At 40.4% G+C, this 239,914-nt stretch overlaps 5 protein-coding genes, 1 long non-coding RNA gene and 1 pseudogene across 27 annotated transcripts; 2 read left to right on the top strand and 5 right to left on the bottom strand.

The window, feature by feature from the left end:
• Positions 1 to 2,785: 2,785 nt before the first annotated feature.
• On the bottom strand, positions 2,786 to 15,894 carry MSS51 (MSS51 mitochondrial translational activator). Its single transcript, XM_030862597.2, is given in 8 exon segments — positions 2,786 to 4,846; positions 5,151 to 5,244; positions 5,556 to 5,783; positions 5,786 to 6,121; positions 6,327 to 6,464; positions 7,284 to 7,426; positions 7,708 to 7,741; positions 7,744 to 15,894. Coding segments are annotated over 8 exon segments (1,377 nt in total). The 5' UTR covers positions 7,928 to 15,894; the 3' UTR covers positions 2,786 to 4,626.
• A 125-nt stretch (positions 15,895 to 16,019) lies between these two features.
• Positions 16,020 to 63,966, bottom strand: PPP3CB (protein phosphatase 3 catalytic subunit beta). 8 transcript variants are annotated; one of them, XM_060286077.1, is made up of 16 exons: positions 63,818 to 63,966; positions 49,856 to 50,056; positions 49,032 to 49,156; positions 45,414 to 45,525; positions 43,464 to 43,609; positions 43,060 to 43,199; positions 42,879 to 42,956; positions 42,679 to 42,773; positions 39,576 to 39,701; positions 31,854 to 31,931; positions 26,841 to 26,867; positions 24,689 to 24,773; positions 23,860 to 23,957; positions 23,488 to 23,538; positions 19,036 to 19,065; positions 16,020 to 17,626 (listed from the first exon to the last, which is right to left on the bottom strand). In XM_060286077.1, the coding sequence occupies exons 1-16, from the start codon at positions 63,900 to 63,902 to the stop codon at positions 17,448 to 17,450; spliced, it is 1,656 nt and encodes a 551-aa protein (XP_060142060.1). In that variant the 5' UTR covers positions 63,903 to 63,966; the 3' UTR covers positions 16,020 to 17,447. The 8 variants fall into 8 exon arrangements, with proteins under 8 accessions (XP_060142060.1, XP_060142061.1, XP_060142062.1 ...); XM_060286078.1 differs by having other exon boundaries at positions 24,689 to 24,770; XM_060286079.1 differs by having other exon boundaries at positions 42,679 to 42,767.
• On the top strand, positions 63,336 to 65,137 carry LOC138842361 (uncharacterized). The gene is made up of 2 exons (XR_011376774.1): positions 63,336 to 63,830; positions 64,709 to 65,137. It is a non-coding gene; the product is annotated as an uncharacterized lncRNA (long non-coding RNA).
• On the bottom strand, positions 64,093 to 215,301 carry USP54 (ubiquitin specific peptidase 54). 14 transcript variants are annotated; one of them, XM_030862614.2, is made up of 24 exons: positions 157,427 to 157,571; positions 138,170 to 139,008; positions 127,517 to 127,609; positions 111,454 to 111,588; positions 109,797 to 109,910; positions 109,575 to 109,657; positions 109,046 to 109,151; positions 108,781 to 108,933; positions 107,025 to 107,174; positions 104,931 to 105,099; positions 103,350 to 103,520; positions 100,786 to 100,917; positions 100,236 to 100,616; positions 99,749 to 99,980; positions 98,459 to 98,592; positions 89,326 to 89,493; positions 86,732 to 86,851; positions 85,604 to 85,799; positions 82,521 to 83,545; positions 82,167 to 82,325; positions 74,166 to 74,284; positions 73,422 to 73,562; positions 69,329 to 69,515; positions 64,093 to 67,301 (listed from the first exon to the last, which is right to left on the bottom strand). In XM_030862614.2, the coding sequence occupies exons 2-24, from the start codon at positions 138,314 to 138,316 to the stop codon at positions 66,742 to 66,744; spliced, it is 4,875 nt and encodes a 1,624-aa protein (XP_030718474.1). In that variant the 5' UTR covers positions 138,317 to 139,008; positions 157,427 to 157,571; the 3' UTR covers positions 64,093 to 66,741. The 14 variants fall into 14 exon arrangements, 13 of the variants coding, with proteins under 13 accessions (XP_030718474.1, XP_060142055.1, XP_060142056.1 ...); XM_060286072.1 differs by lacking the exon at positions 157,427 to 157,571 and adding an exon at positions 215,150 to 215,301 and having other exon boundaries at positions 82,167 to 83,545; XM_060286073.2 differs by lacking the exon at positions 157,427 to 157,571 and adding an exon at positions 214,829 to 214,863 and having other exon boundaries at positions 82,167 to 83,545.
• On the top strand, positions 177,358 to 177,776 carry LOC132593676 (protein FAM136A pseudogene; annotated as a pseudogene).
• Positions 215,302 to 220,350: 5,049 nt separating the features above from the next.
• On the bottom strand, positions 220,351 to 227,116 carry MYOZ1 (myozenin 1). The gene is made up of 6 exons (XM_030862663.2): positions 227,012 to 227,116; positions 225,755 to 225,845; positions 224,650 to 224,828; positions 222,428 to 222,674; positions 221,883 to 222,048; positions 220,351 to 220,826 (listed from the first exon to the last, which is right to left on the bottom strand). The coding sequence occupies exons 2-6, from the start codon at positions 225,825 to 225,827 to the stop codon at positions 220,595 to 220,597; spliced, it is 897 nt and encodes a 298-aa protein (XP_030718523.1). The 5' UTR covers positions 225,828 to 225,845; positions 227,012 to 227,116; the 3' UTR covers positions 220,351 to 220,594.
• Positions 227,117 to 229,323: 2,207 nt separating this feature from the next.
• Positions 229,324 to 235,153, bottom strand: SYNPO2L (synaptopodin 2 like). Of its 2 annotated transcripts, none has more exons than XM_030862633.2 (2): positions 235,019 to 235,153; positions 229,324 to 233,041 (listed from the first exon to the last, which is right to left on the bottom strand). In XM_030862633.2, exons 1-2 carry the CDS (start codon positions 235,116 to 235,118, stop codon positions 230,877 to 230,879), a joined length of 2,265 nt encoding a protein of 754 aa, XP_030718493.1. In that variant the 5' UTR covers positions 235,119 to 235,153; the 3' UTR covers positions 229,324 to 230,876. The 2 variants fall into 2 exon arrangements, with proteins under 2 accessions (XP_030718493.1, XP_069900019.1); XM_070043918.1 differs by lacking the exon at positions 235,019 to 235,153 and adding an exon at positions 233,959 to 234,064.
• Positions 235,154 to 239,914: the final 4,761 nt, after the last annotated feature.

The following is a 239,914-nucleotide window of genomic DNA, read 5'->3' as shown; positions in this document are numbered from 1 at the left end:
AACTGCACAACACTCTGGATACCCAGCATTAATTCCCCAGCTCTCACCAATCGGTCTGGAAAATATTGGGCCTTTCTGTCCAATCTGCCTGGAGACCTCTGGAATTTAAGCATTCCCTAAGAAGCCTGTCCTTACTCCTTTGCTCTATATTACTACCTAGGTGATCTCATCCCCACCCTTCCCTCTGCCTTAACTATCAGCTTGAGAGGTTATTTTCCAAACCTCCTATTTCCTGCCCACTTTCCTGAGCTATAGGCCCAAATATCCGATAGTCTATTCAGGTAGATACCACTAGATTTCCCACTTCATCCTTTCAATTTGTCCTTCTTTCTTGACATACAAGGACCTCCAGGGCCAGAGACCCTTTCCTCATGCTGCCTCTGCCTAGAAAGCACTGCCTGCCTTTTAACAATTATGAATCTATTAAGACTCAATTCAAAGATCACCCATCTCCTTCCTGCCTCAAGAAGCTTTTCCTGACCTTCTTTTCTTTACCTTCCCTTGGGTAGACTCCCTTTTTTGCACCCAAGAAAACCTTTTATAGATGTCTGCTGTGACACATTTAACAGTAGTCATGGGCTTCCCTGCTGGCGCAGTGGTTAAGAATCTGCCTGTCAATGCAGGGGACACGGGTTCGATCCCTGGTCCGGGAAGATTCCACATGCCACGTAACAACTAAGCCCGTGTGCCACAACTACTGAGCCTGCACTCTAGAGCCTGCAAGTCACAACTACTGAGCCCACGGGCCTAGAGCCCGTGCTCCGCAACAAGAGAAGCCACCGCAATGAGAAATCTGCGCACTGCAACAGAGTAGCCCCCACTCACCGCAACCAGAGAAAGCCTGCGCGCAGCAACAAAGACCCAACGCAGCCAAAAAAAAAAAAAAAACCCAGTAGTCATAGCACATGAGTATTTAACTTGCCTGTATTCAACCACATGAACTTAGCAAAAACAAAACACCTCTGAAGGTCATCATATGCTCCAGAGTTCACATAAAATAGGAGACATTATGCTTCTCCTAATGTGAATATTGCACTGTGTTTAAACACACATACCGGACTTCCCTGGTGGTCCAGTGATTGAGACTGTGCTTCCAATGCAGGGGAGTGTGGGTTCAATCCCTGGTCAGGGAAGTTCTGCATGCCAAGCAGTGTGGCAGCAAAAAAAAAAAAAAAAATATATATATATATATATATATATAAAATTAAAATAAACACACCTACGTTTTGTACAGACAGAGCAGTAATTTTGTCCCCAAAGGGACATTTGGCAATGTCTGGAGACGTTTTTGGTTGTCACAACTAGGGAGGAGGGTTTTACTAGTATCAATGGGGAGAGGCCAGGGATGTTACTAAACATTCTACAATGCACTGCACATCCCCCTACAACAAAGAATTATTCAGCCTGAAATGTCAGTAATACTGAGGTTAAGAAACTCTGAGTTAGACTAATCTTCCTAAATAACGGATTTGGTCATATAATTCCCTGATTAAACTCCTCCACTAGCTTCCCACTGGAACCAGAATAAAATCCAAACTCCTAGCCATGGTCTATTAAGCCCCACATAATCTGGCTACTGCCTACCTCTCTGATCTCATCCCTCTTCACCTTCCTTCTCAAGCACCAAACTCTGGTCAAAATGGCCTTCTGTCTAAACATACCAAGCTTGTGACCAAACACACCAGAGATTCCCAGGATCTTTACACTTGTTATTGCTCCTATTTGCAATGTTCTCTATTGCATGTTACATCTCAAATGTCATCCATCTCCTCAGAGAGGTATGTATTCCCTGAACATTGTAGCATTAGTAGCCCCACTGTCACTAACACCACTACCAGTTATACACACTAATCACCCTATTTAATTTTCTTTGTAGCACTTAAACGCATATAAAATTCTGTATTTACTGTTTGTCATCTCCCCCTGCTGCCCTCGGAATGTACACTCCTTGAGAACAGGGATATCTCTAGAGTCTAGAAATAAAATGTTCAGTAAATACTTGGTTGACTACAACAGGGCCTCCCAGACTCAAGCCAATTATTTCATCCAGTGATCAACTAAATAAACAGAGGTCTGTTTCCAATAGTGGAGGAAATAATTGGCTCTGATAGACTTGTTGAGATAAGGATATGTTGGAATCCACAATGGAGTGTTATCCTAAGGGAATTTCAATGTAGTTTTGAAAATACAGCTTTTTCACTTCATATGCTGACTTTAGAAAATGTAACTCATTATATTGCCCCTGCTTAACATCAGTCTTTTATTAAACTGTAAACACTCTAAGGGTAAAAGCCATTTGGAATCCTCAGCATCTAGCATGAAGCTAAGGCACTTTTATGTACTGTCACCACCACTCTAAGCTGGAAATTTTTGTGTCACCTGTTACTGTGTGGTTTCTGTCTCCTGATTAGACTCTGATAGATATATCACATTTCACCCAAAACAATCAGCAATTAAGCCCTATAGATTTTACTTTCACATTCTAGCTACAAAATATTATCTACCTGTTTACTTTCCTTGTTATAGCTAGACCTCTTCTTTTCCCTAACTACTACCATTGGTCACTTTAGTTGATACATGCATTACATCATCTGAACCACAAAAATGGCATTCTGACTGGTTTTTCCATTGTCGAACCATCTTGCTCAGTAAGTTCAATCTATTTATCTTACTGAATAATATTCAAAGTGGTATGTATTCAATAATAGCTACCATTTATTAAATACATACTATATGCTAGACACTGTTAAGCACTTAACAAATATTCTCATTTTTTACACTCTGATTTAAAAAACTGTTTTTGGTAACAGCTTTATTGAGATATAATTCACTGATGTAAAGTGTACAATTCAATGGTTTTTAATATATTCAGAGTTGTACCATCACAATTTTAGAACATTTATATCACCCCAAAAATAAAGCCCATATACTTTAGCCATCATCCCCAATATGCTCACCATCCTCATCTCTATGCTGCCACTCATCTACTTTCTGTCTCCATAGATTTGCCAACTCTAGACATTTTATATAAATGCACTCAGATAATATGTGGTCTTTTATGACTGGATTTTCACTTAACATGAACATGGATGAGCGTATTTTCAAAGTTCATCCATGTTGTAGCATGAATCAGTACTTCATTCTTTTCTATGGCCAAATATTTCATTATATGTATATGCCACATTTTGTTTATCTATTCACAAGTTGATGGACACTTGGGTTATTTTTACCTTTTGGCTATTATGAATAATGCTGCTGCGAACATTTGTGCACAAATATTTTCATTTCTCATGAGTACACACCTAGGAGCAGAATAACTGGATCAAATGGTAACTTAATGTTTAACTTCTTGAGAAACTGCCAGACTGTTTTCCAAAATAGCTGCACCATTTTACATCCCTACTAGCAGTGTACGAGGGCTGCAATTTCTCTACATCCTCGTTAACACTTGTTATTATCTGTCTTTTTTATTGTTGTCATCCTAGCAAAAGAAGCACTTTCTTTCATTGTGGTTTTGATTTGTATTTCCAGATGACTAACGATGTTGAGCATCTTTTCATGTGCTTATCGATCATTTGTATATCTTCTTTGGAGAAACATCTGTTCAGATCATTTGCCCACTTTTAAATTGAGTTATTTGTCCTTTTATTATCGAGTTGTAAGAGTTCTATATATATATTCTGGATGTAAGTGGAGAGGCTGAGGTCACAGCAAGTTGTAGAAATGAATATCCAGGGAATATCCTAATCCTGAGAGTGTGATAAGAGAAGGATGACAATAGACAGGGTGTGGTAGAATGGCAGACCCAAAAAGAGAGCTGATGTTAATCACTCCTTTGGCAAGAGAGAAACCTCCAATCTTGAGATGTTCTGTGTAGACAAGTAACACTTGGCAGTGAACAGGAAATAAGATAAAACAAGTGACTTAAGAAGCCCCAAACTGAGTTTATTGTGGTATAGACCAGGTGATAACAAACTCCAGTGTATTCAAGTAACCCTGATACACCCTGGGATACCTAAAATACAACACAAGGGCAAAAAGCTGCTCTAAAATTAGAAGTCCCCAAGAGAAAATAGGAAAATGAGACATGTATCTCGAAAAAGCCAGGAAGTAGAACAGTGTGCCAATCCTCACAACCTCCCCCACGTTCCCAACCACTTCTCTACTTCCTCATTTTTCCACTACTTCAAGTCATTAAGACTTCTGCATTTTTTAGCCCAAATTGCTGTATAAGAAGAAAGTCTTTTTCAGAAGAATAAGGTGCCATTCTTCTCCTTGGTGCCATCCGGTTAAAGTCAAAACGTATAACTTTCTCATGAAGGAAACTCTTAGGAACTTAAGGCTCTACAAAGACTGATATAAGGGCCTTTTGTCACACACTAAATCTAGAATCCTGTCTCCACACACTAAATCTAGAATCCTGTCTCTAGAAGCTACATGTGGCTAACCTCTTGGAAATGAGTCACATCATACAGGAGCTCCCATTCAGCTTAGAATCTACCAGGACAAGTGAATTAAGTTTACGATATAGTGGATTTGAAAGTTGGCAATAATCTGGCATCAGCAGGTAATTTCATCACAATCTCTGCATTTTCTAGACACCCAGTCAGGATCTGGCTCAGCTATTTATACCCTGCCATTTACTTTCTCTTCCAATTGCCTCTTATCCAGCTGGCAGGAGCTTCCAAGAAACGTGATATAGTAGGCACTGCAGTATACTGGCTGCTTGTTGGGGTTGGAGTAGACCTGTTCAGGTTTGAGGGACGCAAAAGGATTAGCTCCACAGGCTGTGATGTGTGTATCCATGTCCACCAGAATCTGCAAAGAGGCTGCCAACTCCTGCTGGCTATGGGAGACAGATAAGAAAAATTGCCCTGCTGATTATGAAAGAGATAGGAGAGGAACTGCTCATCAATCCCAAAAATTACCTAAGGCTGGACTAACGCAACAGCTATCCCTCCCTCCCAAATGTCTAGACTAACTACTCAGTTAACTAGCATAGCACTTTGAAGGGATGAGAAAGCCAAGCATGGGAAGGAAGAAAATCCTCACCAGAAGGCAGAAGATGAGCAAGGGGGAGAGAAATGAGCTCATCTACATAGAGGTGTGAGTGAATTGGGGAGGTATCACAAATAGGAGGAGGTCAAAACCTGTAAACAGTAATCATTGTAGGGATCTCATAATCACGAAGTAGCAAGAGGGTGGGCAGCCAAGCCTCCATCAGGTCCAGGGAAGCATGGAAACCTATGGAACAAAAATGGAGATGGAAATAGAAAGGGGAAATGCTAAGGCAGACCCTAACCAACATACTTCTTTGACTGCGTCCACCCCTCACCTTGCTCACCTCCAATGCTCATTTACCACCATCACCCGCCCCAGATTCTTTAATGGAAAATTATGGACCCAGGTGTAGCACATATGGCTAATGATCAACCAAGGTCTTCATTATATTACGCTCAACCTGACCAAATGAATGGGGTTCCAAAGGTACAAGAGCCAGGATGGAAAACTCCCAGAGGACCGACCCTGTATTCCCCCAAACAAATGACTCTTACCTGGATGGAATGCCACCACCAAATCTGGATGGGCTATCTGCCCAGACTCTACCTGCTCCTCCCAGAAGTCATGATAGAGGCCCCTATGGCTACTAAGCTGAACTGTGCCAGGTTCCAGGAGTGAAGGTGAGGCACTCTGTGAAAAGCCAGCAGCTACACCTACACCAACCATGATTACATGGAGGCCAAGGTGCCCAGGAAACATGTAGCCAAGTTCATCATAGTCCCAGGGTGAGTAAGGAACGTCTCTGCATGAGAAGCACCAACCACGTGCACTGTGCTTCCCCCGACCCTCCCAACATTTATCCCCAAGGCCCGAAGCCCAAAGCCCAGTGTCAAGGGCTGTGACAGGGCATCTGTCAGCAACCGCTTCAAAGAGCCCTGCAGGACATCTGGATCTGGCCTTGGCCATCCTACACTGGCCCACAGGGTGGTCATGGCCTGACTACCAAGCATAGCATCCAGAGTAGCCTCTAGCTGTAAACGTCACATAGAAAACCAGGTGTCCCAGCCCTGTGCGCCTTCAGTCAGCCAAGACCAAGGTCCTGAGGGAAGGACAAAACCACCTGCAGGAAAGAAGGAATAAGAAATGACCTAATCCTTCCCTGGCTTCAATATTCCCTCCATGTTCATTCTCCCAACCTGTCCCCAAGACTGCCCTGTCCCACTCAGTTCCTCATTTTTTCCTCAAAACAACACACTTTCATATATTTCTCCAAGTACCATCAACTATGACCATTATGGCAAAATTCCCCAATACTGTCACTCCACCTGTGACCAGAGGCCATTCCATGAGACGGTCCACAGCTACAAGACGCAGCTCTTGACAAACCCTCCTGTGTGCTGGCCAGTCTGACCTCTGGCACTCTGGACCACAGTAATAGACACTTCTGCACCTGAGAGAATGAGGCCCAGAAACAGATGTTCCTATACCTCAAAGGTGAATGGGGGACTCCTGGGGAAGGGAACTGATATTCCTGCACCTGGGAAGAAAGATCACCGGGTGAGGAAAGTAGGGAGAGGAATGACAGCTGCTGCAACAAATTTGGGGACTATGTTTGGCACAGGAGGCAGGAGGGAGTGGGAACGTAATTTTTCTCTTGGGTTACAGTGACACCTCAGCCTCTGTCTAGAACTAACTTTTTACATCCCTTACAGAAACAAAAAAACAGCAGGAGTTTGTGGCTGCCCTGTTATCACAGGTGTGGCTTGACCCCAACCTCCCCAGACAGATACGGTCTTACCACTTAAGTACTCAAGAGAAGAGAGGTAGGGCTTCCCTGGTGGCGCAGTGGTTAAGAGTCCGCCTGCCGACGCAGGGGACACGGGTTTGTGCCCTGGTCCAGGAAGATCCTACATGCCGCGGAGCGGCTAGGCCCGCGAGCCATGGCCACTGAGCCTGCGCGTCCGGAGCTTGTGCTCCGCAACGGGAGAGGCCACAACAGTGAGAGGCCCGCGTACCGCAAAAAAAAAGAAAAAAAAAAAAAAAAAAAGGAGGAGAGAGGTAGAAAGGATTATACTCCGGTCTAACCTCCCCATAATACCAAAATAATCAGGAGTCTTATAAGCAACCCTTTTCTAATTTCTCTGTGGCCTAGATCACACAAAATGAGGAGCAAGCCTGAAGTTATTCTGAAAATTCTCAGACCTTTCCTCCTGCGATGAGGTCTTAGAATAGGATCATTCCGGATGTCTCCCCTATTAGCCCCCAACTAATCACCTCTTGCCAGAGGACCCTGGAGTTTGAAAGGCCACTAGGGAGTACTTTACAGTGAGCACAGAATCGGAATGTGTCCTCCATCCTCTGGAACATTTCTTGAAGGCATCGATATCCAAAGCCTGATACAGGAGTATCCCCATCTAGCACCAACCTGCAGAAACAGCATGAAGAAGGAGTGGCAATAGGAAAAACACCTCCAAAATTTCTCATGACTCTTACCTTGTCTCCTATATATTTGCACCTCTCCTACTCCCATTGTTTCTCTTTTAAGCAAATTATATTTCTTCTATAGTAATAAAACTGGCAAAAGTCAGGATGAGAAAATCCCTCATTGCAAATACCCCATATTCCCCAAGCTATACTCCCTCTCCACCTTATGAATCACTTCTACCAGTGACAATATATCACTCTTCCATAGAGTTAGTCACTCACTTGTATTCTTCATAGCTTTTCATGTTCAGCTTTGAAGGATCAGCTGGGATAGGCCAGGAACATTATTCTCCAAGGAGAAGAAGCCAAGTGTATCAATGCTAGGTCCAGGTTTTGAGAGGGTCAGAGGCACAGGAGTCACAACTGTGGGTGGGGTCACAACCACGGGAGCCACTGATGAGGGGAGTTTCTTGTGCCTTCGTCATCGGGACCGTGGAGCCATGGCCTGTCCAGTGATACCTGGGGACTATACGTAGAACAGATATGGAATGGAATTTTGTAAGTTGGACACATATGATGCTTTTTCATATGTTTGACCTTTCACTTGTCATTCCAGTCTCTCAGGCCCAGGTATCAGTAAGATTTATTTCATATCTACAGATTACTGATCACCACAGGCAGTTGTGAAAAAGAGAAATAATTATATGTGACTATAATTATACATATATGTATTATACATGAAGTTCTATATATAATATAGATGCCTAGAAAAGTCTGGCAGGGCTCATATAAAATTGATAACAGTGATTAACTCTGAGGAAGGGAAAAGGCACTAGGATGGGAATTGGATCGATAAAAGGGAACTTTAGACTTGTTTGTAATGTGTGACTTTTTATACAAAGAATATATTCGTATACTATTTGTGTATTTTAAAACATCAACTTAGAGGAAAAAGCAACAAAAGTTTTGGTTGGGCTTCCCTGGTGGCGCAGTTGTTGAGAGTCCAACTGCCGATGCAGGGGACACGGATTCGTGCCCCGGCCCGGGAAGATCCCACATGCCGCGGAGCGGCTGGGCCCGTGAGTCATGGCCGCTGAGCCTGCACGTCCGGAGCCTGTGCTCCGCTACGGGAGAGGCCACAACAGTGAGAGGCCCGCGTACTGCAAAAAAAAAAAAAAAAGTTTTGGTTGTCCGAAACTACCATCTAACTAGAGAAACAGTCAATCTAATCTAGTTGGGGAAGGAAAACATTCATTTTAAAAGACCTATCATCACATTTATAAGCAATAAACCAAAAAGTAGAAATCAAATGCAATACCAAATTAGCACTACAATGCCAAGTTATGCACATTATTAGGAAAATTTTCTAAAAAGGTGAGTTCTGAAGTAGAACTAAACCCACACCCACTCACTACCTAGAGAGAACTCTTGTGGTGTCCTCCTTCCCTGGCCTGTCTTTTCCCATTCCTTCCACGAGGGTTGAGTAAACAAAAGGGACTATACTGGAAAAAATAAAACATAAATATTTATTGATAAACAGATAAAATCATTTGCAAAATATTATAACAGAAACAAATGTGAAAAAACATACTTAACATCTATATGTCTTAGACGTTAGATATAAACTATAATATAAGGCAGTGTATAAATCCTACAAGAAAAGTGAAACTAGAGCACTAATGGGAGATCAGAAGAAGAGTGTCTCTCAGTTGGTGAGCTACAGACAGACTTTATGAAGCAGCAGTTGGAACAGACCATGAAATATGGCAATACTGTGAATACACAAAGATAGGGAAACAGGAACTCTAAACACAAAGAAGAATGTGACCATAACAAATGTAGATGGGAAAATTCTGGGAACTAAGGAACTAGAATGGTTTGAGCTGGATTATTAAGTCTAAAGATCTAAGTGTAAGAGAGAAAAACTATATATAAAGTCTTAGGGGCTTCCCTGGTGGCACAGTGGTTAAGAATCCACCTGCCAATGCAGGGGACACGGGCTCAATCCCTGCTCCGGGAAGCTCCCACATGCCGCGGAGCAACTAAGGCCGTGCACCACAACTACTGAGCCTGCACTCTAGTGCCCATGAGCCACAACTACTGAAGCCTGCGTGCAGCAACAAAGACCCAACACAGCCAAAAATAAATTAACTAATGAAAAAAAAATTTTTTTAATGGTAACTTTCATGTTAAAAAAAAAAACACTATGAAGTCTTAGAAGAACACAGGGGAAAAGCTTCATGATACTGTATTTGCCAAGTTCTTGAATACGACACCAAAAGCACAAGCAATAAAAGAAAAAATAGATAAACTGGACTATATCAAAATTTTAAAACTTTTGTGCATCAAAGGACAAAGTGAAATGGCAACCCATAGAATGGGAGAAAATACTTGTAAATCATATATCTGATAAGAGATTAATATCCTGAATATGTAAAGAACACCTGAAACTCAACAACAACAAACAGCCCAATTACAAAATGGGCAAAAGACTTGAATAGACATTTCTCCAAAGAAAATATACAAATTTCCAAGAAGCACATGATACTCAACACGACTAATCAAAGGCAAATCAAAACCACAGACACCACTTTACTCCCATTAGGATGGCTATCATCAAAAAACTAGAAAACAACAAGTGTTGGTGAGGATGCAGAAAAACCGGAACCTTCCTACACTGATGGTAGGAATGTAAAATGGTGCAGCTGCTGTGCAAAACAGTATGGCAGCTCTGCAAAAAGTTAAATAGAGAATTATCATATGACCCAGCAATTTCACTCTTAGGTATACACCCAAAATAACTGAAAACAGGTATGCAAACAAATGCTTATACACAAATGTCCATAGCAGCACTATTCACAGTAGCCAAAAGGTAGAAACAAACTAAAGGTTATCAAAAGATAAATGAATAAACAAATTGGGATATATATATATATATATATACACACACACACACACATATATATACACATATATATGTATGTGTATATATATATGTATATATATATAAATTCAGCCATAAAAAGAAATGTACTGATACATGGTACAATGTGGATGAACCTCAAAAACATTATGCTAAGTTAAAGAAGCCAGACACAAAACGACACATTATATGATTGCATTTATATGAAATATCAAGAATAGGTAAATTCAGAGACAAAGCAGATCCGTGGTTGCCAAGGGCTGGGTGGAAAGGGGAATGAGGAGTAACTGATTAATGGTTATAGGCTTTTTGGGGGGGGTGATGAAAACGTTTTAGAACTAGATAGAGGTAGTGGGTGCACAACAATGTGAATGTACTCAATGCCATTTAATTGCTCACTTTAAAAGGATTAATTTTATGTTATGTGAATTTCACCTCAATTTAAAAAAGAAGAAAGGTATCTATAGAGATTTTGAAGCTAAAAAATTGTTTTATTCCCCAGATAAACTGCCTTCAGGGACAGGGAAATGAAGAGGATAATGCTGACAGTGGTTGTTTTTTATTGTCAATGAGGTAAAAGTTCAAATCAAGAATTGTGTTTTGTTACAAAAATGGTCTGACATTTAATCCTTCTGAACTAGATCTGTTAGGAAAAAACTCCAGAATCATCATTCAGCTGAGATGTAGGTGGCAGAACAATCAAACAAAAACCCTCCCCAAATCATCCAGCTAATATCCATTATCTTACAACATGGCTCTTGCAAACCACGGTCCTCAGGTTAATGGAGGAACTAATTTGATTTTCCTTTGTAGTTTCTTTCTCCTCGTCCTTTCATTCCACCCCTATTCTCCCCCCTCATCCCACAGATGAACGGCCAGTTTCAGAGTCCACAAAACAGAGATAACTAAGTTCATCTGCGTATCACATCTTCTACATTCCCACCAATAAAGAAGAAATTAGACCTAAAGATAGTACATTATTTTAGGATTTAAGGGTTATCTCTTTCCTAAAGGGCAGATGGAATTGCCTTCAAACCTTAGGACACCATTTCCAAAAACTGACCTGGCTCTTCCCTCCACTTTTTTTTAAAAAAATTTATTTATTTTTGGCTGCATTGGGTCTTTGTTGTTGCGCACAGGCTTTCTCTAGTTGCAGGGAGTGGGGGCTACTCTTCGTTGCGGTGCGCAGGCTTCCCATTGCGGTGGCTTCTCTTGTTGTGGAGCACGGGATCTAGGCATGCAGGCGTCAGTAGTTGTGGCTTGCGGGCACTACAGTGCAGCCTCAGTAGTTGTGACACACGGGCTTAGTTGCTCTGCATCATGTGGGATCTTCCCGAACCAGGGCTCAAACCTGTGTCTCCTGCATTGGCAGGTGGATTCTTAACCACTGTGCCACCAGGGAAGCCCTTTCCTCCACTTTTAATCACCAAACATTCTCATCACATTCCCAGAACCACTGCAATTCTAGAATAAGTACTCATATGCTGTATCTACCCAGCCCCCTCTGGCAAGACACCACCTTCTTAAACCTTGAAAGAATGGACTCATCTTTTCTTTACAGGTATCGAGGAAAAGTATCTTTGAGATAAATCAATAGTCTTAAATTCCAGAAGTAATAATAAATATCTTCCTGATATTCAACCAAAGGCCTTTATTCTGCAATGGAAGCCAATTAAGACCAGAAAGGTACTTATCCACCTTTCCAATGAGCGATCTTCCTCCAATGGAAGATTAAGTCCACTGGAAGACTGGATGAACTGGCTGGAAGTCAAGGGATCGATCACACAGCTTGGCGAGGCATGAAGTTGGTGAAACCCCTGATGCCATATTTTCCTCTGTGTCTACAGTGGGTTCCTGATACAAATGGATAATTTTCTGGCAGGAAGGTAAGAAGGTGGGAATGAGGAGCCAGGTCTTTGCATTTGCATCTGTATATATCATCAGGCTCATGTCTGAGTTTGTGTACCCAGCCCCCCTAGTTCTAACTTTCCTGCAATGAGGCCTAGTATCCTCCAAGTTTGGGGGTGGGGAGTTGACCTGAGAGAAACAAAGGCAGTGACTTGGGGTCTAATTTATTCCCAGTATATAAGAGAGAGAACACCAACACCAAGGACTGGAGAGGAGACATGAACTGGATGGCCTACAAAAACTCTTATCCTTCATCTCTAAATTCTCTAAAATATTAGCTAGCTTATCCCCACACCTAGGTCTCCCATATTCACCCCTCCTTACCACCAACAGCCTCAAATTTCACCTAAATCATAGTCATCTTCTCACCATCTCCAGACCAGTGAGGCCCATCTAATTTTCTCAAGTTCACCAGCAAACAAAAAATGTCTTTAGGGAGTAGGGAAGAGAAGGGTGAGTGAAGCTCATCATTGGGGATCCTCAAAAGGGGTTAGGAAAGAGAAAAAGAAAAGGAGAAACACATTAGAAACATTGCTATTAGGACAACATTCAGCAGCTTTATCAGTGATTAACACTCCCTGGAGTGATAAATACTTTACTCAACTATAAACTAAGCAAGCAGAGGAGTTGATGGAAAAGTAACTTACCCTGCTAAGCCCTCAGCTTCCTTCCTTCTCTCTTTCTTCCAAGTGAAGTAAATGCTTGATCTCCTCAGATCTACGTTGTGGCTGATTTGCAGCTGTCCCTTCATATCACTTTCCTTTGCAAACTGCTGAAATGCTGAGTCTCTGTGATAAGGTATGCCCTGCCAACCAGACAGACAACACTGAATTCTCCCTAACGAGGCAAATAAGGACCTGGCCCCCTGCCCTTGGACTTCTCTCTTTCTGACCTTCCTTCTCTGCCAGGAAGGCTCAGAACTCTGTCAACACTCCCAAACTCACCAAAGGCCAGGCAGGCTGAGGAAAGATGAAGCTTACTGCTTCCTGGACCTCTCTTACTAAGGCAGCATTTCTGCTCCCAGTCCCCAGCGTCAGGAAAAAGCCCTTGGGATTAGTTCAGAAGTCAGTATTTGATTGAAAAAGGTAAACACTAGCCCAGAGGAACAGGAACCCCTAGAGTTCTAGATGTCAATCTAGACACAGGATGAGTTCTCCCAAGCCCCAAGTCCTTTTTAACGTAACAAACACTGCTCAAACACAACTCAACAGTGACCAATGTAGGTTTAAGTACAAATATGATACCCAGAAAAGGAGAATACAAATGGTCATTTAATGGTACAGAAAGAAATCAATTGGAGGGGAAACGTCCAGAATTAATTTGTAAAATTCAATTTCCCTGAAAGGAGAGCAAGGCACTTTCTGAGTGAATGTCATCAGGGGCATTCCACCTGTTTATTTTAAAAGAGGAATAAAATTTTCTGGAATATTAAAGTAAGCAAGACCAAAAACACACACTATATCTAGGAAGAGAAAATAGAAAAGAACTCAAACATCTCATTCCTTCCTGTAATGGATGCTGATCCAGGGAATTTAATTCCACATTTCTAGCTCCTTTTCACTTAGAGCTATCAAGCTCCAGAACCTATCAGAGTTGTTAGTGCAGTGGTCCTATATGACTCTACGACCTGACGCTGCTTATGTGTGGGCCCAGCTATGTCACTTACCTGCCTCTGTGAACATCAGCAAATTGGGGAACAGAACCACTTGCAATAAGGTCCTGGACCGTGGCAAATAAATCTATGCATGAACAGATGCAGAGAATGGATTCCAAAGGAACCCCAAAATGTAGAAAGCACAAACTACAAGCAGGGAAGGTGGAAGAAAAGTGTTAAGGATGCAAAAAAAACATTACATAACATTATGTAGAATAGCTGTGGACAAAGGAAAATCAGTTGCAACAGGCAAAAATCCTGAATAAAATAGGGGTAATTCATTTTAAGCAAAGGTTTCAGGCCAATTTCAAGTTTAACTGGCAGAAAATTGAAAGGTTTTGAGGTTTGTTAATGGCTGAACTGCAAAAGGTAAAAGAACTCAGATTGTTTTTTCTAACTCAGAAGTGTCATCTTTGAATATAAAGGGAGATGATATATAGAAAAAAACTGACATTGAATAGTTTACATTTCACCATCATTACTACTGTTCTGGTAGACATTTAAATTTACAATTTAGAAAGATCTGAACTTTTCACAATTTGCATTCATCATGAGTTACATAAAAAAAAAAAACCTTTAAAAGTACTTCTATGGTTCGTTGTGAAACTAGTTAGAAGACAGACTAGAAAGAGCTTCCTAATCAACAAGTACAAAGGGGGCTTCCCTGGTGGCGCAGTGGTGAAGAATCCTCCTGCCAATGCAGGGGACACAGGTTCAAGCCCTGGTCTGGGAAGATCCCACATGCTGCGGAGCAACTAAGCCTGTGAGCCACAGCTACTGAGCCTGTGCTCTAGAGCCCGCGAGCCTAGAGCCCATGCTCCGCAAGAAGAGAAGCCACCGCAATGAGAAGCCCGCACACTGCAACGAGAAGCCCCCGCTCTCTGCAACTAGAGAAAGCCCGGGCACAGCAACAAAGACCCAACTCAGCCAAAAAATAAGTAAAATAAATTAAAAAAAAAAAGTAGGAAGGGATCTATGAGGCACTGGGTGATATTCTACCACTCTTCATGTATACCACTTTTTCTGAGTTCCATTCCTTCCTCTTATTTTCTTCTTAATTTTTGCCATTAACCCTAATTCTTCTGATTTGCTAATGATATTTTATGTTTACCCATGATTCCCATGAACACTATATAACCCTAGTAATGGACCTAAGGAACTAAAGAAGTTCCTGCTACCTGATATATTAGTTAAGCTCTTAATTTAGAGATGCATAGTTTTCATAGACCAATAACATCAAGAGAATATTTAAGGTATACAGTACATAATAACTGTAAAGGCAGCTCATGGACTGGGATGCAAGTTAATATTACAGCAAGCAGAAGCTGTAATGATCAACAATTGGAGTTCTGCTTGCTACCTTGAATTAGGCATGTATATATACTTCAAGTTAAATTAATGCTTTTTTTTTAAGTCTTTATTGAATTTGTTACAGTATTGCTTCTGTTTTATGTTTTGGTTATTTTTTGGGCCGCGAGGCATGTGGGATCTTAACTCCCTGACCAGGGATCGAACCCACACCCTATGCATTGGAAGGCAAAGTCTTAACCACTGGACCACCAGGGAAGTCCCTAAATTAATGCTTTATAATGTGTATCATTATAATTATTGTTGAAAAATGTAATTAAAGTTGCTATACAATTATATTATTATAAAATGTTGAACAATATGCAAATTTCGCTCAATTTGCAAAATTCTATACTTATTTTGATTGTGACAAAGAACGAAAATGCAGTATTATTCTTTTCTTATTGTTAAAACTTAATAAATTCCAAATACTACTGTAACAAAATTCTAGACAATAACATTTTCTTTCAGTTAAAAGTTAAGTGAAACACTGATTTTAAATAACAGATTTAGGCCTATAATAGGCACCCAGAGTGCTCAGTTACTAATGCTCATGTAAAACAAGTATAAGCAAAGTAAAAAAAAAGAAAAAAAAGGAAAAATTTATGAAGACAAGAATTTAATTCATCATATTACCATGAACTACCCATTAGATAATTTTCTCTGAATATCCCAATTCTACTAACAGGATTTTCTGATTTGCATGAGGTCAAATCAGACTACATCTTCCAAATAAAACCCAACACAGAGATAGGAGCAGCGGCCCATGCATGGAATTTATTGTGTGCTACTGTTTATAAAATACTCAAATAGTCCTGCACATGCATAATATTTCCAACTTAGAAAGGAGACCATACAGGGTGCACTTTCTGGCAAACAAACAATAGATGGTTCCGCTGCCTGGAGCTCTGAGTTGTATTCCAGGGCATGAGGGAAGCAGGCCACCAAAGTAAAGGGAAATACCAAACTACTGTGGCAATCAATACAGGTCAGTAATTGTGAAAATTAGCACATGGTTCCATTTAGTCTAACCAAGCAGTTCTGTAACTATCAAAAGAAAATGTTCAACATGCAGTCTTGACTTTTATGCTTCCACTAACATCTGAATGACTGAACAGAACTGTTGCTTCTATGCTGCACTGCTTAATCAAAAACACTTCCAGAACATTTTAAAATTTCCTTTGCATCAAAACATAAAATGATAGGAAGCCAGCAGTAAATCACCCTGGTGGCTATTTAAGCAACTTGAGTACTCACAGTAAACTAAAATTTCTCATAACATCTAGGTAACCTATACATGTCGTACCTGTACATCATAGGTCTATATATTAAATATTTGCAAAATGAAAACATGCATACACAAAATACGTCAAGTTTTACAGACATGATTTGAATTAAAATTTACTTTGACAATGTACAAACTTCTTTTAAAGTACCTTAAATGAGTAATTCTGTAATTCTTCATAATTCTGAAATTTAGAGATTTTCTTCTTAAATCTCTGGGGTGTAAATCTCAAAAGATCTGGGCAAGAAAGATTCTAAATTAGTTTTTGGATTTGTGTACAAGTAAGAGAGTCTGCCTAGAAATAGGTTATGCATTCATAATTGAAAAATACCAAGACTATATTACAGAATTAGCCACATTTAGGAACTACAGACCTAAGGTCAGCATTTTGTATAAATGCCAACTGGGTTTCTCAGCATTTTGCCCATAATTCAAAACACAGCTTAGTAACCTCGGAAATGTATTTTAAGACCATGCTAACTCATCCTTTAAAGACATTTCATGGGGGAAAAAAAAAGTCCACATTATCTCTTAGGATTGTATTTGAAGTTATGGTTGAAAAACAAAATCTAATTCTACTGAGGGGAAAAAGAAATCTCATTTGTAAACTTAAATGTGTGAACCACAAGCATAAATGGAGGTGTAGTTGCCCTCCACTGGAAATTGCCCCAAGCCCCTTGCTCACTGCTCTCCACCTTGGCAGCGATGACCCAATCTTATCAGATAGCACAACATGTCCCAGGGCCCTCAAGCCTCCATCCAGGAAGGGGGCTGGGGTCTCAAAAGCACAATGGTTTCTCCAGAGGGACTGTGACATTTACAGTCAGCTTGACCGACCCCTCCAGCTCCTCGGGTGATCTGTCCATTTGGGGCCCGAGCTGTGAGAGTCCCTGGGAAGCCGTGGGTCACTGGGCACCATGGTTGCCAGTCCCGTGGTTCTCAGTGGCATGTGCGGTGTTCAGAGAATTGAAACCATCTTGCTGTACAGCATCTTTCCGGGGTGGCATTCTCTCATTGATCCTATCCAAACCCTTTGCCTCTTCAAAACTGCAGATTCTATGTGGTGGAGAGAATCCTCGTATTGCTTAACAAAATGCAAATTTGATACGTCAGTAATTGAAAAACATTTCTGAGATTTCAAAAACATAATTAATGATTTTTAAGAAGAAAGAAATTAGTTGTACATAGCAACATTTAAATCTTACTTTAACTGAAGCCTATCCCCATTCTAGATTTCCCCTTAAAAATGTGAAATGTTTAAACCTAAATATAAACATGACAGCTTCATAGACGACAAGTGTTACATAGCCTTAAAAAACACACACACACAAAAATAATCCTCCCCTGCCCCCAAGACCTCCAGGCAATGGTCTCAGGGTCTCAACCTGACTTCTACTACATCAATTATCTCCTACCTCAGGCCCTAAGATCACCAGTGACTATCACAGTAAGGCAGCAACAAGAGTAGGGGCAAGTGAGGAGGCTAAACAAGGTTAATCCTCAACATACAAATCTGTACCAAGAGCGTGGGAGAAGAAAAGAAAGTTAAAATTTAGCAGATCAGAACTACCTTGGAGGTCAAGGTATTATCGCCCCATTACCACCAATATGAAATGAAAAAGGTAGGAAATGCCTCCAGGAGTTAGATCTGTGTTTGGCAGATTGTAAAACGTATTTATAGTTCCATATTTTAGGAGATGTTTTCCTTAATTCACTGGCCATTCACTGCCTGTTCTTTGGAAACCCAAATCAAAATAAACGGCAATCCTCCTCCAATTGTTATGGTTTCTCATTCACTTCATCTGGAGTGATGTATCCTCTATTATTAAAATGTACATTAAAAAAATTTCCATACTATTGGTTATAATTTGGTTGCTTTAATATGCAATCCCTGGGACTCAGAGTCTGTGCATGTGAACCAAGTAAGGGGTTGGGGCAGCAAAGCTTTCAGCAACGTGGAATACCAACCCAATACATGATATACGCGATGTAATATTATCAGCAAACACTAGCCCAGACTGCAGCACAAAATCACAGTGACAACTCTGCACTCTCAGGTGAATTACTGAAAATGAGTATGTCATTTTTATATCATGAGTATACCAAACCTACATCTAGAGAGGATTGCACTTCAGAATTTAAAAATCTGAGTAGCACACAATCATGCAAAATATGGAACAGATCTTTATTTGCAACTGTAAATGCTATAATATTATACCATAACATGCTGTACTCTAAAGAATTCTGGAACATTAAATGCTGGTCGCATTACTATACTAGAAAAGGGAAAAAACCAAATTGTCACTATGGAACTCAGTCCTTGTGATTTAAAAAGAAGAAGAAGAAAAAGATATGACTGTTAAACTTGATGAGTCAGTGAGTCTGATTCATCTTGGACTGTGCAAGCTAGAAGTAAGACACACCCACAGGACATTCACTGATGCCCACCCACACACCACAGATCTCTGCCCAGTGCAAGGACTCTGATCGTACCTTTTTCAGCCTCAATAGCCTCAACTGTGGCTGTACAGAAGTGAGCAGAGGCATGCAAAATGAATGAGAGAGATGAGAAGGGTCATATCGTACAGCAGAAAAGGCAATGATTACTTAAAATATAACAGTACCCCATACTACATTATCATTTACAATTTAACATATATAGTACCCATATTAGAGAGCCCCATCCAATCCCCCAATTCCTGACACAGCACAGTTTACACACAGCACTAAGACACCATCGCTCAGAGCACAGAACACATAGACCTATTGTAAACACAGACACCTCAGCATCCATGCAAATGCACACTAGTATTAATTACCCATCTTGAATTCAGTATTTTGATGACGTTAGAATTTTCCAACATGTTTATTATGTCACATCCATCACAATCACAAGGAAATTCTCTAGAGTGAAATTATGATGGTAGAATTGCAGTAGAGCAAACAGAATGAGATTCTTTTCTTTCATGTCTAACTTATCACCAGTTGGTCCCCTAAGATATAAACTAGAAGGGGTCAGCAATGCTTTTCCTGTCACTTCTAATTCATAGGGCAAAGCATAAGCTGCAAAAGTTGGTATGGCTACAATGAAATTTATGGTCAGTAAACTTGGTGAATTACTCTAATTAGAACAGTTCCATAGTGCTGTCCTCTGTGGGTAATCTAAAAGGACTCCTCTTACCTACTAGAAACATCCTTTCTATTATAACTGGTGTTCCAAATATCTAAAGATATCTAAAGATATCAACATGTAACATATATAAAAATCCATTTATGTTCAGTGTATCACGAACTCAAATCTACCTCAGTTACTAACAGCCTCAAGTGACAATAAGAAGGCTACTGAGCATGTTTTCAAGCCCATCTACCAACTAGAGAGGAATCAAGAGATAGAACTGAGGTCTTACTGGCAATAAATCCTGTTCATTTCATGATATGGACATACATATAGGTCATATAAATGAGAAATACATTCTTGGTATAGCTTGTCTCTGGCCCATTTAGAGAATTGCAACATATTTAGTCATACATATTTTTGTAGTCAAAGATTCTTTTGGTTCATTTCTGGGTTCAAACTGTATAAAGCACTCACACTGAGGACCAGGACCAAAGATTGCAGAGGACATTATTGCCTGATAATACTGCCAAGTCTCAATTCTTACTTTACCCAAAGTGTACAAATTCATACTATTGATAATGTTCCATCCCTTCTACTTTGCTTCTTCAATGATAAGGCCAATTAGAATAATTATTCCTAAAATGAACTTTTAGCAGTACACATGATTTAGAAATAATAAAATTTATCCAAAGCAGTTATTAATGTGAAAGGACACTGATGAATCTAAGGAATTAAAGAAGGCTAAATTAGATGTTTGTAATCTCAATCAGATAGTAAAGTGGGGACCCCCAAAAAAGGAGCATAAACACTGAATAAAGGAAGAATTAATTTTTCTCAACTGTTAAATCATATTACAAATTAAAGCAGATATACTTATTGTATACCCACTGTACTTATTTAAATCACCATTTAAAAAATCTAGCCCTGTACACTTGGAAAATACTCTTGGAATTTGTCCAGACAGAAAACTGGGATAAATGACCCACCTCTACTGGATCAGCCCTGGAATTCCTATTCTTCAAAACATGGACTATTTTCTTTATAATTTAGAAATTAAATAGGGAAAAATAAAATGCCTATCAGAATCTATGTTTTAAAGAGCTTGTGGTAACAGAAGTGATTTTATATGAGATATTTCATAATTTGTATTTTACATATAGTAATAAATTAAAAAACTGATTATCACTGTAAGAATTAGTATCTATTTTAGTATGTCAATAGTTTTAAAGTCTATAAAATTTTTTTTCAAATTATGAAAATGACAATACACTTTTGGGGGCTTTTAATTTTATATGCATTTTCTAGGTCAATTTATATTCTCTGCTCTTTCCCAAGGCCTCTAAATGCTCCTAAATGCTTTTTAGGACACAAAATGTACATCACACTCAAAATTGCATACCATGTTAAGTCTGAATGCTTAGAATTCAAAGAAGATCATTTGAAGCTTACATATTAAGCTGGAAAGAAAGAGATCTGATAATTGCAAAATTCTATCTGAAAAGCACTATTTTTCCTCAATTTTTTTCAGTTTTATGGGGCATCTTGACATGACCTTACTAAGTTTGAGTGTAATGCTGTTTCAAACTGTGTTCCTCAATACTACACAGGATAAGTGATCAAGAGGAATTGACCTTACTATAATATAGATGGCCACATATTTTCTCATATAGGTCCTCATGAAGGTAGCATTATAATGGCTAGCTCCCAATCAAACTTCCAAGAAGAAAATGCACATAAAATATGATTATCAAATCCTACTCCAACAGAGTTATGCAGTTTGTAAAAACACTTGAGAAATATCATAAATTAACTGTAAAGTTATTGATGAGACAATTTCTATTTTCTGACAATAGGACGGAGGTCTTAGAATTTTAAAACTTTCTTTTTGCAATACTTAGCTCTCAGGTATTCACGTCAGGGGTCATGTCTACTAAAATTTTAAATGTTACATAAATTTTTAAAAATCACATGGGTGATCATACTTCTGTATGAGTTTTGTTATTTGTTTCAAAATGGGTTTGTCTTATGATAGAGAAATCACTTCAACCAAATGTAAACCACACGATCAAGATCCATTGCTGGCAGAGCTAGGGAGCTATCTAGTTTCCCAAATCGGACCCCTTAAGCTCAGCACCATCCAGTAACTCACTCTACGCCGGGAATAGACAGTCCCTTCAGTAAAGCTGTCTTTCAATCCTTCCCTGCAGTTGGGGGTGATTTCAAAGTTGGAAGACTGAGCTTCAGGCTGCATGCAAATTAAGAATAAATAGATGTGCTGAGCTCTCAACAAAGCATGTAATTAGCAGGCACTAATTGCGAAATCTGAAAGAAAGGTTCGCTGTGGATACAACATAAAAGTAACAAAATATCCAAGGATAACTGAGAGATGACCGTAGTTTAGATTTACTTAAGTGTGAGACCCTTTAGGTTTTCTTTTCCTTTTCTGAACAAACAGGAGGAAGGATATGGCATTTTTCAAGTTATTAAAATTCATCCTTTTCTATTAACATTCTTGCTAGTGTTATTGAATGTTTAAGGTCTTCTTAATTTGTTTTAATGAAATTATTTTTTGCTCATTTTCCTAATGTTTACAAGATAATAAGAAAAATGAAGGGCAAGAAATATAAAGAAAATCAGAGCAGATTTTTTTTAAATCAATAAAAGAAACCTCATTCAAAATGAAAATTTGAAGATATAATTTCAAAACATACTTATATATCTCACATATACCAGTAGTGGTAGCAGACAACACAATAACATATAAATAGAACATGTATAGGCTACAAGTAGAAATTATTTATCTACAGAAAAATTCTTTTTATTTATTTAAGCATTTATTATGAGACCGAGTGAAATGAAATTGTGAAAAGTCAATCTAATTTAAATTTATTCAAAATTTAAAATTAAAATTTCCTATTTTTTTGCCTTAAAAATTTGACTAATTACAACACCAAACATGACTGAGAAGACATCAGATCTGTTGCTTCCTGTTTTAATACAACAATGACCCTTGGAGGGCTGTCAAAAGTGACTACAATAAAACATAAATTAAGGCTTTACATATCACATTTTCTGCTTTCCAACCACAAGGGAAAGAAATCTAGACTTTCAGTTATTGGGTATAATCTATAACATTCACATCACTTTCTTCTATTTAATCTGTAATGGGCTTTCAAAAAGTTAACCCAGTATTTACACAAATACTTACTCCAAAAAAACTTAAGATTTTTTTTAAAATATAAAATATTCAATGAGCCAGATTACAGGAATGCTTTACGTATAATTCTTTTTATTTTCATGCAAAATAAAGGCACACTTAATAACACCCTTTCAATTTTGACTTACAGGATTTAAATTCCACCCCTTATAACAATGACTTAATGTCTAACGTTACATTCATGTTGAGAATGCACAAAGTACAGCAACAATGCAGCAAACCTCAAAACAAGGTGCTACAAAGTTGCTTCTACATCAAGACAAGTGTCTGATAGAGTAATTTAACTTAACATACTTTTACAGACATACAGCTAACCTAAAGAGAGACAGACAGATTTAGGAAAGCAGCTACATCTGCAGAGGAAGGAAACAGCGTGTTACAGACAGTCAATTATACATAGAACATTTGACAAACACCACAGAAAACAAACTTTGGCATCATTTACCAGGGTACAAAACCTTGCACAAATGTTTTGGCAAGTGAAGTGCATAAGTAATGTTCTGGGGCTCAAGCAGATTGTTAATTCTAAAATTAACATCTGAAAATGTAAGCACAGTCTAATACAATTACATAAATTAGAAAGATAAAAAAATAAGAAACTTGGAATTACATTTCCATTTAAGTAATATGGATATCCTTGATTCACATTCTGAAACTGAAGCTTTAAAAAGAAAATGGTGCATTAGACAAACGAATAAATATTTCAGACATTATGATATGAGTTATTCCCATATCATTTCATGAAAAGCTGAGAGACCGATCATTATTTTCAATTGAAAGGAATACCCATTTTATCATTTTCTGGCCTGGTCAGGTTATTAATCAGACACTACCTATCATATAGTATTCTGCTTGTATCAGCTGCTGAGACAAGAACTAAAAAGCAGAAAGAATTCCCTGCATGCATTATGTGTATTGTTAGCAAAAGAGTGAGGTGTGCCCCAGTCCATGTGAGGCACAGCAAGTTGCATAACATCATTACCACTTTGCAGGGTCTGCCGTCCTCCAGCTAACACTCCACTAGGCAACATCCCTGTGGGAGTCAGGCCCTTGAGTGTCAGCACACTTTCACTCTCCTCCCTATAGCAGAGAGATATAACAAAGATCAGAGACGTCCAACAAGTACTTAGGTTAAAAGAGGAGATGGGGCCCAGATGTAGGCCATGTATGTAACTTATGACATTCATTGCTATTACCATATTTTCCTCAATTCCAAGATATACATTTTTCCACGTTCTAAATGTTTCAGATATGAGGGTATGCCGTACAACTGAGACATATATTGTTCTTCCTGAAAAGCTTTATTAAATATGTGGTGAGATTCATCACCAATGGGTATCATAATATTGATAAAATATGGTATTTCATGTCTGATATAAGCAGTTTTGCAAACAAATTTTTAAGGACTAACTCATTCATGTGCACCCTTAAACCTGGTCTTCCTGAATTAACCCCAGGAAGACAATTTGTGACTCCAGCAAAAAGGACTTCCTTTATAGATGAGCAAGTTCATCAGGAACACTCTAAAATGTGCCCCCTCCTCCTTATTATGCTCTAATTTTAAGGTGTAGATCTAATACTTTCATCACAGAAGGACAAGAGATGCCAAAGGTGAACAATAATAATCACAAGGGTCAAAAATACTAGTTTCAAAGGGATCTGTGTTCCCCTCTTCAACATGTAAGTATACAACTTCTTTATAGAAAGAATGCTACTATATTGCTTTTAGATATCAAACAGGACACCGCTTATAATAAAGTATAATAAAAGTGATTTCTGTAAAACAAATCATTGGGAAAATATATCATTACCTGAGAACAGAGAAGACCCTTGCCATCTTGCCAATTGCTCGAATTTTGTTTCTTATGATTTCTTTCCGGGCTGCAGCTGAACCTACTTTCAATGGAATAAATAGAAAGAAAGACTCAAGTTTAGGGCATCCATACTTGTACCATTCTATTAGCCTGCTTCACTCTCATCTGAACCAACACCAAGCCCCTCGCCACCAGCTCACATGGAAGAAACTAGATGAACTCATGCCAAAAAGCTTCTCTTTCAATGTTTAGCTCAGCACTGATCTAATACTGGGATCTGACACAGATACAACTGAAAAGTAATCAGCCAACTTTATCACTCTCACACTACTGACTAACCAGTAAAACAGCAATGGGAAAGAAACTAGAGTCCAACCTGTATCACAAACCAGAGGACAAAAAAATGGTAACAATTCTACAGTCATTGTTTAATTCTCATGAGAGCCTATGGCATGCAGACTAACAGACTAGAACTGGTCATAACCTTTAGACTTCTGTTTGATTATCATAAAAGCCTTTAACATGCAGGCTGGAAATATCCCATCATACTATGACAAAAGAAGCTTCCTTGCTCAAAGTTAGTCTGCAAACAGTGATATGAAGCGACTACTGGGCAGGTGACCCAGAACGAGGGACCATAGCAGCATTTCAACAATGTACATCTCAACCTCATGGACTAAGTGTCCTCTAAGGTCATGCAAATATATACAAGCTTTTACATCCCTAGGTGAGTATGACACAAGGAGAGTGAGCAATGAGAAAAGACTCCCCAAAAAACATGGCTAAAGAATCACTAATGCTTCATCTCCAAATGGTTAGCTGCACTGCCTATCACTGATACAGAAGAGAATATATCAAAATAACTGAATCTTTGCCTGAATAAAGACTCAGAGGTTGTTATCTTCCTTCCCTTGGCCTCCAGAAAGAACAACAACAATCTCAGTCCTGTTATCTCATATACAGCAACTAGAATCACTCTGGACCCAAGAGTGTGGTTCCTTAGAACTGTGCTTCAACATGATGAAAACAAACATATGGAAGCACCGTGGTTGAGGAGAAGGTTAAGGAAAGGCTAAAGACACTAGACCAAAAGGGGCCTTAGGTACACAGAGGTCTGAACAACCAAAAGTCTTTTGGGCTAGAGCATCTTATTTAAAATTCAAGCAGTCCACAAATACATATAATTAAAAACTAAGATGATGACTGGACCTTACTGCAAGGAAACAGAAAAAGAGATCCAATTTCAAAGATGAAAACAAAAGACATATTTTAGAGAAAATAGGCTCCACAACCATGTTTATGATGCTCTAAGTGTAATATTATGAGTGCTGAAGCTATAGCTTTTACAAATCCAAAACTGTGTAGGTCCATGGTACTACACAGGTATTTCTAAGATGCCAAAAAAATTACTTAAAATCTCAAAATCATAGAATATTGGAATCTGAAGACATTAGAGATACTGCAAAGTTCAATTTCCTCATTTTATAGACAAAGAAACTAACTTTACTAAGTGTCTTGTCCAAGGACATAGGGTAAGTCTGATTCTCTTCAAATAAATTAATATATTTTGTTTTAAAATTGACAGAATTTTTGAAATAGCCAGACTGGGGGAGAGGAGTACAGAGATGGGGGAGGATGGCTGTAATGAGATACATTCACATTTTCAGCCTTAATTTATATATCTATAAAACTGAATGATATGTAAACTATACTGATTTCAAATTAAAAATTCACTGGAATATAAAAACACTTTACAAATCAGGATTTTAAATCAGTCTACAAACACATCATGCATAATATTAAAGTAAATGTCCACAGTAAAATTACTTTGGGGAATCAGACAGACAATCAAACACCCCTAGTCATGCAGGGAAAAGTACAAAACATTACAAATAAGCAAAAGAATGAAATTTTAAAACAAGAGGAATGAAAAAGAGGGAAAAATATTTCCATGCACAGAAAGACAGATATCTTGGAATATGACTTCTAAAAACATCAAATTCTAACTTAGATAAAACTTAAACTAAATTTGCACAAGGCCCAAGAGGACTCTGCATAAGTATACTTAATGAATACACAAACTTACATGGACATGAGAATAACTTATGAAGTCATATTTCAAAACAATGTTACTCTGTCTGGTCTGTACCTTTTTTATTGCCATATATGAGCCGTTCTTCAGATGGAGAGTCCAGAAAAAAGGAAGTGAATGATGGAGAAAAGGTGGTTGAGACAAATAAAAAGATAGAGATTTAACTTGGCAGTGGTACTGAAGAATGAATGTAGAAAGAAAGGGAGAAAAATGAAGGTCCTCATATTTGAAATTTGAAAAATGTAGTACTGTAAGATCTGGCAAATAAAGGAGGGATGCCACTGGGTAGAGCTCTAAAGGAAAGATTTCTTAAAAGATATGTGTTCAGAAGAAATTATGGACAGAATGACTATAATATTTGATGAAAGTAGACAAATTAGGGACAGAAAAAAACACGTGAAAACACATAAGACTGATAAAAGACTGTGCTAACAACAATCGCACATTTATATTAATACCCTTAAGGAAATGTGTCACCCATGGAAGTATGTTAAGTGAAAGGTAATGACACAAATGAGATACAAACTCATGTGGTTCTTCAAGGACACCAACATCTGCAAAATCTGTAGCATACACAGAGAAATGTAGGTAACTTTATAAACTACCTCAGTGGAAAACCTTACCCACTCCCAATAAAGGAAAGGCTAAGCCTCCCACACTCCATAATAACAAGAGCACACAATTTCTTGAATCAGAATTGTGGAACTTTTGCACATACTCAGGATCAACAGTATGTGCTGTCTGTTCCCAGTCCAATCTGGGAGTTTTAGGGACATCTTTTTGCACAAATAGCAACAGATTGTTTCAAAGCAAGTAATAGCTCTTAGAGTAGGCAGCAGAGATGTCTCATTTGAGCTTTCCATTCTAATGCTGAGATACATGATTCCATTATAGGAAATGCAAAGTTTTAGTTTAGTAAAACTATAACACATATGGATTATGTATTTCCTTTACCAAACTCAAGACAAAAGATAAATAACTGAAAGAAACAGTATGCATTCTAAATATCATAGAAATCAGTGTTCAGAAATTCCCTTTAATGATTACATAACACCTCTAAAAGGAACACTATGTGCATTTACACATGCAATATGTTTATGCAAATTTTTGCCTTTAAAAATAAACCCACATGTACATTAAACAATACAGAATACCAAAGGCCATCACTTAAGAAGAAAGAAAGTCTTATTCCTTTAGCCAATTTCAGCCTTGAATATGCAAAATCTACTCTTTCCTTCCTCCCAGTGGGAAATGTCCAATCCTGTTCTTTCCCTTCCCCCACAGAAAAGCTAAACCCTTATTGTGTCTCCACAGCAATCCCCAACCCAACAAGTTTTCTTTCTAAGTCAGATTTCTTCCCAGGCCCAGTCCATAACATGGTTCCACCGCTGAGTAGGAAAAGGGGAAGGAGAGGAGAGAAGGTATGCTATCATGCTCAAAGGAAAGAAGAAAAGACAGGGTTAAGGGGAAGAAATAAGGGAATATGTGTAAGAAAGGGAAACAAATGTAGTTCTAGTAGCTCTTTTCCCTATCCCATCCTAGTATCTATCCTAAACTCCTCCCCTTTCCTCCATTCCTCAAGGTTCTTTCTCCCCCACGCCACTCTCATTCCTTGATGCAAACTCCCATACCCATATTCAAAAAATTTTCTTGGGCTTCCCTGGTGGCGCAGTGGTCGAGAGTCCGTCTGCCGATGCAGGGGACACGGGTTCGTGCCCCGGTCCAGGAAGATCCCACATGCCGCGGAGAGGCTGGGCCCATGAGCCATGGACACTGAGCCTGCGCGTCCGGAGCCTGTGCTCCGCAACGGGAGAGGCCACAACAGTGAGAGGTCCGCGTACCGCAAAAAAAAAAAAAAAAAAAAATTTCTTGGCGTCCCTGCTCTTAATACTTGGTAGTGTAAGGGTGAATAAATGTGGAGTAATTGCACCTGCCATGTTGGCAGTGAAGGGAGATCTATTTCTAGTATTCAAAGATGGAACTCAGTGTATTTTCCCGTAGAAACATTGTCATAATTTTTTAAATTACTTAAAGAGTGGGAAAGAATTTTCATCCTCTCTATTCCCTCAATCTATGGAAGAGAAGATTTTGAGAAGTTGGGTGACTTTCCCAAGATTACACAGCTAGTATAATGGTAGCACCGACACCTGAACCACTGATCCTTTTCACTAAACTACAGTGCCTCTTTAATGATCAAATTTGATTCATCTCTGGAGTGTAAGAATGATATAACAAGTTGATAAATAAGCATAATTTATCATTAATAGGAAAAATGTTGATAAGATACATAAAATCTCATTAGAAGGAATATAATAAAATTTTATATTTACTTCTGGTTGAATTCCCAAAAATGATTCAGTATCTATCTTCTTATAAATCATCAGTATCTAAACCAAGTACTATATTAGACTTAACAAGGAAATTTTTTCCCTTTTTACTATGGAAAGAGGACTAAAGCATCACCTATCACTACTCCTATTTAACACTATTAACAATATTGATACAATTTTTTTTTTTTTTCGGTATGCGGGTCTCTCTCACGTTGTGGCCTCTCCTGTTGCGGAGCACAGGCTCCGGACACTCAGGCTCAGCAGCCATGGCTCACGGGCCCAGCCGCTCTGCGGCATGTGGGATCTTCCTGGACCGGGGCACGAACCCGTGTCCCCTGCATCAGCAGGCGGACTCTCGACCACTGCGTCACCAGGGAAGCCCAGATACAAAATTTTTGAAGTAAAAGAAATAAAAGGTAAAAATGTAGAAAATAAACAGTATCAGCCTTATGCAAATGACATATTTTTTAAAGTGAAGGAAAACAAAAATTACCGTAGGAAGTAATTCTGCTGATCCAACTTGTTGAACATAAGATAAACCCACAAACATATAATTCCTTTATACAGTCAGAAAATATAAGAGAGATACCAGTTGCAATAGTAATAAGAACATAAAACACTGAAATATTAATTTAACTTGGTAATAACAGATTTTTCCCAAAGAAAAACTATATAATTTTAAATAATTATATATTAAATATATTAAAAGGAGTAATTATAGTAAATGAACTAATTATATAGAGCAAGAGATTTTGATCTTAGTTTAGAAAATTAAATATTATTTTTTAAAAACTTCCTAGATTCAGATATAGATTTAATGTAACACCAATTAAAACTCCTACTAGATAGTTCACAGAATTTGACAAATTAACAGAAAACTCTATTGAAAAAATTAGTGGAACATGTACAAAAATGATTTCATTATATTATTGATCATTACATCAGTACCTATAAAATTATGAAGTAGGAACTATTATCTTCATTTTGAAGATAAAAAAACTGAGGCTCAGAAAGGTTAAGTAACTTGCCCGAGGTCACATAGCCATTATGAGCAACTAGAATCTGAACCCAGAACTAGTCTTACAACAGTGATTGCAGAACATGGAAAATAAATATTTAGTTAAAACTATTTAAAAATTTTATGGAAAAGACAGATATGATGAAATATGTTAGAACTAAAAGCTTCTACAAAATATCATAGAGAATTAAAATAAGGAAAAATTAATATTATTCATTAAATCTTATTATCCAAACAAAAAAAGAACTGATATAATTTATTTCAATGAACAAAACTATAAACCAGAGTAAAAGCACATCCCTGCCTGCCACCAACAGATGGCACTAGCAGACACTTGTATATAGTCACTTTGTGCTTTCAACAAATGGACTTAAAATTGTGGTTAAGAATCAAACCTGTTGGTAAGTAGAGAAATTTCTAAACAGTTTTTACTCAGATTTTACTTGTTAAATGGTCACTTGATAGGGACAGTTTACATAGTTGGGAAAGCAGATAGTAATTTCTCCCTTAGCATCATGAGAATTCAAAGAAATGTAAATTAAACCAACTGTAATTTATAGCCACCAAGCAAAATAAGTAAAAACAACCAAAACCCAATTAGGTGGGCCTGTGAAGAAATACAGGTCTATAGATTCATTGCTAGAAACACTTCATATTGGTCCAATTTTTATGCAAAGTAATCTGGCAGTTCATAGCTAAAATAATGAAGCTAAAACTCTTCATTCTCTTTAACTCTGTAATTCTCTTCAAGAAATTTATTCCAAGAAGGAAAATTAAAACTATTGTATGAATGTTTATTGCATGCTATTCATAATAAAGATAATTTAAAGCAACCCAAATGCCAAACAATATAATACTAACTACAAAGATTATGGTATATTGATATACTTAGAAATATGTAGGTATCGAATTTTACCAATATGTAGACCATGTTTAATACATGGAAACATTTATATGAGAATTAAAACTATGAAAAGTATGCTGCAACAAAGATGTGAGGGGCATATGGAAGGGAATAAAGAGTTTTCAGCTTACAAACTGTTTATGTTTTTGTTCATTCAGTTAATTAATATAAATATTTAAATTTAAGTTCTAAATAAAAACTTCAGAACATAAAAATAAAAGTAATTTTGTTTCTATTGTATTAGTTTATACTATAAATGTGCATTAGGTACATAGGCTGGTTGGCTTACATAAGAACTAACAACCATGTATAACTTTGTATGGAAAAAATGCTTGCTGAATTTTAAACTAAACTAACAAGTGGTCTCTTAGAACATAACCACTCATAAATTGAGAACAGCTTACTTTGAGTTTTCAAAGGAAGAAGTGACAACGGCATTGGGTATTCAGGTATGTTTCTGATGCACTAAGAATACAGTACCAAGGAAAAAAAAGCATTTTTATCCTCCCTTCTCTAAGTAGTGTCCATATTCATGAAGAACCACATTCTATTAGCACTTCAATTTTCCTTTCCTTCTGTTCTTTCTTCCAGATTTCCCCTTTCCCTAAATTCATTTTCTTCCCCATACCAACAGAAAAAAAAAATTACTAAAATGATTTTAAAATCTTAAAATAAATAATATCTGAAAAACTGACTTGTCACTTATCAAATAGCATAGCCATTTGAGAGCAATGACTATATTTTACAAGAGTATATTAAAGCTGGGCAGTTAAAAGATTCTATTTCACAATAAAAAACAGTAAAATGAATAGTCATACCATCAAACTGGTCTTCTCCTTCAGTCATAAGTTCATCATCAGAGCAAATACTCAGAACATTTACCAACATTTCTGTCACTATTAAAAAAAAAAGTTACACATTAGTTTATCATATTCAACTATCTATATGTATACAGGGCAACTATTTATACAAATGATCCAAGAAGACGAACATATTCTGATAGCAGAAATGATGGAATTAAAAGCTATGAGGGCTTTTAAAATGAAAGAAATTAAGTGGCTAACGAGCCTGAGAGATTCTTTATGGAATAAGTTTTCAGGTCTCTCAGGAAAAAAAAATGAAGCCCCCACAGGGCTAAGAACAGGGATGAATAACATCTAAATACATACATTTAAATTCTTCATTTATGGATACAGCATTAAGGAGTAAGAAAGGGACCTCCCTGGTGGTCCAGCGGTTAAGACTCCGTGCTCCCAATGCAGGGGGCCTGGGTTCGATCCCCAGTCAGGGAACTAGATCCCGCATGCTGCAACTAAGACCCGGCACAGCCAAGTAAATAAATACATATTTAAAAAAAAAAAAAAAGGAGTAAGAAAAAACCATGGCACAGTTCCACTGTTTCAAAAAGTTTCAGGATTCAATCTTTTAAAAACTGGCTCCAGCAATTCCCCTGAAACTTAATTCCTAAGACTACTAATGACTATCTAACAACTGGAACCCATGGTTCTTTCTTAGGTTTAATTCTCCTTCACCGTTCTATATATTTTTTTGTCTTCTCTTTTCCCTTGGTTTCCAGGATTCTACTCTTCTGTTTTTTCTACCTTTCAGACTATTTTTCCCACAAATTTGGACATTCTCAAGATTCTCTCTGCAGTCCTGTTGTTTTTATATGTTCAATCTCTTGGTGATTCCATCCATTATTATGTATTTTCAACTACCACCTTTTGAAGATGATTCCAAACTCTTTATTGCCAGTCTCGACCTCTCCTTCAATCTCTAGATTTCCCTGCTGGTTTTACTGCCAACTGTCTCAGACTATTTGTATATCGTCTGTTTCCCCTACTAAAATGAAAGCTTCATGAGTGCAGGGTGCTGTTCTGTTTACTACTGCATCTCCAGAGCCTGGTACTATGCCAGGCACATGAGAGGCATACAGTAAATATTTGACAAATGAGTAAATAAAAAAATTAAAGGTATAAGCAAATTTCAATTAATCATAAAAACGCCTATTGAATATTAGCCCCTGGATGTCCTGATGGCACCTTGAAATGGACACATTCAAACAAAATTCAATACTGCCCCTATTATTTCCCCTATAGTATATTAATAGCACACCACATGTCAGGCACTGTGCTCAAGTTCTGGGATTCAGATATAAAAGGTCCAGTCTCTACCCTGTAAAAGCTTACTAACTACTAAGGATAAATAGTTATATATATACATATTATATCACAAAAAAGTGATGAGCACTATGCTGAAAGTACGCAGAGTTATGCACAAGATCTGCTGAAGAAAAGAAGGCTTTTGGGACTTCCCTGGTGGAGCAGCAGTTAAGAATCTGCCTGCCAATGCAGGGGACACAATTTTGATCCCTGGTCCAGGAAGATCCCACATGTCACAGAGCAATTAAGCCTGTGTGCCACAACTACTGAGCCTGCACTCTAGAGCCCGCAAGCCACAACTACTGAGCCCGCATGCCATTACTGAAGCTCACGCACCTAGAGCCTGTGCTGTGCAACAAGAGAAACCACCACAATGAGAAGCCCGCACACTGCAACAAAGAGTAGCCCTCGCTCACTGCAACCAGAGAAAGCCCACGTGCAGCAATGAAGACCCAACGCAGCCAAAAATAAATAAATAAATTTATTTAAAAAAAAGAAAAGAAGGCTTTTGGTAGAGGAATCATGAAGTAGAAATTTGCCAGGTGGAGAGGGCAGATAAAGCACTCTAAACAGAAGTTAGAAAAACTATGAAGAAGTCATATAGATCAGTGGAATAAAATTGAGTCCAGAAATAAAACCTCACATTTAAGGTCAACTGATTTTCAACAAGGGTGCCAAAACAATTCACTGGGGAAAGAATAGTCTTTTCAACAAATGGTGCTAGGACAACTGGATATCCACATACAAAAGAATGAAGTTGGACCCCCACTTCACACCACACACACACACACACACACACACACACACACACACACACACACATTAAGTCAAAAAGGATCAAAGACCTAAAAGTAAGAGCTAAAACTATAAAGTTTTTAGAAGAAAACATAGGAGTAAATCTTCATGAGCTTGGCAATGGTTTCTTAAATGTGACACCAAAGCACAAGCAACAAAAGAAAAAATAAAGAGGACTTCATCAAAATTAAAAACTCTTGTGCTTCAAAGAATATCACCAAGAAAGTGAAAAGACAATGTCACAGAACAGGAGAAAACATTTGCAAATCGTATATCTGATAAGGGACTTGCCTCTATAATATACAAATAACTCTTACAACTCAATAGTAAAAAGACAAATAATCCTTTTAAAAATGAATCCATTTAGAAATAAACATTTCTTCAAATAAGATATGCAAATGTCGAATAAGCACATAAAAATATACTCAACATCATTATTCATTAGGGAAATGAGATACAATTTCATATCTAATATGATGGCTATAATAAAAAAAGATACATAATAACAAGTGTTGGCGAGGATATGGAAAAACTGGAAACATTATACACTGCTGGTAGGATTGTAAAATGGTATAGCTCCTTTGGAAAACAGTTTGACAGATCCTCAAAAGGTTAAACATAGAGTTATATGACCCAGCAATGCTTACTCCCAGTTACATACCTAAGAAAAATGAAACCATATTGTACAGGAATGTTCATCGCAGCATTATTCATAGTAGTCAAAAAGTGGAAACAACCAAATGTCCATGAGCTGATGAACGGATAAATAAAATGTATATCCACACAATAGAATATTATTTGATCATAAAAAGGAATAAAGTACTGATTCATGCTACAACATGGATAAACCTTGAAAACATTATGGAAAGAAGCCAGTCACAAAAGACTACATATTGCATGATTCCATTTACATGAAATACCCAGAATAGGAAAATCTATGGAAATAGTGAGTAGATTAGTGGTTGCACAGGGCTGCAAAGAAGATGTGGGGGGAACTGGGGAGTGAATGCTAATGGACACAAGGTTTCTTTGGGAGGATGGTGAAAATGTTTCAAAACTGATTGTGGTGACAGATGCACATCTCTGAATATACTAAAAACCACTGAATTACACAGTGTAAATAGGTTAAGTGTATGGTATTTGAATTATACCTCACTAAAGTTGTTATGAAAAAATAAAGAAAAAGTAAGAAGGCATGAAACTTACACAGCATATAGTACATTAAGGAAGTTGGCTGGGCTGTTTCATACCTGGAACATAGAGAACGTGAAAGAAAAAGACAAAAAGTGAGGCTGAAGAGAAAGTAGGGAAGGTCCACATGTGACAGGCTAAGGTTTATCCTGAAAGTTACCAGAGTCATTTATGGATACTAAATAGTAGCTTTTAAGTGTGTAGTGCTTTCCATCTAGAAGCTTAGCTGTGAAGGAAAGGCAAGAGAATCATAGCACAGTAGTAGTCAATGAAAGATATCAGAAAAAGGAAATGTTATTTATTTTTTATTTAAAGATCATATAGATTTGAACAATTTACAAAAGAGCTTAGAAGAGAGAGTTTGAAGATATAGAAGATGTAAATAATACAGTAACTTTCCTGAAAAAGCAGAAGGGTAATGAAATATAAGGACAAGTTAGAAAGGCTAGCCCTGGATAGAAGGGTCACATCTTCAGCAGGATAAGAATTCAAGATGAGTGCAGTTTATTGGGAATTCCCTGGTAGTCCATTGGTTAGGACTCCACACTTTCACTGTCAAGGGTCCGGGTTCAATCCCTGGTTGGGGAACTAAGATCCCTGCAAGCGGTGTGGCATGGACAAAAAAAAAAAGACTGCAATTTATAAAGCAGGGGAACAGTCAGTACAGAAAGCTCCCATTAATGGTACATGTTCTCTCTGAGAGTAATGGAAGTGGCTAGAAAAAGAAAATGTTTAAGTAAAAAAGATAAAATTTTAGAATATATCCTAACGGAAATGAGTGAGGAAGCAGACAAGTGATATAAAGGATGTTTGGGTACTACTGAGAGCCTAGCTAATGCTAGAAATCAAAGGGTGGTACCAAATCATAAGGCTGTATAAATATCTCCAACAGTGCTTTATATGTTGACTGTAAGAATGGAAAAAATGGATAGTTAGACTTTACTGGGGCTAACATTTATAGAACAAAGTAGAAAAACGAGAGAAAGGAGTTTGGAGGTGTGTTAAGAAGAAAGAGAGGCAAGGGGGGATCTGACTAAAAAAGAAAACAACACGTTCAAAGGCCTAGCAATCCCAATGAAGATGAAGAGAAGCTATAACTGAAGTAAGCGGTTGCTAGAATAACAGAAGTTTCATCAGAGTGTGTTAATAGCACTATCATTACCAGACTCAACACATCCAAGCCATTTTCAACCATTCCCTCCTCTTAAACATGCAATCTTGTTAAGTCTCACTGATTCTTTTACAGTTCTTGCAGTTCTCCCATGCTCTCCATTCCTGATGCTAACAGGGTTTCATTATGTTTCCATTTTGACTCCCGATGAAGCTTCACAACAGGTCTCCCAATCTCTAGTCTTCCTTGCAGTTCACTTCACCAGAGTAATTTTTCTAAATGACTATCATGATTATATTCTGTTGCAGTTGCTTCTCACCATTTATCAAAGTTCCAGATTCTCTGTTTAAGTGATCAAGATCCTCCTGATCTAACCCTGACTTAACTTTTCATTCTTTTTCTACTACTGTCCTTCATACATCTTACTTGCTAATCTAACTGAACCTCAACATTTGTCAGTGACGTTATGCTTTCTTCCTTTCAGACTCAGGATTGGGAAGTTCTCTCACCTAGAATTCTCTTGCCCAGATCTACCAGCACAATTCCACCATTCTTTAAGCCCCAGTTCAAATGCTACTTTAATCCCTCTGACAGATATAATCTCCTCTCTCTTGTTAATTCCTATAAAACTATGCTTATCTTGGAGCGCTTACCATATTACATTTTATCATTACTTATGTATCTTTAGTCCCCTATTAATCTGCAGAGACCCAATATCTTACTTGTATTTGTGTATCCTTAGTACCTTGAATAAAACAGACTTTCCAAAAAAATCTAGCAAATGAACAAATCCTACATGTATGACCTTCTACAGAAGATCACACTATGCTGGACTCTCTGAAACAGAGGTTCTCAAATTGGGGCCAATAAGCCTGAGTGGGGTTACCAATCCACTTCAGATCTGTAAACATCCTCAAAATGTTACATACGTACAGATGGTACATATATTTCGTACATGAAATTTTCTGGAGGAAAAGTCTGTAACTTTCACGAGATTCTCAAAAGGGTTTTGTATTAAGAAATTAATAAATGTATTTGTGTACTTTAATTTTTTTAAGAGTCCTTATCTTTGAGATTCATTCTAAAATATTTATAGATACAAAAAATAACAGCTGAGATTTGATTCAAAATAATTGAGGTGTGGCATGGGAAGTAGTGGATGGCGATATAAATGACACAGTATTGGCCATGATTTGATAACTGTCGAAGCTGAGTAATTAGTACATAGGAATTCATCATATTATTCGCTCTACCTTTGTATCGTGCTGGAAATTTTACAACATAACATTGTTTAAAAACAAAATAAAAAGCCCCCAAAAGGCTAAAAAACACTACTTTCATCTAACTTTGGGATTAAACCAGCCTCCAAGGAAGCCTCTGGCTTAGTTAGGTTAGTTGCTTCCCAGGGACTAGATCAGAGTCAAACTGGCTTTTTCGATGCGGAATCAAATGAAGTGCCATTTGCTGCTTTTCACACCAAAAGAACATTTTCATTAGAATGAAGAAGTAGTTAGGCTATTTAAACACCTAACATGTATTAAAATGGAAAACTAGGCAAAGAGTTTGAGAAAATTTTCTTACTGTGCTCAACATTGGTTAGGATTCTATTTGCATATAATGTTCAAATCTGAGATTCCCATTTTTAGAAAGATATGAATAATTTAGAGAAGATCCACAGAAAAACAACAAAAATGGTCAAAGGGTTTGAATACGTCCTCATAATAGCTAAGATGATTTAGAGTGGCAAAAAAGAACAGACGATCACTTAGTAGCAGACTTCAAATGTAGGATCACTGAATTCCACTGTTCTTCACTTATGAGAGAGCCACAGAAATTAGATTAAATTTTCTCATTTCTCAAAAGGAGTTAGACTACATGATTGTTAAGTATACTATGAGATCTAAAATTCTATGATGTCCTGGTTTTTGATAGGTGCATTCGTTGAGAAAACCTATTATCTTCTCTCTCCTTGTTTGAATACTCATAGCATAAACATTTAGATTAGATATAATGAAATATTTCCTTTTTTGTGGAGGCATAAGAAAATCAAATTAGAAATATCCATTCTCCTCCTACCTTATCTTCCCTGCTCTCCCCACCCCCCACCCCACTCATTCTTCATTAAAATATTTGTGTTGCAGTCTAGCCTGGAGGCAGGAGAATGAGCAAGATGAATTCTTAAATTTCCTTTAGCCTGATGATGCTATCATTGAACTATTTCTCATATACCAAAGATAGAAGGTTATAAGTGTAATGCATCCCTTGCACCTAAGCCCTTTACTGGCCCCCTTCTCAAATGCTAAAGTGGGTAATTCTATCCCCATATTAATGTTGACCTACGGAATAACTGACAAAGACCAAAGGCAATCTGCAAAAAAACTGTTTAACATACACAGTTTAAGTATTAACTCTGAATTGCAGAACGAAAAATTGCCTTGGCAGAAGTAACATATCTCAGACAGAAAGGAACATTTTGTAACACAGAAGAGGTGAGAAAAAATAGAGAGGGATATAGAACAAAATGTTTTACAATCATGTCTGTACTCTAATATTCTTATATTCCACGTATGGAAACTGAGGTATTGCTTTGTGGGAAAATTAACACTAAAATGGAAAAAGAAGAATGTGATAAGGTAAGGAAATCTTAGGAACTCTAAAGAACTAGAATAAAATACAAAAACAAAATCTCTTAAATAGCATTTATTTTTTTAAAAAAGCCTATTAAATACATAGTAATAGGAATCTTTAAATTATCAGAAAAGCATTACCACTAAAATTGTATACATATTTTTTTATATAAGAGAAGAAATATCAGGTCAGAATCTGAATTTCTCTTTATCATTTTTGAGAGTACAGAACTGCTACAAAATGACTAATATTGCCTCAAATGAAGGCAATTAAATTCTCCCATGAATTGCCATGACATCCCCAAAAGTGGTGTTAAAATATGTAAAAGTGTCCATTCCAAAGCAAAGCTATTCCTCTATTCCTCCATAAAATATTTAAGCTAAAGAAAAAAAGAAAGAAAACCCAACAGCTGAAGACAACATCAGGCTATTTATAAGTCTTCTCCCAGTCCTCCAGACACCCTCAGATGGGGGCTGTAAACAGCTAACTAAAATATCTTTGAGGCTCTCATATCCACACCCACTGACACAAGTAGAGCTGTAGCCACAGTGAAATTAGCCTTCAGCTTCCTTTAGCAAGTAGTATATGCCTGCAATAGTACACTGGAGCAAATATAACGGTAATAAAACAATTTTTTTAAATAAAAATCATACCTTTTTCTCCAACAAATGGTAAAGACCATGTGAAGACATCCATAAAATTGGGCAACCAGTAAGGATGTGGAGAACAGTTAAATTGTCGAATATTCATCACATTATTTTCATACTTTAATACAGCAGCTGCAAGATAAGTCTGAATGTCAATGTAACAATTTGCCTTTAGCTCTAAAAGTCTAAAAACAGATATAAGCACAAAAATATCTTTTTAAGGGGGTGGGGAATCAAGGGGTGAGTAGAATGAGGGCTAGTAGCGGGAGGTAGAAATTTTTAGTAGTAACACACTTTTGCTTTTAACACACTCTTATGTAGAGCATAGTCAGATCTTCACTTGTCATTATTAATGAAATTCCCAGTCTTTCTCGAATGTTTATTTTACTATATAATCCAAAGATAAACATGCACTTTTACTAAATCCAAAATTGTGAAAACTCAGTTTTTAGAGGAAACACAGAATGACAATAAGCAATTTTCTAGGTTTAAAATTTCATACAAGTTGGAAGAATTTAAGAGGGTGTTTTTAGTTGCAGGCAACCTGAAAAGGACAGCTAAATGGAAATAAAGCAAGAAAAAAAAAAACAGAAAAGAAAAAAATTTGGAACATTTTATTTATGAATGTAGGAATGTACTTATTTCATGTATTATAAGAAATCAAATGAAACTACTACAAAAAATATTTTACTTCATATAGAAAAAAATTCCATTAAAATACCGAAAGAGAAAATATTATACAGGTAACATACTCTTCTCAATTTCAGGTATCTTTCTAATGTTTCATAAGTTGATATAAACAATACCTTAAATTAATCTGACATAGATTTCAGTCACTAGTTATATTATTTTATGGGACACTGGACTAGATGGGCTAGATTCTAATCTAAGCTACAGCATATACTAGCTGTGCAATAGTTAGCAAATTAACTAATCTGTTTCTCATTTATAAAATAAGACTAATATGTTCACCCTGCCTACCTCAGAAGTTTAAGGTCAGAGAATGTATTTCACATGAAAGTACATAAAAGTATAAAATGCTTTGTAGACACTATAATAATTATGTGGTTACTTTTCTTTTTTCATTTTAATGTAAAGCACTGAAATGTAGATGTTAAATTCCAAGATTTGGGATTCTAGCTCATATAGAGTCAAAAGTAATATGTTTGTTTCCCTTATGAAATTCCCATGAAATAAACATATTTTAAATTTAGCCTCAGAAATTAAGGGCTGATACAAAGCATTCGGCTTTAAAAAAGAGAGAGAAAGAATCTAGAAAACTGCCTTACAGATGGAACGAAACATTACAAACATATCCCATACCATGTAAGCACTCAAGTCATTAACACTATGTACAGAATCAGAACTACCAAGAGACATTTGATTCTGACAAGACAGATTCAATGGTTTGAGTTTCTTTTCTGAGTACTAAGAAAAGTGATCCCTTAACCTCCTGAGTTAAACTGACGAAGGACAACCAGTAAGTCAGTAATCAACAGAGCACTGAACACTAGCTCCTTTAGTACTGACAAGGGGAGGTTACAGGTAGAAAGTTAAATGTAACAAATCAGTTCTGAGGATGGCATCCAAACTTAGATATGTTCCTCTTCAAAAATGAAGCCATGCTTCATTAGGTATCTTTATAGAAGCGTCAAAATTTATAAACCAAAATATAATTTAAAAAACTATTTTAGCACTGGCATAATCCTTGGAGGCTACAATGATACTAGCTTCTAAAGATTACCAACTCAGTTAATGTCAATGGTATGGTTGTTTTGGTAATTAATACAGTATGGAGTTCTTGTAGCATACTCTGTATCCAAGTTATTATACAGCTTGCTACTGTCTGATCTCTGGCAAATGTTTTAATCTTTTAACTATGATCTATACTCTTCCAAAAACTCTTATTCCACTCCTCTTTTGAACTCACACCACAACCCATATTTAGCAACGACCTCATTATTTCTCTAAACGTACTTTTAAAAGTCTTTAACCTTCTGTTCTTTCCTCCTGGTACAACCACTCCAGTGTGACCCTGGAAACTATGGCACAGTCAACTGAATTCCAGACATGTCAAGACAGAATAGAAGCTGGCTTCTTAATTTCCTCTTCTGAAAATGTGAACTACGTAAACATACTCAAGCTCATCTTCAGTGTCCCTGGCACACACTTAACTAGATTAAGATCCTTTGGTATTATCTCTCAATAAACTGTGTTCAAAGTTAAAGTAAACCCAGTTATTACAGACAGAGCAAATTTGGAGGGAAGAAGGGGGAACAGGAACCACTAGAAAGAAGGGAAATTAAAAAGACATAAGAAAGGGCTTCCCTGGTGGCGCAGTGGTTGAGAGTCCGCCTGCCGATGCAGGGGACATGGGTTCGTGCCCTGGTCCGGGAGTATCCCACATGCCGCGGAGCGGCTGGGCCCGTGAGCCACAGCCGCTGAGCCTGCGCGTCCGGAGCCTGTGCTCCGCAACGGGAGAGGCCACAAAAGTGAGAGGCCCACGTACCGAAAAAAAAAAAAAAAAGACGTAAGAAAAAAGGAAGAAAGATCAGTAAAAAGAAAGGAAAGGGAAGAATGTATCCCAGAAAGGAGGTCAGATTGACTTAATCAAAGCCTCAACTACAAATCATCATGGGGCAGTAGAGATAAACGTAGGGAATAAGAAAGGGAAAGCAAACCTAGATCAGTGAACATAAAACAAGAGACATGATAAACAACTATGCGGTACAAATACATGAAATGGTCAAAGCAGCAACAGCAGCTTTATGCAAACAAGAAAACATTCTCTTGACTATAAGGGGGAAGATTTAAGAAAGAGGAGTTTGAGAAAATCATGTTTATTTTTGCTTGACGTAGTTACCTCAGAACATTCTTTCACAAGGCAGCTTTTGTGAATGACAAGTTGTGGACTGGTTACATATGACTTAAGTTTCACATTTTGGATTTTTATTTCTTGCCCTCTCCCCTCCCTTATATCTTATACTTTTTTATAATAAGATTTGGATAGTTACAGTTTCAAACAATACCCCTTTTCTATTATATTTTCAAAAAAAAGTCAATTTATATATTAAGTTGTTTAACAATTTTTTTATCAACAACATCTTACCTTTATTATTGTAGACATCTAAGTAATTAGGTGCCGAAAAAATTGTTATTAATGAAGGGAACCCTGTAGTTTGACTTTTTCTGTACATTCTATAGCTGCAAAACAAATAGCTTAATATGCATCGTAAAGCATCAATCATGGTTACTAAGTTTGATTTGTATATAAGGTGTTAATTTGGGTCAGGGAAACAGAATTCTTACCCTGCATCTTGAGCTTCATGAGCTCTAATAATCGATAACAAATTATTGTTTTGCAAAAATTCACACACTGCTGGATAGCTGTGGGGAAAAAGAGTAAATTAAGTAAAATAATGACTTTCTATATGAAGCATATGCTATTTTAACAACTACAATGTGATTAAACTTGGATTTTTTTCCTTACTTATAAAAATAAGAACATCCTCGAACTGTATTGTGACTAAAATGTTCCTGTGATTTTTCATTTCCAAAATCTTCAGAAGGATCAGACCATAGCAAGTCACACATTGGTCCAAATGCAGGTGGCTCTTTGAATCTATCTAACTGTGAAAGAAGAAAAGAAATAAAGAACAGAAATAACTTGTCAAAAAGTGAGAATGGAATGGACATAGGAAAGTGGTACCAACTTTAAATATTGTCCATACTACATTGTTCTGAATGGTTAGAAGATATTTCCATAAAATATCAGTATATTAATTTTTACCATTACCTAATCTTGGCAGTGAAGAGAGGTTTGAAGCTTCTAGTCTCTATCCAACAAAATACTATAAATAGGAATCAACTCTTGGAACTAAAATATATACTCACTCTCCTAATATCATCCAGTGTGTGTATTTCTGGTGAAAGTCCACCATGAACACAAAGAAATTGTTGGTTTAAAAGTGCAGCAAGAGGCAGGCTATCAAAAGCTTCCATACAAGCTTCATAGACTCTTTCTGAATATTTAATTTTACCTAGAAAAAGAAAAAAATTCAATAATTGAAAACTGCATAACTTGTTGATCATTTTGAAAACATGTGTGTGTGTATACACACGACTATTAAAACCAAGGCAAGAAAATTAAAGATACGGGAAACAGCCAAGTGGCAGCCAGGGGTTCCGACTGGGTAAAGGGGTGAGTTTAAAAAGGCAGCAAGGAGAAATTTAAGGGACAATAAAACTTTTCTGTATCATGACTGTAGTGGTAGGCAGCTCTATTCATTTGTCAAAACTCAGAACTAAACACCACAAAGAGTAAATTTTACTGCGTAAAAAAATTTTTTTTAAAAAGGCCAGCATCTTGCCCCATTGAATCAAGAAGGCTAAGCAATGTTATTGATCTTGTGAAGACAAAATATGTGCTCTCTCTAAATTTATTTTGTGTATGCAGCAGATAGTCATAAAATGTTACTAAAAATAAATAAGTCAAATCTCTAAAAATAGTTAAACTCTTCACCTTTATAGGCCAAGAAAGGCAAAATTAGAACTAAAAGTTAAAACAGTGTTAATACTTTATTTTATTCTAAGAGTCAGTGACTACTTTGTTGTTATAGGCAAGACTACTATATCACCACAACAAAACTCAAGGTCCATCCAATTAAAAAAAAGATTTTATTCATATGTTGCAGGAGCAGAGGCTTTCCTTTAGCCTACAATGAACACTTAAAATGGGCAGTGAAGCAAGAAGCCAATATAACACAAGAAAGACTCTACCAAACTAAACTCTCATCTACTTTTAAGTAGATATCATACACATTCTCTTGCTCCTTTATACTTTTAAATGCCTGCATATTTTATGTTTTGGGTGGGATTTTGGCGGACCGCTTGTTCCTTATCTAAGGGAAAAAAAGAACTTAGTTCCTACTTCACTTTTTAATATTGTAACATTCAAATACGAGAAAATCTATATCCAGCAAGCAGAGGTTATAAACTGATAGTCTGCTGACAGATCTGTTTTCCAACACTGTGGTTTAATAAAAATTTTAATTTGATTGCTTTTAGGTCAAGCATGCACTTCCCAGGTCTCATCTTATATTCTTTAGGTTACCCACCTGATCCTTGAAGTTATATGAGCTTGCCACCTCTGCCATTATCCATCACTATATCGATCTTTATTGAATCATGTTTTGAGCCTCAATAATTCTGAAGTTATTTCTAATTTTAAATCTTAACTCTAAGACTTAATACAGCCATGAATATTAACAAGTACACAGCTATGAGTTGTGAAAAAAGGTCAAACACTGCTCCATACCATATGGTTGCTTATAGCTATTAGATTACCACAGCCATAATAATTTAAGAGAGAAATGGGGTAAACATTGTAGGTTATGACCTTCCATTCATTAATAGTGTGTTTAAAACAATCTGCATGATTAAAAAATAAGTAAAACAATCTGCAATGATGATTAATCTGCTAAGAATTTTCATGGGAATGCCTCAATATTGATGGAGAGAAATCTCCAACGCAACCTTTCTTTTCTTTTGGTTTATATTCATCCTGTTAGAAAAAATAATTCTAACGTTAAAACTACATACAGAGCTCAAAACTGTTCCTAGGTACATATGTAAAAATCAAACTTAATAGGAAATACTGAAATGAAAACATCTGAATAAAATTAAACACTAGAGATCACTAGACAATCTTCCTCAAAGCTTGACACATTCGGACACAAAATCTGTTCTTACATGTTGCACTGTAAAAATCGTCAAACTCTTACTACCGACATCACTCCAAAAGAATACTGAGGAAGTGAAAATATTTCTCATGGCAGTACTCACATTCCTGCTTAAAGGTAAAATATTCAGTAAGGTGTCTGCATTCATGGTTGCCTCTCAGAAGAAATAATGTGCTTGGGTATAGAATCTTCAGGACCCATAAATATAAGACACACTACAAAAGAAAATGTTTCCAGTGAATTAATCTTATATTTTTGTTTAACTAAGCTGTTTGATCTTTGCTTCTTTTCTTCTAACCCTACTACCCTTACAATCTCTATCACTCTTCATTATCTTTTTATTATCTTTTTCTCTTTGTCCCTTACTAAAACATAAGCTCCATGAAATTAGGGACTTTGTCATCTTATTCACTTCTGATTCTCCACTCTTAGAAAAGCACCTAGCAAATACTAGAAGAGCAATAAATATCTGTTGAATGAATGAGTCAAATAATTTAATTACTTTAGATTTACAAATTGTTTGCTGTAAAAACAATTAGCAGATTGGGCTCCTCCTTAGGTATACCAATAAATAAAACAATAACAATGTCAAAAATAATAGCAGCTAACATTTATTGAGTACTTATAATGTGCCAAGCACTATATAATTAATTCCCCTCCTTTATTCCTCAAACAACCCTACGAAGTATATAATATTATCTCTATTTTACAAATGAGGAAACTGAAGCAAAGAGCTTAAGTAACTTGTCCGAAATCACAAAACCTCTAAGTAATGGAGATAGGATTCTGATCCTCTGATCTTAAACATTATGCCATGTTGCCTAATGAAGAGAATAACCATGCTTTATGTTTACATTGTTGGTTATGAATGTTGCCTTATATAATGTAGGTGCTTATTATGTGAAATGATTCAAAGATAATTCAATTTCTTAATAAAAAGAATATTAAAACAGTACAGCAACTATTTTTCCCTAAATACACCTAACATAAGAAACAGACTCAATCCCACTACTGGGCATATACCCTGAGAAAACCATAATTCAAAAAGAGTCATGCACCACAATGTTCACTGCAGCTCTGTTTACAATAGAAAGGACATGGAAGCAACCTAAGTGTCCACCAACAGATGAATGGATAAAGAAGATATGGCACATATATACAATGGAATATTACTCAGCCATAAAAAGAAACGAAATTGAGTTATTTGTAGTGAGGTGGATGGACCCAGAGTCTGTCATACACAGTGAAGTAAGTCAGAAAGAGAAAAACAAATACCGTATGCTAACCCATATATACGGAATCTAAAAAAAAAAAATGTTTCTGAAGAACCTAGAGGCAGGAATAAAGGAACCTAGAGACAGGAATAAAGATGCAGACATAGAGAATGGACTTAAGAACACAGGGAGGGGGAAGGGTAAGCTGGGATGAAGTGAGAGAGTGGCATGGACTTATATATACTACCAAATGTAGAATAGCTAGCTAGTGGGAAGCAGCTGCATAGCACAAGGAGCTCAGTGCTTTGTGACCACCTAGAGGGGTGAGATAGGGAGGGTGGGAGGGAGACGCAAGAGGGAGGAGATATGGGGTTATATGTCTAAGTATAGCTGATTCACTTTGTTATAAAGCAGAAACTAACACACCGTTGTATTATACTCCAATAAAGATGTTAAAAAAATAAAATTTAAAAAAATAAAAAAAGAAACAGACTCACATTTTACTTATTTGGTTAAAAAAAAAAAGGAAAGACTATTTCATATGTAAATAAGCTTGGTTTACATAATCATATACAAAAAGAAAAAACAAACTTCATTTATTTATTTTTTTGGCCGTGCTGCTTACGGAATCTTATTTCCCTAACCAGGGATAGAGCCCGGGCCCTTGGCAGTGAAATTGCAGAGTCCTAACCACTGGACTACCAGGGAATTCCCACAAACTTTATTTTAAACAAGTTAAGGTATAGGAAATGTGTGACTATTCACATCTTCATTTTATTCACAAGAAAAAAATAATTAAACTGGGGAAATACTTATTAAACACCTGTCCTTTTTCCTTATTCTGATTATTATTTTCCTTTTATAACAATAAAATATATTAACAGTCAGCTACTAAACCCTCTAATACAAAGACATACATACCAACATGCTCAGGTACCAAGTAATCTTCCTAAAATTTTTTATTTTATTGTTTTTGTCAAAGCCCCCAATCAGAATAGAATTTTAAAAAAAAAGCCCCCAATCTTTATATTAAGGAGGGCAATTTTCTAGTTTTCTTGAAGGCTCCAGGGAAGTTTGAGGAGGCTGATGATGAAACTATGAATGGAAAGAGGAACAACTAAGGATAATAAAGTTCCCAAGGGAATTTGGGTGGACAGAGCCCTGAGCTCTCTTCCCCACTAAGGATCCTAGCATACCTCAGAAAGGAGGTTGAAAACACTGGAGGAGAATTAAACAACAGTAATCGGCATGGAAATTCACCAGGTAAAGCTTCAGTATCTAGTGGGGGAGATGGTTAAGAGCACAGGCTTAGAGTCAAACTGCCTAGCTCCACCATTTACTAACAATATGACCATGGGCAAGTTATTTAACCTCTCCAAGCCTCAGACTCCTCTATAAAATGGATAAAATAATAGTACTTACCTCATAACTTTGTTGTAAAGATTAATCAATGTGTATTAAGTGCTCAGAATATGCTTGAAACACATTAATGCTAACACACCTATCTATTTGTAGAGCTTCTACCCAACAATTTTACCTGTAAGAATCTGTCCTGTAGAAATAATTGGGCAAGTATATAAAGATGTATAAATATATATATATATATAAAGTATATAAAGATGTATAAATAATATGGCTCACAGAAGCATCACCTATAATGGCAAAAAACTGGGAACACCTTATATGCCTAATAAGAAGTTGATTAAATTGACTGTGACTTGTTTAGTCGATGGAATACAATGCAGCTATTAAAAATGATGCTATAAATTTATAATTATTTACCTGGAATGACATCACAGCATAGGGATTTATGAAAAAAGGAAGTTACAGAACCTTATAATAGGGTTCCATTTTCATTTCAAAAAAGGAAAGAAAGAGATGCATATATTAGAAAATACAAATTGTTCTATATTTATATCTTATTTTAATTTATATAATTAGAAAAGTAAAAGGAGCAAAAAGAACCATCTACTGCTAAGTGATAATCAACAGGTCACTTTAATGTCTCAAGTTTTTTAAAACAAATACTTTCAGAATGCATAAAGATTCTATATGATATATTTGGGTTTTAATTGCTATGGAAGGAGGGATAGAAGTACTAGAGTTTGAGCAATAAACGCACTGTAATATATTTTATTTCATCGGAAAAAATACAATTAATCTTTTTTTGCATGGGTGAATGCCTTTAAGGGCAAGAGAGATAAACAGCATTAGCTCCTTAGGGCCACTAGATAACAGGGCAATAAAGACCCCTTAGTTTGCTTACAATTTCCACTGGGAAAAATGGCAATTATAATTACATTAAGAGTGGCACAAAGAAAATTAAAAGAATAGTTTGAAAGACAGAAGAGGAATAAATAGTAGCTTTACTAAAAACTTTAGAATATGCAGAGGTATTAAAAAGAACCCAATACAGGTAATTTAAGGAACTTATTTTATTAGGAATTAATGGAAATCATCTATGATAACACTTAAAAGCAAATCAAATGACAGTATATGATTATTACCTCTATACTAAAATAACCTCTGTCCACATAATCACCAAGAAAAAGGTATCGTGTATTAGCAGGTGATCCTCCTACTTCAAAAAGTTTCATCAGATCAAAAAATTGGCCATGGATGTCACCACACACTGAAACAAGAAGATTATTAGATATGAAAAAAAAACTCTGAAATAACAAATTTTACTTAAATTCTAATTTATTTTACATAAGAGATAGTGTAAAATTATATCAAGAAAGGTCTAAGAAGGAAGTAATCTATGAGGAGTCATGATAGGGATGATGTGTATACAAGTGTTCATGTGCTCAAGATCTAGAACGAGATATAACAAAAGTAATGAAATTTGTAGTCAGTGACAAAATTTTCATCTAACTTTATAAAGCTCCTCTTTAGGAAGCCAAGCATGCATGTCTTAGGATGACAAAATTATAATGGTGGCAGTAAAATCTCCATTCTAACTCCATACTTTCTGTTGACCTGTAAATGATCACTTTTGGTATCTGATACAGCATTGAGGTATTTGCCCCTAATGACTGAAAACAAAGTAAATAAGTATTTGTTGAATCAAATTCAGTGATGGCCAACACAACTAATGAAACCTTCACAAAAGCATACTAGACTAACTTCTGCACTCAGATTATTTAGGATCATGTTTATTCATTGAAAACAGGCAAAAACTTTAAAAAGAAAATAATCTGGAAATTCAAGATAATGTCCATGTAATATTAATTTAGTATACAATATGAATGAAGAAGAAACAGCTTTATATTTAGGTAAGTAAATAATGCTGCAGTAAAAAAAACAATATCCAAAACATAAATAAGTGTACCTGTAATTGGAGCCTCTACTTCTATCATGGTTTTCTCTCTCCGAAGAATGGCAGCACCCTCATTGATAATTCTAAGTGCAATTTCTTCATCTACCCGACCTTCTTTTACTAAGTGGTTCTTCAAAACATCAACCCTGGGTATCCCATCCATATCAAAAACTTCTTCAGATGTCAAGCGATGCGTTGGGGGGAAAGGGACAGCTGCAATTTTTTTTAATTAATAAAAAATAAATCACTATTAATATATTAACATAAAAACTAATCAATGGATCTAGGTAAATAAGAGTAAAAACTGAAAAGCTGAAGTTTTGCTTCTTCATTTACTGGATGGGGTATTAATTTTTTAAAAGCTTTTTTTAAAAAAAGAGTAATCAAACTATACTTCCTTATTAATTATATATAATAACAGAAGAATTATTAGAGAAATAAACTGTCTCACAAAATTAAAAGTTCTTTCAGGATAACTAAAGCTTTTTTCTTTAAGCAAAAACATTTTTTGGTAGAATTCTCAAAACATACATTCTTCATCTTAAATGAAGTACAATAAATATAATTTAATACCACATAGGCATGAATAGAAAGAAATCCCAAATATAAGGTGATCTACCAACTTCCTATTAAAAATATATAAAACAATGCCTGCTAGCCAACTTGAATAGAAACTTCTAGGGATATAGATTAAAACAGCCAAATGCTTATTGATGGAATTTAAATTAATTCAGATGCACATATAGATTTGAAATAACATTAATAAATCACGATAATTTTGAAATACTGCTTTTTCTCTTACCTTCATGTTTCATAAAATACTTTCATTCAAAATCTTTACAAATTTTTGACATCAGTGTATTCCTTATCACTGGATTCATTTTTTGAGTCATCTAGCATACTTTTCAAAAGCAAATCATCCTCACTCCCATTTAAGTTGTTTGAGATACAGCACTTTTTAAATACATATTCAATGCTATCACTGCAAATTTATCCTAAGCCACAATTTCCATTTGTCTAACTACTGAAAGAGTTGGCCTTTTTACTCCTGTAGCATATATTTACGATTTCCACAAGTAATTACCAACTGTATTGTTTTAAACTGATATTTGCTTTTTTCTATTCGTAAGAATTTAATCATAATAAGAAACGCCAGATGAAAAAACAAAAGACAAACTGATTTCAACCTAAAGCTCTAAATCCATTGTCATTGAATAATCCAGTCACTTATTCTTACTTATAATGTTAAAATCAATATTTTTCTCTCACGCCTGTGATTCATTTCTCATGACTGTATTACCATTCTCTTTAAACATTATTGTCTTTAAACATTATTGTCTTTAAACATTATTATCTTCTTCATATACTGGGAATTTTCAACAAAAAATAGTACAATGATTTTTGTCTTCACTATAATTGAAAATACTTTGCTCCTGTTCAAATGAAATGAGATTTAAAATACTGAATTTAAACTGATATTTGTTAAATGGAATGGAAAACGTGAAGGTCCATTTTCAATGGTATCTACCACAATTTTGAGGTCATATACCTAGGAAAAGTTACTACATATCTGTTAAAATTTTTTATTCCTTCTTTACTGAATCCAACAAATGACCTCTTTATGCATTCAAAATCAGCTTGGATTGAAGTAGTTTTAGGCCCTTTACCAAACAGTACTTTGCTTTTCAAAATAAAGAAAGCAAGAGGGCTTCCCTAGTGGCGCAGTGGTTAAGAATCTCCCTGCCAATGAAGGGGACACGGGCTCGAGCCCTGGTCCGGGAAGATCCCACATGCCCCAGAGCAGCTAAGCCTGTGAGCCACAACTACTGAGCCTGCGCTCTAGAGCCTGCGAGCAACAGCTACTGAAGCCCGCACGCCTAGAGCCCGTGCGCACCGTAACAAAAGAGTAGCCCCCACTCGCTGCAACTAGAGAAAACCGGCGCCCAGCAACAAAGACCCAACTCGGCCAAATAAATAAATAAATATATATATATATAGATATATATATTTTTAAAAAAAGAAAGCAAGAGAGAAATTTATAGTAAGAATTTAGTCTACCTATAGACTCAAATGTAAGGCAGATCTCTCTTTTCTGAAATAAAATTTTTAAAGAAAAAAGTCACTTTATATTTGGGCATACAGTACATACTATTTTCTTGATGTTTCAGGGCCATCACTGGGATCATCAATTATTATGCAGAAGACTGGAAAAGTATAGGACAAACTGTTTCTTCACAGTACAACTTAAAAAAACTAAAAGCAGGGGGCTGGGTTAGAATTACATCAATTTCCTCATAGGAGGAAAAAAAGTTAGGAAGAACTCAGTTCTTATAAGTGAGATAAGAACTAAGGCAGAGGGATATCAACCATTTCTAAAAGACTTTGAAATCATCAATCCCTGTTGCTTTCATCTTTTTTGATACTTAGTAAAACAAAACTTGAACTTGCATTTCCCCCCCTTCTTTAGAACACATCTATTCCCATTACTTTTTACTGCATCTAGAATAAGACATTAAAATACATTTTGTTCCCCCAAATACAGTATGTCAGATTCCAAAAAAATAAAAACCTTTCTTAACGTACATTCTTCTCCAACCAAAGATTAAACAAACCATCATACTATATGCTATAACCAAATTTGCCCCTAACAGTAAACCAATTGTTTAAAAACTACAAAATTTAGGTTGAGCGTCCGCCTGCCCATGCAGGGGACACGGGTTCGTGCCCCGGTCCGGGAAGATCCCACACGCCGTGGCGGCGAAGCCCGTGAGCCATGGCTGCTGAGCCTGCGCGTCCGGCCCGTGAGCCATGGCTGCTGAGCCTGTGCTCCGCAACGGGAGAGGACCGCGTACCGCAAAAAAAAAAAAAAAAAAAAAACCTACAAAATTTAACAATTACTAAATAAAAGTTACTTCTGGGACATCATGAAAATGAAAAGTTTAAATATCTCTTAAATACAAATTTCTGAGATCAAGATGGGGTCATATTTTTCTCATCAGGCCAAGAGAATTTTTCCTCTACTTAGGAAAAAAGATACTGTTTAAAATGTTGCATTCTAGATTATGCATACTTCCTAATAATCAACAACATAAGTCAACTAACAGGTGAATTCTGTTCAAAATACAGAACTTCCTAAAAACCCATCTGGGAGACAATCTCTCTCTGCCCCACTCAGCCAGTCGCCTGTGGTACTGCATGTTTTCATGCACATTGCGAATGCCCCACTGCAAGTCACACTGAGCTATTATTGCTCCTCTAACCAAGAGTCAGAATGTCTTTATTCATCTGGGGAAAAAAAGTATAAACTGCCTCCAGACCTATGTTTTCTACTTCTTTTTCAATTCAAGGCATACTTTTAAATTTCAACACCAGTTGGTATACTTTTTAAGGAATGGGTACAGGTTGAGGGGTGAAGAAATGCCACCATAGGTAAAAGTAGACGAAAAATTGTTGTTCTAACAACACAACACTGATAGTGGAGAACAGAGAGTTTCAAAAGAATGTTTTAATATATCAGTAAATAAGAAAATAAGAGGCAAAGGCATTGTGCTCTTTGGCAGCTGGAGAAAGGAGCCATAGCAGGTGATCTAACTAAGCAAAAGAAAACTAACCAAATAGAATTTGGCCTAACAGGAAATTAATTACTGACCCTGTTGGTCAATAGAGGGTTAAATTTTTTTCATCAAAAATTAATATTCTCAGCTACTACCATCAACTCCTAAGGTACTTTAAAGCATTTCCATTTAAGTTCAGGTTTTAAATGATTGGGTTTTTTTGGGGGTTTTTTTTGCGGTACGCGGGCCTCTCACTGTTGTGGCCTCTCCCGTTGCAGAGCACAGGCTCTGGACACACAGGCTCAGTGGCCATGGCTCACGGGCCCAGCCGCTCCACGGCATGTGGGATCTTCCCGGACCGGGGCATGAACCCGTGTTCCCTGCATCAGCAGGCGGACTCTCAACCACTGCGCCACCAGGGAAGCCCTAAATGGTTTTTCACATTTCTAATTCATCTTCAGCCAACTATTCCTGTTTTTCTAGGGTTTTCATCCTATATATTTTTTTCTCCTTATTTTCAGAGTATTTTTCCAACTCTTCTATGTTTGAGATAGGGAAAAACCAGTACATAAAATGTATGTAAATATAATGTGAATGGTCAATAACTGAAATGGGTAAAATGGAGGATTAGCTTGAACAACCTAAAGAGCTATAAAATCATAAAATCACCAAGTTTCCAACACTAGAAAACTTGATTTGGTAATATTCACTTTAACCAAACTGTTCTGTTGAAAAATTTCCTTTAACACAAATTTTGGCATGAAGGTCATATCTGTATAGTAATCAATAACCTTCACAAGCTATTTTAATTCAGATTTAATATATGGTGGCTGATAGACAAGGCCTCAAAAAATTTAATGTAGGAAGTTGAAAAAATAAACCAGGGACACAGACTGATCAAGGATGGGGGAAGAGCAGAGATCTTATTTTTTCTACTAATGGTAAGAAATCCTGGGACTTAACTAATCCTGTTGCCCAACTCTAAGCAAAGGCTGCAGACTATTAGCCCCGTGAGGCCTCTAACACCAACTGGGGTGCAGCCTGTGCCACCTAAAAACTACTCCAAAGTATCATTCAGATGTCTGTGCTGCTCACCATTGCCATTACTGGCAACTGTCCAAAATAAAGTTCCTCCTGATTTTTTTCTGTGTTTCTTTTGTTCACACCATACCATCCTCAGGCTGTTCTCCTCCCTCCCAATCCTCTTCATTGAGGGCTGCAGAATTCCCATTATAAAAAATTTTTTAAAAATTCACCCTTCTTTCCTGTGTGCACATGCGTGGGCACGCACACACACACATTTTAGCTCTTCACAGAATGCTGTCTTCATCTCTCTAGCTTAATTAAATCTTATTCCTCCTGAAGGACAACACTTCTGAAACACTTTTTCCAAAGTTGACGATGCTCATTTTTCCACACTCCACTATTTGAGCAGAAAAGGCCACAGTCTTCTTTCAGCTCCCCACTACCACTTCCAACATCATCACTCCCGTGAAGAAGAAAATGCTTCCTCGTTTGAGGTTCATGACTTCTGGCTAGTTTATTCTTGTCCCAGCCATCTACTAAATTTCTGGTCATCTCTCACATGAAACTCAGTTTCCTGGTTCGAAAGCTTTCTCCACTCTAAGCACCACCATCATCAATGTCCATGTGGATGACCTATGTAAACCCAAGAACTGAGAGGTTGGAGCTCCATTCTACTTCAACTCCCCTAGTCTTAGCCATAATTTCTGCTCCAGCTCTGAAATCCTGAATTCTAACCTCTTACTCCATGATCAAAATCTCTAATCCTTTCAGATTCACTCCCTTTTCTTCAACTGTTCTCCAATTATATCAAGAACGTGGACAGCCTCTCCTAATCAACCCCCTTCTGGATACCTTTGCTTGCTGCAATTCTGAAGCTATTCCATCACCTACCCACTTTTTAAACAACATCCTGAATTGTTTAAAGTCCTTTTGTCCTTTTACCCTACTTACAAAACTCCGATTCTTGGATTAGTTAAGTTTCTAAACTTGGATGCTAAGTATAAAATCATCAAAACAAGGCTTCCCTGGTGGCGCAGTGGTTGAGAGTCCGCCTGCCGATGCAGGGGACACGGGTTCGTGCCCCGGTCCAGGAAGATCCCACATGCCATGGAGAGGCTGGGCCCATGAGCCATGGCCACTGAGCCTGCGCATCCGGAGCCTGTGCTCCACAACAGGAGAGGCCACAACAGTGAGAGGCCCGCGTACCGCAAAAAAAAAAAAAAATCATCAAAACAGCTCAGTGCTACTACAAATTCATGGTCTCCAACTTAGTTGGTCACTAGCACTTGCCATCAATCTATTCAACGTTCTAGTCTGTGCTCTCTCCCATTCTCCTCAGTGGAGATTTCAAATGATCACCTCTTCCTTGAACCCTACACTTAATTTCTCTCTTACTCAGTAGTCAACTTGAATCTTTTTCAGAGAAAATTGAGACCTTCAGACCAAATGTCACTTTTCTGTCCCTCTCCATCCACATCTATGCCAGTATCCACTTTACATTTCTTCCTATCAAGGAAGAGGTATTCCATCCATCCAATACTAAACATTCTACTGTGCTCTGAATCCCACTATCCCAACCTCTTCACTTCAGTTCACCCTTCCCACCCACCCATGCCCCTATTCTGTTTCTTCTGCCTCTGACTCTCCATTGGTTCTTCCCTTTGAGCAGATAAACATACAGCCAGCCCTCCACAACCACAGGCTTTCCTGTGCAGATTCAACCAACCACGGATAGAAAATATTTAAAAAATAAAGTTCCAGAAAGTTCCAAAAAGCAAAACTTGCATTTGCCTCTCTGGCAACTATTCACATGGCATTTACATTGTATTAGGTATTATACGTAATTTAGAGATGATTTAAAGTAAATGTGAGGATATAGGTAGGTTATATGCAAATACTAAAACATTTTACATAAAGGACTTGAGCATCCACAGATTTTGGAATGGGGAAGGGTATCCTGGAACCAAATACCCACAGATACCGAGGGGAGACTGTACTAAAGTCTCTATGATCTTAAAAACAACCCCAACAAGTAATTCTCCCTTACTTCTCATCCCTGTTTTTACCATATATATCCCTTATTTTACAACTAAGCTTCTTGAAAGAGTAATCTACAGGGAATAGCTTCATTTTATCACTTTTTTGTCTACTTTCCTCAATCCACATTTATCTGGCTTCTGCTCTATTCCTTCACCTTATATCTCTCTCCTCTCTTGGGTTCTTGAACTCACTCACCTGGTTCTTCTCTTAATTCTCTGGTCATACCTGATCAGCCTATTTCATGAACTTCTAGTCCTTTTTCTGGTCCTAGGACAGTGTGACCTAGGATTCTGTCCTTGGCCCTCATATCACACTCCTCTCATTCATAACTATGGCTTCAACTAAAATCTATATTTTGTGGACTCCCAAATATATTATTCAGTCCAGACCCTGCCCCTAACTAAACTCCAAATCCTTATTAAACTATCAAATATCTTCATTTGGATGTTCCATAAGTATCTTAAACTTAATATGTCCAAAACTTAATGTCCTCTAAACTATCACCAATATAGCTACTCATCTGGAAATTATCCTAGAAGCCTTTTTCTTCCTCGCCCTAACATGGTCAATAGGTCCTAAATAATTCTCTGATCTGGTTTTGTCCCTTTGGTCCTGGGACACTGAATAAGGACTTTTTTTTTTTTCTAAAATTACTAAAATCTTTTCAATTTTGCCCATGCTTCACAATAACTCAGAATACTTTTTAAAATTCAAATCTCAACATCCTCCTGTTTCAAGACTGGCTTCATCATATAAAATCCAAATTGTGTCTCTTAACATACCATATGAGATCCCTTGTAATCTGACCCTTCCCTACATTTCCAACCCTCATCTTTTGCCACTAACTCACATTCCGGACACATCCTATACTTCAGATATTTAATCTTCATTTTTAAAGTTACATCACTTAAAAAAAATCTCTGTACTTTGCACGCCCTATTATTTGGGGGTACACTAGTCCCACCTTTTGCCTAACTTCTCCTTGTCCTTAAACCTCATTTCAGTGTTCCAATTCTTGAAAACGTTTCCTGTTCCCAGGCTAGGTTAATGGTGCCCCCTCCTTGTGGTCCCATGGCAAAGCATTTGATGCACACCTACATCATGGCACTTATCAATTGTACTGTAAGTATCTTGTCTCCCCCTCAAGTTTATGAGCTCCTTGAAGGCGAGGGAGCTGTCTTTCATCTCTACATACCTAGTGATTTGAACATGTATACTAATGTCTACTGAATTAATGATACATTAGTTTCTAAATTACTTATCTTACACTAATTTATGTAGCAATGACAATATATTTATAGTACTTTATTTACAGTTTACAAACTGCTTTCACATACATAACGCTATGATTCTCAGAGACATCCTGTGAGTTCAGTAGGGCAAGTTTTATCTCAATTGCACAAATAGGATAACACGTTCAGATAAGTTAATGGCTCTCTCAAGGTGTTTCAACTAGTAAGGGGTAGAGCCATGATTGAAGCTGAGTTCTTCAGAATGCTACTCCAGTACTACCTGTCTTATACCAACACAATGACAATGCTCTTCTGACTAAAAGAGTCATCAAAACTCTCCTCTTCACCAAGAACGGTATAACCCCTTCAGATGCCACAGGTAGAAGCATGCTCTAAAGAAAGATTTCAGCAGATCCTACAACACTGTCTTCAAAATTTCCAGGTATCCCTTGGATTCCTTTTAATGTGTGGTGGTTCTTTGAACACAATAACCTTCCCTCAAAAACTGGTTCCCCTTCCTGGCTTATTTTTGTTATGGTATCATCATTCTCTGTTACTCTGACTTAAAATTTTGGTGTCATTGTTCTCTTTCTGGACTCCAAGTCCTACCGATTCTTCAAATTCTCTTTTTTTTTTTTTTAACACCTCCATTGCTGCAATGTTAGTTCAAGTTCTTATTACTTTGTGTACGAGAAAACTCTAACTAAAATCTCTACTTTCCCTCCCCTTTTTTGTACAAAGCATAGGTAGATAAATCTACCCCAAAATTTGGGGTGGTTTCTTAAGGACTAAAGAATAAAGGGAACAACAGCCTGAAACTTATTTTCAAAGTCTTTCTTAACCATTCCCAGTATCTTCCATGTCACTCCAATCTCTTCTGCTTTCAACTACCAATGCTCAAACAATCACTAAAGCAAAATTAGTCTGATTACTGTTTTCTCAAAAAGGTTTGCTCTTCCACCTGTTTCATTCCCACACCCAGTCACTGATCCAATATATCTACTTTCTAATATTACTCAGAATTTGTGTCATATCTGGTTTTTCTCCTTCTCTTAATTCATACTGTGGTCATTCTGCACTTGGACTACTCCATTAATCTTCTGACATCCTGATTTAAGCCTCTCCCATTATAATATTTCATTCTACACAATATCACGTTAGCTTTCAAAAACCAAAATACTGGGTCATTCCTTTACTTTAAAACCTTCAATAATAATAATGGTGATGGCTATCATTAGTTGAGTACTTACCACGTGTCAGGCCAGGCACTGCGGTACAAATTTTACATGAATTGTCTCTATTAATCCTTCAAAAATCCCATATTATTAACTCTATTTTGCAGATGAGAAAATTGAGGGTTGGTGATATTAAGTATCTTGTCCTCAGTGAAAAGGTTAAAGTAGAACTAGGTTCAAACCCAGGCAGTCTGACTCCAGAGGCTTAATCATCCAGTGTTCTTAATTATCCAGAGGCTATACTGCTTAGCTTAAGTTTCAGATCCTCAACTTGGTGTACAAAAAATCCTTTCCAACTTCATCTCCTGCTTGCCAAGAACTTCACACAATACTGTCACATATTTCATGCTTTTTTCTAACTCCATGCCTTTCTGCTGCTGTTTTCTCTACCAGAAAATATTTTCTCTAACCCAGCCCTACCTTATATCTGAAGAAATTCTACTCATCCTTTAAGGCTCCGCTCAAAACATAATCCTTTCAGTAAAGTTTCCCTCCAATTAAGACAGTTAATTCTTTTTTTACAGCTCCAACAGCACTTTGTATCTAATTCATTATATTATTTATTTGCAATAATGTCTCCCCCACCAGACTGCCTCCAAGAGAATCTATCTTACTTATTTCAATTCTGTATCCCTAATGCCTAGTATTATGTCTGGTACAAAGCACATACTCGATAAATGTTGCACAAATAAATGGTCCCAATCTTTTGCTTATTTGAATCTTACCCATTCTTCAAGACCTCTTTCCTCCTATACAAACCCTTGCTAGACCACTCCAGTCCAGAATCATCACTACCTTCTTTGAACTCAGCTTGCTGGGTCTGCCACTTATCTGGCAATTATTAATCACACCCAGCCTTATGACATAAATGATTAACTTTTTATGAGTACTTATTTCCCCAAGGACCAAGACTGTAGTTTATCTTTCACACTTCTGTTGTTTCCCTACAGTTTTTAGCTATACAGCAGGCATTAAATAAATATTTGCTATTTGATTACTCTGAATTTCCAAAATAAATTTTACATACCATACAAGGATGCCAATTAGCTTTAGCTTATTTCATCTCTGTGTATAAATAAACATTTTTATAATGAAATGAAGTCATATGATTGGCACTAAAACACACCTCATCTAATAAATCAAAATTCTTTTACCAAACTTTTCCTTATAACTCTTGCCAATTCATTCAATAGCTCCGAACCTAAAACTTTTGCCTCACTACTGAACAGCTTTCCTCCTTGGCATTTTCCTTCTAAGATGACCTGTTGCCAGTGTTCTCTTTCCTTCTTTCTCTCTCTCTCTCTCTCTCTGTCTCTCTCTCTCTCTCTCCCTTTCTCTCTCCCTCTCTCTCTCTCTCTCACACACACACACACAATATTCTCTGTTCCTTTGCTTTCTATAGGACACACGGTACTGAAGATTTATTTTAGTATGCTGAACAGTTTAACAAAGGTGGAAAGAAAAAGAAAAATCATTTTCAAGAGTTATATTTTTTAGATAGGTAAGTCCACAAAATAGCTTTTGTAAACAAAAACTAAAATGCAAGTTGCTTTAAAATATAATGAAATAGAACTAGTAAAAAACATTGAAGTAGCTATGTGACCCCGAGACCTTTGTGGGTCATCTAAAAATCTGTAATGAAAATAAGCAATCCTAATAAAGCTAAGGTACTGGAAAACACGTTAGCCTCATATTTATAAGCAGGGCAGCTGGCAAGAGAACCTAAATGAATCATAAGGCTGCCCATCAGATATATAATAGCTAAAAAACTTACAACACACACTCTTTAGCATTTTGGTTCAATCTGAAAGTCTGATAATTTAAGAGATAAGGATAATATAACCTATGAAATAAAGAAAACATGTTGAATGCAAAAGAGAGTCACATTGTGGGTGCTAAAATGAACATATACACAATATAGACAATGCATTCTAAGTGATAAAGGTGAATTTTTGTATCAGGAGTAATAGATTTAATAATCTCAAGGGATAATCTAGTTTTACAAATCTGGGACCTGATCTATACGGCAAAAAGTACATTTTAAAAGTATCTGGAAAGAAAAGGAAGTACCTGAACAATTCAGGTCAAGCAAATTTCCGGGCGAGGAGGGAGAGCAATATACATAAATTCAGGGTTTTATGCTTAAATTACACACACCAATTTTGCTGATGTGTCAATAAGGCATTCACGCCAAAACAATCAGCTGTTTTTCCTAGTTTGTTTCTATTTTCTTATTTTCAACTTCCTATCTTAGCTAAAGATAGAAAAATGCTTAACAGAAAATTGTCAAGAGGGAATACTATCTCACCTAAACCACTTGGGCTACACCAACTTTCAAACAGAATTTGACCAGAGCCAGCAGCTGGAGCAGGCTCAAAACTGAACTTCTTTAACTAACCAGGAAACCTAATCACCCATAATCAGTGATATGGAATTACCACTAATAATTTCAGTGAATAGATAATTTATACATGAATCACCTATAGTATCCCAAGATCTCAAACTTCACATGATGTGAATTTCAGGCATTTGATATTAAATACAGAAAGACCTATTTCCCCTTCAAAACCTATGTGACCATAAAATATAGGCCTCCTGACTAGAAGTGTAAGAGTATAAAATTTAGAGACAACAAGGAAAAGTTTCAGGGAGTAAAAAGACTACTTGTATTCAACGTCAACGATGGTCTCCATAACATTACTACTATGAAATGGTACTGATGCAAAACTAGCACATACTGGACTTAAAAGAAATCTGGATTTTTAACAAGTTAAACCTAAGTTGAACTAGCACTGTGGTCATATATCTTCAGGAAACTGGTGTTCTTTGTCATCAAATGCAACATGAGAGTACAACTATTGACTGAGAAAGACAAGAAAAGCTTGAAGATGAAATCTAAAAGGAGATTTGTATATGAAAGGTAAGTTTCCCAGTAACTTCCAAGGAAGCCAGAGACTCCATGAGCAGCACAAACCAGTCTGTTGCACACTATATCTAAAGCATGTGATCCATATCAGTCATTCCAACTAGCTAACAAATTCCATGAAGAAATGAAAATTGTCTTGAAGAATATACTACAAAGCACATGAGATCTTACATCCATGAGCTCTACTAAACTATAATTTTCTTACCAACAAACTCCTATTTACCTAAATCAAGTGACTTTTATTTCATACCAATAAACTGCAAACATGACTGTGTCTTGCATTCAAAACTCACCCCTAAGGAATATGCCTTATGTCTGGAATCTTATTTTTACTGTATTAAAGCAGTACAAGGGAAATATTACCACATATTTGACAAGAAACAAGAAGATTCACAAGCATAAGGAGAGCATAAACTCACTGTTGCAATGTGACTGGTTGTCCCATCTAATAGTAGGGTGAAAAGTACCCAGGGAAATTAACAGACAGCACAAGTATACTGTCAGCAAATTAACAGGCAGCCCATGTCTCCTATTCCCACCCCCACAGAACTTCAGGATTTCACAATAGGATGAATGCCTGAACTACCAATCATTTTTCTTTCTCTTTTTTAAAAGATTTCTCAGGACAAGGATTCCATAAACTCTTTTTTAAGTTCATTCCAATAACTGGCCTGAAAAGATATACTATTAAGTTTTTTAAATTATCTACATAGCCTAGATACAAATTAGTGTTATTATTATTAAAGGAGACTCGAATTGACAAATTAAAATTAAAAAAACACAAAGGAAAAAGTTTTTCTTGTTTTTAAATATTTTAATGGAAACATGTCTAGTCAGATTTCCAAAACTGGGCTAACAGTGTTTACATTGTGCCAGTATACTTAAGAAGATGAATTAAATAAATAAATAAAACAAATAAAAGTATCTATCTTTCAAAAATAAATGTGATACAATAAGGAAACCTTTATTCTAAAATGATTTCAATTTACTGACCAAGCTACAGGATAAAGAAAAATCATTTCAAATTATGTTTTTCACCTCCGCAGCAGTGCTTCAAGTTGATGGGCTCTCCCAGAAAGCGTGGAAATCTTAAGCAACTCTCAATTAGCCCTCAATTTCTCTATTTTAAATTAATCTGCTGACCTGTGGTCGTTAAACAACCATAAATTCTGCACCAGCTGAGAAATATTTAATTTTTTCTTCTAGGGGGAGTGTGTGGGTGTCTGCCTGCAAAGGAGGGCTAACCCCTCTTGGCCTTTGACCAAAAAGTGTTGACGGTTTTCTACGTAAATGCTTCTTCCTATCCCTGAAGCTTTTTTCTCTTTTATGCTGTCTTTTTTCCATCTATTCTGCACTTAAAGCCGGGGCCCCCAAATTCTGGCTCGTCCCTTCACCCTTGTCCGATCCCATACAGTTCCCCCAATTTCCGCGCCGGGTGACACCTGAGGGCCGAAGGCGAACCCCTGCGGCTGGCGCTAACTAGGCGCGAATAGGGCAGACGGCTGTCATTGGGGAGCAGACGTGGGCCAAAGCCGAGGTGATTTCTGACTGCTCATCGCCCGGCGCCGCGTGGCTGAAGGTCTCCGAGCCCCTCGGTCCGCCCAGGCAAGCAAGGCGTGCAGCTGTCGCGGTGCAGGAAGCTAATCGCGGCCTTTGGGCCGCTTTTGACAGACCGGGCAGGAAAAGAAAGGGGCTCTGCGACTAGTAGCCTCACCCCTTCGGCTAGGAGACCCCCCCAGGGCGAAACCCCCGCCACGGCCAGAAGGCAAGCGAGAGACCGCGGAGCCGCCGCCACCGACTCAGCCCAGCCCAGCAGGGGCCCGCCCAGGGGCCACTCCCCAAGGGAGGCAGCCAGTCATTCGCCCGCCCTTCCGGGCCCGCTCCGGAGGGGACGGTCTCCCGCCCGCCCTCACACAGCTACCTCCTCAGGCCAGGCCCTCAGGGCTTCGTCCACCTCTCACCTTTGACGACTCGGTCAGCCCCGGGAGGGGGCGGCGGGGGCGGGGGTGGGGGCGGTGCAGCCCGGGCCGGCTCCGGGGCGGCCATGCTGGGCCCGGGGCTCGGCTAGGCGCTGGGCCGGGCGGGGTTGGGGGCGGGGGCGGCGGCTACCAGAGCCAAGCGGCGGCGCCGCCGGGGAACATGGCGGACCCTCTTTCCCTACAGAGGGGCTAAGACCGGCATGCACCGCGCGTGCGGGGGCGGGGGCGGAGCAGGCTCTAGGGACTTGGGCAAAATTACTGAGGCTAGGAGAGAAACGGGACGAGCCAAGGGATCAGGTGAAAATTCTGGGCAGGCAGAAACAAAAGAGTGAGAAGAGATGGCTGTCTGCATCTAGTTGCTGCGGTGAATGAGTGCTAGGGAAAACGACACCAGCTTTTATGGAGCTCCCAGTAAGATGGGGTGACGATCAAACCTAAGAATCTCCTACTAATAGAGAAAAAATATATAACAATTTGACTACCGAATCCGGGTACTTTGGTTGGTAACTGAAAGGAGAAATAGAGGAAGCATTCTAGATTCTAGAGCAAAGCAACAGTTCAGAATGGAGTCTGAGAGAGAATCTGACTGACCCTTGTGTTTAGAGCCTGGAACTGTCAAGAGTCTGGAGGCACAGAGTAACAATGCAGGTAGAGCAGACTAGGCTCCAAGGGTTAAGAATCAAAACACGTAAGAGGAAAGAAAGGGATGACACCAAGAGACGTTCAAAGAGTACAGAATTCACCTGAAAAGGACACAGCCTCCCTCTTGATTCATTCAGAAAACAGAGATTCCGAAGGCAGAGGAGTAAGTAGGGAACTGGAAATTAGTTCCTCATAAGAAATACCTCACAGGATATTTCTCTGCATATACAGAAATGTGGGCCCAGGTTTTCTATGGAAACTTTATAGAGACGGACATTCATGGGGAACGGAGTAGTGGGACAAGAACTGACTGTTCGGGACTTCCCTGCTGGCACAATGGTTAAGAATCTGCCTGCTAATGCAGGGGACACGGGTTCGAGCCCTGGTCTGGGAAGATCCCACGTGCTGTGGAGCAATTAAGCCTGTGCGCCACAACTACTGAGCCTGTGCTCTAGAGCCTGCATGCCGCAACTACTGAGCCCGAGAGCCACAACTACTGAAGCCCACGCACCTAGAGCCTGTGCTCCGCAACAAGAGAAGCCACCGCAATGAGAAGCCCGTGCACCACAACGAAGAGTAGCCCCCGCTCGCCACAACTAGAGTAAGCCCATGCGCAGCAAAGACCCAGTGCAGCCAAAAATAAATTTTAAAAAAAAAGAACTGACTGTTCAATCAATAATTATTGAAGTGTGTATGACACCAGGAAAGGTACTGGATCATGAACAGAGACCAGCATATCCACTAAGATCTATATATCTTGATGGCATAGGATTCAAGTAGCATAGGGTGAGAAATGCCTGCACATCCTCCTGCTCAATACTACATGTGCTCAGAATCTGTTCATAATAGATGGAGATAATTAGATAAGCAGTTGTTCAAAGGTCTCAAAGAGCACCTCTCTACCTCTTCATTTCGTCAATCTCAGTGATCATGAGAGCTGGGGTAAAACAGAAGAGAAATGCCCGATGGGTATTCTTTGCAAAGGGAACTCACAAAATATTTTTTAGAGGGAGGTGAATTGGGGAGTGAGGCAGGGGTGAAAATGGATCTTTCTGGCATGGAAGTGCAATAATTCCACAGGGGAAGGGGAGGGGCAGCCATGGGAAGAGAGCAAGGAAAGGATACGAGGCGCATCACAAACTTGTAGAGGGAGGGCACCAAGAGTACCTAGATCAGGAGTGAGTTTGTAAGAGGAGTTTGAATCCCCAGAAAATCTCCCTAAGGAGGGAAGGAGAAAGTGTGTAATGTGTTGAGTGCCTCTTGGCAGGAAAGGGATAGAAAATATACTAGTGGCAATAATAACAAGGAAAGTCACTCCATATTAGGACCCATTGACTCCTACCTTGAATATATACCCTTCAACTATCCTTCAATTCCTCTTTGGCTGCTCACTTTCACTCAGTCAAAAGCCATATACAGAGCCCCAGGCCTCTGGGAATTGGTATTTCTTGCTTCTCCAGGCTTCCCCACCCCAATACAAAAGAGCAAGAGCATACAAAAGGGATTAAATAGACAATTAAGTGACAAGGAATTAAATAGAACTATCTTATAGATTTATTAATGAAAAATACTTTACAAAAACAGTATGTTTGGCCCTAAAATAGTTCAGCTGACTCTCAGGGTTTACAACGGCGACTGAGCGAGTGGCAGTAATGGCTCTGCTGCTGAGGACAGGAGGGTATGTTAGTGTGCCTGACTCCATCTGTTCAGAAGAGCAATTGTTATGTTGGCAGCCTCGAATTCTAGGCCAAAAGTTTGAGGGCAGAGGGACAATCTGGGCAGGTGGGTTAGCCTGAATGTTGTGGTCAAGACCAACACTACAGGGCTACATGTCCCTCCAAGGATGGGGGATTGGGAAGACAGAAGGTCAGGTAATAGGGACAGGTGGATAAAACAAAGAAGTTGGTAATATAATAAGGAACAGAATACGAGGGCTCAGGTGGAGGTGGGGGCATAGAGTATTCAGGAATAAAACGGTGACCCTAAGATCCTAAGGAATGGCTAGTGTCCAGAGTAATATGGATTCATCTTTAAGGTGGGTCAAATAAAGCCCTAAACAGCAGCTGCTTCCTTTTGCTAGGTGAATGGAAATTGGAATTTCAAATATTCCCTCTCAAAGAGCCAGGTCTCTTTAGCGGTTCCTGGCACCCCTAGGAGAAGGTGCCAACTCTATGCTGAGATGAGACTAGCACAGCCCCAGCAGGGATGCAGGGTACCAACTCTATAGAGAAAGCTGTGGCTCCAGGAGAGGAAAGGGGTGACCTTTACCACCTGCTGTGCTGCATGGCTCTAGCCCTGATCTGCTCTCTTCCAGGGGCATCTGCTAGAACAAACAGAAACTCCTCTCTCTCTGTCCTCCTGTGCCCAGATTGCAGGGTATAACTGCTTTGCCTCCAGTCATCATCTGGGGGCATATCTACTCTTCGAGGACCAGGGGCTCGAAACCCTGGAACAGGACCTGAATTCCAAGCTGACCTCAGGGGTACACGAAGACTGCTTGACGGCAGAGACACAGGGTAAACAATGGGAACGTGGGAGGGTGAATGGAAAAGATCCTCCCAGGACTGAGCATGAGGAACCTGAAGGCCCTGGTGTCTCTCTGGTAGTGTGGCAGTGTGAGTTAGCTGAGGCTTGCACCCTGGAGTAGTCAGGAATCTGGCGCCAATATGCTGGTTGGTCTCTGACCATGCTCCCCAGGAGGCATCTGTTCTGGTTCGATGGGGGAGACTCCGGTAGTTCAAAGTCCTTCCTGTGTGCTTGACCGCTTCGGAAGTTTCACCCCTGTCACACATAGCCAGAAACTGCTGGACACTCCTCGAAGTTCCTGGGAAGAGAAAAGAAACCCAACGATTGAGCATCTTCAGTAAAACCATTCTCCTTTCCAGAGGACCATTTCTGGCTGTTCCTTCCAACTCCCCACCTCTCCAAGAACATACACATAAGGGAAAGAAGGAACCTAGTTTTGCTTTTAATTTCATTTTTTAAAATTCTTAATAAACATTAAAATCAAGTCTCTTACCTCCAACCTGTGCAAATGAAACAGTCTCCTGGATGTTGCCATACTTCTGTCTCACTGTACTATAATCCTTCCTCCAAAAGACACACACACACACACACACACACACACACATTCACACACAAATGGCTCTCTAATATTGCAAATGTATGTTCTCACTGTGACAACTTTACTCCTTAAGAGCCACCACTCCAAAACATCACTCAGTTTTTCTGAACATGGTACCTTCACTGAAGTTAAGCTGTGTCTGCTTACATTCTTGCTCATTCTCCAAGATCTCTGCTTTTGTTTGCACCACTCCCACATACATAATGTGAAATGCCTTTTCTATACATTGATTCCCCTTTACTTAAAAGAAACAAAATAACTAATTTTCAAAAAATCACTTCTAAACAATATTTTTCATTCTTTATTTTAAAATTCCATCAACACCTGTACTATACTTACACATATGTATATCTGACTATTGAAACTCTGAGCTCTTTGAGAGCAGAGAGCTGCCTTCTTTCTCCCCTGTATTCACTGTAGCATTTGGTGCAGAACAAGTTGCAATAAATGCTGCCTGACTAATCAGATACCCCTAATAACTGTCAAAGGAGGCTGGCTACCTGGCTGTTCCACTGAGTAATATGAAGTCCATTTGTCCAGAAGGCCTGCGTATCCAAAGCTCCCTAAAATTTGGACACAAATATCAACAATACTACTCTATCTTCTGTTCTAAGAATGACAACCATCCCTCCTTGCCCTGGGGATCTACATATCCACAGACAGGTTTCTCAACCTCGGCACTACTGATATTTTGGGCTGACAGTTCTTTGTTTTGGGGGTGGGATGGGGTGTGCAAGGAAACTGCTTGTGCATTGCTGGATGTTTAGCAGCATCCCTGGCCCCTCTACCCACTATATGCCAGTAGCACCTCCCCTTTCCCGTTGAGAATCACTGCCTTAAACTGTAGATTCAGCCCATAAGGAGGAAAAGGAACAAATCTAGCTGTGGAGGGTCAAAGCCAAAAGGATACTGTCCACCTTCCCCAGGATTGTCTGGGTCTCTATACATGGCATGGATATTCCAAGGGTCTTTCCAAGTCTCCCATTCACACCTCGTCCTCCTAGATCAGGGGTCCCCAACCCCGGAGCCACGGTCTGCTATCTGTCCATGGCCTGTTAGGAACCAGGCCACACAGCAGGAGGTGAGCAGCAGGGGAGCAAGCGAAGCTTCATCAGTATTTACAGCCACTCCCCATCACTCGCATTACCGCTGGAGCTCTGCCTCCTGTCAGCATTATGGCGAGTTGTATAATTATTTCATTATATATTACAATGTAATAGTAATAGAAGTAAAATGCACAATAAATGTAATGCACTTGAATCATCCCCAAACCATCCCCCCTGCCCCTCCCATCTGTGGAAAAATTGTCTTCCACGAAACTGGTCCCTGGTGCCAAAAAGGTTGGGGACCGCTGTCCTAGACCATCGCTCAACTGAGACTCGGGATAGAAGGAGAGGAAACTAGCTGATAGAGATGACACTTCCTGTTTTGGGGGATCTTAAAGACTGGGTATTAACTCCCCTTGGTCACTTAAAAGCATATCCTATCATGACTGAAGCAATTCATTTTCATGGGTAGTTAGATTCTGGGAGCTCTGGTCTAGACCATGTTGCCCAAGAAATGATTCAATCATAATTCATCTTTAAAGCAGTCATTCATATCCCTTTACAACCCCACCTGTGACCCCTCTTCCCCCACCCCCCAACAGGTGTACTGATTTGATTCTTCCAAGTCCCTGGAAATGTACCACATTCCAGCACATAATAGTAGATTGTGGGGAGAGTTACCTGGGGGTCTATGGGGCTCCCCTGCCACGCTGGGCATCAAGACATCTGGGGACAGGAACTGTGGTTGGGATGGGTAGAGTTGGGGACCAAGGAGAAACACAGGAGGGTCATGGATGACAGGGAGGGAAGAGGAGCTGGAACAACGGTGCCCGGTTTCCAAAGGCTTTTTCCTCGCGTTTGATGAATCCTTATAATGAGACAAGACAAAAAAACATAGAGATGAGGATTAACACAGAGCAGGATATGGTTGGGTAAACAGTGAGGAAAGCAGGGGGAGATGGAAGGAACTAGAGTACAAGCATTCCTTAATCTAGAGAGGGACCCAATTTACTTGTCACTCTCCCTATCAGCCCCTCTAGGAAACATCCTGACCACTATGAACTGGAGACACCAAACTACAGATTCTCTTCCCTTAATCTATCTTCCTCATAACCCTCACCTTCCCAAACCTAACATCAAGGTCTTTAGCAAACTCCTTAATGCTAATAGTAGAATTAGAGAGATTGTGATAGAAATTTAAAAATAGAGAAGAGGGGAATTCCCTGGCGGTCCAGGACTATGCGCTTTCATTGCTAAGGGAACAGGTTCAATCCCTGGTCAGGGAACGAAGATCCCACAAGCTGCTCAGCATGGCCAAAAAAAAAAAAAAAAAAAAAGTAACAAAAGCCTCTAAAAAATACATATTTAAAAATTAAGAAATTAAAAATAGAGAAGAAATGAGAGAAATTCAGAAAGCCTGAGAGATTGAAAAAGAAAATTCTACACTCTCTCTAAATATTGGGAACTAATATATATCTCCCTAAATGTACAATCAAAAACTCTCTATTCCATCTTTCCCATTACTGCTACACTCTACAGTCTCCACTTTGGTGCTGCCTGTCAAGTTTGTACCCATTGATGCTTATGACCTGCTCTATGCTCCGTTCAACATTCACTTCTGTGGCAAAATCTCTGAAATATCCCCTTTAACATATGAAACACTAATATGTCCAAAATTGAACCAACATTCTTCCAAACTCCTCCTCCTGGTACCGTATTTTCTTGTCACCTAGACTCAAATGTTGACATTGCCCTTGATTTTGCACTTTTCTTCCACAATTCCATTAGTTACCTATGCCATGTAATGTCATTTCTACCTATAGGTTTTTTTTTTTTTTTTGCAGTACGCGGGCCTCTCACTGTTGTGGCCTCTCCCGTTGTGGAGCACAGGCTCCGGACTCGCAGGCTCAGCAGCCATGGCTCACGGGCCCAGCCACTTAGCGGCATGTGGGATCTTCCCGGACCGGGGCATGAACCCGTGTCCCCTGCATCGGCAGGCGGACTCTCAACCACTGCGCCACCAGGGAAGCCCTCTACCTATAGGTTTTATATTTAAACTCAATTGGACCACTGCAGCAGCCTCCAATTTAGTCTTCCTATCTCCAGCCCACTACCTCCTTAGTGTGGCCTGCAAGTTCCTATGTGATATGGCAATGCTGATCTTTCTCACTTTATCTCCTACCATTCCTGTGCCTTTTACACTCTAACCTTCTTAACGTTCCTCAAACACACCAAGCTCATTCCACCTCAGGGCCTTTACACTCTGCGTTTCTGTTACCGGGAATGTTCTTCCCGTGGCTTACACCTTCATGTCACTGAGGTCTCTGATCAAATGTTACTTTCTTAGAGCTGATTTCCCTCACTACTCTATCAAAAATAGCCCTGAGAATAACCACTATTACCTCTTTACTCCTCATCCTCTTCCTTTGCTTTATTCTTCTTTATCACACATTGTCTGGGGTTTACTTGTTTATTGTCTTTCTCTCTTAGTAGAATACATTTATTTTCCCTCCAGTATCCCCAGCACCTTGAACAGCTCCTGGAACATTATAGGCACTTAATAAATAATATATTAAATAAAATAATCTATATTCCAGTATATCTTATTTCCTTTACTAGATTGTAAGATATTTTGTGTTGTTCCATCAGTGTGTGCTCATAGCACCTAACAACAGCATGGCACATGGTAGGCATTTACCATATAGCATAAGGACCAGGTGCTAGTCCTCTCGGCATGTGACACAGCCATAGAAGAAAGAGACACCACTCTTCACTGGTTTCCTTTCTATCCCTCTGGTCTCTTTTACCAAGTCTCCTTTTGGGGTTCTTCAGAAGAACCACCTCAAATCTGATACTCTTCAGGGATATGTCCTGGTTCCTCACCTCTTTTTGTAATACTCTTCCTCTTTTTAGTGGCTATGATTCTCAAATCTCAATTTCAAGTTTATATGTCTCACAACCAAAGGCTACCAGATACCTGTCTCCACTCAAGCTTAATATATCCAAAATTGCAGATATCTCTCCCCCCAAATATATTCCTGCTTCTCCTCCCTCAAATATTATCATTATCAACCTACAATTCCTAGATATTATCCTTGATTCTCCTTTCTCCATATCCAGGCAAGTAGGTACCAAACACATTAATTTTTACTTCCTAATTGGCTCTCCAGTATGTCCACTTCTATCCTCCTGAACTCCTTACTGTGGTTCATGATATGACCCTTGTTTATAGTGTTTCCAGTCTCACTTGTCAATACTCTCCATCCTTCCCTCACCAGACTCTAATCATGCCATACCAATGAGCTTCTTTTAACTCAGTTAATGTCTGCTTCAGGTCCCTTTATCTGCTACATTCTTTTTACTTCCTGTAGGAAGACTTCCCTGATTCTTCAAGCCTGGTTTAGATGTCCCCTCTATTATGCTTCCATAGCATTAAATCCTATCATATTATATTACAATTGTTTATTTATCTGTCTCCCCCAGTAGACTGTAAAGTCATGAGAGCAGGGACTGTATCTAGCTCACTCACCACCACTTCCCCAGCATCTGGCACAATACCTAGAACATAAGCTCAAAAAGCATTTGTTTAAAAGAATGAATCGGGACTTCCCTGGCAGTCCAGTGGTTAAGACTTCGGCTTCCAATGCAGGGGTTGTGGGTTCGATCCCTGGCAGGGAGCTAAGATCCCACAGGCTTCGTGATCAAAAAACCAGAACATAAAACAGAAGCAATTTTGTAACAAATTCAATAAAGACTTTAAAAAAATGGTCCACATCAAAAAAAAAAGAACGAATCAATGAATAAATGAATGATACAGAAGTCAGGACAAAGGAAGCCAACTCTCCTAGGAAAATAACAATTCGCCATTAAAGGTATATGAGAACAAATATTGGGAAGAAAAGGCCACCTTTTCCAAAAAGAATGGCCAACTGTTCAGAGCTCTTTAGAAACTTATGAGCAATAAACTGGAAAAAATGACTACCTCTAGGGAAAGAAGTTGGATCTGAAGAAGTGGTGGAAGAGACAGTTTTCTTTTTGTACATTTTTATATCACATATTTAAGACCTGTTTTTTAGTATTTGTCAAACTGACCTGGTGAGCATGCTTCAATATACTGGTGCTTTGTATCCTGACCCCTACTGAAATAAAAATTCAACTTGCTTTGGGCAAGTGTGTGAAATTCTCCAAAGGCACGTTTTAGAAACCCAACCACTGAAACTATTTGAATTAGCTGATCTCTGCTGACTTGGGTGTCCCTGTCCCTTTCACATATAGACTACTGCATTAATGCCATATGAAAAGCCCCAAGGATGAGGATTTTAAATTATTTTCCTTCTCTTGCTAATGTACATGCTTCATTTCAGCTTGAAAGCACACTGGACCCTACTCAGTCATGTACTAGGATGGGGAAGAAAAGGCAAAAAAATACTCCAACCCATCTCTTATCTTCTTCCTTTGATTAGTACAGTGGGTTCTAACCCAGTCAGCAGCAGTGGCTTCTCCAAGACTCCTCTTGAGGCTGCTAGTACTCTTCTCATCCTGGGGAAGCCTATAATACACCTTCCAGAACTGCTACAGAGAAGGGACATTCTTCTAGGCTCCAAGTAAATGTGTGTCAAGAAAATAATGACTATGTGTCCTCATTTTTGCTGAGTGCATATGGCTTTCCCCCAGATTACAACTTTCAGCTTCTCCTGCCCCTTCACCTGCAGTATATTTTTACCTAGCAAGAGAAAGAAGATGCTCTGAATAGATAGACCCTGATTCTACTTACAAAACTGTGGGAAGAGACTGGGACGTCCTCCCTCTCTGAGACAACGGTGCCACTGAGACTGCGTGAGATGCGCCGAAAGTTCTCTGCACCATACTGATCATCCTCCCCACACTCCCTGCTGGGGCCTCGGCCAGGTGCAGCCTTCAAACACACAGACACACACAGGCAGACACAGAACACCAGACATGTGGTTTTCCCACAGACACTGTCCCGAGGGATATGGGAGAGAATAGGGTAAGACTCACTAGTAGATATCTGAATTAGACGTATTTAAAAGGTAGTGGCCATATGGCAATCTCCTCTCACTCAAAAGAAGCCCAATCTGGGACGAAGTGAGAGAGTAGCATTGACATATGTACACTACCAAATGTAAAATAGATAGCTAGTGGGAAGCAGCCGCATAGCACAGGGAGATCAGCTCGGTGCTTTGTGACCACCTAGAGGGGTGGGATAGGGAGGGTGGGAGGGAGATGCAAGAGGGAGGGGATATGGGGATATAGGTATATGTATAGCTGATTCACTGTTATACAGCAGAAACTAACACAACATTGTAAAGCAATTATACTCCGATAAAGATGTTAAAAAAAAGAAAAAGAAGAAGCCCAATCATAGACCTTCTTCTCTTCCAACAGCCCCACATTACCATGCCGCTGCTTTACCACCAACCCTACCACTCATCTCTCTCCATAATTCTTTCCCAACACATCACCCCATGCCCAAAACTTTAGCACCTGAGGTGGCTACCTGAGAAGTAGACACTGTATTGGCTTCATGGAGACTGTGCTCTATTTCTGCTGTTGGGGTCTTTGAGAGATCAAGGCCAGGGGCTGAGCGCAACCTCCTTCCTACACCATCTGTAGAGCCTGAGGAGGAAAACATAAATACAAGTTGAAGCCATCTCTTCTCCTGGAGTCTAAACTCAGCCTGGCAGCACAACACTCAGGAATTCTTGTTTCATTAAATAACAAATATGCATCTCTGAATCCACTGGAGGATGGGCTCCTGGAACGTAGAAACAGGAGTTTCAGAATATGGATAGCTTCCTATAAGACTATAAGGATCTCAGAACACAGGCCTTGAAGAACCTTGTTGAGAAAGGGCTCTGTGGACAGATAGCTGAATAGCAAATATAATCAGCTTTGCTTCTGTCAGCCTTGGGCCCAAGACTTATAATACATACAGAGGAAATTATCTGATATAGTGATTCTCTAGAGTGTCTATGATGACAAAGGAACTATTATCTCCAGTCTGGTTAGGAATTGAAAATTATCATAGTAATCACATATTAAACCGACTCATTTTACAAAGCAGGAAAATGAGTTCCAGGATCTGACAAGTAGTAAGTAGTTTAACCAGGATTAAAACTCAAGTCTCTGCACTTACACTTCCAGTTATATACTACGAGCAGGAGCTCTTCAGCAACATTTTGTATGTGCAGTGCTCTTTTACTTCCCCCATTATCTTCTCTTTTTTTTTTTTTTCCTGTACACGGGCCTCTCACTGTTGTGGCCTCTCCCGTTGCGGAGCACAGGCTCCGGACACGCAGGTTCAGTGGCCATGGCTTACGGGCCCAGCCGCTCCGCGGCATGTGGGATCTTCCCGGACCGGGGCACGAACCCGTGTTCCCTGCATCAGCAGGCGGACTCCCAAGCACTGCACCAGCAGGGAAGCCCCAGCTTCTCTCTTTTCTTCACTTAAATTCTAAACAAATTCTAAATGTTTATCTCTTCCTCAAAAACTTGCGAGACTATTAAGAGATGAGCTGTTCCAAACTGGACATGTGACTCCCAAGGCGCTCACCCCAATACAACTAATTAAGCCTTCCATTCTGAAAATGCACACATCCTTGACCTACATTTGATATATATGTCTATTGCCAATTCATGTCTTGATTTGTTATTTTGATTCTGATATTGCTGATAGACTAAGCTAGAAGGCCAGTTATTTTCAATATTTCCTTGTGCTTAAATGCAGTGGTTCCAATACTACCTCAGATTCATCTAGAACTTTTAAAAAATACAGCTTTGTGTACCTCTCTGCAGACCTACTGAATCAAAATCTTTCTGGCTGGAGCCTGGGAATATTTATTTTTAAAAGGTTTCCACAAAAAGTGTGGGAGAATATCCTCAAACATTGTTGGAAGAAATGTGAAATGTTATAGTTTTCCTAAAAAGCAATCTAGAGATAACCATTAAGACTGAAAATATATTTATCCTCTTAACCAATAGTTCTACTCCTGGGAATAAGAAGCAAAACTATCTGTTTATTGCAGCCTTGTTTGTAGTGGCCAAGAACTAGAAATAAAGTAATGCCCATCTATAGCAGAATGGCTAAATACATTACGGTATCCTCAATATCAAATATTGTCCAGCCACTAAAAAGAATGAATTGAGTTAAACTAGATGACTTAGAGGAATTTTCGCCAAGTATTGTTGAGTTAAAGGAAAAAAATCTGTAATATTATCCCCAAACAAAAAAAAACACTATATATGTAGGTCTATATAGGATTATATGAACAGAGAAATACAGAAATATGCACATTAGACTACTGTCTGAGAAGGTGGTGGGGGATAAATGGTAGGGATTGATTTGAGGGAAGGAGAGAGAAACAAAAATTGTCTGTAGTAAAAACATCATAGGAACTTCCCTGGCTGTCTAGTGGTTAAGAATCTGCCTTACAATGAAGGGGACATGGGTTCGATCCCTGGTCAGGGAACTAAGATCCCACATGCCATGGGGCAAGTAAGCCCATGCCCCGTAACTACTGAGCATGCAGGCCACAACTAGAGAGCCCATGTGCCACAACTACTGAGCCCACGTGCTCTGGAGCCTGCACACTCTGGAGCGCGTGCACCACAACTACAGAGAAGCCTGCCCAGCGCAGCAAGGGGCACATATGCTGCAACAGAAGATCCTGCATGCCACAACTAAGACCCGACGCAGTCAAAAATAAAATAAAATAAAATAAATAAATAAATATAAAACAACAACAACAACAATCATGTGTGCTATGATCCCATTTATATAAAATTATTCTGGGCTTCCCTGGTAGTGCAGTGGTTAAGAATCTGCCTGCCAATGCAGGGGACACAGGTTCGAGCCCTGGTCCAGGAAGATCCCACATGCCACGGAAAAACTAAGCCCTTGCACCACAACTACTGAGCCTGTGCTCTAGAGCCCGTGAGCCACAACTACTGAGCCTACGTGCCACAACTACTGAAGCCCATGTGCCTAGAGCCTATGCTCTGCAACAAGAGAAGTCATCTCAATGAGAAGCCCGCGCACTGCAACAAAGAATAGCCCCTGCTCGTTGCAACTAGAGAAAGCCCGCGCACAGCAATGAAGACCCAATGCAGCCAAAAATAAATAAATTTATTTTAAAAATAATAATAATAAAATTTTTCTTCCTTTTTTTAAAAAACCCATTCTTCAGGTGACTATGATGGACAGCCAGATTTAAGAATTACAGCTGTAATGGTTAGAATTTGGTGCTCCTCTAATCAAGTCAAGTGTGATTCCTACCTAGACAAGAAGGTAGCCATTGGAACCTCCTGAAGAGAGTAGACACTGATTCCTTTAAAGATACTTAAACAGAGATGGAGGTGGCCTTCTGTAAGGAGTACTGTTGAGGGGACTTCTTGATTTGATAGAATTAAGGTGACATCTACTCACTGATCAATAGTAACAAGAAGAAAGACTACCAGACATTATGTACTTCTTGATATGATATAAGAAGTCTAAGTACTACCTATGAAATATTCTTATTTTTAAAAAGTAAACCTGATTTTAATCAAGAATCAAACCTTCTAGCCCTAAGTACCAAGTTATAGGGAAAAAGAGGGTCTTAGGAGAACATGTTTTAAAAACAAAATGACAACAAAAAAACCTCTCCTAGAATATAATCTAAAACGTGGAAGACAAATGACCAAATTTCTTCAACAAATAAATGGCAAGGGGAAAAAAGAGACAGGAATCTTACAGGCTTAAAAGAAGCCTTGAGACACATCAACAAAATGCAATGTGTGGATCTTGTTTGGATTCTGATTCGAAATAAACCAACTGTGAAAAGACACCTGTGGGACAATTGAAAAAAATTGAATACTGGCTAGTTACTGTATTATATTAAGAAATTATTGCTAATTTTTTAGGTATAATAATATTATAGTTCTGCGTTTTAAAAAAGAGTCTTTATTTCTTAGAGATACATTCCAAACTATTTATGGAGGAAATGATATAATGTCTGGGATTTACTTTAAAATAATCCAGTGGGGAGGGAAAGTGGCAGGGGCGGGGGAGGGGTCCCTAAATCAAAATCAGCCATCGGTTGATAATTGGGCAAGATCATCTTGGAAGTTAGTGATAAGAACAAGGGGGTGATTATAGCATTTACTCTTTACTTTAGAATATATTTGAAGTTTTCCATAACAAAACATTATTTTTAATTTTTAAGATGATGTGTGAGCAACTTCAAAATACTATGAAATTTAGAATATAGGTCAAGGGCAGTGTTCACATAACCCTTTAGGAACTATAGTCATGTCAAAACTAATCTGGTTGCAAAATACCACATTCTATATGATTCTATTTATATGAAATGTCCAAAATAGGTCATCTATAGGCAGAAAATAGATTAGAGGTTTACTGGGGAGTGAATACTAATGGGTACAGGATTTCTTTTGGGGGTGATGAAAAAATACTTTAACTGATTGTGGTAATGGATGGACAACTCTGTCAATATCCTAAAAAACCACTAAATTGTACACTTTAAATAGGTGAATTGTCCAGTACATAAATTATATATCAATAAAGCTTTCTTTTTTTTAAAGCAATAAGTCATACAGAGAAAGACAAATACTATATGATCACACTTATATGTGGAATCTTTAAAAAAGCCAAACTCATAGAAACAGAGAATGGAATGGTAGCTGCCAGGAGCCAGGGGGTGGGGGGAATATAGAGGTGCTGATCAAAGGGTACACATCATTTCCACTTATAAGATGAATAAGTTCTGAGGATCTAATGTATAGCATGGTGACTATGGTTAACAATATTGTATTACTATATACCTGAAAGTTGCTAAGACAGTAAATCTTAAATGTTCTCACCACAAAAAAAAGAAAGATATTGTAATTAGGTATGGTGATGGCTGTGTTAACTAACTTTGCTGTGGTAATCATTTTGCAATATATACATGTATCAAACCATCACACTGTAGACCTTAAACTTATACAGTGTTATTTGTCAACTATATCAATAAAATTGGAGAAAAAAAGTAATTTGGTGCTTAATAAATGCTTTACAATAAGATAAAGCAAGACTCCCCTAAAGATATATTCTGTCATATATGGATCCTAATTGGCATTTTCCTTCATCGTCTACTTCTTGATTTATTCCACTGATCTCTTCTTTATTCTGCCACGTCAGTTCTGAAAGACTCAATTTAAAAAAGAGACTCTAATAAAAATAAAATAAAAATAAAAAAGAGACTCTAACCAAAATAAAACCTAGTTTGGTTTCACAAGTTATTTTGAGGACTGATTCATTAACCGGATTTTTTAAATTAGTTTTTGTTCACTATTAAGTAAAAATTAATGGTTGCTAGGTACGCTTTCATACTGTTTTCAGAAGTATAGGGCTTCCCTGGTGGTGCAGTGGTTAAGAGTCCGCCTGCCGATGCAAGGGACACGGGTTCGTGCCCCAGTCCGGGAAGATCCCCCATGCCACGGAGAGGCTGGGCCGGTGAGCCATGGCCGCTGAGCCTGCGCGTCCGGAGCCTGTGCTCCGCAATGGGAGGGGCCACAACAGTGAGAGGCCCGCTTACCGCAAAAAACAAACAAACAAAAAAAACCAGAAGTATAATCTTCCTGAGCTTGCCAGTATGTATCAAGAGATTTTTTAAAGTTTATAACCTTCAACTAGTTATTACCCTTCAAAAAGTTTATTCTAAGGAGTTTATCAGAAATGTGGCCAAACTCTTAAGTATAAGGATATTCATCACAATGCTGTATTATCAAAAAATTTTAAGTAACCTAAATATTCAACCACAGTAGAATGGTTGAATATATTATGGTGTATTTATATGCAGCATATTATAGTCATTAAAAGTAGTTTTTTCCAAAGGGAAAATGCTTATGGATATAATGTAAGAAATCATGGGACTAAACTATATACATATATTATAATCCAGCTTTTTGTAAAAACAAAACAAATAAATATATAGTATATATGCATAAAAAACAAAACCAGAAGCAACATAGATGGAGATTATTATATTAAGTGAAGTAAGTCAGAGAAAGACAAATATAATACGATATCACTTATACGTGGAATCTAAAAAAATGACACAAATGAACTTATTTACAAAACAGAAATACTACAGACTCACAGACATAGAAAACAAACTTATGGTTACCAAAGGGGAAAGAGGGGGAGGGATAAAATGGGTGTTTGGGATTAACATATACACACTACTATATATAAAATAGATAAACAACAAGGACCTTCTGCATGGCACAGGGAACTATATTCAATATTTTGTAATACCTATAATGGAAAAAATCTGAAAAAGAATATATATATATATATACACACACACATATATATGTATATATATATATATATATATGAACTAAATCACTTTGCTGTACACCTGAAACTAACACAACTTTGTAAATCAACTATACTTCAATTTTAAAAAAAGTATGTCATGACACTATTGATACTATGTATAAAATAGATAACGAATGAGAACATATTGTATAACACAGGGAATTCTACTTAGTGCACTGTGATGACCTGAATGGGACGGAAGTCCGGAAGGGAGGGGATATATGTATATGTATGGCTGATTAATTTTGCTGTACAGTAGAAACTAATACAACATTGTAAAGCAACTATACTCCAATAAAAATTAATTAGAAAAAAAAAGTAAACTAGGGGAAATTTGGAAAAAAAAAAAAGTATGTCAACCAGAGGTGGGGGGCAGCAACCCAAAGCCAGAAGTAAACTCATGAAACTACTGCCAGGGTTATCAATGATTTTTGTTACTTTATATATTTTCAAAGCCATCTACAATAAAAAATGTTGCTATCTGGGGTAACATAAGGTTTGTTTTGTTTTGTTTGTAATATAATGTTTGACATTCAATTGGTTAGTTCAGTTTTAATTGCAATATATTTTTATATGTGTTTATGATTCTTAAAATACTTGACATTCGTATATTCTTTCTCCCTTATATTAGAGAGGAAGCTAATTGAGGCAAACTCCAACTTTTCCTCATTCTTTGTAATCTTCCCATACTGCCCTGTCCTATGTATTAATACCTAAGGAGCACTTAAATGTTATTGCAAAGTTTACACTAGAGTGGAGATGCTAAAAAACATATCTTAATATTAAATCTTATATTTATATGATATCCCCCACTCTGATGCTCCTGGGAATATAGCAGATTTTCAATAACCACTTGTTTGGCTATAATTAAATATTGGTTGGCTGCATGCAAAGAACTATACCACCTAAACTGAAGATAAATTTCTGAGTTTAATTTTACAGAATCATACATATCATTTAAAGAGTTGGAAGGTATCTTTAAAAAATAAAATCATTGGGGCTTCCCTGGTGGCACAGTGGTTGAGAATCTGCCTGCCAATGCAGAGGACACGGTCTGGGAAGAGCCCTGGTCCAGGAAGATGCCACATGCCGCGGAGCAGCTGGGCCATTGCACCACAACTACTGAGCCTGCGCTCTAGAGCCCGCGAGCCACATCTACTGAGCCCACATGCCCCAAATACTGAAGCCCACGCGCCTAGAGCCCGTGCTCCACAACAGGAGAAGCTACCGCAATGAGAAGCTTGCGCACCGCAACAAAGAGTAGCCCCCGCTCTCCACAATCAGAGAAAAGCCCACGCGCAGCAACGAAAACCCAATGCAGCCAAAAACAATAAATAAATAAATAAATTTTAAAAATAATAATGATAAAATAAAATCATTGAACCAATTCTCTCATCTTATAAGTAAAAACTTGGATATTAAATGACTTGTCCAAATTTTTACTGACAGTTAATGATGGAGACAGAACAATAGTTCAGGCTTTGGAGTTCTTAAGTACATCAATCTTAAGTTATAAATATCCTTCATGTCTTCAGTTTACAGAACTAATTCTGTGCTGTGCATTTAACATTAGACTTCACTCTTCACACAACATAATCTCACAAAGAGTCGGTGAACAGGTACCCTACAAGCATACCACCTTGAAAATTCTAAACCTGGTAGTTCCTGAACGGATCAGGGAAGGTCTTGATATTGCTGGTTCAGTACGATCTGGATATGCCACACTGGAGACTTGGCTCAACGTGAACATCCTCATTGCAAGTTGGAGCTTGTTCCTAAGCCATAGAAGAATGACTTTTCCTCCCAGCCTCCCATACCTCATGCTGAGTCACTCTCAAAGGCCTAGGAACCACTCCTTAGCATTCATACTCAGCAGCCCTGGGCAAATACTCACTGGTCTCTTTAGAAGGAGGGAACTAGCTTGTGAGTGATGATTCTGCCCCGATTCTCCACTCTAGCCAGAAAAATGTCTAGCTTCTTGTCATGAAGTCTTTATGAATAAAGTCAGAAGTTCTACTGCTGCCTCCTAAGCTGAGGATATTATTTACATAGAACACCATCCCCCTTCTGATCTTATCTTCCTGCCTTCAGCTTTTCGATGCCCCCCACACCCCCTGCCCCTGGTTGCATTCTTACCTGTTTGGCTCAGTGGGTTCCAGGCCACTTCCTGCTGCCCCCATCCAGAAGAGCCAGATTGAGAAACCTGAAGACTGGCCTGGTAGAGAGACTCCAATTCTGAGGTCTCCTGCTCTGTGTCTTGGTTCCAATGTGGATGCAAAAGGATGTGGTTTCTTTCTGGATAAGTTACACAGGTATGGGAATCAGGAGGGGAGGACTTCATTCCTGGCCCAGGGACCCCAAGCTGAGAATCACAAAGCCTTGTAACATTCAACCAGGAATCCAAAGGCAAGGAAGTTCCCAAGTTGACACTGCTGCCCAGCTCCTTAGGCCTAGCATCTCTCACTTGAGATGGTTTCCCATGGTAAATACCTGACTCTGCCAACCTGGACTGTCCTCCCCTAGAAGTTTCACCATTAGGCAGCCCAGAGTTCATGGCAAGAGAAGGATGATCAGCAGGCTCTCCCCAGGAAGGCAGTCTGTTCCTACCATCCACAGAGGGTTGTTGTTTTGCCCAAGGCCAATGACCTTTCCCTTGACCCTGTGGGAATGGAGGCTTTGAGTCAGAAAGGGAAGAGTCCTTCCTTAGACTGTTGGGCAAACTTCTATCCTGGGAACCTGTACCATCCCTTGTGGAGGTGCCCTGCATCCTCTGGAACTGCTCTGCCAGAGAGCGGACAAGCCCCTTTGCAGTAGGAAACTCTGGCCTATAGGGGTCCTCGCTGCCTCCGTCCACTTTTGAAGTCAATGAAGTTTTGAGGCTTTGGGTTTGGAGGCATTGGTTAGTTTTCTGTAAGGTATTAGGAGAGTGAAGCACAGAAGAGGAAGGAGCAGGCATTATGGAGTGGCAGGCCCTGTACAGAGAAAGGCTGGGCTGAGCTGATGAACTTGAAGGACCACAGCCTAGACTGTGTGCATCTCCTCTCTCAGAGGTGGTTGTTCCAGTTGGCTGTAGCCAAGGCATCACCTGGGATGAGTCAGCAGGATCCCTCTTTTCTTGAAATAGCTGTTCTTGATCAGTGCCTCTTCCTCCTTGTTGGGGGAACCTTGTACAGCTGCTGTTGTCCCCCCTGTAGCTTTGCAGCTCACCCTCTGGTTCCCAACCATGATGAGAATTCTTCTCAGTTCTCCCTGGTGTTTTATGTAAGCCCTGCCTGTGGAACACAGAGGGGTCAATGCTGTCCACCTCAACAGAAGTAAGAAGGTTCGAGGCAGACCCACCAGAGGAATTGTGCTGTGGAGCAGACAGGGCAGATGACTCTGGGAATAATGGCGAGTGTGACTCATGGCAGGAAGCGGATGAGTAGATGAAAGAACTGGCCCCAAACTCTGTATTCATGTAGGGTTCCAGTTGGGCCTCCTGGCTTAACAATACTTGGAGCGGGATAGGCTGTTCACTGAAATAAATAGAGAGAGCCAGTCATAAGCTGTCTTAATTGACAAGATCACTTACAAAAATAACTGTTCATTTGGTTTCCATTTCTAGCTATTCACAGAGGTAATGGTGAAAATAAATGGAAAGACAAGCATAAGTAGAGTCAACAGATCAGAGGTTCACAAGAGAAGGCACATAGTCGGCTCACACCTAAGTAACAGGTAATATTAATTCTCTTTATTAAATACCCTCATCAAAGTTGCCCACAGTAATAGTAAATAAAGCTCTTGCTAATATTCTTCATTCCCTGTAAAGTCCCATTCCAATCATATTCTACTTACAAATTCAAAAACAAAAATTGCTCATGCCATATGCAAATGACAATAGAATGTAAGCAAAGCCTAGAAATCACTCATCCCTAGGGTCCTGAGAGGCAGATCAGCCAAAAGAACCAGAAGGCCACATTTACAGAGTACAGGATGATTTGGGCTCCTGGGATTAACATAAAAATCAACCATTTCAAATTTTTTTTTTTTTTTTTTTTCTTTTTGTAGTACGCGGGCCTCTCACTGTTGTGGCCTCTCCCGTTGCGGAGCAGAGGCTCCGGACGTGCAGGCTCAGCGGCCATGGCTCACGGGCCCAGCCGCTCCGCGGCATGTGGGATCTTCCCGGACCGGGGCACGAACCCGTGTCCCCTGCATCGGCAGGCGGACTCTCAACCACTGCGCCACCAGGGAAGCCCTCAAATGTATTTTTATAATCTGGATTTGGTTGTATTTGTTTACTGAGATATTTCCCCAAAGTAATGTGCTGTGACTCTCTTGAGATTTGGGAGTGGAAGTAGGGATTAACTGCAGTTAGATTTCTTACTAATTGTTTTGTATTTCTGACCTAAAGAACTCAGGGCTAGAAGCACTTAGATAAAACCTCAATCACTCACATACATCTAATGGCAGAAGTTTTCTGAAAAGAGTTTAGCTGCCTAAATTGCTTATAATCAAAACACATCTCTGAAAAAAAAAAAAAAACACATCTCTGATCAGATTCTCAAATTAGCATTCAGCGAATGGGGTAAACAATAGGAGAAAAGAAGAAAGAAGAAGATCCTAGCTATGAGCATTAAATTTGAATGATAATACACTATAAACTTTTGTGGGCATAGTCATTCAATCACCCTTACAACATTTTGAAGAATATGATATTACTTATAAGGAAAGCCTAATGGAGTCAAACAGACCTGGATTTGAATTCCATGCTTCTACCACTTACTAGCTGAGTAATCCTGGGTACCTTACTTATCTCATCCTCTCTGAGCCTGAGTTTTCTTATTTATAAACCATTGCTAAATAGTAATCCCTGTCTCCTAAGGTTATTGTGAGAATTAGATAAAATAAAACATGAAAGAGTTTAGCTTAGTGCCTGAGCAAATATTCAAAAAATGTTAGCTTCTTTTATAATGTTTATATTCTGAAAACTACTCAGGCTTGTTAACAGCCAAAATTAATTCTTACTTAAATCTATCTATTCTCAGTAACAGCCAATTTCAAGGGCTAAAATGGGGAAACTACACCAATGGCCATGGGGACTTTTTTCCTACTCCTGACCATAGGGAAGCAAAACAAAGGGAATCTTTGTGTCTCCTCTCAACGGATCAATCAGAGCAAGGAAGACTGCTTTCTCTACTTCCTTGAGGGACAGGAAGCACTGAAATCTCAAAATAAATCACACGGTTTCTACTGCAAAGTGAAATGTAACTCAGATTGCCATGTCTAAGACCATAATATGTACAAATTTAATAGTCATGTTATTACACAAGTCCAGAGACAAACTCACCCACAGGAAATATAGACAAGTGGTCTATTTATTATGCTATACTCTCTGCATCTTTCTAGGAACTATTAAGAAAAGGACCAGCAGTGGGATGAGCTTTTCATTGTATGTCTGACCTGAGAGAAGAAATCTTTTCAGAGGACTCTTCTCTCTCCCCTGGAGTCGCCAAGACAATGAGAGCTGGCTATGGAGCACCCATGGTCACTTCCTCCCCTGGCGTCCATAAACTACAATGGTTCCCAGGCACTACCTTGTTGGCTGAGGGAGGGCTCCCCTCTGTGAGGGGAGGCAGGCTGAGGGCTGCGACGGCGGCTGAGATGGTTGCTGCTGCTGCATGCGATCCTGCAGGCTCCGTGCTTTTCGAATAGTGATTTGCAGCTTCTTATCGACTAGGGCTCTGCTGTGCGTGCTAGAGCTGGCACCATGCAGGGCAAGTCTTAGTTTAGCTAAAATGCAAAAGAAAATATAGCAGAAACAGAACACAAAAATACAAACAAAAATAAAAAGAATAAAATTCAACCAAAAATGAGCAAAGATATGCAGTAAAACTCAAAATATGCAGCAGGAATACAAGGCGTGGACCATGCATATGTTGTCCAGGGCACAGAGCTGCCTCTGGCTATAAGGAACATTCATGGAAGCCATGGAGGCCAAACAGGTTAATTCAAATTTAAAAAACAAACAAAAAGCTAAACTAAAATGAGTCAGGAAGATAAACTGGTGCTTCCATCTTAGACGTTGCCACTCTCATTGTCCTTTGCAACTGACCTGTCCGACTCTGGTCTCCATTCTCTGCTCCCATCTCCCCCTTCCTGATGGCCAACAGCAGAAATAAGATCCAAACCTGCATCTGTCTTTATAGAACACAGTTTCTTGTGGGTCACATTAAAGAACCAGATACAAATTCTAAGCCTTAGTCCCTTGCTGTAACCTTATGGTGCAGCATAACAGGAAGGCAGGGGAGAAACATAAAAAATCAAATATGCAATACAAAGTCACAGGCCTGGGAAGTCACAGTCAATTTATTCATTTCTTCCTGCCCTAAGCTCCACCTCACTAGTCAGTAACTAGAGAAAGAGCAGACTAACCTCACATCTGAGATCTAACTTTATTTTGGGATTAGAAGGTAGGTCTGGCTGGATAGTTCATTTGTAGACTTCTGCTGAGGTTTTCCCAGTAACTATCCATAGGCCACAGTGACAACGCCTAGCACATTTAGAAATCTGAAGGGCAAAAGATAGCTAAAGTGCCTCAGTTTGGGGGAGTGACAGTGAGGAGACTTAAAAGCTGTTTTTATCCTATCTGAGTGACGACACTAATAATACCTATTGTGAAGTTAGTGAAAAGTGCCATAGCCATAGCGGTTAAAGTTACTTACAGATAGCTTCGTTACAGAGAGCCAAAGCGGCAGCACAGTCTCCCTTCTGTTCCAGATGCAGCGACTCTTCAAACACTGAATCTGCCTCTTGTAGGGACCTCTCAAAGCCGTCACTCCTCCCTGAAAGGGCCAGCACTTTTCATTTTCATAACAATCTGTTCCAACTTTTCCTATGTGCTGTTTTTTCCCTTCAGTGCACATAGATCATTGCTGCTGAGCCTCTGGTCCACCCTTACTCCAACTGACCATTACTATTAAGAATTCTCTGAAACACGTAGGACATCCATTTTTGCCTTAGCTGAGACTTTACCAAAGCCATGAAAGAGGGGCATGTCATTGTCCACCACATATTCCAACTCCAAGACCTCTAAGGGAGGCCCTCAAGGAAAGAACAAAGTACTGTCTATAATAGAAGGGTGGGTTCTTATGCCTGGAACTGACGTGCTTCTCTACAGTGCAACAAGATACATCTTGGCAACCTGTGTTCAACGCCCCAGATCTCCACCAAGACCTCCACTGCTGTGTTAAGGCAAAAGTGGCTTCAGTACTCTGTGAAAAGCCATCTGTAACACTTCTTTCCTACATAATTCATAGTTTTCTTTGTACCACCTGCACCTGGAAAATCAATACCCCTCTTGGGCACAGGTGTTCTACGGTTCCTAACTTCAATGTATCTACCAGGCCAGTGGAAATGCCCTTGTTCTTGGTTTGCACACACATACCTTTCATCAGCACTGCTAAGTATTTACTTCTATCATGCCCTTGCTCACCAAACCTACTGTAAAAAAGTCACCTTCCCTTGCAGTGAGCATAAGATGTTGTTTCCTCCCCTGAAAGTGAATGTGTGCCAAAGCAGGTGCAGGACAGTCTAGGGACAGCGCCACATGAAAAGCAAGAAAGTACTGTAAGGGCAACTTTTGTAAAAGAATTCTCAAGTTTATATATCCCCTTGCCTTTTACTCACTCATAACCATAAATTAGTAGTAACCTGTAACCCAAGTTCACCTACAATGGGATTAATGGTGAGTTTTCACAAGCTCACAGGAAAAAAAAAATCATTTCTCCCATAATGCACCTATCCTCCATTAACCTCCAGCTGTACATGGTAAGAAAAGCTCTTCCATACCCCTAACATTCACTCCCTAATTCACCAATAGCTTCGGAGAACAATGAGAAGGAAGTAGAAGTAACAAGTTGGTTCTGAAGATCTTGACATTTGGGTTCTACTCCACTGCTAGAGGTATGGTCCCTGGGGTAGGGGGTACTCAGGCCTGAAGTTTTCTCACTATATCTGAAATCAATTGAATCTATACAACCTTTATAATCAGAGGTGGTGGCTAGAGCAATTAAAACAAAAAAAGTTCTCTACAGAGATATAGGCAAACTATATAGTTGGTCAATGATTGTACTAAATTTTAATTCTTATCCTCTAGAATCTTAGCACTCCATTCCTTGCTCTAAACCAAAGTGTATGGAGAACTGACAATGAAATACAGCCAGAGGGATCCACTCTCAACTCTAAGGTACTACCCAACTGACAGAGCGGGGAGAAAGGCAAGGGAGGAAGATGACAAGACCCCTCTTTCAGAAGCAATATGAACCTGAGACACCAATGTGATATAGCTTAAGGACAAAAAGGAAGAAAAAACTATCGAAACATAGGGACATCTAAGAAATTAGGAATGGTAAACTAATTTGGAGACAAAAAACAATGCCTTGGAAAGTATAAAGCAACAACTGCCTTGAATCAAAAGACAGTAGGATTAGAAGAGAAAAGTAGCCCCCAAATAAGCCCAGGAAGTTTTCCTAAGTGTTGATAAGAAGAAAGAAGTGATCAAAAGAAAGCAGCCACCCAAAACAGCATCGGCTCCTATTCTTTACACTACTTTAGCACAATTTGTTGCATCTGGAGGTTCTGAATAATAAACTCATTTCATAGAAAAACACAGATATAGGTTTCAGGGCCTATTTAAAATAGATATCTCAGCCTTTTTGAACTCTTATTTTGAAGGCTAGTCTCTGCTGGTACAAAGTGATGTCCTAAAGCAATTGAAGGGAGAAAAAGTAACTAATGTGGGGCAGCTGGAGAAGCTGAAATAAAGTCCATGAAAATCGTGTGAGATTGGGATATGAATCATCAGAGGATCAAAAGGAAATCAGGCTCTGTGTTCTTAGAACCTGTTTGGTAGATCCACTTCCCTGAAGCTCCAGGTAGGAAATCTCAAGGGCATATTTCTGCTGAGCGAGAAGAATTCCCCTCACTGTCAGTGTGGCTCACTCACTGCCTTTTTCTGCTGTTTCTGAATTGTGAGTAGTTTAATTTACATCTTATATAGCTGTTCATCAGAAATATTTTTCATGAACAATATACTATCTTCAATCTACAAGCTTTTAATAAATGGGCCCCAAATCAGTGCCTGTCTCTAACCAATAGGCCTGTCACCTCCTACTTTAACTAGCTCTCACTGAAATGGCTGAATTAAGATAAAATATAACTTGGCTAAAGAGAAGACAGAATTTATGAGCTTGAATACTTTTTTCCTCCCAGCTTTCTCTGTCCCCATCACCCACAACCTAATGCTCACAACAATTACCCTGATTCTGCAGTTCATCTAAGTCCATGAAGCGGCTGGGATGAGGGTTAAACCCTTTAGCTGCCTCTAATTCCTTCTCTCGTTTCCTTTGAAGTTCCTGTTCCTGGGCCCTTCTGGCCACCTCTTCCTGCAATTCATCCAGTTCAGTTTTGGAAGATATCTCCCCACCTGGAATAAAAGCAAGGGAGAAGAGAAGTCGCCACATTTCCATAACCAAGACTAAGCACTTGCTGTATTTATGGCCACAGCACTGCTTTTCCTTTGGAACTCTTGGCTTCAGTCTGGAGTTCATATCTGCATAGTGCTTTCCATTTCAGATTCAGGATGATACCTAGGCCATGAATAATAATAATATTTATTGGGTGCATTATAACAACAATAACATCATGACAACTAACATTTGTTGAGTATTTACTACGTGACAGGCATAGCTGTAAGCACTTTTACATATGTTATTTAATTCTCACAATAATATGTGAGGTAGATACTATTATTGCCCACATTTTAAGAATGAGGAAACTGAGTCACAAAGATGATAAATAACTTACCCAAGGTAACAAAAATGGCAAACGGTAAAGCTGAATTAAAGTCAAATAGGTTAAATTCATAATCTGTGCTTTTAACTACTAGAAAGCATTCTCTACCATGTGCTACCAGTGACTCACCAGGAAGCTTCAAACAAGTCAATTTCTCCCTCTTAATTTCCACCACCTTTTTAATGAGTTTGGAAAATATTGATAGTAGTAAAAATTTAATTTTTTCAGTGTTCACAGATGGAACCAAACAGATCTAAAAGGATGTCCATGATATATTAAGTGAAAAATCAAGTGACAGAATAGTATCTATAGTATGACTCCCTTTTATTTATTTTTAAATGCTAGTAATAAACTTACCTATGGACAACTAGGGCAGCTGCCAGATGCTGGTGGGGGACCTCGATGCCCAGGGAGACAGGAGGAACCCCCAAGCGACCCGGTAGGACATTGGGGGACTAAGGGGGGAGGAGAAGTGGAGGCAGGACAGGACCTGTGCCCCCAAGGGGTGGCTGGGAGCAGGGAGGGGTTCCCGTGTCTGGAGGGAGCCTCGGGGGCTCAGATCAGGGGGAGCATGCCTGGTGTTTCCCCTGCCCAATTGGCCCGGGAAACTTGCCCAGCTCTCAGGCCCGGTCCTACACCCTCAAAAGGCCCCTTCTACTACACTGGTTCTGGGGGCATATGAGGGAGGCTGGAGGAGAACAGAAGAGGCAGGCGGGATGGAGGGGCCCTCCAGGACGGAGGAACAGGAGAGTCACAGAGGGAGTGTGCCCTGCCCACTTGGGCTGGGAAGCCTGCTGGCTCCCAGGCTGGGTCCCCCACCCACCAAAACCAGAGGCACGCCTGGACCCCTACTGTTATGTTGAGCCTAAGCCCCACCCCCCCATGGCCTTTTCCAGCCCTGTGCGTCCTAAGCACAGGCCTCGCCCACCACCTAAACCCCACCCGTGCCTAAGCCCTGCCCCCACAGCCAAGGCCTTTTCTGCCTTTTTTTTTCTTTTTTCCCCTCCTCTTTTTTACTATTGTGGTTCTGTTTTACCTTCTGGTTGTTGTTTCATCTATATTTTTATTTTCATTTTATTTCTAACATATCTGTTAGTTTCCTAGTCTAATTTTATTTTTACTCTTTGTTATTGTTCTGTTTTATTTTTTGCCACCCCACACGGTTTGCGGCATCATGGTTCACAAACCGGGGGCTGGGCCCAAGCTCCTGTGGTGGAAACTCCAAATCCGAACCACTGGACTAACAGAGAACCTCAGACCCCAGAGAATATTCATCGGAGTGAGGTCTCCCAGAGGTCCTCAACTCAGCACCAAGACCCAGATCTACCCAAGAGCCCACAAACTTCAGTGCTGGAAGCCTCAGGCCAAAAAACCAGTAAGACAGAAACACAATCCCACTCATAAAAAAAAAAAAATTAGCCAGCAAAAAAATATGTCATAGATGAAGGAGCAAGGTAAAAACCTACAAGACCAAATAAATGAAGAAGAAATAGGCAATCTATCTGAAAAAAAATTCAGAGTAATGATAGTAAAGTGATCCAGAATCTCAGAAATAGAATGGAGGTACAGATTGAGAAAATACAAGAAATATTTAACAAAGACCTAGAAGAACTAAAGAACAAACAAACAGAGGTGAACAACACAATAAGTGAAATGAAAAATACACTAGAAGGAATCAATAACAGAATAACTGAGGCAGAAGAACGAGTAAGTGAGCTGGAAGACAGAATGGTGGAAATAACTGCTGAGGAGCAGAATAAAGGAAAAAGAATGAAAAGAATTGAAGACAATCTCAGAGACATCTGGCGCAACACTTAATGTACCAACATTCGAATTGTAGGGGTCCCAGAAGAAAAAGAAGGGTCTGAGAAAATATTTTTGAAGAGATTATAGTGGAAAACTTCCCTAACATGGGAAAGGAAATAGTCACTGAAGTCCAGGAACTGCAGAGAGTCACATACAAGATAAACCCTAGGAGAACCACACCAAGACACATATTAATCAAACTAACAAAAACTAAATGCAAAGAAAAAATATTAAAAACAGAAAGGGAAAAGCAAAAAATAACATACAAAGGAATCCCCATAAGGGATTTTTCAGCTGATTTTTCAGCAGAAACTCTGCAGGCCAGAAGGGAGTGGCAGGATATACTTAAAGTGATAAAAGAGAATAACCTACAACCAAGATTACCCAGCAAGGATCTCATTCAGATTCAAGGGAGAAATCAAAAGCTTTTCAGACAACCAAAAGCCAAGAGAATTCAGCACCACCAAACCAGCTTTACAACAAATGCTAAAGGAAACTTCTCTAGGCAGGAAACACAAGAGAAGAAAAAGACCCATAAAACAAACTCAAAACAATTAAGAAAATGGTAATAGGAACATACATATCGATAATAACCTTCAATGTAAATGGATTAAATGCCCCCACCAAAAGACACAGACTGGATGAATGGATACAAAAACAAGACCCATTATGAGCTGTCTACAAGAGACCCACTTCAGACTCAGGGACACATACAGACTAAAAGTGAAGGGATGGAAAAAGATATTCCATGCAAATGGAAATCAAAAGAAAGCTAGAGTAGCAATACTTGTATCAGATAAAATAGACTTTAAAAGAAAGACTGTTACAAGAGATAAGGAAGGACACTACATAATGATCAAGGGATCAATCCAAGAAGAAGATATAACAATTATAAATGTTTATGCACCCAACATAGGAGCACCTCAATACAAAAGGCAAATGCTAACAACCATGAATGGGGAAATCGACAGTAACACAATAATAGTAGGGGACTTTAACACCCCACTTACACCAATGGACAGATCATCCAAACAGAAAATAAATAAGGAAACACAAGCTTTAAATGACACAATAGACCAGATAGATTTAATTGATATTTATAGAAGATTCCACCTGAAAGTGGAAGAATACACTTTCTTCTCAAGTGCACACTGAACATTCTCCAGGATAGGTCACATCTTGGGTCACAAATCAAGCCTTGGAAAATTTAAGAAAACTGAAATCGTACCAAGCATCTTTTTTGACCACAATGCTATGAGATTGGAAATCAATTACAGAAAAAAACTGTAAAAAACACAAATACATGGAGGCTAAACAGCGTGCTACTAAATAACCAAGAGATCACTGAAGAATCAAAGAAGAAATTAAAAATACATAGAAACAAATGACAATGAAAACACAATAACCCAAAACCTATGGGATACAGCAAAAGCAGTTCTAAGAGGGAAGTTTACAGCAATTCAATCTCACCTCACGAAACAAGAAAAATCTCAAATAAACAATCTAACCCTACACCTAAAGCAACTAGAGAAAGAAGAACAAAGAAAACCCAAAGTCAGTAGAAGGAAGGAAATCATAAAGATCAGAGAAGAAATAAATGAAATAGAGATGAAGAAAACAATAGCAAAGATCAATAAAACTAAAAGTTGGTTCTTTGAGAAGATAAAATTGATACACCATTAGCCAGACTCATCAAGAAAAAAGGGAAAGGATGCAGATCAATAAAATTAGAAATGAAAAAGGAGAAATCACAACTTGACACCACAGAAATACAAAGGATTATAAGAGACTACTACAAACAACTATATGCCAATAAAATGGACAACCATGAAGAAATGGACAAATTCTTGGAAAGGTACAATTTTCCAGACTGAACCAAGAAGAATTAGAAAATATAAACAGACCTATCACAAGTAATGAAATTGAAACTGTAATTAAAAATCTTCCAACAAACAAAAGTCCAGGACCAGATGTCTTCACAGGTGAATTCTATCAAACATTTAGAGAAGAGCTAATACCCATCCTTCTCAAACTCTTCCAAACAACTGCAGAGGGAGGAACACTCCCAAATTCGTTCTACAAAGCCACCATCACCCTGATACCAAAACCAGAAAAAGATATCACAATAAAAGAAAATTATAGACCAATATCACTGATGAACATAGATTTAAAAATACTGAACAAAATACTAGCAAACAGAATCCAACAACATATTAAAATGATCATCAACCATGATCAAGTGGAATTTATCCCAGGAATGCAAGGATTCTTCAATATACGCAAATCATTCAATGTGATACACCATATTAACAAATTAAGGAATAAAAACCATATGATCATCTCAATAGATGCAGAAAAAGCTTTTTACAAAATTCAACACCCATTTATGATAAAAACTCCCCAGAAAATGGGCATAGAGGGAAACTACCTCAACATAATAAAGGCCATATATGACAAACCCACAGCAAACATCATACTCATTTCCACTAAGATCAGAAACAAGACAAGGATGTCCACTCTTACCACTCTTATTCAACATAGTTTTGGAAGTCCTAGCCACAGCAATCAGAGAAGAAAAAGAAATAAAAGGAATACAAATTGGAAAAGAAGAAGTAAAACTGTCACTGTTTGCAGATGACATGATACTATACATAGAAAACCCTAAAGATGCCACCGGAAAACTACTAGAACTAATCAATGAATTTGGCAAGGTTGCAGGATACAAAATTAATGCACAGAAATCTCTGGCATTCCTATACACTAACAACGAAAAATCAGAAAGAGAAATTAAGGAAACAATCCCATTTACCACTGCAACAAAAACAATAAAATAACTAGGTATAAACCTACCTAAGGAGGCAAAAGACCTGTATGCAGAAAACTATAAAACACTGATGAAAGAAATCAAAGATGACATAAACCGATGGAGAAATACACCATGTTCTTGGATTGGAAGAATTAACATAGTGAAAATGACTATACTACCCAAAGCAATCTACAGATTCAATGCAATCTCTATCAAACTACAATGGCATTTTTCACAGAACTAGAACAAAAAATTGCACAATTTGTATGGAAGCACAAAAGACCCTGAATAGATAAAGCAATCTTGAGAAAGAAAAATGGAGTTGGAGGAATCAGGCTCCTTGACTTCAAACTATTCTACAAAGCTACAGTAATCAAGATGGTATGGTACTGGCACAAAAACAGAAATACAGATCAATGGAACAGCATACAAAGCCCAGAGATAAACCCACGCACATGTGGTCACCTAATTTATGACAAAGGAGGCAAGAAAATACAATGAAGAAAAGACAGCCTCTTCAATAAGTGGTGCTGGGAAAACTGGACAGCTACATGTAAACGAATGGAATTAGAACACTACCTAACACCATACACAAAAATAAACTCCAAATGGATTAAAGACCTAAATGTAAGACCAGACACTATAAAACTCTTACAGGAAAACACAGGAAAAACACTCTTTGACATGAACCACAGCAAGATCTTTTTTGACCGACCTCCTAGAGTAATGAAACTAAAAACAAAAACAAACAAATGGGACCTAATGAAACTTAAAAGCTTTTGCACAGCAAAGGGAACCATAAACAAGATGAAAAGTCAACCCTCAGAATGGGAGAAAATATTTGCAAACAAAGCAACTGACAAAGGATTAATCTCCAAAATATACAAACAGCTCATGGAGCTCAATATCAAAAAAACAAACAACCCAATTAAAAATGCGCAGAAGACCTAAACAGACATTTCACCAAAGGAGACATACAGATGGCTGAGAGGCACATGAAAAGATGCTCAACATCACTAATTATTAGAGAAATGCAAATCAAAACTACAATGAGATATCACCTCATACCAGTCAGAATGGCCATTATCAAAAAATATAGAGGGCTTCCCTGGTGGCGCAGTGGTTGAGAGTCCGCCTGCCGAAGCAGGGGACACGGGTTCGTGCCCCTGTCTGGGAAGATCCCACATGCCGCAGAGCGGCTGGGCCCGTGAGCCATGGCCGCTGAGCCTGCGCGTCCGGAGTCTGTGCTCCGCAACGGGAGAGGCCACAACAGTGAGAGGCCTGCATACCGCAAAAAAAAAAAAAATAAAATATATATATATATATATATAGAGAGAGAGAGAGAGAGAGAGAGAAACAATAAAGCTGGAGAGGAGGGTGTGGTGAAAAGGGAACCCTCCTGCACTGTTGGTGGAAATGCAAATTGATACAGCCACTATGGAGAACAGTATGGAGGTTCCTTAAAAAAACTAAAAATAGAACTATCATATGACCCAGCAATCCCACTACTGGGCATATACCCTGAGAAAACCATAATTCAAAAAGAGACATGTACCACAAAGTTCACTGCAGCACTATTTACTACAGTCAGGATATGGAAGCAACCTAAATGTCCATTGACAGATGAATGGATAAAGAAGATGTGACACATATATACAATGGAATATTACGCTGCCATAGAAAGAAACGAAATTGAATTATTTGTAGCGAGGTGGATGGACCTAGAGTTTGTCATACAGAGTGAAGTAAGTCAGAAAGAGAAAAACAAATACCATATGTGAACGCATGTATATAGAATCTAAAAAAATGGTACTGATGAACCTAGTAGCAGGACAGGAATAAAGACGCAGACCTACTACAGAATGGACTTGAGGATATAGGGAGGGGGAAGGGTAAGCTGGGACGAAGTGAGAGAGTGGCATGGACATATATACACTACCAAATGTAAAATAGATAGCTAGTGGGAAGCAGCAGCATAGCACAGGGAAATCAGCTCGGTGATTTGCGATGACCTAGAGAGGTAGGATAGGGAGGGTGGGAGGGAGGCTCAAAAGGGAGGGGATATGGGGATATATGTATGCATATGGCTGATTCACTTTGTTGTACAACAGAAACTAACACAGCATTGTGAAGCAATTATACCCCAATAAAGATGTATAAATAAAAAAACTTATCTATGTACTTGTACATAGAATAGAAAGCACAGAAAGAGATGTAGGAAGATACATGCCATAATGATAACAGTGGTTCCTTCAGTTTGAAGAGGCAATGGGCAAGTTACTGAATTGTTGGGCTAACATTTACTTCTGTAATGTTTTAAAAGGGTGGTCAGTGTCACCAGATAAAAAAAATAGGGTTTACTATACAAAGAGGATGGTGGGGTGTTTGGTGTGTGAGGAATTTATTCTAACTCCTTGCCAAATATCTTTTACCAGTTGAGGAATCCAGTTGGTGAATTCTATCCAGCTAATCTAGAATTAGGGCTATCAGTGAAATCATGAGACTCAGTCTTTAGTGTGCTGAAAAACTATTGGCTGTCGAAGGAAAGAGAAGGGGGAACAGGCTCATGGAAGAGCACAAGTCTCTCAAAGCAATGTTAGTCAATATGAGATAAATTAAAATGTGGGAAATAAACCAAACCTATAATTTCATTAGGAAGAATGAATCTCTTCCATGGATTTCTCACTATAACCTACTCTAGCCCAGGATTTCAGAGATATCTGCTTCTACAGGCATTGTTCTGCTCTGCCAGATGTTAGCAACCTATGGCACTCACACCTAAAAGTGTTCATGCCTTTTTATTTCTGCTGCATATCACCCTTCCAGCCACCTTTAAGAACTTTCAGTGGCCATTAAGAGAACTGGTGGTCAGACTAGTAATGTTCCTGGTGTCATCTCTACAGGTTGGCACATAATATTCTGTCCTGGTCTCCCTAGTGAGCTGGCCACATATCTATATTCAGAAGCTCATTAAACCAGACCATAGTTAGGTTTCTGCCCACACACCCTACTCCCAACTGATCTAACATACAGAAAAAAAAGGGATGAAACACATCTTTCAGAGAAGGTTGATTTCTAAGTTAGACGAATGGACCCCAGAACTCCTCAGCCAACTAAACAATACTGAATACTCACCACCTTCCTTCAAGCATCACAAAAAGTCTCCATGTTCGGGAGACTACATAGTTACTACCTCAATTTTCAGCTGTGAGTAAGTAAAGGATTTATTTTACTTATTTGAATACGCACTGTAAGTATATATGTGTGCTGTGAGAAGAATGTAAAAAGGATATAAAACCTATGACTACCTCAAATGTCTATGCTTGGTGTCTCATACCTGAAATTCCAATATCCCTTTATCTTCAGGCTTTGACTTGTTAAAATGCTAGTTTCTCTTAGAGAAAGCATACTTTAAACTATTCTCAGTCACATTCATCTAGTGTAAAAGAGTTAGATCATTCCTTTAAAGCTTGTTTTGAGAAGGAGGGACAGGCACATTCAAGAAGGAAAAACAAAGCAGGGATACTAGACAGGATATAGAGGCAGGGGCAAGGGGAGTTCTGACCTGCTTATTTCCCAGTTTTGCCCATAGCCTACATGTCCCCTTTGTTATCTCAATTCATAATACTAAACAATAAAAAATCCATTCCCACAAGAATGCCTCTATACCAAGGAAAGCCCTAGGAGTTATTCTTCTGAAGAAAGCAGGTGCTACTGATACTGTTCACCATATTTCTGTTCCTTCTTGCTCCCTCCAGGGCTCTCTCCAAGGTGGAAAGGAGCAAGCAGGCAAGCCATGATAGAGAACAACAACAACAAAAAAAGATAAATCCAGAGATGGAGCAGATCAAACGTCTTCACATTTACATTCTGATGGAACAAAGTACAATTGTCCTCTAATTTCAAATGTGCTCAGGTTAGGCTGTTTCCCAAATAGAACTGGCAGTAAAATCCAGTTCTCCAAATCCAACGTCCTTGCGCTTACCTGAGAGGGGCTGATTCTTTGTCCAGCCACTCCTGGATACTGTGGAGTCTGCCTCCAGGATGCTACTACTGTGAGACTTTGGGATGTGACGCCAGGAAGGGGCCAACCCAGCTGATCTCTTAGCACTTGTATCCCTTCAAAACAGAAACCAGTCTAGTGAAAGCATCAGAAGGCAGATAACTAGCAACATTCCTAGGACTAAATTCCCTCTAAAAACTACAACAAAAACCCCAAACATCGAACTAATATAATTAAAATACCTGCAAAACTACTTCTGAAAATTGAAATACCGACTCGTTCCCCCATCTTATGCCACCTCATTCACATTTTGTACATCTAGCAGTGTCTGGCACAAAACTTATTTAATGAATTAATAAACAAATGCTCTCATATGGATTGGCTTCCTCTTTCTTATACTTTTGTAGCATCTTCTCATGTGTAAAACTAAACAGGGTCTGATGTCAGGGAAGAGCAGTGGGAAAGTATGAGGATACAGTTATCACTCTTACAGAAGATATCACTCCTTTCAAAGCTATATACTGTTAGGAAACTTGTCTCTGAGGCAACTCAGTAAAAACAATATATGGAGATCTGAAAGTTATAAAGCAAATGGGCCCTATGGACAGGGTGCAATGACCACTATTAAACTGTCATCATTATCTTATGGAATTATGAATATCACTGGCTTCGTAAGACACAGAATCCCCAGTGATCTTAAATAAAAAAAGCCTAATATAAAAGGCAAGAATAAATAAAAATTGGGTTTTCTCTCTGATTGTATAACTATGTAAGTTTTGGTTCACTAACTCATTCTTTCAATAAAAGTTATTTACTGGGCTTCCCTGGTGGCGCAGTGGTTGGGAGTCCGCCTGCCAATGCAGGGGACGCGGGGTCGTGCCCCGGTCCGGGAAGATCCCACATGCCGCGGAGTGGCTGGGCCTGTGAGCCATGGCCGCTGAGCCTGCGCGTCCGGAGCCTGTGCTCCGCAACGGGAGAGGCCACAACAGTGACAGGCCCACGTACCGCAAAAAAAAAAAAAAAAAAAAAAAAAGTTATTTACTAAACAATTATTTTATATATAATACTTTAAAAGTTGCCTCTCCTTTCTCAAATGTCTTTGCTGCTTCTCCCAGCAGAGGGTACTGTTGCCATAGAAAGTTGATCGAGCACATTTTGCTTGCCCACAAGATGGTAATAAAGTCCATCTCTTCACTTGTCTGAGTTTAAAAGCCTCTTGCTGGCTCACATTTCTGCAAGGGACAATGTAGCTATTCAAAGGCCAAACAATACCTGCAGACATTCGAGCTCTCAGGCAGGGCTGCATCCAGGCTGACAGGGCTGCTGCTGTTCCTCTCACTGCTCTCATAGCCAGATTCCATTCGCTGGATTAGGCGAGGGTGCTGCTCTAAAAGGTGACAGCCTGGCCGTAATGGGCCCCAGATCTTGTACTGGGGTCTTGGTCCGCCAGTCTTAATGTCGTAAGCAGGTGGCTTGCTTAATTCGTCTGGTGTAAATTCTTTAGCTATCTCAATGAAAGAACAAGTATGGAAAAGGAGGTAGATTTAGCATCTGCCTCAAATCAAGATATAACTAACCCTTCCCTCTAGCTACTCATTCACTGAACTCATATCCCCAAAAGGCGACCCATGAGGGTAAAATTTTTACCCTTCAAGGTAAAAATGCACCTTGCCAAGTCTACCAGAAAACCCAGGTATTTTTAAAAATACAAAAATCAACTTTATTCAAAAGCTCAATTCTTCCCTAATTATCTCCTTACCTGAATCCTCAGAAAAGGGGCTAAGCTGCGTATAGCCAGCGTGCTTCCTTTTTTCCTTACTAAAGATACTGTCAATATTGAGAGACTCCCGTTTGGGTCTCCATGTTGGACGATACTTGCTAGAAGAACTGGATTTTGACTCACTGCTGGTACTCTCTACTTCCCAGTCACGAGAGTGTAAAGGCAGGTTCCGAGGAGGTTTTTTGTCAGTCTGGTCTCCTCCCCTCCCCCCACAGGGAGATCCTAGGTTGGTCTGAGAAACCAGGGATGGTCTGTTATGGATAATATTGCTGACTGTCTCTTTAAAATCCCTTAGCCTGTTGGTGCTGCTGGATGATTTGGAGGCATTCCTAGGAGCCTGCTTCTCTTTCAGTGTTTCTCCTAAAAACACAAAGGATGAAACAACTGTAAATGTTTAAAGTCATCACGGGCACCCAGACCCCAGAGTCAAAAAAGAATGAAAGGCCTTTGAGCAGACAGGAGAAGCCACAGTTGGAGTGTGAGTGTGACAGAGTGAGTAAAGAAAGAGAAACTATGCAGGGGGGCTTGCCTTCACTGTGGTACCCTGAGGCCTGAAGCTCATCGCCTTTCCTTCTGACCCGACCAGAGCTCCTCTTGCGCTCTATCAGTGACCCTTTCTTGGATGGGAGTTTCTGATTACATTCACTATCAGTCAGGTGTCCTGAAAAAAACAAGGAAATGGGGGTAAGCTGGTATCTGAGACTGACCTCCATCCTTTAGAGAACCTACTCTCCCTTTGGGATTCATGGCAATACCACAAACTTAGTGGATCGGAAGCTGTAGAGGCCAAGACTATGTGATTTAAGTGTAGCAGGAATCTCTCAATAGATAAAGGCAGAAAAGCTCAAGTATTTAGTGGGAACTTCCAAATTTACAATGTCTCCTGAGCAATTACCAATCTCGATCCCACTCATAATCCTTCCCAGTGACCCAGAAGGACACATTACTTGGTAGTTTTTAAAAGGCAAAAGTTTTAAAGATTATATAAGAATATCATGGTAGCAACACATACCGAGTGAAGTTTAATTTTTATTACATCTGGTATTATCCTAGGTGCCCCAGCCTTTGCCCACAAGAGCTCTGATCGTATATGGCTTTAAGACCCAGTTCTAAACATTCCTTAAATGTGAATCATTCCAAAGGACATCTGAACTTTGAATAATTCTCATTCCCAGCCATAACCCATGCTTTACCAAACTTGACTTCGCCCAGAGATTACACTTCATAGTTCCTCAATACTAATCACTGGGAAACCCAGGAGATCTGGGCTCTTTTATGTAACTTGCCATACTTCACGCCCACAGTATGTGAATGTATAAGTGTGATCTGACAACAGCAAAGGTCAGATTCTAAAGGATATAATCATCTAAGCTGCTAGAAGCCAAAGGTGAATTAAGCAACTGAATTAAATTGGAATATAGGCTTATAGGAAATCCCCTAGGGTTCTCAAACATCTGAGAGCTAACAGAAATTTGCTTCCATATGTTAGTTATGAAAATCCTTGTACATATTCAGGTATGATATGCAATGATATGGCTACATATTTTCAATTACCAACGCAATCTCTTATTGCTTTTATCTAATCATTTGCTATCTCTGGGCCCATAAGAAAGACTTATCAGTTGGAACAACGAAATCCACTAATGTAAAATCCAATGGGCATGCTCCTCCACCCCCAGCCATTCACAAACCCTTAAAATAAACCTGACTCTCCTTATTTATCCTGTGACTTGGTTTCTCCCTGTTTCACAGTTTCAGAAATACAATCTAAAAAAATCACACTTTGCAGTAGTCACCTATGCAATAGTCATCAAAAGAAATCCAATATGAATCCAACCAAACCACTAGATCCAACTACCAATTCATAAAAAATATAGAGGAGAGAGAAACACGCTACAGTTTACCATACAGACACAATCAGCAAAACTTAAAATGTGGGAAAACTACAGCACAAACTACCTAGTTCTTCAACAATAAATAGAAAGGAAGAAACAGAGGCAAAACCTACAGATTAAAGGAAATGTAAAAGACTTATTAACCCATCACAATGTGTAGACCTCATTTGGATTCTGAGTCAAAAACAAACCAACCATTAAAAAATATGACATTTATGAGATAATAGGATATTTGAATGCTCATTGGTTAAGAAGTTATTAATTTAAAAAATTATTCTTTTAGAGATATATACTAAAATATTTATGGAAAAGGTGATATAATGTCTGGGATTTGCTTCAAAATAATCCATGAGTAGGGGAAGTGGGCAGAGGTACAGATAAAACTAGACTGACCATGAGTTATAATTATTGAAACTAGGTGATGGGTACATGAAGGGGCTGTATACTATTCTGTATGCTTTTGAATATGTTTGAAATTCTCTCTCTTTTTTTTAAAAGGGCATGCACAGGATGTAAACCACCAATCTGAAGCCATGGGATCACTAATTCCCAAGTCTCTAAGAGTATGGGCACTGTCCTATGCCTTAGGTGATGAACTTTTCATCTCAGCAGTCAGTCACTTACTGTTCTTACTTTTGTGCCCTGTAATGATTTCTTCCACTAACACAGGCACAATCTTCTGTAGATTAACAGAACAATTCAAGAATGTTCTCTGCATGGAACTCACAATAACAAACAGGCTAGCTTTCCATCCTTTTATTTCTCTGTCCTTCAGGAAGCCCAGCAAGGTGATGAGCAGGTTTCCCCATCCATAAATATGCCCCTTCTCTCAAAACCCTTCAGGGCTTTGAAACAAAGCCTGGCATGAGAAGGAAATGAGGTGCAAGACCACAAGGTTTAATGGGGCACTATGAGAATGACAGGGATCAAGAGCACAGCAAGAAAAAAGCCTTCAGAAAAAGATTTCAGAATAAATAATCACATTACAATTGTCCTTACTGATAGGCTGCTGTTGACGGGAACATCATCATTCATTCAGAAGTGAGTTGCTTTCTTTCATCCTTCTCAATTACCCAAGTTCTGTGCATTTCCCCCTTTGCATGACAAACATTTCTGACTTGCCCCAGTTTCTTTTTCTTGGGAGACCCTCTATGCAGAACTGAATCAGGCAAGCAGGGTCCACTGTATAAGTCCCTACCTGTGTCCCGACTGCTCTGAGACGTGGAATCGTTCTCCACATTATAGATGACTGTTCCCTGAGAATCAGAAGAGAAGTGACTGACCACAGACTCATGGTGGGAGTGTTTGTAGGGATAGCTCTCCGTTGAGGAATCTGTTCGAGTATCACTTGAGATGGAGGGCTCCCTCCCTGAGGGAAGGAGGAGACATGCAAAGGTGAGGAAAGAGAGGACAGTGATAGAGAGGGGGCGAAGAGCTGGATGGCAACAAAGGTTCACAAGGTAAGAACTTCCTAAATGGAAGGGTGAGAAGGATATACCAGAGCCGTTCTTCCCAACACCCAACTTCAGATAACCCAGACACACAATTCCTCCCACTCCTGCCCCTACCTTGCTGAAGCCCTCCCTTTGCCTGCCATTGTGAAAAACTGTGGGGCTTTTAGAAAACCTACAGGGGGGAAAAGTAGAAGAAAGGAAAAAGTTGTGAAAAGTAAGATCTACTTAGATGGCAAGTCCCAGGCCAACCTGGCACACATAACCTGTTGTTTCCCTATCCCTTGTTTCCCTATCCCATAATTTTTCTCCTATACTGCCAGAAAAGTCACTTTTAAAAATTTAAAAGCATTTTTAATATCTATGAGACATTATGGGGCAGTTATTTATACTTTGGTGTGAATTAGTTCAATTAGACTACTTTCCTCTGAACACCTAGCTGAGATAAGCACAACAGTGTAAATGGGTGTTTGACTGAAGGGAGAAGCAGCAGAGCAGGTCTGGGTGGGGCACAAGGGTGGGAAGAACATACCAAACAGGAGGGAGGTACAAAAGGGAGGGGAAAAGATTCCAAGGATAAGTATCTTCTCTTTCATTATACTCAGGGCCAGCCAGCCTTAGATCCAGAAGAGGAAAAGAACATTACTTTTTCCTCCTTTTAGGAATCAAGCCAAAACCATTAGGGTTGTATTTCTATTACAGGATGAGTTTCTGAGGGATAGCCTGAGACTTTAGTAATAAAGCTGCAACTGTTTCTACAGGAAAACATGATTTAAGTTCCAAATAACTGAATTAGAAGTGAACAGCTGATTCATAAGCTAAGAAATATTGCTACCAGACTTGGCATTTTAAAACAAAAATCTCTCATCCCAAACAAAATGACGAGCTTTGTAGTAACTCATATCATTTTCTGGGTCTTAACAACTCAAGTCACTGTTAAATTGCTAGTAAGAATGAGTCATCTTAGCAATATTAGAAGGTTAAATAGTGAGGTTTCCCTCACAAACTTAATACCTCATAAGTTCCTTCTAAATGAACATAATTGAACATAATTTGAACATAATTTCCTTCTCATTTTGAGAAATGAACATAATTTCATTCTCATTTTTGAAACGGGGCCAGGTGATCTAGACAATATATTCCTAAACACTGAAGGAAACAAAGCCTGACACAACTTGGGCTTCAGCATGAGTTGGCACTTCTTTCTTATTTCTGATGAATCCTCTTTCTCCAAGCTAGGTTAAGTGCTAGGCTCATGACTGTGAGACCCTACTGTCCAGTCATCACATTGGAGTGGGGAGGGAGAAGTAAAGAGCTAGGCTGCTCACCTGAATCTTCACTATCGTAGCATGTCCCACTGTACGACTGGAACTCAACTTGGGGGGGCAGGTCCTGGGTGGACACTGGGGTACCCTGGGGGTCTGCATAAAGCAGCAGCAAAGGCTGATAATGTCCCTTGATGCATTTGGTCACCACATCCTTCCATTTGGGCCCAATCTGAACCAGAAACAACCAGAAAAAGCATGAAAATTATACTTCATATCCATAATTCAACACATATCTTTCTACTCTATTTTTCTAAAGAAAATAAAAGAGATGAAAAGACAAGAACTGGGTAAAGAAACAACAAAAGAGATCTTGGACCTAAACTTAATGAATTTTTTTTTTTTTTTTAATTTTTGGCTGCGCCATGTGGCATGTAGGATCTTAGTTCCCCAACCAGGGATCAAACCCACGTCCCCTGCAGTGGAAGTGTGGACCTTCAGGGAAGTCCCCATTAATTTTTTTTTTTTTTTTTTTGCGGTACGCGGACCTCTCACTGTTGTGGCCTCTCCCATTGCGGAGCACAGGCTCTGGACGTGCAAGCTCAGCGGCCATGGCTCACGGGCCTAGCCACTCCGCAGCATGTGGGAGCTTCCCAGACCGGGGCACGAACCCGTGTTGCCTGCATCGGCAGGTGGACTCTCAACCACTGCGCCACCAGGGAAGCCCCCAATGAATTTTTTGTTAAGTCTTTTTTAATGAAATCCTTTTAGAAAGCACTAAAACCCTATAAGAGATAGGAATGATGAATAAAATTACTTTTATTCCTGTGAAACATCAATTCAATTACGAATAAAAGTTCTCAAAGCTGAATATGCTATGTGAGGGGACTTCAGTTGACTTGGTGATCAATTTCTTTTCACAGACATCAAATAAAAGCCCTTGCTTGAAATTTGCATTTCTATAATTTTCTCCTAAATATTAAAATCACCTTCATGAAGCTAAAGAGCAGACAGAAACCCTCTCACAGACTTCCTGAAAATAAATGACATTCCGTCTCAGAGTTCACACAAGGCAGGACATAAAATGTCAAACTGCTTAGAATACACAGCTGAACCTCTCAGCCTTAGCTTTGTGCTGGATTCAGCGCTGCCATGGCAGTGGAAAAAAGTGGCAGAAGAGCCATGGAAACAACAATCCAATCAAATCCCCAAACTCACTCTCTTTTAAGTTTGATCCAGTCACATTCTTAGATGGTGTGTTCTTGGAGTCAGACCACTGGCACAGTGTTTATTTCATAATAGACGTTCAGTAAATTTATAACTGAATTATCATTTTAACTGAAACATTTATATACTTTTTACATACAAATCTGATTTAATATTTTATAAGGCAGGTATTATTTTTCAAATGAAAAACCTAAAGCTCAAAGAATTTACATAAGTTGCCCAAGATTACAACAGTAAAAAAGAGATGGAGAAGAGAATCAGGGAATTAACAAAGACTTTACTATTTGTAGAGGACACTACATAAGGCCCATGGGTTGGTGTAGATTATAGTCAGCAGTCTCCTAGCTGCTAATCTTATCACAAAAGGCTTCCTAACTCACACAGATCACCTAAACTACTTCAGCCACACACTCTGTGGTTTAGATAGTACCAAATTTCCAGCTTTAAATATCATTATAGCCTTATTTTCTCTACACGATCCCCAAAATACGTTAATCCGTGATAGAGTACTTCAGGGAGATAACAATCAGAGAATAATTTATAGCAGCCCTGGGACAAAGTATGACCCACTGTTAATTACAAGATTTGGAATTCTGAACTCTGTGCTAAGCTTATAACCTAATTTGAGGCATTAGATTGTTCTCGCTCAAATCAACGAATTAACACATTTTTTGAAAAGCCCTTTCAACTATAAATTCAGAATGGTTCTGAATGCTGGTGAGGTGATTCCGAGAAAATAACAGAAGATAAATTGATCCTGTCCTCAAGGAACTTGGTCTGTTGGGGAAGACAAGACTGACACTCTCATAAATTCAATAGATAGGCAGACAGACATTAAAATTATGAAAATGAAACACTGAAGACAAGTAACTGTCCACAGTTTTTTGTTCCATTCACCAAACACGTCAAGAAGGACTTGAATATTCCTACCTCCTTGACGTGAGCATCATCAAAATACATCCATTTGCGGATCTTTGTTTGGAAAAAGAATGTAGAATAATGTTTGCCGTAGTAACAGATCATTCCTACTAAGTACAGTTCAGACTGCTTGGCCCGGTCATCTGTCACTCTGAAAAACAGCTGTGGGGAAAGAGGAGAAAGGAAAGAATAGTCACATACTCAGCCCTCTCACATCATCTCTCAGCAGACTCCATCATTTCTTAATTAAGGTACTGACTTGCTTCTCCTTTTGCTAATCCATATTAATCATCAGAAATGAACATAAAAAGGCAAAATTTTAGCGAAATGTCAGAGAGATAGTGACCAAACTGGTAATGTGGTGATGTTTCTTCATAACTTTTATTTTATTTATTTATTTATTCATTCATTCATTCATTCAAATTGCAGCAAGCGGGGGCTACTCTTCGTTGCAGTGTGTGGGCTTCTCATTGCGGTGGCTTCTCTTGTTGTGGAGCATGAGCTCTAGACGCGTGAGCTTCAGTAGTTGTGGCATGCAGGCTCCAGAGTGCAGGCTCAGTAGTTGTGGCGCACGGGCTTAGTTACTCCGCAGCATGTGGGATCTTCTTGGACCAGGGATCGAACCCGTGTCCCCTGCATTGGCAGGCGGATTCTTAACCACTGTGCCACCAGGGAAGTCCTCTTCATACCTTTTAATAATATTTTCTTGCTGGGGCCTATTCTAATATGAGCCAGGAATGTTAAAAAAAACATAAAAACAAAACATTCTCAAGTTTCAAAGGTTATTTATCAGCTGGTGCCACAAATATAAATTTCCTGTTGAGACACTAAGTAGAAGGTAAGAAAGCCCTTAGGGGGAGCAATCCCACCATACTCGTTACCAACATTTCAATTCCTAGATATCTAGCACTGTCCTAGGTGTTAAGAGATATACAAAATATTTGAAGGCAAGGACTCTTGCCTTGAGGAATCTGTTTGGTTGAAAAATCAATCATAAAAATAAAGCTAGAATAGAACAGAATATGTAGGCTATAGAAATTTAGAAAAATGATCTTTAATTGTGCATAGCCTACTATGTCAGAGACTCCTTGGCAAGGAGACCTAAAGTAAGATCCCAGATGGTTCACTTATTCTCAACCATGGCTTAATGACATTAAAAAACAACAAGGGATCTCCTTAGTCACAGGACCATCCCAGAGGGAAACCAGCAGAAAGGAAACCACAGACTTTCTGACTGAAGGAAAACCCTGGCTGTACCTATAATAGGGTACGCCGCTGATAAGGTAAACAGCCCGTGTCTGAAGTCTGTTTCCACTAGAATTCTCTTCCAAGCCACTTCATTACCTTCTCAGCAGATGTTGGTTCCTACCATGAATTTAATATTCTAGGACTCATGTCATCAACTTCTACCTTCTTCTCCTCCCATAGCAGAACTAGACAGGACTGCTCACTTCTTTGACCTTACTACCTCCCATGGTTGAATACACTTCCCTATTCTACACTGGTATTAACTAATGATAAGTAGAGCATATGATAACTCTATTTGATTTTTAACAGTAGCTAAGCTCTGCCCATTCTGTCTTTCAAGGCCAAGATCATCCCATATCTTCCCAAAAGCCTTTGCTTTTGAGTGTACAGATACACACAATATATTTTTTCAAAACTCTTTAATATTTGTCATTTAGGATATACTTTTGTGTTCAGAGTTCACTGCCCTTGAGCAATAGTAAGTTAGAAGAACTCCAAGTAAGAGATAAAGGTAACTAACACTCACGTCACCCAGCTTAAGGCAGGTGCCCAGGCTGTGAATGACATCCTCTGCCAAGTCTGAGTGGTCCGAGTCCCATACCAGCCCAATTGTGATAATCTGTGGAGCGTTCATCAACACACGGCGAATCCGAATCCTCTCTCCACAGTTGCTCTGAAATACATATATAATGCTAGTGAGAAATGTTGCCCACTGACTCTGCCTCAATTCCACTAATCTCAGGGTTTCCCTCCCCACTCTGAACCCCACCCCTCACTTAACTCACCGGGCAGTTCCGCAGATCCCCCATGGTGCTGGCATTCTGCAGCAGCTCACCAAACATGCTTGGTGAGGGTTTTTCTCGTCTTTCCAGCATACAAATAGCCTGATTGCTTCGAGATGGGGAATTGAAGGGGGATGATGTTGGGAGTTGTACAGGGTTATAGCTAAATCATTCATGCAAATTCCTAACTCACATGTTTGACTTTCTTCCTCTGCCCACTATGCCAAAGCCCCTCATCCTGACCAGCCTCAGTATCCCACAGAGTAAGGGTGCCTGCCTGTCCCTAAATCCAAAGCTCATAGAATCCCCATTCCTCCTCCCACTCTGCTGGCCAGAACCTGAGACTAAGAAAAGGGGACAGATGGGAGAGGAAAGAAGGAAAACAAGGTTATTTTTAAATTACTGTTCTGAGTTCCTACAATACAGCAAATACTCAGCAATAAGGATACAAGCTATTTGGGTACCTTCAGTTAAAACCCAGTCAACTGAAGGACTGCCTAAGTATACAAACAGAGAACCCTATAAGACTCACCAAAGGGAAGTAGTGGAGATATAATGCACCATCTGGATGAAAGGCAGCGGATCAGAAGTGGCGCCACAGCTAGTACATACACACTAAGCCCAGGGAGAAAAAAGCAAAACCAGCAGCCACAGTCATTAACTGTTTTGGCACCCATTTGACATCCTACATCCTAGGATAAAGTGTTCTTGAAGAAAAGGTCTAAGAAGTGATGGGAATAGAAATAAGGTTCACCTGCTCAAACAACGTCATTGCAAATTTCTGGTGGGAGATGCAGTGTTGGGCAGTGCATATGTCCTCTTTGGTTTCATCAGCAATGTGGAAGTGAATCCGCATCAGGAGGTTTTCCTAATAGGGAAGGACAAAAAGCAGTACGTAGACAAAAGTACAGATTTGTTGGTAGTTTACTCAGAGAAACAGCAATCCTCCTTGAAGGGAGGAATACCTCTGATTTTTTTTTTAATTTTTAATTTGAAATAATTATAAATTCACAGAAAGTTTCAAAAAAATTATACAGGAGCTCCATGTACCCTTCACCCAGTTTCCTCCACAGGTGACATGTTACTTAACTATAATACAATATCCAAACCAGCAAATGGACATCAATAAAATCCACAGAGTTTATTCAGATTTCACCAGTTTTACATGCATTCATTTGTGTGTATGTGTAGCTCCATGCAATTTTATCACATGTATAGTCGTGTAAACACTCCCACAATTAAGATATAAAACTCTTTCATCACCACAAAGCTCCCTTCTGCTATTCCTTTAACACTGTACCCACTCAATTCCAAACCTAACCCTTAGCAACCACTAACATGTTGTCCCATCTCTATAATTTTATTATTTCAAGAATGTTAAATAAATGAGATCATATAGTACATAACCTATTGATAGTGCGTTTTTCACTCATCATTACTCCCTTTAGATCATTCAACTTGTTACATAAATCAACAGTTCATTCCTTTTTATTGCTGCACAGTATTCCCTGATATAGAAGTACCCCAGTTTGTTTCACCATCTACCCATTAAAAGCATCTGGGCTTTTTTACTTTGGGGCTATCACAAATAAAGCTTCTCTGAACATTCACGTACAGGTTTTTGTATGAACATATGTTTTCATCTCTCTGGGATTCACGTACAGGAATCTAACTGCTGAATCATATGGTAGTTTGCAAGTTTAGTTTTTTAAGAAACTGCCAGTGTTTTCCAGAGTGGTATACCATTGTTCATTCCTACCAGCAATAAATCAGTGATCCAGTTTCTCAGGGGCACCCCTGATTTTGGCCTATATTTTACCCTATAATAGGATATATATCACTCAGATTGTTTAATGGTTGCATAGAGTCTTTTGAAGGTTGATGAATAGAACCCAGAGTTGAGAAGAGTTAGGGTCCTCTACTAAAAGTCACTGGGAGCAAAGCAGCCATGTACATAGCACATCACACTTGTGCTAAGGACTCAGCTATTCCCTGTTTAATTATCTTTACTATGCAGGAGCTCTCAAACTGTGGTCCCCAGACCGGCAGCATCAGTGTTAGCATCTCCTAGGAACTTGTTAAGAGATATTCTTGGGACCCATTCCAGACATACTGAAACAGAAACTCAAGGGAGTTGAGCCCAGAAATTTGCATTTTAATGGGCCTTGTCTCCTCTGAAGGTGAGAGCTACTGTTCTGTGCGATGGCAAGCACAAAACTACCCTAAGCCTGAAGGAAAAAGAATAAATCCACTAGGCAATTCATACTTTAGTAGCAGAAACAACTTATAGAAACTAGGGAAATTCCTAGTTATAACTGTAGAGACCAGGAGCACAGTAAAGTAGCCAGTCCCTGATGGAGACCATCCACAGTCTCACCCCATATCAAAGAGGGCCAGAGGCCAGCACTTACAAAGCACTCCGCAGCATCGTCCATAATTCCCAGCTGGAAACGCTGTTCATCCTGAAAAGTCTTTGCCAGAGCACTGCGGAGAGTGTCAGATGGAAGCACTTTTTCAGTACTGCACTGAAACTGGTTAAAGATTCCCTGTAGGGAAGAGGTTAGACAAGGGGAAAAGCACAATGCTGTTACTGAGCTTCGAGGCATCCCAGTCTGTCATGCTAGGATCTCCATGCTTACAGCTATGGAGCCAAATGTACTTTGAATGTGTTGATATGCTTGCAGTTAGTTATAAAAAAGTAAAAAAAAATGAGACTTATAATAAAGGGCATGATATGTGCTAATAAGGATCCTTGCTCTTCCATCTGAGTGTGATACCATCAAGGACTCATTAGGAGAGACCGTTGTCATGAGTTAATGCAATGCAGTTACCTCTGATTTCCTCTGATATAGAAAGAGGTAGATGGTCTACAATAAATAAAGATAAATTATATGTCACTGAATTGGTAAATTATTCTCTGGGGGCTCATCGTATGAAACTTGGCCCCTTCTTTTAAATTGTTTAGCTACTATAAAATTACCCAAAAGTAAAAAGAATAATATAACAAATACCTACGTGTCTAACACTAAGAAATAAACATTCTATCATGTTTACTTCCAATCTACAGATAAAGCTAAAGTCCCCTTTAAGACCAGTCACTCACTATGAGTTTGTTGCACAATCTTCTGTTTATAATACTTTTACATATATTTGTATGTGTGTATATATGTGTGTGTGTATGTATATAACCCTCAATAATACATAGTATGCTTGTGTGTATGTGTCTTTCATGTAAAAAGTATCACACTGAATTTTACTTTTTTAAAAAATTCAGCATTCTTTTTGAGGTTAGCCATATATTTCATCCTTTTCCCCTGCTGTATAGTATTATATCATGTTACTACATCACATCTATTTATCCATTTGTATAGTATTATATCATGTTACTATATCACATCTATTTATCCATTTCTTTATTGACAGATATTTTAACAGTCTCCAATTTTTTGCTATTGTAAAGAGGCTATGCCAGCTTAAACTTCTACCAGTGCATGAATATAAATAAATTTCCCCATATCCTTATCAGCAATTAATACAGTCAGACTGGTTAATTTTAGTCTTTCTAACTACATTTAGTTTTTCTGGGTCTTCTATGAGTATTACTTGCAGAAAATACCTTCTTCTAGTCTTCTGGTATCTTTCAAGTGCAGCAGTTTTTTATTTTGGTGTAACTAAATGTATCTACCTTCTCCATCTTTACCTATATCTGAAACAATGATGAATATGATATCCAGAGAATGGAAACAAAGAGTGGCAACAAGTGGCACCTGCTTTCAGGTGTCCTTCTCAAGTGGTATTGGATCCTCTGCACAGAGATTTTAGAACGTGCTCCTTGACATCACATAGCCCAGATCCACACTAAACCACCAGATAAATTAGTTACATGTCAACATGCCAAAGAATGTCACCAGCTTGAAATCCTCATTAGTAATTTATTCATATTAAAAAATTCCAGGGTTACTCTCAGACTTACTAACGAGACCAGAAATTAGATCACTTTTATAAACCTACTTATGTGAGCTAAGAATAGGAGGTCCCACCAACCTAGAATGGCTAATTATTGGTCCTCATTTTACTTGACATTTTACTTGCAGTAGCTCAGTCACTCATTCCCTTCAGATTTTTACCCAAATATTACCTTCTCAATATAGTATTTCTGGATCATTTTATTTAAAATTGCAAGCTCCACCCACTCTTTCTAAACTTCCCACCCTTACTTGTTTTATTTTTCCCTTTGGCACTTTTACCAGCAGTCATACCATGTATATTACTTATTTATTGTCTAACTGTACTCTCTAGAATATGAAGACAGAAATTTTTGCCCTTTAATTCCTTGCTACACTCCCAGCATCTATAATAGTAATGGCATGTAGGCCATCAACAACTAGTTTTGAATGAATGATTTTATATGGTTAGATCTTATTAAGGGAAAATATTAACTCCCTTCTCTCTCTCTCTTTTTTTTTTTTTTTTGCGGTATGCGGGCCTCTCACTGTTGTGGCCTCTCCTGTTGCAGAGCACAGGCTCCGGACGTGCAATTTCAGCCGCCATGGCTCACGGGCCCAGCCGCTCCGCGGCATGTGGGATCTTCCCGGACCGGGGCACGAACCCGTGTCGCCTGCATCGGTAGGTGGACTCTCAACCACTGCGCCACCAGGGAAGCCCTCCCTTCTCTTTTATAAGCACATAAAGAATCACCTAGAAAAGGTGAAAATTTTTCTTAAGGTAACACAACTGGTTCAAGCAAAATGGGACTAAACCTTGTTCTGCTAATTTCAAGAGACCTCTGTTCTCTTACTAGCATCATTCCACCTCATACACACTGAACATCTATCCCTATAGCAACTTGAGAACAATTTACTATGAACTCTGCTATTATTGCCCTACAAACAATTCCATATGATGTGGAGGAGGCAGCACCAGAAAAACATATTTAGTATTACTTAATAAGCATGGGGCTGGGGGGAAATCTATTATAATTACTTTATTTTGGAGTGACCTAGAAAGTTTTAACAAGTCTATTATAAGATCAGGTAAAGACAGAGCAAGACCTTCCATAATTTGTGCTGGAAGTGGAAGAATGTCTATCAGTGACTCCTTAAACTAGACCAAAAGTAAAGGTCTGGGTCCACAGTTAAACACTCCTAGAGGACAACTGGATATCTGCCAAGTGACCAATGGGATTTTGAAACTTGGGGAAATGTGAAGAAAAAAGGAAAAGGAAGGTAGGAAAAGAAGTAGTGGCTGCTTCTACATAAGGTGATCTGAACACTTAATGATATGCTGAAGGGAAGTCACCTCAGCTTTGCAAAACTTAGTGACCACTATCATATCCTAACCTGCCACTCTTCTCAACTGTTAATGGTAAGACATTAATGCTGACAAAGGCTCTACCTCTAGAGCAAGGGATGGATGAGGTTTGGTCCTTTGTTCAGAGTCTCAAACTGGTTCCAAGACAAACCGATGGAAAATTAGTTTCAGGGTAGTTCTGTACAAACACAACAAATGCAAACTGCAGCCCCTTTAGTCTCTCTCAACTGGGTTTCCTCAAGAATTAATACTCTAAAGCAACAGTTCCTAATGAATTAACTTCTCTCCTATGCATAGTACTAGTTATGTTACCATCCTAGAGAGAATTAAGAAAATAGTCACTCAAAATACTTTCTGTGTTCTGTGGTTCAGATGACCTTGTTTGAGAAAGGACAGAGATCCACTGAGAGATGGCATAGAGTAATAGTTAAGAGTATGGACTCTGGAACCATAGTATTTGGGTTCAAAATCCCAGCCCTGTTACTTACCATCTATATGACCTTGGACAAGTTACCTAACTTCTCTATGCTTCAGTTTCCTCTTCTAAAAGAGAATTAATAATAGTATTTACCTCCTAGGATTATTTGAGGATTAAATAAGTTATCTATCTTTCTACTTATATCTTAGACTAAAGTCTGACCGTATCAAAGTGCTATCTAAGTGTTAACTGTTATTATAATCATTCTATTTGGGATTCATTTTAGGTTACTGCCTGCTACTGATGTATGAAGAAGGGCCTTGAGAGTCAGAAAGGCTTCTACCTTGAGCTACCTACCCAGTCTCTAAGGTCTAGGTACAAAGGAAGAAATTCTTCTCTATTCTGCTGCTTGTATTCAAGAGAGGCAGATTTCCCATGACCTAGATAACAAGGGTTTTAGCACAGAAAAAGAAAGACTTAAAGTCAGAGCTCTGACTGCGCCCATAGTGGATATGCAACAACAGATCTGGCTCTTGTGTTCAGTGGCATCATCTCCATGCTACTCTTTTTTTAACCTCTTAATTACGAACAGCTTTCTCCACACACACTGAGTATCTGAATGTATTCAGAATAGGCTCTGCCTGCATCTTCTTTATTTTCTTATTCAATATTTTAATTATTGTTACCGGTATTGCTCTGCCACTGTTAGGAAGAAGCAAGTGTATCAGGGATGACGCAGCCTGAGCCTGCCCAGCATGCATCTGTGAGCTGCAGCTCTGGAAGAAGCTGTAGCACAAAGCCCCTCTGTTAGGGCAGCACACTAACCCCTGTGTGTCCCTCTCACATGAGCACAAGGCAGGAATGGGCCTCCTCCTGTTCCCTTTTTCACCCTCCTCCCACCTTTCCCAGAGGGAGATCCTGTTCACACCAAAGAAAGCCAAGAACATTTAGTTCAGCAATAAGAACAGGTGGTAGCACCAATAAGGAACAAAAACTGGTATTCTTCCAATTGCTGAGTTCTATGGCAGAGAGGGAGAAAGGGCAGGAAGAACCAAAACCCAGGAATCATTTTCCCCTGTGGGGTCCCTGATGGTTTCACTTCAATAAAGAAAAAACCCACCTTTGAGGTTTCTCTCTGCCGTTCTTCACAGAGTGAAACCAAAGAGGTCTTCCTTTTCACTCTCAGGAAAAGGCAAATTACTTTTTGTCTGTTAACTATTTTCTTGGATGCAGTGCAAAAGCAACAAGACTAATGACTAAAAGCAGGTGCTTCCCCATCCATCTCTCTTGGATCAAGTAGCAAACAATTCTACCCACAGGAGCATATAATTATTTGGATTAGTAAAAACCACGTAAATAAGATAAAAGTGCCATAAAGACAGAAAGTCTTTGTGCTTTGTCATCTACAAATGCAGCTGTTGCTTAAGTTCTTCCTTTTTTTCCCCCTAAAACACAGACTTTGTCTTTAAGGAGGGAACAGCTGTCTATTTCTCTCTCAGAATTTTCTATCTTTGCATCAAAAAGAAGTCATGAGTAGAGAAGATACAGGTCAAGAAAAAGGGCTGTCACTAAATTTGATGCTTTATGGGCCCAAGGTCTTTGAAAAGTGCCCCAGTCAGCAGTTCAACTCATCCCTGAGAGGTGTCCAGCAACACCTTCTACAAAGGCGTGACACATGTTATACACTACTACTAACTCAATTCTTAGAGTTTCTCTTCTTGATCTAAGCTTCCCAAATCTATCATTTTGGCTTTCATAACTATCCCTTTTTTTCCACACCTCCTGTAAATCATAGACCTAAATAAACCATAAACCTAGATGTGGCCATTCGAGTCTGTTTGTAAACACAACCCTTTGAAAGGAAAATAAAGGAGCTACTCCTTGAGAGTCACTGACTGCTGGAAAATAGAACTTTCACCCTAGATTTGTATGTTCAAAAGAATGTTGAACGTTTTCTTTCAAGAGGGGAAAGAATATTGAAATGTTTACCATTTTGGCATCCAAACCAGTAACACTGGATTTTTAACATTTTATTGCCAAAAAGTTCAAACAGGGCTTCCCTGGTGGCGCAGTGGTTGAGAGTCCGCCTGCCGATGCAAGGGACGCGGGTTTGTGCCCCGGTCCAGGAGGATCCCACATGCCGCGGAGCGGCTGGGCCCGTGAGCCATGGCCGCTGAGCCTGCGCGTCCGGAGCCTGTGCTCCGCAACGGGAGAGGCCACAGCAGTGAGAGGCCCGCGTACCGCAAAAAAAAAAAAAAAGTTCAAACATACAAGGGTAGACAAAATAGCACAATAAATTCCCATGTACCTATCATCCAACCTCAACCATTACTAACCTGTGGCCAATCTCATTTCATATATACCACCCACCCTCCTCCCAGATCATTTTGAAACAAATGCCAGACATTATTCATCTGTAAATATGTCAGGATATGCCTCTAAAAAATAAGAACCCTTTTTGTTTAAAACATAACCATATAACAAACCCTTTCTCTAGTGTTCAGTGATTTTTTTGTGATATAACAGAATCAGTGATTACATCTCCCCTGACAAGTGTGAGCTGCAACTCCCAAGGTTTGTAGTCTATGAGCTGACCAAATATGTGTTCTTCAAATTAAAGTTGTTAAATATAACAACTTTAGTGACAATTCAGTGACAATTCTGAAGTGACATTTATGCAGTAAAAACAAAAGGAAAGGTACCTATGTAAAGTGATGGCTATGTTAATTAGCTTGTTGTAGTGATCATTTCACAATATACGTATATATCAAAACATCAAGTTGTGTGCCTTAAATCTCATAATTTTTATTTGTGAATTATACCGCAATAAAACTGAAAAAAACACTTAACCATAATACCACTACCATACTCAGAAAAAGGTATGCAGTCAGTTTAACAGAAATTCTTGCTCCAGGAAGAGAAAGCAGAGAACAGCTGGCCAGTTTCTCTCTTGAGATTCTTTAACCTTATGTCTTAAAATAGCTACCTTCTAAACTTCCTTATTAGAAAATTACCCACATATCCTATATCAGTCCGTTTAAATCAAATTCAGTTACCAATACCATATCTCCCCATGAGTTTAGGGCTTTATTTGCATTCAATTTATAACCCAATACCTTGGACTTACAGTGGTGAAGCAAAAGACCATCATAAACTTACCTTTCACACGCATTCCTGCTACCTATGCAAAAATGACACCCACATACACAAAGGCAGAGACACAGATAGAAACAAGACCTCAAGACAGTGGACAGACAGAGACAGGCCAAATTCACCAGGGAATAGTATTGCTTTTAGTGGGAAATCATAAACTAATATTGAGATTTATAAAAATGTAACAGTCATTCTGGAATTTTTGCCAAGATCAGAAATGTAGGACCTTAAAGATGACCAACAGTATTCAAATCAAATTTTAAGAATCAATATCAAAGCCACTTACCCCACAGGGGAAATAAAAAGGGGGACCCGTCTGGACATGAACAAAGATTTTGAGATTGTATAAGTTTCAGGTTCTGCCATAAACTCTGGAAAGAATCATGATGATCTGCTATATTTTTCCTTATAGTCATACCCCTCTATTTGAAATACCATGTAAAATTCTGAACTCCAGAATTTTTAAAAGGATAAGAGCCTGAGTTTTATACTATCCAAGTTATGTCAATGACTAAATTAGTCAAGAATATTTAGGTACAGGGCTTCCCTGGTGGTGCAGTGGTTAAGAATCTGCCTGCCAATGCAGGGGACAAGGGTTCAAGCCCTGGTCTAGGAAGAGTCCACATGATGCAGAGCAACTAAGCCTGGGTGCCACAACTACTGAGCCTGCGCTCTAGAGCCCGCGAGCCATAACTACTGAAGCCTGCACGCCTAGAGCCCATGCTCCGCAGCAAAAGAAGCCACCGCAATGAGAAGCCCACGCACCGCAACGAAGAGTAGCCCCAACTTGCTGCAACTAGAGAAAGCCCGCACACAGCAGCAAAGACTCATGGCAGCCAAAAATAAAATAAATTAATTTTAAAAAAAGAAGAATATTTAGATACAGCCTAATACAACTTTAAGAAAGGTTAACCAGGGCTTCCCTGGTGGCGCAGTGGTTGAGAGTCCGCCTGCCGATGCAGGGGACACGGGTTCATGCCCCGGTCCGGGAAGATCCCACATGCCGCGGAGCGGTTGGGCCCATGAGCCATGGCCGCTGAGTCTGCGTCTCCAGAGCCTGTGCTCCTCAACGGGAGAGGCCACAACAGTGGGAGGCCCGCATACCGCAAAAAAAAAAAAAAAAGAAAGGTTAACCAAAAGACCACACAAATATGTTCATATCACATAGATAAGCATAACAGGAAGGAAGTTCAATTCAAATGGATAGGTGCATTAGACATAAGGACATACCTTCCTTATGTGAGGGCTATTTATTACTAGCTAAAATTTCCAGGTAACATACTAGAAATCTAATTTCCTGGCTTAAATAAATAGCCAGTCGAGGATAATGGGTTTACTCCTCTGATAGTGGCCATGACTATAGGACAATGAAGAACCTTCCATTCCTACAGTCTACAAAAAAATGACCAGACTAATTCCTTATACCACATTACTCGATATGTTTATGCTTCAGTCCCCAGTAGAGGAATAGCTACATGGTACACAATAAAAAAATATCGAGAGATTTGTTCCCTGAACTCTCAAATTTCCCCCCAATTAACAAGTGAGCTATCAGCAGAACACAGACTTTCCTGCCCCTTCACAACAGTCTTACTGTTCTACAGGTACAGACTTACATTCCAGGACCCCTATATACAAAAACCTATTTCCTACCTACCTACCTCCATCACCACCACCATTCCCTGGCTTTTATTCCTTATACTAACATCCTTTAAAAAAAATCACTAATTGAGAAGGTTTGTTGGATTTAATCAATCAATGCAGCATTCTTCTTTGCCTATAACAAAAAACACTCTGTCCTACATCCTGGCACTGTAAAGCCTCTAGTACAATCCCTGGAAGGAGAACAAAATCTTTGTGGCATACTAAGTACAGAGGACGGATTTCCTCCTCTGGACAGAGATAAATAAATAAACCAATACCAAAGTCAAGTCATACCCTGGGGGCCAGGGTGTAAGAGCAGACTCAATATGAATAATAATTCAGAGCTCTGGGCTATAGGCATGACAACAGTTTAGGTCAGGAAAAATCTTTCAGTAATACTAGGTGGGAATAAATTTGGTATTTTAGAAGGGACAGGGTAATTAGCACACAAATTTCTCTTTTTTTAATATAAATTTATGTTTTCATTTATTTATTTTTGGCGGTGCTAGGTCTTCGCTGCTGCGCAAGCGCTTTCTCTAGTTGCACGGTGAGCGGGGGCCACTCTCCATTGCGGTGTACGGGCCTCTCACTGCGGTGGCCTCTCCTGCTGCAGAGCATGGGCTCTAGGCACGCGGGCTTCAATAGTTGTGGTGCACGGGCCCAGATGCTCCGCGGCATGTGGGATCCTCCCGGACCAGGGCCCGAACCGGTGTCCCCTGCATTGGCAGGCAGACTCTTAACCACTGCGCCACCAGGGAAGTCCCCCACAAATCTCTTCTATTTGCTAAGTCAGAGTTGAAATGCATTGCAGTTCAAAGTAAGCAGAAAGACAAACTAACACAAATTCTTCATTAATAATTTGCATGCAAGATTTTGAGACTGTAATTACTTTAGGGACTTAGTGTCAAGTAACACAGAAAAGAAAAAAACAGTATATTTTACAGGACCAAAAGAAATGGATTATCATAAACATTGTGTACAAACCACCAAAAAGTACTGGATGCAACATATACTATGGTACCAATGAAGATCACTAGGCACAGGACTACTGGCAGACGTTCATAGAGCAGAAGAAAAAAACAAAAATATTGAAGAAGACATGATCCAAAAGGTATTCACATAAGGCCAGTAGTAAATGCATTTTAAGTAAACAACTGCAGAGAGAGCAGGGACACATATCTTTCAGCCAGACTTGGAAGGGCAAATCCTTCATCCAAACATCAGATTAAGGGAAAGTTAGCTAGCTTCTGACTCATCAAGGAACATGTTTGTGTTTCTTTTTGTACTTAATAGTAGGTTCTAGAGATAAGCAATTATGCTCTAACATAAAGAATTCTGACTTTATAAAGAACTGGCAAGTTTTGCAGAGTACTTCAAATTCAGGAAGTTTGGAATCTCTTGTTTTAAAAAAAAATCTAAGAAATAAGAATTTTACAAATCAAACAGCATTAAAGAATGCAAACAGGTCATGAAGTATCAGCAAAAAGGAATTCTTATTAGCCTCATCAAATATTCCTTCTTTTTAAATAGGAGGCAGAGAAAAATATATATAACTACACCCATAGAGAAAAAAATATATAGAATACACCCACACTGGGACACCACAAAGTTAACATGTAACTTAATGGCAGGATACCAGATAACTGCTCTACAGACAGAATCCCAGACTTTGACTTCTTACGTCAGCAGATCTTTCCCACCATCAACCCCCATTCCTGCCTCCCTCCTCCCCTCCCCCACATCTCTCCCTTCCCTTACTAAATGAGGCATGAAGGCCTAGATTAGTAAACTTAGTAAAAAAAGTATGAGACCAAAAGTCACAATATGAAAATCTCTATTAAACAGGACAAGAGTGAGAGCGAATATAAAAGACAGAAAGAAAAAGAAAAGGAAAAGGCAATACCCTAAACTCCATAACTAAAATACCAAGAAGTACTAAAAGACTATATGAACCCAGAAAAGTTGTGTTTATATTATGGTCCAGGCACTGTGAGGAACACCAAAAGAAAAGCTGGGCCACCTTCCCAAAAACCCATTCAGCCATGCTAAACACTGTTAAAATCAATTACGGATGTAGATATAGTATTTTTAAAACTTCATGAAGAAGATAAATTTCTGAAAGGCAGATGTGGTTTGGCTTAAAAGGGATGTGTTATTGTTCTGTTTATTGTTATTATTTTTGTTATTATTTTGGGTGCCAAGGGATGCAGGCAAAGTGAATGACATCTGTCTGCAATGCAATGTCTAAGAGGCATGCATAGTAAGTATACCATCTGCTATCATAGATGAAATGGAGTGCCTGGGGAAGGAGAGGAAGGGAAAAGGAAGTGTGAAATTAGTTTTTTAAATGTCCATAATCCTGCTTTTCTAAGTGATTTAAGAGACAACTGGGAGGCACTTCAAGATTATAAGAAGGTAGTAACTTCAAAATAGCACTCCAGGGTAGTCTTAGGTTAGAACAAATGAAATAGGAAGATACTAGAGATGGAAAGGCAATTAAGGGCCTGAAAAAAAGAAGTACTCTTTTTACTAAAACGGTGGGCAAAAAGACCTATTACTAGAAATATTATAGACCAGAGAGGAGGCATAAAGAGAAATGATAATTCCTGTGGTGGAATTCAGGCTATTTTCAGTTTTCCTCTTTACACTTTAGTATACTTTCCAGAATGATTGCAGTATTTTTCTATATTTATAATAAAAATCATCATTCAAATAAAGAACAAACATGATGTGTATACACAGCCAAAGAATAATAAATAAATGCCCATGTGACTGCCACACAATTTAAGAATGGAAAAATTGAGTTTGAGTATCCACAAATGATTATATCCTACCCATTCCACCTTCCAGAGGTAACCATTATCCTGAATTTTGTGAAAATCATTCCTTTTTTCTCTACAATTTTATCATATGTATGTATCCCGGAACAATATGTTATTTATTCTGCCTGTTTTGGATTTGTATATAAATGGAATCATAGTTTAGCAGTCTTCTGTGACTTGCTTTTTTCATTCAATATACAAATCTTCCTTGATTTATGATGGGGTTACATCCCAATAAACCCACTGTAAATTGAAAACATGCCTAACTTATCTACTGAACATCATAGCCTAGCCTAGCCTACCTTAAACTTGCTCAGAACATTTACATTAGCCTACAGTTGGGCAAAATCATCTAATACAAAGCCTACTTCATTATAAAGTGTTGAATATCTGATCGAATTTATTGAATACTGTACGGAAAGTTAAAACCAGAACGTTTGTATGGGTACAGAATGGTTATAAGTGTATAGGTTGTTTAACGTCATGATTGTGTGGCTGACTGGGAGCTGAGGCGTGCTACAGCTGCCTAGCATCACAAGAAAGTATCATACCATATATATCACTAGCCCAAGAAAAGATCAAAATGCAAAGTAAGGTTTCTACTGAATGCATATCGCTTTCACATCATCAGAAAGTCAAAAATCGTTAAGTCAGACCATCGTAAGCTGATGGCTGTCTGTAATGCTTGTGTGATTAACTCAAAATGATACATGTAGCTGCAGGCTATCCATTTTCACAACTATATAGAAGTGAAATAAACTACTACTCTAGGAATAAACCATAATTTTTTAATCGATTATATTAGAGTTGGAATGGGTTGTTTCATTTTTCTGTAATCACAAAAAAAATACTACCTTAAACATCCCCAAACATATCTTCTGGTATGTATGTACAAGGAAGTTTCTTACAGCGAATATCCAGGAGTAGAATTACTGAGTAGTAGGGTACCTGCTACTTCAATTTTATTTGACAAATGTAATGACAAACTGGTTTCCTAAATAGTGGTATCAATTTATATTCCAACCAAAAATTTATGTAAATTCTCATTATTCTACCTTGTAGGTAACAATTTTATCTGACTTTTAAATTTCTACTAATCTGAAGGGTATGGTTTAATCTACATTTCTTACATTACTAAAGAGAGTAAGCCTATTTCATATGCTTAAATATCAATTGGGTTTCCCATTCCGAGAAATGCCTGTTTATGTGTTTTGTCCATTTTCCTGTTGACTCATTTTATTATTTACTTATTCTTCATGAGAATTCTTCTCTGGAGTTCTATGTTGGTTACCAGTCCTCTGTTGATTATATATATTGCAGATATTTTCTCCCAATTTGTAGCCTTGTATATTTATTGTCTTTATGGAGTCTTCTGATGAACAGAAGTTCTTGAATTTTCTATAGTAAAATGTATCAAGCTTTTTAACTTTGCATTTTTCATGTCTTATTTATTAAATCCTCTCTATCCCTTAGGCCATGATATTCTCTCATAGTTTCTTCTAAAACGAAGTATATTGTCTTTCACATTTTACTCCTTAATTCATCTGAAATTCTTACTTTTGGTATAACATGAAGTAGGGATCTAATTTCCTTTTTGTCTATACAAATAAAGAGTTATCTAAGCACGTTTATTGGAAAGTCTAAGAGTATAATTTTCAAATTAAGTGCACAATAATTAAAAGAATGCAAACAATGCCATCTAAAACAAAGTATGTGCAAATTAGAGCCTAATTATTTAACATTTATTTAGCACTGAGAGATTGAAAAGCACTTTAGGGGAAAAAAAATCAAATTTTTAATCTTCCAATACAGCAAAAGAGGCAGTGAAGGAAAATAAATCTAATGGATAGATCAGGCAATGATGTGATGAGGAAAGCATCAGAATTTCCACACATCCTCAGCTTATAAAAAGACCCAAAACACAGCCTTTGATCCACTAAGCCCATTTACCTATCCATCATAAGCAACTGCTTCTCTGAAAAACTCCCAAGATACAACCTCAGCCCCTTTAGCTTGAAAAACAACTTCCTTTCTGTAACTGGCTATTTCAGAAGGTGTCCCATAAGGTCTGGTGATTGGTTTCCTTTATCTTTCTGACTTATATAATTATATTGATTTATATTAAAGTAACAATTTGTCCCTGTGGAAAATGAAACATAGCAAGACTATGACAGCCAGTTCTCCAGAGTCCCATCTGGGTCAGTGAAGAAAATGGCACAGTCCTGACTAATCAAAGGCATGTCAGAGGGTCATGTAATTTCCGTCATCCCTTCTTGTTACAGATAGGAGTTTCCAGTTTCAGGAGATAGTTCTACCAGGGATTTCTCCAGTATTCAGATCTCTAGCAAGTAACTTGCCTTGTATTTTTGGTTTTAATGCCATGAACCAGACTCCCCTTGGACTTGCTGACCAAAGGACCACTATGTTTCTTGTTTATCTAAAGTTAGATACTTAATGCCAATGTACCTTTCAGAAAAATCAAGCCGAATGCTCTTTTGGATGGACTTCTGTCTGAATGGGCATAGTCAGAAATGTTACAACTGTAAAAAATCTGGTTTTATTAAAATTTCATATTTAAACTCCCCAATTAACCAATAATTTTTTAAAACATCTTTATTGGAGTATAATTGCTTTACAATGTTGTGTTAGTTCCTGCTGTATAACACAGTGAATCAGCTATATATAGACATATATACCCATATACCCTCCATCTTGCGTCTCCCTCCCATCCTCCCTATCCCACCCCTCTAGGTGGTCACAAAGCACCGAGCTGATCTCCCTGTGCTATACAGCTGCTTCCCACTAGCTATCTACTAGCTATCTATTTTACATTTGGTAGTGTATACATGTCCATGCTACTCTCTCACTTGGTCCCAGTTTACCCTTCCCCCTCCCCGTGTCCTCAAGTCCATTCTCTACATCTGTGTCTTTATTCCCGCCCTGCCCCTAGGTTCTTCAGAACCATGTTTTTTTTTTTTTTTTTAGATTCCATATATATGTGTTAGCATACAGTATTTGCTTTTCTCTTTCTGACTTACTTCACTCTGTGTGACAGACTCTAGGTCCAAACACCTCACTACAAATAACTCAATTTCGTTTCTTTTTTTTTTTTTGCGGTACACGGGCCTCTCACTGTTGTGGCCTCTCCCGTTACGGAGCACAGGCTCCGACACGCAGGCTCAGTGGCCATGGCTCACTGGCCTAGCCGCTCCGCGGCATGTCAGATCTTCCTGGACCAGGGCACGAACCCGTGTCCCCTGCATCGGCAGGCAGACTCTCAACCACTGTGCCACCAGGGAAGCCCAATTTCGTTTCTTTTTATGGCTGAGTAATATTCCATTGTATATATGTGCCACATCTTCTTTATCCATTCATCTGTTGATGGACACTTAGGTTGCTTCCATGTCCTGGCTACTGTAAATAGAGCTGCAATGAACATTGTGGTACATGACTCTTTTTTAATTATTAACCAATAATTTATATTCTATATTTTGCTAAAAGTTATAATGGTTCCAAACAAAGGGTGGAAAAAAAAAGATATTTGTGACCCTAGTGGCAAAAAGTTCAGAAGACTCAGTTATCTCTTTCCAGAAATATCTGCCTACCATGGACTAAAACTTCAAACTGATGTTGGTCAAAAAACTGTTTTGAGTCAGTTGTTGCAAATTTAACTGCGAAATTCTCCTGGATTTTTTGGTCACAATTCCTGCTCTCAGGTATAAAAGCAACTAAATTAATAATGATCACAACCAAGCATCCCTGTGACAAACCAAGAGTTCAGACTTCATCAGACTGAAAAATGACTCTAGAAGCTTACTCAGAACTTTGGCATACTCATCCAACCATAAATAACCCATTGTATATCAGGACCAAGAAAACAGCAAGGATGAGTGTTGGAAAAGTAATAGAGAATGGGCCCTTCCACATCCTAGTTCTTTCTCTTTAGCAACTTACCTAAAGAGAACTCTCTCGCATTAGGGCATTTTATTTGTCTCTAAATGAATCCTCAGTTTCATTTTATTCAGAAATGGAAAACTTGGAGTCAGATAATGGGGTACACAACTGATATAAAGAACCTATTGATTATTACATGTGATAATAGGAAATATTAGGGAATGGGAAAATGGGAAAATTTTAGTACTGGATTTTCTTTTTGTTGTTGTTGTTGTTGTTGTTTGTTTTTGGTGGTACGCGGGCCTCTCACTGCTGTGGCCTCTCCCGTTGCAGAGCACAGGCTCCGGACGCGTAGGCTCAGTGGCCATGGCTCACTGGCACAGCCGTTCCGCAGCATGTGGGATCCTCCCGGACCAGAGCACAAACCCGCGTCCCCTGCATCGACAGGCGGATTGTCAACCACTGCACCACCAAGGAAGCCCTGGATTTTCTTTTTTTAATAAATTTTTTTCTTTTTATTTTTGGCTGTGCTGGGTCTTCGTTGCTGCACGCGGGTTTTCTCTAGTTATGGCGAGCGGAGGCTACTGTTCATTGTGGTGCGCAGGCTTCTCATTGCGGTGGCTTCTCTTGTTGCGGAGCACAGGATCTAGGAGCACAGGCTTCAGTAGTTGTGGCACACGGGCTCAGTAGTTGTGGCTCGGGGGCTCTAGAGCGCAGTCTCAGTAGTTGTGGCACATGGATTTAGTCACTCCATGGCATGTAGGATCTTCCCAGACCAGGGCTCGAACTCATGTCTCCTGCACTGGCAGGCAGACTCTCAACCACTGTGTCTCCAGGGAAGCCCCCTGGCTTTTCTTAATAGAAAGAGTTTGTTGCTAAATTTAGCTTTAATAGACAATATTTAATTCCATGAAAAACAGTTGGTTGTTTATTCTTTCAAAACGAAAATTTAGTGTTAGCTTTTCGGATAAATACTCAAAGTCTAAGCAAGTTTAAATAGTATCCAATCACATTAAATAGAGTTGTATGGGCAAAAGGTTCAGAGAAACAGAATACCTAAACCAAGTAGTAGTTATTTGAAACAAGCAAAACTAATCATACTTATCCTTTGTACTAAACCACATGCAAATAATGCAGTAACAAATTCTTTAGCATCAACCTGAATAACCAAACCACCTTAATATTGATCATTAACCTAATGACAGTGAGAAGAAACAAATTTGAAGTATTTACCTTGAGAGCACAAAAGATGCAGGAATCTCCCATGCATTTGTGAGTTGTAAGCTGCCTAAAGCTACGTCTGAAGATGTCCAAGTGCCATAAAACCTGATGAAAAGGGAAAATACTTCATTATTCTACAAAAACCTCCCATTTAATTTCAAATTCAAGAAGTCAAGCAAACATAGGTAGACAATAGACATTGTTACTCCCAAGAGAAAAGCTCATTCTAGTGTATTAAAAAAAAGGTCAAAAACGGTGAGGTATCCAACCAGAAGGATAGGTGACCATATTCTGGAAAACACACTAATTCGAACATAAAGTAGGTCACACAGAGAAAATATGATACTAGATACATCAAATGTGATCCTAAAGAGGGAAGTTATGGGTTAAAAACTGCGGAATAAGGATTTATTTCAATGGTCCACACAGGGAAACCATGAATATTTTAAAACTTACTTAGAAGCTTGAATGGTAGTGTGGAATTTTGTCTTTGTTAGATTTCTCAATTTTTGGACCTTTCTGAGAGAGGTGTGACCTCCTTAAGTCAAGAGAATAAAAAAAATAATGGTGATATCAACAGTAATAAATCGGTTCATAGGGGGCAGAGTCAAGATGGCATACTAAGAAGACGCGGAATTCGCGTCTCTGCACAATTAGGGTACCTACCAGGCACCGGTGGGGGACCACGGACACCTAAGGGGACGGGAGGAACCCCCAGCAACCAGGTAGGACGTAGGGCATTGGGGGGAGTGAAGGGGGAAGAGAAGTGGAGAAGGGAGGGGACTGGCATCCCTGAGGGGCGGCTGGGGGAAGGGATCCCATGCCTGAAGGGGGAAACTGGGTGAGCATTGGGAGGGCAGAGGATCAACAGGGATCGTGGCCAGGTTTCTCCTACCCACTTGGGCTCCCAGGAGCCTGCTGAGATGCCAGGCCTGATCCTCTGCCCACTGAGGCCCCCTACAGCCGCACGGGCCTGCAGGAGTGGGAGGGAGGGAAGGGGGAGCAAAAGTAAAGGCTGGACCTCTGGGACTGGCAACCCTGAGTGGTGGCTGAGGGAGGGGAGGAGTTGGTACACCCAGCAGGGCCCACCCATGGTTAGGGGTCCATCAGCAGCAGAGGGGACCCTGAGGGAGACAATGGGGGAGGGGTACAAAGGAATGGAAGGGAACCGGGCCAGCACCTTCTCTGTCCACTTATGCACCAGGGGGTCTATTGGGTTCCTGGGCCTAATCCTCTGCCCTCAGAGCCTCCCTCCTGCCTTGCAGAACCCAAGCCCCGCCCCCACACCCCCACCAAAGGTCCCACCTCTACACTCAGAGACACCTTCCAACACGCTGGGCCTAAACCCCACCCATACACCCTCACTAAGGGCCCTACCTCCAAACTCCAGAACTCCACACTTCAGAGGCCCTCCTTTCCACGTGCAGCCTCTCTCCTTCCCGTGCAGGTCCTAAGCAGAGGCCCCGCCCCATGTTTAAACACTGCCCCATCAAGGCCCCACCCCCAAGGCCTTTTACGGCTGATTGGGTTCTGGAGCCTAGGCCCTGTCCCACACCCAAATGTCACTCCCCCACTCACCTATATCCTGCCCCACCCTAAACTCCACCCCTGCTAAGTTCCACCACCACCTAAACTCCGCCCACATAGCCAAGGCTTTTCTTTTTTTCCTTTCTTTCTTTTTTCCTCTTTTAGATTGGGGTTCTGTTTCACCTTGTTGATTCATTGTTGTTGATTCTTTTATATTTTTATTTTTCCTAATAAATCTTTTACTTTTTCTAATTTTACTATATTCTTTATACTTTGTTATTATTCTCTCCTTTTGGCTTGTTCACCCCACCCCTTTTTTTTCTTCTTTTTTCTGTTGTGGTTTTATTTTACCTTGTTGCAGTTGTTTAAATTATAGTTTTATTTTTCCTAATATTTTTTATCTTTCTAATTTAATTTTGTTTTTTACACTTTGATATTCTACTGCTCCTTTCTTTCTTTCCTTCCTTTTCTTTTTCTTTTTTTTTACCACACCACGAAGCTTGCGGGGATCTTGGTTCCCAGGCCGGTGACAGGTCAGGCCCGACTTCCTGTGATGGGAGCTCCGAGTCCAAACCGCTGGACTAACAGAGAACCTCAGACCCCAGTGAATATTAATCAGAGTGAGGCCTCCCAGAGGTCCTAATCACAGCACTAAGACCCAGCTCTAATCCAACTGCCTGCAAACTCCAGTGCTGGATGTCTCAGGCCAAACAACCAGTAAGACAGGAACACAGCACCACCCATCAAAAAAAAAATCAAAGGACAAAAATATATGTTACAAACAATGGAGCAAGGTAAAAACTTACAAGGCCAAATAAATGAAGATGAAATAGGCAACCTACCTGAAAAAGGATTCAGAGTAATGATAGTAAAGATAATCCAAAATCTTGGAAACAGGATGAAGAAAATACAAGAAACATTTAACAAGGATCTAGAAGAACTAAAGAGCAAACAAACAGTGATGAAAAACACAATTACTGAAATTAAATTACTCTAGAAGGAATCAATAGCAGAATAATTGAGGCAGAAGTACGGATAAGTGACCTGGAAGATAAAATGGTGAAAATAACTGCCTGGGAGCAGAATAAAGAAACAAGAATGAAAAGAATTGAGGACAGTCTCAGACATCTCTGGGACAACATTAAATGCACCAACATTTGAATTATAGGGGTCCCAGAAGAAGAGAAAAAGAAAGGGTCTGAGAAAATATTTGAAAAGATTATAGTTGAAAACTTCCCTAACACGGGAAAGGAAATAGTCAATCAAGTCCAGGAAGCACAAAGAGTACCATATAGAATAAACCCAAAGAGAAACACGCAGAGACACATATTAATCAAACTGTCAAAAATTAAATACAAAGAAAAAATATTAAAAGCAGCAAGGGAAAAACAACAAATAACATACAAGGGAATCCCCATAAGTTTAACATCTGATCTTTTAGCAGAAACTCTGCAAGCCAGAAGGGAGTGGCAGGACACGTTTAAACTGATGAAAGGGAAAAACCTACAACCAATATTATTCTACCCAGCAAGGATCTCATTCAGATTTGATGGAGAAATTAAAACCTTTACAGATAAGCAAAAGTAAGAGAATTCAGGACCATCAAACCAGCGTTACAACAAATGCTAAAGGAACTTCTCTAGGCAGGAAACACGAGAGAAGGAAAAGGCCTACAAAAACAAACACAAAACAGTTAAGAAAATGGTAATAGGAACATACATATTGATAATTACCTTAAATGTAAATGGATTAAATGCCGAAACCAAAAGACATAGAAGGGCTGAATGGATACAAAAACAAGACCCGTATATATGCTGTCTACAAGAGACCCACTTCAGACCTAGAGACACATACAGACTGAAAGTGAGGGGATGGAAAAAGATAATCCATGCAAATTGAAATCAAAAGAAAGCTGGAGTAGCAATTCTCATGAGACAAAATAGACTTCAAAATAAAGACTTACAAGAGACAAAGAAGGACACTACATAATGATCAAGGGATCAATCCAAGAAGAAGATATAACAATTGTAAATATTTATGCACCCAACATAGCAGCACCTCAATACAAAAGGCAAACGCTAACAGCCATAAAAGGGGAAATCGACAGTAACACAGTAATACTAGAGGACCTTAACACCCCACTTTCACCAATGGACAGATGATCCAAAATGAAAATAAATAAGGAAACACAAGCTTTAAATGACACATTAAACAAGATGAACTTAATTGATATTTATAGAACATTCCATCCAAAAACAACAGAATACACTTTCTTCTCAAGTGCTCATGGAACATTCTCCAGGATAGACCATATCTTGGGTCACAAATCAAGCCTAGATAAATTAAGAAAATTGAAATTGTATCAAGTATCTTTTTCAACCACAACGCTACGAGACTAGATATCAATTACAGGAAAAAAACTAAAAAATACAAACACATGGAGGCTAAACAATATGCTACTAAATACCCAAGAGATCATTGAAGAAATCAAAGAGGAAATCAAAAAATACCTAGAAACAAATGACAATGAAAACACGACAACCCAAAAGCTACGGGATGCAGCAAAAGCAGTTCTAAAGGGGAAGTTTATAGCAATACAATCCTACCTCAAGAAAAAAGAAAAATCTCAAATAAACAACCTAAGCTTATACCTAAAGCAATTAGAGAAAGAGGAACAAAAAAACCCCAAAGTTAGCAGAAGTAAAGAAATCATAAAGATCAGATCAGAAATAAATGAAAAAGAAATGAAGGAAGCAATAGTAAAGATCAATAAAACTAAAAGCTGGTTCTTTGAGAAGATAAACAAAATTAATAAACCATTAGCCAGACTCATCAAGAAAAAAAGGGAGAAGACTCAAACCAACAGAATTAGAAATGAAAAAGGAGAAGCAACAACTGACACTGCAGAAATACAAAAGATCATGAGAGATTACTACAAACAACTATATGACAATAAAATGGACAACCCAGAAGAAATGGACAAATTCTTAGAAAAGCATAACCTTCTGAGACTGACCCAGGAAGAAATAGAAAATATAAACAGACCTATCACAAGCACTGAAATTGAAACGGTAATTAAAAATCGTCCAACAAACAAAAACCCACGTCCAGATGGCTTCACAGGCGAATTCTATCAAACATTTAGAGAAGAGCTAACACCTATCCTTCTCAAACTCTTCCAAAATATAGCAGAGGGAGGAACATTCCCAAACTCATTTTACGAGGCCACCATCACCCTGATACCAAAATCAGACAAAGATGTCACTAAAAAAGAAAACTACAGGCCAGTATCTCTGATGAACATAGATGCAAAAAGCCTCAACAAAATACTAACAAACAGAATCCAACAGCATATTAAAAGGATCATACACCATGATCCAGTGGGGTTTATCCCAGGAATGCAAGGATTCTTCAATATATGCAAATCAATCAATGTGACACCATATTAACAAATTGAAGGAGAAAAACCATATGATCATCTCTGTAGATGCAGAAAAAGCTTTTGACAAAATTCAACACCCATTTATGATAAAAACTCTCCAGAAAGTAGGCATAGAGGGAACCTAACTCAACATAATAAAGGCCGTATATGACAAACCCACAACCAACGTCGTTCTCAATGGTGAAAAACTAAAACCATTTCTTCTAAGATCAGGAACAAGACAAGGTTGCCCACTCTCACCAGTATTATTCAACATAGTTTTGGAAGTTTTAGCCACAGCAATCAGAGAAGAAAAGGAAATAAAAGGAATCCAAATGGGAAAAGAACAAGTAAGCTGTCACTGTTTGCAGATGACATGATACTATACATAGAGAATCCTAAAGATGCTACCAGAAAACTATTAGAGCTAATCAATGAATTTGGTAGAGTAGCAGGATACAAAATTAATGCACTGAAGTCACTTGCATTCCTATACACTAATGATGAAAAATCTGAAAGAGAAATTAAGGAAACACTCCCATTTACCATTGCAACAAAAAGAATAAAATACCTAGGTATAAACCTACCTAAGGAGGCAAAAGACCTGTATGCAGAAAACTATAAGACACTGATGAAAGAAATTAAAGACGATACAAACAGAGGGAGAGATATACCATGTTCTTGGATTGGAAGAATCAACATAGTGAAAATGACTATACTACCCAAAGCAATCTACAGATTCAATGCAATCCCTATCAAACTACCAATGGTATTTTCCACAGAACTAGAACAAAAAATTGCACAATTTGTATGGAAACACAAAAGACCCTGAATAGACAAAGCAATCTTGAGAAAGAAAAACGGAGCTGGAGGAATCAGGCTTCTGAACTTCAGACTATGCTACAAAGCTACAGTAATCAAGACAGTATGGTACTGGCACAGAAACAGAAATATAGATCAATGGAACAGGATAGAAAGCCCAGAGATAAACCCATGCACATATGGTCACCTTATCTTTGATAAAGGAGGCAAGAATATACAATGGAGAAAAGACAGCCTCTTCAATAAGTGGTGCTGGGAAAACTGGACAGCTACATGTAAAAGAATGAAATTAGAACACTCCCTTACACCAAACACAAAAATAAACTCAAAATCGATTAAAGACCTAAATGTAAGGCCAGACACTATCAAACTCTTAGAGGAAAACGTAGGCAGAACACTCTATGACATAAATCACAGCAAGATCCTTTTTGACTCACCTCCTAGAGAAACGGAAATAGAAACAAAAATAAACAAATGGGACCTAATGAAACTTAAAAGCTTTTGCACAGCAAAGGAAACCATAAAAAAGAAGAAAAGACAACCCTCAGAATGGGAGAAAATATTTGCAAACGAAGCAACCGACAAAGGATTAATCTCCAAAATATACAAGCAGCTCATGCATCTCAATATCAAAAAAACAAATAACCCAATCCAAAAATGGGCAGAAGACCTAAATAGACATTTCTCCAAATAAGATATACAGATTGCCAACAAACACATGAAAAGATGCTCAACATCACTAATCATTAGAGAAATGCAAATCAAAACTGCAATGAGGTATCACCTCACACCGGTCAGAATGGCCATCATCAAAAAATCTGCAAACAATAAATGCTGGAGGGGGTGAGGAGAAAAGGGAGCCCTCTTGCACTGTTCGTGGGAACGTAAATTGATATAGCCACTATGGAGAACGCCTTAAAAAACTAAAAATAGAACTACCATATGCCTCAGCAATCCCACTACTGGGCATATACCCTGAAAACCATAATTTAAAAAGAGTCATGTACCACAATGTTCAGTGCACCACTATTTACAATAGCCAGGACATGGAAGTAACCTAAGTGTCCATCGACAGATGAATGGATAAAGAAGATGTGTCACATATATACAATGGAGTATTACTCAGCCATGAAAAGAAACGAAATTGAGTTATTTGTAGAGAGGTGGATGGACCTAGAGTCTGTCATACAGAGTGAAATAAGTCAGAAAGAGAAAAACAAATACTGTATGCTAACACATATATATGGAATCTATAAAAAAAAATTGGTTCTGATGAACCTAGGGGCAGGACAGGAATAAAGACACATAGAGAATGGACTTGAGGACACATGGACCGGGAAGGGTAAGCCGGGATGAAGTGAGAGAGTAACACTGACATATATAGACTACCAAATGTAAAATAGATAGCTAGTGGGAAGCAGCTGCCTAGCACAGGGAGATCAGCTCAGTGCTTTGCGACCACCTAGAGGGGTGGGATAAGGAGGGTGGGAGGCAGACGCAAGAGGGAGGGGATATGGGGATATACGTATGCATATAACTGATTCACTCTGTTATACAGCAGAAACTAACACACATTGTAAAGCAATTATACTCCAATAAAGATGTTAAAAAAAAATCTGTTCATAGTTTGTAACCTTGATACAATGTGATGAGAACAACACTTTACTTCTATGGTATTCCTCTCAAAAACCCATAACGCCAATATAATCATGAGAAGCATATCAGACAAACTGCAATAGTGGGACATCCTACAAAATACTTGACTAGTACCCTTCAAAATTGTCAAAATCATCAAAAACAAGGAAATTGTGTGAAACTGTCACAGCCAAGAGGCGCCTAAGGAGACAGGACAAGTAAATGTAAATGTAGTATCCTGGATGGGATCCTGGAATACAAAAAGACACTTCATAAAAAAACTCACGAAATCTGAGTAAACTATGAGTTCAGTTGAAAGAGAAATGGTGTAATATATAGCATAAATGCCTTAGGAAGCTCCTCTTATCTGGAAAACATTTAAATAGCACCATATATGAAAAGGCACTACTTTTGGAGCACCAGATTATAGCACACCTCCGAGGCTTCTTCATACTTTGGTGTCTATAGATATATATTTCCAAAAGTTCTTTGAAACACATTACACTTCCAAATAAGCAACGCCTTTTTATAATAAATGTAATGGGTTCAATACATCTGTGGTGAACACAGCTTTCATACCAAAAGTTAGAATATTAGCTCATTGAAACAATTACTTTCAGCTTGTAACATGATTATAACAGGCACTCCAAAACTATCAATGTCTTCCAAGTATAAATATAAAAATAGGTATGTGTGTGTAAGTTATATGTTCTATATGGCACTGGAAATTAGAACAGAAATTTGTAAATATTATTGCTTAGACTGACAATAAAAATAGAACATATAGAAAAAAACAGAATTATAAAAACAGGACTATGGCCTGATAGGAGCTAAACACACACACATCTATATCAACACCTTTTTTTACCTTCCTCTAAATTACAAAAGTATTATTAGTTTATGCAAAGTGACTCAAAAAACTAATACGTGGGGGGAAAATAGCCTAACCAAACACCCACACCCACCCCCGCCCCTGCTGCAACTGCATACAATTTGTGGTAGTAATTAGTGAAGGTACTTACACTCTTTCTTTAGTTTGACAGCATAGAATTTTTGACTCTTGACAGCATAGAATTTTTTAATGTTTTCAAATAAAAATTTGAAAACAGAGTATGGAAGTTTCATTACATAAATAATCTTGACAATGAAACTTTGTCATTTGCAACATGGATGGACTTGGAGGTTATTATGCTAAGTGAAATAAATCAGAGAGAAAGACAAATACTGTATGATATCACTTATATGTGGAATCTAAACAATAAAATAAACTAGTGAATACAACAAAAAAGAAACAGACTCACAGATATAGAGAACAATCTAGTGGCTACCAGTGAGGAGAGGGAAGGTGGGGGGCAAGATAGGGGTAGGAGATTAAGAGGTACAAATTATTCTGTATAAAATAAGTAAGCTACAAGGATATACCATACAACACAGGGAATACAGTCAATATTTTGTAATAACTATAAATGGAGTATAACCTTTAAAAATTGTGAATCTCTATGTTGTACACCTGTAACCTATATAATATTGTACATCAACTTTACCTCAATTTTTTTTTAAAGACATTTTTAATACTACTGAGAAGACTAAACATGGACTGGGTATTAGATAATATTAATAGTTTTAGCTAAACTTTTTAGGTGTGATAAAGTCTTTAAGATTATGGTTTTTTTCATGTCCTTATGTACTAGAGAAATACACTGAAGTATTTAAAGATCACATAATGCTTGGGAGTAGCTTAAAATAATTCAGCAAAAAAAGGGGGCCAGTGAATGAACTAAGACTGGTAAATATTAATCATTGTTGAGCCTGGTTGATGTGTACATGAAGATTCATAATACAAAATAAATAAGTAAATAAATAAATAAGCTTGACAAGATCCTTGTACTACAAATGAGGAATTTAAAATACTATTACCTGTACAAGGTCACAAGGCTAGTCTAAAGAAAGGCTAAAACTAGAACCCAGGTCTCCTAAGTCCAGTGCTTTTTATATCAAATATGTTGTCTTGTCTTTTTTTGGGGGGGGGGTATAATTGCTTTACAATGGTGTGTTAGTTTCTGCTTTATAACAAAGTGAATCAGTTATACATATACATATGTTCCCAATTGTCTTGTCTTTTTTTCTCTCATAACAACTTATTTTCTCATACATCTGAGGTGTAAAGCTAATATTTTACCCAAGCATAATTATCTTGGGTGGCAAATTCCATTTACTTTTACTGTGAAGAGGAGAAAAAAGGGGAAAGCAATCACTTGAAAGTTAGACCAAGGGGGATGAACCGAACACGGTATGGCTCTGATTGGGCAGGGCAGGCAGACAGACAGGAAGCTTTGGGATTCTGAGACAGCTAAAGTGGCAAGCAAGACAAAAAGGGAAAATTTAGAGTAGATAATCACCTTAGAGGAATTTATTTTCTACCAGCTCTGTGCAAGCATATCTGACCAGACACTGCAAGGAGAGCTCAGAGGAAGAAGATGAAGAAGTAGACAAAGACTGGACCCCGATCAGAACGTGTGCTAAGAGCCTGAATATTATGAGACAAGAATAACATACCTGATTCATTTAAATTAAGTTCAAAAACAGGCAAAACTAATCTATGGTTGGTGGTTACCCTTCAATAGTGTTCACCCTTGGGGAGTGGTTAGTGACTGGAAGAGAGCGCAAGGGAGTCTTCTGGAAGCTGGAAATCAGCTCTTTGTTAATCTGGGTGCTGTTTACATGGTTGTGATCAGTTTTGAAAGCTGAATTGTATAATTATGATACATGCATTTTCCTGTATGTATATTATACATCAATAGAAAGTAAAAAAGAATATTAAAAAAAAGAATAACATACCTGAGAATCTTTCACTTGTGGAAAGAATTTTGCTTTCTATACTAGAGGAAAGCAACTAGGGTGATGAGACACCTTCGTCTCAAATGGAAAAAAAGGAAACAGTAGAGACTGTTCAGGAAAAAAGTCAATAAACAAGTAGTAAGATCATCTAGTCCATGTACCTCCCTTTAGACAGCTAAGTAGTAGTAGTTACAGTTATTATTTCTACTATCATTATTACTCTCCTCTTTTACAAATGAGGTAATTGAGACCCAAAGAGATAAAGTGACTTGCCTACGATCACAGAGATTAACTTAAAAAATAATCTTAGGCTGCTGACCTCAAACAGAGACTATCAAGTGTTAGATTTAAAACAGTAATCAGAAATACAGCATCAGCAAGTGAAAGTCAAAGTTCACCAAAAAGAAAGAAATTACCCTTACCTGCAAGGCACTGTTGAGGAAGCAGCTGTTTTGTCCTGGCTCATTGCTGAGGCCTTTGCTGGGGGCTATGGAGGTTGAGCTTCTAGGAGCAAACATCCCTTGGACACTACCACGGCCCCCTGAAAAATAATTTCTCTTCCAAGACATTATTGTTCACATTTAGCCTGAAAACACAGAGGAAGTTTTGTATCTTTTGGGGAGGGAGTTTCTGTCTGCTGAAGTCCTTAATATAAAGAGAATCCAGAATTTAACAAATTTATGTTGAAAGATTTTAAATTGACAACATTTCAAACATCATATATGCAGCTCAAGAAACTCAGGTATCCTTAGATCCACATGACAGAGCTGTCCTCTACTTGCTCCAAGCAATGCCCAAAATGTAACATGGCACAGGATTAATTCAAACAGAGAAATCCTTCCTTCGATTTTTCTTGAACTGCCTCCATAAAACCCTGGTGAAGTGGCTGTACTCCTCAACTCCAACAGAATCCAGGATCAGGGTAGGATGTGTTCTTTAGGCTTGTTTATAATGCTTCTTGTGGATTGAAGAATTTTCCAACTGGAAGGAGAGGCAGACGGATAAGCAAGAATCCAACGCAAACCTCCTCGCCTTCTATTGCCTCGTCCCATCATCCTCTGAAGTAAAAACCCAAGTTCTAAGCAACTGACATAGATTCCACAAAGCTAAGAAGCTTGTCTGAAATAAATGGAATTTCTGTTGTTGTTGTTCTGCTGCTGTTTTTTAATATGCCCCCAACATTTTCTAGTATTCCATCCAGAACTTCAGAAAGTCTCTTCTCTTTTCCTCTGTGACTAGACTAGCCAGCTGTGCCAGAGAGCTTTAAAGAAAGAAAAAAAAAAAACAATCAAAAGCTTGCGTCATTTAATGACTCTACTAGCTTTGTGCGCTTCTGCCAAGATCAGCGTTGCCTCACCTCTCACTAAAACTTGAAACCGAGACAAACAATGCTCACCACCCCACCCCTGCAAAGAAATCCTAACAACAAAAAGGAGAAACACTCAAACCAAAGAGGTGGGAAGAAAAAGGTGTGCGCAGCTTTAGTCTCATAGGAGCCTCCTCCCAAATTTTCTAGGAGGAGAAGAAAGTTGACCTGGACAGAAATAAGAACTGAATGCAAACTTTCCAAAATCAGGCTAAGAAAAAAGTTACCAAGTAAACACACACCAAACTAGAAATTGAAACAGTTTGTTTTGGATGTTGTGAGTACAGAAATTTTTCAAGGTATTTTAAATGCTCATGGCTATAAAAGCCTATTTAAAGGTGGGAGGGTCATGTTATCAGTCTAGGCTCTGAGTAAAGATGTCCCATCCCAGAGAAACCCTCATGGTGAGAAAACCATATGTCCTTAACATCCAGTTTGTATGTTACATTTTTTGCCAGAGGATCAGAGAGATAATTTGGGTTACAAATCACTTAATCCTCAGATTATATCCAAGGCATTCACAATCAGAGGCCATCCATTGACCAACATTAATTTTCAACTAATTAAAATGCCAGTGAGGCAACAAGGGAAAATTTCCTTGGAAGGAAATGCTTCTAATATTCACCTTTAAGTTTTCCTGTAAGGCTGCCAGGTCCACAGAAGGAAAAAATTAAGAATGTTAAATATTAAATTTGGTTTCTAACAGTTTCCCAAGCTTCTCCCTTCCTTCCCACCATCGTATGGATGACCTAAAAAAGCAAAAATGCTATAACATCTTAATCATTCTTGGTTCACCTAGCACTATCCATAGTGTGTTCAGTGGAAAAGCTGAGGCACAGGAACATTAAACGGTTGCACAGACTGTTCTTTCCCTTCTCTAAATTCCCAGACTATTTATAATCTACAGGTCACAGTTAAAGTATTAGATTATACATTATAGTGTCATATTATTCTGTATTTGTTTTTATTAATCTCTATTTGTTTTATATGGTGTCAGTCATATATCCTGACTATGACTGTATGAAATGAAATACTAACTAGTGTCAGACATGTGCTAAACAATACCGATATTCTTTATTTTATCTTCATAACAGCCCTATCATGTAGGTATTAATAGTTCCGTTTCACAGAAGAGTAAAGGGAGGCTTAAAGACATTAACTTGCCCAAATCAAAGCTGGTGTCAGAGCTAGAATTGTTTGACTACTTACTGTGACTTAATTATATATTTTATTATACTATTCCAAAAGCTCCTAACACAGTGCTAGTCTAGTCATAAGCAGGCACTCAATAAACACTGCCTGATGATTAGCATATAGCACCAGGCAGGATCCCATGTCTCCTACACAGACTACATGACCCTCAACCCTCTACACACACCCCATACACACCCCACTCGAGGCCACTAAGCAACTTCCAACAAGCCATGCAGCATTCCTTCAGCTCAACTGCTGCAAAAGAATGACAAATACCAACCCTCCACTTTGCTCAAAGCCAAAAGGACTTGGCAGGCAGGTGGGGTTTCCAGTATCCACATTAGGAGCTCACTGAAACTCAGCCTGCCCTATGATACACACCCCTGAGTTCAGGGAGCAAAGGGAAAAAAGGCAGTAGCAGAAAAAAAGATTCTCAGGCTCTGAATGGCAGCATTATGTAGGGTAAGGCAAAAAGCTCTCACACTTGAGCTAGGTGTGTCAGAAACCAGAGGTGAGAGCCAAAAAGAACAAAGCCAAGAGTGGTAATAACAAATGGTCCAAGAAATACTGATGACAAAATATTTCACTTAAATTACAGGTCTAGCACCAAACAATATAGTCCATCTACTAAAGATACATGAGAAAATAAAGAGTTCTACCAACATGGCTCTAACAACCTATTTTTAAAAAGAAAAAGAACTTCCTAGGCAATACCAGAGTATTTTAGGGGTAAAAGAGCATAATGTCTGCAACCTACTCTGAAATGGTTCAGGAAAAAAAAAAAAAAATTTGTGTGTATGCATGTATACTTATGTATATATGGAGAGAGAAGGAGAGAGAAAATAGTAAAGCAAATATAGCAAAATGTTAACAATAAATAAATCTGGCTCAAGGGTATATGAAAATTCTTTGTTCCATTTCTTGCAACTTGTTTGTAAGTTTTAAATTATTTATTAAGTTGAAAAGGAATTGATATCTGCAAATAATACAAGAATTTAAAATTATGTAAGAATTAGCTTGTACTGTATGAAGTATTAGTAACTCAATGCAAAATCATGACTAAAATCATTAAGCTGGTAGATAATAACCATGCCAGATGATATTGGCAATCCCAAACTGAAAATAAAAGAAAGAAAAAGAAAAATACAAAAATGTATAGATATGAGGACAAATTAAAAGGAAATAAAGCTTGAATCCTATTTCTATAACAAGGAGAGGTCGAAACACAGTGTAAGTTCAAGCTGTTGTCCGGAGTAAGTGATGTAGAGTAATTGTGATATTATTAAGAGGACTAGGACTAGACCTGGAGTTGGAAAAACATGGGTTCAAATTCTACATTTTTACTGCTTTATGTAATCCCAAATAACTTAGGTGTCCTGAACTTTGTTTTCTGGGTCTATGGAACGGTGGCACAATACGTATTTCACACAGTGACTAAGATTTAACGTGATAGGTATGTGAAAGCAAGTTTTCAAAACAAAGAATTAATAATGAGTTCACTGAATGAGTGAATTGCTGAGCCTAAAAACTGAAAAGTAAATTTCTGTTTGGGGACCTCAGGATACTAGAAAGTTGTAAGCCAGCAGGAATAAGTCTTCTAATTATATGAAAAGAACAATAGGCCTCACATAGAACAAGGTACATGTCAGTATGATTTAGCTATGTGCTTGAAGAAACATTTGAATTTTACAATTATTTAAAAAATACAAAGTTTAAAAAAATAAAATAAAAAGTTTAACATAAAAAGGTAAACAACTGAGTCTATTACAAGGAATAGGGTAACATTTTAGAAGGTCTACAAACACTGACCATGTTCAACTGATCAATGATTCAAATGGAAAAGCCATGAAGAGTGTCTCAGTTTCTAAGGAAGGAACAGTAGCCCCATCACTAGTGATTAAAGTCAAAAGTAACCCAAACAATAGGAAGTCAAACTGTACAACACAGGGACTTCCCTGGTGGCGCAGTGGTTGAGGGTCCGCCTGCCGATGCAGGGGACACGGGTTCGTGCCCCGGTCCGGGAAGATCCCACATGCCGTGGAGCGGCTGGGCCCGTGAGCCATGGCCGCTGAGCCTGCTTGTCCGGAGCCTGTGCTCCGCAGCGGGAGAGGCCGCAGCAGTGAGAGGCCCGCGTACCGCAAAAAAAAAAACTGTACAACACTGAGATATCCCAACAGTTTCCAGAAAATTTGCCCACATTTCTGGTTCTGTTATTCTATATAGCAGTTTACTTATAATTTACTGAAGAATCTATACTTGAACTGATAAATCAGCAGGCAATTACCTCAATTCCTTGGTACACTCCACATGTCAATAATTACTATATCCATAGTATCTTCTCGCTTATTATGAGGATATCAATGTCTGGCATATAGTAACTGCTATATAAATTATTGTTATTGTTATTATTACCATTCAAACATTCCCTTCTCATGAGCTCTTTTCCCTTTAAAGATAACCACATAGATATCCTATATTCTTTAAAAACCCAGTAACAGCAAAGACCACCTTGAACTTATTAAATCCTTACGCCTACTGTCCTAAATTTTTTTCAATCTTTCACTGCTAAAAGTCTCTGTAAAATAATTTACAACTGCTGCTTCTCCTTGCTCATCATTAATGTCTTCAGAACATGGTACTGTTCCTTTATTCCACCATCACAATTCTACTTCATGGAACATTTGCCTTCTAAAGAAATCTAATTTCAAAACCCACTGGCTTTTTCCATATGCCTCATTCTTCTTAATTTTTCTGCAGCACCTAACACTGGCTGCCTGATGTAACACAATCGTGAATTCATAGGGTGAATTAATAAGAAAATAAAAGAATGACAAAAATGAGAGAATGACAAACACTGGTTCTCCTACTGCTCTGACAGTCCATTTTCTCTCTCTTTTGTTGCTTTCTTAAAAGTAAGCATTCCGGGACTTTCCTGGTGGTGCAGTGGTTAAGAATCTGCCTGCCAATGCAGGGGACACGGGTTCAAGCCCTGGTCTGGGAAGAGCCTACATGCCGCGGAGCAACTAAGCCCGTGAGCCACAACTACTGAGCCAACGTGCTGCAACTACTGAAGCCTGCATGCCTAGAGCCCTTGCTCTGTGATGAGAGAAGCCACTGCAATGAGAAGGCCGTGCACTGCAACACCACAACTAGAGAAATCCTGCGTGCACCAATGAAACCCAACACAGCCAAAAAAAAAAAAAAAAAACCTAAACATTCCCTAAAGTTAAAATTAGACCTTCCTGGTCTTGTCTAGAGTACTTTCCATGAGTGTTCTCATCCCCTTTTCCATCAGAACTTCAACCATAACTTCTGGTTTGATAAATCACAGATCTTATGAACTCTGAAACCAAATTACCAACTATGTGCACACTGTCCCACTTTCAAAACAAGTTTAACATGTCCAAATTTGAAGTCACCGCCTTCCCCCCCAAAATAGTCCCTCCTCTTTATCCCCCATTTTTTAAAATTTATTTATTTATTTATTTATTTATTTTACTAATGGCATTGAGGCAGGAGATAGATGGGCCCCAGGCTGGGCAGCTGGAGTTGTCCCCTGTGGACAGATACTCCAAAATAGCAGGCACGAGAGAAGAGCTGAGCACTGCCCAGATAAAGATAGAGACAACATATTTCTCTTTCTTGAGGTCAAGAAGACCTTCCTGACTATACATGCACAGAAAGGCTCTTTGGAGGTCAAAAGGGAGGGGGCATCCCCTCATAGCAAGAGACGTCAACCTACCTATAGGTCGCTTCACTAGAATCCATCTTGGCTAAGAGATGTGTGCGCACACATGGGAGGACCCTGATATATACCAAATACGGACTCAAAACCAGGCAAAGCGTGCTTCCCTGGTGGCGTAGTGGTTGAGAGTCCGCCTGCCGATGCAGGGGACACGGGTTCGTGCCCCAGTCCGGGAAGATCCCACATGCTGCGGAGAGGCTGGGCCGGTGAGCCATGGCCGCTGAGCCTGCGCGTCCGGAGCCTGTGCTCCGCAACAGGAGGGACCACAACAGTGAGAGGCCCGCTTACCGCAAAAAAAAAAAAAAAAGAAAATACACAGGACTTCCCTGGCGGCACAGTGGTTGAGAATCCGCCTGCCAATGCGGGGCACACAGGTTCGTGCCCTGATCCAGGAAGATCCCACATGCCATGGAGCAACTAAGCCCGTGCGCCACAACTACCAAGCCTGTGCTCTAGAGCCTGCGAGCCACAACTACTGACCCCACGAGCCACAACTACTGAAACTCACGCGCCAAGAGCCTGTGCTACACAAGAGAGCCACCCCAATGAGAAGCCCGCGCATCACAACAAAGAGTAGCCCCCGCTCGCTGCAACTAGAGAAAGCCCGTGCACAGCAACAAAGACCTAACACAGCCAAAAATAAATAAATTTAAAAAAATACACAGATAGCAAAAAAACATATAAGAAGATATTCAATATTATTAGTCTTTAGGGAAATGGAATTAAAACCACACTACATGCCTACTAAAGTAGCTAAAAACAAAAACAAAAATATTTAAAACCTGACAATAACAAAGGCTAATGAGGAAGTATCAGAGCGACTGGAAGTCTCCTAAATTGTTGATAGAAATGCAAAATGACACTGTTGGCGATTACATATAATGTTAAATATACTTTTACCATCTGACCTAGCAATCCCATTCCTAGGTATTTTACCCAAAAGAAATGAAAGCTTATGCCACGTAAAAACCTTTACACAAGTGTTTATAATGGCTTTACACATAATCACCAAAAACTGGAAACAACCCAAATGTTCTTCAATTAGTAAGTGGTACATACATACATTAAACTCAACAATAAAAAGGAAAGAATACTGACATACACAAAAATATGGATGAATCTCAAATGTACTATGATGAGACTCAAAAGGCTATATACTATATGATTTCACTTTTATGACATCTTGGAAAAGTCAAAATTAAAAGTCAAAATAGACCAGTGTTTCCAGAAGTTGTGGGTGACAGTAGGGGTTGATTGCAAAGGGGCAGTACCAGGCTGATGAAACTGTTAACGTATCTTTTTTTTTTTTTTTTTTTTTTTTTTTTGCGGTACGCAGGCCTCCCACTGTTGCGGCCTATCCCGTTGCGGAGCACAGGCTCCGGACGCACAGGCTCAGCGGCCATGGCTCACGGGCCCAGCCGCTCCGCGGCACGTGAGATCCTCCCGGACGGGGGCACGAACCCGCGTCCCCCGCATCGGCAGGCGGACTCTCAACCACTGCGCCACCAGGGAAGCCCTGTTAACGTGTCTTGATTGTGCTGGTAGTTATACTATACTACCTCTATGCATTTAGCAAAACTCAGAACTCTATACCAAAAAGATTGTGGTATTTTAATATAAATTTTTCTAATTTTATATAGACTACCAAAGATTCTAAAAAACACTTTTTAAAGCATATTTTAAAGTGTCAATTAAAAAAACAAAAACCTTTCCCAGGTCCCTCCTGAAGAATAATGTCCAAACTTCTCAGTCTGATTCTTAATAACATAATCTGACCTTAATTTATATTTTATATTTATCTCTTTTTATCCCACTACATAAAACTTCTCCACCCAGGGCTTCCCTGGTGGCACAGTGGTTGATTAAGAATCCACCTGCCAATGCAGGGGGCACGGGTTTGAGCCCTGGTCCGGGAAGATCCCACATGCCGTGGAGCAACTAAGCCCATGCACCACAACTACTGAAGACTGTGCGCCTAGAGCGTGTGCTCCGCAACGAGAAGCCACCACAACGAGAAGCCCGTGCACCACAACGAAGAGTAGCCCCCGCTCGCTGCAACTAGAGAAAACCCGTGCACAGCAACAAAGACCCAGTGCAGCCAAAAATAAATAAATTTATAAAAAGAAAACAAAAAAACTTTTACCCAAACATTTTTCCCATTTCTGTGATCTTATTAATAGTTTTACCTACTTGGGATGCTCAGTAACCTACTTCCCCTCTATAGGTAACCCAGCCTCTTTGTAAAAACCTTTGTAAAACACTCCTTGACTACCCCAAGCCTGAAGGGATCTCCCCCATTTCTGAATTCCTATATAAATTTTCTATAATTGTAAGGGAAATTAATGTTTCTATCAGACCATTGTTTCTAGGGTCCTTCCCCTCTCCCTGTTCCCCTCCATCCCATCTGAGAATAGAGAATGGATGGAGGTCAGAAGCCAATTGTGTTATATACAAATATCTGTTACTGTGTATATACAAATATCTGTTATTGTGGGGATACATTACATAGGAGTTCACTATAGTTTATTTTATTTGTCATATAATCTATCTTTCTATTTATAAATCGTGATTCTAACTAAAAAGCATGATTCTAAATATATATGTGTGTGTATATAGGTATGTATGTATGTGTACACATATACATATACATAAACTTTCCATAATTACTTCATCTTATAAAGCAAGATATTCTAATATTTATGTGATTCAGTTAAAACTTCAGGCTTTCCTCACTGTCAATATAAACATTTTAAGGGACATCACACAGCTTTGGGCAGATGAGATCCTAGTGAGATAGTTCTGTATAAATGCATCTGAGTCATATCCTTAGATACTTAGTTTAAAAAAAAAAACAAACAAAAAACCCAAAGCTAAACAAACTTGGTGAGCATTGCATTATTTGTTTAGTGGAAATCTGTTCCAAAGAAGTTGTCCATATGCAGTTTGTTTGTTGTTGTTGTTGTTCTTTAATTTATTTATTTTTGGCTGCTTTGGGTCTTCATTGCTGAGCAAGGGCTTTCTCTAGTTGCAAATAGTGGGGGCTACTCTTCGTTGCGGTGTGCGGGCTTCTCATTGTCGTGGCTTCTCTTGTTGCGGAGCACAGGCTCTAGGCATGCGGGCTTCAGTAGTCATGGCACGTGGGCTCAGTAGTTGTGGCTCGCGGGCTCTAGAGCGCATGCTCAGTAGTTGTGCCACACGGCAGCATGTGGAATCTTCCGGGACCAGGGATCGAACCCGTGTGCCCTGAATTGGCAGGTGGATTCTTAACCACTGCGCCACCAGGGAAGCCCCATATACAGTTTTCAGTACGGAATCTTGCTTAGTTTTCAGGTCAGCCAATTAGATGATGATTAAAAACAACCACCACCTGATATTGGTAACTAAGTGCTAGATGCAAATTTATTCAAATTTAAATTTAAACGGCTCCATAGTCCATTATCTAATACTCCTATCTGATTGATTTTGCCTTTGTAACAGTAGCAACCAAAGGGCACGCAGCATCCTGCAGAGAATAGTCCTAGACTACAACAAACTAACAGATAGTAGGCTATTTGTCAGCTAGTTATTCCCAAACTCTTTGCAGAAAATGTATCATTATCTTTATCCACATTTATTAGTTTCCAGCCAACTCCAAACACAATGGAATATTCAATCAAAGATGGAAGGAGGAGAAAGAGCATACAAGAACCCTATTGCCGTGTTGCTCTCAACTCTGAAGAAGACACAGCAACCTATATTTTACTATTGCTGAATAGACTCTGAATAAGCTTGTTCATAAATTCCTTTTTTCCCAACTTTATTCAGGTATAATTGATAAAACTGTTATGTATTTAAAGTGTACAATGTGATGATTTTATATATGAATACATTGTGTGAAGGGATTCCCATATCAAGTTGATTAACACATACTAGAAAGGCAACAGAAAAGACTAATGAAACTAAAAGCTGGGTTTTTGAAAATATAAATAAAATTGACAAATCTTTAACTAGACTAAGAAAAAAGAGAGAGAAGGTTCATATAAATAATATCAGAAATTAAAAAGGAGAAATTACAACTGATAACAGAGAAATACTAAGGATCATAAGAAACTACAGTGGACAATTATACACCAACAAACTGAATAATCTAGAAGAAATAAATTAAAATATAGAAATATACAACCTACCAAGTCTGAATCATGAAGAAATAAAAAATGTGAACATAAATACTTATATTTATTTAATCTTTAATCTACTTTATACTTATTTAATCATCATTACGACCTAGCTCCTGGGCTTTACTAAGTCAAAACAGCCTGCATTACCTTGTTGTCTCTAACATCAGGTAAACTAGGAAGCTTAGAAGCCAGAATTGGGAAAGAAGCATGTCATCTTATCACCTATTACCTATTTCTTTATGTAGTAGAGTTACTAAATTGTATGTCCCACATTGTTCCCAATCTGAACACACTAACTTCCTGTGAGCAGGCTAAAAAACCTTTCCCATGTGTGAAATGACAGAAAACAGTGGGTCCCAACCTTTCTGCAGACCCCCACATCCAGAGGCAAGCTTAAGAAAAAACCATGAATTGTGACAGGAAATGATATTAGTAAAAGCAATTCCTTGGGAAGGGAGAGGCACCATATGTGCAGACAACACTGAAAGGCAAGGGCAAGGTGGGGTAGAATTAAGAAAAAAAAAAAAGAAGAAGAAACCATGAAGATTAAGGGCCCCTCTCTTGCACAGGCCCTCAAGCCCAATATCTACTTTTCTCTTTTAAAAAAACTGTTTCCCTTAAAGTGGGCCCTCTGAATTATGTAAGCTCCAGGTCCCACAGACTCTGAATCATATTACAGAAACTGAGCTTTTATAGTATACGTTACTTGAGAAAATATATGATTCAAAAATCTACTTTAGGGCTTCCCTGGTGGCGCAGTGGTTGAGAGTCCGCCTGCTGATGCAGGGGACGCGGGTTCGTGCCCCGGTCCGGGAAGATCCCACATGCTGCGGAGCGGCTGGGCCCGTGAGCCATGGCCGCTGAGCCTGCGCGTCCGGAGCCTGTTGCTCCGCAATGGGAGAGGCCACAACAGTGAGAGGCCCCCGTACCACAAAAAAAAAAAAAAAAAATCTACTTTAAATTCGGTAATAGTAATAAATATGTATTTTACTAATCAAAGCCATCTAATACATTATGCGTTATATAAATTTAGTTAGCACTAAATAGATCTAAATTGTACTCTTTGAATTTTTCATTCTTGGGCTGACTGTAATAATTCTACTAGGGATCCACACACAGTTGACAGAGTAGAAATGGCAGGGCTAAATTTAAAAGATCATGGCTCAAGACTGCCAGTATTAGAGGTACAGCTCTAGAAAATGAAGACCTCTAGAAAATGAAGACCTCTAGAAAAAAACATTTCTCTATATTAATGAAATACAGAGAATGATTACTTCACAACAAGTATACACAATGCATCATAATGTGCTGCCATTTTTCTCAGGCCAAAGTATTAAACCAGGCTATAGACGTAGCCGCCCTAATTATCTACTACTATATTCCTCACCAACAAAGTCAGCTTCTCTTAGCCTCTGTGTCTGAAAAAACCCTAAGTAGTCATTCAACTGTTTGCAAAATGAAACTGGCTTAACCATAAAGAGAGATGAGGCCTGGAAGGACACTGGGCCACAGGAAGAGCCTGTCACCCTAAGAGACAGTGGGGTAAAGGAGGTTCAGAGATCTATAGCTTATTAGCATTAGCATTGGAGACTTCTTTATGAATGGGATATGAGTGTAACTGAGACCAATACTGACTAGAAAGGATTTATTCCTGCAGAACCTGAAGGTCCTTTGATGAAACCAGGAGTAAGGTGCAGGTATCTCAGAAAGGGATAGCTCCCTTAAGGGAATTCATTTCATAATCATTAAATGAAGTTCAATGAGGTCTCTAAGTAATACTACTAATTCTATACGTAGAGAATTCCATGACATTCATGCAAATGATAGTATCAAAGTATCTCCACCAAGACATTTATTAACCACAAAGGGAAAGATAGTAACTTTACTGTAGAGAAATGAGGCAGAAACCCCCTTAACCAAGTGATCAAGTCAAACATCACGAGCAATAATACATATTGACATCATGAATCCCATGGTAATAATGCACTGAGAACACATTTCTTGACGTTCTTGCCTAAACCATATAATCTCAGTTCAATCATGAGGAAAAAAAAAAAATCAGACAAATCCAAATTGAGGAATATTTGACAAAATAACTGACTAATACCCTCCAAAAATGTCAAAGTTATAAAAGACAAAGAAAGACTGAGAAACTTTTACAGAACCTCGGAGACTAAGGAGGAGAAAAGTCTAAAATGCAATGTGAGATCCTAGACAGGATCCTAGACAGAACAATGGTGAAGAAACTTGAAGTTTGACGGTCTTTATGTAACAGTATTGAACCAATGCTAATTTCCTGCTTCTGATCATTATACTATGCTTATATAAGATGATAAGATTAGAGGAAGCTGGGTTAGGGCTATATAAAAACTGTACTATTTTTGCAACTTTTCTGTAAGTCCAAAATTGGTTCAAATAAAAAAATTTTTAAATGTGCAAATAATTCATTGAGGGAGATGAAAGCTTGGGCCCAATGCGGAATAGAGGCAATTGGAGGATTAACATCTATACTTATAAAGGTAAGTGGACTAATAGTTTGTGATCATGGGAAATTTAGAGTCCAATGAAGGCTTGTGTGAAATGTCTGGGGTTATCATGTTTAACATCAAAGTTTAGCAGTTAATGGGTTATTAGTTCAGAAACCTGTTTCTCAGAGCTTGATTTACCTAGAATGAACTATTAGAAAAGTTTTTAAATCTACAAGATCAAGGATAAGTAAACGTAAAATAGCAGGGGTCTTGTTAGGGTGATGAATTATTTTTTTTCCTCTTTTCTCTATTTTCTAAATTATCTATAATTCATAGATGAATTATCTTTAATTTATAGTTTCCTTACTTAAAGTAAAACTAAAATTGGAATTTAAACTCATTTTCCCTAAAAACAGAATGAAAGGACTCTGGACCAGAGGTAACCAACCATTGAGAAAGCTGTTTAATAATTGGTAACTACTTCCTATTTAGAAACAGGGGGCCAGATGTGGATTTCTATTTCCTTTCATTCTGTTTTCATTGCTGCTGCTGCTGAGGTCCAGATCCTCTCCCCTCTGGACTACTGGACCACATTCTGACTCTTTGACAGGTCTCCATTCCTATATATGTGACTACCAGAGGACTCCTAAAATACCATGACACTCACCTTTTCAATGGCTTCCAGAGATGGGTATTCTTTTGGCTAGAGAAAAATGGTATTTTTATAATTCACAAGGGGAGAAATTAATGGATGGAGTTTTCACAAGTTTCTCTCCCATAATTTTTTCTTGTCCACTTATTCCACTGCTTACAAGGCAAAAACATGAACAAAGAGTAAACTTTAAAAAAAAAAAAAAGCAGGGACAGTTTTTTGGGGGCAGGAACCCGCTGTGTCCCCCTTTGCCTGGCAAAGCAATAAAACTATTCTTTTCTACAAAACAAAAACAAAAACAAACCCAAAGCAGTCAACAGGACCTATTTTGACAGGTTTTTTTTCTTATTGACTCATGTTCATGATTGTGCTTTCTTTTTTTTTAAATTAATTTATTTATTTTTGGCTGTGCTGGATCTTTGTTGCTGCGTGCGGGCTTTCTCTAGTTGTGGCGAGCAGGGGCTACTCTTCATTGCGGTGCTCAGGCCTCTCATTGCAGTGGCTTCTCTGGTTGCGGAGCACGGGCTCTAGGCGCACGGGCTTAGTAGTTGTGGCATGTGGGCTCAGTAGTTGTAACGCACGGGCTTAATTTCTCCACAGGATGTGCGATCTTCCCAGACCAGGGCTCAAACCCACGTCTCCTGCATTGGCAGGCAGATTCTTAACCACTGAGCCACCAGGGAAGTCCATGATTGTGCTTTTTTTATTGCATATTTTTTCATTCACATAGTCCGCTAGTAAAATTAACTACTAATTTATAAGATTGAATTAAATATGTCTGGCACCTACACAAAGTTTGAGAATCATTAGACCTTACCACCATTTTCCAGCTACATCTACTCATTTATTCATCAGACATTTCACTGAGCACCTATTAAGTGCCCCTCACTCATCCTCCACTCCAAGATAAGCATTCCCATCCTCCCCCATATTACAGTTATTTGTGTACATGGAGTACCTCACATATTCCTTAAGGGTATCTTTTTATTCCACACAGAAGTTGAATATAATAGGCACTGAATCACTGAAAGTTTAATTTAAAGAGAAAACTTCTCGTTTGAAGGGATAAGTACCTAGAACAGCCAATTCCAACATTCTGATAAACTCTGACTCTCCTTAAATAAGAGTCCTCCAAATCTCCATAACTAGCTTGAGATATCACAGATGGTTTTTTCTAATGAAGACTGTATCAACTCAATCAATATTTGCTCTGATTCAAGCTTAAAAATAAAAAGAGATAGCATCTACAACCATAAAAAAGTCCACGTTATTTGTTGATTTATGGGCTGGTTATCACAAACTCCCCAGTGAATACAGTTACTCAACTCAAACAATTTCCTGAGGGTTGGACTTTGGCAGCTTCAAATTATTACATCATGTACAACAAGAAAAACTGTATGCTGATAAAGGACAGAAAGCCTTATATTTTTTCTTTTTGTAAGAGCTTAGAAAACTGTCATTTACAATAAATTTGTCCAAAAGCAGCTGGAAAAAAAAACAAGACATGTTTCACTTTACTATTAAGTGACAAATGTAACGACTAAGAAATGACATTTGGGGACTTCCCTGGTAGTCCAGTGAGTAACACTCCGTGCTCCCAATGCAGGGGGGTCCAGTTCGATCCCTGGTGGGGGAACTAGATCCCGCATGCATGCCACAACTAAGAAGTCTGCATGCCACAACTAAGAGCCCACATGCCACAATCAAGAGTCCACATGCCATAATTAAGAAGTCCACATGCTGCAACTAAGACCCAGCACAGCCAAAAATAAATTAATAAATTAATTTTAAAAATAAATAAGAAGAAATGACATTTGCAGGCTACTTAGCCCCTCCTTATAAAGATCCAGAGCTATATAGATAATCTACTGACTTCCAAGGGAGGCAGCATGATAGTAGAAAGAACATAGTGGTTTAAAGTGCAGGCTTTGCAGGGCCAACCACATTATATAACCTCAGGAAACACCATGATCATAGTGGAGATCCAGGAGGCACCATTCCCAGGGAACACAATGTGATTTATAAAACTTAGGGACCGGGCTTCCCTGGTGGTGCAGTGGTTAAAAATCCGCCTGCCAATGCAGGGGAAATGGGTTCGAGCCCTGGTCCGGGAAGATCCCACAGGCCGTGGAACAACTAAGTCCATGTGCCACAACTACTGAGCCTATGCTCTAGAGCCCACGAGCCACAACCACTGAGCCTGTGAGCCACAACTACTGAAGTCCACGGGCCTAGAGGCCACGCTCTGCAACAAGAGAAGCCACCACAATGAGAAGCCCGCGCACCACAATGAAGAGTAGCCCCCGCACACCACAACTAGAGAAAGCCCATGCCCAGCAACAAAGACACAACATAGCCAAATATAAATAAATAAAATAAATAAATTTTTAAAATAAATAAATAAATAAATAGAAATAAAACTTAGGGACCTAGAGTTCACATGGTAGAACAGGTTTGGACTCTACCACCTAACAACTGTGTTATCTTGACCAACTTATTGAATCAATTATTGAAGTCTCAGGTACCTCATCAGTAAAATGGAATTTAAAAATATATATATGTCTCTCATACAACTCTTACGAGAGTTAAATGAAATAGTGTGTGTGTATACATACATATATGTGTATATATATTTTATATATATATATATATAATTAGCCCAGTATCTAGCAAATGAGACATAAATGTTTTGATGATAATTATGAAGAAGCAGGATAAAATGAATCTAAATTCCAATCCTGCTACATCACTTTCAGGTCATTTACTACATGTAATAAATGTGATTTCTTGAGACTATTGCAACAAAATTATAACACTTAGGGCCAGGTACAAAATAGGAGCTCCATAAATAGTAGCTGTGATTATGATAACTGCATCCCCTATACCCATCCTCTCTCTTTCCTTCTCCCTTTCTCTCTTACACACACCGCCCCCCTCCCACACACACACTTACTGTAAAAATTCTATGAGATTAAACTATAATAGATAGCACAAACCAAAAGCCACATCAAAATGAGGGAAAATGTATTCTAAAAATAATGCATTTTCAATACAATTCACCTCGACTACTGTGGTAACTTCCAAACTATTCTCCCCCTTCTAATCCTACCTATAAAATGGTGCCAAAAGCAATCTCTGATCAATTACTATTTAGCTCAAAAAACTTCAGTGACAAAATACTTACACTTAAAACACAAAAAAATGAGTTGTTCTATGTATACACCCGGCATTTTGCTCAATAAGGAATATGTATATTTATTGAAGAAAACCTGCATATAAGTGGACCCATGCAATTCCAGTCCCTGTTGTTCAAGGGTCATCTGTATTACCCTTCCCCCAGCCCCATCTTCCCAGTATTTCCTAATACTAATAATCCACTCCACTCAGCAAACCTGTCTGAAGAAGCCATCCTGCTGGCAATTTATAGTAATAAAGACTAATGATAGTCACACCCTATTAGGAAGGAGTAGTCATTTATATTTAATTCATTTCCCAAAAGATTTTCTAACTACTGTCCCCTACCAATTGGGATTTAATCTCTCCCTCCCAGGAACATTTTGTTAATCAGTTCTTAACCAACACCCGAGTACTTTATTAGAATAAAAAGCAGAAAGTGACATTGCCTTACACTCAGCAGATGTTCAACACTTGTTAAATAAAAGAATAAATGAAGAACTAAGTTTTTTGAAATACATTTTTCAATTTAGAGATAACTCAGTTATAAGTATAACCAGTCATCTCTTTATTTCTTCCCTGAATCTCCTGCCTAAATCATATCATACCTAAATCATACCTTCTGTTTCCCAAAGGTCTATGGAAGAAAGATACTCTACCTAATAGCCAGTAGAACAAACACAACATTCTTCCTCAAACATGCTGCTAGTAAGGCTTCCCTGGTGGCGCAGTGGTTGAGAATCTGCCTGCCAATGCAGGAGACACGGGTTCGAGCCCTAGTCTGAGAAGATCCCACATGCCGCGGAGCAACTGGGCCCGTGAGCCACAACTACTGAGCCAGCCCATCTGGAGCCTGTGCTCCGCCACAAGAGAGGCCGTGACAGTGAGAGGCCCGCTCACCGCGATGAAGAGTGGTCCTCGCTCGCCGCAACTAGAGAAAGCCCTCGCACAGAAACGAAGACCCAACACAGCCAAAACTTAAATAAATAAATGTAAAACAAACATACTGTTAGTAGCGCCAAACTAGTAACTGTGGTAGATAAAGGGAAAAAAGTCAATAGTGAATACATTAGGCCCCAGGATAGCAAAATGATAACTATGAGTTCCATAAAGTTGCCTTATATTATCCTCTAGTTCAGTAACTTAGAACTAGAGAGTTTTTTCCTAATTTTTTAAACCCTAAGATTGTTTTTCAACTTAAATGTTCAATTGCAACCATGCAGTATTTATTAATCATTATAAACATACCACTTAAAAAAAAAGGAGCTTACAATTTAAAAAATTAAAAAAAAAAAAAACATACCACTGCCCAAATTATTTCAGCACAAACAATAATGAAAGCATGATGGCTCTATCAAAAGCCACTGACTGCACTGGCTTGACTCGTTTCTGCTAGGAGAACACTGGCACTGAATGGCACAAGCAACTCCAGTGTGAGAGACCAAGCACATGACTGGGAAGGTGACAGAGGATACGAAGGAAAGAAAGGCATGTATCAAGAACCCCTCCTCTCTGGGGGCAGGAGTGGAGGGAAGGGCAGGGATCCACTGAAATCTACTCTAAAAGCCTTCTAATACTCAAACAAAACCATGCTGCCAGACTCCTGGTTTTGAGCCAGTTAGAATCCCACCTCTACTTCTGACAACTGAGAGACCTTAAGCAAAGTACTTACCCCCCAGCTCTTTCAGCTGTAAAATTATAATAACAGTAGCCACCACTTAGTGAACACCAACTTTATGCTAGGCACCAGACACATGGTACGTCCTTTAATTCTCACAATTAATCTACCAAGTAGGGATTATTTCCCTCATTTTCCAAAAAAAGAAAAACCCATGTTCTACCTATGCATGACTGTTTCCCAAAGGGATAATACTACCTATCTGACAAGGTCATATTGGGAATTAGAAGTAAATGCAAAGCACTTAGCATAGAAACTAGCACTTGCCACATGGTAGTAGAGCTCAGGAATTCATTATTATACAAGTGCACCTATCACTTGAATAAGTGATTCAATTGAACCGCAATGAAATACCACAAACAAGTTTTCCCTCACATCATCCACCATAAAAATGACTTTTAATTAGCAGTACTTCTGAAGAACCCAAGGCTTATAACTTTATAACTGCTTGAAATACCAGAATATCATCCATTCAATGTCAACACATACACACACACACACACACACACACACACACACACACACACTGTTTCTTAGTTGAAGATCAAAACGTATAATCCAAGGAAATAGAAAGCCCATTATGAAAGCGATATTTGACTTAAGTTGAACACCGAATATTAAATATTTTACTTTCAAAAGGATTATAGACCTCACATCTCAAGAGAGAAGGTGCTAATGAACAAATCTAACTTCCCAAAAGTAATTCCCAGAACCATCTGTTATCCTCAGTACTCAGCAAACCATTTCCCAGAATTGACAATATATTGCCAAAATTTTAGTGAATTTTGCCAACATTTGCTGAGAAGAAAAAAGAATCATTCCAATTCTGGAAATAAATGCTACTTTCCAGCTTAGCCACAAAATAAGACCTCTTCTTCATTATTTCTTTTATCAGTATGTTAATACTGAAAATAAGTATAAAGAAATCACAAATAACCTTCTATCTGAAGGAAATTTAAAATACTAAACCCACAACCCTTGCCTTTAATTCTATGAGCTCAAGAAAATCTATGAGAATGGGTTTTTAAACCAATAATAAAAATCAAAGTTCCAAAGCCTTAATAATTGAATAAGAGGAGGGAAGCACAGAAACAACAGTCAGCATTAAAGAAGCCTTCTGAAAGTTAAGAAGTTAACCTCACTTTCAAGGTTTAAACTTTGCCCGTTAAAAGCAACACTTCACAAAGACTGACCAGTTCCCTACATCCCTCCACCCACCCAGTTTTACCATAAGCACGTACTTACCAGAGAGCACACTCAAACCTCCAGCAAAAGGCCACCAGAAATCACAAGGGCATTTGTGGGACCAGTGATACAGGAATGGGGAGGGGCAAGGGAAGAGCTAGAGTTCTGGGGAGGGAAGGGTACGTTGGGAGGAGACAACTGAAGCTAGCAACAATGGGAAACTGTGAATTTAAACCACAAAGGCTTCCCGCAGAACAGAGTAACAGGGAAAGGGCAATTCTTTTTACCACCTACCAGGAACTCAGCACTGACAATTCATGATAAAGCTAAAAACGTGGAGCTTCCAACGAAACACAAAGTAAACTTAAGAAACTAACCAAAAGTAACTTGAAAGGACACACCACAAACTTCATAAAGGCTTAAGAAAAACATTTAGGAGTCTGTTTCCTCCCGGAGCATTCCTGATGACAGAGGTCAGCAGTATAACAATAAGGTTTGCGGAGTGGCAGCTGCTTTCAAATGGAGGGCCAGCACTAAAAAAGTCCTTTGCACTAAGTCAAAAGGAGCACTTGAAGACGCTTTCGTAGTGCTTTTGAGAAAACCAAAACAGTGTCGTGTTTGAATCCTTAATTCATAATTCCAAGACTGTCTAGACTTAAATTGAATTAAATCATTTTAAGACGCAAAACTCTTCCAACTATCTTAAACAAGACACACTCTTAAAGAAAATTAATGTGTAAACTGAGAGGTTGGATTCAGGAATCAATTTTTAAAAGCTTGGACTCTCAAAGATTCCCAACCTGAAAGGCGAGGACAGTGAAAAATCTCCCCCCTTCTCTCAGGGAAGAGGCCAAATTATATCACCAAGAACAAACAGCAGGCAGAGTCCTGCCCCCAAACATGTGATCATTCCACCCAGAACTCACATTTGCAGGCAGGGCACAAAGGCCCCAGAGGACCAACGCACACCCTTCTATGTACTACTCCCTGTTATAAAACAGCTTTATTGAAAGGAGTTGTTTTATAAGCATACTGATGAAAAAACTCATCAGCAGAATCCTTGCCAAATAGGAAGTTCTGTTGTATTTCTATAGGTTGAGAGAAAATGTATGGGTTGATTTCTTTAAAGATTTAATTAAGATTTATTGGCAAAATTAAACAAAAGCAGGCACTACCCAAAACTAATTAAGCTCTTACATTTTAACAATATACTAGTCTAAAGTAGTCCTTTCACAAGAAGGGAAGTGCCCAAATTAAAAAAAAAGAAAGAAAGAAAGAAAGAAACTATTGCTTTTCTTTTGCTAACCATTAGCATTCTAATTCAGGTCTCCTAGTGCTTGGTGGAGGGGGTGGTGGAGATGTTAGTGTCATTTCAAAATGTGAAACACAGGATTTCTACGATCAGTGCTAAATACAAAAAAAGAGTGTACAAATATCAAGGTCAAGCTCTCCAATCAAGTCCTTAAGAGATGGTTATATACTCCTTGTGGAACTAATCAAATAAAACTAAGAATACTGGGGCAACCCTGGTTACAATGCAACTAGGTAACATGACTTCTCATCTCAGCCAGGCAAGGGAGGCGATCCACAGGGAAATCTTACCTTATGAACTGTAATCTCTTTTGAAGCCCCTCAGAAAATACTTCATGCAAAACTCTCCTACATACTCACATTCTGCCTTGTATAAGTTATTTTTGGACATTTCTTATTTCCTTTTCAAGACTGCATAGGAGATTCTGTCTCATATAAAGAGAACCCTGTGTCAACCACTAGGCATCTCAACCCAAAATAAATTGAGTAACTACAGCTTTGTGCTAGATGAGTGCCAAATTGCTTATAGGAGTGTTTTTGTGGGCATGATTGCTAGGTCAAGATGTTGCAAGAAGGGGGACCACTTCCAGGGCTCGAGAGTGGGCTCTTGTCTAACACTCGGAAATGAATCCGAGGAGACACACATACTGACAAAAGCAAAAGACTTTACTGGGAAGGGGTGCCCGAGCAGAGAGCAACAGGGTAAGGGAACCTAGGAGAACTCCTCTGCCCCGTGGTTCACAGTCTCAGGTTTTATGGTAAGGGGATCAGTTTCCAGGTGGCCAATCATCTTGCTTGGCCCATATTCGGTCTGACTCAGGGTCCTTCCTGGTGGCACAGGCATGTCTCAGCTAAGATGGATTTCATCGTGAAGGTTTATTGGAGGTTGCCAGGACACATTGTCTCCTCCCTCCTCCTTCTGGCCCCTCCCAAATTTTTCCAGGTTAGTTTTACAAGACATACTATGGACTGGCGTGTCCTCCCTCCTTTCAGCTCCTCCCAAATTCTCCCGGTTAGTTTTCCACGGCAGAACCATGTTCTTCTTCAGGACCTCCTACTGTGAGACAATGCAGGGAAGCAGTTATCATCCTGCCTCCCCAGCCAAGGTGGGGAGTTTCAGTCAAGGGTTCCCAAACAAAGAGGGAGACTAACATATATGGGTTTAGATGTCATTTTTAAATGTTCAGGGATCCTGAAGTTGGATGACACTGGTTACAACAGTGAAGCTGAGCAGGAGCCTGCAGAGCCTTCCCAGGTACAAAAGCCGCTCCGTGTCTCAGTTTCTTGGTTGTAGAAAAAAGGCTTTAGTCTCCTAGGCCTTCCATGAGTTCCAAAGAGCAGCCTCATGCAATCAATGATTAGATTAGTCACAAGACTCCTGGTTCCTCCTGAAGGGATACTGATAACAATCTGATGCATATCTTCGAGCTGTTCTGCAGAAACTAAGACACACACACACACACACACACACACACACACACACACACACACACGACCTCCCGGGTAGAGAATGGTGACTACATCTAACCACAAGCACTAGACCCCAGACTATCTGGAACCAGAAGATTGATGACTGAGATTCCAGGAACATTACCCTGTTACCTCACCATCAACCAATCAGAAGAATGTCCATGAGTTGATCAGGCACCCTGCAACCCTCACCCATAATGTTGCCTTTAAAAAACCCTTCCCTGGGACTTCCCTGGCCGTCCAGCGGTTAAGACTTCACCTTCCAATGCCGGGGGTGCGGGTTCGATCCCTGGTCAGGGAGCTAAGACCCCACGTGCCTCGTAGCCAAAAAACCAAAACATAAAATAGAAGCAATATTGTAACAAATTCAATAAAGACTTTAAAAATGGTCCACATCAAAAAAACTTTAGACAAATAAAGCTTCCCTGAAAGTCACTGGGGAGTTCAGGTCTTTTGAGCACAACTGACTGTTCTCTTTGCTTGGCACCCTGCAGTAAATGCTGTGCTTTCCTTCATCACAACCTGGTATCAGCAGATTGGCTTTCCTAGGCTCCAAGCATGTGAACTCAAGTTCGGTTCAATAACAACAGTACTTTGTAAAACTGTGCTTCAACAAAACTTGTCCTATTTTTCAAGTACTTTGCAGGGAATGTTACACCATAAGAGTCCACCTTTGACTATACAGACAAAGACCTCTGAAAAAATATAAAAAATTTTAGCAGGGAGAAACTACTTCTAAGACTTGAATAAAACAATCAAGAGAAATCCTTGTGTGGGTGGGTGGGGTACGTGGGGGGGGTGATATGGAAGAACATAGGCCAAAAACTCCCACTTGGTCACATCCACTATCCAGAGGGGTAGGGTACAGCAGAATGTTCAATTTAATAAGAGAATATTTTGCTTCTCTTAGAGCCATAAAAGAGAAACAGAATTTCTCTAAGAAAAACCAAGGTGATTCCCTCCTGGAGTAACCCCAAAAATCATTTTTGTTGGGTTTTATTTCTGAGATGCTAATGATAATGCTGATATTTGCGGAAAGGAAGGAGTTGAGTGGCTCCAGAGTAGGAGCCAGATTGGAAAATAAAAGTGTCTTGATTCTAGCACTCTAGGGAGCAGTGAGGAAATTTGGAGACTTTTAAATAAATTATGGAGGATTGAGGTGGGGAGGGGCAGAGTAAAGACTGCTTTATATCAAGTGGAAGCCCATGGAACAGTAGCATTTGACTCCTGGCTATGTGTTCACATGGGGGAAAAAAAAGCTTAAACTGGAGTTTGGAAAATGAAAATAAAATATGGACTTGATCTTAGTTAACAAGGAACCCAAGAGAAAATATTCTAGCCTTTGACTCTAGATTGTAAAGAAGAATATACTGGAAAGTCCATAGAAAACAATAAAAACTATATACCTAATTTGTATCTAGTTTATATTCTGAGATTTATTTAGTGTCAGTAAATAGCATATGTACCTTGAATAGCTGATTATTTTACTCAAGTACCCATTACTAAGAAGAGGTATAATGCAAAAAAGGAAGAGAGAAGAAAAAAAAAAACCAAACAATTATGATCCTAAGGACATACTTCGGATAAACTCTGGCTGTTAACCACAGACCTAAGCAACAAACCATCCAAAAACAGTTCTGTGTATTTCTCACACAAATGGACTCTGAAAAAAGAGGAAAGGCAGTCAGGGGCCACTTATTTGAGTTTCTAATGTCATAATATCATTATCATTTAAATTCATATATTTAATTACATCTTGCATTATCCTAAAAATTATTTGAAATAGCACTATGTCATTATGAATATAGCCAACATATCTCTAGAACAATGGTTTAAAATTTCTTCAAAGAGACTGAAAGCTTCTAGAGAGGATTAAGGATGTCAAATATCTCTCAAGCACCACAGAATCACCTAAATGCTAGTGAAACCTAGCAGGACTCTGTGGGGCTCTTGGGCCTGGAAGCCTTTCAAACAGTTGCTAATCAGGGAAGGGAGGGGATGCAGAGACAAGGGAGGAGCAGCCAACAAACAACAGTGTAGCCTTGGGGCAGGGTCCTCAAGGGATACTCATAATGATATCTTTGAGCTCTTTTACAGAACTAAAATCCCCAACAAATGGAAGATATTAGCATTCTTTATTCCAGAGAAGGGCACAGTTTAATAACCTCCAGAAGCTCATCAGGAAACCACCTGAGGCCAGATTAAAGGAGTGCAGGCCCTGCACACACCCTGATCCTTATCAGCAACCCCACCCTTGAACCACTGCTGTAAAACTCCTCATCAGGAATTCCCTGGCGATTCAGTGGTTAGGACTCTTTGCTTTCATTGCTGAGGGCCCAGGTTCAACCCCTGGTCAGGGAACTAAGATCCCACAAGCTATGTGGCATGGTCAAAAAAAAAAAAAAAATCCTCACCAAATCCCCCCACATTGGGACACACAGTTTTTCAGGGCACAAGTCTTCTGTGTCCCCCTTTGCCTGACAAAGCAATAAAGCTATTCTTTTCTACTTCACCCAAAACTCTGTCTCCAAGATTCAATTCGGCACCAGAGTGCAACTTCTAGAGCTCTTTCTTCTAGTGCTCTTACTCCAAATCTGTGAAGATTTAGGGCAGGCACATAATGAGAGGACTAAAGGACAGTGGTGACTGTGCCAAAATTTCAGGATGGCCACAAACTAAAATTGTGAATAAAATGAAGAGCAATTTGCTCCCAGTTCTGATAACACCTTGCTATGTCACTGAAATAATTATGCGTGTTAACTCAGAAGATTCTAAAGGCAAAAACTCTCCTTAAGAGGTTTCACAAGAACCAAACTGAGTCTACAGTTGTGCTATGCTGTCAGCAGAGTAATTTACATTTTGGGCAATATTTATCCTAAATCGTCTCTGGTCTTCTCTAGCTGTAGTGAAAGCCTCTGAGATTTCTACCACATTTCAGCATTTTATAACTGATTTGGGGTAGAGTTACTAATAATGTATTAAGATATACATGCTAGGGGAAATTCCCTGGTGGTCCAGTGGATAGGACTCCATGCTTCCACTGCCAGGGCCTGGGTTCAATCCCTGGTCAGGGAACTAAGATACTGCAAGCCACGTGGTGCGGCCAAAATATATATATATATACACACACACACACGTGCTAAATTTTTCCCCATGTTCAACTGAACCTTAATAACCACACCATCATTGGCACAGTGGTTAGGAATCTGCCTGCCAAAGCAGGGGACACAGATTCAAGCCCTGGTCAGGGAAAATCTCACATGCCGCAGAGCAACTGAGCCTGTGCACCACAACTACTGAGCCTGCACTCTAGAGCCCGTGAGTCACAACTGCTGAGCCCGCATGCCACAACTATTGAAGCCCACATGCCTAGAGCCCGTGCTCCGCAACAAGAAAAGCCACCACAATGAGAAGCCCGTGCGCTGCAACAAAGAGTGGCCCCCACTTGCTGCAACTAGAGAAAGCCCACACACAGCAACGAAGACCCAATGCAGCCAAAAATAAATAAATAAAAATTTTTTTAAAATCCTTTAAAAAAACAAAGTCACACCATCATGCCAGGACAATTCAAGGGGGAAAGAACAGTCTCTTTAACAAACAGTACTGGGGACTTCCCTGGTGGCGAAGTGGATAACACTCCACGTTCGATCCCTGGTCAGGGAACTAGATCCCACATGCATGCCGCAACTAAGAGTTTGCACGTCACAACTAAGGAGCCCACCTGCCACAATTAAGGAGTCTACCTGCTGCAACTAAGGAGCCGGCGAGCCACAACTAAGGAGCCTGCCTGCCTCAACTAAGACCCAGCACAACCAAATAAATAAATTAAATAAATAAATATTTTTTTAAAAAATAGCGTTGAGGCTGTTACCCGAAAATTGGGTTCGCCTCTTGATGCATGTCCAGCCAAAAGACACAACCAAGCCAAAGACTGGGAGAAGGAAGGATTTATTACTTGCAGCAAGTAAGGAGAACACCAAGGATCTTTCCCAAAGCAGTGTCTCCCCAAATAGCAAAATTGGGAAAGTTTTAAGCTAAGAGTACATGCATATTCATGAAGGGACTTGGGCCAACGACAGAGTCCAAGCTTTAGTTGACTGAAGTCACAAGGGTCAGAAAAGGTCAACATAATCATCCCTCAAGTTCCAGCTTTTCTGGTGGTTGAGCACTTCATGCTAATCTTTACCACTGAAACAGAACTGGGAGTCTTTACAACTGATACATTATCTTTGCTATTGTTACTTCTCTTGTCTGACAACTGGTCTGCTTATTTTTGCATTCTTTTGTTCCCTTAAGATCACTAATTACTGAGACTTGTTCAAGGACTAGCACTGTGACCAGGCTTAGATCATAAAATGGCTTAGGCCAAAAATGGCTACTCTTATATCAAGAAAGCCATGCCTGGTTCTCTTTCTCTGGGGAACCCCAACCCTATCTGCTTACAAGGAAACTGGATATCCATATGCAAAAAAATGCAGCTGGACTCCTATCTCATACCATATGAAAAAAAATTAACTAAAAACGGATCAGGGACTTCCCTGGTGGTCCAGTAGGTAAGACTCCATGCTTCCGATGCAGGGGGCCCAGGTTCGATCCCTGGTCAGGCGGGAAACTAGATCCTGCATGCATGCCACAACTAAGAGTTTGCATACCACAACTAAGAAGCCCCCATGCCGCAACTAAAGATCTGGCGTACCACAATTAAACAGGCCACAACGAAGATCCCACATGCAGCAAATAAGACCCAGCACAACGAAAATAAATAAATAAATAATTTTAAATAAATAAATAAAAATGGGTCAGATATCTAAATAAATGAGCTAAAACTATTAAAACTTTTAGAAGAAAGTTTAAGCATACAACTTCATGATTTTGGGTTAGGCAAAGTCCTCTTAGATATGACACAAGCAGCAAAAGGAAAAATAGATAAATTTGACGTCATAACAATTAAAACTTTTATGTTTTAATGGACACCATCAAGAAAGTAATAAGATGGGGCTTTCCTGGTAGCACGGTGGTTAAGAATTCGCCTGCCAATGCAAGGGACACAGGTTCGAGCCCTGCTCCGGGAAGATCCCACATGCCATGGAGCAACTAAGCCCATGCACCACAACTACTGAGCCTGCGCTCTAGAGCCTGCAAGCCACAACTACTGAGCCCGTGTGCCACAACTACTGAAGCCTGCGCCTAGAGCCGTGCTCCACAACAAGGCAAGCCACCGCAATGAAAAGCCCATGCACCACAACGAAGAGTAGCCCCCGCTTGCCACAACTAGAGAAAGCCCACACGCAGCAACAAAGACCCAATGCAGCCTAAAATAAGTTAATTAAAAAAAAATTTTTTTAAGTAATAAGATAACCAAAAAAATGGGAGAAAATATTTGCAAATTACATTTCTGATAAGAGACTTGTATCTAGAATAGATGAAGAATACTTACAACTGAATAATAAAAGCAATCCAATTTAAAAATGGGTATTTCTTAAAACCTCAATTTAAAAAAAGTTCTGAATAGACATTTCTCCAAAGAAGATACACAAATGAATAAGCACATGAAAAGCTGCTCAACAATACAGTATGGAAATAGTCAAGAGGAGTGACTTTACAGTGAAGAAACCTGACAGCCAGTGCCTCAGGCAGGTGATCAAGGTCAATATCAACAATGATAAATCATGTTGACAACATTTACCCTTGATATGATGTGATGAGAATGATACTATATATCTGGATCTTCCACCCAAAAACCCATAACCCCAGTCTAATCATGAGAAAAGTATCAGATGAATTCCAATGGAGGGGCATCCCACAAAATACTTGACCAGTAGTAGTCCAAACTGTCCAGGTCATCAAAAATAATCAAGGGCTTCCCTGGTGGCGCAGTGGTTGAGAGTCCGCCTGCCGATGCAGGGGACACGGGTTCGTGCCCCGGTCTGGGAGGATCCCACATGCCGCGGAGCGGCTGGGCTCGTGAGCCATGGCCGCTGAGCCTGCGCGTCCGGAGCCTGTGCTCCGCAACGGGAGAGACCACCACAGCAGTGAGAGGCCCGCGTACCGCAAAAAAATAAAAATAAAAAAAAAATAATCAAAGTTTGCAAAACCATTATAACCAAAAGGAGTGGTGATAAGTAATGCAATGTGGAATTTTAGATGTGGACTTAAACAGAAAAATAACTAAGCTGGGATGAAGTGAGAGAGTAGCATTGACATATATACACTACCAAATGTAAAATAGCTAGTGGGAAGCAGCTACGTGGCAAAGGGAGATCAGCTCGGTGCTTTGTGACCACCTAGAGGGGTGGAATAAAGAGGGTGGGGAGGGAGACACAAGTCGGAGGGGATATGGGGATATACGTATGCATATAGCTGATTCACTTTGTTATACAGCAGAAACTAACACAACACTGTAAAGCAATTATACTCCAATAAAGATATTTTTTTTTAAAACTGGGGCTTCCCTGGTGGCGCAGTGGTTGAGAGTCTGCCTGCCGATGCAGGGGACACGGGTTCGTGCCCCGGTCCGGGAAGATCCCACATGCGGCGGAGCAGCTAGGCCCGAGAGCCATGGCCGCTGAGCCAGCACATCCGCTGCAACGGGAGAGGCCACAACAGTGAGAGGCCCGCATACCCAAAAAAAAAAAAAAAATTGAAGACATCTTAACAAACTATGGGCTTTGGTTAATAATGTTTCAATATTGGTTTATTAACTGCAACAAATGTGCCACACTAGTGTAAGATGTTACTAATAGGGGAAACTGTGGAGAGACACAATAGGGTAACTCTCTACTACTGAAAGGAAGCGGGACCCTGTGAGGCCCACCTGGGTATAAATCCTTTCCATGTCCCCTGTTTCCTGTTTGTAGGAAACAGACTTCATTCAGCCACCTTGACTTTCCCTGAGTTCCAAAGGGCAGATTCAAACAGTTGCTTATCAGGGAAGGGAGTGAATGCAGAAACAAAGGAGGAGCAGTTAAGAAACAACAGTGCAGGGACATCCCGGGTGATCCAGTGGTTAAGAATCCGCCTTCCGATGTATGGGATGTGGGTTCAATCCCTGGTCAGGGCCACAGCTAGAGAGAAGCCCGTGCGCTGCAATGAAAGATCCCGCATGCCGCAACTAAGACCCGATGCAGCCAAATAAATAAAAAAATATTTTAAAAAAAGAAAGAAACAGTGCAGCAATAAAAGCGGGGTCCTGGTTCTTCCTCAAGGAATATACATAATAATACCTTTGAGGGCTTCTGTAGGAAATAAGGCCCCCACCTAGGTAGAGGAGGGTAACTTCAGGCTGTGCACAAGATTCTTGGAACACCACCCTGTTACTTCACTACCAACCAATCAGAAGAAAGCCTGCACACAAAATAAGGAAGACTGACCTCCTCCCCAAATGATTCTCCCTTAAAACACTTTCATGGGGCTTCCCTGGTGGCACAGTGGTTAAGAATCCACCTGCCAATGCAGGAGATACAGGTTCGAGCCCTGGTCCAGGAAGATCCCACATGCCGCAGAGCAACTAAGCCTGTGCACCACAACTACTGAAACCCACGCGCCTAAAGCCAGTGCTCAGCAACAAGAGAAGCCACCGCAAGGAGACGCCTGCGCACCGCAACGAAGAGTAGCCCCTGCTCGTCACAACTAGAGAAAGCCCACGTGCAGCAACGAAGACCCAATGCAGCCATAAATAAACAAACAAACAAATAAATAAATAAATAGAACACTTTCATGGTTAAGCAGAATCGTCAGAGTTGGTTTTTAGGCACAGGTCTGCCATCTCCCCACATTGCCAGCCTCCTGAATAAAGTAACCTTTCCTTTCCAACCAACATGTCTGTCAAGTATCAGCTTTTGAGCAGTGAGCGAGCAGCAGAATCTGAATTTGGTAACACTATTTGCTCAATTTTTCTATAAATCTATAACTGTTCTAAAAAATAAACTGCTTTTTATTAGCTTGTTAATAATTAATAATTTTTAAAAAACATGGTTAAATTAAACAAAGAAATGAAAATCAAAACCACCTCTTCACACCAAAATGGCTAAAATAATAAGGGTTAACAAGAGTGGAAAGAAATCTGAATCTTCCTGCACTGCTGTTGGAAATGTAAAATGGTACAGCCACTGTAAAAAACAGCCTGGTAGATCCTCAAAAGATTAAACATAGAGTTACCATATGACCCAGCAATTCTATTCCTAGAGATAGATAGGTAGGTAGGTAGGTTAGGTAGGTAGGTGGGTAGGTAGAGAGATAATCTCCAAGAGAAATTAAAACATATGTTCACTTAAAAACTTGTACATGGGGCTTCCCTGGTGGCGCAGTGGTTGAGAGTCCGCCTGCCGATGCAGGGGACGCGGGTTCGTGTCCTGGCCCGGGAAGATCCCACATGCCGCGGAGCGGCTGGGCCCGTGAGCCATGGCTGCTGAGCCTGTGCGTCCGGAGCCTGTGCTCCACAACGGGAGAGGCCACAACAGTGAGAGGCCCGTGTACAGCAAAAAAAAAAAAAAAACTTGTACATGAATGTTCATAGCAGCATTATTCATAATAGCCAAAAAGTGGAAACAACCGAAATGTATATCAACTGATAAACTGATAAATAAAATGTGATATATTCATACCATAGAACAGTATTCTGTCATTATAAGAATGAAGTACTAATACATGCTACAACATGAATAAACCTTGAAAATATCATGCTAAGTGAAAAAGGCCAGTCACAAGGACCACCTATTGTACGATTCCAATTATATGAAATATCCAGAATAGGCAAATTACAGAGATAGAAAGTAGATTAATGGTTGCCTAGGACTGAGAGGAGGTGTGAAAGAAATAGAAAGTGATTGCTAATAGATATACCATTAATTTTGGAGGTGATAAAAATATTCTAAAATTAATTGTGGTGATTGTTGTTCAACTCTGTAAAGATATTAAAAACTACTGAATTGTAAAACTTTAAATGGATGAATTGTGTGGTATGTGAATTATATCTCAATAAAGCTATTATTTTAAAAAATCACAGTTTTCCTTTTTGCAAAACAAGGACACTGTTCCATGTCTGTGGTTTAAATTAGGTTCCCATAAACAACAGCAGCTGTCACCTGGTAAAACTAGATGGCTTCAAATGCTTGGCAAACAACTTATGTGTGTATGAGATTTTGAATAGCTGTTTTTAAAGAATACATAAGCAAGAAAATCAGGCTGTCAGGGCATTCTTACTGTCTGACATTGTCATTTAGTTCAGGACAGAATGCAATCACCATTTCTCTAATCAAGAAGTCAACAGTACTGATTACATGTATGTCCAAAGTGAATGGACACAGATAATTCACTGTGACAAAAATAAGGCTGAAAATGACACCAACATGTCACAGCAGCAAAAGTCAGAGTACAAGTGTTACGTTTGGGTGGAAAGACAGAACAGATGAACAAGGCAGCCTGAAACGACACTTGCTGGGCACACCCTTTGCTAAACAATTACAAACATTTCCCTACATGTCTGTAGAAATCCTTCCTGTTGCTTTTTGGGCAAATTTCCCCAGAGTACTCTCAGAAGCTGACTTAAAACCGTCTGTTTGAAAAACAATCTGACTGTGCTCAAGGTGCAAAGAAAGCAGAGAACTAATGAACCTTTGGTGAGTGAAAAGGGGGACAAAAGGATAGGGGGAAAAGATGGGCAAGTATTTACCTTCATTAAAGAGACTTAAACACCACTCCCGAGTTGGTGATCTGAACTGGGAACACGGGAAAAGGGAGACATGACAGCATGGTATTAATGGTTTGGGAAAGGAACTGGTCCTTTGTGCCACTTTATTTTCTTTCCTTAAACAAAGAATTTAAATGTCCAGTTCACAGAGAGAAAAAATAGATGACCAATAAAGATAAGGAAAATGTCCTATCTCATTCATATTAAAGAAATGTAAAAGAAAAGTACTATCACCTTTTGTATCTCAGAATGCCAAGTATTTAAAAGTTTGGTGAAACCAGAGCAGGTGAGGGTGAGGGGAGGGGTAAACTCTCATTCACTCCTGGTAGAAATAAAATTAATTTGGTGGTATTTCTCAATTTAAAATGCTTATACCGGGGCTTCCCTGGTGGCGCAGTGGTTGAGAGTCCGCCTGCCGATGCAGGGGACACGGGTTCATGCCCCAGTGCGGGAAGATCCCACATGCCCTGGAGCGGCTAGGCCCGTGAGCCATGGTCGCTGAGCCTGCGCGTCCAGAGCCTGTGCTCTGCAACGGGAGAGGCCACAACAGTGAGAGGCCCGCGTACCGCAAAAAAAAAAAAAAAAAAAAATGCTTATACCCTTTGTTTCAGCAATTCAACTTCCAGAAATTTACCCTGCAGTTTGCAAAGATAATGTAGAAAGATATTACAGTTGCACCGTTTGTAATAAGTAAAAACTAAATGTCTGTCAATAGGAGATTGGTTAAATTATGGTAAGTCTCATTTGGGAATATTTACAGATGAAATAATATGTAAGAAATTTACTTCAAAATAATTATGGGTTGACTAAGGAGGAGTGGGGGAAGGATAGATGAAACACAACTTACCATGTATTTAATAGTTCATGAAGCTGGTGATGGGTACAGGTGAGTTCAACACACTCTTCTCCTTACATTTGTATATGTTTGAAATTTTCCATAATAAAAACATACAAATGTATAAACAACCTCACTGAAGGGGGTAGTGGATAAAGGTACTGACCTAAGCAACTATGGAAATGACTGGAGTTTTTAAGACTAACGGCAAAGAAACTGAACGTTACCACTGCCATTCTAGCTAGTACAGATGCTTCCCACAGGTGTACAAGTTAACAATTCTGAAAAACACTATACATGTATACTGGAATTGAACAATTAAGTAAATGAATGGGAGATAGTGGAAGGTTTCTCACGTTTGGAATGGGAAGTTACAGATAAGACAGAGGAAAAGGCTAAAATTATCCATGTGGTAACAGATTAGAGTTGGAGTATAAACTTGTGTTTAGCTTAATAAAGATACAGATGGGGGACCTCCCTGGCAGTCCAGTGGTTAAGACTCTGCGCTTCCAATGCAGGGGGTGTGGGTTCGACCCCTGGTCAAGGAACTAAGATCCCACATGCTGCATGGCGTGGCCAAAAAATAAAACACTTTTTAAAAATAAATAAATAAAGATGGTTACATCTAGAAATATTTACAGATGTGTATATGTATACACGCATATATTTACTTGCTGTCAGCTGAGAATGTTTAGAATCAATGACACACCAGTTGCAACAAGCACACCTAGACCTGACATCTTAGTTTCAAATACTATTCTCCAATAAAGGAATCCAAGGTTCCTTGGAGAAATGGCTAATTCTAGGCCTGGGACAGGAAATACATGAGATGAGCCTGGAGCATCTTATAATGTCAAAAAGTAAGGAAATGCTAAAAACAAAACACAACAAATATCCTAAATTGATAGAGGTATATCAAAGGGACACAGGAGACAACCAAAGGAGTGCCCAATGGCCAAATCTGAAACAATTTGAGAAGAAAAAGAAAGTAATATTGGGTTACAGGCTAAAGAATAAGATAAATATCTATGAGTCCATACCAATTTAAAGAAATGTATTCCTGGGGAATTCCCTGGTGGTTCAGTGGTTAGGACTCCACGCTTTCACTGCAGGGGGCATGGGTTCAATCCCTGGTTGGGGAACTAAGATCCCGCATGCTGCGCAGTGCAGCCAAAAAAAAAAAAATGTTTTTTTTGAAGTATAGTTGATTTACAATGTTGTGTTAGTTTCTGGTGTACAGCAAAGTGACTCCATTTTTTATATATACATATATATACTCTTTTTCATATTCTTTTCCATTATGGTTTATCCCAGGATATTGAATATAGTTCCCTGTGCTATACAGTAGGACCTTGTTTATCCATTCTAAATGTAATAGTTTGCACCTACCAACCCCATACTCCCAGTCCATCCCTCTCCCTCCCGCTTCCCTTTGGCAACCATAAGTCTGTTCTCTATAAGTCTATTTCTGTTTTATAGATAGGTTCATTTTGCCATATTTTAGATTCCACATATAAGTGATATCATATGGTATTTGTCTTTCTCTTTCTGACTTGCTTCACTTAGTATGATAACCTCTAGTTCCATCCATGTTGCTGCAAATGGCATTATTTCGGTCTTTTTTATGGCTGAGCAGTATTCCATTGTGTATATGTACCATATCTTCTTTATCCATTCAACTGTCAATGGACATTTCAGTTGTTTCCATGTCCTGGCTACTGTGAATAGTGCTGCTATGAACATAGGGTTGCATGTAACTTTTTTTTTTGTTTTGCAGTACGCGGGCCTCTCACTGTTGTGGCCTCTCCCGTTGCGGAGCACAGGCTCCGTATGCGCAGGCTCAGCGGCCATGGCTCACGGGCCCAGCCACTCTGCGGCATGTGGGATCTTCCTGGACCGGGGCACGAACCCGTGTCCCCTGCATCAGCAGGCGGACTCTCAACCACTGCGCCACCAGGGAAGCCCTGCATGTAACTTTTTGAATTATAGCTTTCTCTGGATATATGCCCAGGAGTGGGATTGCTAGATCATATGGTAATTCTATTTTTAGTTTTCTGAGGAACCTCCATACTGTTTTCCATAGTGGCTGCACCAACTTACATTCCCACCAACAATGTAGGAGGGTTCCACACTCTCTCTAGCATTTGTTATTTGTAGACATTTTAAGGCTGGCCAGTGTGAGGTGGTACCTCATTGTAGTTTTGAATTGCATTTCTCTAATAATTAGTGATGTTGAGCATCTTTTCATGTGCCTACTGGCCATCTATATGTATTCTTTGGAGAAATGTCTATTAAGGTCTTCTGCACATTTTTCAGTTGAGTTATTTGTTTTTTTTATTGTTGAGCTGTAGGAGCTCTTTGTATATTGTGGAAATTAAGCCCTTGTCTGTTGTATCATTTATAAATATTTTCCCCCATTTTGTAGGTTGTCTTTTCGTAAAAAAAAAATAAAAATTTTTAACAAAAAATTTAAAAAATAAATAAAATTGGCAACTGCCTAGAAAACAAACTTAGGAGAAAGGAGTAGGGGAGGGATAAATTAGGAGGTTGGGATTAATAGCTATACGCCACGATATATAAAATAGATAAACAACAGGGTCCTACTGTATAGCACAGGGAACTATATTCAATATCTCATAATAACCTATAATAGAAAAGAATCTGAAAAAGAAAAAATATATAGATATATATAAAACTGAATCATTTTGCTGTACAACAGAAACTAACACAACATTGTAAATCAACTATACTTCAATAAAAATTAATTAATTAAAATGGCCAGGGCTTCCCTGGTGGCTCAATGGTTAAGAATCCGCCTGCCAATGCAAGGGACACAGGTTCGAGCCCTGGCCCGAGAAGATCTCACATGCCGCAGAGCAACTACTGAACACCACAACTACTGAGCCTGTGCTCTAGAACCTGTGAGCCACCACTACTGAAGCCTGTGCACCTAGAGCCCATGCTCTGCAACAAGAGAAGCCACAGCAATGAGCCCGTGCACAGCAATGAAGACCCAACGCAGCCAAAAATAAAATAAGTAAAATAAATAAATTTTTTTTAAAAATGGCCAATTGCGAATAAAGTCAATATTTGTTTACCTAAAAAAAGTATATTAAATTAAGATAATAGGGACTTCCCTGGTGGCGCAGTGGTTAAGAATCTGCCTGCCAATGCAGGGAACAAGGGTTCGATCCCTGGTCCGGGAAGATCCCACATGCCTTAGAGCAACTAAGCCCATGTGCCACAACTACTGAGCCCATGCGCCACAACTACTGAAGCCCACACACCTACAGCCTATGCTCCTCAACAAGAGAAGCTACCGCAATGAGAAGCCCACACACCGCAACTAGAGAAAGCCCACACACAGCAATGAAGACCCAATGCAGCCAAAAAATAAACTTCTAAAAAAAGAAAAACAAAATTTTTAATTAATATAATAAAATAAAATTACCAACTGCCACCCTATCTCCTTACCCTGCCTTAGTTTTTTTAATTGTACTTATCACTACCAGACATTACTCATTATCTACCTTCCCCATTAGAATGTAAGCTCCATAAGGCAAGGGCTTTCTTTATCTTATTTGCTACTGTATCTCCAGAGTCTAGTACACTATGTGGACACATAGTGGGCATGCCATAAATAACTTGCTGAATGAATAAATGATTAGGGTGTTAGGTGAAAAGAGCAGATTATAACAGTATTTTCAAAAATATTTCATTTTTATAAAATCAAGCAAAATGGAAAACAAAAGCTACTATACACGTGCAGAGTCAATTCTCATTACATGGATTCCTCATATGCCAATTTTCCTACTCACTAAAATAATTTGTAACCTCAAAATCAATATTTGCAACACTTCTGTGATCACTCATGGACATGTGAATGCACAGAATGGTGAAAATTTTGAGTTGCCTGAGGTGCACATTCCCAACTAGGTCAAAGCCTGAAGGCAATACTCAGCCTTCTGTTTCAGCTCTCATACTACTAACTAGTGTCCTTTTAGTGGTTTATTTAGTACAACATTTTTCACATTTTTGTGCTTTTGGTTGGTGATTTCACTGTTTAAAATAACCCCCAAGTGTAGTACTGAAGTCTATTGTTTCTAAGTGCAAGAAGGCTGTGATGTGCCTTCTGGAGAAAATATGTGTGTTAGATAAGGTTCATTCAGGCATAAGTCACAGTGCTATTCACCATGAGTTCAATGTTAGTGAATCAATAATATATATTAAATAATGTGCCTTTAAAAAAAACACACATAAAACAAGGTTACATGTTGATTAGTTAACAAAAATGGGACCAGAGACTCATAGGAACCTAATCCTGTATTTCCCCTAGGAGCAATGATTCAGTATTCATTAATTCAGTGTTTGCTGTGATGCTATAGAACATATTAGCACAAATAATAAATCTGTGCGTATTTGTACATGTAAAATTAAATTAAAAGGTCAGAGAGATTATATACCATTATACCACGAGGTTAACATAGTTATTGTTAATATAATCTTTGGGTGGGTGGGAAGATTATAAAGTATTCTTATTTTTTCCTTATTTGTATTTTCTATTTTTTCTTTTACAATGAAAATATTTTTTGTTAGAAGAAAAAACTGAGTTGCTGCTAATATTTTAAAATAAGAATTATAGTAGTAAACATTCTATGGTAGCCAAAGGAATATAAAAACAGGAAAAGAGGGCTTCCCTGGTGGCGCAGTGGTTGAGAGTCCGCCTGACGATGAAGGGGACATGGGTTCGTGCCCCGGTCCGCGAGGATCCCACATGCCGCAGAGCGGCTGGGCCCGTGAGCCATGGCCGCTGAGCCTACACGTCCGGAGCCTGTGCTCCGCAACGGGAGAGGCCACAACAGTGAGAGGCCCACGTACCGCGAAAAAAAAAAAAAAGCAGGAAAAGAACAGTGATTTTAAATAATTAAAGTGTAAATTTATAGCTCTCCTCTTAACTTTTTAACCTGGATCTTCTAAATGAAACCTCGTATGTGCAAATACACATGTAAGCCTATACACTTCTCCCTGATTAGTGATTAACAGACTACTCAAATACTAACAGTTTGAAACTCACTCATTTATAATTATAAAATTTTAGAGTAGAAATAATCTTTGGAGAACTTAAAGTTTCTAATCTAATGCAAGAAAATTTTTTGTAATCTTTTTTACAAGAGGTCACCCAGCCCCTAACAGACTATGTTCAAGAACAGAAATCACATCATCTTATAAGGCCATACATTTTAATTTCCACCCACTGCTCTTAGTTCAATCTCTGATCAAAAACAGAGGAGATCTACTATTTCCTCTTTACATATGCCTTTCAAATTATATAAGACAAAACTCATGTGTTCCCTTAGTCGCCCTTTCCAGGCTAAATACTCTAGTACAACCAAGACTCGGAGCAGTTCACAACCTTATTCATCCCCTCATGTAATCCCCACTCTTTTAAGTATGCACTGGATCTGCTGACTTGCTTCTAACAAAATATAGCAAACGTGATGGGATGTCATTTGCAAGATTAGATTAGACTCTGGCTTCCATCTTCTTCACTGTCATGGAAGCCAGCTGCCATGTTGTATGGAGAGTCCCACAAGGCAAGGAATTGAAGGATGCCTCAGCCAACAAGCTAGAAAGGAACTAAGGTCCTCCATCAGTTAACCCATGAGAAGCGGAATCATGCCACAGGAGAGGCAGAACTTGGAAGCTGATCCTCCCCCAGTTGAGTCCTCAGATGAAATCAAAGCTCCTGTTAAAAACTTGTTTACAAGGACTTCCCTGGCGGTGCAGTGGTTAAGAATCCACCTGCCAATGCAGGGGACACAGGTTCGATCCCTGGTCCCGGAAGATCCCACATGTCGCAGAGCATCTAAGCCCGTGTGCCACAACTACTGAGCCTGCGCTCTAGAGACCGCAAGCCACAACTACTGAAGCCCACACACCTAAACCCCATGCTCTGCAACAAGAGAAGCCACCACAATGAGAAGCCGGCCCACCACAACAAAGAGAAGACCCCGCTCTCCGCAACTAGAGAAAGCCCACACACAGCAATGAAGACCCAAAGCAGCCAAATAAATAAATAAATAAATAAATAACTTGATTACAGCCTATGAGAGACACACTCTGATTCCTAACTCACAGAAACACAGATAACAAATATTTGCTGCTTTAAGTTGCAAAATTTTGAGGTAATTTGTTATGCAGCAATAGATGAATAATACACTAGTAATTTCACTTCTCATCATAGCCTAGAAAAATTCTCACACATGTATCTTCCTTAATTAGAGGAAAACTGAAAACAAGTTAAATGTTCATCAAAGGGGAATGAATAAATACAATGTGATACAGTCTTAAGATTTAATGCTATGTATCATTTTAAAAATGGAATATACAAGGTAGATCTCTAAGGGTGAAAAAAAGGACTGATAACTTATCTACTGCATTTGAATGAATGGAGCAGAGTTTTAGGTCCTAGCTAAGAGTCTGGGAATGATTTAATAATGATTAGAACTTTAAAAACCGAGCAAATGAAAAAAGCAAGGCAATTATGCTTAGGAAAATGAAAAATTGTATAAGAAAAGAATTATCTGGAAAGGGCGGGCCACACTGACCCAGGAAGCAGCGAGGCAGCGGGCTCCTGAGCGGGAGTCCATGTGGGTGCCGGCCAGCAGGGAGCAGCGCCAGGTCGCCATGGCAGAGCTGCAGCAGCTCCTGGTGCAGGAGGCGGTAGACTCTATGGTGAAGAGTCTGGAGAGACAGAACATCTGGGAAAGATGCAGGGCCTCATGTCCCACTGCAGCACCGTCTGTTGTGAGGACAGCCAGGCGTCCATGCAGCAAGTGCACCAGTGCATTGCGTGCTGCCATGCACCTCTGGCTCAAGCCCAGGCCCTGGTGACCAGCGAGCTGGAGAAGTTCCAGGATGGTCTGGCCCGGTGCACTATGCATTGCAACGACAAAGCCAAAGATTCAATAGATGCAGGGAGTAAAGAGCTTCAGGTGAAGCAGCAGCTGGAGAGTTGCGTGAACAAGTGTGTGTATGACCACATGAACCTCACCCCAACCATGACCAAGAAGATGAAGGAGTGTCTCTCGTCCATTGGGAAATAGATGTCTGCTATTGGCCATTGGGGCTGAAGGCAGGAATCTGTTTAAAAAGAGGAATGGGGATTTGAGTTTTCTAAGGAAAGTTTATGAATGAGGAAATTAAGGATGGCTGCAAGTTTAAGGCCTATGTCACTTGCCTCTGGACACTGGTTCCCTTGTGTTTGAATCCTAGAAAGTGAAAAAAATTGGTGCTAAAATTTGGGTCAGAGATAGCACAAGATAGCACAGGAGAGTTTTTGTGAGCCTGAATTTCATGTGGCAAGTGCTTATCCTGGCACAGATACTATGAGCTGTTTACCAGAAGGATCACTACAACATTTTCCACAAACTGGAAATAAAACAAAATCCATGAGGTCACTAATTTAGAAGGGGGCTTCTGGGGATCTGTTTTGCTTGGTTTTGTTTTATATACAAGGGCATGAAGTTACTTTAAGATGTAGAGTTGGGGGAGGTAGTTTGGATAAAAACTTTGAAAGGGTCCTTGCAGGTATTCATTTCTGGCCGTCAAAATGTGGATGCGCATTTCTTAAAATTCTCACACATGACATCTTTCAGCCTGGAGACCCTGTAAAAATATAAGAAGTGCTATCACACTGGTAGGGGAAGCAAACTTTCCCTCTAACTGGCAGCCATGATGAGCCCTGAGGCTGTCTGCAGCAGAGCCAGCCGAATCACAAGACAATCTTGCAGTGACACTCACCCTTGAAGGGAAATGGGATTTTGATTGTGCTATATGCTAGTATTCAGGAATGAACAGCGAAAGATGAATTGTTAGCTGCTTAATTAAGAGAGTTATGAAGTACTGGCTTTGGAAAAATCTGGTTTTCATAAAACAAAATAGAATGAAAGCCTAAACCCAGTATTGCTTACTTTGCCCCCTGTAATAACAAAGCTCTGTTGAAACAAACCCTTGGCAACATGAAGGTCAAAGGAGAAAAAGTAAGCAAATCAGGGGCAAGCTGTGACTCTTTTAGAGCAAAAAATGGGACACAGCCCCCCGCCCCCGTTACCAAATACCACTTTTGCGACATGGGTTGTTCTTGCCCCAGTTCTGGCACCTTATCGTTTTATTAAGGACCTTGTTGTGTTTTTAGCAACTTATTACTTGATAATATAGCCTGTCTGTTTGCTGTTTCAAGACGGTGATATATTTTCCTAGTGGTTTGGTTTTAAAAATAAATAAGATGTAATTTTTCAAAACAAAACAAAACAAAAAAAGAGTTATCATCATTGTACATGATGTAGCTCAGGTTCAATATTGGTATAATATAAATAATAAATAACGACCCCAAATCACATAACTATGGTGAAAATATACCGGAGAACACATATATGTATTTAAAAGCGCCAACACTTCATATTCTTTATATTGAACACTTTATATACATTTAACAGTTTTTAAAAGCAACTAATATGATTATATTTTTAGAAATATTTAAGACACTTGATTATAGTTGCCTCTGTGGGGAGGGATAACTGCTATTTTTCCTTCTACACATATAAACTATTCACATTTTAAATTTTATTTATTTTTATTTATTTTATTTTTGGCTGCGCTGGGTCTTCGCTGCCACACGCAGACTTTCTCCAGCTGCAGCGATGCGGGGGGCACTCCTCATTGCGGTGCGCGGGCCTCTCATTGCGGTGGCTTATCTTGGTGAGGAGCACGGGCTCTAGGCACGCCGGCTTCCGTAGTTGTGGCTCACGGGCTCTAGAGCACTGGCTCAGTAGTTGTGGTGCACAGGCTTAGTTGCTCCGCGGAATGTGGGATCCTCCTGGACCAGGGCTCAAACCTGTGTCCCCTGCTCTGGCAGGCGGATTCTTAACCACTGTGCCACCAGAGAAGACCCACATTTTTAAAACTATGCACATGTATTACTTTGATAAAAATAAGATAAAGTTCCTTGTAGGGAGGTAGAGGGAAGGGGCTTTGGTTTTATCTCTGTTGTTTTATTTCTAAGAGAGAAAGAAAAATTATATAACAAATACCCATGTTTCAATTTTAAATTGCATAAAATTTAAATAAATGTTTAAAATTATTTTAAAATTTCTCAATACTCCCCTCCTCAAATCCCAACAATTTCCTACATAAATGGTTTTCAGACCATTTTTGGTCCAGTCTCCCTTCCTTAGAATGCTCTCAACTTTATCAGTGTCCATTTAAACCAATATGCAAAATGTATTTCCAACCTAGCACAAAAATATATTGGAACCAAAACTTTTATGACCTGGATAAACGTAATATAGCTGAAGGTGTTTTTAGCAGCCACATTGCACAGGCAGTTGCTGCTACATTTGTGATTAACCAAAATTCCCAGATATTTTTCACATGAACTGCTGCCCAACCAGCTCTTCCTCATCCTGTTATTGTGCATTTGAAGTTTTGAATTTAAATATTCAAGGACTTACTCCTGCTAAGTATAATTTCAGTTTGAGCCCATGATTTCACCCTATGGACGTAATTTTTAAGGCTTTATTTATCATCTGTCAAATTAACTACTCCTGCATCTTTGCAATACTTACATCTCTGATTAACTTGTTTTAAAAATGTTTTAATGGGACTTCCCTGGTGGCGCAGTGGTTAAGGATCTGCCTGCCAATGCAGGGGACATGGGTTCGAGCCCTGGTCCGGGAAGGTCCCACATGCTGCGGAGGAATTAAGCCCATGCACCACAACTACTGAGCCCATGTGTCACAACTACTGAAGCCCATGTGCCTAGAGCCCCATGCTCCGCAACAAGAGAAGCCACCGCAACGAGAAGCCCGCTCACCGCAATGAAGAGAAGCCCCCGCTCACCCCAACTAGAGAAAAGCCCACGTGCAGCAATGAATACCCAACGCAGCCAAAAATAAATAAATAAATAAATAAAAATAAAATTGTTTTACTCTATCCAAGGTCCAAAGAAAATCCACCAGAGGCTTTTCCTGGTGAAATCAAGAGTCTAAGTGGATACAATTATTCAATCTTCAACACATTCATTTAGTCAATCAACCAAACCATATTTTACTATATAACAGCTATAAATGTATCATGAAAGATTGGGAGAAAGAAAAGACAACCCTCAGAATGGGAGAAAATATTTGCAAACGAAGCAACTGACAAAGGATTAATCTCCAAAATATACAAGCAGCTCACGCAGCTCAATATTAAAAAAACAAACAACCCAATCCAAAAATGGGCAGAAGATCTAAATAGACATTTCTCCAAAGAAGATATACAGATTGCCAACAAACACATGAAAGGATGCTCAACATCACTAATCATTAGAGAAATGCAAATCAAAACTACAATGAGGGGCTTCCCTGGTGGCTCAGTGGTTGAGAGTCCGCCTGCCGATGCAGGGGACATGGGTTCATGCCGCGGAGCGGCTAGGCTCCGGGAAGATCCCACATGCCGCGGAGCGGCTAGGCTCGTGAGCCATGGCTGCTGAGCCTGCGCGTCCGGAGCCTGTGCTCCGCAACGGGAGAAGCCACAACAATGAGAGGCCCGCGTACAGCAAAAACAAAAACAAAAACAAACAAACAAACAAAAAAACTACAATGAGGTGGACTTCCCTGGTGGCGCAGTGGTTAAGAATCCGTTTACCAATTCAGGGGACATGGGTTTGAGCCCCAGTCCAGGAAGATTTCACATGCCGTGGAGCAACTAAGACCATGCACCACAACTACTGAGCTTGCGCTCTAGAGCCCGTGAGCCACAACTACTGAGCCTGCGTGCCATAACTACTGAAGCTCACGTGCCTAGAGCCCATGCTCCACAACAAGAGAAGACACCACAATGAAAAGCCCGCACACCGCAACGAAAGAGTAGTCCCCGCTCTCCGCAACTAGAGAAAGCCTGCACGCAGCAACGAAGACCCAACACGGACAAAAATAAATAAATTAAATTAATTTTTAAAAAAACAACTATAATGAGGTATCACCGCACACAGGCCATCATCAAAAAATCTACAAACAATAAATGCTGGACAGGGTGTGGAGAAAAAAGAAACCTCTTGCATTGTTGGTGGGAACGTAACTTGATACAGTCACTATGGAGAACAGTATGGAACAGTTTTTTTCTTAAAAACTAAAAACAGAACTACCATATGACCCAGCAATCCCACTACTGGGCATATACCCTGAGAAAACCATAATTCAAAAAGAATCATGTACCACAATGTTCACTGCAGCACTATTTACAATAGCCAGGACATGGAAGCAACCTTAGTGTCCATGAACAGATGAATGGATAAAGAAGATGTGGCCCATATATACAATGGAATATTACTCAGCCATAAAAAGAAACGAAATTGAGTTATTTGTAGTGAGGTGGACAGACCTAGAGTCTGTCATACAGAGTGAAGTAAGCCAGAAAGAGAAAAACAAATACCGTATGCTAATACGTATATATATGGAATCTAAAAAAAAAATGGTTCTGATGAACCTAGGGGCAGGACAGGAATAAAGACACAGACGTAGAGAATGTAATTGAGGACACGGGAGCGGGAGAGGGTAAGCTGGGACGAAGTGAGAGAGTGGCATGGACATATATACACTAGCAAATGTAAAATAGATAGCTAGTGGGAAGCAGCTGCATAGCACAGGGAGCTCGGTGCTTTGTGACCACCTAGAGGGATTGGATAGGGAGGGTGGGAGGGAGACGCAAGAGGGAGGGGATATGGAGATATATGTATACATATAGTTGATTCACTTTGTTATACAGCAGAAACTAACACAACATTGTAACACAATTATACTCCAATAAAGATGTTTAAATAAATTGCATTAATTTAAACATTAAAAAACATTAATATCGCGATGAAGAGTGGCCCCTGCTTGCCACAATTAGAGAAAGCCCTCCCACAGAAACTAAGACCCAACACAGCAAAAATAAATTAATTAATTAAAAAAACAAAAACAAAAAAACCCTGACAACTGGAGCCCTTGTACAATTCTAGGAGAATGTAATGGTACATCTACTTTAAAAAAAAAAAATGCAATAAACCAAAAGCCATTGAATTGTATACTTTAAATGGGTGAATTATATGGTATGTGCATTATATCCAAAAAAAGCTGTTAAAAAAAGAAAGACTGGGGCTTCCCTGGTGGCGCAGTGGTCGAGAGTCTGCCTGCTAATGCAGGGGACATGGGCTTGAGCCCTGGTCTGGGAAGATCCCACATGCCACGGAACAACTAGGCCCGTGAGCCACAACTACTGAGCCTGCGCGTCTGGAGCCTGTGCTCCGCAACAAGAGAGGCCACGAAAGTGAGAGGCCCGCGCACCGCGATGAAGAGTGGCCCCCACTTGCCGCAACTAGAGAAAGCCCTTGCCCAGAAAGGAAGACCCAACTCAGCCAAAAATAAAAATTAATTAATTAATTAAAGTACCCTTAATTTAAAAAAAAAGAAAGAAAGACTGGGAAACTGTGGGATTATGACTGTAACAAGAACAATCTCTTGATCTATTAACCTTGTAATTCTAAATAGAAGTAATAGAATTTAAGAATAGAAATAGAAGAAATTTGTTATGATAAATCAGCCTATACTAAATCTTTTGGGTTAATACTCCATATCATCTGTTTGATCACTTATAATTTAATTTTTCTGTATTTAACATTAATTTTACAGGTCTGCACTTTTCCAACTACTTTCCTCTTTTTGGATATCAGGACATTTGTCTCTCTCTGGTTTTTATGATTTCTCAAAGATTAACAACAGTGACTCTGAGATCATCAGCCAGTTAATTCAGTACTCTGAAATTCAACTGAGTCTTAAAATTTAAATTCACTTTAAAATGATCATTCTTGCCATCTGGGATAGTTTGTAGTTTACAATTTGCTATATACTCCCTAGTTTGAAAACTATTGTCCTTGCTGCTAGTAATAATCTATAGAGTGCTTATTTTTTAAAGAACTTTAGAATTTCTCAAAAATCCTATAAATAGGTTAAATAGAAATTAATATACCATTATCCTATTTTACAATAGGGAAACCGAAGAACAGAGAAATTTAAATTATTTACCCAAGGTCAAAGAGCTACAATGAACCAAAATCTCCTATTGCAGCCTAGGGCTCTTTTCATAAGGTCATGTAGATCTCTAACACAAAACTACTTAAGACAGCACACAAAGCTTCTTGCTTAAAAACTGATTTTTCAGTTAGTGGTTGACAGGGGTTAAGGAGTGGGTAGATGCAAAGGAAGTGGGTATAGTTGTAAAAGGGTAATATGATGTATCCTGTGGTGATGAAAATATTCTGTACCCTCACTGTATCAATGTCAATATGCTGGTTGTGATTTGGCACTACAGTTTTACAAGATATTACCACTGGATGAAACTGGGTAAAGAGTATATCAGACCTCTATTTCTGTGTGAATTTTGAGAAGTATCTCAAAAGAAAAAAGTTTACTAAAAAATAATTAATAATTGATATTTCTTTTTTAAGCCAACTTAATTTTAAAGAAGCTTACTTAAAGTGAATAGTTTAGGTAAATTAAAACAAAAAACAAAATACAATCATGCATAGGGCTCTGAAAGCCAGCACAGGGGACTTAAAAAGCAGCTAAGTCCCATTAACTAAAGCTTTAAAAAAGCCATAGAGATCCCTGGAAATTAAAAAGGAACCCCCAGGATTTTTGTTTCCCAAAGAAGCAAAATAAAACAAGACAGTATAGGAAATAAACTATTAAGTCACCTCAAAACGAATCACTAGAATAAAGTTAAAACCGCCAAAGCTTTCCTCAACCATCGACACACTTTACTGCAAACCTCAACTTAGAGAAAAGAATGAATGTGCACATGTGTCACCTTCAACTTGATATTCACAACCACACATTTCAAAAGAGTCCCAAAATTGCTTCTGTTTATTTGCTACTCACAAAGTGCCTGAAGCTTCAACCATTTCCTGCTTCTCCCAGCTGCAGGACTTGCAATTAGGAAAACATTCACTCAGCATCTAGAGCAGGTCTGGTTAGAAGGATGAGCTCATCCCTTCAGATGTGCACCTGATCCTCAGGAAGTTGCTCCTCCTCCAGCCAGCAGGTCTTTGTATGTTTAAAGTGACACCCACAACCTGTGTAACCACTTGGACAGAGCCAGAACAAGTCCTTCTCTATACATGCCTACTGCCACGGAATCATTTCCTGCTCTGGCCACCTCACATAGCCACCAAATTCAGGCGGCAGCATAGCAGTAGCAGCTGCTGCTGCTCCCAGTATGGCCTCACTAGAGAAGGATTTCATTTTCAGCTTATAATGGAGGTCAGGTTCTTCACTTCTACCCTGTGAACATCACACTATTTGTTTCAACAGGTCCTTGCCCAGAGTCAGACCTGACGAATCACCCTCTTCAGAACTTACAACTCATTTTCTTAAACCAGGAATGTAATACTTCTCCATTCTCTTACTCTGCTTGTCTTGTCTACAAGTCTCAATTAACAGAGGCAGCTAAATGCACTATATGCATTTACAGCTAAATGCTCCAAACCCAAGTTTGCCCCTCAGTTTCACTACTTCTAAGAAAACATTTACTCTGCCATAGCTGTCCATTTATTGGTAAAATACATAATAATACTAACTCAAAAGATACGTAGAATTCACTTCAAAGTGATGTAATATTGGTACTTTAATTGTCTTCAATCAAAAGTACCTGGATACTGGGCTTCCCTGGTGGTGCACTGGTTAAGAATCCGCCTGCCAATGCAGGGAACATGGGTTCAAGCCCTGGTCCGGGAAGATCCCACATGCCGCGGACCAACTGAGCCCGTGTTCCGCAACAAGAGAAGCCACTGCAATGAGAAGCCAGCGCACCGCAACAAGGACGAGCCCCCACTCACCGCAACTAGAGAAAGCCCGTTCACAGCAACAAAGACCCAACGCAGCCTAAAGTAAATAATAAAATAATTTTTTTTTTTTTGCAATACACGGGCCTCTCACTGTTGTGGCCTCTCCCGTTGCGGAGCACAGGCTCTGGACGCGCAGGCTCGGCGGCCATGGCTCACGGGCCCAGCCGCTCCACGGCATGTGGGATCTTCCCGGACCGGAGCACGAACCCGTGTCCCCTGCATCGGCAGGCGGACTCTCAACCACCGCGCCACCAGGGAAGCCCTAAAATAATTTTTTTTTTAAAAAAGTACCTGGGTACCAAATAGTCATTCAACAAATATTTCTGTGCACCTATTATATAAAACTGTCTGAGGGTGCTGGACTGGGCTTTCAACTTAAAAAAAAAAAAATCTAATAAATAGCCCTTCCCATCTCAGCCTTCCACAGGACCTTTGCAGTATTTTTACCTCTGTCATGGTAAGCTTCTAATACACTAACAGGCTGAGATAGGAATATAAACTAGTTGGAATAACATCAAATTCATTAGTGGTTACCTTTGAGAGATGGCAAGGGACTTGTGATCAAGAAGGAGAAAACAAGGAGGCTTCAACTTATTTAGTAATATTTAATTTGCTGGATAGTAGACACAAGGTTCCTTATTGTATTATTCTTCTTAAATGTCTTAAATAATAAAAATTTTTAAACAGAGAACTTCTGAGCATCAAAAGACACAGTCAACAGAGTGAAAAGACAACCCACAGAATGGGAGAAAATATTTGCAAATCATTTATCTGATATGGAGTTAATATCTAGAATATATAAAGAACTCCTACAAGTTAACAACAAGTGATTGAAAAGTGCACAAAGGACAATAGACATTTCTCCAAAGAAGATATACAGATGGCCAATAAGCATATGAAAAGATGCTCAACATCACGAGTCTTTAGGGAAATGCAAATCAAAACCAAGATGAAAATTGAAAACACCCATTAGGATGGATACTATCAAAAAAAAAAAAAAAACAGAAAATAGCAGCTGTGAATGAGGATGTGAAGAAACTGGAACTCCTAGTGGGAATGTAAAATGGTACAGCCACCATAGAAAATGGTAAGGCAATTCCTCAAAAAAATTAAAGACAGAATTATCATACGATCCAGCAATTCCACTTATGGGTATATATCCAAAAGAACTGAGAGGACTGGCCAAGATGGTGAAGTAGGAAGATCCTGAACTCACCTCCTCCCACGGGCACACCAAAATAACAACTATTTACAGAGGAAATACTGATGAGAAAAACTGGAAGACCAGGAGAAAAGATCTTCTACAACTAAAGAAATAAAGAAGGAACCACAAAAAGTTGGGTAGGAGGGGTGGTGACATGATATAGTCAAAACCCATATCCCCAGGTAGGCGAACCACAAGTGGGAGGACAACTACAGTTGAAGAGGTTCTTCTCAAGGAACAAGGAGTCCAAGGCCCACAACCAGCTCTCCAGGCCTGGGTCTTGCACCGGGACAACAAGCCCCACATTTGGCTTTGAAGGCCAGTGGGGCTTACTTTCAGGAGAGGCAGAGGGCTGTGGGAAATAGAGACTCCACTTTCAAAGGGTACACACAAAATCTCACACACTCCAGGACTCAGCACAGAAGCAGTAATTTGAAAAGAGCCTGGGTCAGAACCCCCTGCTGATCTTCGAGAGCCTCCTGGAGAGGCAGGAGACAACTGGAGCTCATCCTGGGGACAAAGACACTGGCAGCAGCCATTTTGGGGAGCTCATTCTACCATGCGGACATTGGTACTGGCAAGTGCCAATTTGGAATCCACCCTTTAGCTTATTAATGCCGAGACCCAGCCCCACCTACCAGCCTCTCAGCACCAGTACTGGGACACTTCAGTCCAGCAGCTAGCCAAGCAGGAACACAGCCCCACCTACCAGTAGACTGGCCAGAGACACTGGGACACAGCCTCACCCACCAGTGGGCCAGCACTAGCCTCAGGACCAGCCTCTCCCACCAGTGGGCAGGCACCAGCAGAGGAATCCAATACCAGTAGGCTGATACCACCTTCAAGATACCCAGGACCCCAGAGTCAACCATATCAGGAACCTGCCCACCCCCACGCCCCTGGGCCCTGGCCCTACCCACTAGCAAGCTGACAACAGCTCTGCGACACCTTGGACCCCTCAGCTGGCTGCCTCAAGATCCAGCCCCACTCACCAGTGGGCCAATACCAGCTTGGGACACCCCAGACCCCACAGCCAGCTCTGTCAGGAACTAGCCCTACCCACAAGCAGGCCAACACTAGATCCAGGACCCCCAGCCCCACAACCACCCACCCTGGAACACGGCTCTGCCCATCAGTGTGCCGGCACTAGCCCCAGGACCCCTGGAGCCCCAGAGCCAGGCTCCTCATGACCTGGCCCCATACACCAGCAGCCAGTAGCCTCTGCACAAGTCAGGACATGGCAACCAACCAGACAGGGGGCCAGCCACACCTACCAGACCACCCATAGTAGTCAACCCACCACAACAGAAGGACCCACGCACATAGCTCTGGTGACCAGAGGGAAGTGCACTACTGGGATGTATAGGATGTCTCCTACAAAAGGCCACTTCTCCAAGATCAGGAAACATAACCAACCTACCAAATATATAGAAATAAAAACAGCAAATTAGGCAAAATGAGGTGACAGAAGAATATGTTCCAAATGAAGGGACAAGATAAATCTCCAGAAGAACTAAGTGAGTGGAGATAAGCAATCTACCCAATAAAGAGTTCAAGGTAATGATTGTAAAAATGTTCAAAGAAAAAAAAAATGTTCAAAGAACTCAGGAGAAGATTGGATGAAAAGAGTCAGAAGTCAGAAGTTTTTAACAAAGAGTTAGAGAATATAAAGAAGAACCAAATGGAGTTGAAGAATACAATAAATAAAATAAAAAATACACTAGAAGGAATCAACAGTAGATTAGATGATACAGAGGGATGGATCAGCAAGCTGGAAGACAGAGTAGTGAAAATCACTGAAGCTGAACAGAAAAAAGAAAAAAGAAATGAGGACAGCTTAAAAGACCTCTCAGACAACATCAAGCATTCTAACATTCACACTGTAGGGGTCCCGGAAGGAAAGGAGAAAGAAAAGGACAGAGAACATATTTCGAGATATAATACCTGAAAACTTCCCTAACCTGGAAAAGAAAACAGACATCCAGGTCCAGGGAGCACAGAGAGTCTCAAGAGGATCAATCCAAAGAGGACAACACACAGACACATTGTAATCAAAATGGCAAAAATTAAAGATAAAGACAGAATATTAAAAGCAGCAATGTAAAAGCAACAAGTTACAGATGAACTCCCATAAGGCTATCAGCTGTCTTTTCAGCAGAAACTCTGCAGGCTAGAGGGAGTGGCACAATATATTTAAAGTGATGAAAAGGAAAAACCTACAACCAAGAATACTCTACCTTTCAAGGCTTTCATTCAGATTTGATAGAGAAATCTAAAGTTTACAGACAAGAAAAAGCTAGCTAAAAGAGTTCAAAACCACCAAACCAACTTTACAGACATGTTCAGCGGACTTCTCTAAGTAAAATTTTAAAAAGTCCACAACTAGAAATATAGAAACTACAAAAAGAAAAATCTCATTGGTAAAGGTAGTAAACCAACCACATGTAAAGCTAGTAGAAGAGTTAAAAGACAAAAGTACTAAAATCATCTGTATTCACAATAAGTAGTTAAGGGTTACACACAGATGTAGCATATGATGTCAAAACCAGCAAACATGGGTGGGGAGTCGGGGGGGAGTAAAAATGCAGGGCTGTCAAAATGCATCTGAATTTAAGAGATCAGTAACTTAAAATAATCACATACATATAGATATATAGCTATATATAAACGTCATGGTAGGGACTTCCCTGGTGGCACAGTGGTTAAGAATCCACCTGCCAATGCAGGGGGCACAGGTTCGAGCCCTGCTCTGGGAGGATCCCACATGCCGCAGAGCAACCAAGCCCGTGTGCCACAACTACTGAGCCTGCGCTCCAGAACCCACAAGCCACAACGACTGAGCCCCTGTGCCACAACTACTGAAGCCCACGTGCCCAGAGCCCGTGCTCCACAACAAGAGAAGCCACCGAAATGAAAAGCCTGCATACCACAATGAAGAGTAGCCTCCACCTGCTGCAACTAGAGAAAGCCTACGCGCAGCAACAAAGACCCAATGCAGAAAAATAAATAAATAAATAAATAAAATGTTTTTAAAAGATATTAAAAAATAAATAAACCCCATGGTAACCACAAGCCAAAAATCTATAATAAAACCACACACAAAAAAAGAGAAAGGCATCCAAACAGAACACTAGTCATCAAATTACAATGCAAAAGATCAAAAGAAGAATGATTTCACTTATATGTGGGATCTAAAAAACAAAACAAATGAGTAAACAAAACAAAACAGAATTATAGATACAGAGAACAAATAGGTGGTTTCCAGAGAGAATGGTGGCTGGGGGGAGAAAAGAAATAGGTGAAGGAAATTAAGAGGTACACACTTCCAGTTGCAAAATAAATGAGTATGGGTATGAAATGTACAGTCTGGGGAATATATTCAATATCTATGTAATATCTTTGGTGACATATCATAACTAGACTTAGCATGGTGATCATTTTGAAATATATAGAAATATCGAATCGCTATGCTGTGTAACAGGAACTAACATAGTGTTGTAAGTCAATTGTACTTCAAAAACAAACAAACAAACTCATAGAAAAAGAGATCAAATTTGTGGTTACCAAGGTGGGGAGGGGGAGGAGGGAGAATTGGATGAAGGCAATCAAAAGGTACAAACTTCCAGCTATAAGATAAATAAGTACTAGGGATGTGATGTACAACATGATAAATATAATGAACACTGCTGTATGTTATATATGAAAGTTGTTAAGAGAGTAAATCCTAAGAGTTCTCATCACAAGGAAAAAAATTTTTTTCCATTTCTTTAATTTTGTATCTACATGAGATAATGGATGTTCACTAAACTTACTGTGGTAATAATTTCATGATGTATTTAAATCAAATCACTATGCTGTACAACTTAAACATATACAGTGCTGTATGTCAATTATATCTCAATAAGACTGGGGAAAAAAAAAAGAACTGAAAGCAGGTTCATAGGCAGCATTATCCACAATAGCCAAAAGATGGAAGAAATGCAAGTGAACGGGTAAGCAAAATGTAACATACACATACAATGGAATATTATTCAGCCTTAAAAAGGAAGGAAATTCTGACACATGCTACAACATATATGAACCTTATGCTAAGTGAAATAAGCCATGCACAAAAGGACAAATACTCTATGATTCCATCTATATTAAGTACTTAGAAGAGCCAAATTCAGAAACAGAAAATAGAATTGTGGTTGTCAAGCACTACAGGGAGGGAGGAATGGGGAGTTGTTTAATGGGTGTTGAGTTTCAATTTTGCAAGATGAGAAGAGTTCTGGAGATTGGTTGCACAACAATGTGAATATGTTTAATACACTGAATTGTACACTTATAAAAGGTTAAGGTGGTAAATTCTACATTGTGTATTTTACCACAGTTAAAAAAAAAAAGAGAGAGAACTAATCAAAATAGGTCTAAACCTGCTAAATATAAATTACTGAGTGAGAAATATTTTAAATCCTAGTTCAAACAGTCTGGTGCTTTTCTCTTCTTTCAAAAATCAATTCAAGCTTGGGACTGCCCTGCTGGTCCAGTGGTTGGGACTGTGCACTTCCACTACAGGGGGCACCGGCTTGATCCCTGGTGGAGAAACTAAGATCCCACATGCTGTGCGGCCGAAGAAAAAAACAAAAATCAATTCAAGCTTTATTGGTGATATTTGTTGGAAAAAACTGATGTGCCATAGGCAATAAATGAATTTATTGCTCTGATCAATTTCATAAAACTGAAGAACCTAATATATTGGGGGTAGCTAATGTACACCTATAGAAAGAAGTCGAAAGTACAAACACACCTCACTTTATTGTGCTTCACTTTTTCATTATATTTGTTATGGTGGTCTGTGATCAGTGATCTTTGATGTTACTATTGTAATTATTTTGGGGCACCACAAACCATGCCCATATAACACGGCAAATTTGATAAATGTTGCTTTCTTCTTACCACTCCACCAACCAGCTGTCCCCCCTTCTCTTTCCCTCTTCAAGGGCTTCCCTATTCTCTGAGACACAACAATATTGAAATTAGGCCAGTTAATAACCCTACACTGGCCTCTAAGTGTTCAAGTGAAAGGAAGAGTCACATGTCTCTCACTTTAAATCAGAAGCTAGAAATGATTAAGCTTAGTGAGGAAGGCATGTCAAGAGCCGAGATAAGCCAAAAGCTATGCCTTATGCATGAAACAGTTAGCCAAGTGGTGAATGCAAAGGAAAAGTTCTTGAAAGAAATTAAAAGTGCTACTCCAGTGAACACACAAATGATAAGAAAGTGAAACAGCCTTACTGCTGATATGGAGAAAGTTTAAGTGGTCTGGGTAGAAAATCAAACCAGCCACAACATTCTCTTAAGCCAAAGCCTGCTCCAGAGCAAGGCCCAAACTCTACTCAATTCTATGAAGGCTAAGAGGAGTAGGGAAGCTGCAGAAGAAAAGTTTGAAGCTACCAGAGGTTGGTTCATGAGGTTTAAGGAAAGAAGTCATTTCCATAACATAAAAGTGCAAGGTGAAGTAGCAAGTGCTGATGTAGAAGTTGCAGCAAGTTATCCAGAAGATGTGGCTAAGACAATTAATAAAGGTGGCTACACTAAACAACAGATTTTCAATGTAGACAAAATAGCCTTCTATTAGAAGAAAATGACATCTAGGACTTTCATAGCTAGAGAGAAGTCAAAGTTTGGCTTCAAATCTTCAAAGGACAGGCTGACTCTCTTGTCAGGGGTTAATGCTATTACCAAACTGAACTCAGGTCCACTTGTCCAATAGGCAGGAAAGCCAATCTACTGACACTAAGTTGTGGTGAAGGAAAGTACAGCATTTATTGCAGGGTGCCAAGCAAGGCAAACAGGTAACTCATGCTCAAAAGACCTGAATTCCCTGTTGGCTTTCAGGGAAGGGTTTTTAAAGGCAACATTAGGGGTGAGGGTTGCAGGGTGCCAAGATCAGCTCATGGACTTTCTTCTGGTTGGTTGAAGATGAGATAACAGGATGACATTTTGGAAATTTTAATCACCAACTTTCTGGTTCTAACCAGTCTGGGGTCTAGCACTTGTGGTCAGCATGCAGTCACCTCCACCTGGGTGGTGGTTTTATTTTCTGCAGAAGAACTCAAAGATATGCATCAGATTGTTATGTATATCACTTGAGGAGGAACTAGGAGTCCTGTGATTCTGTTTTTATTTATTTATTTATTTATTTATTTATTTATTTATGGCTAAGTTGGGTCTTTGTTGCTGCATGGGCTTTCTCTAGTTGTGGTGAGCAGGGTCTACTCTTTGCTGAGGTGCGCGGGCTTCTCATTGCAGTGGCTTCTCTTGTTGTGGAGCACGGACTCTAGGCATGTGAGCTTCAGTAGTTGTGGCTCGTGTGCTCTAGAGCACTGGCTCCGTAGCTGTGGCACATGGGTTTAGTTGCTCCATGGCATGTGGGATCTTCCTGGACCAGGGCTCGAACCCGTGTCCCCTGCATTGGCAGGCGGATTCTTAACCACTGCGCCACAAGCAAAGCCCGTGATTCTGTTTTATAGCTGAACTATTGTTTAAGCTATCATTACTTTTCTTGCTTGACTGCTTTTCCTTTGTTTCTGCATTTCCTCACTTCTCTAATTACTAACTGCTTGAGTCTGCTCTGTGGAACTCAAGGAAGGCCTAGGAGACTAAAACGTTTCTCTACAAACAAGAAATAGGGGACAAAGAGGGGCTTTTGTACCCAGGAAGGCCCCACAAGGTCCTGCTCGGTTTCAATGCAACTGGTGACTTTGATAGGGATAGGATAGGATAGTTATACAGGTAGTTGTAGAAGTCCCAGTATGGGATTATAGATACAGAGGGAAACCTAGGAAACTTTGGGAGACCACTGTAAGTTAATGATCGCTCAAGAAAGCTATCGGAATGTTGTGGAACACAGCAGCCTTGCTTAACTATAAAGTGATAAATAAAAGCAGGAGATATGTCCCAGGTCATTAGGTGAAAGAAAAATGTTACCACCCTTCTACTGATTTGAATAAGCGCAATGACAGTCCTAGTTTGACCCATAGGGTCAGACACTGTCCTGCCCAATACGAAGGAGGAGCTAGTGATGTAAGCCTGAAGTCTACTTGAAGAAGGCTGTCTTTTCCCCTCCCCTACTCTCCTTTTATTATAAAATTGTAGCCCACTTAATCCTTGGGGCAGAGCCTCCTTGCCTGACCACTTGCACCTCTCACAAGCGTCCTTTATTAATAAATCTACTTCTTGCCTATTACTTTGCCTCTCACTGAATTCCTTCTGCACTGAGACACAAAGAACCTGAGCCTCAGTAAGTTCAGACACCAGGTGAGAGATTCTAATTAAAGGACCGTGGGTTCAAGTCCCAATCAGTGTTTTGGCCAGGTTCAAGTCCCAGACTCACGGGTTCAAGTCCCAATCTGGGTTTAGGCTGGGTTCAAGTCCCAGCACGTGGGTTCAAGTCCCAATCTGAGGTGCACAGTTTCAAGTTTAGGTTAAAACCAATGCTCATTTACCATTTTGAAAATCCTAGAGCCCTTAAGAATTATGCTAAGTCAGGACTTCCCTGGTGGTCCAGTGGTCAAGACTCTGTGCTCCCAATGCAGGGGGCCCGGGTTTGATCCCTGGTTGGGGAACTGGATCCCACACGCCACAACTAAAGAGCCTGTGTGCTGCAACAAAGATCCCGCATGTTGCAACTAAGACCTGGCACAGCCAAATTAATAAATAAATATTAAAAAAAAAAGAATTATGCTAAGTCTACTCTGCAAACGGAACAACAAAGCCTGGATGACAGCACATCTGTTTACAACATGGTTTACTGAATATTTTAAGTCCACTGTTGAGATAAGAAAAAAAGATTCCTCTCAAAATATTGCTGTTCACTGACAATGTACCTGGTCACCCAAGAGTCCTGATGGAGATGTACAACCAGATTAATGTTGTTTTCATGCTTGCTAACACAGCATCCATTCTGCAGCTCATGGATCAAGGAGTAATACTGACTTTCAGGTCTTATTGAAATAGAAAGGAAGGGGGCAAGGAACAACCTCTAAAAGAATGACATAGGGACTGCCCTGGCAGTCTAGTGGTCAAGACTCCACGCTTCCAATGCAGGGGGCGTGGATTCGATCCCTGGTCAGGGCACTATATCCCACACGCCACAGGGCGCGGCCAAAAAAAAAAAAAAAAGGACATAGCCCTTGAGGATATGACATAAACTGGTTAGAATCAACTACATCCAAGACAGCAGAAGATTCGACTGCCAGTGCACCTTGAGCCTCATTATATGCTCACTATAATACACTAGCATCTAAGTGCCACACCTACAGTGTCATTGGTGCCATGAGTTTGGAGGCTAACCATAAAAGGTCAAAAAGTGGGCAGTGGTCCAATTCCTGGAACTTTCCACCCCTTCCCCAAAATAGTTGGAATAATTCTCCCACTCGTTAGCCTATGAAATTATTCAGCCCATAAAAACTAACCACCCCATATTTCAGGGCCTCTTGCCTTCTGAGATGGCCCACACTCTGTCTGTGGAGTGTGTTTCTCCCAAAACCATTCTCGCCTTTTGAGATGGAGCACATTCTGTCTATGGAATGTGTCTCTCTAAATAAATCCACTCCTTATCTATCACTTTGTCTCTCACGGAATTCTTTCTGTGATGAGACATAAAGAACCTGAGCTTCAGGGCTTCCTGGTGGCGCAGTGGTTGAGAATCCGCCTGCCAATGCAGCGGACAAGGGTTCGATCCCTGGTCCGGGAAGATCCCACATGCCACGGAGCAACTAAGCCCGTGAGCCACAACTACTGACCCTGTGCTCTAGAGCCCATGAGCCACACTATTGAGCCCACGTGCTGCAACTACTGAAGCCCACGTGCCTAGAGCCCGTGCTCCACAACGAGAGTAGCCACTGCAATGAGAAGCCCGCGCACTGCAACAAAGAGTAGCCCCTGCTCGCCGCAACTAGAGAAAGCCCACACGCAGCAACGAAGACCCAACACAGCCAAAAATAAATAAATAAAAATAATAAATAAATTTATTAAAAAAAAAGAAAAAGAACCTGAGCTTCATTAAGTCCTGAGACCAAGTGTGTGATCACAATTAAAAGACAGTGGGTTCAAGTCCCTATCTGGGTGTGCAGCTTCATTATTATTTAAGAAATACATTTTGTAAGGCTATAGCTGCAATAGATAGTAATTCCTCTGATGGATCTGGGCAAAGTCAATTGAAAACCTTCTGGAAAGGACTCATCATTCTAGATGCCGTTAAGAATATTTGTGGGTAAATCCCTGGCGGTCCAGTGGTTAGGACTCCATGCTCTCACTGCCAAGGGCCTGGGTTCGATCCCTAGTTGGAGAACGAAAACCCCACAAGCCACGTAGCGTGGCCAAAAAAAAAAAAAAAAAAGAATATTTGTGCTTCATGGGAAGAGGTCAAATTTCAATATCAGCAGGAGTTTGGAAGAGGTTTATTCCCAACCTTCATAGATGACTTTGAGGGGTTCGTGATAAAACTTGAACAGATATGCAGTTACTCCTTATGGAGGAGCAAAGAAAGTGGTCTCTTGAGGTGGAATCTACTCCTGGTGAACATGCTGTGAAGATTGCTGAAATGACAAGAAAGGATTTAGAATATTGCATAAACTTAGTTGATAAAGCAGTGGCAGGGTTTGAGAGGATTGACGACAATTTTGAAAGAAATTCTACTGTGGGTAAAATGCTATCAAACAGCACTGCATAGTACAGAGAAGTCATTCGTAAAAGGAAGAGTCAATTGATGTGGCAAACTTCATTGTTTTCTTATTTTAAGAAACCATCACCACCACCCTAAGCTTCAGCAACTGTCACCCTGATCAGTCAGCAGCCATAAACACTGAGGTAAGACTCTCTACCAGCAAAAAGATTACAAATCATTACAGGCTCAGATGATGGTTACCATTTTCTAACAATAAAGTATTTTTTAATTAAGATATGTACATTTTTGGGAGTTCCCTCACGGTCCAGTGGTTAGGACTCGGCGTTTTCACTGCTGCGGCCCCGGGCTCAATCCCTGGTCAGGGAACTAAGATCCTGCAGCCCTCGGAGAGTGGAAAAAAGAAAGTACATTTTTTAGACATAATGCTATTGCACACTTAGTAGACTACAGTATAAATATAATTTTTATATGCAGTGGGATATAAAAATTCAGGTGAGTCACTTTATTGCAGTATTCTCTTTATTGTGGTGGTCTGGAACCAAACCTGCAATATCTCCAATGTATGCCTATAAATATCACCACTAAGGTTTGCTGAAAAAACAAACACTTAACCTAAAGTACACAGTCCCCAAATACTAAATGAAAGCTTAGAAATAAAATAATTATTCTTCTTCATATTCTATACAAAGTTTGAAATCTGCATTAAAGTGTATTAGCCCCATTCCTGAGGCTTATTTAGAAAGGGTGGAAGTAAGGAAACTACAATTAAAAAACTAAGAAATAATCCTTCAGAGGAAGTATGTGCTTCATAGGTTATGGTAAAGATTAAATGGATTACTATATGTAAAGTGTTGAGCATAGTGGCTGGCACATTATATTGCTCAACAAAAGTTATTCAAACTTTCTCCATTTTCTCATGTCCCTATTTTTTCCCCTTAAACCAACATAATCAAAATTAGTTTGACTGTTTTTTGTTGTTGTTTTTGTTGTTGTTGTTTTTGGCGGTACACGGGCCTCTCACTGTTGTGGCCTCTCCCGTTGTGGCGCACAGGCTCCGGACGTGCAGGCTCAGCGGCCATGGCTCACGGGTCCAGGCGCTCCGCGGCATGTGGGATCTTCCCGGACCGGGGCACGAACCCGTGTCCCCTGCATCGGCAGGCGGACTCTCAACCACTGCGCCACCAGGGAAGACCAGTTTGACTGTTTTTAACACAAACATGAACAGTATTTGAAATAACTTTCTGCGGTTCACAAAGTGATTTTACAATCACTATCATTAAATACAGTTCAATGAAGAAAAAAAGGAAAGAAAACTAAAATTTGAGTGCCTACAACATGATAGCTACTGCACTGAGAATTAACATTTATTATTTCACTTAATTTGTTCAAGTAGGTTATTATTATACTAATTTCACAGATAAGAGAGCTAAGGTTCAGAAATATTTCATAATTTGACCAACTTTGCACAGTAGTATTAAATTGAAGGGCTGAGATTTGAATGCTGTCTGGCTCCAAAGTTCATACCCTTATCACTAAAAACTATCTTAAGCCCTGTGAGAGAGAGTTTTTTATTCTCTTGTTCAATTACTCATTCATTCACTCCCTCACTCAATCAAACAATTCAATGGTGCCAGGCACACTGTTCTAAACTAGTGATATGAAAATTAGTAAAACAGCATCTGCCCTCATAGCCTAGAGGGTGTATGTGTCTGAAGGAGGGATGGATGAACACAAATCAACCAGAAAACAATTAAGAAAGAGTTCAGTAACAGTAATATAAGCAGAATGCTGTTGAAACATGGAGGGTAAATATTAGCTTGGGAGAATCTGGAGAAGCACTGCAGAAGAAATATGATTTCACCTGAAATTTTTAAAATATGTGCTTATAACTTGATAAAAAAGCATCTACACAAAAACCTACAGGGGCCTTCCCTGGTGGTCCAGTGGTTAGGAATCCACCTTCCAATGCAGGGGACGCAGGTTTAATCCCTGTTTGGGGAACTAACATCCCACATGCCACAGGGCAACTAAGCCCACAAGCCGCAACTACTGAGCCCGCACACTCTGAAGCCTGCATGCCACAACTAGAGAAGCCCGTGCACTGCAACAAAGAAGAACCCACGAACCAAAACAAAAGACCCAGCACAGCCAAAAAACAAAAAAACAAAAACAAAAACCTACAGCTAACATCACACTTAAAGGTGAAATACTAAATACTTCCCCCCTAAGGTTGGGAACAAAGCAAGGATGTCTGCTCTCACTACTCTTAATCAACATAATATTAGAAGTTCTAGGCACTGTAATAGGCAAGAAAGAGAAATAAAAGGCATACAGATTGGAAAGGGAGAAATAAAACTCTATTTGCAAATGACAGAATGTCTACATAGTAAATCCCAAGGAATCTACAAAAACACTCCTAGAAGTAATAACAAGGCCACAGGATATAAGATTAACACCAAAAAAATCAAATGCATTTCTTTTTTCTTTTTTTTTTGGCTGCGCTGGGTCTTCGCTGCGGGGCGTGGGCTTCTCTAGTTGTGTTGCCTGGGCTTAGTTACCCCACGGCATGTAGGATCTTAGTTCCCCGACCAGGTATCAAACCCGCATCCCCTGCATTGGAAGGCGGGTTCGTAACCACTGGATCACCAGGGAAGTTCCAATTGCATTTCTATATACAGTTGACCCTTGAACAACACAGGGGTCAGGGCGCAGAACCCCCTAAGCAAGAAGAAAATCCACTTATCACTTTACAGTCACCCTCCAGTATGGGCGGTTCCATAACCTCGGATTCAACCAACAGAGGATTATGTAGTACTACAGTATGCATTTATTTTTACAAATCCATTTATAAGTGTACCTGCATAGTTCGAACCTGTACTGTTGGAGGGTCAACTGTACTAACAACAGACGTGCAGAAAACAAAATAAAAAAACATTACCATTTACAATCACTGTAAAAAAAACTAAATACTTAAGTATATACACTTTCCAAAAACATGTACAGGGTCTGTATGCTAAAAGTTTAATGAAAGAAAGCAAAGATGACATAAATAAACAGGCTTGTTCATTGATTGGAAGACTCAACATGATAAAAATGTCAATTCTCCCCAAATTAATCTATAAGTTTAATGCAATTCCTATAAAAATCCCAGAAAGGCCTTCTTTAGACCTAAACAAGCTTATTCTAAAATTTACATGGAGGTCTTCCCTGGTGGCACAGTGGTTAAGAATCCGCCTGCCAATGCAGGGGACATGGGTTCGAGCCCTGGTCCAGGAAGATCCCACATGCTGTGGAGCAACTAAGCCCGTGCACCACAACTACTGAGCCTGCGCTCTAGAGCCCACGAGCCACAACTACTGAGCCCGTGCTCCGCAACAAGAGAAGCCACCACAATGAGAAGCCTGAACACTGCAACGAAGAGTAGCCCCGCTCGCTGCAACTAGAGAAAGCCTGCGCACAGCAACGAAGACCCAACGCAGCCAAAAATTAATTTTTTAAAAAAAACGCACAGGGCTTCCCTGGTGGTGCAGTGGTTGGGAGTCCGCCTGCCGATGCAGGGGACATGGGTTCATGCCCCGGTCCGGGAAGATCCCACATGCCGCAGAGCGGCTGGGCCCGTGAGCCATGGCCACTGAGCCTGAGCGTCCGGAGCCTGTGCTCCGCAACGGAAGAGGCCACAACAGTGAGAGGCCCACGTACCACAAAAAAATAAAAATAAAAATAAAAATAAATAAATAAAAAAATTTAAAAAAAAATTAAAAAAAAATTTAAAAACGCACAAATTTTTTATCTTACACTTCTGAGGTTAAAAGTCCAACACACTCTCACTGGGCTAAAATCATGGTGGTAGTAAGGCTACTGTTCTCTTCTGCTTCTATTGCAGAATCTTTCCTTGACTTTTCCAGATGCTTAAGGGATGCCTGCATGCCTCTGCTTACGGTCCTCTTTCCTCCATATTCAAAACCAGCAACAGAGATTGAGTCCTTCTCACATAGCATCTCTTCTGCCTCCCTCTTCCACTTTTAACAATCCTTTTAATTACATTGAACCCATCTGGATAATACAGGATAATCTCCCTATTTTAAAATCAGCTGATTAACAACCTTAATTCCTTTTTGCCATGAGGGAACATACAGGTTCTGAGGATAAGGACACAGATATATTCGAGAGGGCTATTATTCTGCTTACCACAACTAATTTAACCAAAAAAAAAAAAAAAGTGGGCTTCCCTGGTGGCGCAGTGGTAGAGAGTCCGCCTGCCGATGCAGGGGAAACGGGTTCGTGCCCCGGTCCGGGAAAATCCCGCATGCCGTGGAGCAGCTGGGCCCGTGAGCCATGGCCGCTGAGCCTGTGCGTCTGGAGCCTGTGCTCCACAACGGGAGAGGCCACAACAGTGAGAGGCCCGTGTACTGCAAAAAAAAAAAAAAAAAACTGCTCTGAAGAACAAGAATCAGGAGTCGGTGAGGAAGAGTAGAGCAGAAGAAAGATGTTTTTCCTTCTAAGCCTTAAAGTATCATTTCACTTTTAAATAATGTATATGCATTACTATGACTTGATTTTACTTTTAATGGCCTCAAATTTGCATGGCTTTATTGGCACAGAGATTGGCACAAACAAATCAGTTGCATAACGTTAGTAATCCCCTTGGGCACTGCTCAGCAAGAACTAAGCAAAGCACTTTGAGGATACTGTAGGAAATGTAGGAAAAATAACAATTTGGGGACTTCCCTGGTGGTCCAGTGGTTAAGGGGGTACAGGTTCAATCCCTTGTCGAGGAACTAAGAACCCACGTGCTGCACTGTGTGGCCAAAACAAAAAAAAGAGAAAAATTTAAACCATAACTATGGAATCTGTCCTGACTAGGGATACACATCTTTCTGCATTCTGAGTAAGAAATCTAGTCAGAAAGTTCCTAACTAGTTTCCTGAAAAATATCTGTGATCTAGAGAGGAAGGAGATTATGTCTAATACTTGGGAACTAGAATCCGAACAAGATTAGTTTCATAAGCTCAAATAGTGGTTCATCCTCATCAATGCCACCACAGATAGGTTCTGTTCAATGTATCAATTCCAGGTGAAAAATGGCACTGGGCAAAGTCAGGATAATAGAAAAGCTTTTGACTTGTTAGGGAATAGAAAGTAGTTTACACTGGCTGAAATAAGACAGTGGAAATCTAACTAGAAATAAAACCAGAATCACAAATCACAGGTTAGTCTTTGATAGTCAATGGCAGATCACTGAAAGCTACTGAACAGGAGAGTGACAAAGAGTAAAGCATACCTTCTTACTCAGTGTTTTTAGGTGGTTGATAATCAGTGAAGCTCAAGGAAAGCCAATCCACTGCCAAGACTATGGGGGGACACTGGAGGCTCCCAGGTACAAAATTTAAGAAGGCACTCACTCTCAAGGTCAATCAAGTAACCCTGCACTTGCACAGCCCTGAGAGTAAGTAACTGCCTCCTTAAATGTTGCACTTGCACAACCCTTAGTATCCTTATTTTGTGGGCTAAGCACCTCATTTATCTCATTCTTAATAGCTAAAAAGTAGAAAGAACCCAAATGTCTCAACTGATGAACGGATAAAAAGAATGTGCTTTATTCATATAATGGAATATGGAATATTTTTGGGGGCCATAAAAAGAATAAAACATTGATACATGCCACAACATGGATGAACCTTGAAAATACTATGCTGAATGAAAGAAGTCAGTCACAAAAGACCACATATTGGTATTTTATGATTTCATTTATATGAAATGTCCAGAATAGGTAAATCTATACAGACAGAAATAAATTAGTAGCTGCCAAGGGAGGGAGGGGTTGGGATGGAGAATGACTGCTTATGGATATAGAGTTTCCTTCTGGACTGATAAAATGTAATAAAATTGATTGAAGTGACAGTTGCACAACTCTGCACATATAGTAACTTTTGAACTATACACGTTAAATAGGTGAATTGTATGATATGTGAATTATACCTTAATAAAACTTATTTTAAAAGCAGATACTTAGGGCTTCCCTGGTGGTGCAATGGTTAAGAATCTGCCTGTCAATGCAGGGGACACGGGTTCAATCCCTGGTCCAGGAAGATCCCACATGCTGTGGAACACCTAAGCCCATGCGCCACAACTACTGAGCCTGTACTCTAGAGCCTGCAAGCCACAACTACTGAGCCCTCATGCTGCAACTACGGAAGCCTTCACACCTAGAGCCCATGCTCCTCAACAAGAGAAGCCACCACAATGAGAATCCCGCGCACCGCAACAAAGAGTAGGCCCCGCTCGCCTCAACTAGAGAAAAGCCTGCACGCAGCAACAAAGACCCAACGCAGCCAAAAATACAATAAATAATTTTTTTAAAAAACCAGGGACTTCCCTCGTGTCACAGTAGTTAAGAATCCGCCTGCCAATGCAGGGGACACGTGTTTGAGCCCTGGTCTGGGAAGACCCCACATGCCGCGGAGAAACTAAGCCCATGCACCACAACTACTGAGCCTGCACTCTAGAGCCTGCAAGCCACAGCTACTGAGCCTGCGTGCCACAACTATTGAAGCTCATGCACCTAGAGCCCATGCTCCACAACAAGAGAAGCCACTGCAATGAGAAGCCCGCACACCATAATGAAGAGTAGCCCCCGCTCGCCGCAACTAGAGAAAGCCTGCGCACAGCAATGAAGACCCAACACAGCCAAAAATAAAATTAATTAATTTTTTAAAAATTCACTTTATACATTAAAAAAAGCAGATGCTTAGTAACTATCTATTGAAATAAGGCATAAAAAGGATGAAAGTCATTGTGAAATAAGAACAAGTGCAATTTTTAAAGGGAGTTGTTTCTTTTCATGAATTTTTAGAGGAGGCATAGGAAAAGACACCTCTAAATCAGACTTCTATACTTTGCCCAATTAAAATCATTACCAGAGTTTGGTTCATACAGATTTCCTACCCAAAATAACTTGCTATGTGGCAATCTGTGATTTAAACATTGGTGTTGACTGATAAAGCATGAATAATTTAAACGTGTATTCTCAATATCAATAAATACTCTAACTCTGAGGTGTCTAAAACCTACCTTTGTAATTACAAAATTTCTTATTTCAATTCTGTTAAATAACTAGAAGTTTCCTTAGACCTGGTGGGCCCGAAGAAGGGGAAAAACCCAAGATTAAAATGATATTGCCTCTCTCTGGTGTTCCCCAACACTGTAGGAACACCCATGATGTAATTCTCAATTGTTCACAAACACATTTCTGGTCTTCAAAGTCCACAAGTAAAGATAAATAAGAGGCTGAAATAGCAAAAAACGATCAAGGAACTTGTTTTCTTTTGGCACCATACAGCTTTGACTGGGGCCAACACCCAGGACAGGATGCACCACCAAAGGAAGTGGATCTGCACAGGGAAACAAGAGCTGAGCCCAGGTCAGAAATGAGACAATGACATACAAAGAGAACGCTCTGTTTCTATAATAAGTGAATTTTTCTACAAACCTACTATGAAACTAATGTATTAACTAAAAAGTATTTATCCAAATTTTCTTCTCAGGAGAAAATGAACATTTTTTTCTTCTGGGAAGTCACTGACTTACCACCAGCTTTATATTAAAAGCCTACTTTTCATGTCTTAGGAAAAAATGAATCTATACACAGGTCAGAATAAGACTGACAAAAATATATTTTGCAAGAGTCCAATACAGTCTTATCCTCAGCTTCTGTTTTCATTTAAAAACTCAAATGTTATTTGAGGGAATTCCCTGGCGGTTCAGTGGTTAGGATTCAGCGCTTTCACTGCCGGGGCCTGGGTTCAATCCCTGGTGGGGGAAGTAAGATCCCGCAAGACCTGCAGTGCAGCCAAAAAAAAGAAATATTATTTGAAAAATGTGCTTTTTGGAACATGTTTCTTCCTTTCAATGTGGTACAGAAAGGTACTGTTAAGGGAAAGTGTTAAAATACTGAAATGTCAATTTCAGAAACTTCATTAGTTGCATACCAACAATGAAAGGACTATATTTTCTATTTGCAAAACAAATGTAATAGGTTTTTCTTAAAAGCCACTGGTCTGGACTTCCCTGGTGGTCCAGTGGTTAAGATTCCGTGCTTTCACTGCAGGGGGCGCAGGTTTGATCCCTGCTCGGGAAGTTCCTCATGCTGCGCGGTGTGGCCAAAGCCACTTGCCTACATAGCCAAACTGAAATAAGGAAAACTCTGAAACAGTAACAGAAAATTTAAAGCATTTTTATACATACAACAATCCTACATTCATGTATGTGTCTGATATAAACCATCAATAAAAAAAGAGAAGTAAAGGAATTCACAAATTTACTATATGGCACTGTCCCCAAAAGAAAAACAAATAGAATTTGGATATCCTTTTCTACAGATGTATTCTCTGGGGGGAAAGACTGAAAAGTGAACCTCAAAACAAAAATAAATAGAATTTGGATAGCCTTTTCTATAGATGCATTCTCTGGGGGGAAAGACTGAAAAGTGAACCTCAAACTGAATTCTACTTTCCCACTAATTCTCATTAAACATTAAAAAAAAGTTCATATTTTTAACATTGATAGACCAACTTAAAAACTTTAGTGAAGATGTGATCAAGTTGGTGACTGGTTCGGCATTAACGTGGACATTAGAATTTATTTTCAGTATTATTTCTTCTAGGAACAATGGTGTTTTACTAGCAGCTAAATTATCTCTTTTAGTACTTCATATGATTTTCCTAACTCCATACCCAGCCATTCCTACTCTTCCCAATGTTCAGCAATTTCTCCAGAACATATTCCTTGTCAGGAAAATTTTCCTTGTCAGCTTCTGCCCTCTCTTACCTTTTAGTTGATGCTTTCACTTGCTGGCACACCCAGGCCTTAACAGGACAGGGAATTTATCAGCAGCTATCAGCAATGGAAAGGTTCTGGAACGGGATGGGGAGTTATGTGTATGACCAGCAATTCATGGATTTTTCTCTGCCTTCTATACTTGGCCATTTTGACACAGCCTTTAAGGCAAATACCCACCCTACCTTGGTAGCTCTGCCTATTCCTCTCAAGTGCTATCCAACAGAACTTTCTGCACTAATGGAAATGCTCAATATCTGCACTGCACTGTTCAATATAGTAGACACATGTGACTACTGTGTACTTGATATGTGGCTGGTATGACTGAGGAACTGAATTTTTATTTAATTTTAATAGCCACATGTGTCTAGTGGCTTCCATATTGAACAGCACAGATAGCCTAGATTCCTGCAGAGACTAAAGCTATTGCTCTAATGCCAAACCCCTTGGCTAGTGACCAGACACCCAACCAGGATCATGCTAGCCCTGTCTTCTAGAAGATGTTCCTTGTATCCCCCAGCTTGGTGAGAGGGTCCTACAGTGAATAAATGAATCATCTGGAACCACAGAGTGACTACCTGCCTAATCTTCTATAGCTCCTACCATCTCAACCCCTACTGCTTTGAGTTGGAGTTACCACCTTCCTTTAGGTACTGCACATTAGATCACTGCTTCTCAGACTTTAAGGTGTATATGAATCACCTGGGGATCTTGTTAAAATGCAGATTCTAATTCTGCATTTCTAACATGCTTCTAGGTGCTTGGTACCTAACCTACATGGTACTAACCCTAGGTTCTTGGTTCTCCTAACCCCTAATCTGACTGGTGTTACTGATGGTTCAGCAGCAAACATATGAATTCAGACCTCCTAAGTCATAGTATGCTTTTCATTGAACAAATATTTGCACCATGTAATGAAGCTGCACAGCAGTATCAAATTTGAGCAGTAGATGATGTTATTTGATGTGATAGACCATTTTTTAAGCATACTGTTTTACAGAGGAGGCTATGACAATGAGCTAAAGATCACAGTTCTAATAAGTGAACAACTGGAATGGGAACCAAGGTTTGTTTGGTTCCAAAGCCCACATTCTTTCTGCTATGCCAACCACCCCCTCAATGCTAAACTCAGGAATGTCCACATGTCAGGATTTCCCTTCAGAAGTGAGCTGTGAAGGAACATTGATGCTAAAGAGTTATCCTTTTTCCCCAGGTATAACAGTAATCAGAAAAACCAGCTTCTTCCATATGTATGATTAAATATCAGACATGATTATTATTTATATATTCTATTGTGTATTTTCAACCTGATCAATTTTATTCAGCTATTGTCTCCCCAAATTTAAATTCAACTACTTTAACTCAGATGACACATCACTATACACAAGATTAAAAGAGTTTCTGACTTTTCTAATCAAATCCCACTTGAACCCAGAAGTGAGCTTTTTTCCTCTATTTTTTTTTTTATTAATTTATTTTATTTTATTTTGTTTTTGGCTGTGTTGGGTCTTCGCTGCTGTACACAGGCTTTCTCTAGTTGTGGCGAGCGGGGGCTACTCTTCGCTGTGGTGCACGGGCTTCTCATTGTGGTGGCTTCTCTTGTTGGGAGCACGGGCCCTAGGTGCACAGGCTTCAGTAGTTGTGGCACACGGGCTCAGTAGTTGTGGCACACGGGCTTAGTTGCTCCGCGGTATGTGGGATCTTCGTGGACCAGGGCTCGAATCCATGTCCCCTGCATTGGCAGGCGGATCCTTAACCACTGCACCACCAGGGAAACCCCTTTTCCTCTATTTTTAATTCATAGTTTTATTCACCAGACTTGGTTTGAATAATTCTAACCCTCTTAGAATTTTCCTATTGTCAAGATAACTTCGAACCATTGCAGTAGCCCATTCTAGTGTTTTACCCATTGATGGTCAAAAGGTTTCCATAGGGCTTCCCTGGTGGCGCAGTGGTTGAGAGTCTGCCTGCCGATGCAGGGGACATGGGTTCGTGCCCCGGTCTGGGAGGATCCCACACGCCATGGAGTGGCTGGGCCCGTGAGCCATGGCCGCTGAGCCTGTGTGTCCAGAGCCTGTGCTCCGCAACGGACGGTGAGAGGCCTGCGTACCGCAAAAAAAAAAAAAAAAAAGGTTTCCCATAAAAACAAAGAGCAAACTAAAAAACATTGCAAGCTATATAATAAATGATTAATATTTTTACCATAAAGAGCTATAAAACATGTCAAAATAAGAAAAAAACTGCATACACCAAAATGAAAATTGGCAAAGACATGAAGAGCTGAAAAAGATAACTATCTTGAAAATCCAAAAGAATCAAATGAAAAACCATTTAAATCATTTTTAAAAAAGATTTACTATGTTATCCAATTCAAGATCAACACAGAAGTATCAATAGCTTTCCTATATGCCAGCAATAACCAAGTTTTTATATGTCATGAGTAGAAGATCCCAATTGCCATATCAACTTTAAATAACCATAAAATAACTAGAAAGGTAGACATGTGCAAGACCACTATCAAGAGAACTATAAACTTTTCTAAAGGATTTTTTTAAAACCTAAATAAAGAGAATACACTGTTTCTAAATGGAAAGTTTCAACATTTGTAAATTCATGGGTGTACAAATTCACCCATAAAGTAATTTATTTGTTGCAATCAATCCCAATTACATTTCCAACAGAATCTTTGTAACAAAACCTGAAAGACTGTTTCTGAAAGAAAAAAAAAATCTGTTTTTTGTTTTTTCTTGCGGTACGCGGGCCTCTCACTGTTGTGGCCTCTCCCGTTGCGGAGCACAGGCTCCGGATGCCCAGGCTCAGCGGCCATGGCTCACGGGCCCAGCCACTTCACAGCATGTGGGATCTTCCCGGACCGGGGCACGAACCCGTGTCCCCTGCATCGGCAGGCGGACTCTCAACCACTGCGCCACCAGGGAAGCCCCCCAAAAATCTGTTCTTATATATATTCTAAGACTGAGGGGGACCTGACCTTCAGCAATAATTAAAACTGGGTGGTATTGGGAATTCCCTGGTTAGGACTCTGCACTCTCACTGCCAGGGCCCAGGTTCGATCCCTGGTTGGGAAATTAGATCCTGCTAGCCTCTTGGTGCGGCCACAGAAAACCAAACCAAACCAAAAAGCCTGGGTGGGGCTTTCCTGGCGGCACAGTGGTTAAGAATCCGCCTGCCAACGCAAGGGACACGCATTTGAGCCCTGGTCCAGGAAGATCCCACGTGCCGCGGAGCAACGAAGCTCATGCGCCACAACTGCTGAGCCTGCACTCTAGAGCCCGCGAGCTACAACTACTGAGCCCGCGTGCTACACTACTGAAGCCCACATACCTACAGTCCGTGCTCTGCAACAAGAGAAGCCACCGCAATGAGAAGCCCGCGCACCGTAATGAAAAGTAGCCCCCGCTCGCCGCAACTAGAGAAAGCCCGCGCGCAGCAACAAAGACCCAACGCAGCCAAAAATAAATAAATTTTTAGAAAAAAGAAAACAACCCAGTTAAAAAAATATGCAAAGAACAGAATAAGAAATTTCACAGAAAGAAATGTAAACAGCCAATAAAGAAACAAAAAGATGCACAAACTCACAAGCAATCTGGAAACTATAAATTAAAATTTACCCATTATATTAGTAAAACTGTACAAGATTGATATAAAGTATCAGAGGCAATTTCATCAACTGCTGATGGAATAAAGAATGGTACACAGACTGTAGGGCAAATTGGCTGTATCTTTCAAAATTAGAAACATGTATACCTTTTAAACAACAATTCTAGGCACCTACTCTACAGTTATTCTAGGACATTTGCACAAGAGACAAGAATAAAGGATGTTCATTTCAGTGTTGCTGATAACTGCAAAAATCTGAGAAAACTTAAATGTCCATAGATAAAGAAACAATTAAATAAATTACAGACATTCAAACTGAAATACAATCAGCTGTTAAAAAGTGTGTACTGACAGGATGAGATCTCAAAAGCATATTGCTAGGTTTTAAAAAATAAAAGAACTACAGGAAAAAAAATTATCAATCCACGGACTTAAAAAAGATATAAATAGATATAGAAATTGCATATATTGCAGGAAAAAGAACTAGAAGAAAATTCACCAAACAGGATAGTTCTAGAAGAGGAACCTTTGCTTCTTAGCCTCTACATAAAGAATTATTTTTTTAAAGAATGTACTTTTTTCTCTTTCTTCAAATTAAGTATACAATTTAAACATTCGTAAGATTTTTAAATGTTTTTAAAGACAGGGGCTTCCCTGGTGGTGCAGTGGCTAAGAATCCGCCTGCCAACGCAGGCGACACGGGTTCGACCCCTGGCCCAGGAAGATCCCACACGTCAAGGAGCAACGAAGCCCGTGCGCCACAACTACTGAGCCCATGTGCCACAACTACTGAAGCCCGCATGCCTAGAGCCCGTGCTCTGCAACAAGAGAAGCCATGACAATGAGAAGGCTGTACACTGCAATGAAGAGTAGCCCCTGCTCGCCACAACTAGAGAAAGCCCACGCGCAGCAACGAAGACCCAACGCAGCCAAAAATAAAAACAAATAAATTAATTAATTTAAAAAATTAAAAATATTTTAAATAATAAAAAAGACAGAGAAGTCAACAAAAAATATTGTTTTAATTTGCAGTTTCCAGATTATGTGAGTTTGAGCATCTTTTTCTTTCTTTCATTTTTTAATTGAAGTAGCTATTTTACAACGTTGTGCTAGTTTCAGATATACAGCAAAGTGATTCAGAGATAGATAGATAAATAGGTAGACAGATAGATAGAACAAATTGTTTTTCAGATTCTTTTCCATTATAGGTTATTCCAAGATATTGAATATAGTTTCCTGTGCTATACAGTAGGTCCTTGTTGGTTATCTATTTTATGTATGGGGACTTCCCTGGTGGTGCAGTGGTTGAGAGTCCGCCTGCCAATGCAGGGGACATGGGTTAGAGCCCTGGCCCGGGAAGATCCCACATGCTGCAGAGCAACTAAGCCCGTGTGCCACAACTTCTGAGCCTGCGCTCTGGAGCCCGTGAGCCACAACTACGGAAGCCTGCATGCCTGGAGCCCATGCTCTGCAACAAGAGAGGCCACTGCAAGGAGAGGCCCGCGCACCGCAACGAGAAGTGGCCCCCGCTCACCGCAACTAGAGAAATCCCGTGAGCAGCAACAAAGACCCAACGCAGACAAAAATAAATAAATAAAATAAATGAAAAAGAAAAAAAAGTATTAAAAAAAAAATCCACCTGCCAATGCAGGCGACACGGGTTTGATCCCTGGTCTGGGAAGATCCCACATGCCAAGGAACAACTAAGCCCATGTGCCACAACTACTGAGCCTGCGCTCTACAGCCCATGAGCCACAACTACTGAGCCCACATGCCACAACTACTGAAGCCCATGCGCCTAGAGCCTGTGCTCCATAACAAAGAGAAGCCACCGCAATGAGAAGTCTGCACACTGCAACAAAGAGTAGCCCCCACTCGCCTCAACTAGAGAAAGCCCGCACACAGCAATGAAGACCCAACGCAGCCAAAATAATAATAATAATAATATTTTATATATAGTACTGTGTATCTGTTAATCCCAAACTTCCCCTCCCTCCCCTTTTGGTAACCATAAGTTTGTTTTCTATGCCTGTCAGTCTGTTTTTTATTTCTTTATTGGCTGTTTATATTTCTCTCTTTGAAACTGCTTATTCTATTCTTTGCCTAATAAAAAATAATAAATACGGGAAAATGTTCAACTTCACAGGTAACCAAAGAGATGGAAATCCAAAATGAGATATCACTTTTCAGCTACCATGTAAATTGTTTTTGGTTTGTTCAATGTCTATGTACTATTGCTAATATAAATGCTGAGAAAGTAATACTTTCTCCCAGTGGACGGAATCTTTCCAGAGGCTGTGTGTATCAAAGTAGAAGAAAAAGTCTCCAGGCTCTCCTGTGGTGGGTGGAGTTACAGAAAGCTTTTAGACCATTATTCTCTTTACACATCATCAACTGCTTTCAGTTTTCAACCCTTCTGGAGAAGTTCCCGTTCTCACCACTGAAGGCTCTTCCTATCATCTCACTCTCTTGCTCTAAACCTTTCTTGGAAAAATGTCTCAATGCCTCAAAAATAACTCACATTAAAATATGGGCACACAGCCCACTTAGTTAAAAGATGTTAGAAAACATTGGAATCTCATTCACACCCCCGTGCTATTCCAGCTAAAATCTATACTGACGAGGGACTGATGCAGAAAGTCAACTCAATGAAAAAAAATCACTGACTCACTGTCAAATCTGCATGTAATTCTTAAGAATATCTGGGACACTGCATTAAATGACTTTGGGCAAGTCATTTAAAAGTTCTGTTTCCTCAATATAAAAGGAAGATATAAAATTTGAATTTCAACCAGAAAATCAGATTTTGGACTTTGGAATATAGAGTTTTAAAAACCTGAAAGTAAATATACAAAAAAATAAAAATTTTTAAAAATGTAGTGTACAAAAATTTTTACCTAAATCCCTTAGTCTGCTGTAATAACATTTGCCCTGTATATGAATATAGATAACCATTTCCACTCTTAAAATAATCACTTTCTGGAAGTTTACAGATGTTAACAATTGCTTATTATAACTATTTTCCCAAGCATAGCTCCCAATACAATCATATACAATATGAATATGGTAATGTACTCAATTCTCTGTACAATACAAACCTCATATTCAGCATCATGCTAATATTCAAATTAGTTCCTCATATGTAGTGTCAATATTTGAGGGAGAAAACTCTATGAATAAAGAGACACAGAGATTGAATTCTGATCTTCTGACCAATTCCACATTCAATGACTGGTCCCCTACCCCCATTCCAAGGCCCCCTTACTGCAAAAGAAAGGAATCTTGCTTAGATTACCAGTCACATATATTTCCAACTCCAGTCCCTAATCTGCCATTTACTAGCTCTATGATCTTCTGCAACTTCCTTAATTTTTTAAGCTTCAGTTTTCTTATGTTTAAAATTGAAGTATTAGTACCAGCTGACTAGCAGAGTGCTGTGAAGATAAAATGAGATAATTGGGGTTGTGGGGGGATAAATAAATAAAATGAAATAATGTGCCTAGGACATTAATAATCAATCAATGAATGTTAGCATTTATGCTTATTATTATCATTATTATTGACTTAAGAATGTTCAGGGGCTTCCCTGGTGGCGCAGTGGTTAAGAATCCGCCTGCCAATGCAGGGGACAGGGGTTCGAGCCCTGGTCCGGGAAGATCCCACATGCCGCGGAGCAACTAATTCCATGCGCCAAAACTACTGAGCCTGCGCTCTAGAGCCCGCAAGCCACAACTACTGAAGCCCATGTGCCTAGAGCCCGTGCTCCGCAACAAGAGAAGCCACTGCAATGAGAAGCCCCCGCTCACTGCAACTAGAGAAAGCCCGCGCGCAGCAACGAAGACCCAACGCAGCCAAAAATAAATAAATTAAAAAAAAAAAAGAATGTTCAGTGATATTTAAGAGTACTTTAAAAACACTATTAAATTATGAACTGATCTGTGAATTTTCTCCTCAAGCTTCCATTCTAATTTTATCTCTTCTGAAAAACGTAATGTGTTTTATTGATGCAGCATAGTTTAGAATTTGCTTAATATTTTTTAAATAATTTCTTCCATTTTAATCTTGTCAACTATTATGTAAACTCCTCAGGGCCAGAACCTTGTTTCATAAGCCTGTGTTCACATATATATTGTGTTTACTACAATGTAATGATTTGTTACTCTATTTCTCTCCCTTCCTAGGCTCTGAGCAATTCCAAGGCAAAAAGCAAGGCTTACTTATATTTGTATCCTGGAGACTTAGTAATCAGACACAAAATAGGTCTCAATAAACGTTTGTTGAAGGGATAAATGAATGAATTAATCTTGTTTCCCCCCTGCAGTGCCTTACAGTACTCTACACATAATAGGAACTCAGTAAAGCTCCTTAATGGATTCATGGAGAAATCTTTTGGACTCAACCACATAAAGCTTTATCTTGCCTCAGAAAAGCATTTCGACTTTAAAGGTTAGCTACTAACATTACAAATTAAAAGTTTTAGTCTAACATATATCAAATGAATAGGTTCAATAACTAACCACATCAAGGCTAGCTCTAGAAGGATTAAAATCCACTATTCTAATTAATGAATTTGTGAACCTCAGCATGGAGAAAGCCAGTTACATAATCAAAACAGAGGTTATCAAGGATGGAACCCACACCTCCTGCAATGGAAGCCTGGAGTCTTAACCACTGGACCACCAGGAAAGTCCCTGTTTTTCTTTAATTAACAATGATCTTTTGATGTTCCTACTACCTGGTTTCTTGCAAAAACTCCTATATATCCTGGCTCCTCCCTTACATCTTCAGAGCAGTCCCTCAGAGTCATCTGAGAGGCTGTCTTCCAGGCTTAAGTCCTCAGCAAGTCTGTCAAATAAAACGTTAATTCTCAAAAAAAATAAATAAATAAAAAGAGAGGTTATGCCTTTGCAAATTTATACCTACAAAAGATAGTGAGAAATAATTATCAGAAAGCTTGTATCTGTATATTGAAATGAACAAATTATTTTTTATGCCTGAATTGATGCCACTGTTTTCACTAGAAATAAGAGTTAACAGCATAGTGATCCAAACCTGTCTCTAGAAAACAGTCCTTGAGACTCAGAGAGTAAATGTTTTGCCTCTCAGTGATTTTTAACTCCCGGAAGACTCCTTTTATTTCCAGACTGACGGATATTCAAAACTCTTTCTGTCTCCTAAAAATAAAACTGCATCCATTTCTTAAAAGGCAAACAATCTGAAAAGACACACTTTCGGAACACTAGGATTTTATATTCAAGTAACTAAAACTATCCCTAGTGTTCAGCCTTGTGCTGCTGCAGTAGAAACACTTTTCTTAGTTTTTAAATTACATTCGTGGAGGATTTAAATGTCGTACTGTACATTCTTTCACTGTATGATCTAAACTGATTTTACACCGCATATATAATTTCATAAGTACACCGTAAAGGAATTCTACACTTGAATGAAACTGGAAAGAAACGTGAACTTAGCACACACCCCCTTCTTCCAACTCGATACGCACATCTTAGTTTTTTTTTCTCAAGAATTTCTCTCTCCCGCCCCCACCCCACACTTTATTTCAGAGCAGCATCATTCATTATCCCACTCACCACTACCGAAAGAACCTTTCCAACTAATACTATTTCACCAGGACCCTCCTTTCACATCTCAGAGTCCGTGGGGGATTTCTTTGGAAGGGGGGTGGGCGGTAAAGTTCCCGGACGCCACCATTCCCGCCATGTCCTATAGGACCCAGGTCCTAGCGCGCAGTCCCCGACCAGCCTCAGGCGGACCCCAGGAAACTGCGAAGGTCTGACACCGCACCCCCCATCTCCGCCAGGGCAAAGCAAACCGGGCCCAACCTCTAGGCTCCTATTCAACGTACCCTCCTCCTCGCTGTACCCCATTTCTTCCCACTTACTTTACCCAATTCTGAGTCCCCATAACCATCTTGCTCCCAACACGAACACCCTTTTTACAGTCCGGGCCCTGCCCCTTGAACCCTTCTACACCCCGGTCCCTCCCCCTGGACCTCCCACCAGCTTCAACCCTCGCAGCGTGCCCTAGTGCAGACACGCGCCCTGTCCCTATAGCTACTGGACCCGGGTCCTACCCCACACGTCACACTCGAGCCCATTTCTCCCGCGACCCGACCTTCCCCACCCCCCTCCCCAAGCGCTACCACACACACCCCCCAGCACCCTGTTACCTCCGGCCCCGCCCCCCTGAGTGTCGCACTCACCGCTTCTGCCGCCGCATCATTAACCGCCGCGGCTGCTATAGCTACAGGGAGCCAAGGCAACCAGCTCTCGCGACACTTTCCTCAGCTACGGCGAGAACGGCCGGGAAGAGTCTCTCGCAAGAAAGTAAATGAGTCAGGGTCGAGACGGCTAAGTATATCTCGCGATAGTATTGTGTAAAATGGCGGCCGCAAGGCGCTTAAGGGGTGGCCTGGAAAAGTCTGGAGGTGGGCGAGGGCGGAGAAGGTTATGGAACTGGCAGGAGAGTCGGATAAGTATTGTAGGCAGGACGCAGGACGGTCTGGGATGGGGTAAGTTAGTATGACGAACCCTACACTGGAATAACTTGAGGTATGGGGCTGTCTTTTCCCAGTGCCTCAAACTTAAAGCAGTGTCGCCTTGGCTGAAGTTCAGTCTTCCTGGCATTTTCCTTAATGCATGCAGAGTAGAGATGGAGGGAGCAAGCCAGAAATTGACCTTTCCATCTCCTCCTTGACCTTCCTTCAGGAAACTTTGATTCGTTCTTCCCCTACTTTGGTTTGTGAATGGTGTTTGACTTAACAGAAATATTTATGTTTATACACTCGTGCCCCGCCCCCATCAATTTGCCCAACGAAACTAGGAAATCAAAGTGTTTTGTTGTTGTTGTTTTTAGTCGAACATTATTACAGATGTTTGGCCTTGAATGTGGAAAGGGGCCGCATTGGTTTGTGATTTGAACTTTGCAGTTGTTGCTTGCCACCCTGTGGGTACATCCTTACTTGGTGACTCTCTCAACACTTAGTTGTAAGGGCTTTCTCTCTGCCCTCAGAAAGCTGTAAATGCAGACTGAGTAGGATCTGGAACAGACGACAGACATGTTAGGGGACACACTGACTGAAGCTGCCCACCCTGGCCAGGCAAGATAGTAGCCACTTGCATGAGTCATCTTACAACAGGAGGTCCTGGTAAGGAACGCGGAACTAACAAGCTACCACCAACCGGTAGAATTCAAGAAAGGTCAAAATGAGAGAGGAGACACCAGTCCATATGTCCTACCAACATCCCAGAATCCTCACTGGAATCTGTTTTGTCTGAGCAGTGCGCGCACCACCAGGAAGGACCCTGAGTCAGAATGATTGGCCAGAGACAACCCGGAAAGTAACCCCATTCCCATAAAACTCAAGGCTGCAAGCCACGTGGCAGGGCAGTTCTCCTGGGTTCCCTTACCCTGCTGCTATCTGCCTGGGCACCTCTTCCCAACAGTCTCTTGCTTTGTCAGCACGTGTGTCTCCTCGGACAATTCATTTCTGAGTGTTAGACAGCAGCCCACCCTCAGGCCCTGGAAGGGGTAACCCTTACTGCAACAGCTATATAAAGAACGTTGTTCAGTGAGAGTAAAACAGAGGAGAACAAATAAGGGAATAAAAATAATAAATGGAGAATTCAGTTTCTTCTCTCCAATCCCCTGAATACCTCTCATAGTCTAGACCAGTGCTGTCCGGTAGAAACATACTGTGAGGCACATCATGCAATTTAAAATTTGTAGAAGCCACATTTTTTTAAAAAGTAAGAAAAATGAAATTTAGTTATTCACTTAACCCAACGTATTCAAAATATTTCAACATAATCAATATTTTGAAATTTTTAAAAATTTTTATTGGGGGTACAGTTGATTTACAATGTGTTAGTTTCTAGTGTACAGCAATTTTTTTAACATTTTGAAATTATTAATGAGATATTTTACATTCTTTTTTCATACTGAGTCTTCAAAATCCATTGTTTATTTTTACAGAGCATCTTAATTTAGCCTAGGCAAATTTTAAGAGCTTAATAGCCACATGTGGCTAGTGACTGCAGCATTAGACAGCAAAGCTCTAGACCCTATACCAGGGAATGCATTATCTGGATGACTTTAGGGGCATAGTATTATGGGCAGGTGGTTTATGTAAAAGAAAACCTTGAAGTTGCTAACTCAAACGGCTGCAGAGTCTAGGTGGGTAACAATAAAAGAGATCTGATGTAAAACAATAGGTGGTAGTGGGGACTTGTGCCCACTGAAGAGTGCAAGTGAAACAGGAGGAAAGGGGGCAGGGCACAACCTTTGAAGGAATGACACAGCCTAAGGACGGGACATAAACTGATTAGAACCAAATGGGTCCAAGATGGCAGAGAAGTCAACTTCCACTAGACCTTGAGCCTCAGTATACGCTCACTGTAACACATCAGCAAGTTAAATGACACACCCAAAGGCACCATGACAGTGGCGGTGCCCACTGTCAAAAAGTGGACGGTGGCCCAATTCCTGGAAATCCCCACCCCTTCCCGAAATAGCTGGAATACTTCTCCCACTCATTAGCCTATGAAATTACCCACCCCTGTAAAAACTAACAACCCCATACCCTGGCGGCCTTTCTTAACTTCTGAGATGGCCCACACTCTGTCTGAAGAGTGTTTCTCTCTAAATAAATCCACTTCTTACCTATCACTTTGTCTCTCACTGAATTCTTTCTGCGATGAGACATCAAGAACCTGAGCTTCATTAAGTCCTGAAACCAGGTGTGTGATCTCATTTGGAAGACTGTGGGCTTTGGTGGGGTTCTGGCACGCGTGTTCAAGTCCCAATCTGAAGTGCATGGTTTCACAAGCTTCTATATAAAAAGAGTTTTCCTGCAGCCATTATGGAAAACACTATGGAGATTCCTCAAAAAATTAAAAATAGAATTTACGTATGATCCAGCAATTCCAATCCTGAGTATCTGAAGAAAAAAAAAAATGTTAACTAGAAAAGATATATGATATGCACCACTGTGTTCCTTACAGCATTATTTACAGTAGCCAAGATGTAGAAGCAACCAAAGTGCCCATCACTAGATAAATTATGGGTATATATTTACAAGATTTCAGATATTCTGAGGTTGGAAAGATTAAGTTGCTAGGTTTTCAGAGCTGTTGACTATTAGACCCTGAACTTTTTTTTACCCCAACTTTAAGGGTAGGCATTTAATAATTATTTTATAGCTGGGAAATCTCTTTGTCACATGAATGTTGTTATTTACTTTTGTACATCTGATGCCTGATTTATAGTACCTAGTATATAGTAGGCACTCAATAAACATTTGTTGAAGGAATATAGTCCTTAACTTTTGGGGAGGGCTCACAGACTTTTTTTTCAATTTTTATTAATTTATTTTTGGTTGTGTTGAGTTTTCATTGCTGCACGCGGGCTTTCTCTAGTTGCAGTGAGTGGGGTCTACACTCCGTTGCGGTCGGTGGGCTTCTCATTATGGTGGTTTCTCCTGTTGTGGAGCACGGGTTCTAGGTGCTTGGGCTTCAGTGGTTGTGGCGCGTGGGCTCAGTAGTTGTGGCGCACAGGCTTAGTTGCTCTGCTGCATGTGGGACCTTCCTGGACCAGGGCTCGAACCCGTGTCCCCTGCATTGGCAGGTGGAGTCTTAACCACCGTGCCACCGGGGAAGCCCGGGCTCACAGACTTTTAAACATGAGAATCTCATAAAAGCTATGAAATCTTATCCACATCCTGTCTGTGCCCTGCCCATATTCCCTCAGCCTATCCTAGAGTTCACTACAGCTTTGGTAGACAAATCCTGTACAAGCCATAGCTTCCTACCTTAAACACCTGAGTTATCTCCTTGCCTGGAAGTGCCAGCAGAGTTAACATTCCCCTTGGCAGTCCGTAACCAATGAGAGATGGGATTTGGTAGCTAAATATTCCAGTTACTACTGGAATAGTAGTAGAATTGCCTCAGTGAGGCAATTCTGAAGTATGTTTTACTATAGTGTTTCTCAAACTTTACTAACACTTAAGAATCACCTGGAAAGATTAATAAGACACACATTCTTGAATTTGCAAAAATTTTTTTGGCCTTGCTGTGCTGTTTGCAGGATCTTAGTTCCCCCGACCAGGGATCGAACTGGGTCCCTGACAGTGAGGGCGCCAAGTCCTAACCACTGGACTGCCAGGGAATTCCCTTGAATTTGCACTTTTAACCAAGCTCCCAGGAGAAAATGTTGCTGCCAGTGCATGGACCACACTTTGAATAACATTTTTCTCAGAGAGTCTCTAGTGAGATTCAGCCCCAGTTGCTGGAAGCACCTTTTTGGCCTTCTTCTCATTCCCTTACACTGCTTGGATTCTGGGACCACCTCCCAAATTTACTACTTGCATCCAAATCTTTGTTTCAGGGTCTGTTTGTGGGGGAAGCCAAACTATGACAACTCTTCTTAGAAAAATGCACATAGAAATAGTTTTGTGTACTAGTTTAGAGGAAGTATGAATTCCCTGAAATTTATTTATGTCATAAAGGAAGGTGACCAGGGTAAATGTCATATGACCCAAGTTCCATGAAAATTGAATCAGTCCAGGCAGTCTAGGAACCTAATATAATCATTAATGGCTCATGGAGTTAGCTGAATTCAGCCAGCTCTCCTCAGAAGTTATTTTTCCAGATCTGCATCAAACTCTGACTTTGTGGGACATAAGAGTAAGTCCGGGACTCTAAAGAAACCCCATGCTTGAAGTTAATAAAAAGAGTATTGTTACTCATTCCTATTGGATTCTCATGGTTTCTTCCCAATCATAGTGCTTTCTGGACACAACTGCAGTGCCCCTATGACCCTTAGATCTTTTCTTGATGTGTTCACAGATGAGCCAGGCATACTATAACTGCAGATGGTTTCTCCCACTTCCTTCTGGATTCCAACATGGCTCCCTATTCTATTTCATCCTTTTGGGAACCTGTAACCTTTGACATATATTCCTAAGCTCACTCTCGTGTCATCTGGAAACTTTATGGCATGCTCTCATTCTGTAAAAATTGGGTAATCCTGATTATCCCAGTTTCTAATCAGCTTCTTAAAGAGAGCTAACGCCAGGGTAACCAACGCCTATTTCCTAAACACAGCACACAATTGCTGCTTAGCTTTGCCCACATATGGGCCAGCACATGTGTTTGTCCATGATTATTTGTCTTATGTACTATTCAATAAGTACGTCTTTGTATACACCTATGAATGTGCTTTGGCAGGTGCGGATGTGGGTGTGGGTGTGTAAGTAATCAGGTCAGTCTTGAAGTCCAAATAATGGATGTATGGTATTTTACTTTAATTAGTCTCTGTGCATTGTTAGCCTCAGTTTTCGTCTGCCCTCAAATATCAGAGGAAGAATGAGTTCATTTCCTTGAAGTTTATTAACTGTTACCGAAGGCAGAGAAAATTCCATAAGAGAAGGTTCCATACAGAGCAAGTGGAAGGGGAGCTCTGAGTTGGTAAGAAAAGATGCTTGGAGTGGGGACTTGGAGTGAAGGATGGAAGGGCAGATCTCTCCTTTCTTTTTCCCTCCATTCCCACAAGGATACTGGATTTTCAGTGGGGGTATCCTGCTCAGCATTCCCTCTCCAAAATGGAACCAGAGAGGGGAAACTTGATACAAAGTAGAGGTAAAAACACCTCACAGCTCCTCTGTTTCTCCATCCAAGGGGATGCCAATATCCACGTTGTAGTCTACAGGCTCCCCGGAGCTCAGCCAGGGAATAGGGGTTCGATTGAAAGAAGGCCTGTTGGAGAGGTTCTGGTTGTAGAGGACTAGGGGTTCACTCAGCAAGGGCCCCAGGTCAAACTTGGGCATCTGGAAGGTCATGCGTTTGGAGGCCTTCTCATATCCACCATAAGGCATTGCTGTCCTGAAAAGGGGACACATTATTTAATTAAAAGCCAGAACAAAAGAAAGAGTTTTGTCAGTGGGATGTTACACTGTTTTGAGGATAGGGAAGTCTGTGAATTCTAGTTGCAGATTGCTTCTGCACTCCTTATTCTTCTTCTCCCTAAGTACTCCATTCCTCCTTCTGGTTTGCTTGTTTCCCCAAAGCTAAAAATGAGAAAAGTAGTCTAGTGTGTACTAGATAGAGAGTCTCATGGATAGTTGTAAGCCAAACCAGTCACATTTTCAGAGAATTTTACCCCAAACACTATAGACTCAAGGGTCTGAGGTCACCTTAAATTATAATGACCCCCCTCAAAACCCCTACCCCACCTTCAGTGGATAGTGCGTGCCCTGGATGAGAGGAATTAACATTTCCTGGAAAATCCAGGCACCTTAGGACCAAATGCAAAAGCACTTCTCTAGGGCTTCCCTGTCCCGTTTTCACACAGTCTAGAGAAGCCCAGTTCCAAAAGGATAGATACTTGAACCTTACTAAAGTAGGGTATAAAGAAATAGAATCTTCAATAGCATAATAACTTGCTGTGGTGCATAATCTATAAAAATTCTGAATCACTATGTTGTACACCTGAAACTAATATAATGTTGTAAGTCAACTATACTTCAATTAAAAAAAGAAAAGAAAAGAAAAATAGAGTTATACTATAAGGACAGTAATGGAATTGTAACCTTGAATGAAGGGAGCCTCAAGAAGCCTTTAAGTGTGTAATATATTATTCCCATTTCACAGTCAAGGCAACCAAGGCTCAGAAGTAGGGTGACTTTCCCACACCGCTATGAACAGCTATGAACATAACTATGAACTAAAATTCAGATCCTGCCTCCTAGCAAATTTTTCCTTCATCATACCATGCTGTTTCTCTGAGCTAGAGTGAAAAGACCAAAAGCCTTTATTGTGGCCCCCAAATTCCTCCCATGCCTCCTCATCCCCCTGAAACATTTGAACCAGTCTCCATTCCAACTAAGGGCATGTTGCCATACACTGGAATGCATCAGGTTCCTTCCACATCCTCCTTACCTGTTGAAGGACTTATACTGAGGGAGATCAGCTTTGGCCCCGTGGGCCAGCAGGTTGATGCCAAGTTCCACTTTTTGCTGGGAGTCAACCCCCATGGCTCTCTCCCATGGGGAAATATAGGTCTTGAACACAGTGATATGTTTTCCTTCTCCACCTGCCTGGTCGTCTGGCAGCCATGGGAGAAAAATAATAATAAGTCAAATAATAGCAGTTAGTAGCCAATGGAAGTTAGTCTCAGAGCCCTGCACTAGAGAAGTTGCTGGGGCCAGGGACCAAAGGTAAAACATCTTGGTAATTGTAGAAGGTTTGTGAAATAATGACAGCCTGGAGTCGGATTTGTGATACAAACTGAAAGGCTAGAAAGGTGACTGAGAGACAAGGCTTCTGGGTGGAATAGACACGTCTCTGTATCCTTATGGACCCAGAAAGTCCATCAGGCTATCTCAACAGGCCTCTCCTGCTTCCTACACCCAGTCTAGGCCTCATTCCTGGGTATTTCTCTGCTTTAGAGACCATACACCTTATACTTGGGTGAGGATACTTGCCTAGTCCTGTCTCGCCAACCCCTGCAGTGCCAGCAGCTCCTCCTTGGCCAGTCTGGCCCCCAGGACCATCTGTACCCCGATATCCAGACCCAGGGCCCTGATGATGGTGATGCTCGTCAGAGCCATACTGTCCGGCAGAGCCACTTCCCCCTGCCTGGCCTCCACCGCTGCCCTTGCTGTAGGAGAATCCCTGGCCAGCTGTACCCAGCTGTCCCCCAACTGTGGGAAGGAACTTCTGGAAGTGATCCTGAAAAGAAAGGACAAAGTAAGGGGAAGGTTAGCAATGGGTATGGGGAATACCATAGCAAGTAGGAGGTGATCAGAGACAATGGACAACCAGAAGACACTGAATCATCTGAGACTCCCCCCTTCAATAGATGGTTAGCAGATAGCCTGACTGAGAGAAATTAAACTCTCCTTAAGGGATACAACCCCTATGGCTCAGTTCGAATTACATCTAGGATGGGGGCAACTCATTCTCCAAAATCCCCTTTCCCTCCTTACCAAGGCAAAGAGGACCAAGAGTTCTGCTCAACTTAGGTTTGAGAGATTGGGGCTGGCATGGAGAACCCAGCCTCAAGTTAAAGAACTAGAGAGATCTCTGCTCCTCCCCTGCATCTTGTCTAACAGATAAAAGTCTCTTCTCTCTCTTCCTCTTCCTCTCCCTTTCTCCTCTTGGTGCCTGTTGGACCAGGACTTCCTGACAGTGAAACTGTAGTGGGTAGGGGGAAGGGAAGCCCAAAGGGCAACACTGGATCCATCCCCAAAGCCTAAAAATAACCCTGCCAACTCCTTCAGGAGGCTCTCCTGGCCACCCACCGAACACACCCCCATGCTCCACCCAGTGTAACCAGACACAGGCAGGGGGGAGGGCTTTTGGCCTCCTAAAGTTAGATATGACTGGCTCAGCATTTTTATTCTGCTCCTACATACGGGCAAATGGCAGACACTCCTGCCCCTGGCCCCATGTAGGCATCTATTTTCACTCTCCCCTGGCTGCCCAGGAAAGGTGGAGGGGGAAGAAAGGAAATGGAAACGATCCCCTCCTTCTCAGCTGAAATATCTTGTGCCTGGTCCCTCTCCAATCTCTACTTCTCTTCGGAGAATGATCCTGACTAGGAGACGTAGGACCTTAAAGCATGGTTTCGGTCCCCACATCTGTGGTCCTTACACTGACCCTTTAGATAAAAGAATGGCTCAAGAAGAGATGGTTATAAAAATTCACTTACCTCTTTCTACGGTTGCCAGATTTTGCAAAAAGAAAAAATCACAGGACACCAGTTAAATTTGAATTTCAGATACACAATAATACTTTTTTAGTATAAATATGCCTAAGTATTGCATGGGACATATTTAGATATGAGAGTATTCATCATGTACCTGAAATTCAAATTTAACTCGGTGTCCTGTATTTTTTAATTTAATTTTCATGTCCCAAATATTTCATGGGACATACTTATATTAAAAAATTGTTGTGTATCTGAAATTCAAATTTAACTAAGTGTCTTCAATTTTTTTTTTTTTTTTTTTTTTTTTTGCCATGCTGCGTGGCTTGCAGGATCTTAGTTCCCCAACCAGGGATCGAACCCAGGCCCCTGGCAGTGAGAGCACCAGACCACTGGACCACCAGGGAATTCCCTAAGTGTCTTCAATTAAAAAAAAAAACTTATGTCCCAAATATTGCATGGGATGTACTTTACTAAAAAATTATCTGTGTATATCTCAACTTTATTTTTTTAATTGAAGTAGCATTGCTTTACAATATTATATTAGTTTCAGGTATACAACATAGTGATGCAATATTCTTATAGACCATACTCCATTTAAAGGTATTATGAAATATGGGCTTTATTTACTGTGCCTACAATATATCCTCAGTAGCTTATTTAGTGTGTATCTCAACTTTAAAATATAGGACTGGGCATCCTGTGTTTTATCTGGTAATCCTATCTTTAATACTTAACCATACTGGGAAGGAGTTTTCTCCTTGAAGGTGTGGACTCCCCACCCTGCCTCACCAGCTCTAAGATACAGATTTAGTTTCAGAGGTGGGCTGTAATTCACCCTGGAGCTATTGGGGGCTCGCTGTATCTGGGGGGTTAATGAGCTTATAAATTAGCTGGGAGGGGAGGTTGGTCATATTTTAGAGACTTGGGCGGGGCCTACCAAGAAGCTGTCAAAAGAGGCACGAGGCTTTCAGAGTAGTAAAGTTCTGAACTCACCATTGAGCTGTCAGAGAAGACATCAGGGTGGTTTTCATAGATAAATTTCTCCACCCGCATCTGCCGCAGTTTGAACATCTTGGAGCCCCGGTTAGTGAGTAGCGACAGCTCCTCCAACATCACATCCCTTGGGACGCTGATCTTCTTGCCCAGGTTCAGGCCTGAGCTCTCCTGTCCACCTTTCAGGGAGGTGGGGAGGCAGAGGCAAGGGAAAGAGGAAAGTAGGGTTTTCTAGCTCCAAATGAAGCTGCCATCCACAACTAATTAAGTGTGTGTGTCCCAGCAGAGATCACTGAGGGAAGCAGATGCTGTCTGTGATGTCTGATCAAATTCTATCTAGTTTATGAGGGATTTTGATTTCCTGGGTTTGGAGTTGGAGAGAGTGTATGGGAAATGGGGTGCAGAGTGAGACAGTGGGGATACTAGAATGGGGTGAAGACGGTGAATGGGGTAAAAGGTATGGGGTACAGGGCAAAAGAGTAAAGAAACATCATAGATGGAGGTCATTGGGGAAACTGTAGCACGGGGGAAAGCCCAAAGCCACCTCTAAATATATACTCCTATCTTAACTCCTTTGCCTTCTCTTCCCCTCAGTAAACTGGCTGCAAACGGCTTCTAGGTATTGATTGGGAGAGCTCTTCACATGCTGTACTCCTACCACCCCCAGGAAAAATGCCTGAGCAATTTTCCATTTTAAGTGCCTATACGAGGCTCCTTAGCTCTGGGGAAAGAAGTAAGGAAATTAACCATTTATTGAGACCTTACTCTGTGCCAGTCTCCATCATACATATTTTCTTCTCAAACATACCTCACTGACCTGTGGGTCCTGTTGTCTTGGACCTGTGCTGGGTAACATGGCATGGGTGTTATTGTCTCAGATTACAAGGTGAAAAGGGTGGAAGGGTGAGTAGTCAGTGTTGAATTTTTTCTTCCTTTCCCCCCTTCCCCCCACCCCTGCAAACCTCACCCCCACCCCAAATTCCTCTTGTCTCTCCTTATCTCTTCGCCTTAAGACACATATAACCTTATGATACTTCTGGGGCTCATGGGCCAGAGATACTCTCAATAAGAAGTCCCACACTAGGTAGGTGCAAACATGCCATACCTCCAGTGAGTTCCATGATCAGCTTGCTGGATTTCCGCTTCTTGTTGGGGGCAGGGGTCCCTGAGAGTGGCATTGTGGAGGTGGATGGAGCCTGGATAGGGTGGGAAGGAGGAGGTGAAGGATGGACAGGGACTGCGGTGAGTGTCTACAGTAAGGCACTGCTTAAGGACTTCAGGGAGCAAAATTTCATTAGATTTTTTAAAAGAAGTACATATTTCTCTAAAAGGTGAAAAACCATTGCTTTAGTGCTTCTCTTCTTGGGAAGCAGGGCAGAAAGTATAGAGGCACCCCTTGCCCCTGCCTTCTACCAACCTCTTTTCAGCTGTTTTACATAGAGCTGGTGCCGGGCTTAGGAACACAATATGTGTTAGGAGGGCCTGGGGGTAAAACAAACACATTACTTACAGGTCAGGTAATGCACCCAGGTTTCATTGGTTTGGCATGACTTGAAGCTTTTATTTGTACGGGGCTCCCAGACTGGGATTATCATTGCAAACTCTGGCCTCTCAGTCTTCCCCAAGCCCCAGAGTGGGGGGGGGGGGCGTGGAGCAGAAAAAATGTTCTGCCAGGGTTGAGGAGATCCAGCCAGAAACATTCTCCATAGGATGGAGAGGTTATTGCCCCTCCACCGGGCCAGCTGGATCATGGCTTGGGAGGTGACAGCAGTGCTCCCACTCAGTTTCAGTCACTCCCCACCCCCCAGACCTGGAGTGGAGAGGGAGGTCAATCTTGATGCATGTCAATTCAGCAATATCATAGCAGTGGGGAATTCAGGGAGGACAGGAACATAATCATAGGATATGGCAGTGGAGGGGGACAAGCTGGGAAAAGATACAGATTCCAGCCCCTCCTTAACAGAAGTTGGCACTCAGCGAAATGTCTTCTGCTGAGTCCTGTCTCACAGCACATCTGCGATTCTACTAGCTTAGTGGGGTCTGCTGAGGCCAGAGTCCAGGAACTGCTAAATAGATTCTCCCCATACCTCTCTCAGCCCCAACTAGGTTCTTGTTTTCCATCCAGCCTCTCAGACCCCCTTCTCATTCCTCCAGTGCCACCCCAAAATCTCCAATCCCCCCACCCTCTTGGGCCCTTCTCCTTCCAACTCTCTGTGGCTCCCCTGAACTGGACAACTGGGAACTGAGTACAGATGGAGGAGGGAGGAGCTCCCCCCAGGATCAAGGGTCACTATTACAGACACAGACACAGCAGTCAGCAGAGTGGGCTCCAGCCCCTCTGACTATAAAGCTGGAGACTTACCGGCTGCTCAAGCGGTGGTCAGCTCTCCCTGGGGTCCAGCAGCTTTGGAGGACTGTGCTGCTGTGACTAGAGAACCCGAGCTGGGCAGGCGTGGGGGCAGCACTGGCAGTGGGGGAGGGAGGGTGGTTATTAATAGAGACGATGAGCGCAAGCAGCTCAAATGGCACAGGGGTACTGAGACCCTGGAACCAAGATCCCATCCTCCTTGCCCAGAGGCTCAGGAAGGGGAGGAAAGTCCTTTGGAATTCTCTCACTAAGCTGTCTGAGCCAAGGATCAGTCTACCCAGGGACTCCTCTTCTTTGGCACCTCGAGGCTGAGATCCAAAGAAGCACTCAGGGAGAAAGTGAAAACTGAGAGGGAGAGAGGAAGCAGGCAGCAAGTGGTGAATAAGAATTCGGAGTGGGAAAGTGAGAACCAGGAGAATGTGTCTGGAGAGCCATTCGGAGACAATCCAGGCTGGAGCTGGAGGGACATGTGGGTGAATTTTGGGGGTGGGAGGGTTTAAGATGCTATGTTTCGCGAAGGAATTTCTGTTCACAATGGAACTGCCCTTTGAAAGTTCCTGGATAGGCTGGTCTTTCCTTTGGGAGGGCCAGATTTTGGCAGGATAAGGGACCAAATTAACCAAATCCAGTAGTTAGGCTATCAGGGATGATGTGGGAGAAGACTTGACCAGTTTCTGCCTTTTCATCCCCATTTGCTGTTCGGGTGCTCAGTTTAGCCTGCTCTGCCAGATAGATGTCACTTTTTTTTTTAAATTTATTAATTAATTTATTTATTTTTGGCTGCATTGGGTCTTCGTTGCTGCACGCGGGCTTTAGTTGCGGCGAGTGGGGGCTACTTTTTGTTGTGGTGCGCGGGCTTCTCATTGCGGTGGCTTCTCTTGCTGCGGAGCACAGGCTCTAGGTGCGCAGGCTTCAGTGGTTATGGCTCGCGGGCTCTAGAGCACAGGCTCAGTAGTTGTGGTGCACGGGCTTAGCTGCTCCGTGGTGTGTGGGATCTTCCAGGACCAGGGATCGAACCCGTGTCCCCTGCATTGACAGGCAGATTCTTAACCACTGAGGCCGCCACCAGGGAAGTCCCAGATGTCACTTCTACCTGAAGGGGTACACGTAGGCTTCTGACCTGCCAGGGCTTTACTCTCTGAGGCTCCTACTTGGGATTTTCTTCAAAGGGAGCACACACCCCATAGGATCTGGACTGTCCCATTCACACTGGTCTAGAGAAGCCTCTGGGAAAGGGCACAAGCTTGAGAGCCCCCTCCAGGGAAACCTGTCATTTGCCCGGCACCTTCCTCGGTAGCTGCGTGAACATCCTGGATCCTTCTCCATCTTCTGCTCAGGTTTTGTAACCAGCTGCTGTACCTCTGCTGTATCCACCACCCTGTTGTGGCTGCCTTAGGAAGTGGCTTTTGTAGTCCCCAGAATACCTTTCTGTCCCTCTGTGAGCTACCCACTCTTCCTGACCATGTCCTTTTCCCACCCTGAACTTTATAGGTTCAGGTTAGGGGCTGAAAGTTCGCCCTGCTCCCCTCTACTTGGCCTCTGCCCAGACCAGTTTAGCCTCCAGATTCCTCATCTTTTGTCCTTTTTCTCCATTCTCTCCTAACCCAAAGAAGCAATTAGATGAAAAAACATAAATAGCAAAAGGTGATTTCGTCATCATTACCATCCTCCCCTCAAAAACCAACCAAAATTTTGGTCTCTTATGATTGAGTACCTAAAACTACCTAGTGAATGAAGACAGAATATTTAGCCTAGGCTCTCTGAGCCCTTCCTTTGAAATTCTGAGAGGCTGCATATTTGGGAGAATCAGGGTCAAGGGCCTGGTTATTGGCAAAAATCTGCCCCCTGCTGGTAAAACTGGGGCAACAGAACTTCCTCTTCTCAGAAGTCTAATTCTAGCCGCCTTTCAGTGCCTTCTCTTTTTTATTAGTCTCAATCCACGCTGATCCACCCTCTCTCTCCTTCTTCCCTCTCTCACCCCACCTTCAACTTCAGCCATTGCTTTCCCTTCATTTCCTCCAGGGTGTTGGGAAAGCAGGGCCTTTCCAAATTGTCTAGGTTCTGTAAGCTGAGGCCTCATCTGAGAAGTATGGAGCAGGGGATGGAGAAGGGGAGAATCTGGAGAGAGAGAACTGGGGGAGTGATGGAGGTGGCTACACTGGATTAGGACAGAATTGGTAGAGAAGAGCAAAAGACCAGGGGGTGAAGGGCAAAACAGTAAAAAATAGGAGGGTAGGAACTGAGAAAGAGATCAGGAATCAGGAGATCAGGGGTATGAATTAGAGAAGATGAAGGGGAGACCAGGATTTAGGTATAAAACTAGAAGAGATGACAACAACAGAAGATATGGAGCATAAGTTTATTCTTGTGCACAAACCAAAGTACTGTGACTCACACTCAATATGCAAAGGAAATTATCAATTTCCAGATCAAGCAGCAAGCGTGACTGGTGGTGGTCATGGTAAGAGGGGAGCCCATATCCCTCTAGGATCAGAGATCAGGACCTAAGCTGGAAAGAAATAAGAACTAGGGTTTGAGGGATGGGGTAGAACTAAAAAGAGGTTTTGGCTCTGGGTGTTTCCCTGCCCTTTCTCAGGTAGTTATGACAAGCTGCAGAAGACAGAGGGACAGATTCAAAGGAGGTAGCACAGATACCTGTCTTTCAACACTCAGCACACACTCTCACATCCCTCCACCATCATCCCCCTTCACTCTAACAAATACATTCTTCTCCCTCAAATTTCTCCCCAATTCCCCTTTTGTGTACATGATTGGTTTCTTATTATCCAATTTTACTCTCTACCAACACTGTAGTCTCCCTCACCATGCTTCTCTCTGAGGCTCGATCAATTTCATTCATTTCTGTTCTGCTCCTGGTTTCTACCTCACTTTCCACATCATGGTTCTTTTCTCCTTTCTGTCTTAAGTTCATGAGACAATGAAGCCAATGATTTGTTCATTCTCAGAGGACATTTTCTTTCTTTCTTTTCACTTCTTGGATGCTTTGTTGCTCAGCATGGGCCTCTCCAGTTGCTAACTTTCTGAAATCCCAAGGAACAGAATTCTTAGTTCTACTCCTGGTCTAGCTGGTATAACTCAACCCATACAAACTGCCCTGGTCCTTCGGGTCTCCTCATACTCTATGAATTTCACCAGATGCTCTACACCTGCTACAGATGATGATCTTTAACTCTAATGAGTCTCTTTCTCCCCACCAGACATTCTATGTGAGGATAACTGACTCTTCTTTCATTAGTGCAAGGGTAAGACCCAGATTGGGTCTTTATTTAGACGGCTCCTCTTACTCTTGCCTCAGACAGAAGAGCACATCTGTGTGCACGCACACACTTGCGCACACACACCTAGGAAAATGCCAGACAAGCTTGGGAAAGAAGAGTGAGGAGCAGCAAATGATTTCGTGCAAATAGGGGTCAGTTCAGTCCCTTTGCTGCCTGTCTGGTGGTGAGCTTCTTGCCTGAGGTCTCAGTGGTAACTTCTCTGTCTTTCTCATTGACTGTTAAAACAAAGCCCACAGAAAAAAGCACAAATGTAGAGAAATGGAGACTAGTGGAGGAGTGTAGGTGAAGAGACAGAGTTAAAGACAGAGATCCAGGCAAGGAGCTACAAAGAGAAGCACAGACACCAAAGCAAAGATAGTATTATAGGTTGGAAAGCAGCAGGGAGGTTAGGAGTCAGGAGGAAGCTGGGAGATGGGACACCAACTCCAAAACTTTCTCTGGCAGGAGGGAATTTAGCCTGCAAAGGAGGGGTGGCGGGAGCGGGGGCGGGCGGGTTGGGTAGAAGCAACTTTAGGAACTAGCTGTTCCACCTCCCCTTGGTCCTGGGAGCTGTGTCCTGTTCAGTGGTGGCCCGCCCCAGGCCTCCACACATGAGCCTGCCATCCTGTTCTAGTAGCTGAGAACCGGGGCCTGGCTACCTGGAAGCCACAGGAGCTGGGGGAGGTCCCAAGACCCCTGGGAGACTCTGGAGGAGGGCCTGGGCTAAGGACAGGGGCTGAGGCCAGCTCTGCCCTCCAGATGGGCTCATCCAATGTAGTGGCTGCTCGGGGGGCAAGCACAGTGGGTGCCAGGGGCTCTGCAGTGGGCTGGGGCGCTGGAGTCGAAAATCGGCGGATCTCCTGGACTCGGGCAGTTTTGGGAGGCACTGAGGAGGTGGGTCCAGGAGTCGGGGGAACCTCATCAAAACAGAACATGGCACTTTTAAGTTGGTAGGGCTGGTGCCGCATGAAATCCAAAGCCTTAATGCCCTGCTTGGGGGCTGCCCGAGGCCCTTGGGATTGGATCTTACTAGGGAGAGTTCGGGCAGCTTGGGGGAAAAACGGTGAGAGCAGTGGGTTGTAAGCAATTGGAGGTGGGGCACGGATATTGGGTGAATATTTCCAGGAAGGGGGCAGGGAGGGGGTAGGAGAAGGGCTTCTGGGCCGAGGGCCAAGGCCAGGACCAGGTGCTTCCACCACATACCTGTCCGCTCGGCTCTGACGCTTGGCAAACAGCTCCCCACCCCTGCCTTGAAGCCTTGGTGGTTCAGGGATTCCAGCTGAAGGGGCCGCCCCATTCACTAACCCATCGAGGAACCCTCGAGAAGGGGGCTTGGGAGCCACTGGGGGTGGAGTCTTAGGAGTCGTAGGGGGTGGGGTCTTGGGAGCCATTGGAGGCGGGGTTTTAGCTGTCACGTGAGGCAAAGTCTTGTAACTCCTGCCCCCCGGTGGCTGCATGAAGTTGCAGGCTTCAGCCCCGAGGCTCAGGGCATCCTCCTCTGGACAAGATTCCGCACCCCCAGCCCGGGGTTTTTCATCCAGGTTCTGCACCAACGATAGCAGCTCCGGGTTGGGCGAGTTCTTCGTCTCCTCATTTCCCGGCCGGAACATCTGCTTTCGGGTCCCCCGACGCCGGGCCTCCTGGAGGATGCCGGTGCGAGCAGCTGGCACGGAGATGCGCTTCTCTCGAGCGCTGGAGGGCTCAGGGGCTGCGGGGCCAGGGGCGAGGGCCTCTGGGCGTGCAGCAGGTCGCAGAGGCGCCGATAGGAAGATAGAAGCGGTGGAGGTCATGGCAGCTCCGCTAGCGGGGGCGGGGGGCTCTGGGGCTCCGCCTGGCGTAACAGGACGATTGGGGGCTGGGATGTATAGGGAGCTGGTGGCCGTCACGGGGCCGGAGGAGCGTGGGGTGCTGGTGGAACCAGGGGTTGACACGTGGCTGGGAACCCCTGAAGAGAAGCTGGGCAGAGGAGTGGTCCCCTGCGGAGAGGACAGGAAAGGCGGTGGGACGGCGCTGAGGCCTCCCAGGCTCTCGTTTGCCCTTTTGGGAGCCAGGGGCCGGAAAATAACCGAGGTGGTACCTGGCCGCTGCCCTTGTAAGCCCGGAGTAAACGGCCTGGCTGACCGGTTAAAGATGCTTGGAGCTGGGGTAGAGGCTCCACTGCTAGGGAGGAAAGGTCTGGGGCTGGCTGCAGGGGCCGGCGAAGGGCTGGATGGGAGCACAGCCGCCTCTGGCGGAGCGCTTTGTGCCCGAGGTGGTGACTGCAGGCCCTGCCCGTTGAGCGTGGCGGCTGGACCATTCCCGGCCGGCTCCTGAGTGCTGGAGTCTGCGCGCTGGCGCTGCTGTTCAAAGAGTTGGGCCCCTCGCCCAGAGGCCTCACTCAGCTGCCCTCCCAGCCCCGGGCCCTGGCCCTCTGCTGTGCCTGAGCTCGGCCTGGCCAGCTCCATGTCCAGGTAGGGGCTGTCCCAGTCGGACTGGTTGGTGAGGCTGCGGGCGTCGGAGAAGGCCTCTTCGTCCAGCTCAGACTCACTAGTTGGAGGGACGCCGTCCTCCTCCCCAGCGCCTGTCCCCGCGGCAGCCCCAAAGCTCACTAGGGTGTACTTCTTGGCTCTCTGCCGACGTTTCTTAAACATCAATACCCCTTTCGAGTGGGGGTTGGGGGCTGCGGTTAGCAGGGATGCAATCGTCCGGCATTTGGTCTTGGCCTCCTTCACACTTCTCTCTTGGAGGCTCTCTGCCCTTTGCAGTTCTGGGGAGAGGAGGAGGGAATGGTCAGGGAGCATCTTCTGTTCCCCAAGGCTCTCACCCGCCCCCCACCCCCTCCCCCCACCAGCCAGCTCCCTCAGGCCTCCCACCTCTGGTCTTCTCACTGGCCTGACCCACAAGGTCTCTCCTGCCTTTGGCAAAGTCCTCTAACTTGGGGCCAGAGTGGAGGTGAAAGGTGAAACCAAGGACAGTGAAGGGAAGGCAGAGGGTAGTTGGCTGCCCTGACACCACTCTGACCACAGCTCTCCTCCTATCCTCTCTTCCCTCCTGTCTTTCAGGAGATTGCTCTTACCCACACCACACGCATGCCTCCCCTGCTTCCCTCCATTCCTGGCTGGCAATGTGAGGCTGGGGTAGAAGGGGGTTTACTTCCCATGGCAGGCAAGGACATGAAGCAGGTCCCACGGTAAGAAAAAATAAGAAGGGGCACTTTTCTCCCACCAAAGAGACCCTGTTAGGGGACTTCTCAGAAAGTTTGGGACTTATCCCCTCTTCCTACCCCTTACCCTATAATAAGGACACAAAGGATCCTTAGCAATGAGGATCTTCATTCATAATTCCACTATCATCGTGTGATCCACGTCATATACATTCATAGAAATAACTCCCACCACACATCACTTCAACAAGGATATGGCTCTAGGGAGAGGTGGCTATGGGCATATTTTCTCATCTGTACTTTTCTCTCACATCCCCATATACTCTAGCTTATATATACATCCTAGTTCATATACACATGTATAAATACACGTGTCCACACAAAAACATACATGCATACTCAAGGTGGCCCTTCTTCCCAGAATTCCCCTAGCAGAGACACTGTCACTAACAGTTGGGACAAAATTTAAGTGCCTTCTAAATCCAAGGTGCTCCTCTGTGCCTCAAACCCCTGCTACTCACAGGCAGGGATGGCTTCAGATCTGAGATGCAGGAAAAGCCAGAGTGCTGCTCTCCAAGGAAAGCTTCCAGATCTTTAGGATATCTCAAAGTCACCAGTTGATACAGTCTCCTTTCCCCCAAGCTGAGGGTGGGAGTGGGGTGGGCTTCTTTGACAGAGCTGCCCCCTATTTTCCAAGCCTTCTGGGTAGAGAGCTCAGGTAGACACTACCAGGCAGGCACGCAAGCACTGTGTGCTAAGGGGAGCCAGGACAGGGTTTCCCGTGCCACGTGGGGCCTGGGAGGTGGAGCCAGGAAATGGGAACGCTGCCCTGCTGCTAGGACCCTGACTCGGACACAGATACTCTCCGATCCATGATCCCCAGTTCCTCCTGAAAAATTCTTGAAATTCCATCTACTTTCCACTCAAGATATCAAAGCTCCCTTCTGATTAGGGCTCTCATTCCACCCGTTCCAACGTTCATAGCACACAATAGTACTGTGGACTAGAGATAGGCACTGGAGTCATAGTTTAGTTCAGATTTTTGGTTCTTGGGAGAGTTACTTCATCTCACTGAAGTTCAGTTTCCTCATCTGTAAAGAAGGATGATAACATAACGTCTACCTCATAGGGTTGCTATGAGGTTTAAGTGAGATAATGTAGGTAAATTTAGCATTTAACCTAAGCCCCACTGTGAGTAATTATTACTATCAAAGCTTTCTTGACACTAGCTACACATGTATCCAGACACTTTCTTGTTTACTCATATCTTCTCCCACGGACTCCCACATACATGCTTTCACGTATTCATAGATTACTCACACTTCTCTCTCACACATACACCCTCTTTCCATGAGTTTTCCATAGCTCATGTGGTCACAAACCCCTTTGACATGTGACCATAGCATCAGCCCATTCTGAGAAAAGGGCAGTGAAACTCTTAAGAAAAGAAGGAAGAGGAAGGAAAAAAGGAGGAGGGGGTAAGGGAGTAAGACCTTTCCCAAAGACCTCCCTTCCCCAACTGTTGATGTAGTCCCCTCCATTCTAGATTCCAGAACTCTCTTGGCTGTGGGAGGGTAGTACCTGCATAGAACGGGTCCTGGAGCTCAGGAACTGGGCTTGGGGCTTTGTCGCAACTGGCTTGGCTGAGAGGCTCTTGGCTGATGGGCTCAAAAGTCTCCATGCCGAGAAAGGCAGTGTTGGCTGGAGCAGAACCAGTTTGAGGCACCCCCCACGCCTTTTAAAGCCCCTTTGTCTTATCCCCAGAGCTGGTAGCTGAATGAGCTCACTGTGCTATTTTTGGAGCCTGGCCCCCCTCCCTTCTCTGGGCTGCCCCACAAGCCCTGGTATGATGGACATGGGCACCTGCCTACCCTTCCCCCTACCCCACCACACTGGACAATGAGGTCTGCTTGGCTAAAAATATCCCTGAGCCACTCACTAACTACAGTCTCACCCAGCATGATGGGGAAGGGAGAGGGTGCTAAAATGAGAATTGGGGATAAGCATGAGATCGTGGGTGTGCATCTGGAATTTCTTTGTGGGACATGGGACACTCTCAGGGATGTCTGATGGTAAACTGTCACGTCCTTAGCCTCTATTCCAGACTTAGAGGCACAAAATTCTATGGATCAGGAATCAGAATAGGGGAGGAACGAAAGATGAGAACTAGAGGGGTAACCCTGAGATTTCCAAGGTGACAAGAAAGGTCTCTAGAGGAGGGGTATGGGAGGCATAGGACAGGGAGAAAGTTCACTCTTAGACTTTGTTCTGTAGCTCACATCAAAAATAGTAAAGAGGGCTTCCCTGGTGGTGCAGTGGTGATGCAGGGGACAGGGGTTCATGCCCCGGTCTAGGAAGATCCCACATGCCGCGGAGCGGCTGGGCCCGTGAGCCATGGCCGCTGAGCCTGCGCGTCTGGAGCCTGTGCTCCGCGTCTTAGGGCCTACATTCTCGCCTAAGATAAGAAGCCAAAGATCCCTCCCACCACCACTTCCTAGAGATCTCATGACTATTCCATAGCCTCCCAGTCCCCAGGAATCCTAATGGAACTAGCAATGTCAAAGGTAGCTCTGATGCTATGCCTGCAATTAACACTGAAGAGTCCCTGTATCCCTGTCCTGCTTCCAAATACTCCCCTGACCCATGTCTGCACTCTGCCTTCACCCCGTCTGACACCTAGCAAAATCATAGCAACGACAAGCAAACCCTTCATCAATTCATGTCCCTTTCCAACTTCCCTACTTATCCTGTTCCTGGGTTGGGTTGAGCCCCCTGTACTTTTTTGTCACGCTAGTTCAAACAGCAAAACTAATGGGGATCGTGAGAATAATTATTTTCCCCTCCTATCCATTACTCTTCTCCACCTGTCCCCAAGACTGTATCCAAGGGAAGCATAAGGTAGGTGGAATGTATGGTTATGGAGTGTTAGATTTAGGGCTCAGATTGAAGGATCCTGACTAAGGAAAAGGAGTTCAGGCACTCACTGGCTTGTTTGGCCTTCTGAGTATAGGTGGTAGTCAGATCTTCTGCCACTGGGTGGGGAACAGGCCCCACCATAGGGATGAGATGAGGGCCAGGCCGGAGGGGGCCATGGGGCAACAGCAGGGCCTCAGCCGGGGGTGGCTGAAGGGTTGTCCCGTCCTCCCAAGATGGGGAGCTCACGCGGCTGTCATCCTGGCTGGGAGGGCCAAGGACACCAGGTGCTGGCTCTGCGGGGCTGTCAGACAGGTAGACCTCGTCAGGTGGGGCTCCTGGAGGGGTGGGCCTTGTTGGGCCTCGGCGGCGGGGTCGGCGGGTCTTTTCCTGGGTGGCTGGGCCATCAGCATCACTGTCTGTCTCTCCATAGTAAGCCTCACTGTCAGGGGGAGAGAGGAGGCTCCCAGGCAGGAGAGGCTGGGGAACTGGAGCACCAGGGGGCTCAGGACTCAGCGGAGACAAGGGTGACAGTGCCTGAAGCTCACCAGGGGATGGAGATCGCACAGGCCCCTCGTCCTCTACCCTGGATGGAAAAGATGACAGAACTTGAGAAATGAGCTGGATGACTGAGAGCTAGAGAGATCTGGAGGAGATGGGAGAAGGATGTAAGGGGAGAGAGGGGACTGGCATGTAGGTGAAATGGATGGGCTGGGAAGAGTGGAGATCTGAAAATGAACTGGTAGGCAAATCTGCTTGGCAGGCTTTGACTGGAAGTGGGTTTAAAGAGAGATGTGACGATAAATAGACAGGCAAAGGGCCTAAATAGGCCCACGCACCCACATTCAAGTGCTTTGGGAGGCATACACAAACATCTATACTCCAGCACAGATACACAAGCAGAAATGGGTACTTGTCAGTAGCTGAAGTCAGGCCAGTGAGACATAGAGCTGAGACAGGCAATGGAAGCCCTGGACTAGGGGGATGGGTGTAGGCTGGGGTGGGAGGGATCCATACCGCCTGACGGTGAGGACAAGCTGATTCCCTGAGTCATCGATGAGGCTCATGGCTCTGGCATGAGAGAGGCTGGTGCAGGAAACCCCATTGACGGCCAAAAGCTGATCCCTTTCCCGGAGTCCTGCTCTGCCAGCCTGGCTCCGTCTTCGGATCTGAGAAGGTGTTGGAGGAGAGACTGTAGGTGAGGGAGGGCTCCAAGGGGGGAATAGAATGAAAGGAGTTAGGACAGGAGGGACCAGTGTGTGGATGGAATTTTACTTTACAGGGTAAGAAAGGATGGGGAGGGACAAGAGGTGACAGTTAAGGGGGGTCAATCTAGACGGAAGAAGGTACAGATTTGAGAGAATAACACATCCTTTAAAGGAAGGTAGGGTAATCACTGAATGAAAAAGACGGGGAAAACTGCAAGGGGGGACGGGACGTACTATTGTAGAAATGGTGGTTATCCCCTCAAGATTTTCCTCCAAAGGAAATATCTATACTAGCCAACAGTTCTCTTCTAGTCCTTGGAGTCCTAGGCACCATTATCTACACAGTCAAGATTTTAGAACAGTACTCCAGATTGGAGGGAGTCCAGCAGATTCTGAGGGATTGCGATTGTGTATGTATATGTGTGCCGGGTGTGCACACACATGTACATATGTTAAAGTAATAATAGTAATAGTGGCGATACATTTAGTGCTTACTAAATGTTAGGCACAGTGCCAAGCACTCTACGTGTTTTATTGAATTTAATCCTTAGAAGTTAGCACCTATGGAGTAGGTACTATCATTACCTACATTTTATAGTTGAGAAAATTAAACCTGTGCTATGAAACCAAAATGGTAACAACTTCATCTGACAGACCATATCTTGCCATAACCCTCCTAGCCTTAAAAAAAAGTCTTGCCTAGTGAGAGAAGGGATCTGGCGTAGCGAAAGAGGAGGACTGAAGGCTGGGGCAGGGGCAGGGCAAGGCTGGGCTGGGCTGGGCTGCGTGAGAACCTCAGATCATCACATACCAATTTAGTTAGAGAGAAATGACAACCTTCCCTACATTCCTGGAGTTTGGAGTAGAGGCACAGACCCAGGAGAGCAAAGACTGGATGGCCAGCCCTGAGCCCCTGTTGCCAGCCCTGGACCTCTGCTTCTATGAAATTGAGGCACAGTCTTCCTTTTTCTCTGCTCCCAGAAACCAGGAATTCCCTTTTCTAATAGCCCCCCACAAGAAGGCTGTGCTCAGACACTGCTCCCCCCGTCAGATCTGAGCATGCTTCCTCGACCATCTACCCACCCCCACTCCACTTCTTCACAGCCTCCCACTTCCCCCACAGGCCACCACATGACTCTTCCCAAGTTCCCTTGGGTTCCCCTTTCCCTGAAACCTCAATATAGGCTCCCTTACCTTGGATACCTGTAAAGGTTTCCTCTGCTCGGCCCCCCCCTGAAGTCGGAAGCCCCAGGGGGCTCCCCCAGACAGTGTGACCAGCACCTCCTCCTCAGCACCCATCTCTCAGCTTGGCCTATGGCCTTCAGAGTTTGGACAGTGTCCCAGGGAGAGAAGTCGAGGTGCTGGTACCCCGTCCGGCCTGTCTGGCTGTCCTGCTTCTGCTGCCCTAGGCCTTCCACCCCACACCACACACCACAGGCAGGCAACTTGGCCCTGAGATCAGTACAGTCCAGAACACATGTCCTGTCAATCGAAGCTGTGCTCAAAATAGTTACCGGCTGTACTCGCCTCCCTCCCCAAGCTGTATTACTCCCAGAGCTAATTATAGTGAAGACTTCTGCCCTCCCCTGTCTCCCATTCTCCTGCATGGGCTTTTTACTCAGGACTCAGAGTACTAGCTCTGTGGGCTCTATAACTAATGTACATCCTTTCAGGGACTGTGCGTTCCCTGATAGGGTCATGGACTAATCCCAACTGCTCTCCTCCAAAACTTATTCCAAAGTGGCAGCAGCAGGGGCTTCAATTCCTGAGCAAGGAATGGCTGGGTTTGTCCCACAAGATTGCAAGACCCCCAGAAAAAAGTACCCCTTTGCTGTATGAATTAACCTATTAATCAAAGTGGAGATCCATATCCCACTGCAGTGCTGGGTGCAATGTAGAGGAACTCTGTTCAGCCTGCTCCAGCTGAAGTGTTGCCTGTTCCATAAAGCTTTTCCTGCCCATCTCCTCACTCCCTACCTATAGAATTAATCCTTCCTTCCTCTGGGCAAAATATGTATCTTGTTCGTATTTCTATTATTGTAGTTTTCAGCCAATATTACGGTTTGTTTATATGCCTGTCTCCCTCCTAGATTGTGAGAAACTTGAAGGCAAGGACTGTGTGTAAAAGCCAATCAACAGCCCCCAGAGCAATGACTGATGTAACAGGTGCTCAATGTTTGGTGAAATAAATTACCTCTTACAACACATAGTTGGTCATGGAAAGGTGGGTAGAGATAGGTGTGCATAAACATGCCAACCCATGTTAATAATAAAATATTTAGTTATTTTTAGGTTTCCATTACATGAATGTGCCCTATGTTAAGAGATCTCTTTCTTTTAAAAAACATAATATTAT

The sequence above is a fragment of the Globicephala melas genome, chromosome 16, assembly GCF_963455315.2.
Source record: "Globicephala melas chromosome 16, mGloMel1.2, whole genome shotgun sequence".
NCBI lineage: Eukaryota > Metazoa > Chordata > Mammalia > Artiodactyla > Delphinidae > Globicephala > Globicephala melas.
The sequence above is the reverse complement of the archived record's forward strand: the minus strand, read 5'-3'. Positions and strand labels throughout refer to the sequence as shown.

What these genes read in the sequence shown, in the direction of transcription:
- PPP3CB (XM_060286077.1), bottom strand. Translation starts at nt 63,902, where the DNA reads ATGGCCGCCCCGGAGCCGGCCCGGGCTGCACCGCCCCCACCCCCGCCC. An exon ending in GGATGTTCTTATTTTTATAA is followed by an intron (nt 42,957 to 43,059) that starts GTAAGGAAAAAA and finishes TTTTCCCCACAG; the next exon opens with CTATCCAGCAGTGTGTGAAT. An exon ending in ACGGCAGACCCTGCAAAGTG is followed by an intron (nt 23,539 to 23,859) that starts GTAATGATGTTA and finishes TTCTTTTTAAAG; the next exon opens with CTTCAGTTTCAGAATGTGAA.
- SYNPO2L (XM_030862633.2), bottom strand. Translation starts at nt 235,118, where the DNA reads ATGGAGACTTTTGAGCCCATCAGCCAAGAGCCTCTCAGCCAAGCCAGT. An exon ending in CCAGGACCCGTTCTATGCAG is followed by an intron (nt 233,042 to 235,018) that starts GTACTACCCTCC and finishes TCCTCTCCCCAG; the next exon opens with AACTGCAAAGGGCAGAGAGC.
- MYOZ1 (XM_030862663.2), bottom strand. Translation starts at nt 225,827, where the DNA reads ATGCCACTCTCAGGGACCCCTGCCCCCAACAAGAAGCGGAAATCCAGC. An exon ending in TCTTCTCTGACAGCTCAATG is followed by an intron (nt 222,675 to 224,649) that starts GTGAGTTCAGAA and finishes CTTTCTTTTCAG; the next exon opens with GATCACTTCCAGAAGTTCCT. An exon ending in CAGTATAAGTCCTTCAACAG is followed by an intron (nt 220,827 to 221,882) that starts GTAAGGAGGATG and finishes TCCCCTTTTCAG; the next exon opens with GACAGCAATGCCTTATGGTG.
- USP54 (XM_060286072.1), bottom strand. Translation starts at nt 138,316, where the DNA reads ATGTCTTGGAAGAGAAATTATTTTTCAGGGGGCCGTGGTAGTGTCCAA. An exon ending in TCCTCAACAGTGCCTTGCAG is followed by an intron (nt 127,610 to 138,169) that starts GTAAGGGTAATT and finishes CCTTTTCATCAG; the next exon opens with GTTTTATGGCACTTGGACAT. An exon ending in GGGATCTGCGGAACTGCCCG is followed by an intron (nt 108,934 to 109,045) that starts GTGAGTTAAGTG and finishes TATGTATTTCAG; the next exon opens with AGCAACTGTGGAGAGAGGAT.